The 288,358-nt window shown below is 35.7% G+C and overlaps 17 protein-coding genes and 1 non-coding gene across 29 annotated transcripts in view; 5 read left to right on the top strand and 13 right to left on the bottom strand.

Moving 5' to 3' along the window:
• Positions 1 to 60,984, bottom strand: part of LOC126779081 (aspartate--tRNA ligase, cytoplasmic-like) — a 66,825-nt gene extending 5,841 nt beyond the window's left edge. The window contains exons 1-8 of one of the 4 annotated variants that reach the window (XM_050502908.1): positions 60,870 to 60,984; positions 19,357 to 19,478; positions 18,500 to 18,659; positions 17,677 to 17,812; positions 12,691 to 12,865; positions 12,405 to 12,549; positions 3,021 to 3,172; positions 1,938 to 2,104 (exon numbers count right to left, since the gene is read on the bottom strand). In XM_050502908.1, the coding sequence (XP_050358865.1) occupies positions 1,938 to 2,104; positions 3,021 to 3,172; positions 12,405 to 12,549; positions 12,691 to 12,865; positions 17,677 to 17,812; positions 18,500 to 18,659; positions 19,357 to 19,473 (1,052 nt within the window). In that variant the 5' untranslated portion in view covers positions 19,474 to 19,478; positions 60,870 to 60,984. Of the gene's footprint in view, positions 1 to 1,937; positions 2,105 to 3,020; positions 3,173 to 12,404; positions 12,550 to 12,690; positions 12,866 to 17,676; positions 17,813 to 18,499; positions 18,660 to 19,356; positions 19,479 to 21,381; positions 21,438 to 21,547; positions 21,716 to 60,869 lie in introns of those variants that run through there. The other 3 variants (XM_050502906.1, XM_050502907.1, XM_050502909.1) reach the window with 3 other exon arrangements.
• LOC126779074 (aspartate--tRNA ligase, cytoplasmic-like) lies at positions 25,198 to 91,485 on the bottom strand. 4 transcript variants are annotated; one of them, XM_050502896.1, is made up of 13 exons: positions 91,465 to 91,485; positions 89,597 to 89,718; positions 88,740 to 88,899; positions 87,917 to 88,052; positions 83,176 to 83,350; positions 82,890 to 83,034; positions 73,507 to 73,658; positions 72,423 to 72,589; positions 68,782 to 68,897; positions 67,429 to 67,583; positions 66,595 to 66,706; positions 65,357 to 65,416; positions 64,759 to 64,915 (listed from the first exon to the last, which is right to left on the bottom strand). In XM_050502896.1, the coding sequence occupies exons 2-13, from the start codon at positions 89,711 to 89,713 to the stop codon at positions 64,812 to 64,814; spliced, it is 1,599 nt and encodes a 532-aa protein (XP_050358853.1). In that variant the 5' UTR covers positions 89,714 to 89,718; positions 91,465 to 91,485; the 3' UTR covers positions 64,759 to 64,811. The 4 variants fall into 4 exon arrangements, with proteins under 4 accessions (XP_050358850.1, XP_050358851.1, XP_050358853.1 ...); XM_050502895.1 differs by lacking the exon at positions 91,465 to 91,485 and adding an exon at positions 90,787 to 90,801; XM_050502893.1 differs by lacking the exons at positions 64,759 to 64,915; positions 91,465 to 91,485 and adding an exon at positions 25,198 to 25,369.
• On the bottom strand, positions 34,681 to 61,178 carry LOC126779082 (aspartate--tRNA ligase, cytoplasmic-like). The gene is made up of 13 exons (XM_050502910.1): positions 61,036 to 61,178; positions 59,710 to 59,831; positions 58,853 to 59,012; positions 58,030 to 58,165; positions 53,037 to 53,211; positions 52,751 to 52,895; positions 43,397 to 43,548; positions 42,313 to 42,479; positions 38,712 to 38,827; positions 37,372 to 37,526; positions 36,536 to 36,647; positions 35,294 to 35,353; positions 34,681 to 34,852 (listed from the first exon to the last, which is right to left on the bottom strand). The coding sequence occupies exons 2-13, from the start codon at positions 59,824 to 59,826 to the stop codon at positions 34,749 to 34,751; spliced, it is 1,599 nt and encodes a 532-aa protein (XP_050358867.1). The 5' UTR covers positions 59,827 to 59,831; positions 61,036 to 61,178; the 3' UTR covers positions 34,681 to 34,748.
• Positions 91,486 to 91,679: 194 nt separating the features above from the next.
• On the top strand, positions 91,680 to 94,752 carry LOC126779117 (uncharacterized). The gene is made up of 5 exons (XM_050502966.1): positions 91,680 to 91,887; positions 92,425 to 92,588; positions 93,407 to 93,582; positions 93,825 to 93,913; positions 94,285 to 94,752. The coding sequence occupies exons 1-5, from the start codon at positions 91,799 to 91,801 to the stop codon at positions 94,697 to 94,699; spliced, it is 933 nt and encodes a 310-aa protein (XP_050358923.1). The 5' UTR covers positions 91,680 to 91,798; the 3' UTR covers positions 94,700 to 94,752.
• A 290-nt stretch (positions 94,753 to 95,042) lies between these two features.
• LOC126779063 (probable basic-leucine zipper transcription factor S) lies at positions 95,043 to 106,242 on the bottom strand. 2 transcript variants are annotated; one of them, XM_050502865.1, is made up of 7 exons: positions 106,147 to 106,242; positions 102,745 to 102,779; positions 100,848 to 100,927; positions 98,954 to 100,638; positions 98,413 to 98,590; positions 97,600 to 97,646; positions 95,043 to 96,945 (listed from the first exon to the last, which is right to left on the bottom strand). In XM_050502865.1, the coding sequence occupies exons 1-7, from the start codon at positions 106,147 to 106,149 to the stop codon at positions 96,772 to 96,774; spliced, it is 2,202 nt and encodes a 733-aa protein (XP_050358822.1). In that variant the 5' UTR covers positions 106,150 to 106,242; the 3' UTR covers positions 95,043 to 96,771. The 2 variants fall into 2 exon arrangements, with proteins under 2 accessions (XP_050358822.1, XP_050358824.1); XM_050502867.1 differs by lacking the exon at positions 100,848 to 100,927 and having other exon boundaries at positions 106,147 to 106,236.
• A 7,551-nt stretch (positions 106,243 to 113,793) lies between these two features.
• Positions 113,794 to 115,297, bottom strand: LOC126779136 (histone H1.1, embryonic-like). Its single transcript, XM_050502993.1, has 2 exons — positions 115,279 to 115,297; positions 113,794 to 114,629 (listed from the first exon to the last, which is right to left on the bottom strand). The coding sequence occupies exon 2, from the start codon at positions 114,614 to 114,616 to the stop codon at positions 113,918 to 113,920; it is 699 nt and encodes a 232-aa protein (XP_050358950.1). The 5' UTR covers positions 114,617 to 114,629; positions 115,279 to 115,297; the 3' UTR covers positions 113,794 to 113,917.
• Positions 115,298 to 120,624: 5,327 nt separating this feature from the next.
• Positions 120,625 to 145,243, bottom strand: LOC126779092 (steroidogenic acute regulatory protein-like). Its single transcript, XM_050502928.1, has 12 exons — positions 145,062 to 145,243; positions 142,590 to 142,673; positions 141,848 to 141,996; positions 140,760 to 140,918; positions 140,266 to 140,319; positions 139,255 to 139,393; positions 138,417 to 138,580; positions 123,483 to 123,638; positions 123,226 to 123,330; positions 122,706 to 122,914; positions 122,428 to 122,537; positions 120,625 to 122,344 (listed from the first exon to the last, which is right to left on the bottom strand). Exons 2-12 carry the CDS (start codon positions 142,663 to 142,665, stop codon positions 122,235 to 122,237), a joined length of 1,431 nt encoding a protein of 476 aa, XP_050358885.1. The 5' UTR covers positions 142,666 to 142,673; positions 145,062 to 145,243; the 3' UTR covers positions 120,625 to 122,234.
• Positions 145,244 to 152,551: 7,308 nt separating this feature from the next.
• On the bottom strand, positions 152,552 to 159,402 carry LOC126779011 (uncharacterized). Its single transcript, XM_050502762.1, has 4 exons — positions 158,336 to 159,402; positions 154,694 to 154,856; positions 153,787 to 153,907; positions 152,552 to 152,775 (listed from the first exon to the last, which is right to left on the bottom strand). Exons 1-4 carry the CDS (start codon positions 159,400 to 159,402, stop codon positions 152,552 to 152,554), a joined length of 1,575 nt encoding a protein of 524 aa, XP_050358719.1.
• Trnam-cau (transfer RNA methionine (anticodon CAU)) lies at positions 155,060 to 155,132 on the bottom strand. Its single transcript has one exon. It is a non-coding gene; the product is annotated as a tRNA-Met (tRNA).
• A 7,346-nt stretch (positions 159,403 to 166,748) lies between the features above and the next one.
• Positions 166,749 to 167,354, top strand: LOC126779151 (histone H2A, sperm-like). The gene has a single exon (XM_050503024.1). It carries the CDS (start codon positions 166,886 to 166,888, stop codon positions 167,243 to 167,245), a length of 360 nt encoding a protein of 119 aa, XP_050358981.1. The 5' UTR covers positions 166,749 to 166,885; the 3' UTR covers positions 167,246 to 167,354.
• Positions 167,355 to 168,847: 1,493 nt separating this feature from the next.
• Positions 168,848 to 169,315, bottom strand: LOC126779150 (histone H3-like). Its single transcript, XM_050503023.1, has one exon. It carries the CDS (start codon positions 169,287 to 169,289, stop codon positions 168,879 to 168,881), a length of 411 nt encoding a protein of 136 aa, XP_050358980.1. The 5' UTR covers positions 169,290 to 169,315; the 3' UTR covers positions 168,848 to 168,878.
• A 1,013-nt stretch (positions 169,316 to 170,328) lies between these two features.
• Positions 170,329 to 170,721, top strand: LOC126779010 (late histone H2B.L4-like). Its single transcript, XM_050502761.1, has one exon. The coding sequence runs from the start codon at positions 170,329 to 170,331 to the stop codon at positions 170,719 to 170,721; it is 393 nt and encodes a 130-aa protein (XP_050358718.1).
• A 2,053-nt stretch (positions 170,722 to 172,774) lies between these two features.
• Positions 172,775 to 173,158, top strand: LOC126779153 (histone H4-like). Its single transcript, XM_050503026.1, has one exon. The coding sequence runs from the start codon at positions 172,797 to 172,799 to the stop codon at positions 173,106 to 173,108; it is 312 nt and encodes a 103-aa protein (XP_050358983.1). The 5' UTR covers positions 172,775 to 172,796; the 3' UTR covers positions 173,109 to 173,158.
• A 1,836-nt stretch (positions 173,159 to 174,994) lies between these two features.
• LOC126779106 (guanine nucleotide-binding protein G(f) subunit alpha) lies at positions 174,995 to 185,727 on the bottom strand. The gene is made up of 9 exons (XM_050502948.1): positions 185,629 to 185,727; positions 183,704 to 183,798; positions 183,182 to 183,350; positions 179,830 to 179,927; positions 179,459 to 179,573; positions 177,206 to 177,292; positions 176,669 to 176,799; positions 175,615 to 175,783; positions 174,995 to 175,192 (listed from the first exon to the last, which is right to left on the bottom strand). The coding sequence occupies exons 1-9, from the start codon at positions 185,725 to 185,727 to the stop codon at positions 174,995 to 174,997; spliced, it is 1,161 nt and encodes a 386-aa protein (XP_050358905.1).
• Positions 185,728 to 190,108: 4,381 nt separating this feature from the next.
• LOC126779009 (zinc finger protein 91-like) lies at positions 190,109 to 222,871 on the bottom strand. Its single transcript, XM_050502760.1, has 29 exons — positions 222,763 to 222,871; positions 221,234 to 221,358; positions 219,209 to 220,504; positions 218,266 to 218,375; positions 216,979 to 217,068; positions 215,984 to 216,067; positions 215,030 to 215,076; positions 214,157 to 214,279; positions 213,995 to 214,053; positions 213,002 to 213,116; positions 212,343 to 212,402; positions 211,685 to 211,788; positions 210,133 to 210,309; positions 209,464 to 209,584; positions 204,602 to 204,757; positions 204,399 to 204,522; positions 202,763 to 202,907; positions 201,753 to 201,860; positions 200,644 to 200,782; positions 199,545 to 199,660; positions 198,394 to 198,486; positions 198,054 to 198,157; positions 196,946 to 197,021; positions 196,090 to 196,221; positions 195,255 to 195,399; positions 194,095 to 194,199; positions 193,343 to 193,442; positions 192,055 to 192,170; positions 190,109 to 190,213 (listed from the first exon to the last, which is right to left on the bottom strand). The coding sequence occupies exons 2-29, from the start codon at positions 221,341 to 221,343 to the stop codon at positions 190,109 to 190,111; spliced, it is 4,260 nt and encodes a 1,419-aa protein (XP_050358717.1). The 5' UTR covers positions 221,344 to 221,358; positions 222,763 to 222,871.
• Positions 222,872 to 223,449: 578 nt separating this feature from the next.
• LOC126779094 (mothers against decapentaplegic homolog 3) lies at positions 223,450 to 238,028 on the top strand. Of its 2 annotated transcripts, none has more exons than XM_050502929.1 (12): positions 223,450 to 223,786; positions 226,230 to 226,323; positions 227,821 to 227,926; positions 228,001 to 228,091; positions 229,364 to 229,468; positions 229,856 to 229,935; positions 231,110 to 231,296; positions 231,901 to 231,998; positions 233,593 to 233,700; positions 234,145 to 234,289; positions 235,212 to 235,371; positions 235,844 to 238,028. In XM_050502929.1, exons 1-11 carry the CDS (start codon positions 223,584 to 223,586, stop codon positions 235,333 to 235,335), a joined length of 1,341 nt encoding a protein of 446 aa, XP_050358886.1. In that variant the 5' UTR covers positions 223,450 to 223,583; the 3' UTR covers positions 235,336 to 235,371; positions 235,844 to 238,028. The 2 variants fall into 2 exon arrangements, with proteins under 2 accessions (XP_050358886.1, XP_050358887.1); XM_050502930.1 differs by having other exon boundaries at positions 235,212 to 235,383; positions 235,852 to 238,028.
• Positions 238,029 to 238,549: 521 nt separating this feature from the next.
• LOC126779077 (uncharacterized) lies at positions 238,550 to 243,142 on the bottom strand. Its single transcript, XM_050502901.1, has 4 exons — positions 242,290 to 243,142; positions 240,941 to 241,115; positions 240,066 to 240,359; positions 238,550 to 238,892 (listed from the first exon to the last, which is right to left on the bottom strand). The coding sequence occupies exons 1-4, from the start codon at positions 243,140 to 243,142 to the stop codon at positions 238,565 to 238,567; spliced, it is 1,650 nt and encodes a 549-aa protein (XP_050358858.1). The 3' UTR covers positions 238,550 to 238,564.
• Positions 243,143 to 244,332: 1,190 nt separating this feature from the next.
• LOC126779073 (solute carrier family 28 member 3-like) lies at positions 244,333 to 278,097 on the bottom strand. 4 transcript variants are annotated; one of them, XM_050502889.1, is made up of 16 exons: positions 277,951 to 278,097; positions 263,856 to 264,002; positions 254,676 to 254,732; positions 254,021 to 254,207; positions 253,071 to 253,242; positions 252,190 to 252,314; positions 251,966 to 252,102; positions 250,292 to 250,381; positions 249,441 to 249,602; positions 249,051 to 249,144; positions 248,457 to 248,616; positions 247,396 to 247,607; positions 246,828 to 246,943; positions 245,820 to 245,939; positions 245,625 to 245,685; positions 244,333 to 245,112 (listed from the first exon to the last, which is right to left on the bottom strand). In XM_050502889.1, exons 2-16 carry the CDS (start codon positions 263,886 to 263,888, stop codon positions 245,081 to 245,083), a joined length of 1,758 nt encoding a protein of 585 aa, XP_050358846.1. In that variant the 5' UTR covers positions 263,889 to 264,002; positions 277,951 to 278,097; the 3' UTR covers positions 244,333 to 245,080. The 4 variants fall into 4 exon arrangements, with proteins under 4 accessions (XP_050358846.1, XP_050358847.1, XP_050358849.1 ...); XM_050502890.1 differs by lacking the exon at positions 263,856 to 264,002 and having other exon boundaries at positions 277,951 to 278,087; XM_050502892.1 differs by lacking the exons at positions 263,856 to 264,002; positions 277,951 to 278,097 and adding an exon at positions 265,944 to 265,979.
• Between the last annotated feature and the right edge of the window lie 10,261 nt (positions 278,098 to 288,358).

Below are 288,358 nucleotides of genomic sequence, written 5' to 3'. Positions count from 1 at the left end.
GTGACACAGGACTTTAGCGAACAGTTTGTAGACCTGAGAGAGAAGGCTTATTGGACGGTAGTTTGTCAGTTTTGTTTTGTCGCCTTTCTAATAAAGTATCGTGACAATCGCATTCTTCCATTAACCGGATGTAGAACCCTGTAGGAGAATTTCGTTAAAAAGTTTTACAAGGACTTCAAGTATAGGTTTTCCACCTGCCTGCAACATTTCGACATGCGCCCCGTCCTCACCAGAGTTCTGGTGTTATAATTTCTTAAGTCATTACGGATTGCCTGCTTTATAGCCTTATTAATCTCTCTCTGATCTGATGTTATACCAGTCTTCATTTCCCTTCTTTGGGATAGGAGAGAGAGTGTATGAGATGTTAATTTCGCCTCTTTATGTGGCTTCTTTCGCCCTATGTGTCTCTTCGTGGTCTCCGTCATTACTGAGCACAGCAAGTCGTTCAATGAGTCGACATTCCGGTTCTCTTCTATAAGCCCTTCGAAAGAGTTTTTGAGTTCCAGTTGAAACTCATTTTGTAAGAGTTTGTAACTATCCCTACCATATTTTGAGTTAGATGTTTTAAGCAGTTTGGCTCTTTCTTTGGGAAGGTTATACCTGAACGTGGCTCTCTCTAGACGATGGTCGCTATTAGTTTTAAAGCGACTTAAACGGATACGTCTGTTGTATTTGACTTATGCGAGCTAATTATGTAGTCGATCTCATTTCTCGTCCGGCCCGCCGGGCTAGCCCAAGTCCCTTTCCTTGAATGACGCTTTTTAAAAAAGGTATTCATTGCGTATAGATGATGTTGCTCAAGGAAATTTACCAAGGTTTGCCCCCGCGGATTACGACTACCTAGCCCAAACTGTCCTACCGACGTTTCGTTTTTTACTTGAGGTCCTACTTTTGCGTTAAAGTCACCCATTAGTATGGTATAACAGCAGGCATTTTTCTGACGCGCTCTCCTTATGTCCTCGTAGAAGGCCTCTACTTCTTCATCGATGTGGTCGCAAGTAGGAGCGTATGCTTGTATGATCTTGATGGCATACCTTTTATTTAGTCTCAGACTAAGATAACAAACTCGTGTTGATACACTTGTTACCTTCTGAACATCTGAGTAAAGCCTTCTATGTATTAAGAATCCTACACCACCATAAGAAGTGCCTTCGTGGCCTCTGTGGTAAAGCAGATGACCACAAAATAAGCGTATAAGATCCTCTCCTTGTCTTCTTACCTCAGATAAACCGATCACATCCCATTTTATACATTGAACTGCCTCTAGGAGTTCATAAAGCCTTTCGTCAGCATTCAAAGTCCGAGTATTGTAAGTAGCCAGGGTCATTGTATGGCAGCCGGGTCTCTTCCGGAGATTCTTTGCACCCTCCACCCCGCCGGAACCGTAGCCGCTGCCGTAACTAAGAATAGCGGGGCTGCCGGGGACTGAGGGCCGTGGTACTGGTGCGCTATTCATTTTGAGGGGTTTTTAGCCTTAAAACGCCACGCTGGCCAGGCGGCTTGGCGAGTCTTCCTGTCACGTTGGCCTGTTCCTCACCAGCTCCTTCCACCAAGAGAGAAGCTGGTGAGCAGCAGTTACCGGGAGGGACCACTGGAAGTTGTGACTCGGAATTGAGCTTCTAACGGCAAACAGGCGTTGGAAGCTCACCATTTCCCCCCCAATTTACACAAAACATTAATACAGAAAAACCTTCATCATAAATCATTTTTCTTATTATATTGATAGGACTGGCGAATGGGTTACAAGGTATGCGGTCACCTCCACCAAAAGACACCACCCATAGACTACATAGCCAATGCGCCACCAATATTAGATAAATGTTATGTACATATTGTTCTAAAAGGACACATAAAATCCTATAGGAAAAACACCAGTTATAGGTGTTGAGCTGGTCATCATCAAGCTAACATGAACAAATAGGGTGTTATTGACTCACTGTTTCTGTAGCCCCCGGAACATGTCCGTGAAGGTCTGTCCGATTGTGTCCAAGACTTCATGGTAGTGCTGCTTGAAGGACATCTCCAAGTCCAGACCCACGAACTCGGTGAGGTGACGGTGTGTGTTCGAGTCCTCCGCTCTGAATACAGCTCCCACCGTGAACACCTGGAAGTTAATACTCATCAGATATTCTACTGTAAAACAGCAGTACTTGGTATTGTTGTGTTCCAGTTTGAAGGGTGAGTGAGCCAGTGTAATTGCAGGCACAAGGGACATAAAATCTTAGTTCCCAAGGTTGGTGGCGCATTGGCTATAAGCGATGATTGACATTTCTTAGAATGCCAATGTCTAAGGGCATTTGGTGACCACTTACCATCAGGTGGCCCATATGCTCGTCCACCTTCCTATTCTATATAAAAAAAAAAAAAAACATAACATCTTAGGTCGGTGGCGCAATGGTGATGTAAGCGATGGTTAACATTTCTTACAATGCCAATGTCTATGGGCGTTGGTGACCACTTACCATCAGGTGGCCCATACGCTCGTCCGCCTTCCTGTTCTATAAAAAAAAGGTTAACCCTTCTATAGCCCATTGCAGAAGTAAAAACGAATAGACAAGTTTGACCTTGAATTGACATGACATAATTGGTGGGGATGTATATGACTGCCTCGTTGTTCTAGTGGCTAGATATAAGACCGTATATCCTTAGGTCTTGGGTTCAAACCTTAACTCGGTTCGATAAGAATTTATTGAGTTTTTCTGCCATAGAATCTCAGCCCGGAGTCTGGAAGTTTAAAGTGTGCACTTCTGTGTCTCGATGAGTTGGACCTTCGCCTGAACTCTATCAGATCGTGTTAGATTGCCGTCCCATCGGATTATGAGTGAGGGAATAGAGAGTGCACCTGTGTTTGTGCACACGCTTGTGCACTATAATATCTCCTGCGCAGTTGGCTAATCTCCATTGATATTGGCCGCCTTGGCCGAAATCAGTGAGTAGGACACCATTATCAATTTGTGGTACTCACTCCTAATATCAGTATCGTGGGTACTCCTCTTAACATTTGTGATGTCTGCACTAACCTTGTCAAAGTCAGCGGCGATCGCCATCTGCTTGTAAAGCTGCGGGCTCTGCGCGAGGTAGGCGGACGACTTGAAGTACGAGACCGTGAACACGTTGGCGCCGCCCTCGGACGCCGCCGAGATTATCTTCGGAGTGTGGATCTCGACAAAACCTACGGTAACATATTTTAGATAAAAAACCAGTAAGGATATTCTGGAAGAACAAACTCGAAACTCACCGCAGAAAACGGTCGTGAAATATCAGTAAGCGATATGCGAACTTGAACATTATAATTATAACATAACACGAATACACGTATCAAAATCTTATATCGCAATTTCACGGGTGTGTAATGAAGCGAGTTCTTACAGAATAGCGCTGCTTTTTAGAACACGTGAACATTAGCCGATGATTGTTGGCTCTCAAGTCCAGGGACTAAGTTTTCTATTATTAATAATGTTTTTAGGGAAACAAACATTGTTTAATTTTTTTATCCCTTAATTTTTAAGTCAATCTTCATTTAGTTTTATGTTATTATATACTATATCATGCCATATCATCCGCTACAACAAACGGATTGTTTACGAGCCATCCACCAGCACTTCCGAAGGGAGAACGAATAAAAGAAATATATTTTTATATCGCCGGGAGGGCAAATGACTCTACTCCACCTGATGGTAAGTGGTAGTCCAAACGCGACGACGGCCAGTACAGACGGGAAAAACGTTCTGCACTAGCCGCCTTCGCCTTGCCGGCCCGCAAGATGCCTCTTCACGCCTCGTTTGAAGGAACCCGGGTTGTAAGAGGAGGGGAATACGTGAGCTGGTAAGGAATTCCATTTTTTGGAAGTGCGACAAAGAAAGGAGTTGCCAAATTTCTTTGTTCGCGATGGAATTGATGTCACAGTTAGGCGGTGACATCGAGAACCAGCTCGCGTGGACTTAAGAAGGAAGGGGGAAGCAGGAATTAGAGAGAATAATTCCTCAGAGCACTCGCCGTGATACAGTCGATAGAAAGCGCTCAGTGCTGCTATCTCACGACGCAATTGTAAAGGTTCAAGGGTGTTTGTGACCTTTACGTCGCCAATAATGCGTACGGCACGTCGCTGCAACCGGTCCAAGGCCTCAAGTAGGTACTTAGCGGAGCCATCCCAAAGGTGCGAGCAATATTCCACGCAAGACCGTACCTGTGTTTTGTACAGCAGGCACAGTTGTTGTGGCGTGAAAAAGCGCCGCACCTTGTTCAGAACTCCGAGTTTCCGTGAAGCTGTTTTTATAACAGCCTCGATGTAATCCCTTGGACTAAGGTCGCAGCGAACGTCAATCCCCAGCATGGCGATTTTGCTTTGCATCACCAGCGGAGTACCACAGAGGGAGGGAAGAGCGGAAAATGTTGACTTTTTCGCCGTGAGAGCGCATACCTGTGTTTTCTTGGCATTAAACTCAACAAGATTATCAGAGCCCCATTTGGCGATGAGATCTAACGTCCTATCGAGTTCAATGACAAGATTCTCCCGCCTCTCCTCAGTTTCCGCCCGCCCAGCCACTGCGCGTCCGTGGTATCCACCATGCACTGTACTATCATCTGCATAGCAATGTATGTTCCCAAGGGAGAGCATATCATTGATAAGCAAAAGAAAGAGTGTGGGAGATAGCACAGATCCCTGGGGGACCCCAGCATTCACTACATAGAATTGTGAAGCGCAACCATCTACTAAAACACGAAGGCTACGCTTGTGTAGCAAGCTGGCAATCCAGGTGCATAGCTGAGCAGGCAGACCATATGCCGGTAGCTTGGAGAGAAGACTTCTGTGCCAGACCCTGTCGAAAGCCTTGGAGATATCGAGGCTGACAGCCAACGATTCTCCATGCTTGTCGATAGCTTCACCCCAGAGGTGTGTTACGTACGCTAGAAGATCACCTGTGGACCGTTTTGGTCGAAACCCGTACTGACGATCATTAATTAGACAGTGATCTTCTAGGTAATGGATCAGTTGGTTGTTTAAAATCCGTTCCATCACTTTACAAAGTACTGAGGTGATAGCTATTGGCCGATAATTTGCCGGGTCAGACCGATCCCCTTTTTTGGGAACCGCTTGCACATTAGCTCTTCTCCAAGCCTCCGGCACACTTCCCGAAGAGAGAGAAAGTTGGAACAGGCGCCTTAACACAGGAGACAGCTCCGCTGCGCACTTCTTCAGCACTATGGCTGGTATTCCATCGGGACCGCTAGCTTTCCGTACATCAAGTGATTGCAGCTCCGCACGCACATCACGTTGCCTGATTTTAATGTCAGGCATCGTATGGCCACATGCAGGTATTGTAGGTGGCAGTGCACTACAATCATCCATGACGGAATTGTCGGCAAAGAGTTTAGCCAGGAGATCAGCTTGCTCTTGCGGACTGTGAGCTAGCTATATTCAACGCAACCAGAAAAAACGAGGTCTTGAAATTACTCCTCCTAATCAGATCGCGAGCCATTTTATACCTGGAAGCCAGTTGAATGACTACAAAATACCAAATACTAAAGAAAACTAAAGTAAAAAAATCATCCCTAAAAAAGAACATCACTCGATGAAAAGCGTCCCTTCAGCACAAGCCGACACACTAAACTATGCCACAGCTCTATTTTCGGAAGACTGTGTGTTGCTACTTCTGTTAACTGTTATTAGGTTTGCATAATTCGAGGGAAACGAGTAATTGGCTCTATTGTCTGTACATTGTATTTTTAATGTGAACATATTTTGTATCATGCTGTTGTTTTCCTTAAATAAATAAATAAACATCGCCCCTGCAACGCTCTGGAACTATCGCAAAAATCTCGAAACATTACCATTACCATAGAACTGAAAATTTTAATATAACTCCCCCAGAACGACCAGTCACCGCGGGGGCAGTAGACTACCACCCTCCAAATCATATGAAATATTCCATAGCCACATTTAATGTTCGTTCGCTAGCGAGTCACATACGAATGATTAAAATGGAACATGATATCTCCTTTATAAACTGAGACATTATTGGTATCTCAGAAGTAAGAAGATTAGGATACCAATATTACTATGGGGAAACAATAACTATGGGGTTCCTTGTCAAAAAGCGTCCAACAATAACAGTAAACGATTTTATAGCTATATCTGAAACGGTTGCCCTATTACACATAAAAATAGAAGATATAAATTATTCACTATTACAAGCTTACGCGCCTACTGAAATTGCCAACGAATCCGAATTATTATCATTTTACAAAGAAATAAACAGAGTGAAGCTCTGTTTATTTCTTAGCAAATGCAATATTTATGGGTAATATGAATGCCAAAATTGGATTACCGAAGCCAGGTGAACAGCTTGTCATGGGAAGCTATGGTTATGGTAAAGGGAATAAAAGAGGACAACTTTTTATAGATTTCCACATACCTTAAAGATATCCAATACGCTTTTTAAAAAACCGGACAAACTAAAATAAACATGGTTATCGCCAAATGGAAAAATTAAAAACGAAATAGACTTAATAGCAACTAATTTAACTAAGAATATAGAAAATGTACCGTTCTTTTTAGACTATTACACCCCAGTGATCATAGAATGGTGAGAATCACTCTATCCACAAGAAGTAAAAAACAATCCAGAGTAAAATATAGACATAGCCTTACACATACAACTGTGGACTTCGAAATATTTGGAAATCCTATCTCTAAGTACGTACCACCTGTAGAAGACACTTTAAAAATTTACTATGATTATATAGATTACAACTTAATTAAATGTTCCGACAAGTCGAAAAATAGGAAATGTAGTAAGCAGCCAATTATCACACATGATATCATAGAACTTAAACAACATAAATACGAATTAAGATCTAAAAGGAACAAATTGAAACAAGAAAAAATAAAACTTAGTAAATTAAATAGCGAAATTTATAAAAAAATTTTTGTATTATAGGTTGCCGGACGAGCATATGGGCCACCTGATGGTAAGTGGTCACCAACGCCCATAGACATTGGCATTGTAAGAAATGTTAACCATCGCTTATATCGCCAATGCGCCACCAACCTTGGGAACTAAGATTTTATGTCCCTTGTGCCTGTAATTACACTGGCCCACTCAACCTTCAAACCGGAACACAACAATAACAAGTACTGCTGTTTTGCGGTAGAATATCTAATGGTACCCACCCAGACGGGCTTGCACAAAGTCCTACCACCAGTTGAAATTAAAGATAACTTGAAGAACTACAGACTTAAAACTATATACCAATACCTGGAAAAAAAGGAGTAAAAAAACTTTCAAAAAACTCCACAATAGTAAGCAGCTCATGACACAGTTATATGCAACCGGATCTTTGATACCTAATAGAAATGATCTAATGAACACAGCTAAACAATTTTTCAAAGATCTCTACGCTAAACAACAACCTCACAATGACACGATCTCAGGTCACACGACAGGCAATGAGGACCCAGTATTGCCTTTTTTGGAATGCGAGATAGAGCTATCTATTAAGAGATTAAAAACCGATAAAAGCCCAGATCCAGATGGCATGACAAATGACTCGATTATTGCTGATAAAGACCACTTACTACGCTATTCAATCTTATATTAGAAAAGAAAAATATTCCGGAGCAGTGGTCGTGTCTGGTGGCTCAGAAATAGTACTTATATACAAAAAAGGAGATCCTAAATTAATTACGAATTATAGACCCATAAGTTTAATGCCCCGTCTCTATAAATTATTTAGTTCGACATTGCCCCGGAGAATCTCAGCGTTAATCGATGAGAACCAACCAGTACAATAGGCGGGATTCAGGAAAAACTATTCTACCATCGACCATATACACATGCTGAAACAAATCATTGAAAAATCTACTGAATATGATAAACTTTTATACAGGGTTACAGGGTAATATGTCACGATCCTTTTAAAGGGTTATAGTTCAGGACAATAGCTATCAAATGACCCCCAAAATGCTTATGCAAAAGTGTATCATTTTCGAGTTATTAATTTTTTAATATTTTTTTTATTTAAAGGATGTTTAAGATTCTAAAATTCAATAAAAAAAAATCAACGTATTTTCCCTATTTTTTTGTATTTCTTGCTAGGGTACATCCTAGTTAATAATAACCAGTTATAAAACAAAAACAATCTTCAAGCATTTTTAAATTACAGATCCAAAACTGTACAACTTTTCGATTTTTAATTTTGATTCTTTAAGTTACTCGCAATTTTTTTGTAAAAATCACTATGGCTCTTATCGTGCGGATCATTTTAAAAACATCTGCGTTTCCTTAGCTATCCATCGGTACATGAAAAGTACAGTAACAATCATAAACTCAGGAGAAAATTAGATAACAAAGAGACCAGGTAGGAAATTCTAAGAAATGCTATTGTTAAGAAATTAAATCTGGATCAAAGACAAAAGGACCTCAATGCAAAGTAGTTAAAGATTATTTTTAATAGGGGTAATAGGTAAAAAAGGAGAGATAAACCAGAGCTGTTTGTGGAATACTATTATCAATTCCTTTGAATTTACCGTCATTTTTTCTAATTTCCTTTTATCTCATTTCTTTTAGGAATAAGAGTAATAAAACCTTGTCGGGGTACATAATACTCACTGTACTTGCACTGCTCGTATAGTGTGGACGCGCTTTAGTGAATATTGATCTCTTAAATTTTTGAAAAAAACCGCTTCGTTTACTGGACTCTGTTTCTTACAACTTCGTGACTCGGCTAGCTAAAAGGAATTTGTGATTTGTGTTTATGATAACTTGGCGCGTAAAAAGGACTATTATGGCTGCAGAACAAAATTCTTCTCGTCGTCCGTACTCTAATGAGGAATACGCTGACATCTTATTTTGCTATGGATATTGTAACGGTGACGCCGCAGCTGCTCGTCGTGAGTATAATCGTCGATTTCCGGATCGCCGGACACCTGACAATAGTGTCTTTATTGGTGTGTATCGTCGAATTAGAGAAACTGGTCGCGTGCAAAGGAGACAATCTGATTCCGGACGCCCTTGTGTCCGTTCTCCAGATGAAGAGGATGTAATTATTCGTCATTTTCGAGAGGACCCTACAGTTTCCACCAATATTGTGGCAAACCGACTGGGCGTATCTCAATGGAGAGTCTGGTTTACTGTCCACGCGGCTGGATTGTATCCCTATCATTACACACCCGTACACGTGATTGAAGAAGGAGATCCTGCAAGACGTTTAGATTTTTGCCGATTTATGCTACACTGTGATGCAGAAAATCCCAATTTTTTGAGAAAAATTTTATGGACAGACGAGTCAAAGTTTGACAAAGATGGTATTACTAACTACCACAATATTCGATATTGGTCTCAAAAAGAACAGGGAAACCCTCACAAAAAGCGATTAAGCGGTTCCCAAAGACGTTTCTCGGTAAACGTCTGGATGGGGATTATCAATGATAATCTTATTGGGCCACATTTCCTACCTGATAACTTAAATGGTGAAAGTTATGAAAGCTTGCTTAGAGAAATCCTGCATGAGTTACTCGAAAATGTTTCGCTGAAACTTAGGCAGAGAATGATATTCCAGCATGATGGTTGCCCCGCACACTTTCGAATGTCCGTAAGACAGTGGCTAGACAGCAATTATCGTAACAGATGGATTGGCAGAGGAAGACCAATCCCATGGCCAGCGAGAAGTCCAGATTTGACTCCGATGGACTATTATGTCTGGGGGCATATGAAAAGCCTGGTTTATGATGTTTCACCAGTACAAACAATTGAAGAACTCAAAACAAGAATAATGAATGCTGCAAATTCTATTCGACATAGCTTGAGTAGTGTTGTAGTAAAAAGTGAATTAAGAAAAAGAATGCGTATTTGTATACGAAATAGGGGATCTCATTTTGAACACGAATTATGAATAATAAACAGTGTAATTTCGAAAGTATGGAGTAACTAAAAAGATTAAGTATTTTGTTTTTGATTTAAATTCAAAATTGCAATGACAGCTCTGGTTTATCTCTCCTTTTTTACCTATTACCCCTATTAAAAATAATCTTTAACTACTTTGCATTGAGGTCCTTTTGTCTTTGATCCAGATTTAATTTCTTAACAATAGCATTTCTTAGAATTTCCTACCTGGTCTCTTTGTTATCTAATTTTCTCCTGAGTTTATGATTGTTACTGTACTTTTTATGTACCGATGGATAGCTAAGGAAACGCAGATGTTTTTAAAATAATCCGCACGATAAGAGCCATAGTGATTTTTACAAAAAAATTGCGAGTAACTTAAAGAATCAAAATTAAAAATCGAAAAGTTGTACAGTTTTGGATCTGTAATTTAAAAATGCTTGAAGATTGTTTTTGTTTTATAACTGGTTATTATTAACTAGGATGTACCCTAGCAAGAAATACAAAAAAAAATAGGGAAAATACGTTGATTTTTTTTTATTGAATTTTAGAATCTCAAACATCCTTTAAATAAAAAAAATATTAAAAAATTAATAACTCGAAAACGATACACTTTTGCATAAGCATTTTGGGGGTCCTTTGATAGCTATTGTCCTGAACTATAACCCTTTAAAAGGATCGTGACATATTACCCTGTAACCCTGTATATTGCTTTCATTGACTATTCCAAAGCATTCGACACTATCTATCACAACTCTATATGGCAATGTTTGAACGAACAAGGAATAAATAAGGAATACATAGATCTCATTAAGGTAAAATAATAATAATTTTCTCCAGAACGATTTCGGCCACGGCGGCCAATCTCAAGAGAGATTAGCCAACTACGCAGGAGATATTATAGTGCACAAGTGTGTGCGCAAACACAGGTGCACTCTCTATTCCCTAACTCTCATAATCCGATGAGATGGCAATCCGGCACGACCGAAAAGAGTTCAGGCGCAGGACCAACGGCTTTACGTGCTTTCCGAGACAAGGGAGTGTACACACTTCCAACTTCCAGAGTCCGGGCTACTACTGAGAATTTTCTGACAGAAAAGCTTAATAACTTTTTATTGGCCCAACCTGGGAATTGAACCCAGGACCCCCGGCTCTGCGGCCTTACATCAAGCCAGTAGACCAATGAGGCAGTCAAAGGTAATATACAACAACAGTAGAGCACGAGTAAAGCTAGACACAGTGGGCGCATACTTTCGAATAGAGCGGGGTATAAACAAGGGGACCCGCTCTCGCTCAAACTGTTCATGGGAGTACTCGAAAGTATATGCCGAAAAACCGAGTGGGAGCAAATGGGAATCAAGATTGATGGTAAATATCTAACTTATCTTAGATTTGCAGACGATATATTTGTGTTATCAGAAGATCCTATGCAATTATAATAGATGCTACAATCACTCAGATATCGCAGCTTTACGGTCTGTCTCGAGATAAACCAAGAAAAGACAAAGCTTATGACCAACAGAAACAAGATCTTAATTTCGTTTGAATCAGTTACTATAGAATACGTGGAGGACTACTTCCACCTTGGCCACTTGATATCATTCAAAGAGTGCACCAGTAAAGAGATACACAGAAGAATACAAAGCACATGGAATAAATACTGGGCTATGAAGGAGATACCAACGAGATTAGAAACCAAAGCAATGAACATATGCTTAATGCATTGTCTCAAATACGCCTGTCAGACAATGAAAAAAATTTGGATCTGCCAGCGCGCCATAGAACGAAACTTTATGAACATAAAATTAAGACATAGAGTAGAGAATAAGAAAATAAGGAAAATTATCAAAGCAAGAGATGTCATAACACAAATATATATAGAACTCAAATGGAAATGGGCATTTACAAAGAATGGACTCTAACAGATGGACTCAAGTGATGACCAACTGGACACCCAGAGATAAAAAACGAAGGCCCCTGAAAAGATGGAATGATGACATCATCAAAGTAGGGGGGAATCATTGGCCCAGGATAACAAAGCAGAGAGAGATGGAAGGAGTTGGAGGAGGCGTTTATTGCAAGTGGCGGTCCTTACACCGACTAAGAGCGAATAACATTACTAATATAGGATATAAGTACAGTAATAGTAACCAACTAAGAAAATTTCAATTATTGTTATTTAAATAGTCATTTGTTCCAAAACAAATAAAATTATTTTTATTTCATTTATTTATTTATATGTATACTATGTACATAAAGTTAAGTAACCTTTAAATATCCAATCGCTGGGCTAAGTATTTTTTAAAGAGAAGGATTGGAGCGTACTCTACCACGTTGTTCCATGGGATAAACTTGGCAGATGGACACACGCCACGTGCAGGTTACTCACGATGTTTCCCTTCACCGAGCACGAGATGAATTATAAACACAAATTAATCATGAAAATTCCGTGGTGATTCTCCCGGATTTGATCCCTGTGGAATTTCCTATATAATAATATTAAATTGTTTAAACACACACCTCTATTAGTCAAATGGTGCCGGAACAATTTGCAAACACCAGCTTCGATGCGGAATATCGCCTGGTTGGCCGGAGTCCTCAGGTCCAACACTCGGTTGTCCAGCCTCGTGTCCTGGTTGACTCTGATCTTGAGACCTTCGGGATCCTGGGTAGGAAGATTTGCGTCCTCATTAATATTATAAAAGCGACGGTGAGTTAGTTTGTTTTTTACTCTTTTACATCTTATGTCCTCAACCGGTCATCATGAAATTGTACACCCACGCACACGTGCTAGTTCCACACTCACGTCGGTCTCGCGTCGCGCCGCGTCCTCCACGAGCAGCGGCAGCTGCGCGCGCGCCGCCGACACGAGCCACACTTCGCGCGCCGACAGCTCCACCGCGCTCACGGAGCACGCCGCCACCGGGCTCAGCGTCGCCACCACCACCGCGAGCACGTCCACGATGGACTCCTTCGGGATGCTGCAACAATCATTCTCGTCTAGATCAATTAGGAAGATTTTTTTTTTTGTACTAAAATACTCTTTAAATGATTATAGTAAAATGCGTGAAATAATTATGATTATATCATGTAAACTTTTTTTTATAAGCAAGTCAATTTGGGCGCTCTCGTATAATAGGCATGATGACAGTATTAAAGAATTAAAAAGTAAATGATTTTAGAGAAGAAACTATTTTAAAAGGATTCTAAAAAATGATTCCATTTTAATATACACATTGAGATTAATAAGATTTTTAATAAAATAAAAGTATAAAATTCTGCAATCGGCCATTTTATTTGAAACACCAATCAGAGCGAATGACGTCACGCCTCTGTATCTAAAACCGTTTCTCTTGAGCAGTTGTTTTGTTTACGCGTTTCAAAATCATTTTGCATCATTTAATTAGTTGAGTCGTTGATTATTCGCGTTTTTATGAAAAAAATTAAATATCAAGACCAATGATGGAACAAGGCTTTGTTAAGGCAAATTCCTCTAATTTGCCCAGGATTTGTTGATGTTAGGAGAGTTTCTTTCATCAAATAAAGACTTTTGCTCATCTGAATTTCGAAATGTGAAATGTTCCTTGTAAGTACATTTTTATTTATCTTTAGTGTTATCATAGGTTTTTTTCTGTTAGCTATATAGTATTACTCGCATATGAAGAGCCCTAATATTTTTACTAGTAAGAACTTTTAAGACAATATTTTATTTAGCTCCACTAGTACTGAATTTTTGAATTGACATATTTACGAATACTTCTATAAATCTAAATTCATAAATATATAAATTTCATAAATATATAATAAATCTTTATGAATCTCTGCCTCAATTTGCAATTTCTTCAAAATGTCCTGTAACCATACTTTCTTTTAATTGCTTTTCACATTCTTCAAGAACTATCATCTTTCGTTGCTTACTTATATATGGTCGTTCTGCTTCTGTAGATTGTTCTTCGATCTGGTTGGCATTCGAATGTATTTTTTTTTTTTTTATAGAATAGGAAGGCGGACGAGCATATGGGCCACCTGATGGTAAGTGGTCACCAACGCTCTTAGACATTGGCATTGTAAGAAATGTCAACCATCGCTTACATATCCAATGCGCCACCAACCTTGGGAACTAAGATTTTATGTCCCTTGTGCCTGTAATTACACTGGCTCACTCACCCTTCAAACCGGAACACAACAATATCAAGTATTGCTGTTTTGCGGTAGAATATCTGATGAGTGGGTGGTACCTACCCAGACGAGCTTGCACAAAGCCCTACCACCAGTGAAATTTTTACACAGAGGGACCGCACACCACTTGTAAACTTTGGAATTCATTTTTAACCTTAGGAAAAACGCAATATTTTCTGACTTACTTCGTTGAGTATAGACATAATACAACATTTACTGTCGTTTATTGAGGCGTGACGTCACGTGCAGGCGTGGTACACCTGCGGGTGTTTTCGAGCGAAATTCAAAATAGGTAAATGAAAATATAATTATTTGCGTAAACAGTTAATTTATTACTGAAATAAAATTATTTTCAGTAATAGTAGACGTGCACCTACATTATAGAAGGTTATTTCAAAATCAGTCATCATGCCTATTCTTGTTCCGTCCGAGTTTTGACTGTGACGTCACTTCGCCCAATCGTTATTGCGGGCGACTCTTTTGCGATACGCGCGTTGATAATTTCGTATTTATTTTATCCCTCTTTTTAATTAGACGCCCCAAATACGTTCTTTCACTTATAATAATATTAGAACGATTATAAATATATTATTTTATGCTAAAATAAGAGCAGTATTTTCACGTAGACTAACAAGCAATCTACCGAAAGTCGATCTTATGATTGCGGATTATGATTCTTTCGCAAATCACGCGGAATATATTAGTGAGCTTATTATTATTGTTTATTTTAATATTTTGTTAATGCAGATTGATCATAACTGTGATCGACAATAAGTCCGTACGTACTCTTCTCGTAGAGATACTAGTGCTTTCCGTTTTCGATAGAAGATAATATTGATATAGAATATGATATACATTTCCTATATTTTAATTTTACGTACACAATTCGGGTCGCGATAGTTACGATACAGAGCCACGGCATATTATTGTAAATTTGCTTGTGATGAAAGTACAAATGAAATTAACAATCTCGAATGTGAAGGATGCAAACATATTATGGCATTAGTCACATAGCGATGTGAGGAGCCTACTTGTAATGAAATAAACCTTTTTTATGTAAAAGGGGGGCAAACAAGCAGGAGGCTCAACTGATGGAAAGTGACTACGTCTGTCGATTATGATGACTACCAAAGGACACCTGCAACACCGAAGTACTTGCAGGTGCGTTGCCAGCCTTTAAGGAATGAGTAGGCTCTTTTCTCAAAGGTTTCTATGTCATAATGGTTCGAAAAAGTCGCCGGGTAATATGGTGCCGCAGAGTGTCTGTGCGAGGCAGGAAATGCTTTAAAAATAGCGTTGTAGTAGTGGATTATATATGCAATAGAATATGCAAAGTGCCATCTCTTCCGACCAGAGATGAGAGCACTCCATGTGGGGCCGAATTTTCGCCTTGTAGAATTTTAGGCGAGAAGCTGACGTGAAGTACTGTCTTACCTTGTTGAGCAAACAAAGCTTCTAGAGGCTAATTTGGCTTCACCTTCCAATAGACCGCGGACCCTAACATCCCGATACTGGATTTAGCAGCGAGGTGGTATTCTCAAAATGAAGGGGATATGAAAAAAGGTGACATTTTAGAAGTCATAGCGCAAACTTGTATCGTATTGGGGTTGAGTTGTACCAAATTTGGTTGGCCCCAATCTCAGACTTTGGTTAATAAGCACTTGTGATTTCAGACACAAGTTTATACTCGTGTATGTAAGTTTATACTCATGGCCGATGTACAAGGCGTCTACAGTGCTGTCATCTGCCAACATTGAATATTGCTAATTTGCACATGTCATTAATATGCAGAAGAAGCAGAGTAGGTGATAACACAAAGCCTTGTGGAACACCAGAATTGACGAATTTTAAGTAAGAACATGCACCGTCGACAATGACCTTGATGGTCCGATCTGGCAAAATTGGTGATCCAGTTGCATTATTTCCTGGGAAGCCCAATCAAAGGCTTTTTCCACGTACAGACTAACTGCTAATTTTGTTGTAGTTGAGTCCAAGAGGTGGTTTAGACTCAACTGAATCAGCCCATCGCTCAAGTAAACCATGAGATTACCGGTAGTAACTTTACATTTAATTTAATACCCAAATATTCAAAAGTGCCCTTATAAGCCTATTTGAATAAAGAATTATCTGATTTCATTTGTATCATACGTACTATATTAGACTAAATATTTGACTTTCAAAGGAACCTAATATGGTAAAAATCAATTTCAATGGGTCACAGTCATTAGGGATTTTTTCAACGCATACCATCAACGATACGGCGTTGTTCACAAGTTATCTTCAAGATTAACAATAAACTTAAGATAAACGTTGAAATGCATTTTTCATCGATACAAACTCTTATGACAACAGTATCGGTATTCAACGTATCAAGCCCGTATTACGAACATTCCGAATTATGTTTATATTAAACGAATACATATAACTAGCCTGTAAAAAATAATTGATTGATTCCTCAAACTAAAAACTTGTAAATACGACAAATTTTACTTCTAAGGTTACATTTGACGAGCCGGTTGGCGTGGTTGGTAGACACTTGCCTTTCACGCCGAAGGTTGTGGGTTCGATTCCCACCCAGGACAGATATTTGTGTGCATGAACATGTCTGTTTGTCCCGAGTCTGGGTGTAATTATCTATATAAGTATGTATTTACAAAAGAAAAGTAGTATATGTAGTATATCAGTTGCTTGGTTTCCATAGCACAAGCTTTGTACAAGCTTAATTTGGGATCAGATGGCCGTGTGTGAAAAATGTCCCAGGATATTATTATTATATTATTATTATTATTAAAATGCTCATCACGAAAATATCTACTTGTTTTTTTTGATAATATATATGGAAAAAGTATTTTTCCCGAGTTCTATTTGTTGAATTAGTGTGCTATGGTACTGTATAATAAATGTATGAAAGTTTTTTTTTATACTAACCGAATCAAGAATAACGCGAAAATACAGGCGAAATCGTATGGGCGAGCGAGCGACGTTGGGCGATATGACGTCACGCGTCGATCGGTCGCTCAAAAAAAATCATTTTTGCAGATATCGTAAAAATTCATTAGCCAGTATTTTTTTTTTTATTTTAAATATAATTTTTTGAGAACATAAAAAAAATAAACTCATCTTCCTAATTTCTAAGAGAAAATTTTATAAATAAATAAGTTTCGTTTTAAAATAAATCCTAATTATTCGATATTTTAAATAAACTATCATTTTTAATTGGAACAGTTTTAGATGTACATCGTTATAATTGTAATCTGTATTACATTTCGTTATCGCATCTCTCTTAGAAGTTCAAACTAATCTCAGGAAATACCAAAAGGATTGTCATTCTTAAGGATTTTACCCCCATTCTATTCCTATGTCAAATTAATGTCACGTACGATCAAAATATTACTATTATTCCAGTTAAGTATATTAGTTTTCATACTATACACATATAATTTCTATTATATTTTTATCAATTAAAATATTTCTGATAAAGAACAGTCAAGATAAGCCAATGTTTCTTTTTTTATATTATGACTATAAAATCAATGTTGCCAACTCATTTATCCTGTACCAGACGTTATATGGTGATATAAGACTAGATTACTTGAATGAAATATTAACTCACTTGCCAGTAAATTTCACCATCTGCTTACTGATAGAGAGTTTTTCGTTCACATTGATTAACACTTGAACGGTACTTGAATTCTGTCGAAGAACAGCAAAGCATTGCATTCCTTTAGCTCTGGATGTTTGTAAGCGCGCTGAAAATTAAAACATTAAATCATTAATATTTCCATATAATGAAAATAATTCAGTCGGGAAGTTTAAATTGGGAATTGAAAATAATATTTGGATTTTTGTAGTATAAAGTTATTTAAATAAAAATTCATGCTGAATTAGACTTTAAATGGGTAACAATATGTTGTTAATCTTTTTTTTTTATATATGGCTTGTTATTAAAATAAAATTCTTAAAATTATATAATTTAATAAAAAAAATCACCAAATAAATGTTGCTTCTAGAATTAAAGTCCCATTAAATAAAATAGTAAATGTCCCACTATTGGGCTAATGGTTTAGAACCCTATTCCATTGCATTGCTCTAGCATAGTGGCTACACATGACAGACCTGGCACAAGTTTCCTTACAATGTTGTCAGTCCCCAAATGTATCTACTAAAGTCAGTGTTGCCTGTCTAAGTATTACCGACAATTTCAGTTAAGATTAACAAATTTTAATTTACTATATTACCTCATTCCAATTTCAAAACCTTTATCAAAACTGCCAGTTACAAATAATCTAATATATTAAGAAACGTCTATCTTCAAACTTCAGAGAGGCAAAGTTAAAATATTTGTAACTATAATTTCGTTTTTCTTACATGTGTTCTTTATAATTATGTAATTAAATATAATAATTAAGAATTTTTATAAAACATAATGTTCGTACCTCTAATCCACACATATTTTCCTTTCAAATGCACTCCAAGACTTTTGACATCGAAATATGCACGGTCTCTATGCTCACCGGTTGATTGTATCATTTTTAGAATACCATATTTTCCTTCAGATATATCTAATTCAGTTGTATCGGTTTCAGGGGCAGAGGCCTAAAAAAAAATTTAATGAGTATAAAATTAATATAATTTACAATATTATAAGCTGTACACATATTTTTTTTCTACTTTTACATTATTTTTCATTAATAATAATAATATCCTGAGTCATTATTCACACACGGCCATCTGATCCCACACTAAGCAGAGCTCTTACTATGGAAACCAGACAACTGGTATACTATATATTTAATACTTTTCTTTTGTAAGTACATACTTATATAGATAATTACAGACTCAGGACAAACAGACATGTTTATATACACAAATGTCTAACCTGAGTGGGAGTCGAACCCACGGCCTGCGGCGCGAAAGGCAAGTATCTACCAAACACGCTAAACGACTCGCCATTTATTACTAGCAGTTGAACACATGGTTTTTACCAGCCCATCCAAATATAGCACGGGTTAAAAATTCTAAAAAGTTTCGATGAAATAAGGGCTAAATTATATCTTGGAGTAATCCAATAATAATAATAATCATCAAATGCGCCAATGCGCCAACAAACTGGGGAACTAAGATTTTATTTGCTTGGTGCCTGAAGTTACACTGGGTCACCAACTCTTCAAACCGTAACACAACAATAAGTATTGCTGTTTGGCAATAGAATATATGATGAGTGGGTGGTATGCAGTGGCCTTGCACAAAGCTGCCACCAGGTGTAGTGTAATTGTTAAGGTCATATAAGCACCTTATGTTCTGCCTTTTTCTGTTGTTTTTCAGCAGCTTTGGCTGCTTTCTTTGCTGCTTTCTTACTGGGTGCTGCATCTCCCTCTGCAGTTGGTTGAGTTACTTCCGACAAAACCATTCTATCTTAGAAAATAAAAAACATTTTTATTATTATATTATTAATGAATATATTTCTTCTTGATTTAGGTGACTTTACTTAAAAGAGAGATCAAAAAACGATTGTCAACTTTGTAAGATAAGTTCAATGTTTGTTTTAAACAAATTGATTATATATACAGGGTTACAGGGTAATATGTCACGATCCTTTTAAAGGGTTATAGTTCAGGACAATAGCTATCAAATGACCCCCAAAATGCTTATGCAAAAGTGTATCGTTTTCGAGTTATTAATTTTTTAATATTTTTTTTATTTAAAGGATGTTTAAGATTCTAAAATTCAATAAAAAAAAAATTAACGTATTTTCCCTATTTTTTTTTGTATTTCTTGCTAGGGTACATCCTAGTTAATAATAACCAGTTATAAAACAAAAACAATCTTCAAGCATTTTTAAATTACAGATCCAAAACTGTACAACTTTTCGATTTTTAATTTTGATTCTTTAAGTTACTCGCAATTTTTTTGTAAAAATCACTATGGCTCTTATCGTGCGGATCATTTTAAAAACATCTGCGTTTCCTTAGCTATCCATCGGTACATAAAAAATACAGTAACAATCATAAACTCAGGAGAAAATTAGATAACAAAGAGACCAGGTAGGAAATTCTAAGAAATGCTATTGTTAAGAAATTAAATCTGGATCAAAGACAAAAGGACCTCAATGCAAAGTAGTTAAAGATTATTTTTAATAGGGGTAATAGGTAAAAAAGGAGAGATAAACCAGAGCTGTTTGTGGAATACTATTATCAATTCCTTTGAATTTACCGTCATTTTTTCTAATTTCCTTTTATCTCATTTCTTTTAGGAATAAGAGTAATAAAACCTTGTCGGGGTACATAATACTCACTGTACTTGCACTGCTCGTATAGTGTGGACGCGCTTTAGTGAATATTGATCTCTTAAATTTTTGAAAAAAACCGCTTTGTTTACTGGACTCTGTTTCTTACAACTTCGTGACTATTACCCTGTAACCCTGTATATTCATTTTATTTGTTAACATACCACCCATAAAAGATTACTTCTAAATAAATTTTATTTCATGCTCTCATCAAACACAGGAATTTATTATTTTAAAACAATGGTTTAAAAATTAAATCAGTTGAGATTTTATTTTATAGCAATAATAGACCACTTTTATGCCGTGTCATGCATAAAATATGCAATATAATACAATTACATATATCTATTTTATATATATATATAAGTATGTTTCATAAAAAACCGGCTGAGTCCTAGTGGAATTTAAATATATTAAAAGATTTTTCAAGTAATTTATTTCAATTTCAATTATTTTTCTATATATCACTTAATTAAAAATGGCCTGTAGACTGGCTGTATAATGTAAGTACTAACTTATACACTATTTAAAAATATATTTAAAACAATAATTATTTGTTTCGACCAGTTTCATAACAAGGAAAATCTTATGATTTGCACTAAGCTGTTTTACTTTTTAAGCTGAATAGGTTGGTGGAAAGGCCACATAATCGTAAATGGTCAGCACCACCCACAGACATTGGCATTTAAGAAATAACATTAACTAGTGCTTGCACTTAGTTACTGCACCATTCATCTTGGGAAATGAATCACCATGTCACTTGTACCTCTAGTTTCACTGGCACACACTTAAAATTGGAACAAACAATACTGTATATTGCTGTTTGGTACTAGAATATATTGAGTGGGTACCTACCTAGACAGGCTTGCACTAATACACCAAGTATTAGACCAAAGGTGTATATATACTTTTTGATTAAGTTAAAATAATGAATTGAGTACATTCAAATTACAAAGAAAAATAAACAAATATTTAAACTTAAGTTTATGAAATTATAAAGTTTATAAGAAATTTAATTTAAACAGTACTTACAATTTTTTTATCTTTTAATATAATGCACTGATTACTCACAATCAAATGACCTATAACATATAGTATATTTATAGTAATTTAACTTTCCAACAAAGTCAAAATGATACAATTAAATGAACTTCACAACATTTCATCATACTTTCAACAGGTACTTAGCAGTTCTTACCTTATTTGTTTTTTTTTTTAATTTGCACTATTTATTTGATAAGGCAAAAGATAAAACTTAAGTGTTGAACAAACTTCGGTTTATGTTATTAATAGGTGAGGTTATGTTCTACTTTCCGGTGAAATTGGCATTTCAGTTCCACTCATAGATAGCTCACAACCCACAATGTATTTTTGGCAGGCAAATTTGATTTGTCTGATTTGACAACTGTAAATGTCAATTTTGACAGTTTGTTATGATATGAATTCGAAGTTTTTGCAATTTTGGTCCAAAATAAGCAGAAATCAAATGAGTAAAGATGGTTCAGTATATTGAATTATGAAAATATTTTATATCTCTTTTTGTTGTATTGTGTTCGGTCTTGGTTGGGTAAACATAATATATTTATGCTCGTATATTATGTTCATGGGGCTGAGGTACTGGGTCACAGTAATAGAAGGTTTAACATTTGAGATTTTTTTGAGTTATTTTGGTGTATGATAGATTTGGATGTAGAATTATATTAAGACTTACCATAGAAAAGCTAGTACTGGTCTAATGTATATACGTTATAACGTGCTAGCCAAGTGGCTTTATATTTTAAATGGACATAACTTTGCTAGAACAAATATATGCAGAATTATATATCAGAATAAATCCTTTTTTTCTTTTTGCCAAAAAAATATGAGTTTTATTTTTTGACATTTGTCAATTTACTTAACAGAAAAGTAAATTAATAACAAACATCAAATAAATCGGTGTTATGTATAAATTTTTTGTTCAAAATGACCAAGAATATAACCGGCCCTGACTTGAAGAGAACTGGGGCGTATTATAACATAAACTCGATATATTCAAAATCAAAATGCCCGTATTCACTGCAAATATTCCAGGAGCGCTTAATATTGGGGACTATCAGAAATAACTTAACAAATAGAAACAGCCCCAAGAAAGAAAATTAATACAAAATATTCAGTGAAGAAACAAAATCATTAATAAAAAACGAAGTGAATTAGCAATACAAAAGAATAAGGATAGAAATACAAAGAAAGAACTATGCAGACTATACAAGGAAACCAGTAGAGCGATCAGAAGAGATTATAATGAGCATAGACGACGAATAATAACAAAAAAACTAAAACAATTTCAGAAGTAGAAAAAGGGCGTTTAAAGAAGTTAACTTACGTAAAATATGGATACAAAAATTAGGAGGTAAATATAAAGAAGCAAATACGAGACAAGATATTATACATCAAGCAACTACTTTTTACCAAGAACTATACAAAAGCAAAGAAAACAACAGCAACAAAGCCAAGGAATCAGACCAGCATAAAAACACACAAACACTAACACCTTCAGATGAAGACGAGGTATATTTACAGTTAAAACAACTAAAATCAGATAAAAGCCCAGGTATTGTCGGAATAACAAATGAAGCCTTAAAAATAGGCGCACCAATTTTACTAGGCCCTCTTACAAAATTATTCTACCGTACACTAGAAACTGAAACAGTGCCAATTCAATGGTGCACGTTGGAGATTATATTGTTACATAAAAAGGGCAATCTACTGGAATTGAATAATTATAGACCAATCAGCAAACCTATATAAAATATTTTCATCAACACTTCTAAAACGCATTACACAAGATATTGATAATGCACAGCCTATAGAACAAGCCGGTTTCCGTTCCGGATTTAGCATACTAGACCATATACAGTTAATATAACAGGTTATTGAAAAGTATAGTGAATTTAAGAAGTCTCTATAACTAGCTTTTATATACTACAACCAAGCGTATGACAGCATCAGCCACAGTTCTATATGGGAAGCATTGAATACTCTAAATATTAATTCAAAGTATAGAAACATTAAAATATATATATAATAACAGTACAATCAATGTCAAATTAGACTCAAGAGTTGAGGATATAAAAATAGAAAGAGGAGTCAGGCAAGGGGACCCCTTGTCACCTAAGCTATTTATCGCTGTTTTAGAAAACATATTCCAAAAACTAGACTGGAAAACAAAATGTATAAACAATTGCTATCTAAACTATCTCAGATTCGCTGATGATATAGTCATACTATCAGAGACACCAAATTAACTACAAGCAATGCTATGCTCACTAGACCAGGAAAGCTCGCAAGTAGGCCTAGAAATGAACGCTACTAAAACCAAAATTATGACAAACAGCAATAAAACCCCTATTAACGTAAACTCAAACACAATAAGAATATGTCAACAGCTACATCTACTTAGGCAAACAAGTTTCTCATTTAACAAAACCAACAACGAAGACGAAGTCACAAGAAGATCAAATATAACGTGGAAGAAATTCTGGTCACTTAAAGAAATATTAAAAGGAGACTACACGATAAACATAAAGAAAACTGTAATAGATGCTTGCTTACTGCCCTGCCTTCTGGACGGTTGCCAAACTTGGGAATATACGACAAGAGCGAAATAAAAAATCGAAACAACACAACAAGCCATGGAGAGAAGTATACTGAATATAAGAAAAATACACAAAATTAGAAGTGAAGTCTAATGACTTCACTTTTGTCTAATGACAAAAAACCAAAATAACCCTTACGCAAGTTCTAAAATTAAAATGGCAATGGGCTGGCCACGTATAACGATATAAAGACGGTAGGTGGACAGTTAAAACTACAGATTGGAAAGGCCCACAAGGGAAAAGAAACACTTCTTTTCTACGGCAAACCGAGGAGAAGATGGGCTGATGACCTCACGAAAATAGCAGGGAGCGACTGGCGGAAGGTAGCAGTTCACAGGGAAAGTTGGAAGAAGCTGGAGGAGGCCTTCATCAGCGGAGGGGCCCATACTGCAATATTTTTTTCTCTCTTATGAGAGAAAAAAATATTGCAGTAGTATCTCTCATATATATATATATGAGAGATACTACTGCAATATTTTACTATATATATAAATATTTTATTATATATATAAATATACGTTTTATTGTCCCATAACAGTACATAATATATATTTATATATATATAAAGCCTTTATTATTATTATTATTATGACGGCACGCTTATTTATCGTCTTATAAAGTAATTTTTAAACAACCATAATAAATGTATAAATACATTCATTTTAAATCAGTTTTGTAAAATTATTTTTTGACAAACCGCAGATAGAGAAGAACGTATAATATTGACTAGTCCACACTTCTACCCTGACCGGTCAGAAAAATCTACCATTTCATAATGTAGACAAAAAAGCACATAAAAGATCAAGCTTTTTTTAAATCTGTAAACCAGGTTGTATTTTCAAAAGCACCAAGTAAATTTCCGCTCAATTTATTGTGTACACACACATTAAAAATAAAACCTTTCCTGAATCAGATCGCTTTATTATGAATATTAGAAAAAATATGATAGTCTATTATTTTCATGTATATATTTATATTATAGCACGAAAATCTATTTGCAACAATTTAACAATGATTAGAGGAAAAATTATATGATATAAACTGAACCATTGCATAAAAGTACTAGCTGACAGGATACAGATCGACTAATAAGAAAGAGGAAAAAACATAAAATCATATTTTTTTTAGTAGAAATTAAACTTTATCGTAATAAATATTATTCTGTACTGTTGGTACATAAAAATGGAATCGATCAAATAAATAAAAATCGGAATAATTTATGCATACAATTTTATTTATAAACAATATTTTTCTTCAATATATAGGTTGTATAAAAACATTTTAAGGAGTGACTCGTTTAGGGTCGCGCGGGAACATCGACGTCTTCCGGATATTGTCCAGACCCAGGAACAGCATCACCACACGCTCCAGACCAATACCGCCTCCTACAAAAAGATTAATTATTATATTATAGAAAAATAATGTTCTCTTGACCGAAGCACAAGTCTTGCACAAGTCTGCGCAAATATGAATGCACTCTATTTCCTGACTCTCACTATCGGAAAGTCTAAAGCTTTCTCTAACTCTAGCCTGTTTATTACAAAAAAATTATCGACGGTAAAAACCACAGCTAAACTGCCGAAAATTATAAATGCTGGGTGACGACTTTATACCCAAATTACGAGACGTAACAATTGTTGGTGGTGTTGTGTTGTTGTATTTAAGCGTACAACAACAACAGCCCGTGAAGATCCCATAGCTGGGCATAGATATCCTGTTAATAATCACGATACTTGGTCCCGCTGTTAATATTTCATAGTGTCAATGTAGATGATGACTGAGCCTATATACCTAAGCGTAACGTAGCCCAATCTAATATCTAGAAAAAGATAAATATATTACCGGCATGAGGAGGACAGCCCAGCCTGAACGACTCTATATACGCCGCGATTTTGCTGATATCTGAGAAAAAAAAAACAAGTTATGTAAACATAGATAGCCAGGAACAATAATATTGCATAATCCTTATCCCACTAATGGGCAGTGACTTCCTGTATATTAAGAAAAACATTGTAGATTATTTCTACCACGCTAAACTACTGTATATTAGTTTACAAGTGGAAGAATTAAAAAAAACCCTTAATACAATAGATTTAAAGAAATTCATCAGAAACATGTTGGTTTCCACACGAGACCTTCAAAGATGTCGAGATTAAATGGAAAGGCAAGTAAAACCAGAGGTAACAAGGTCAGCGTCTTGGTCTCTTCACAATCTTTTGGATGGACATGTATTTTTCTTAATTTGTATTTTGTGTCTATTTATTTTCATTATATATTTAATTTAATATATACATATACATATATATATATATATATATATATTATAATTGTATATTGATCTTTGTTTAAGTATTTTTAAGTCATAATAAAAACAGTAAAAACTAAGCGTTTCTTAATAAATTTTAATAATAATAATGTCCTCCAGACCGATTACGGCCACGGCGGTCATTCTCAAGAGAGATTAGCCAACTACGCAGGAGATATTATAGTGCACAAGAGTGTGCGCAAACACAGGTGCACTCTCTATTCCCTAACTCTCTATTCCCTAACAATCCGATGGGACGGCAATCCGACACGACTGGAAAGAGTTCAGGCGCAGGACCAACGGCTTTACGTACTTTCCGAGGCACAGGAGTGAACATATCCAACTTTCAGACTCCGGGCTGCTACTGAGAATTTTCTGGCAGAAAAACCCAATAAATTTTTATTGACCCGACCTGACATCCCTACCCTCCGCGACCATCTGCGTGAGGGTGAAGAGGATGTGATGCTGGCCCTGTACGCGGACGACAGCGCATTCTTTTCGTCGTCCTACCACCAGATCGTCGCAATAAACAAGATGCAACGAGTGTTGGATCTGATACCGGATTGGCTAGACAAGTGGAGGATGGCTGTCAACGTCGATAAGACGGCCGCTCTGCTTGTCGGTGCTGACAAGCCGATGCGTCGGCTCACCTTTCGAGGCCAGGACGTGGGATGGCAGACCTCAGTCTGCTACCTGGGGTGTCACTTGGACCGCAGGCTGCGCATGATACCCACCGTTAACAAGGTGGTGAGTCATGCCGCGGCTGCCCGGTCTAAGCTGCACACCCTCTTCACGTCGCGGCTTCCATTAAAGACCAGACTGAGGGTCTACGGTGCCTACGTCCGCTCGCGCCTGACGTATGCGGCCCCCGCCTGGTACGCACTCTGCTCAGCGTACCAGAAGCGGAGGATTCAGATCCAACAGAACCGACGCCTACGCTTGATTGTAGGAGCTCCGAGGTACGTCAGAAATGATGTCATCCATCGAGACACCAGGACGCCCACCGTGGAGGAGTTCGTCCGCAAGCTCGCTCGCTCGCTATTTGCTAAGGCAGATAGCAGTGCGAGCGTACACCTCCACGGTATAGCACCGCTTCATGCCAGACCACCTGAGGGGCGTCCGTTACCTCGTGAGCTCCTATTGTCGCCGACCACCAGCGCCGATGCGGGCATCGGTGAAGAGGACGACGACGATCTGGAGACACGGTAGGACGACATTACTAGTGAACAAGATTACCGATGAAGAAAGATAGCCACTGGGTCACAACGACCCTGGCCCTATGGGCCTAAATGAATCGACACGACGGATGAACCGTCGGGGAGGACCATCCCGGGTAGGGGGGGCAACCCCGAGGCCCGTACCCAGACTGGCCTAGGCCAGCCAGGAGGACCATTGATGAAAGCTCTTCTAGTTTATCCGAAAGCGCTGTAAAACCGGGAATATTAAATTTCCTAAAAAGGAAAAACAAAACAAACATACAAGACAACATAAAAACCCATAGCAACAAACACCCCAGCTACTTCCAAAAATTCACAAAAGCACGAAAGACGAACCAACTAAAACACACGAAACACATCTTCCTAGCCGGCTGGTCACCGTGGAAGAATACGACCACAACTCTTTAGCAAAACCACAAAACCATGTAACCAATCGAAACAAAGAATATAAGATCTTTTAAAAATCGGAACCTATAATATCAAATCCCTAGCAACAACAGAACGATACTTAGAACTCACAAATCCACTAGAAAATAGAAGTTGTGATATATTAGGCCTTTCTGAAGTTAGGAGAATGGGATGCCATATAGAAGAATATTCAAGCTACATTTTTTGCTACATAGTAGAGACAAAAGGCCTATATGGGGTCGGGTTTCTTATAAAAAAGGCATGGAGTATTTCCATGCCTTTTTACAAATAATAATATTACAAATTTTACTGGGATTTCTGAGAGAGTAGCATTACTACAAATGAACTTTGGAAAATCAAACATTTCTATAATCCAGGCTTATGCACCAACAGTAGGATCTAGTGAGGTTGATATCCAAAAATTCTATTACGACCTAGTAAGTGCTCATGCGACAGCAAATGAAAAGGTCGTCGTATTAGGAGACTTCAATGCGAATATAGGACAACCCAGAGAAAATGAAAAACTTATCACGGGAAATTATGGCTTGGGCCAAAGAAATAAAAGAGGTGAACGGTTGTTAAATTATGCATTGGAATATAAATTGGCTATAATCAACACTTACTTTAAAATAAGACCCAGTAGAAGATGGACTTGGAAATCTCTAGACGAAACAGTCATGAACGAAATCGACTACATCACGACAAATGTCCCAAAAAAAGTCCAGAAGTATGAAGTTCTCAACAATGTTAAATTCCGTACTGATCATAGACTAATAAGAATAACTTTCACCCTAAACCAACCGAAAATAAGCAGGAAAAACTTCAAAGCACTACCAAAAATTCTCAAGACCGACGACGAGATAAAACATTAAAAGGCTTACAAACATACAATCTTATTACGATGAATTAGAAAAAGCTATCAGAAATAACTTAACAAATAGAAAAAGCCCCAAGAAAGAAAAATAATACAAAATATTCAGTGAAGAAACAAAATCATTAATAAAAAACGAAGTGAATTAGCAATACAAAAGAATAAGGATAGAAATACAAAGAAAGAACTAAGCAGACTATACAAGGAAACCAGTAGAGCGATCAGAAGAGATTATAATGAGCATAGACGACGAATAATAACAAAAAAACTAAAACAATTTCAGAAGTAGAAAAAGGGCGTTTAAAGAAGTTAACTTACGTAAAATATGGATACAAAAATTAGGAGGTAAATATAAAGAAGCAAATACGAGACAAGATATTATACATCAAGCAACTACTTTTTACCAAGAACTATACAAAAGCAAAGAAAACAACAGCAACAAAGCCAAGGAATCAGACCAGCATAAAAACACACAAACACTAACACCTTCAGATGAAGACGAGGTATATTTACAGTTAAAACAACTAAAATCAGATAAAAGCCCAGGTATTGTCGGAATAACAAATGAAGCCTTAAAAATAGGCGCACCAATTTTACTAGGCCCTCTTACAAAATTATTCTACCGTACACTAGAAACTGAAACAGTGCCAATTCAATGGTGCACGTTGGAGATTATATTGTTACATAAAAAGGGCAATCTACTGGAATTGAATAATTATAGACCAATCAGCAAACCTATATAAAGTATTTTCATCAACACTTCTAAAACGCATTACACAAGATATTGATAATGCTCAGCCTATAGAACAAGGTTTCCGTTCCGGATTTAGCATACTATACCATATAAAGTTAATATAACAGGTTATTGAAAAGTATAGTGAATTTAAGAAGTCTCTATAACTAGCTTTTATATACTACAACCAAGCGTATGACAGCATCAGCCACAGTTCTATATGGGAAGCATTGAATACTCTAAATATCAATTCAAAGTATATAAACATTATAATATATATATAATAACAGTACAATCAATGTCAAATTAGATTCAAGAGTTGAGGATATAAAAATAGAAAGAGGAGGCAGGCAAGGGGACCCCTTGTCACCTAAGCTATTTATCGCTGTTTTAGAAAACATATTCCAAAAACTAGACTGGAAAACAAAATGTATAAACAATTGCTATCTAAACTATCTCAGATTCGCTGATGATATAGTCATACTATCAGAGACACCAAATTAACTACAAGCAATGCTATGCTCACTAGACCAGGAAAGCTCGCAAGTAGGCCTAGAAATGAACGCTACTAAAACCAAAATGATGACAAACAGCAATAAAACCCCTATTAACGTAAACTCAAACACAATAGAATATGTCGACAGCTACATCTACTTAGGCAAACAAGTTTCTCATTTAACAAAACCAACAACGAAGACGAAGTCACAAGAAGATCAAATATAACGTGGAAGAAATTCTGGTCACTTAAAGAAATATTAAAAGGAGACTACACGATAAACATAAAGAAAACTGTAATAGATGCTTGCTTACTGCCCTGCCTTCTGGACGGTTGCCAAACTTGGGAATATACGACAAGAGCGAAATAAAAAATCGAAACAACACAACAAGCCATGGAGAGAAGTATACTGAATATAAGAAAAATACACAAAATTAGAAGTAAAGTCATTAGACAAAAAACCAAAATAACCGATGCCCTTACGCAAGCTCTAAAATTAAAATGGCAATGGGCTGGCCACGTATAACGATATAAAGACGGTAGGTGGACAGCTAAAACTACAGATTGGAAAGGCCCACAAGGGAAAAGAAGTGTAGGCAAACCGAGGAGAAGATGGGCTGATAACCTCACGAAAATAGCAGGGAGCGACTGGCGGAAGGTAGCAGTTCACAGGGAAAGTTGGAAGAAGCTGGAGGAGGCCTTCATCAGCAGAGGGGCCCATACTGCAAAGAATATAATAAAATATATATATATATATATAATAAAGGCTTTATATATATATAAATATATATTATGTACTGTTATGGGACAATAAAACGTATATATATATATATATTGCCGTGTGGTGACGGCGACGAATATCACCACCCCATCTCATCCCGTGTGGGGCGTAGAAGTCGACCCGAGGGAGTATACACCAGAGAACGGGCAGCAGCGTCTCTCTGAGTACTATGACTAACTTACTGCGATCGCCAACCCGTCTGCCAAGCGTGGCGATTATGGCATATCCCCTCATGATTCGCGCAACTAAACCACGGCCCCTAGTCCCCGGCAGCCCTGCTATTCCTAGCCTTGGTAACAGCTGTGGTAACGGCGGGGCAGGGGGTGCTAAGAATCCCCGGCAGATTTCGTGTTACCAACACCGACGACCTCTGGCCCTGGCAACATATAACACGCGTACACTGCGGACCGACGAGAAGATCATCGAACTGGAGGAAGAATTGAGCAGGTTACACTGGGATATCGTCGGATTATCCGAAGTCCGAAGACAGGGGGAGGATACGATGATCCTGAAATCCGGTAACCTTCTCTATTTCCGAGAGGGCGATCAACTGTCTCAAGGTGGTGTCGGGTTCATAGTCCACAAGTACCTCGTTAACAACGTTGTGAAAATCGAGAGTGTGTCGGCTAGGGTGGCGTACCTTATACTCAGAATCACCAAGCGGTATTCTTTGAAGGTCATACAGGTATACGCGCCGACTTCGACACACTCCGACGATGAGGTTGAGGTCATGTATGAGGATTTATCTAAAGCCATACATACCAACAAGACTCATTTCACTGTTGTAATGGGGGACTTCAACGCGAAGCTGGGCAAACGATTCGGTGATGAGTTAAAGGTGGGACCTCATGGAATTGGAGACCGCAACACTCGGGGCCAGATGTTGGCCGACTTTATGGAGAAGGAGGGACTCTTTATGATGAACTCCTTTTTCAAGAAGCCAGGTCAGCGTAAATGGACCTGGGTGAGCCCTGATGGGAAAACCAAGAATGAGATAGACTTCATCTTGTCGACGAGAAGACAAATATTTAATGACGTCTCCGTGATCAATGCAGTCAAAACTGGGAGCGATCAGACTCGTAAGAGGCTCGTTAAATATCAATGTTAAACTCCAGAGGTCCCGACTGATGAAGTCTACGCTCCGACCATCACCTCTTCAAATCCGAAATCCCGAAGCCTTTCAGCTCGAACTCCAAAACCGATTCGATTGCCTAGCAGACTGCGAGGAAGTGGACACATACAACGACAGGCTTGTGGAAACTGTCCGTACGGCTGGGTCTAAGACCTTCAAGACCAGCCGTACAAAAGGAACCAAAAAGATCTCTGCCTCTACCCTACGGCTTATGGAGGAAAGACGGAAAATGATTCTGACGTCCCCAGCTGATGCTGCCGGCTATCGGCTGATCAACAGACGGATTTCAAAGTCTCTAACTCGCGACACTCGCCAATTTAATACAATGCGCATTAAAGAGGCCATCGAGCGGAACAAAGGCTCTAAAGTGTTCGCCAGAGATCTGTCTGTTGGTCAGAGTCAACTGACAAGGCTGAAAACTGAGGATGGCAGAATAGTCACGTCAAGATCTGAGCTGTTGGAAGAGGTTGAGAAGTTCTACGGTCAGCTGTACACGACAGCTCAATCACCTGTCAGTAGTCATGCTGCAGATCCCAGAGCAAGACTAACCCGACACTACACTGAAGATTTTCAGGACGTCAGTCTTTTCGAGATTAGAATGGCTCTCGGACAACTCAAAAACAACAAGGCACCTGGTGATGATGGTATTACAGCCGAGCTTCTGAAGGCGGGTGGTACACCGATCCTCAGGGCTCTTCAGAGGCTTTTTAACTCCGTCATTGCCAAAGGTCAAACGCCAAAAGCATGGCACAGAGGTGTGGTGGTACTTTTCTTTAAGAAGGGTGATAAAACCCTTCTGAAGAATTACAGGCCCATCTCACTGCTGAGTCATGTTTACAAGTTGTTTTCGAGAGTCATTACGAATCGTCTCGAGCAAAGACTTGACGACTTCCAGCCACCCGAACAAGCCGGATTCCGGAAAGGCTTTAGCACCATAGACCACATACATACGCTGCGGCAAGTTATACAGAAGACTGAGGAGTATAACCAGCCACTTTGCTTAGCGTTTGTGGACTATGAGAAAGCCTTTGATTCGATCGAAACCTGGGCCGTGCTGAATTCTCTTCAAAGGTGCCAAATTGATTATCGGTATATCAGGGTGTTAAAGTGCTTGTACGAGAACGCCACCATGTCGATCCGACTCCAGGATCAGAACTCAAAACCTATCCAACTGCAGAGAGGTGTAAGACAGGGAGACGTGATATCTCCGAAACTGTTTACCGCTGCATTGGAAGATGTTTTCAAGCTTCTGGACTGGAACGGACTTGGCATCAATATTAACGGCGAGTACATCACTCATCTTCGATTTGCCGATGACATTGTAATTATGGCTGAGACCTTGGAAGACCTCGGCACTATGCTCGATGACCTCAGCAGGGTTTCCCAACAAGTGGGTCTAAAAATGAACATGGACAAGACGAAAATCATGTCGAACATCCATGTTGCACCCACTCAAGTCAAGGTTGGAAATTCTGCACTCGAAGTTGTAGACAACTATGTCTACCTAGGTCAGACCATCCAACTAGGTAGGTCCAACTTCGAGAAAGAGGTCAATCGTCGAATTCAACTCGGCTGGGCAGCGTTCGGGAAGCTACACGATATCTTCTCATCCCAAATACCGCAGTGTCTCAAGTCGAAAGTCTTCGACCAGTGTGTGTTGCCAGTGATGACTTATGGATCAGAGACGTGGTCGCTCACAATGGGCCTCATAAGAAGGCTCAAGGTCACTCAAAGGGCAATGGAGAGGGCTATGCTCGGAGTTTCTCTGCGAGATCGAATCAGAAATGATGAAATCCGCAGGCGAACCAAAGTAACCGACATAGCCCGAAGAATTGCTAAATTGAAGTGGCAGTGGGCGGGGCACATTGCTCGCAGAACCGACGGCCGCTGGGGCAGAAAGGTTCTCGAGTGGCGACCACGAACCGGAAGACGCAGCGTGGGCAGGCCCCCTACAAGGTGGACCGACGACTTAGAACGAGTCGCGGGAAGCCGTTGGATGCGGGCAGCGCAAGATCGGCCAACGTGGAAATCCTTGGGGGAGGCCTTTGTCCAGCAGTGGACGTCTTTCGGCTGGTGATGATGATGATGATGATGATATATATATAAAGCCTTTATTATTATTATTATTATGACGGCACGCTTATTTATCGTCTTATAAAGTAATTTTTAAACAACCATAATAAATGTATAAATACATTCATTTTAAATCAGTTTTGTAAAATTATTTTTTGACAAACCGCAGATAGAGAAGAACGTATAATATTGACTAGTCCACACTTCTACCCTGACCGGTCAGAAAAATCTACCATTTCATAATGTAGACAAAAAAGCACATAAAAGATCAAGCTTTTTTTAAATCTGTAAACCAGGTTGTATTTTCAAAAGCACCAAGTAAATTTCCGCTCAATTTATTGTGTACACACACATTAAAAATAAAACCTTTCCTGAATCAGATCGCTTTATTATGAATATTAGAAAAAATATGATAGTCTATTATTTTCATGTATATATTTATATTATAGCACGAAAATCTATTTGCAACAATTTAACAATGATTAGAGGAAAAATTATATGATATAAACTGAACCATTGCATAAAAGTACTAGCTGACAGGATACAGATCGACTAATAAGAAAGAGGAAAAAACATAAAATCATATTTTTTTTAGTAGAATTTAAACTTTATCGTAATAAATATTATTCTGTACTGTTGGTACATAAAAATGGAATCGATCAAATAAATAAAAATCGGAATAATTTATGCATACAATTTTATTTATAAACAATATTTTTCTTCAATATATAGGTTGTATAAAAACATTTTAAGGAGTGACTCGTTTAGGGTCGCGCGGGAACATCGACGTCTTCCGGATATTGTCCAGACCCAGGAACAGCATCACCACACGCTCCAGACCAATACCGCCTCCTACAAAAAGATTAATTATTATATTATAGAAAAATAATGTTCTCTTGACCGAAGCACAAGTCTTGCACAAGTCTGCGCAAATATGAAAGCACTCTATTTCCTGACTCTCACTATCGGAAAGTCTAAGGCTTTCTCTAACTCTAGCCTGTTTATTACAAAAAATTTATCGACGGTAAAAACCACAGCTAAACTGCCGAAAATTATAAATGCTGGGTGACGACTTTATACCCAAATTACGAGACGTAACAATTGTTGGCGGTGTTGTGTTGTTGTATTTAAGCGTACAACAACAACAGCCCGTGAAGATCCCATAGCTGGGCATAGATGTCCTGTTAATAATCACGGTACTTGGCCCCGCTGTTAATATAGATGGTGACTGAGCCTATATACCTAAGCGTAACGTAGCCCAATCTAATATCTAGAAAAAGATATATATATTACCGGCATGAGGAGGACAGCCCAGCCTGAACGACTCTATATACGCCGCGATTTTGCTGATATCTGAGAAAAAAAAAACAAGTTATGTAAACATAGATAGCCAGGAACAATAATATTGCATAATCCTTATCCCACTAGTGGACAGTGACTTCCTGTATATTAAGAAAAACATTGTAGATTATTTCTACCACGCTAAACTACTGTATATTAGTTTACAAGTGGAAGAATTAAAAAAAAACCCTTAATACAATAGATTTAAAGAAATTCATCAGAAACATGCTGGTTTCCACACGAGACCTTCAAAGATGTCGAGATTAAATGGAAAGGCAAGTAAAACCAGAGGTAACAAGGTCAGCGTCTTGGTCTCTTCACAATCTTTTGGATGGACATGTATTTTTCTTAATTTGTATTTTGTGTCTATTTATTTTCATTATATATTTAATTTAATATATATATATATACATATACATATACATATATATATATATATATATATATATATATATATATATATATATATTATAATTGTATATTGATCTTTGTTTAAGTATTTTTAAGTCATAATAAAAACAGTAAAAACTAAGCGTTTCTTAATAAATTTTAATAATAATAATGTCCTCCAGACCGATTACGGCCACGGCGGTCATTCTCAAGAGAGATTAGCCAACTACGCAGGAGATATTATAGTGCACAAGAGTGTGCGCAAACACAGGTGCACTCTCTATTCCCTAACAATCCGATGGGACGGCAATCCGACACGACTGGAAAGAGTTCAGGCGCAGGACCAACGGCTTTACGTACTTTCCGAGGCACAGGAGTGAACATATCCAACTTTCAGACTCCGGGCTGCTACTGAGAATTTTCTGGCAGAAAAACCCAATAACTTTTTATTGACCCGACCTGGGAATTGAACCCAGGACTTCCGGGTCTGCGGTCTTACATCAAGCCACTAGACCAAGGAGGCAATCAAATTATTATTATTTAATTTTATTATGCATTCCAAACAGTTGATTAATATATCTTTTTTTTATAATACAACACTATTACACTCACCTTCATACGTTCACTAATTTTACTCCTAAAGTTCCGGAAACCACTTCGCCGACATTCAAAACGAATTATTTATATTGACCAATGATATCGCGTCAATTCAAGGCCAAAGTTGTTTATTTGTCTTTACCCCTCGAACGGTTGGAATAGACTATTTAAGCCGACACACTTTTCTCGTATAATATAGATATTTACCAATCCCGTGGTGCTTCGCCCTCTCGGTGAGGAACTCCGGGTCGTGTATCCGCTGCGCTCCGCTGAGGATCTCCTCCCCGCGCATAAACATGTCGTACGAATTCGATGCTTTCTGTAATACATCATATTCATCATAATTTAATTTCTTACGCATTGGATTACGTAGGTTAGTGTCCTTTTCTGTACCCCTGACAATGTGTGTACTAAATTTCAAAATCGGTTGAGTATTTAAGATGTAACAAACAAACTCAATTTTTTTTTATCAAGGTTTTAATGCCTGAAGTCATTCTCTACCAATCAATCTTTAAGCTAAACAGGACGAAGGAAGACGAAAGGATTATAGATTAAAGGATGTTAGAAATATATTTTATCCTTAATAATATTATAAATGCAAGAGTGAGTTTGTTAGTTTGCATGTGACATCTGCAAGAAGATGAAATCGTTCCATTAGCTGTTTTTTTTTTGTTAAATTACTAATTTATTAATCAGCACTAGACTTGGTATTTGGGTATACCAGACGAGCCTACCACCGTTTTATAAAAATAGGTTGACAAATGGTCCACCTGATGATAAGCGATCACCACAGTCCATAAACACTGGCGCTGTAAGAAATAATATCCATTCCTTACAACCTTCGAAACCTAGATATTATGTCTCTTGCGCCTGTAGTTACACTGGCTCACTCGCCCTTCAAATAACGGAACACAACAATACTAAGAATTGCTGTCGAGCAATAGTATATCTGATGAGTGGGTGGTACCTACCCAGACGGACTTGCCTTGCCAAGTTAATCAAAACATTTGGCTTTAAATAAAGAATCTGAACAGAAAGCTTACAGGGTTGTTCGGATCAGGCATTGTGTAAAACGGTCGAACGGCCAGCGGGTACTTGTCCAAAATGAAGAAGTCTGTCTCGTATTTAGCTTTGACGAGACGGCCGAGCAGTTTCTCATCCGGAGTGGACAGGTCATCCTCTTCCCCCACCGTTACACCTGGAACAGATAATCACATATAATAATAAATATTTTTTTTTATTATAATTGGGAAACATAAAGTACACCACACCATTACATTATACAACAATTAACTCGTTCACACACCAATCAAGTTTCCACTTAAAACTAAAATAAGCAATTTTGTAAATTATATGAAGATTCAAACAGTTAACAAACAGCAAAACAATAATATATATATAATAAATATTATATATTTTTTATTTGTTATTATATATATATATATAAATACATTGACTAAGTTGACAAATGCACACAAATTCTTTTTTAAATGTATTGAGCGTACAAGAAAACATGTCCAAGTCATTAAACTTCCTATTGTATCTTACAAGAGCGATATATAAATTCGATAATAATAATATCCTGGGACATTTTTCACACACGGCCATCTGATCCCAAATTAAGCTTGTACAGAGCTCGTGCTATGGAAACCAGACAACTGATATACTACATATACTACTTTTCTTTAATAAATACATACTTATATAGTTAATTACATCCAGACTCAGGACAAACAGACATGTTCATGCACAAAAATGTCTGTCCTGGGTGGGAATCGAACCCACAACCCTCGGCGTGAAAGGTTCTACCAACCACGCCAACCAGTACCTCATCGTCGTCAAATTACTATGACTACGGAAACGTTGAATCTTTTTTTATTATTTCCTAGTCAATTAATTTAAATGGATGAATTATTATAATTCAATATATGAATTACTTTAATTTAGTAATTTATTGAATTGAAGTAACTATTATATAAACAAATGTCTGTATTCATATTATTTGTATGAGCGTATACACATTTTTTGGAGTGTAACAATAATAGCCTGTGAATGTCCCACTGCTGGGCTAAGGCCCCTTCTCTAATTTAAGGAGAAGGTTTGAAGCTTATTCCACCACGCTTTCCAATGCGGGTTGGGTTGGAGTGTAAACTTGCTTAAAATATAATTTTTTTAATTTTAATGTATTGTTTTGTTTACCTAAATAAACAAATAAAACGACGGACATTCTAGAAGGATATTCTGGATTGATAATATTCCTTACACAGCCCATGTATATGGACGGTGGTGACCACTTGCCATCAATGGGTCATTTGCAATGTCTACTATTATATAAACAAATGTCTGTCTTATTATAAGTATAGATTAAAAAAAAAGCTCTCACCGGCCTCCTTTAGCATCTGTATGGCCTGAGGGAACTCGAGCCTCAGCGGTGGATCCAGGAACTTGAACGGTGACACCGGGTACTGCTGACCAACCGTTGCTATGTCATCTGCAAATCTGTTAGAATATTTTATTTTAATTATAATATATGTATATAACAACATTAAGGAAATGGTTGTACAGTTATTACTTTTACTAAAGTACATAGGATTGCAACTTTATAATAAGAAAAATGAAAAACGAATTAAAGGTAGGCATAATATAAGTATATGTACAATAAAAAAATTACTTAATATTAATGCGAGAAAATAATATGGTTTTTTGTGTTTGTGTGTGTGTATTTGCGTGTGTATCATGATTATTATCTAAATCTCCTAAACTATAAAGTCTACAATTTTAAAATATTCAAAAAGATATTCTTAATAGATAGTGTAATCTTCTATGTAAGCTATAAGCTACCCGCCCCGGCTTTCCACGAGCAGAATAAATAAATAAAACATTTAAATCGTAATCCCTATAACTCTATTGGTTTACGGAACGCGCGCCAGTAAAGCTCAGTCGTCATGATTTTTTCCGACATCTTTTCAAAAATAATCATCATATTTCAGACAATTTACATCATCATAATCATATTCTGCCCACATTAATCCACTGCTGGACATAGGCCTCCTCACAGGCGCGCCAGTTCTCCTGTGCTAGTCGCATCCATTGAGCACCCGCCATCTTCCTAAAATCGTCTGACCATCGGGCGGGTGGTCTGCCCATTGGCCTTTTTGCTTCTCTAGGCCACCACTCCGTGACGATTTTAGTCCAACTTCCGTCTTCTCGTCTGGCCAAGTGTCCAGCCGCTCTCCACTTTAACCTCGTGATACGCTTCCCAATATCTTCGACTTTCGTCTTTCGTCGGATTTCTGCGTTTGGTACACGATCAACGAGGGAGATGCCTAGCATAGCACGCTCCGTCGCCTTTTTTGCCACTTTTATTTTGTGCTTGCTATGCTTAGTGAGCGTCCATGTTTCGGCACCGTAGGTGAGTATAGGCAAGACACGTTGGTTAAACACCTTGGTCTTGAGGCATTGTGGGAGTTTGGATGTCAACGTATCTTCGAGCTTTCCAAAAGCAGCCCACCCTAATCCAATGCGTCGTTCGATCTCCTGTATTTGAGATTTCCGATCCTCAGTGAAATTTCTTGCAGATCTGCTAGCATAATTTGAAGTTCTTTGGTGCTCTCGGCGACAAGAATCAAGTCGTCCGCGAACCTAAGGTGCGTCATGCGTGTTCCGTTTATATTGATACCTCTCTCCCTCCAATCCAGCGTCTTCAACAGATCTTCTAAGACGGTGTTGAAGAGTTTCGGCGAGAGACACGAAGTTGGTGTTTTTGTGCATGCGCACCTGCAGAGTCGCGAATTTGTACAGCTCTCGGAGGATATCTACATATCGCTTGTCAATACCGCAGCGATGGAGAGATTGAAACGCGGCCCAATGTTCGACACTGTCGAAAGCCTTCTCGTAATCAACGAAGGCAAAGCACAGGGGTCGGTTATACTCATTGCACTTCTCCATTAGCTGCTTGACAGTATGGATATGGTCCATAGTTGAGTATCCACTCCGGAAGCCAGCTTGCTCGATAGGTTAGTATTCGTCGAGGGTGTTAGCGAGTCGGTGGCACAGGACTTTAGCGAACAGTTTGTAGACCTGAGAGAGAAGGCTTATTGGACGGTAGTTTGTCAGTTTTGTTTTGTCGCCTTTCTAATAAAGTATCGTGACAATCGCATTCTTCCATTAACCGGATGTAGAACCCTGTAGGAGAATTTCGTTAAAAAGTTTTACAAGGACTTCAAGTATAGGTTTTCCACCTGCCTGCAACATTTCGACATGCACCCCGTCCTCACCAGAGTTCTGGTGTTATAATTTCTTAAGTCATTACGGATTGCCTGCTTTATAGCCTTATTAATCTCTCTCTGATCTGATGTTATACCAGTCTTCATTTCCCTTCTTTGAGATAGGAGAGAGAGTGTATGAGATGTTAATTTCGCCTCTTTATGTGGCTTCTTTCGCCCTATGTGTCTCTTCGTGGTCTCCGTCATTACTGTGCACAGCAAGTCGTTCAATGAGTCGACATTCCGGTTCTCTTCTAGAAGCCCTTCGAAAGAGTTTTTGAGTTGCAGTTGAAACTCATTTTGTAAGAGTTTGTAACTATCCCTACCATATTTAGAGCTAGATGTTTTAAGCAGTTTGGCTCTTTCGTTGGGAAGGTTATACCTGAACGTGGCTCTCTCTAGACGATGGTCGCTATTAGTTTTAAAGCGACTTAAACGGATACGTCTGTTGTATTTGACTTATGCGAGCTAATTATGTAGTCGATCTCATTTCTCGTCCGGCCCGCCGGGCTAGCCCAAGTCCCTTTCCTTGAATGACGCTTTTTAAAAAAGGTATTCATTGCGTATAGATGATGTTGCTCAAGGAAATTTACCAAGGTTTGCCCCCGCGGATTACGACTACCTAGCCCAAACTGTCCTACCGACGTTTCGTTTTTTACTTGAGGTCCTACTTTTGCGTTAAAGTCACCCATTAGTATGGTATAACAGCAGGCATTTTTCTGACGCGCTCTCCTTATGTCCTCGTAGAAGGCCTCTACTTCTTCATCGATGTGGTCGCAAGTAGGAGCGTATGCTTGTATGATCTTGATGGCATACCTTTTATTTAGTCTCAGACTAAGATAACAAACTCGTGTTGATACACTTGTTACCTTCTGAACATCTGAGTAAAGCCTTCTATGTATTAAGAATCCTACACCACCATAAGAAGTGCCTTCGTGGCCTCTGTGGTAAAGCAGATGACCACAAAATAAGCGTATAAGATCCTCTCCTTGTCTTCTTACCTCAGATAAACCGATCACATCCCATTTTATACATTGAACTGCCTCTAGGAGTTCATAAAGCCTTTCGTCAGCATTCAAAGTCCGAGTATTGTAAGTAGCCAGGGTCATTGTATGGCAGCCGGGTCTCTTCCGGAGATTCTTTGCACCCTCCACCCCGCCGGAACCGTAGCCGCTGCCGTAACTAAGAATAGCGGGGCTGCCGGGGACTGAGGGCCGTGGTACTGGTGCGCTATTCATTTTGAGGGGTTTTTAGCCTTAAAACGCCACGCTGGCCAGGCGGCTTGGCGAGTCTTCCTGTCACGTTGGCCTGTTCCTCACCAGCTCCTTCCACCAAGAGAGAAGCTGGTGAGCAGCAGTTACCGGGAGGGACCACTGGAAGTTGTGACTCGGAATTGAGCTTCTAACGGCAAACCGGCGTTGGAAGCTCACCATTTCCCCCCCAATTTACACAAAACATTAATACAGAAAAACCTTCATCATAAATCATTTTTCTTATTATATTGATAGGACTGGCGAATGGGTTACAAGGTATGCGGTCACCTCCACCAAAAGACACCACCCATAGACTACATAGCCAATGCGCCACCAATATTAGATAAATGTTATGTACATATTGTTCTAAAAGGACACATAAAATCCTATAGGAAAAACACCAGTTATAGGTGTTGAGCTGGTCATCATCAAGCTAACATGAACAAATAGGGTGTTATTGACTCACTGTTTCTGTAGCCCCCGGAACATGTCCGTGAAGGTCTGTCCGATTGTGTCCAAGACTTCATGGTAGTGCTGCTTGAAGGACATCTCCAAGTCCAGACCCACGAACTCGGTGAGGTGACGGTGTGTGTTCGAGTCCTCCGCTCTGAATACAGCTCCCACCGTGAACACCTGGAAGTTAATACTCATCAGATATTCTACTGTAAAACAGCAGTACTTGGTATTGTTGTGTTCCAGTTTGAAGGGTGAGTGAGCCAGTGTAATTGCAGGCACAAGGGACATAAAATCTTACTTTCCAAGGTTGGTGGCGCATTGGCTATAAGCGATGATTGACATTTCTTAGAATGCCAATGTCTAAGGGCATTTGGTGACCACTTACCATCAGGTGGCCCATATGCTCGTCCACCTTCCTATTCTATATAAAAAAAAAAAAAAAACATAACATCTTAGGTCGGTGGCGCAATGGTGATGTAAACGATGGCTAACATTTCTTACAATGCCAATGTCTATGGGCGTTGGTGACCACTTACCATCAGGTGGCCCATACGCTCGTCCGCCTTCCTGTTCTATAAAAAAAAGGTTAACCCTTCTATAGCCCATTGCAGAAGTAAAAACGAATAGACAAGTTTGACCTTGAATTGACATGACATAATTGGTGGGGATGTATATGACTGCCTCGTTGTTCTAGTGGCTAGATATAAGACCGTATATCCTTAGGTCTTGGGTTCAAACCTTAACTCGGTTCGATAAGAATTTATTGAGTTTTTCTGCCATAGAATCTCAGCCCGGAGTCTGGAAGTTTAAAGTGTGCACTTCTGTGTCTCGATGAGTTGGACCTTCGCCTGAACTCTATCAGATCGTGTTAGATTGCCGTCCCATCGGATTATGAGTGAGGGAATAGAGAGTGCACCTGTGTTTGTGCACACGCTTGTGCACTATAATATCTCCTGCGCAGTTGGCTAATCTCCATTGATATTGGCCGCCTTGGCCGAAATCAGTGAGTAAGACACCATTATCAATTTGTGGTACTCACTCCTAATATCAGTATCGTGGGTACTCCTCTTAACATTTGTGATGTCTGCACTAACCTTGTCAAAGTCAGCGGCGATCGCCATCTGCTTGTAAAGCTGCGGGCTCTGCGCGAGGTAGGCGGACGACTTGAAGTACGAGACCGTGAACACGTTGGCGCCGCCCTCGGACGCCGCCGAGATTATCTTCGGAGTGTGGATCTCGACAAAACCTACGGTAACATATTTTAGATAAAAAACCAGTAAGGATATTCTGGAAGAACAAACTCGAAACTCACCGCAGAAAACGGTCGTGAAATATCAGTAAGCGATATGCGAACTTGAACATTATAATTATAACATAACACGAATACACGTATCAAAATCTTATATCGCAATTTCACGGGTGTGTAATGAAGCGAGTTCTTACAGAATAGCGCTGCTTTTTAGAACACGTGAACATTAGCCGATGATTGTTGGCTCTCAAGTCCAGGGACTAAGTTTTCTATTATTAATAATGTTTTTAGGGAAACAAACATTGTTTAATTTTTTTATCCCTTAATTTTTAAGTCAATCTTCATTTAGTTTTATGTTATTATATACTATATCATGCCATATCATCCGCTACAACAAACGGATTGTTTACGAGCCATCCACCAGCACTTCCGAAGGGAGAACGAATAAAAGAAATATATTTTTATATCGCCGGGAGGGCAAATGACTCTACTCCACCTGATGGTAAGTGGTAGTCCAAACGCGACGACGGCCAGTACAGACGGGAAAAACGTTCTGCACTAGCCGCCTTCGCCTTGCCGGCCCGCAAGATGCCTCTTCACGCCTCGTTTGAAGGAACCCGGGTTGTAAGAGGAGGGGAATACGTGAGCTGGTAAGGAATTCCATTTTTTGGAAGTGCGACAAAGAAAGGAGTTGCCAAATTTCTTTGTTCGCGATGGAATTGATGTCACAGTTAGGCGGTGACATCGAGAACCAGCTCGCGTGGACTTAAGAAGGAAGGGGGAAGCAGGAATTAGAGAGAATAATTCCTCAGAGCACTCGCCGTGATACAGTCGATAGAAAGCGCTCAGTGCTGCTATCTCACGACGCAATTGTAAAGGTTCAAGGGTGTTTGTGACCTTTACGTCGCCAATAATGCGTACGGCACGTCGCTGCAACCGGTCCAAGGCCTCAAGTAGGTACTTAGCGGAGCCATCCCAAAGGTGCGAGCAATATTCCACGCAAGACCGTACCTGTGTTTTGTACAGCAGGCACAGTTGTTGTGGCGTGAAAAAGCGCCGCACCTTGTTCAGAACTCCGAGTTTCCGTGAAGCTGTTTTTATAACAGCCTCGATGTAATCCCTTGGACTAAGGTCGCAGCGAACGTCAATCCCCAGCATGGCGATTTTGCTTTGCATCACCAGCGGAGTACCACAGAGGGAGGGAAGAGCGGAAAATGTTGACTTTTTCGCCGTGAGAGCGCATACCTGTGTTTTCTTGGCATTAAACTCAACAAGATTATCAGAGCCCCATTTGGCGATGAGATCTAACGTCCTATCGAGTTCAATGACAAGATTCTCCCGCCTCTCCTCAGTTTCCGCCCGCCCAGCCACTGCGCGTCCGTGGTATCCACCATGCACTGTACTATCATCTGCATAGCAATGTATGTTCCCAAGGGAGAGCATATCATTGATAAGCAAAAGAAAGAGTGTGGGAGATAGCACAGATCCCTGGGGGACCCCAGCATTCACTACATAGAATTGTGAAGCGCAACCATCTACTAAAACACGAAGGCTACGCTTGTGTAGCAAGCTGGCAATCCAGGTGCATAGCTGAGCAGGCAGACCATATGCCGGTAGCTTGGAGAGAAGACTTCTGTGCCAGACCCTGTCGAAAGCCTTGGAGATATCGAGGCTGACAGCCAACGATTCTCCATGCTTGTCGATAGCTTCACCCCAGAGGTGTGTTACGTACGCTAGAAGATCACCTGTGGACCGTTTTGGTCGAAACCCGTACTGACGATCATTAATTAGACAGTGATCTTCTAGGTAATGGATCAGTTGGTTGTTGAAAATCTGTTCCATCACCTTACAAAGTACTGAGGTGATAGCTATTGGCCGATAATTTGCCGGGTCAGACCGATCCCCTTTTTTGGGAACCGCTTGCACATTAGCTCTTCTCCAAGCCTCCGGCACACTTCCCGAAGAGAGAGAAAGTTGGAACAGGCGCGTTAACACAGGAGACAGCTCCGCTGCGCACTTCTTCAGCACTATGGCTGGTATTCCATCGGGACCGCTAGCACATCACGTTGACTGATTTTAATGTCAGGCATCGTATGGCCACATGCAGGTATTGTAGGTGGCAGTGCACTACAATCATCCATGACGGAATTGTCGGCAAAGAGTTTAGCCAGGAGATCAGCTTGCTCTTGCGGACTGTGAGCTAGCTATATTCAACGCAACCAGAAAAAACGAGGTCTTGAAATTACTCCTCCTAATCAGATCGCGAGCCATTTTATACCTGGAAGCCAGTTGAATGACTACAAAATACCAAATACTAAAGAAAACTAAAGTAAAAAAATCATCCCTAAAAAAGAACATCACTCGATGAAAAGCGTCCCTTCAGCACAAGCCGACACACCAAACTATGCCACAGCTCTATTTTCGGAAGACTGTGTGTTGCTACTTCTGTTAACTGTTATTAGGTTTGCATAATTCGAGGGAAACGAGTAATTGGCTCTATTGTCTGTACATTGTATTTTTAATGTGAACATATTTTGTATCATGCTGTTGTTTTCCTTAAATAAATAAATAAACATCGCCCCTGCAACGCTCTGGAACTATCGCAAAAATCTCGAAACATTACCATTACCATAGAACTGAAAATTTTAATATAACTCCCCCAGAACGACCAGTCACCGCGGGGGCAGTAGACTACCACCCTCCAAATCATATGAAATATTCCATAGCCACATTTAATGTTCGTTCGCTAGCGAGTCACATACGAATGATTAAAATGGAACATGATATCTCCTTTATAAACTGAGACATTATTGGTATCTCAGAAGTAAGAAGATTAGGATACCAATATTACTATGGGGAAACAATAACTATGGGGTTCCTTGTCAAAAAGCGTCCAACAATAACAGTAAACGATTTTATAGCTATATCTGAAACGGTTGCTCTATTACTACACATAAAAATAGAAGATATAAATTATTCACTATTACAAGCTTACGCGCCTACTGAAATTGCCAACGAATCCGAATTATTATCATTTTACAAAGAAATAAACAGAGTGAAGCTCTGTTTATTTCTTAGCAAATGCAATATTTATGGGTAATATGAATGCCAAAATTGGATTACCGAAGCCAGGTGAACAGCTTGTCATGGGAAGCTATGGTTATGGTAAAGGGAATAAAAGAGGACAACTTTTTATAGATTTCCACATACCTTAAAGATATCCAATACGCTTTTTAAAAAACCGGACAAACTAAAATAAACATGGTTATCGCCAAATGGAAAAATTAAAAACGAAATAGACTTAATAGCAACTAATTTAACTAAGAATATAGAAAATGTACCGTTCTTTTTAGACTATTACACCCCAGTGATCATAGAATGGTGAGAATCACTCTATCCACAAGAAGTAAAAAACAATCCAGAGTAAAATATAGACATAGCCTTACACATACAACTGTGGACTTCGAAATATTTGGAAATCCTATCTCTAAGTACGTACCACCTGTAGAAGACACTTTAAAAATTTACTATGATTATATAGATTACAACTTAATTAAATGTTCCGACAAGTCGAAAAATAGGAAATGTAGTAAGCAGCCAATTATCACACATGATATCATAGAACTTAAACAACATAAATACGAATTAAGATCTAAAAGGAACAAATTGAAACAAGAAAAAATAAAACTTAGTAAATTAAATAGCGAAATTTATAAAAAAATTTTTGTATTATAGGTTGCCGGACGAGCATATGGGCCACCTGATGGTAAGTGGTCACCAACGCCCATAGACATTGGCATTGTAAGAAATGTTAACCATCGCTTATATCGCCAATGCGCCACCAACCTTGGGAACTAAGATTTTATGTCCCTTGTGCCTGTAATTACACTGGCCCACTCAACCTTCAAACCGGAACACAACAATAACAAGTACTGCTGTTTTGCGGTAGAATATCTAATGGTACCCACCCAGACGGGCTTGCACAAAGTCCTACCACCAGTTGAAATTAAAGATAACTTGAAGAACTACAGACTTAAAACTATATACCAATACCTGGAAAAAAAGGAGTAAAAAAACTTTCAAAAAACTCCACAATAGTAAGCAGCTCATGACACAGTTATATGCAGCCGGATCTTTGATACCTAATAGAAATGATCTAATGAACACAGCTAAACAATTTTTCAAAGATCTCTACGCTAAACAACAACCTCACAATGACACGATCTCAGGTCACACGACAGGCAATGAGGACCCAGTATTGCCTTTTTTGGAATGCGAGATAGAGCTATCTATTAAGAGATTAAAAACCGATAAAAGCCCAGATCCAGATGGCATGACAAATGACTCGATTATTGCTGATAAAGACCACTTACTACGCTATTCAATCTTATATTAGAAAAGAAAAATATTCCGGAGCAGTGGTCGTGTCTGGTGGCTCAGAAATAGTACTTATATACAAAAAAGGAGATCCTAAATTAATTACGAATTATAGACCCATAAGTTTAATGCCCCGTCTCTATAAATTATTTAGTTCGACATTGCCCCGGAGAATCTCAGCGTTAATCGATGAGAACCAACCAGTACAATAGGCGGGATTCAGGAAAAACTATTCTACCATCGACCATATACACATGCTGAAACAAATCATTGAAAAATCTACTGAATATGATAAACTTTTATACAGGGTTACAGGGTAATATGTCACGATCCTTTTAAAGGGTTATAGTTCAGGACAATAGCTATCAAATGACCCCCAAAATGCTTATGCAAAAGTGTATCGTTTTCGAGTTATTAATTTTTTAATATTTTTTTTATTTAAAGGATGTTTAAGATTCTAAAATTCAATAAAAAAAAATCAACGTATTTTCCCTATTTTTTTGTATTTATTGCTAGGGTACATCCTAGTTAATAATAACCAGTTATAAAACAAAAACAATCTTCAAGCATTTTTAAATTACAGATCCAAAACTGTACAACTTTTCGATTTTTAATTTTGATTCTTTAAGTTACTCGCAATTTTTTTGTAAAAATCACTATGGCTCTTATCGTGCGGATCATTTTAAAAACATCTGCGTTTCCTTAGCTATCCATCGGTACATGAAAAGTACAGTAACAATCATAAACTCAGGAGAAAATTAGATAACAAAGAGACCAGGTAGGAAATTCTAAGAAATGCTATTGTTAAGAAATTAAATCTGGATCAAAGACAAAAGGACCTCAATGCAAAGTAGTTAAAGATTATTTTTAATAGGGGTAATAGGTAAAAAAGGAGAGATAAACCAGAGCTGTTTGTGGAATACTATTATCAATTCCTTTGAATTTACCGTCATTTTTTCTAATTTCCTTTTATCTCATTTCTTTTAGGAATAAGAGTAATAAAACCTTGTCGGGGTACATAATACTCACTGTACTTGCACTGCTCGTATAGTGTGGACGCGCTTTAGTGAATATTGATCTCTTAAATTTTTGAAAAAAACCGCTTCGTTTACTGGACTCTGTTTCTTACAACTTCGTGACTCGGCTAGCTAAAAGGAATTTGTGATTTGTGTTTATGATAACTTGGCGCGTAAAAAGGACTATTATGGCTGCAGAACAAAATTCTTCTCGTCGTCCGTACTCTAATGAGGAATACGCTGACATCTTATTTTGCTATGGATATTGTAACGGTGACGCCGCAGCTGCTCGTCGTGAGTATAATCGTCGATTTCCGGATCGCCGGACACCTGACAATAGTGTCTTTATTGGTGTGTATCGTCGAATTAGAGAAACTGGTCGCGTGCAAAGGAGACAATCTGATTCCGGACGCCCTTGTGTCCGTTCTCCAGATGAAGAGGATGTAATTATTCGTCATTTTCGAGAGGACCCTACAGTTTCCACCAATATTGTGGCAAACCGACTGGGCGTATCTCAATGGAGAGTCTGGTTTACTGTCCACGCGGCTGGATTGTATCCCTATCATTACACACCCGTACACGTGATTGAAGAAGGAGATCCTGCAAGACGTTTAGATTTTTGCCGATTTATGCTACACTGTGATGCAGAAAATCCCAATTTTTTGAGAAAAATTTTATGGACAGACGAGTCAAAGTTTGACAAAGATGGTATTACTAACTACCACAATATTCGATATTGGTCTCAAAAAGAACAGGGAAACCCTCACAAAAAGCGATTAAGCGGTTCCCAAAGACGTTTCTCGGTAAACGTCTGGATGGGGATTATCAATGATAATCTTATTGGGCCACATTTCCTACCTGATAACTTAAATGGTGAAAGTTATGAAAGCTTGCTTAGAGAAATCCTGCATGAGTTACTCGAAAATGTTTCGCTGAAACTTAGGCAGAGAATGATATTCCAGCATGATGGTTGCCCCGCACACTTTCGAATGTCCGTAAAACAGTGGCTAGACAGCAATTATCGTAACAGATGGATTGGCAGAGGAAGACCAATCCCATGGCCAGCGAGAAGTCCAGATTTGACTCCGATGGACTATTATGTCTGGGGGCATATGAAAAGCCTGGTTTATGATGTTTCACCAGTACAAACAATTGAAGAACTCAAAACAAGAATAATGAATGCTGCAAATTCTATTCGACATAGCTTGAGTAGTGTTGTAGTAAAAAGTGAATTAAGAAAAAGAATGCGTATTTGTATACGAAATAGGGGATCTCATTTTGAACACGAATTATGAATAATAAACAGTGTAATTTCGAAAGTATGGAGTAACTAAAAAGATTAAGTATTTTGTTTTTGATTTAAATTCAAAATTGCAATGACAGCTCTGGTTTATCTCTCCTTTTTTACCTATTACCCCTATTAAAAATAATCTTTAACTACTTTGCATTGAGGTCCTTTTGTCTTTGATCCAGATTTAATTTCTTAACAATAGCATTTCTTAGAATTTCCTACCTGGTCTCTTTGTTATCTAATTTTCTCCTGAGTTTATGATTGTTACTGTACTTTTTATGTACCGATGGATAGCTAAGGAAACGCAGATGTTTTTAAAATGATCCGCACGATAAGAGCCATAGTGATTTTTACAAAAAAATTGCGAGTAACTTAAAGAATCAAAATTAAAAATCGAAAAGTTGTACAGTTTTGGATCTGTAATTTAAAAATGCTTGAAGATTGTTTTTGTTTTATAACTGGTTATTATTAACTAGGATGTACCCTAGCAAGAAATACAAAAAAAAAATAGGGAAAATACGTTGATTTTTTTTTATTGAATTTTAGAATCTCAAACATCCTTTAAATAAAAAAAATATTAAAAAATTAATAACTCGAAAACGATACACTTTTGCATAAGCATTTTGGGGGTCCTTTGATAGCTATTGTCCTGAACTATAACCCTTTAAAAGGATCGTGACATATTACCCTGTAACCCTGTATATTGCTTTCATTGACTATTCCAAAGCATTCGACACTATCTATCACAACTCTATATGGCAATGTTTGAACGAACAAGGAATAAATAAGGAATACATAGATCTCATTAAGGTAAAATAATAATAATTTTCTCCAGAACGATTTCGGCCACGGCGGCCAATCTCAAGAGAGATTAGCCAACTACGCAGGAGATATTATAGTGCACAAGTGTGTGCGCAAACACAGGTGCACTCTCTATTCCCTAACTGTCATAATCCGATGGGATGGCAATCCGGCACGACCGAAAAGAGTTCAGGCGCAGGACCAACGGCTTTACGTGCTTTCCGAGACAAGGGAGTGTACACACTTCCAACTTCCAGAGTCCGGGCTACTACTGAGAATTTTCTGACAGAAAAGCTTAATAACTTTTTATTGGCCCAACCTGGGAATTGAACCCAGGACCCCCGGCTCTGCGGCCTTACATCAAGCCAGTAGACCAATGAGGCAGTCAAAGGTAATATACAACAACAGTAGAGCACGAGTAAAGCTAGACACAGTGGGCGCATACTTTCGAATAGAGCGGGGTATAAACAAGGGGACCCGCTCTCGCTCAAACTGTTCATGGGAGTACTCGAAAGTATATGCCGAAAAACCGAGTGGGAGCAAATGGGAATCAAGATTGATGGTAAATATCTAACTTATCTTAGATTTGCAGACGATATAGTTGTGTTATCAGAAGATCCTATGCAATTATAATAGATGCTACAATCACTCAGATATCGCAGCTTTACGGTCTGTCTCGAGATAAACCAAGAAAAGACAAAGCTTATGACCAACAGAAACAAGATCTTAATTTCGTTTGAATCAGTTACTATAGAATACGTGGAGGACTACTTCCACCTTGGCCACTTGATATCATTCAAAGAGTGCACCAGTAAAGAGATACACAGAAGAATACAAAGCACATGGAATAAATACTGGGCTATGAAGGAGATACCAACGAGATTAGAGACCAAAGCAATGAACATATGCTTAATGCATTGTCTCAAATACGCCTGTCAGACAATGAAAAAAATTAGGATCTGCCAGCGCGCCATAGAACGAAACTTTATGAACATAAAATTAAGACATAGAGTAGAGAATAAGAAAATAAGGAAAATTATCAAAGCAAGAGATGTCATAACACAAATATATATAGAACTCAAATGGAAATGGGCATTTACAAAGAATGGACTCTAACAGATGGACTCAAGTGATGACCAACTGGACACCCAGAGATAAAAAACGAAGGCCCCTGAAAAGATGGAATGATGACATCATCAAAGTAGGGGGGAATCATTGGCCCAGGATAACAAAGCAGAGAGAGATGGAAGGAGTTGGAGGAGGCGTTTATTGCAAGTGGCGGTCCTTACACCGACTAAGAGCGAATAACATTACTAATATAGGATATAAGTACAGTAATAGTAACCAACTAAGAAAATTTCAATTATTGTTATTTAAATAGTCATTTGTTCCAAAACAAATAAAATTATTTTTATTTCATTTATTTATTTATATGTATACTATGTACATAAAGTTAAGTAACCTTTAAATATCCAATCGCTGGGCTAAGTATTTTTTAAAGAGAAGGATTGGAGCGTACTCTACCACGTTGTTCCATGGGATAAACTTGGCAGATGGACACACGCCACGTGCAGGTTACTCACGATGTTTCCCTTCACCGAGCACGAGATGAATTATAAACACAAATTAATCATGAAAATTCCGTGGTGATTCTCCCGGATTTGATCCCTGTGGAATTTCCTATATAATAATATTAAATTGTTTAAACACACACCTCTATTAGTCAAATAGTGCCGGAACAATTTGCAAACACCAGCTTCGATGCGGAATATCGCCTGATTGGCCGGAGTCCTCAGGTCCAACACTCGGTTGTCCAGCCTCGTGTCCTGGTTGACTCTGATCTTGAGACCTTCGGGATCCTGGGTAGGAAGATTTGCGTCCTCATTAATATTATAAATGCGACGGTGAGTTAGTTTGTTTTTTACTCTTTTACATCTTATGACCTCAACCGGTCATCATGAAATTGTACACCCACGCACACGTGCTAGTTCCACACTCACGTCGGTCTCGCGTCGCGCCGCGTCCTCCACGAGCAGCGGCAGCTGCGCGCGCGCCGCCGACACGAGCCACACTTCGCGCGCCGACAGCTCCACCGCGCTCACGGAGCACGCCGCCACCGGGCTCTGCGTCGCCACCACCACCGCGAGCACGTCCACGATGGACTCCTTCGGGATGCTGCAACAATCATTCTCGTCTAGATCAATTAGGAAGATGTAAATTAAAAAAAAAATTTTTTTTGTACTAAAATACTCTTTAAATGATTATAGTAAAATGCGTGAAATAATTATGATTATATCATGTAAACTTTTTTTTATAAGCAAATCAATTTGGGCGCTCTCGTATAATAGGCATGATGACAGTATTAAAGAATTAAAAAATAAATGATTTTAGAGAAGAAACTATTTTAAAAGGATTCTAAAAAATGATCCCATTTTAATATACACATTGAGATTAATAAGATTTTTAATAAAATAAAAGTATAAAATTCTGCAATCGGCCATTTTATTTGAAACACCAATCAGAGCGAATGACGTCACGCCTCTGTATCTAAAACCGTTTCTCTTGAGCAGTTGTTTTGTTTACGCGTTTCAAAATCATTTTGCATCATTTAATTAGTTGAGTCGTTGATTATTCGCGTTTTTATGAAAAAAATTAAATATCAAGACCAATGATGGAACAAGGCTTTGTTAAGGCAAATTCCTCTAATTTGCCCAGGATTTGTTGATGTTAGGAGAGTTTCTTTTATCAAATAAAGACTTTTGCTCATCTGAATTTCGAAATGTGAAATGTTCCTTGTAAGTACATTTTTATTTATCTTTAGTATTAGCATAGGTTTTTTTCTGTTAGCTATATAGTATTACTCGCATATGAAGAGCCCTAATATTTTTACTAGTAAGAACTTTTAAGACAATATTTTATTTAACTCCACTAGTACTGAATTTGTGAATTGACATATTTACGAATACTTCTATAAATATAAATATATCAAAAATATATAATAATTTTTTATGAATCTCTGCCTCAATTTGCAATTTCTTCAAAATGTCCTGTAACCATACTTTCTTTTAATTGCTTTTCACTTTGTTCAAGAACCATCATCTTTCGTTGCTTACTTATATATGGTCGTTCTGCTTCTGTAGATTGTTCTTCGATCTGGTTGGCATTCGAATGTATTTTTTTTTTTTTTTTTTATAGAATAGGAAGGCGGACGAGCATATGGGCCACCTGATGGTAAGTGGTCACCAACGCTCTTAGACATTGGCATTGTAAGAAATGTCAACCATCGCTTACATATCCAATGCGCCACCAACCTTGGGAACTAAGATTTTATGTCCCTTGTGCCTGTAATTACACTGGCTCACTCACCCTTCAAACCGGAACACAACAATATCAAGTATTGCTGTTTTGCGGTAGAATATCTGATGAGTGGGTGGTACCTACCCAGACGAGCTTGCACAAAGCCCTACCACCAGTGAAATTTTTACACAGAGGGACCGCACACCACTTGTAAACTTTGGAATTCATTTTTAACCTTAGGAAAAACGCAATATTTTCTGACTTACTTCGTTGAGTATAGACATAATATAACATTTACTGTCGTTTATTGAGGCGTGACGTCACGTGCAGGCGTGGTACACCTGCGGGTGTTTTCGAGCGAAATTCAAAATAGGTAAATGAAAATATAATTATTTGCGTAAACAGTTAATTTATTACTGAAATAAAATTATTTTCAGTAATAGTAGACGTGCACCTACATTATAGAAGGTTATTTCAAAATCAGTCATCATGCCTATTCTTGTTCCGTCCGAGTTTTGACTGTGACGTCACTTCGCCCAATCGTTATTGCGGGCGACTCTTTTGCGATACGCGCGTTGATAATTTCGTATTTATTTTATCCCTCTTTTTAATTAGACGCCCCAAATACGTTCTTTCACTTATAATAATATTAGAACGATTATAAATATATTATTTTATGCTAAAATAAGAGCAGTATTTTCACGTAGACTAACAAGCAATCTACCGAAAGTCGATCTTATGATTGCGGATTATGATTCTTTCGCAAATCACGCGGAATATATTAGTGAGCTTATTATTATTGTTTATTTTAATATTTTGTTAATGCAGATTGATCATAACTGTGATCGGCAATAAGTCCGTACGTACTCTTCTCGTAGAGATACTAGTGCTTTCCGTTTTCGATAGAAGATAATATTGATATAGAATATGATGTACATTTCCTATATTTTAATTTTACGTACACAATTCGGGTCGCGATAGTTACGATACAGAGCCACGGCATATTATTGTAAATTTGCTTGTGATGAAAGTACAAATAAAATTAACAATCTCGAATGTGAAGGATGCAAACATATTATGGCATTAGTCACATAGCGATGTGAGGAGCCTACTTGTAATGAAATAAACCTTTTTTATGTAAAAGGGGGGCAAACAAGCAGGAGGCTCAACTGATGGAAAGTGACTACGTCTGTCGATTATGATGACTACCAAAGGACACCTGCAACACCGAAGTACTTGCAGGTGCGTTGCCAGCCTTTAAGGAATGAGTAGGCTCTTTTCTCAAAGGTTTCTATGTCATAATGGTTCGAAAAAGTCGCCGGGTAATATGGTGCCGCAGAGTGTCTGTGCGAGGCAGGAAATGCTTTAAAAATAGCGTTGTAGTAGTGGATTATATATGCAATAGAATATGCAAAGTGCCATCTCTTCCGACCAGAGATGAGAGCACTCCATGTGGGGCCGAATTTTCGCCTTGTAGAATTTTAGGCGAGAAGCTGACGTGAAGTACTGTCTTACCTTGTTGAGCAAACAAAGCTTCTAGAGGCTAATTTGGCTTCACCTTCCAATAGACCGCGGACCCTAACATCCCGATACTGGATTTAGCAGCGAGGTGGTATTCTCAAAATGAAGGGGATATGACAAAAGGTGACATTTTAGAAGTCATAGCGCAAACTTGTATCGTATTGGGGTTGAGTTGTACCAAATTTTGTTGGCCCCAATCACAGACTTTGGTTAATAAGCACTTGTGATTTCAGACACAAGTTTATATTCATGTATGTAAGTTTATACTCATGGCCGATGTATAAGGCGTCTACAGTGCTGTCATCTGCCAACATTGAATATTGATATTTTGTACATGTCATTAATATGCAGAAGAAGCAGAGTAGGTGATAACACAAAAGCCTTGTGGAACACCAGAATTGACGAATTTTAAGTAAGAACATGCACCGTCGACAATGACCTTGATGGTCCGATCTGGCAAAATTGGTGATCCAGTTGCATTATTTCCTGGGAAGCCCAATCAAAGGCTTTTTCCACGTACAGACTAACTGCTAATTTTGTTGTAGTTGAGTCCAAGAGGTGGTTTAGACTCAACTGATTCAGCCCATCGCTCAAGTAAACCATGAGATTACCGGTAGTAACTTTACATTTAATTTAATACCCAAATATTCAAAAGTGCCCTTATAAGCCTATTTGAATAAAGAATTATCTGATTTCATTTGTATCATACGTACTATATTAGACTAAATATTTGACTTTCAAAGGAACCTAATATGGTAAAAATCAATTTCAATGGGTCACAGTCATTAGGGATTTTTTCAACGCATACCATCAACGATACGGCGTTGTTCACAAGTTATCTTCAAGATTAACAATAAACTTAAGATAAACGTTGAAATGCATTTTTCATCGATACAAACTCTTATGACAACAGTATCGGTATTCAACGTATCAAGCCCGTATTACGAACATTCCGAATTATGTTTATATTAAACGAATACATATAACTAGCCTGTAAAAAATAATTGATTGATTCCTCAAACTAAAAACTTGTAAATACGACAAATTTTACTTCTAAGGTTACATTTGACGAGCCGGTTGGCGTGGTTGGTAGACACTTGCCTTTCACGCCGAAGGTTGTGGGTTCGATTCCCACCCAGGACAGATATTTGTGTGCATGAACATGTCTGTTTGTCCCGAGTCTGGGTGTAATTATCTATATAAGTATGTATTTACAAAAGAAAAGTAGTATATGTAGTATATCAGTTGTCTGGTTTCCATAGCACAAGCTTTGTACAAGCTTAATTTGGGATCAGATGGCCGTGTGTGAAAAATGTCCCAGGATATTATTATTATATTATTATTATTATTAAAAAGCTCATCACGAAAATATCTACTTGTTTTTTTTTAATAATATATATGGAAAAAGTATTTTTCCCGAGTTCTATTTGTTGAATTAGTGTGCTATGGTACTGTATAATAAATGTATGAAAGTTTTTTTTTATACTAACCGAATCAAGAATAACGCGAAAATACAGGCGAAATCGTATGGGCGAGCGAGCGACGTTGGGCGATATGACGTCACGCGTCGATCGGTCGCTCAAAAAAAATCATTTTTGCAGATATCGTAAAAATTCATTAGCCAGTATTTTTTTTTTTATTTTAAATATAATTTTTTGAGAACATAAAAAAAATAAACTCATCTTCCTAATTTCTAAGAGAAAATTTTATAAATAAATAAGTTTCGTTTTAAAATAAATCCTAATTATTCGATATTTTAAATAAATTATCATTTTTAATTGGAACAGTTTTATATGTACATCGTTATAATTGTAATCTGTATTACATTTCGTTATCGCATCTCTCTTAGAAGTTCAAACTAATCTCAGGAAATACCAAAAGGATTGTCATTCTTAAGGATTTTACCCCCATTCTATTCCTATGTCAAATTAATGTCACGTACGATCAAAATATTACTATTATTCCAGTTAAGTATATTAGTTTTCATACTATACACATATAATTTCTATTATATTTTTATCAATTAAAATATTTCTGATAAAGAACAGTCAAGATAAGCCAATGTTTCTTTTTTTATATTATGACTATAAAATCAATGTTGCCAACTCATTTATCCTGTACCAGACGTTATATGGTGATATAAGACTAGATTACTTGAATGAAATATTAACTCACTTGCCAGTAAATTTCACCATCTGCTTACTGATAGAGAGTTTTTCGTTCACATTGATTAACACTTGAACGGTACTTGAATTCTGTCGAAGAACAGCAAAGCATTGCATTCCTTTAGCTCTGGATGTTTGTAAGCGCGCTGAAAATTAAAACATTAAATCATTAATATTTCCATATAATGAAAATAATTCAGTCGGGAAGTTTAAATTGGGAATTGAAAATAATATTTGGATTTTTGTAGTATAAAGTTATTTAAATAAAAATTCATGCTGAATTAGACTTTAAATGGGTAACAATATGTTGTTAATCTTTTTTTTTTATATATGGCTTGTTATTAAAATAAAATTCTTAAAATTATATAATTTAATAAAAAAAATCACCAAATAAATGTTGCTTCTAGAATTAAAGTCCCATTAAATAAAATAGTAAATGTCCCACTATTGGGCTAATGGTTTAGAACCCTATTCCATTGCATTGCTCTAGCATAGTGGCTACACATGACAGACCTGGCACAAGTTTCCTTACAATGTTGTCAGTCCCCAAATGTATCTACTAAAGTCAGTGTTGCCTGTCTAAGTATTACCGACAATTTCAGTTAAGATTAACAAATTTTAATTTACTATATTACCTCATTCCAATTTCAAAACCTTTATCAAAACTGCCAGTTACAAATAATCTAATATATTAAGAAACGTCTATCTTCAAACTTCAGAGAGGCAAAGTTAAAATATTTGTAACTATAATTTCGTTTTTCTTACATGTGTTCTTTATAATTATGTAATTAAATATAATAATTAAGAATTTTTATAAAACATAATGTTCGTACCTCTAATCCACACATATTTTCCTTTCAAATGCACTCCAAGACTTTTGACATCGAAATATGCACGGTCTCTATGCTCACCGGTTGATTGTATCATTTTTAGAATACCATATTTTCCTTCAGATATATCTAATTCAGTTGTATCGGTTTCAGGGGCAGAGGCCTAAAAAAAAATTTAATGAGTATAAAATTAATATAATTTACAATATTATAAGCTGTACACATATTTTTTTTCTACTTTTACATTATTTTTCATTAATAATAATAATATCCTGAGTCATTATTCACACACGGCCATCTGATCCCACACTAAGCAGAGCTCTTACTATGGAAACCAGACAACTGGTATACTATATATTTAATACTTTTCTTTTGTAAGTACATACTTATATAGATAATTACAGACTCAGGACAAACAGACATGTTTATATACACAAATGTCTAACCTGAGTGGGAGTCGAACCCACGGCCTGCGGCGCGAAAGGCAAGTATCTACCAAACACGCTAAACGACTCGCCATTTATTACTAGCAGTTGAACACATGGTTTTTACCAGCCCATCCAAATATAGCACGGGTTAAAAATTCTAAAAAGTTTCGATGAAATAAGGGCTAAATTATATCTTGGAGTAATCCAATAATAATAATAATCATCAAATGCGCCAATGCGCCAACAAACTGGGGAACTAAGATTTTATTTGCTTGGTGCCTGAAGTTACACTGGGTCACCAACTCTTCAAACCGTAACACAACAATAAGTATTGCTGTTTGGCAATAGAATATATGATGAGTGGGTGGTATGCAGTGGCCTTGCACAAAGCTGCCACCAGGTGTAGTGTAATTGTTAAGGTCATATAAGCACCTTATGTTCTGCCTTTTTCTGTTGTTTTTCAGCAGCTTTGGCTGCTTTCTTTGCTGCTTTCTTACTGGGTGCTGCATCTCCCTCTGCAGTTGGTTGAGTTACTTCCGACAAAACCATTCTATCTTAGAAAATAAAAAACATTTTTATTATTATATTATTAATGAATATATTTCTTCTTGATTTAGGTGACTTTACTTAAAAGAGAGATCAAAAAACGATTGTCAACTTTGTAAGATAAGTTCAATGTTTGTTTTAAACAAATTGATTATATATATATATTCATTTTATTTGTTAACATACCACCCATAAAAGATTACTTCTAAATAAATTTTATTTCATGCTCTCATCAAACACAGGAATTTATTATTTTAAAACAATGGTTACAAAATTAACTCAGTTGAGATTTTATTTTATAGCAATAATAGACCACTTTTATGCCGTGTCATGCATAAAATATGCAATATAATACAATTACATACATCTATCTTGTATATATATAAGTATGTTTCATAAAAAACCGGCTGAGTCCTAGTGGAATTTAAATATATTAAAAGATTTTTCAAGTAATTTATTTCAATTTCAATTATTTTTCTATATATCACTTAATTAAAAATGGCCTGTAGACTGGCTGTATAATGTAAGTACTAACTTATACACTATTTAAAAATATATTTAAAACAATAATTATTTGTTTTGATCAGTTTCATAACAAGGAAAATCTTATGATTTGCACTAAGCTGTTTTACTTTTTAAGCTGAATAGGTTGGTGGAAAGGCCACATAATCGTAAATGGTCAGCACCACCCACAGACATTTAAGAAATAACATTAACTAGTGCTTGCACTTAGTTACTGCACCATTCATCTTGGGAAATGAATCACCGTGTCACTTGTACGTCTAGTTTCACTGGCACACACTTAAAATTGGAACAAACAATACTGTATATTGCTGTTTGGTACTAGAATATATTGAGTGGGTACCTACCGAGACAGGCTTGCACTAATACACCAAGTATTAGACCAAAGGTGTATATATACTTTTTGATTAAGTTAAAATAATGAATTGAGTACATTCAAATTACAAAGTAAAATAAACAAATATTTAAACTTAAGTTTATGAAATTATAAAGTTTATAAGAAATTTAATTTAAATAGTACTTACAATTTTTTTATCTTTTAATATAATGCACTGATTACTCACAATCAAATGACCTATAACATATAGTATATTTATAGTAATTTAACTTTCCAACAAAGTCAAAATGATACAATTAAATGAACTTCACAACATTTCATCATACTTTCAACAGGTACTTAGCAGTTCTTACCTTATTTGTTTTTTTTTTTTAATTTGCACTATTTATTTGATAAGGCAAAAGATAAAACTTAAGTGTTGAACAAACTTCGGTTTATGTTATTAATAGGTGAGGTTATGTTCTACTTTCCGGTGAAATTGGCATTTCAGTTCCACTCATAGATAGCTCACAACCCACAATGTATTTTTGGCAGGCAGATTTTGATTTGTCTGATTTGACAACTGTAAATGTCAATTTTGACAGTTTGTTATGATATGAATTCGAAGTTTTTGCAATTTTGGTCCAAAATAAGCAGAAATCAAATGAGTAAAGATGGTTCAGTATATTGAATTATGAAAATATTTTATATCTCTTTTTGTTGTATTGTGTTCGGTCTTGAATGGGTAAACATAATATATTTATGCTCGTATATTATGTTCATGGGGCTGAGGTACTGGGTCACAATAATAGGAGGTTTAACATTTGAGATTTTTTTGAGTTATTTTGGTGTATGATAGATTTGGATGTAGAATTATATTAAGACTTACCGTAGAAAAGCTAGTATACTGGTCTAATGTATATACGTTATAACGTGCTAGCCAAGTGGCTTTATATTTTAAATGGACATAACTTTGCTAGAACAAATATATGCAGAATCATATATCAGAATAAATCCTTTTTTTTCTTTTTGCCAAAAAAATATGAGTTTTATTTTTTGACATTTGTCAATTTACTTAACAGAAAAGTAAATTAATAACAAACATCAAATAAATCGGTGTTATGTATAAATTTTTTGTTCAAAATGACCAAGAATATAACCGGCCCTGACTTGAAGAGAACTGGGGCGTATTATAACATAAACTCGATATATTCAAAATCAAAATGCCCGTATTCACTGCAAATATTCCAGGAGCGCTTAATATTGGGGACTATCAGAAATAACTTAACAAATAGAAACAGCCCCAAGAAAGAAAATTAATACAAAATATTCAGTGAAGAAACAAAATCATTAATAAAAAACGAAGTGAATTAGCAATACAAAAGAATAAGGATAGAAATACAAAGAAAGAACTAAGCAGACTATACAAGGAAACCAGTAGAGCGATCAGAAGAGATTATAATGAGCATAGACGACGAATAATAACAAAAAAACTAAAACAATTTCAGAAGTAGAAAAAGGGCGTTTAAAGAAGTTAACTTACGTAAAATATGGATACAAAAATTAGGAGGTAAATATAAAGAAGCAAATACGAGACAAGATATTATACATCAAGCAACTACTTTTTACCAAGAACTATACAAAAGCAAAGAAAACAACAGCAACAAAGCCAAGGAATCAGACCAGCATAAAAACACACAAACACTAACACCTTCAGATGAAGACGAGGTATATTTACAGTTAAAACAACTAAAATCAGATAAAAGCCCAGGTATTGTCGGAATAACAAATGAAGCCTTAAAAATAGGCGCACCAATTTTACTAGGCCCTCTTACAAAATTATTCTACCGTACACTAGAAACTGAAACAGTGCCAATTCAATGGTGCACGTTGGAGATTATATTGTTACATAAAAAGGGCAATCTACTGGAATTGAATAATTATAGACCAATCAGCAAACCTATATAAAATATTTTCATCAACACTTCTAAAACGCATTACACAAGATATTGATAATGCACAGCCTATAGAACAAGCCGGTTTCCGTTCCGGATTTAGCATACTAGACCATATACAGTTAATATAACAGGTTATTGAAAAGTATAGTGAATTTAAGAAGTCTCTATAACTAGCATTTATATACTACAACCAAGCGTTTGACAGCATCAGCCACAGTTCTATATGGGAAGCATTGAATACTCTAAATATTAATTCAAAGTATATAAACATTATAATTTATATATAATAACAGTACAATCAATGTCAAATTAGATTCAAGAGTTGAGGATATAAAAATAGAAAGAGGAGTCAGGCAAGGGGACCCCTTGTCACCTAAGCTATTTATCGCTGTTTTAGAAAACATTCCAAAAACTAGACTGGGAAACAAAATGTATAAACAATTGCTATCTAAACTATCTCAGATTCGCTGATGATATAGTCATACTATCAGAGACACCAAATTAACTACAAGCAATGCTATGCTCACTAGACCAGGAAAGCTCGCAAGTAGGCCTAGAAATGAACGCTACTAAAACCAAAATGATGACAAACAGCAATAAAACCCCTATTAACGTAAACTCAAACACAATAGAATATGTCGACAGCTACATCTACTTAGGCAAACAAGTTTCTCATTTAACAAAACCAACAACGAAGACGAAGTCACAAGAAGATCAAATATAACGTGGAAGAAATTCTGGTCACTTAAAGAAATATTAAAAGGAGACTACACGATAAACATAAAGAAAACTGTAATAGATGCTTGCTTACTGCCCTGCCTTCTGGACGGTTGCCAAACTTGGGAATATACGACAAGAGCGAAATAAAAAATCGAAACAACACAACAAGCCATGGAGAGAAGTATACTGAATATAAGAAAAATACACAAAATTAGAAGTGAAGTCTAATGACTTCACTTTTGTCTAATGACAAAAAACCAAAATAACCCTTACGCAAGTTCTAAAATTAAAATGGCAATGGGCTGGCCACGTATAACGATATAAAGACGGTAGGTGGACAGTTAAAATTACAGATTGGAAAGGCCCACAAGGGAAAAGAAACACTTCTTTTCTACGGCAAACCGAGGAGAAGATGGGCTGATGACCTCACGAAAATAGCAGGGAGCGACTGGCGGAAGGTAGCAGTTCACAGGGAAAGTTGGAAGAAGCTGGAGGAGGCCTTCATCAGCGGAGGGGCCCATACTGCAATATTTTTTTCTCTCTTATGAGAGAAAAAAATATTGCAGTAGTATCTCTCATATATATATATATATATATATGTATATATATATATATATATATATATATATATATATATATATATATATGAGAGATACTACTGCAATATTTTACTATATATATAAATATTTTATTATATATATAAATATACGTTTTATTGTCCCATAACAGTACATAATATATATTTATATATATATAAAGCCTTTATTATTATTATTATTATGACGGCACGCTTATTTATCGTCTTATAAAGTAATTTTTAAACAACCATAATAAATGTATAAATACATTCATTTTAAATCAGTTTTGTGAAATTATTTTTTGACAAACCGCAGATAGAGAAGAACGTATAATATTGACTAGTCCACACTTCTACCCTGACCGGTCAGAAAAATCTACCATTTCATAATGTAGACAAAAAAGCACATAAAAGATCAAGCTTTTTTTAAATCTGTAAACCAGGTTGTATTTTCAAAAGCACCAAGTAAATTTCCGCTCAATTTATTGTGTACACACACATTAAAAATAAAACCTTTCCTGAATCAGATCGCTTTATTATGAATATTAGAAAAAATATGATAGTCTATTATTTTCATGTATATATTTATATTATAGCACGAAAATCTATTTGCAACAATTTAACAATGATTAGAGGAAAAATTATATGATATAAACTGAACCATTGCATAGAAGTACTAGCTGACAGGATACAGATCGACTAATAAGAAAGAGGAAAAAACATAAAATCATATTTTTTTTAGTAGAATTTAAACTTTATCGTAATAAATATTATTCTGTACTGTTGGTACATAAAAATGGAATCGATCAAATAAATAAAAATCGGAATAATTTATGCATACAATTTTATTTATAAACAATATTTTTCTTCAATATATCGGTTGTATAAAAACATTTTAAGGGGTGACTCGTTTAGGGTCGCGCGGGAACATCGACGTCTTCCGGATATTGTCCAGACCCAGGAACAGCATCACCACACGCTCCAGACCAATACCGCCTCCTACAAAAAGATTAATTATTATATTATAGAAAAATAATGTTCTCTTGACCGAAGCACAAGTCTTGCACAAGTCTGCGCAAATATGAAAGCACTCTATTTCCTGACTCTCACTATCGGAAAGTCTAAGGCTTTCTCTAACTCTAGCCTGTTTATTACAAAAAATTTATCGACGGTAAAAACCACAGCCAAACTGCCGAAAATTATAAATGCTGGGTGACGACTTTATACCCAAATTACGAGACGTGACAATTGTTGGCGGTGTTGTGTTGTTGTATTTAAGCGTACAACAACAACAGCCCGTGAAGATCCCATAGCTGGGCATAGATGTCCTGTTAATAATCACGGTACTTGGCCCCGCTGTTAATATAGATGGTGACTGAGCCTATATACCTAAGCGTAACGTAGCCCAATCTAATATCTAGAAAAAGATATATATATTACCGGCATGAGGAGGACAGCCCAGCCTGAACGACTCTATATACGCCGCGATTTTGCTGATATCTGAGAAAAAAAAAACAAGTTATGTAAACATAGATAGCCAGGAACAATAATATTGCATAATCCTTATCCCACTAGTGGACAGTGACTTCCTGTATATTAAGAAAAACATTGTAGATTATTTCTACCACGCTAAACTACTGTATATTAGTTTACAAGTGGAAGAATTAAAAAAAAACCCTTAATACAATAGATTTAAAGAAATTCATCAGAAACATGCTGGTTTCCACACGAGACCTTCAAAGATGTCGAGATTAAATGGAAAGGCAAGTAAAACCAGAGGTAACAAGGTCAGCGTCTTGGTCTCTTCACAATCTTTTGGATGGACATGTATTTTTCTTAATTTGTATTTTGTGTCTATTTATTTTCATTATATATTTAATTTAATATATACATATACATATATATATATATATATATATATATATATATATATATATATATATATATATATATTATAATTGTATATTGATCTTTGTTTAAGTATTTTTAAGTCATAATAAAAACAGTAAAAACTAAGCGTTTCTTAATAAATTTTAATAATAATAATGTCCTCCAGACCGATTACGGCCACGGCGGTCATTCTCAAGAGAGATTAGCCAACTACGCAGGAGATATTATAGTGCACAAGAGTGTGCGCAAACACAGGTGCACTCTCTATTCCCTAACAATCCGATGGGACGGCAATCCGACACGACTGGAAAGAGTTCAGGCGCAGGACCAACGGCTTTACGTACTTTCCGAGGCACAGGAGTGAACATATCCAACTTTCAGACTCCGGGCTGCTACTGAGAATTTTCTGGCAGAAAAACCCAATAAATTTTTATTGACCCGACCTGGGAATTGAACCCAGGACCTCCAGATCTGCGGTCTTACATCAATCCACTAGACCAACGAGGCAATCAAATTATTATTATTTAATTTTATTATGCATTCCAAGCAGTTGATTAATATATCTTTTTTTTATAATACAACACTATTACACTCACCTTCATACATTCACTAATTTTACTCCTAAAGTTCCGGAAACCACTTCGCCGACATTCAAAACGAATTATTTATATTGACCAATGATATCGCGTCAATTCAAGGCCAAAGTTGTTTATTTGTCTTTACGCCTCGAACGGTTGGAATAGACTATTTAAGCCGACACACTTTTCTCGTATAATATAGATATTTACCAATCCCGTGGTGCTTCGCCCTCTCGGTGAGGAACTCCGGGTCGTGTATCCGCTGCGCTCCGCTGAGGATCTCCTCCCCGCGCATAAACATGTCGTACGAATTCGATGCTTTCTGTAATACATCATATTCATCATAATTTAATTTCTTACGCATTGGATTACGTAGGTTAGTGTCCTTTTCTGTACCCCTGACAATGTGTGTACTATATTTCAAAATCGGTTGAGTATTTAAGATGTAACAAACAAACTCAATTTTTTTTTATCAAGGTTTTAATGCCTGAAGTCATTCTCTACCAATCAATCTTTAAGCTAAACAGGACGAAGGAAGACGAAGGGATTATAGATTAAAGGATGTTAGAAATATTTAATCCTTAATAATATTATAAATGCAAGAGTGAGTTTGTTAGTTTGCATGTGACATCTGCAAGAAGATGAAATCGTTCCATTAGCTGTTTTTTTTTTTTGTTAAATTACTAATTTATTAATCAGCACTAGACTTGGTATTTGGGTATACCAGACGAGCCTACCACCGTTTTATAAAAATAGGTTGACAAATGGTCCACCTGATGATAAGCGATCACCACAGTCCATAAACACTGGCGCTGTAAGAAATAATATCCATTCCTTACAACCTTCGAAACCTAGATATTATGTCTCTTGCGCCTGTAGTTACACTGGCTCACTCGCCCTTCAAATCGGAACACAACAATACTAAGAATTGCTGTCGAGCAATAGTATATCTAATGAGTGGGTGGTACCTACCCAGACGGACTTGCCTTGCCAAGTTAATCAAAACATTTGGCTTTAAATAAAGAATCTGAACAGAAAGCTTACAGGGTTGTTCGGATCAGGCATTGTGTAAAACGGTCGAACGGCCAGCGGGTACTTGTCCAAAATGAAGAAGTCTGTCTCGTATTTAGCTTTGACGAGACGGCCGAGCAGTTTCTCATCCGGAGTGGACAGGTCATCCTCTTCCCCCACCGTTACACCTGGAACAGATAATCACATATAATAATAAATATTTTTTTTTATTATAATTGGGAAACATAAAGTACACCACACCATTACATTATACAACAATTAACTCGTTCACACACCAATCAAGTTTCCACTTAAAACTAAAATAAGCAATTTTGTAAATTATATGAAGATTCAAACAGTTAACAAACAGCAAAACAATAATATATATATAATAAATATTATATATTTTTTATTTGTTATTATATATATATATATAAATACATTGACTAAGTTGACAAATGCACACAAATTCTTTTTTAAATGTATTGAGCGTACAAGAAAACATGTCCAAGTCATTAAACTTCCTATTGTATCTTACAAGAGCGATATATAAATTCGATAATAATAATATCCTGGGACATTTTTCACACACGGCCATCTGATCCCAAATTAAGCTTGTACAGAGCTCGTGCTATGGAAACCAGACAACTGATATACTACATATACTACTTTTCTTTAATAAATACATACTTATATAGTTAATTACATCCAGACTCAGGACAAACAGACATGTTCATGCACAAAAATGTCTGTCCTGGGTGGGAATCGAACCCACAACCCTCGGCGTGAAAGGTTCTACCAACCACGCCAACCAGTACCTCATCGTCGTCAAATTACTATGACTACGGAAACGTTGAATCTTTTTTTATTATTTCCTAGTCAATTAATTTAAATGGATGAATTATTATAATTCAATATATGAATTACTTTAATTTAGTAATTTATTGAATTGAAGTAACTATTATATAAACAAATGTCTGTATTCATATTATTTGTATGAGCGTATACACATTTTTTGGAGTGTAACAATAATAGCCTGTGAATGTCCCACTGCTGGGCTAAGGCCCCTTCTCTAATTTAAGGAGAAGGTTTGAAGCTTATTCCACCACGCTTTCCAATGCGGGTTGGGTTGGAGTGTAAACTTGCTTAAAATATAAATTTTTTAATTTTAATGTATTGTTTTGTTTACCTAAATAAACAAATAAAACGACGGACATTCTAGAAGGATATTCTGGATTGATAATATTCCTTACACAGCCCATGTATATGAACGGTGGTGACCACTTGCACCTTGTAGACATTGCAATGGGTCATTTGCAATGTCTACTATTACATAAACATATGTCTGTCTTATTATAAGTATAGATTAAAAAAAAAAGCTCTCACCGGCCTCCTTCAGCATCTGTATGGCCTGAGGGAACTCGAGCCTCAGCGGTGGATCCAGGAACTTGAACGGTGACACCGGGTACTGCTGACCAACCGTTGCTATGTCATCTGCAAATCTGTTAGAATATTTTATTTTAATTATAATATATATAACAGCATTAAGGAAATGGTTGTACAGTTATTACTTTTACTAAAGTACATAGGATTGCAACTTTATAATAAGAAAAATGAAAAAAATATGTACAATAAAAAAATTACTTAATATTAATGCGAGAAAATAATATGCTTGTTTGTGTATTTGCGTGTGTATCATGATTATTATCTAAATCTCCTAAACTATAAAGTTTACAATTTTAAAATATTCAAAAAGATATTCTTAAGAGATAGTGTAATCTTTTATGTAAACTATAAGCTACCCGCCCCGGCTTTCCACGAGCAGAATAAATAAATAAAACATTTAAATCGTAATCCCTATAACTCTATTGGTTTACGGAACGCGCGCCAGTAAAGCTCAGTCGTCATGATTTTTTCCGACATCTTTTCAAAAATAATCATCATATTTCAGACAATTTACATCATCATAATCATATTCAGCCCACATTAATCCACTGCTAGACAGAGGTCTCCTCACAGGCGCGCCAGTTCTCCTGTGCTAGTCGCATCCATTGAGCACCCGCCATCTTCCTAAAATCGTCTGACCATCGGGCGGGTGGTCTGCCCATTGGCCTTTTTGCTTCTCTAGGCCACCACTCCGTGACGACTTTAGTTCACCTTCCGTCTTCTCGTCTGGCCAAGTGTCCAGCCGCTCTCCACTTTAACCTCGTGATACGCTTCCCAATATCTTCGACTTTCGTCTTTCGTCGGATTTCTGCGTTTGGTACACGATCAACGAGGGAGATGCCTAGCATAGCACGCTCCATCGCCCTTTGTGCCACTTTTATTTTGTGCTTGCTATGCTTAGTGAGCGTCCATGTTTCGGCACCGTAGGTGAGTATAGGCAAGACACATTGGTTAAACAACTTGGTCTTGAGGCATTGTGGGAGTTTGGATGTCAACGTATCTTCGAGCTTTCCAAAAGCAGCCCACCCTAATCCAATGCGTCGTTTGATCTCCTGTATTTGAGATTTCCGATCAAATGATAAACGATGTCCAAGATAGATATAATCGCTGACCAGTACGGTGTCCTTACCTACGATTATGTTAGGTGCACGTATGTGGCGATTAGTCATGATTTTGGTCTTGGACATGTTCATCCTCAGACCGATCCTTAGTGAAACTTTTTGTAGATCTGCTAGCATAAATTGAAGTTCTTTGGTGCTCTCGGCGACAAGAATCAAGTCGTCCGCGAACCTAAGGTGCGTCATGCGTGTTCCGTTTATATTGATACCTCTCTCCCTCCAATCCAGCGTCTTCAACAGATCTTCTAAGACGGTGTTGAAGAGTTTCGGCGAGAGACACGAAGTTGGTGTTTTTGTGCATGCGCACCTGCAGAGTCGCGAATTTGTACAGCTCTCGGAGGATATCTACATATCGCTTGTCAATACCGCAGCGATGGAGAGATTGAAACGCGGCCCAATGTTCGACACTGTCGAAAGCCTTCTCGTAATCAACGAAGGCAAAGCACAGGGGTCGGTTATACTCATTGCACTTCTCCATTAGCTGCTTGACAGTATGGATATGGTCCATAGTTGAGTATCCACTCCGGAAGCCAGCTTGCTCGATGGGTTAGTATTCGTCGAAGGTGTTAGCGAGTCGGTGACACAGGACTTTAGCGAACAGTTTGTAGACCTGAGAGAGAAGGCTTATTGGACGGTAGTTTGTCAGTTTTGTTTTGTCGCCTTTCTAATAAAGTATCGTGACAATCGCATTCTTCCATTAACCGGATGTAGAACCCTGTAGGAGAATTTCGTTAAAAAGTTTTACAAGGACTTCAAGTATAGGTTTTCCACCTGCCTGCAACATTTCGACATGCGCCCCGTCCTCACCAGAGTTCTGGTGTTATAATTTCTTAAGTCATTACGGATTGCCTGCTTTATAGCCTTATTAATCTCTCTCTGATCTGATGTTATACCAGTCTTCATTTCCCTTCTTTGGGATAGGAGAGAGAATGTATGAGATGTTAATTTCGCCTCTTTATGTGGCTTCTTTCGCCCTATGTGTCTCTTCGTGGTCTCCGTCATTACTGAGCACAGCAAGTCGTTCAATGAGTCGACATTCCGGTTCTCTTCTATAAGCCCTTCGAAAGAGTTTTTGAGTTCCAGTTGAAACTCATTTTGTAAGAGTTTGTAACTATCCCTACCATATTTTGAGTTAGATGTTTTAAGCAGTTTGGCTCTTTCTTTGGGAAGGTTATACCTGAACGTGGCTCTCTCTAGACGATGGTCGCTATTAGTTTTAAAGCGACTTAAACGGATACGTCTGTTGTATTTGACTTATGCGAGCTAATTATGTAGTCGATCTCATTTCTCGTCCGGCCCGCCGGGCTAGCCCAAGTCCCTTTCCTTGAATGACGCTTTTTAAAAAAGGTATTCATTGCGTATAGATGATGTTGCTCAAGGAAATTTACCAAGGTTTGCCCCCGCGGATTACGACTACCTAGCCCAAACTGTCCTACCGACGTTTCGTTTTTTACTTGAGGTCCTACTTTTGCGTTAAAGTCACCCATTAGTATGGTATAACAGCAGGCATTTTTCTGACGCGCTCTCCTTATGTCCTCGTAGAAGGCCTCTACTTCTTCATCGATGTGGTCGCAAGTAGGAGCGTATGCTTGTATGATCTTGATGGCATACCTTTTATTTAGTCTCAGACTAAGATAACAAACTCGTGTTGATACACTTGTTACCTTCTGAACATCTGAGTAAAGCCTTCTATGTATTAAGAATCCTACACCACCATAAGAAGTGCCTTCGTGGCCTCTGTGGTAAAGCAGATGACCACAAAATAAGCGTATAAGATCCTCTCCTTGTCTTCTTACCTCAGATAAACCGATCACATCCCATTTTATACATTGAACTGCCTCTAGGAGTTCATAAAGCCTTTCGTCAGCATTCAAAGTCCGAGTATTGTAAGTAGCCAGGGTCATTGTATGGCAGCCGGGTCTCTTCCGGAGATTCTTTGCACCCTCCACCCCGCCGGAACCGTAGCCGCTGCCGTAACTAAGAATAGCGGGGCTGCCGGGGACTGAGGGCCGTGGTACTGGTGCGCTATTCATTTTGAGGGGTTTTTAGCCTTAAAACGCCACGCTGGCCAGGCGGCTTGGCGAGTCTTCCTGTCACGTTGGCCTGTTCCTCACCAGCTCCTTCCACCAAGAGAGAAGCTGGTGAGCAGCAGTTACCGGGAGGGACCACTGGAAGTTGTGACTCGGAATTGAGCTTCTAACGGCAAACCGGCGTTGGAAGCTCACCATTTCCCCCCCAATTTACACAAAACATTAATACAGAAAAACCTTCATCATAAATCATTTTTCTTATTATATTGATACTACTACTACTACATAGCCAATGCGCCACCAATATTAGATAAATGTTATGTACATATTGTTCTAAAAGGACACATAAAATCCTATAGGAAAAACACCAGTTATAGGTGTTGAGCTGGTCATCATCAAGCTAACATGAACAAATAGGGTGTTATTGACTCACTGTTTCTGTAGCCCCCGGAACATGTCCGTGAAGGTCTGTCCGATTGTGTCCAAGACTTCATGGTAGTGCTGCTTGAAGGACATCTCCAAGTCCAGACCCACGAACTCGGTGAGGTGACGGTGTGTGTTCGAGTCCTCCGCTCTGAATACAGCTCCCACCGTGAACACCTGGAAGTTAATACTCATCAGATATTCTACTGTAAAACAGCAGTACTTGGTATTGTTGTGTTCCAGTTTGAAGGGTGAGTGAGCCAGTGTAATTGCAGGCACAAGGGACATAAAATCTTACTTTCCAAGGTTGGTGGCGCATTGGCTATAAGCGATGATTGACATTTCTTAGAATGCCAATGTCTAAGGGCATTTGGTGACCACTTACCATCAGGTGGCCCATATGCTCGTCCACCTTCCTATTCTATATATAAAAAAAAAAAAAACATAACATCTTAGGTCGGTGGCGCAATGGTGATGTAAACGATGGTTAACATTTCTTACAATGCCAATGTCTATGGGCGTTGGTGACCACTTACCATCAGGTGGCCCATACGCTCGTCCGCCTTCCTGTTCTATAAAAAAAAGGTTAACCCTTCTATAGCCCATTGCAGAAGTAAAAACGAATAGACAAGTTTGACCTTGAATTGACATGACATAATTGGTGGGGATGTATATGACTGCCTCGTTGTTCTAGTGGCTAGATATAAGACCGTATATCCTTAGGTCTTGGGTTCAAACCTTAACTCGGTTCGATAAGAATTTATTGAGTTTTTCTGCCATAGAATCTCAGCCCGGAGTCTGGAAGTTTAAAGTGTGCACTTCTGTGTCTCGATGAGTTGGACCTTCGCCTGAACTCTATCAGATCGTGTTAGATTGCCGTCCCATCGGATTATGAGTGAGGGAATAGAGAGTGCACCTGTGTTTGTGCACACGCTTGTGCACTATAATATCTCCTGCGCAGTTGGCTAATCTCCATTGATATTGGCCGCCTTGGCCGAAATCAGTGAGTAGGACACCATTATCAATTTGTGGTACTCACTCCTAATATCAGTATCGTGGGTACTCCTCTTAACATTTGTGATGTCTGCACTAACCTTGTCAAAGTCAGCGGCGATCGCCATCTGCTTGTAAAGCTGCGGGCTCTGCGCGAGGTAGGCGGACGACTTGAAGTACGAGACCGTGAACACGTTGGCGCCGCCCTCGGACGCCGCCGAGATTATCTTCGGAGTGTGGATCTCGACAAAACCTACGGTAACATATTTTAGATAAAAAACCAGTAAGGATATTCTGGAAGAACAAACTCGAAACTCACCGCAGAAAACGGTCGTGAAATATCAGTAAGCGATATGCGAACTTGAACATTATAATTATAACATAACACGAATACACGTATCAAAATCTTATATCGCAATTTCACGGGTGTGTAATGAAGCGAGTTCTTACAGAATAGCGCTGCTTTTTAGAACACGTGAACATTAGCCGATGATTGTTGGCTCTCAAGTCCAGGGACTAAGTTTTCTATTATTAATAATGTTTTTAGGGAAACAAACATTGTTTAATTTTTTTATCCCTTAATTTTTAAGTCAATCTTCATTTAGTTTTATGTTATTATATACTATATCATGCCATATCATCCGCTACAACAAACGGATTGTTTACGAGCCATCCACCAGCACTTCCGAAGGGAGAACGAATAAAAGAAATATATTTTTATATCGCCGGGAGGGCAAATGACTCTACTCCACCTGATGGTAAGTGGTAGTCCAAACGCGACGACGGCCAGTACAGACGGGAAAAACGTTCTGCACTAGCCGCCTTCGCCTTGCCGGCCCGCAAGATGCCTCTTCACGCCTCGTTTGAAGGAACCCGGGTTGTAAGAGGAGGGGAATACGTGAGCTGGTAAGGAATTCCATTTTTTGGAAGTGCGACAAAGAAAGGAGTTGCCAAATTTCTTTGTTCGCGATGGAATTGATGTCACAGTTAGGCGGTGACATCGAGAACCAGCTCGCGTGGACTTAAGAAGGAAGGGGGAAGCAGGAATTAGAGAGAATAATTCCTCAGAGCACTCGCCGTGATACAGTCGATAGAAAGCGCTCAGTGCTGCTATCTCACGACGCAATTGTAAAGGTTCAAGGGTGTTTGTGACCTTTACGTCGCCAATAATGCGTACGGCACGTCGCTGCAACCGGTCCAAGGCCTCAAGTAGGTACTTAGCGGAGCCATCCCAAAGGTGCGAGCAATATTCCACGCAAGACCGTACCTGTGTTTTGTACAGCAGGCACAGTTGTTGTGGCGTGAAAAAGCGCCGCACCTTGTTCAGAACTCCGAGTTTCCGTGAAGCTGTTTTTATAACAGCCTCGATGTAATCCCTTGGACTAAGGTCGCAGCGAACGTCAATCCCCAGCATGGCGATTTTGCTTTGCATCACCAGCGGAGTACCACAGAGGGAGGGAAGAGCGGAAAATGTTGACTTTTTCGCCGTGAGAGCGCATACCTGTGTTTTCTTGGCATTAAACTCAACAAGATTATCAGAGCCCCATTTGGCGATGAGATCTAACGTCCTATCGAGTTCAATGACAAGATTCTCCCGCCTCTCCTCAGTTTCCGCCCGCCCAGCCACTGCGCGTCCGTGGTATCCACCATGCACTGTACTATCATCTGCATAGCAATGTATGTTCCCAAGGGAGAGCATATCATTGATAAGCAAAAGAAAGAGTGTGGGAGATAGCACAGATCCCTGGGGGACCCCAGCATTCACTACATAGAATTGTGAAGCGCAACCATCTACTAAAACACGAAGGCTACGCTTGTGTAGCAAGCTGGCAATCCAGGTGCATAGCTGAGCAGGCAGACCATATGCCGGTAGCTTGGAGAGAAGACTTCTGTGCCAGACCCTGTCGAAAGCCTTGGAGATATCGAGGCTGACAGCCAACGATTCTCCATGCTTGTCGATAGCTTCACCCCAGAGGTGTGTTACGTACGCTAGAAGATCACCTGTGGACCGTTTTGGTCGAAACCCGTACTGACGATCATTAATTAGACAGTGATCTTCTAGGTAATGGATCAGTTGGTTGTTTAAAATCCGTTCCATCACCTTACAAAGTACTGAGGTGATAGCTATTGGCCGATAATTTGCCGGGTCAGACCGATCCCCTTTTTTGGGAACCGCTTGCACATTAGCTCTTCTCCAAGCCTCCGGCACACTTCCCGAAGAGAGAGAAAGTTGGAACAGGCGCGTTAACACAGGAGACAGCTCCGCTGCGCACTTCTTCAGCACTATGGCTGGTATTCCATCGGGACCGCTAGCTTTCCGTACATCAAGTGATTGCAGCTCCGCACGCACATCACGTTGCCTGATTTTAATGTCAGGCATCGTATGGCCACATGCAGGTATTGTAGGTGGCAGTGCACTACAATCATCCATGACGGAATTGTCGGCAAAGAGTTTAGCCAGGAGATCAGCTTGCTCTTGCGGACTGTGAGCTAGCTATATTCAACGCAACCAGAAAAAACGAGGTCTTGAAATTACTCCTCCTAATCAGATCGCGAGCCATTTTATACCTGGAAGCCAGTTGAATGACTACAAAATACCAAATACTAAAGAAAACTAAAGTAAAAAAATCATCCCTAAAAAAGAACATCACTCGATGAAAAGCGTCCCTTCAGCACAAGCCGACACACCAAACTATGCCACAGCTCTATTTTCGGAAGACTGTGTGTTGCTACTTCTGTTAACTGTTATTAGGTTTGCATAATTCGAGGAAAACGAGTAATTGGCTCTATTGTCTTTACATTGTATTTTTAATGTGAACATATTTTGTATCATGCTGTTGTTTTCCTTAAATAAATAAATAAACATCGCCCCTGCAACGCTCTGGAACTATCGCAAAAATCTCGAAACATTACCATTACCATAGAACTGAAAATTTTAATATAACTCCCCCAGAACGACCAGTCACCGCGGGGGCAGTAGACTACCACCCTCCAAATCATATGAAATATTCCATAGCCACATTTAATGTTCGTTCGCTAGCGAGTCACATACGAATGATTAAAATGGAACATGATATCTCCTTTATAAACTGAGACATTATTGGTATCTCAGAAGTAAGAAGATTAGGATACCAATATTACTATGGGGAAACAATAACTATGGGGTTCCTTGTCAAAAAGCGTCCAACAATAACAGTAAACGATTTTATAGCTATATCTGAAACGGTTGCTCTATTACACATAAAAATAGAAGATATAAATTATTCACTATTACAAGCTTACGCGCCTACTGAAATTGCCAACGAATCCGAATTATTATCATTTTACAAAGAAATAAACAGAGTGAAGCTCTGTTTATTTCTTAGCAAATGCAATATTTATGGGTAATATGAATGCCAAAATTGGATTACCGAAGCCAGGTGAACAGCTTGTCATGGGAAGCTATGGTTATGGTAAAGGGAATAAAAGAGGACAACTTTTTATAGATTTCCACATACCTTAAAGATATCCAATACGCTTTTTAAAAAACCGGACAAACTAAAATAAACATGGTTATCGCCAAATGGAAAAATTAAAAACGAAATAGACTTAATAGCAACTAATTTAACTAAGAATATAGAAAATGTACCGTTCTTTTTAGACTATTACACCCCAGTGATCATAGAATGGTGAGAATCACTCTATCCACAAGAAGTAAAAAACAATCCAGAGTAAAATATAGACATAGCCTTACACATACAACTGTGGACTTCGAAATATTTGGAAATCCTATCTCTAAGTACGTACCACCTGTAGAAGACACTTTAAAAATTTACTATGATTATATAGATTACAACTTAATTAAATGTTCCGACAAGTCGAAAAATAGGAAATGTAGTAAGCAGCCAATTATCACACATGATATCATAGAACTTAAACAACATAAATACGAATTAAGATCTAAAAGGAACAAATTGAAACAAGAAAAAATAAAACTTAGTAAATTAAATAGCGAAATTTATAAAAAAATTTTTGTATTATAGGTTGCCGGACGAGCATATGGGCCACCTGATGGTAAGTGGTCACCAACGCCCATAGACATTGGCATTGTAAGAAATGTTAACCATCGCTTATATCGCCAATGCGCCACCAACCTTGGGAACTAAGATTTTATGTCCCTTGTGCCTGTAATTACACTGGCCCACTCAACCTTCAAACCGGAACACAACAATAACAAGTACTGCTGTTTTGCGGTAGAATATCTAATGGTACCCACCCAGACGGGCTTGCACAAAGTCCTACCACCAGTTGAAATTAAAGATAACTTGAAGAACTACAGACTTAAAACTATATACCAATACCTGGAAAAAAAGGAGTAAAAAAACTTTCAAAAAACTCCACAATAGTAAGCAGCTCATGACACAGTTATATGCAGCCGGATCTTTGATACCTAATAGAAATGATCTAATGAACACAGCTAAACAATTTTTCAAAGATCTCTACGCTAAACAACAACCTCACAATGACACGATCTCAGGTCACACGACAGGCAATGAGGACCCAGTATTGCCTTTTTTGGAATGCGAGATAGAGCTATCTATTAAGAGATTAAAAACCGATAAAAGCCCAGATCCAGATGGCATGACAAATGACTCGATTATTGCTGATAAAGACCACTTACTACGCTATTCAATCTTATATTAGAAAAGAAAAATATTCCGGAGCAGTGGTCGTGTCTGGTGGCTCAGAAATAGTACTTATATACAAAAAAGGAGATCCTAAATTAATTACGAATTATAGACCCATAAGTTTAATGCCCCGTCTCTATAAATTATTTAGTTCGACATTGCCCCGGAGAATCTCAGCGTTAATCGATGAGAACCAACCAGTACAATAGGCGGGATTCAGGAAAAACTATTCTACCATCGACCATATACACATGCTGAAACAAATCATTGAAAAATCTACTGAATATGATACACTTTTATACAGGGTTACAGGGTAATATGTCACGATCCTTTTAAAGGGTTATAGTTCAGGACAATAGCTATCAAATGACCCCCAAAATGCTTATGCAAAAGTGTATCGTTTTCGAGTTATTAATTTTTTAATATTTTTTTTATTTAAAGGATGTTTAAGATTCTAAAATTCAGTAAAAAAAAATCAACGTATTTTCCCTATTTTTTTGTATTTCTTGCTTGGGTACATCCTAGTTAATAATAACCAGTTATAAAACAAAAACAATCTTCAAGCATTTTTAAATTACAGATCCAAAACTGTACAACTTTTCGATTTTTAATTTTGATTCTTTAAGTTACTCGCAATTTTTTTGTAAAAATCACTATGGCTCTTATCGTGCGGATCATTTTAAAAACATCTGCGTTTCCTTAGCTATCCATCGGTACATGAAAAGTACAGTAACAATCATAAACTCAGGAGAAAATTAGATAACAAAGAGACCAGGTAGGAAATTCTAAGAAATGCTATTGTTAAGAAATTAAATCTGGATCAAAGACAAAAGGACCTCAATGCAAAGTAGTTAAAGATTATTTTTAATAGGGGTAATAGGTAAAAAAGGAGAGATAAACCAGAGCTGTTTGTGGAATACTATTATCAATTCCTTTGAATTTACCGTCATTTTTTCTAATTTCCTTTTATCTCATTTCTTTTAGGAATAAGAGTAATAAAACCTTGTCGGGGTACATAATACTCACTGTACTTGCACTGCTCGTATAGTGTGGACGCGCTTTAGTGAATATTGATCTCTTAAATTTTTGAAAAAAACCGCTTCGTTTACTGGACTCTGTTTCTTACAACTTCGTGACTCGGCTAGCTAAAAGGAATTTGTGATTTGTGTTTATGATAACTTGGCGCGTAAAAAGGACTATTATGGCTGCAGAACAAAATTCTTCTCGTCGTCCGTACTCTAATGAGGAATACGCTGACATCTTATTTTGCTATGGATATTGTAACGGTGACGCCGCAGCTGCTCGTCGTGAGTATAATCGTCGATTTCCGGATCGCCGGACACCTGACAATAGTGTCTTTATTGGTGTGTATCGTCGAATTAGAGAAACTGGTCGCGTGCAAAGGAGACAATCTGATTCCGGACGCCCTTGTGTCCGTTCTCCAGATGAAGAGGATGTAATTATTCGTCATTTTCGAGAGGACCCTACAGTTTCCACCAATATTGTGGCAAACCGACTGGGCGTATCTCAATGGAGAGTCTGGTTTACTGTCCACGCGGCTGGATTGTATCCCTATCATTACACACCCGTACACGTGATTGAAGAAGGAGATCCTGCAAGACGTTTAGATTTTTGCCGATTTATGCTACACTGTGATGCAGAAAATCCCAATTTTTTGAGAAAAATTTTATGGACAGACGAGTCAAAGTTTGACAAAGATGGTATTACTAACTACCACAATATTCGATATTGGTCTCAAAAAGAACAGGGAAACCCTCACAAAAAGCGATTAAGCGGTTCCCAAAGACGTTTCTCGGTAAACGTCTGGATGGGGATTATCAATGATAATCTTATTGGGCCACATTTCCTACCTGATAACTTAAATGGTGAAAGTTATGAAAGCTTGCTTAGAGAAATCCTGCATGAGTTACTCGAAAATGTTTCGCTGAAACTTAGGCAGAGAATGATATTCCAGCATGATGGTTGCCCCGCACACTTTCGAATGTCCGTAAAACAGTGGCTAGACAGCAATTATCGTAACAGATGGATTGGCAGAGGAAGACCAATCCCATGGCCAGCGAGAAGTCCAGATTTGACTCCGATGGACTATTATGTCTGGGGGCATATGAAAAGCCTGGTTTATGATGTTTCACCAGTACAAACAATTGAAGAACTCAAAACAAGAATAATGAATGCTGCAAATTCTATTCGACATAGCTTGAGTAGTGTTGTAGTAAAAAGTGAATTAAGAAAAAGAATGCGTATTTGTATACGAAATAGGGGATCTCATTTTGAACACGAATTATGAATAATAAACAGTGTAATTTCGAAAGTATGGAGTAACTAAAAAGATTAAGTATTTTGTTTTTGATTTAAATTCAAAATTGCAATGACAGCTCTGGTTTATCTCTCCTTTTTTACCTATTACCCCTATTAAAAATAATCTTTAACTACTTTGCATTGAGGTCGTTTTGTCTTTGATCCAGATTTAATTTCTTAACAATAGCATTTCTTAGAATTTCCTACCTGGTCTCTTTGTTATCTAATTTTCTCCTGAGTTTATGATTGTTACTGTACTTTTTATGTACCGATGGATAGCTAAGGAAACGCAGATGTTTTTAAAATGATCCGCACGATAAGAGCCATAGTGATTTTTACAAAAAAATTGCGAGTAACTTAAAGAATCAAAATTAAAAATCGAAAAGTTGTACAGTTTTAGATCTGTAATTTAAAAATGCTTGAAGATTGTTTTTGTTTTATAACTGGTTATTATTAACTAGGATGTACCCTAGCAAGAAATACAAAAAAAATAGGGAAAATACGTTGATTTTTTTTTATTGAATTTTAGAATCTCAAACATCCTTTAAATAAAAAAAATATTAAAAAATTAATAACTCGAAAACGATACACTTTTGCATAAGCATTTTGGGGGTCCTTTGATAGCTATTGTCCTGAACTATAACCCTTTAAAAGGATCGTGACATATTACCCTGTAACCCTGTATATTGCTTTCATTGACTATTCCAAAGCATTCGACACTATCTATCACAACTCTATATGGCAATGTTTGAACGAACAAGGAATAAATAAGGAATACATAGATCTCATTAAGGTAAAATAATAATAATTTTCTCCAGAACGATTTCGGCCACGGCGGTTAATCTCAAGAGAGATTAGCCAACTACGCAGGAGATATTATAGTGCACAAGTGTGTGCGCAAACACAGGTGCACTCTCTATTCCCTAACTCTCATAATCCGATGGGATGGCAATCCGGCACGACCGAAAAGAGTTCAGGCGCAGGACCAACGGCTTTACGTGCTTTCCGAGACAAGGGAGTGTACACACTTCCAACTTCCAGAGTCCGGGCTACTACTGAGAATTTTCTGACAGAAAAGCTTAATAACTTTTTATTGGCCCAACCTGGGAATTGAACCCAGGACCCCCGGCTCTGCGGCCTTACATCAAGCCAGTAGACCAATGAGGCAGTCAAAGGTAATATACAACAACAGTAGAGCACGAGTAAAGCTAGACACAGTGGGCGCATACTTTCGAATAGAGCGGGGTATAAACAAGGGGACCCGCTCTCGCTCAAACTGTTCATGGGAGTACTCGAAAGTATATGCCGAAAAACCGAGTGGGAGCAAATGGGAATCAAGATTGATGGTAAATATCTAACTTATCTTAGATTTGCAGACGATATAGTTGTGTTATCAGAAGATCCTATGCAATTATAATAGATGCTACAATCACTCAGATATCGCAGCTTTACGGTCTGTCTCGAGATAAACCAAGAAAAGACAAAGCTTATGACCAACAGAAACAAGATCTTAATTTCGTTTGAATCAGTTACTATAGAATACGTGGAGGACTACTTCCACCTTGGCCACTTGATATCATTCAAAGAGTGCACCAGTAAAGAGATACACAGAAGAATACAAAGCACATGGAATAAATACTGGGCTATGAAGGAGATACCAACGAGATTAGAGACCAAAGCAATGAACATATGCTTAATGCATTGTCTCAAATACGCCTGTCAGACAATGAAAAAAATTAGGATCTGCCAGCGCGCCATAGAACGAAACTTTATGAACATAAAATTAAGACATAGAGTAGAGAATAAGAAAATAAGGAAAATTATCAAAGCAAGAGATGTCATAACACAAATATATATAAAACTCAAATGGAAATGGGCATTTACAAAGAATGGACTCTAACAGATGGACTCAAGTGATGACCAACTGGACACCCAGAGATAAAAAACGAAGGCCCCTGAAAAGATGGAATGATGACATCATCAAAGTAGGGGGGAATCATTGGCCCAGGATAACAAAGCAGAGAGAGATGGAAGGAGTTGGAGGAGGCGTTTATTGCAAGTGGCGGTCCTTACACCGACTAAGAGCGAATAACATTACTAATATAGGATATAAGTACAGTAATAGTAACCAACTAAGAAAATTTCAATTATTGTTATTTAAATAGTCATTTGTTCCAAAACAAATAAAATTATTTTTATTTCATTTATTTATTTATATGTATACTATGTACATAAAGTTAAGTAACCTTTAAATATCCAATCGCTGGGCTAAGTATTTTTTAAAGAGAAGGATTGGAGCGTACTCTACCACGTTGTTCCATGGGATAAACTTGGCAGATGGACACACGCCACGTGCAGGTTACTCACGATGTTTCCCTTCACCGAGCACGAGATGAATTATAAACACAAATTAATCATGAAAATTCCGTGGTGATTCTCCCGGATTTGATCCCTGTGGAATTTCCTATATAATAATATTAAATTGTTTAAACACACACCTCTATTAGTCAAATAGTGCCGGAACAATTTGCAAACACCAGCTTCGATGCGGAATATCGCCTGATTGGCCGGAGTCCTCAGGTCCAACACTCGGTTGTCCAGCCTCGTGTCCTGGTTGACTCTGATCTTGAGACCTTCGGGATCCTGGGTAGGAAGATTTGCGTCCTCATTAATATTATAAATGCGACGGTGAGTTAGTTTGTTTTTTACTCTTTTACATCTTATGACCTCAACCGGTCATCATGAAATTGTACACCCACGCACACGTGCTAGTTCCACACTCACGTCGGTCTCGCGTCGCGCCGCGTCCTCCACGAGCAGCGGCAGCTGCGCGCGCGCCGCCGACACGAGCCACACTTCGCGCGCCGACAGCTCCACCGCGCTCACGGAGCACGCCGCCACCGGGCTCTGCGTCGCCACCACCACCGCGAGCACGTCCACGATGGACTCCTTCGGGATGCTGCAACAATCATTCTCGTCTAGATCAATTAGGAAGATGTAAATTAAAAAAAAAATTTTTTTTGTACTAAAATACTCTTTAAATGATTATAGTAAAATGCGTGAAATAATTATGATTATATCATGTAAACTTTTTTTTATAAGCAAATCAATTTGGGCGCTCTCGTATAATAGGCATGATGACAGTATTAAAGAATTAAAAAATAAATGATTTTAGAGAAGAAACTATTTTAAAAGGATTCTAAAAAATGATCCCATTTTAATATACACATTGAGATTAATAAGATTTTTAATAAAATAAAAGTATAAAATTCTGCAATCGGCCATTTTATTTGAAACACCAATCAGAGCGAATGACGTCACGCCTCTGTATCTAAAACCGTTTCTCTTGAGCAGTTGTTTTGTTTACGCGTTTCAAAATCATTTTGCATCATTTAATTAGTTGAGTCGTTGATTATTCGCGTTTTTGTGAAGAAAAAACATCCAAGATCTATCATTGATGGAACAAGGCTTTGTTAAGGCAAATTCCTCTAATTTGCCCAGGATTTGTTGATGTTAGGAGAGTTTCTTTCATCAAATAAAGACTTTTGCTCATCTGAATTTCGAAATGTGAAATGTTCCTTGTAAGTACATTTTTATTTATCTTTAGTGTTATCATAGGTTTTTTTCTGTTAGCTATATAGTATTACTCGCATATGAAGAGCCCTAATATTTTTACTAGTAAGAACTTTTAAGACAATATTTTATTTAGCTCCACTAGTACTGAATTTTTGAATTGACATATTTACGAATACTTCTATAAATCTAAATTCATAAATATATAAATTTCATAAATATATAATAAATCTTTATGAATCTCTGCCTCAATTTGCAATTTCTTCAAAATGTCCTGTAACCATACTTTCTTTTAATTGCTTTTCACATTCTTCAAGAACTATCATCTTTCGTTGCTTACTTATATATGGTCGTTCTGCTTCTGTAGATTGTTCTTCGATCTGGTTGGCATTCGAATGTATTTTTACACAGAGGGACCGCACACCACTTGTAAACTTTGGAATTCATTTTTAACCTTAGGAAAAACGCAATACTTTCTGACTTACTTCGTTGAGTATAGACATAATACAACATTTACTGTCGTTTATTGAGGCGTGACGTCACGTGCAGGCGTGGTACACCTGCGGGTGTTTTCGAGCGAAATTCAAAATAGGTAAATGAAAATATAATTATTTGCGTAAACAGTTAATTTATTACTGAAATAATTAGAAAATTATTTTCACTAATAGTAGTAATGTACCTACATTATAGAAGGTTATTTCAAAATCAGTCATCATGCCTATTCTTGCTCCGTCCGAGTTTTGACTGTGACGTCACTTCGCCCAATCGTTATTGCGGGCGACTCTTTTGCGATACGCGCGTTGATAATTTCGTATTTATTTTATCCCTCTTTTTAATTAGACGCCCCAAATACGTTCTTTCACTTATAATAATATTAGAACGATTATAAATATATTATTTTATGCTAAAATAAGAGCAGTATTTTCACGTAGACTAACAAGCAATCTACCGAAAGTCGATCTTATGATTGCGGATTATGATTCTTTCGCAAATCACGCGGAATATATTAGTGAGCTTATTATTATTGTTTATTTTAATATTTTGTTAATGCAGATTGATCATAACTGTGATCGGCAATAAGTCCGTACGTACTCTTCTCGTAGAGATACTAGTGCTTTCCGTTTTCGATAGAAGATAATATTGATATAGAATATGATGTACATTTCCTATATTTTAATTTTACGTACACAATTCGGGTCGCGATAGTTACGATACAGAGCCACGGCATATTATTGTAAATTTGCTTGTGATGAAAGTACAAATGAAATTAACAATCTCGAATGTGAAGGATGCAAACATATTATGGCATTAGTCACATAGCGATGTGAGGAGCCTACTTGTAATGAAATAAACCTTTTTTATGTAAAAGGGGGGCAAACAAGCAGGAGGCTCAACTGATGGAAAGTGACTACGTCTGTCGATTATGATGACTACCAAAGGACACCTGCAACACCGAAGTACTTGCAGGTGCGTTGCCAGCCTTTAAGGAATGAGTAGGCTCTTTTCTCAAAGGTTTCTATGTCATAATGGTTCGAAAAAGTCGCCGGGTAATATGGTGCCGCAGAGTGTCTGTGCGAGGCAGGAAATGCTTTAAAAATAGCGTTGTAGTAGTGGATTATATATGCAATAGAATATGCAAAGTGCCATCTCTTCCGACCAGAGATGAGAGCACTCCATGTGGGGCCGAATTTTCGCCTTGTAGAATTTTAGGCGAGAAGCTGACGTGAAGTACTGTCTTACCTTGTTGAGCAAACAAAGCTTCTAGAGGCTAATTTGGCTTCACCTTCCAATAGACCGCGGACCCTAACATCCCGATACTGGATTTAGCAGCGAGGTGGTATTCTCAAAATGAAGGGGATATGACAAAAGGTGACATTTTAGAAGTCATAGCGCAAACTTGTATCGTATTGGGGTTGAGTTGTACCAAATTTGGTTGGCCCCAATCTCAGACTTTGGTTAATAAGCACTTGTGATTTCAGACACAAGTTTATACTCGTGTATGTAAGTTTATACTCATGGCCGATGTACAAGGCGTCTACAGTGCTGTCATCTGCCAACATTGAATATTGCTAATTTGCACATGTCATTAATATGCAGAAGAAGCAGAGTAGGTGATAACACAAAGCCTTGTGGAACACCAGAATTGACGAATTTTAAGTAAGAACATGCACCGTCGACAATGACCTTGATGGTCCGATCTGGCAAAATTGGTGATCCAGTTGCATTATTTCCTGGGAAGCCCAATCAAAGGCTTTTTCCACGTACAGACTAACTGCTAATTTTGTTGTAGTTGAGTCCAAGAGGTGGTTTAGACTCAACTGATTCAGCCCATCGCTCAAGTAAACCATGAGATTACCGGTAGTAACTTTACATTTAATTTAATACCCAAATATTCAAAAGTGCCCTTATAAGCCTATTTGAATAAAGAATTATCTGATTTCATTTGTATCATACGTACTATATTAGACTAAATATTTGACTTTCAAAGGAACCTAATATGGTAAAAATCAATTTCAATGGGTCACAGTCATTAGGGATTTTTTCAACGCATACCATCAACGATACGGCGTTGTTCACAAGTTATCTTCAAGATTAACAATAAACTTAAGATAAACGTTGAAATGCATTTTTCATCGATACAAACTCTTATGACAACAGTATCGGTATTCAACGTATCAAGCCCGTATTACGAACATTCCGAATTATGTTTATATTAAACGAATACATATAACTAGCCTGTAAAAAATAATTGATTGATTCCTCAAACTAAAAACTTGTAAATACGACAAATTTTACTTCTAAGGTTACATTTGACGAGCCGGTTGGCGTGGTTGGTAGACACTTGCCTTTCACGCCGAAGGTTGTGGGTTCGATTCCCACCCAGGACAGATATTTGTGTGCATGAACATGTCTGTTTGTCCCGAGTCTGGGTGTAATTATCTATATAAGTATGTATTTACAAAAGAAAAGTAGTATATGTAGTATATCAGTTGCTTGGTTTCCATAGCACAAGCTTTGTACAAGCTTAATTTGGGATCAGATGGCCGTGTGTGAAAAATGTCCCAGGATATTATTATTATATTATTATTATTATTAAAATGCTCATCACGAAAATATCTACTTGTTTTTTTTGATAATATATATGGAAAAAGTATTTTTCCCGAGTTCTATGTTGAATTAGTGTGCTATGGTACTGTATAATAAATGTATGAAAGTTTTTTTTATACTAACCGAATCAAGAATAACGCGAAAATACAGGCGAAATCGTATGGGCGAGCGAGCGACGTTGGGCGATATGACGTCACGCGTCTATAGGTCGCTCCAGAAAGGAATTTAAGAACTCGTAACTTTAAAAAATTGTAAAAAAAATCATTTTTGCAGATATCGTAAAAATTCATTAGCCAGTATTTTTTTTATTTTAAATATATTTTTTTGAGAACATAAAAAAAATAAACTCATCTTCCTAATTTCTAAGAGAACATTTTATAAATAAATAAGTTTCGTTTTAAAATAAATCCTAATTATTCGATATTTTAAATAAACTATCATTTTTAATTGGAACAGTTTTAGATGTACATCGTTATAATTGTAATCTGTATTACATTTCGTTATCGCATCTCTCTTAGAAGTTCAAACTAATCTCAGGAAATACCAAAAGGATTGTCATTCTTAAGGATTTTACCCCCATTCTATTCCTATGTCAAATTAATGTCACGTACGATCAAAATATTACTATTATTCCAGTTAAGTATATTAGTTTTCATACTATACACATATAATTTCTATTATATTTTTATCAATTAAAATATTTCTGATAAAGAACAGTCAAGATAAGCCAATGTTTCTTTTTTTATATTATGACTATAAAATCAATGTTGCCAACTCATTTATCCTGTACCAGACGTTATATGGTGATATAAGACTAGATTACTTGAATGAAATATTAACTCACTTGCCAGTAAATTTCACCATCTGCTTACTGATAGAGAGTTTTTCGTTCACATTGATTAACACTTGAACGGTACTTGAATTCTGTCGAAGAACAGCAAAGCATTGCATTCCTTTAGCTCTGGATGTTTGTAAGCGCGCTGAAAATTAAAACATTAAATCATTAATATTTCCATATAATGAAAATAATTCAGTCGGGAAGTTTAAATTGGGAATTGAAAATAATATTTGGATTTTTGTAGTATAAAGTTATTTAAATAAAAATTCATGCTGAATTAGACTTTAAATGGGTAACAATATGTTGTTAATCTTTTTTTTTTATATATGGCTTGTTATTAAAATAAAATTCTTAAAATTATATAATTTAATAAAAAAAATCACCAAATAAATGTTGCTTCTAGAATTAAAGTCCCATTAAATAAAATAGTAAATGTCCCACTATTGGGCTAATGGTTTAGAACCCTATTCCATTGCATTGCTCTAGCATAGTGGCTACACATGACAGACCTGGCACAAGTTTCCTTACAATGTTGTCAGTCCCCAAATGTATCTACTAAAGTCAGTGTTGCCTGTCTAAGTATTACCGACAATTTCAGTTAAGATTAACAAATTTTAATTTACTATATTACCTCATTCCAATTTCAAAACATTTATCAAAACTGCCAGTTACAAATAATCTAATATATTAAGAAACGTCTATCTTCAAACTTCAGAGAGGCAAAGTTAAAATATTTGTAACTATAATTTCGTTTTTCTTACATGTGTTCTTTATAATTATGTAATTAAATATAATAATTAAGAATTTTTATAAAACATAATGTTCGTACCTCTAATCCACACATATTTTCCTTTCAAATGCACTCCAAGACTTTTGACATCGAAATATGCACGGTCTCTATGCTCACCGGTTGATTGTATCATTTTTAGAATACCATATTTTCCTTCAGATATATCTAATTCAGTTGTATCGGTTTCAGGGGCAGAGGCCTAAAAAAAAATTTAATGAGTATAAAATTAATATAATTTACAATATTATAAGCTGTACACATATTTTTTTTCTACTTTTACATTATTTTTCATTAATAATAATAATATCCTGAGTCATTATTCACACACGGCCATCTGATCCCACACTAAGCAGAGCTCTTACTATGGAAACCAGACAACTGGTATACTATATATTTAATACTTTTCTTTTGTAAGTACATACTTATATAGATAATTACAGACTCAGGACAAACAGACATGTTTATATACACAAATGTCTAACCTGAGTGGGAGTCGAACCCACGGCCTGCGGCGCGAAAGGCAAGTATCTACCAAACACGCTAAACGACTCGCCATTTATTACTAGCAGTTGAACACATGGTTTTTACCAGCCCATCCAAATATAGCACGGGTTAAAAATTCTAAAAAGTTTCGATGAAATAAGGGCTAAATTATATCTTGGAGTAATCCAATAATAATAATAATCATCAAATGCGCCAATGCGCCAACAAACTGGGGAACTAAGATTTTATTTGCTTGGTGCCTGAAGTTACACTGGGTCACCAACTCTTCAAACCGTAACACAACAATAAGTATTGCTGTTTGGCAATAGAATATATGATGAGTGGGTGGTATGCAGTGGCCTTGCACAAAGCTGCCACCAGGTGTAGTGTAATTGTTAAGGTCATATAAGCACCTTATGTTCTGCCTTTTTCTGTTGTTTTTCAGCAGCTTTGGCTGCTTTCTTTGCTGCTTTCTTACTGGGTGCTGCATCTCCCTCTGCAGTTGGTTGAGTTACTTCCGACAAAACCATTCTATCTTAGAAAATAAAAAACATTTTTATTATTATATTATTAATGAATATATTTCTTCTTGATTTAGGTGACTTTACTTAAAAGAGAGATCAAAAAACGATTGTCAACTTTGTAAGATAAGTTCAATGTTTGTTTTAAACAAATTGATTATATATATATTCATTTTATTTGTTAACATACCACCCATAAAAGATTACTTCTAAATAAATTTTATTTCATGCTCTCATCAAACACAGGAATTTATTATTTTAAAACAATGGTTACAAAATTAACTCAGTTGAGATTTTATTTTATAGCAATAATAGACCACTTTTATGCCGTGTCATGCATAAAATATGCAATATAATACAATTACGTACATCTATCTTATATATATATATACATACATATATATACATATATATATATATAAGTATGTTTCATAAAAAACCGGCTGAGTCCTAGTGGAATTTAAATATATTAAAAGATTTTTCAAGTAATTTATTTCAATTTCAATTATTTTTCTATATATCACTTAATTAAAAATGGCCTGTAGACTGGCTGTATAATGTAAGTACTAACTTATACACTATTTAAAAATATATTTAAAACAATAATTATTTGTTTTGATCAGTTTCATAACAAGGAAAATCTTATGATTTGCACTAAGCTGTTTTACTTTTTAAGCTGAATAGGTTGGTGGAAAGGCCACATAATCGTAAATGGTCAGCACCACCCACAGACATTTAAGAAATAACATTAACTAGTGCTTGCACTTAGTTACTGCACCATTCATCTTGGGAAATGAATCACCGTGTCACTTGTACGTCTAGTTTCACTGGCACACACTTAAAATTGGAACAAACAATACTGTATATTGCTGTTTGGTACTAGAATATATTGAGTGGGTACCTACCGAGACAGGCTTGCACTAATACACCAAGTATTAGACCAAAGGTGTATATATACTTTTTGATTAAGTTAAAATAATGAATTGAGTACATTCAAATTACAAAGTAAAATAAACAAATATTTAAACTTAAGTTTATGAAATTATAAAGTTTATAAGAAATTTAATTTAAATAGTACTTACAATTTTTTTATCTTTTAATATAATTCACTGATTACTCACAATCAAATGACCTATAACATATAGTATATTTATAGTAATTTAACTTTCCAACAAAGTCAAAATGATACAATTAAATGAACTTCACAACATTTCATCATACTTTCAACAGGTACTTAGCAGTTCTTACCTTATTTGTTTTTTTTTTAATTTGCACTATTTATTTGATAAGGCAAAAGATAAAACTTAAGTGTTGAACAAACTTCGGTTTATGTTATTAATAGGTGAGGTTATGTTCTACTTTCCGGTGAAATTGGCATTTCAGTTCCACTCATAGATAGCTCACAACCCACAATGTATTTTTGGCAGGCAAATTTGATTTGTCTGATTTGACAACTGTAAATGTCAATTTTGACAGTTTGTTATGATATGAATTCGAAGTTTTTGCAATTTTGGTCCAAAATAAGCAGAAATCAAATGAGTAAAGATGGTTCAGTATATTGAATTATGAAAATATTTTATATCTCTTTTTGTTGTATTGTGTTCGGTCTTGAATGGGTAAACATAATATATTTATGCTCGTACGTTATGTTCATGGGGCTGAGGTACTGGGTCACAATAATAGGAGGTTTAACATTTGAGATTTTTTTGAGTTATTTTGGTGTATGATAGATTTGGATGTAGAATTATATTAAGACTTACCGTAGAAAAGCTAGTATACTGGTCTAATGTATATACGTTATAACGTGCTAGCCAAGTGGCTTTATATTTTAAATGGACATAACTTTGCTAGAACAAATATATGCAGAATCATATATCAGAATAAATCCTTTTTTTTCTTTTTGCCAAAAAAATATGAGTTTTATTTTTTGACATTTGTCAATTTACTTAACAGAAAAGTAAATTAATAACAAACATCAAATAAATCGGTGTTATGTATAAATTTTTTGTTCAAAATGACCAAGAATATAACCGGCCCTGACTTGAAGAGAACTGGGGCGTATTATAACATAAACTCGATATATTCAAAATCAAAATGCCCGTATTCACTGCAAATATTCCAGGAGCGCTTAATATTGGGGACAGAATAGAAATAGGCGGTAAAATCAAGGAGAATGCCAGAAAGTAAGATATTACTTACTTCAATATAGATTACTTCAATACATACCACATGTAGTTAAAAAAATGTTAAAATACAGAAACCTAAGCAAAATAAAAACTTGAGGTACTATTTTATAAACATAGAAAAATAGATTTAACTTAATAAAAATACGCAATTAGAGATTGTTGGAGAATTACGTTTCATAAAATGGTATGGTAATGGCACAAGGTAATATAAACCAAGCTCAATCCTACCAAAAATAAATATATATACTTAATCTTAACGTTGAAGGAACTAACTCATTACTACTACATTTTCAGCTAATCGGTACAATATGTTATATGTCATGTCTTAGTTATTTTTGGTGTAAATATTATATAAAATTTCGCTAAAAAAGAATAACATTATGGTATGGCAACTTTGCACAGTTATAAGTACGATATGTGGTATGGACTTATGGGAAGTGTGCACCATATTTACTGTTATTAGTTTTGGAGGGAGACACTGTACATAAGTTGAATATACATTTATGATATTGCATCCTAAATCAATTTATCTAGAATGTCGGTAAATCTTTGCGCCCAAGAAGGTGAAGAACCAAGAGACGTGGTGCTTCATTTCGACGTACGGTTCCATCGGGACAACATAATTTCCCTCTCAAGGAGAAATGGCGTCTGGATTGGTAGCGGCAATTTGGATACTAATTATAATATGTTTGTCCCCGGTTAGTACTAATAATAATAATAATATCCTGGGACATTATTCACAAAAGGCCTGATCTGATCCCAAACTGAGCAGAGCTTGTACAATGGAAACCAGACAACTGATATAATACATATACTACTTTTCTTTTGTAAATACATACTTATATAGATAATTACACCCAGACTCAGGACAAACATGTTCATGCACACAAATGTCCTTGGTGGGAATCGAACAACCTTCGGCGTGAAAGGCAAGTATCTACCAACCACGCCAACGGCCCGTCATTCAAAAATTTTTTCTTAAATATAATTAATCTTCATGATATGCTCTAATTAGATATTTTGTTGTGTTTTATTGTAAACAGTGGATTTATTGGAGTGGATTTATTAGTTGAGTTGGAATCTATAGACTTATTATTATGAATCTTATTCATTCTATGTTATTTTACTGGTGGTAGGGCTTTGTGCAAGCTCGTCTGGGTAAATACCACCCACTCATTAAATATTCTACCGCAAAACAGCAGTACTTCGTATTGTTATGTTCCGGTTTGAAGAGTGAGTGAGCTAATGTAACAGGCACAAGAGACATAACATCTTAGTTCCCAAGTTTGGTGACGCATTGGCGATGTAAGCGATGGTTGAAATTTCTTACAATGCCAATATCTATGGGCGTTGGTGACCACTTACCATCAGGTGGCTCATATGCTCGTCTGCCTATACTATAAAAAAAACCTGGGTCAGTAAAATTTCTTGGGTTTTCTGTTGAGAATTGTCTATCGCGATTGAATTGCGGCCAGGTGGACATTTCTATTGTATTACATAATTATTTTGCTCTTAGGAACTATATTTCGTATCGTCTTCGAAGTGAAAGATACTGACGTGATCACGATATACTGCCAAGGGAAGTTTCACTCGAATTTTTTACCAAAAATCCCTCTGACCATGGCGCGTTTTCTCGTCGCTTGGGCAGATGTGGAGAGGGTTACTCATTGTTATTTCCACATGGCTGCGAAAGTAAGTGTTTTGGGTTATTCTCTTCTTTATTTTTTTAAAAATATTACCGAATGCTTCTATCTGATCATTCATTAAGGAATTATGGTTTTTGAAATTGGAATTTAATGGCGTTTTAAGCAATGGAGTATAGGGGGAAATATGTTACAGTCTCTTGGTTTACTACTGTTTTCACCCTTAGTCATTTATTCTAAAATATATATGTCTCGATCGATAAATAAATCTATTTTATTTATTAATAATAGGGTGTAGGAGATGAGGCGACAGGTGGCGTGATACCACCACGTTCACCACGGACTGGGGTCACGGCGGTAGTTGGAGATTCTAAGAGGAGGTAAGAATATTATTTAAATACAATTATATTCGTAGAGCTTTTTCGCTAAGTTAAGAGCAGGGCAGCAGACATTTGAGGCCCTTCCATTCTGGAGTGGTTACAGTAAATGTACCAAATTGTAAAAATGTAATATGTAATTTAATACCAACAATCAACATATCATAGTGACGTCATTTCTATTCTATTTATATTTTAGCTCATATTAAAACAGATTCCAGTATACCACAATGCCAAAAGAAAGTCTTTTGTATGAAGTTTCAAAGTTGGTACGTCTGAATTATATTATCAGTCTTAGTATGTCTATGAAATAAATGCAACATTGATTAGGTACGCATTTTATAAAATTTTAAAAAATGCAATTTTATTTCCAGGCAAAGAATTAAGAAACAATACTGCCAAGGGTCACCTCACTCTTCGAATGAAAGTTCTGACGACGATCAAAAATCTCCGGCGAAAGACGGCCGCGCCGATAAATACTTTTACGATACTTTGATGTGTCAACCACCAGAACAAAAATATGGTTTACCGGAATCTTTAAAATATCGTCGTGAATTAAATCAAGTAAAATGTAAAATGGATAACAGAAAATACAGAGAATTAACGGATACAGATAAAAATGACACAGATATCTCTGAGGAAGCCATGTCTAAAAACATGGATTCGTCTTTGGCAGAATCGGATGATATCTTGCCCGAAATGGCCATGAAAAAAAGAATGAGGCGCGGGAAATTCGCGCCGTTCGCTCAAGTCGTTAATTTTATGGGAAAAAATGGGAAACGAAATTAGTGTTTATTTTTTTTTGTAAAATATACTCTTAATGATATTTTTTCGTCTTGTATGGTCAGTGATTTTAAAAGAGATAAAAATAAATGGTTTCGTTTAAAAATATAAAAATAATAAAACAAAAGATATAACGGCAGTTTTGAAATGTTCTCTTATTTTTAAATTTGGAATAAATTTAACCTTTATAACAAGAACATGATATCTTATAATGTCTTATCATGTCTTTATAAGTAAGATGTCACGTATTTAAAAATATAGATTTTGTTATGATTTAGAAATGAAAAATTTTGTTTATGCATTAATTTTATTTCAATTTATATTACAATTTTTAAACAATGTACAAAATTCAACTATAACGCTTATTGGAAGACTAATATTACTCCCCTTACCATATTTACATAACTTATAACTATATTTAAATGCTAATAAACGTATTTCTATGAAACTCAAGTGCACGGCAGTGAGTAGGCCAAGATCGAAAAACAATTGCCAACTTAGATATAATTAATAATTAAAAAAAAATAACAATGTTGTCTATTCCTTAAGTCTTATTTTAGAGATCGAGTGCCCATTTTTTTTTTTAAAGACTTTTAGTCATATTTATTATTCAAGGGCTATTACGGTAAGACCTTTTGAAACTGCGTTTAACTGCTTAGTTTAGTTTTTTTTAAAAACATTATATACGAAATGTACCTTTAATATAAACAATTTGCTTACGACGAATATTATATACATATATATAGCTGTAGGTAGGTAGGTAGGTTTATAGAGTAGGAACGCGGACGAGCATATGGGCCACCTGATGGTAAGTGGTCACCAACGCCAATAGATATTGTAAGAAATGTTAACCATCGCTTACATCACCAATGCGCCACCAACCTTGGGAACTAAGATGTTATGTCCCTGTTCTGCGGTAGAATATCTGATGAGTGCGTGGTACCTACCCAGACGAGCTCGCACAAAGCTATACCACCAGTAAAAATTATTAGGTACCACCGTAGATACGGCGCTCTATTCCAAAAGGTCCAATGAATGCAGCATTTTTAACAGACAATATTATACATTAATGTCCGGTTACTGTATTCAAGGAACTATATATTTTGGTTAGGAATGCCAGAATTGCGTACTAGGCGTAATTCAAAAGCGTTCCTATAATAACGGTTGGTAACTTTCGAAGTGAATGGTAACAGTTTGTTACTCGTAACTCAAAAATTATCTGATGTACAAAAACGACTCGTTAAATAGCATTATTGAAAAGCATTATTGAAAAGGTTCAGTAACATAATATAAATAAAATACTATAATTGTCAGCTATACCAAGTAATACTTAAATTATTTTACTAAGCGTGCCTTTTATCAATCATGACACGATTTTTTGAGTCAACCCAAATAGCACGCCTTTACACTTATTTAATATATAACCTTCTTTGTTAAGGCCTGTATTTGAACACATATATATATATATTATATATTACAATGGCAGGAGTAAATATAAACGTAATTTAAATTTACATATTTTTATATAAGCGCTTTTCTAAAAAAATAATAATATTATGCACTAAAAACCGTTCTTGATTAATATCTCTATTTATATACAAAAGTATTCCACTTAGTTTCTTATATACCCTTTAATTTTACTTCCAAAGTTCAACCTTCACCGATTCAAAAAGTCACTTCACGAAACTATAATGAATACCACAGATTACGTAAGTAACAGCCTGTAAATGTCCCACTGCTGGGCTAAGGCCTCCTCTCCCTTTTTGATGAGAAGGTTTTGGAGCTTATTCCACCACGCTGCTTTAACGCGGGTTGGTTGAATACACATGTGGCAGAATTTCGATGAAATCAGACACATGCAGGTTTCCTCACGATGTTTTCCTTCACCGAAAAGCACGAGATGAATTATAAACAGAAATTAAGCACATGAAAAATCAGAGGTGCTTGCCCTTGCCCTTGCCCAAGATTCACGCGTTCTTACCACTGGGCCATCTCGACTTACCACAGATTATACTACATATTTATGATGTCATTTCAATTTATCTTTACCACTGTCATTGGAATGGGCTGTAGATAAATTAACTCTTAACGAAATGACTTATAATTTCAGCGTGTTCGTCTTTGACGCCTATAGTCAGTAGTTGCCCTTTCGACACTAGTAGTAAAGACTCCCCATCGATTTCGTGTTCTTGCAACACTGATACTGTTTCGTTCCATCCAAATTTTCTCAAATGAGTTTCTAGTTGTTCAGCCTGTGAATTAAAAATGAAGTTGCAGTTAGTTTCATTCACGAAGACGCATCCTACTATATATCTTATGTTCACATTTGCACTGTAGCAACTGTCGTATTGTATTTGTTAGGATTGTATCAAATCTTTGAAAAGCAATAAATTGTCTATGGTTTCATCTCCAAAACAGGCGCAAAACTTCTCCTCAAAAGATAACGAGGACCCAAATTAACTATTCGAAATTTTCATTTGACCAATATTAGTTGCTTAACACATACCGCAAAACAGCAGTACTTGTTATTGTTGTGTTCCGGTTTGAAGGGTGAGTGAGCCAGTGTAATTACAAGCACAAGGGACATAAAATCTTAGTTCCCAAGGTTGGTGGCGCATTGGCTATGTAAGCGATGGTTGACATTTCTTACAATGCTAATGTCTAAGGGCGTTTGGTGACCACTTACCATCAGGTGGCCCATATGCTCGTCCGCCTTCCTATTCTATATAAAAAAAAAAAAACAAAATTGTAAGCAAATCAAAATTGAACGAAAATTAAAATTATAAATTATTTTTAAATATCTGGTCAGACCATTTCGTTAGCAATTGACGTACTAATATTGGCATTCCACAGTATATTTATATTATGAATTTAAAGAGAAATGTAGATAATAATTAAGATCTTACCGTCCATGATTTAACGACGCTCGGTTTTAGTGTATGAAATGGATTTTCTGAAATTAGGAAAAAAAAAAGATTAGTAACAACAGCAACAGCATTTTTGTGGGCAGACTGGCAAATGGGTCCTGATGGTAAGTGGTCACCAGAGCCCATATTGACACTGTAAGAAATACTCACCACCTTTACATTGCCAATGCGCCACAAACTACGATCTAAGATGTTATTTCCCATGGGTCTGTTGTTACATTGGCTCACTAAACCTCAAACCGTAACAGCCTGTGTCCCACAGTTGGGCTAAAGACCTCTTCTCCCTTTTTGAGGAGAAGGTTTGGAGCTTATTCTACAACGCTGCTTCAATGCGGGTCGGTGGAATACACATGTGGCAGAATTTTATTGAAATTAGACACATGCAGGTTTCCTCACGATGTTTTCCTTCACAGTAAAGCACGAGATGAATTATAAGCACACATTAAGCGAATGAAAATTCAGTGGTGCTTGCCCGGGTTTGAACCCACGGTCATCGGTTAAGATTCACGCGTTCTTACCACTAGGCACTCGGCTTATAACCTCCAACCGGAACACAATAATAGGAATAGTAAGAATCTGTGATGAGTGGACGTAGTAACCTACCCAGACAAGCTTGCACAAAGCTCTAAACCGAAACAGCCTGTGAATGTCCCACTGCTGGGCTAAAGGCCTCCTCTCCTCATTTTGAGGAGAAGGTTTGGAGCTTATTCCACCACGCTGCTCCAATGCGGGTTGGTGGAATGCACAAAGCTCTAACACCAAGTAATAAAGCTTAAGGTAAACAAGTAATACCTTTGTCATCCCCATTATCCTTCTGAAACGGCTCTATATCTTTTATTTGTAAGTGCGATATGTTTAAAATTTTGCTATTATTCTTAACTCCACCATCTGCTTTCGCTTCCTTCAAGTCTTTCGATTCAGTCTCATCTGAATTGTTTGGTAAGGGCTTTTCTTTTAAAGGTTTTCTTATCTGAAATACGGGTTATAAAATTATAGGAATATCATGGAATTGGAATTTTATAATTAGTCGAGTAGTTAAGATGTGAAAGCGTAACAATCAAACTCCACAAACAAATTCACATTTATAATATTACTATCCCACTGCTAAGCAAAGGCCTTCTCTTGAGACGAAGGTTTGGAGAGCTTATACCATTAATTATGATACTCAAATGCAGGTGGACACATATGTCACAGATTTTCAAAAGACACATGGATTCCCTCACGATACTCGAGATGAGTTATAAACACAAATCCAGCACATGAACAGGCAATCACGTGTTCGCCACGGTCATCGTTATTTTAAAAAAATAATAAAAATCAAATATATACTTACAGGAAACGCTATATTTGATTCTTGAATCACATAACCATCTAAAACGTGTGTCAGTACGAAATCTCTATCTTCCTTTAACTTAATATTGTCAGCCACTTTTTCATTAGAACTCAAGGTTTTATTGTCTTCTGTATTTTCTGACTTCTTTTCAGCTACAATTGGAGTGACGGTGGCGTTATTTGTTTTATCAGGTTCTTCGTGTTTAATTTTTTCTTTACTATTATCGTTTGAGTCTGTTGGTTGTTTTTGACTTACTTCAGTGCGAATCGTTGCAACGGGACTGTTTGAAATTATGGTGGTAGTTGGTATTTCCGGTTTACTACTTTCGACGACTGTTTGTTTGTCGTTCAGTACTCTCCCCCGGGCTTGAGTGTAAACAGTGTTACGTATCAATTTATCCTTTTCAGTTGGTACACTACCAGGAACTGAACTTGGGATAATATTATTTCTTATGACATTCTGTGGTTCTTTTGGATAACTTATAGGTTTTTTAGCTAGTTCCTCTTTGATTTTTGCGTTTTGAGTATTTATAGGATTTAATGGTGTGATTTGTAAGTTGTTTATATTTATTCTACCATCTGTTTTGTGTACTGGACTCGTATTCACACCAATATCTGAACATATTACGGGATTTGTAACGTTTTCAATCTTTTTAATGATTATAGGATTCTCGGTATTATTACTAATCGATATTTTCTTATGTAGTTCATCAGGAGATTCGCTTTTTCGTTTTCTATTAAATACTAAACTGTTACCTTCAATTTTTCCGTTGTTTGATATAGCTATAGTATTTGTCATTTGATTTGTGCTATTGGACGTTATTTTACGAGGAACATTTTTATTTAGCATATTTGGCATGGCCGATTGAATTAAGCCAGTAGTGGGTTGTGCTGTGAGGAATTGTGGTCCGTTATTTCTTATTTGGTTGGTCCTTGGTTGTATTGGTCTAAATGATTGCGGTCCTTTAACAGATATATTAGGATGGACGACATTATAATTAATATTTTTATTAATTGGAGCTTGTTTCCTTGCTTCTTGTACGTGCATTATCGAATTTTGGTAATTTTGAATGTTTGCTACGTTTTGTTGCGGTATTTGTTGCATTTGGCTAATGTTTTGCTCGTACGTATTCGTCGGTCTTTGAATATTATTCGGGACTATAGTAACAGTTTGTTGCATCTGATTCCTTGGATCCTGTGGCAATGTTTGTGACACTTGTCTGTACATATTTTGTCCTAAATTTTCTTGCTTAACGTTATTAACAATTTCATTTATATTTGTCATTTGATTATTAACAAATTGTCTATTTATAACATTATTTTGATTCTGTGCTGTATTTACTAAGTTGAGAGAATTGGAAATTGCCGAAATATTTGATACCAATCTTTGAGTTTGTACATTTTGACCAATACCAGGCTGTTGTCCTTGGCCGTGGTGTGGTGGTGTCATTTGCATTGGCCGAATTTGTTCCTGGGGATTTTGAACCAACATTTGTGGCATGTTTTGGTAGCTATAGTTTTGTATATATAGTTGATTTGGGTCAATGTGTTGTTGTGTCGGTAATACATAATTCGTCGGCATATGTTGGACGTATATTACTTGATTTTGTACTGCTCTGTTCTGTATCCATGGTGGTGGATTTTGAGGATTTATGAATATAGTTTGATTTGACTGCATTTGATCGCCTGAAAATATAAAATTTAATCGATTAAATTCACTTATTTGTTTATGTACTTAATTAATATTATTAAATAAATACATTGATGGTATAATTATTTCAAATAGTTTTAGATTACTTTATCATCCACTTGTTTGATTTAAATATTTCTTATCAAACGATATTAGATAAAGAAGCTATTATAAGATATTTTATAAACCTAGCTAGTTGTCTCACCTTGTTGAACTAACATCGGAGTCTCATAAACCACCCGCACAGGACATAGTACCATCTGATGTCCTGCTGTATCTTGTGTTCTGACAGAATATAAAAAAGGTCACCGTTACGGACAATTACGTAGTTTTTAAAGAAAAAAATATAAATAGTCAACGTTACAATGTCGTTATCATCATTCGTATTGAGAATATAAGATTTATTCTTATCCTGTTTATTTTTGCTCTATGCAGAAAAATGCTTGAAATTTTACCTTTTTTAATAATTTGATAAATATAAGTTGATAGGGCGCTTACGTGTTCTTAACACAAATTTCTTGGGACATTACAACACCCAAGTCATTCATTACCAAACTCTGTGATCAGTTTATGTACTCGACAAGAATGAGGATAGAAGTCACAGCGCGGAAATCTTAACTGCTTTAAAAATGAACATGAAAAGTATTCCAAATTCAAAAAAAGCAAAAATTCAAATATATTCATAAAAATTTGAAAAACTATAGCCCAAATTGTCCCAATAAGTCATAATTTAAAGACTAATTTAATTGTTTCATTATTGCAATAAAAGTGGATATATGCATAGGTCGGTAGTTATTCTGGGATATGAATCCGTACAAAGCGATAAGGCGTTGAATTAGCCATTGTCCAGGGATTTACGAGCCATCTATGCCATTACTTAAGCCATAATTAACTGCTTATTGACATTGGTTATTGCGATTCAAGAATATTAAGTTTTTATAATATAGTTTATTCACTTCCTATGCTCAATATTATCGCGTATTTAATCAAGTTACTTGTAAAGTTACTGGTTTGCTCGAAATTAAGATATAGAATAAATATGTTTAGCTTTCACTGTTATATAAATAAAATTGTATATTAATTAGTTATTAATGCAATAAGTATTCCTATGTATTTATACATATCCCCTACATGCGCATACGCATGCAAATGCAAAAATAACTACGCATAGCGTTGTTATATTACAGTACAAATGATATGGCTGACGTTTTTTACACCAAAGCCTCACGCATGCAACATGCATTTAATATTTAATGCATACGAAATGCATTAAATATTAAATGCATGTTGCAATATGTCTACATATCCGCTAAAATGCACAATGAAATATTAGAGCGTTAATATTTTATGAAAACCCAGAGAATATTCAATACAAACATCTAAATTATTTATTACATAAAAATTATCTTTCTTAGTTATTGTCAAATATTTTCCATTCGGTAGTAACACAATTTCAATCCTGGGAAAAACCAAGAATCATTACTTGGCGTTTTTGGCAAAATGCCAAAGCCTGTTTCGCAGCTACGCGACAAATAATTTTATTATATATTTTTTCTATGAATGAGACTTTAATAACCGAGTTTTATTGGAAAAAACGACATATTTTTTATCGAATTCGGTATAAATAACAATTTTGAAGAGAAATACTACGAGGAAATAAAGAATGTTTTTTTTTAATTTCGATTATAAATATTAAACTTGGCCAATTGCCCTATTGAGCGCTCGAGTATTTAAAAACTATCGGCTATATCCTTATTGAAACTCTTAATAAATAAGAGTTTATATATTATTTCCACCAACCCACATTGGAGCAGCGTGGTGGAATAAGCTCCAAACCTTCTCCTCAATAAAGGAGAGGAGGCCTTAGCCCAGCAGTGGGACATTCACAGGCTGTTACTGTTACTGTTATAAATTATATTTGACGAATCTACCGTAATATAATATTCATTACTCTCCATCATAACGAGATGTTATGGAGGAAAACATGGTGAGGTAACCTGCACACACTTATCCGCAGTAGAGTAGCGTAATGAAATAAGCTTCAAAGTTTTCTTTAAGAGCAAAAGATACCATTAATTTTTATTATTTTAATTAATTCTTACCCGGGCTGTTCTTGTTGATACAATTGTTGTTGCATCTGTAACAAATAAAAAAAATATGACTTATATAAATTAAAAAAAAAAAACTATTCCATAACGAAAGGTATTGTGTTTTGTAAAAACAAACTCGGAACTCGACGATAACCGATCGTTTAACAAAAGCGAAACGACATCACATAATTATATTCTTTATAATATTAAAACACGTTTTTGACGGAATACGTATCTATGGGCTGAAATCACAGTATCCAAAGCCGTTAACAAAAAAAAAAAAAACTATATAGGACGCTTATTAACTTATCGCCATAAAGTCTTCTAAACTTACGGTCGATTGAATATCGAATGACTTTTATTTCTACAGTTATCGAAATATAATAAAAAAGTGAATCGTATATAACTGTTTCGTATAAAATGAACTTGATATTTTTATTTTATTCTCTGTGCCGATCACCGAAAACCGCGCATTTATGACTTGTGACATCTATAAATTGCTTATCGCTATATTCTACAATTAAAATTATAAATTTCTCGTTTTTTTTTAATTTCTATTAGAAAGACCGACGAAGAAATGAGCCTAGTCATGTTATGACACGCATTGTCTCATAGACATTTGCACTGCAAGAATTATAACTTTATTTGCAAAAATTATAATTTCAACATGTCGACCATGTAATTTAAGATATTATGACCCATGTGTGCAATTATACTGGCTCACTACTCACATTAGAACAAAGTAAAGCAAAGAAAATTTTGACGATAGCCGATGCGTTAAGGCGGTAATACCAACGTTGTATTCATATTGTACTTTTAAGTCTAATCGAATATATTTATCTTCATCTGGTATTAAGTGTGCTTCAGATATAGCTAATAAATGTTTAAACCAAACCCACGCTCGTTTTTTTTTTCGCGCACTTATGATGCTTGTCAGTCGTGAAGATACAATCTTAATGATTAAATTGGCGGCAATTCAAAATGGCTGCCGAAGCAAAACTTGTTTTTTTAAAAGGTTTTCTTAAATTCAATTTTGACTTCGGAATCTCGTGGTTTAATCTTCTGATTATCATTGCAGTTACATAATATATTTTTTATATTTTGACTTTTATATTGCACGTATAAAATTGAAAAAAAAAGTGCGTGGTCTCTATGTCCTGGCAAATTATCATCATACTGGGTTTCATTAAAAAGTCATTATCATTTCATCGCTTTTCTTCAGATTAAAAAAAAAGACGAAATAATTATTTGTTTTGACCGAAACACTTAAGAAAAACAGACTTATTGGCATTAAAAAATTAAATTAAACATTTCATGTTATAGTTAAAATAGAAATACGATCTTGTTTAATTTTTTTTTTTAATTTAAGTCTCAGCTATGTTTTATATTTTCGCGCGTAAAAGTAAAACGTCACAATCATACGGTGAGGAAGGTAAAATTTTAACATGGCAACATAATGTAAGGTAATGATTCCATGTAAACGTAATATTGTAAGCTATTGTTGACATTAAATGTAATTTTGTTTTCGTTTTAAAAAAGAAAATTTTAACAATGATGTTCGACGTAATAATTGGGGCAACAAAATTTTGACACGTCGTGTCAGCTGACATAATGTCACTTTGGAATGATGTTGCCTTTAAAAAAAACTAATATTTCGCAATATGACGATTTATTCTGTAGATAAGGAAAGATGTAATTAAGATCACCTTAATTCCACAGTTTGGTTTTCATATAATTACTGTTTTTTATTAAATAAATATAAAGTACAATGTCTAAAATAGTCTGCCTTTTTAAATTATTTATTTGGACAATGCTTAGTGTCGAACAGCCGACGAAAAAAACTATCACTTACAATTTGTAATTTTAAATTCCTTAAATCATCTTTAACAATAAATTAAAAAAAAACGTTTTTTTTTAAGATTGTAAAAACAAAAATAACACATTTGTATGTATTGATAATATCAAATAGAAACGGTAGCCATTTTATTATCAACTATTAGGTAATTACTTACAATACAGAAACAAAAAAACATCTAGAAAAAAGCGATTACGTCATAAACTTTTTACCTGTCTAATAATAATCGTCCATCTTTCTCTAACAAAAATGTCCTTTTCCCCCGCCCTATTTTAAGTATCCATCGTAATATTATTCGATAACATATTTATTTACAATTTCAATACAAATACTATATCCCTTAGTGCTAAAGCATAAGGTTCAAAATAGCTTAATTTGTAAGCGAGTTAATAGAGATTTGTCAGATATTGAAAAATAAACTTTATTTCATAGACGATAGTGTTCATATTGACATTAGATAGTTTTTAATAATGGATGGAGCGATTCCCCTTCGGTAGACGGCGGACATTTTATTTTTTGTTAGTGACGTCCTACTTTTAGGTAGGAATTATATCGATGCTTTTATTATTATTATTATTTATCTTTTCATATTAATCAAAGTTATTGTATGTGTATCATTATGTAAAATAATTTGTAATAGCAAACATGAATTATTTAAAGATTGTAAATAATTGTATATATATACACTAAGCATTCTACATAATCTCAATATTAAAATTAGGAAACTTAATATATTTTTAATAATCTGCCTCGATTTATTTTTTCGTATTATATCATTTCGTACTAATCATCACATTTATATACTTTAAAATTTTAATATAAATTCGTTTAATCATAATATTTTTTACAAAGATATTTTTATTAAATAATATTATTTACACGCATTAATATTTGAAATAAGAAAATATTAATGTAGTATAAGTACGTGGTATTGTATTGAAATTAATAAAGTACCTAATTACAAGAAAGTAAATAAAAAATATCGATAAAATATTCAAAAGTGGCCCAACACTAATACCAATACAGAGCGCCCCGGGGGCGCAACAAATCCCAAGCCCAACTTTATAAATAAGCTACATGAGTGACAGAAACAGACATAATGCATTTACATAATGTTAGAAAGAGACAGGTAACAGGTCCAATTATCATGATATGCATAAAATAGCGATTTAAATGTTATAGCTTTATTACCAATCCAGCACAGCTTCGTAATTATAGTATTTATAAATCACCAATATCTATAAATGTTATTTTTATAGTTAAGATGAAATATTAAAAAAAAAAAAAGTAAACAAAAACAGTAAACATGATAAGTATAATCCGTGTCAGATATAATAAAGTACGCACAGAAACACAAAACATACAAAAATACTCATTAAAAAAAATATATCGATAAAAAACCGCCAAACGCAGTCCCGTGACGTCACTATCCGAAGTCAAAACTAAATTTAGTGCGGCGACACAAGTCGATAGAGGATAAAACGCTACATTCATCAAAAAACGAGTTATAAGTTATAAAGTAACGTATAAAAATACATAAAATGATATAAAAGTCTTACCATTTTTGATTTCCGGCTCAGAACTTGTCGTAAGACCGAAAAAACAATCTAAATCGAATCAAAACGCCCTAAATACGCTCACTTCGGATATCTTTCCCGACGAAATGGCTGCTTCTGTAACACAAAACACCCATTCCACAATCGACCGCCCCCTTACCATGAAACCGCTTGCGATACCAAAATAACGACAGTATCGCTCCGCTCCGAACAAAACTACAGGCGAGAGTATCGATTTTACAAAAACCGAGCAACGTGGTACCGTTTTCGCCTAACCAATGATAGTGTTGTGAATAGAGACGCATCGCATTGGACGGGACGTGTTTCGAAATTCAAACACGTGCCATGACCCCGTTTCACTCCAACCAACTGAAAAGTACGCGACAACATTATACCCATCTCTGTCTCGCATATAAACAATTTATATATAGAAAAACGAGAGACGTGATTAGTTTTTACCGCTTTAAATGGTATGGTTGAGTAATAAACTGGCTTTGTCGTTTTTAATTTACGAATAATGTATTTTATTGAATGCTCATAAGGCTTGTATTAGATTGGACTGTATTGTCCTCAACGTTGACGTCACCCGTGCAGAATGGCTGATGTTTATTTATAAAAATAATTCATCGAATTTCTTATCTGTAACGAGTTGGATGTTGGATTTTATGTCGTCGTTATAAAATATAACGGCTCTGTAACCTGTTAATTGTTTTATCCCTGAACGAGGTAGTAAAATGGATAATTATTTAGTAAATAAATACAATAAATAAAGGCTAAGAATCACAATCGCTTCGGTATAACAGGAGCAGTGTCATATTTCAAAGTCTATAGGTATTTTATTGACACATCATAAATTAGGTTCTTTATAATGTGTGGCTTAAATTTTGCATTAAGAAACTGAAACGGGTTTTTATATTTAATGTTGGTAATATTTTATTTTTCTTTTGAATAATGTATCAAATACCTGATTTAAATAGCGAATATTGTGTACGCCTTTGTCATACTTTTGAATGTTCGTTTAAAAACTATATTGTATTACTTGATGTCAAGTTAATGATAAAAATATTTTCAAACCCAAAAATTACATAAGATATATAATCTTAGATAATTCAGTATATGAAATCAATTGTTATATATTTTAATGCATCTTTATTATATTTTTTTTTTATTGATTAGGAAGGTGGACGAGCATATGGGCCACCTGATGGTAAATGATCACCAATCGCCCTTAGACATTAGCATTGTAAGAAATGTCAACCATCGCTTACATATCCCATGCGCCACCAACCTTGGGAACTAAGATTTTATGTCCCTTGTGCCTGTAATTACACTGGCTCACTCACCCTTCAAACCGGAACACAACAATACCAAGTACTGCTGTTTTGCGGTAGAATATCTAATGAGTGGGTGGTACCTACCTACCCAGACGAGCTTGCACAAAGCCCTACCACCAGTATATATATACATATTCTCGTTCGGTAGCAGATTTACAATCAATTTAATTCTGTAATAACGATTCAGTACGGTTTGTAAGCGTTAAGATTTTTATTAAAATTGTAGTGTAGTAACCTTATTTTTATTATTTTATAATGATTGTTATGAGTAACTTAAAATATTAGTATGTACTTTCGAGGATTCGAGATAATATTAGGTCCTTACAAATGAAATTGGCGTTTTGTACGGGAGGAATATAAAGTCATTTTTTGTAAAATATATTCAATTAACCAAAGTATGCACCGTTGTTATCTATGCACTTTTGCCATCTCATAGGTAGTTCATTGATCCCTTTACTAAAAAAAACCATGGGGGCGAGAATCAATAAACTCTTTGAAGGCGGTTTGGACTGCCGCATCGGAGTTGAATTTCTTTCCATGTAAGAAGTTGTCCAAATTCCGGAAAAAATGGTAATCTGTTGGAGAAAGGGCCGGGTTGTACGGTGGAATTCACAGACATTCAAATTGTAGCTAATCTAACTTAGTGGTTGTTTGTTGTGCAGTGTGTGGTCTTGCGTTGTCGTGAAGGAAGCAGCAGTGGCCTAGAGCGATTGACCAATCTCGGTTGTTTAGCAGCTATTTCTTCCTTCATGGTTTGCAGTTGCTGACAATTGATATCTGCCGTAATCGTTTGGCCAGATTTTAGAAAGCTGTAGTGAACCCCGGCGCTAGTCCACCAAACACTCACAAGTGTCGGTTGAGCAAAGTAACACAGCTGTCGACGCGTGTTTGCAAGTTCGATTAACTCAATTCATGAGGTACCCATCGTTCAAGTTTTTTTACTTTCCCGATTTGCTTCAAGTGGATTTATACAGTTTTATCACTTACCCCGAAGCCTGCAGCTATCTCTGAAATGCTTTGTGATGGATCCGCTTTCACAATAACCTTTAATTCTTCATTTTAAACTTTAGTCTCCGGCCGTCCACGGGGTTGGTTCTGAAGGTCGAAATTTCCAGAACGAAAACGTTGAAACCAAAAACGTACCGTGCTTTCTTTTGCGACACCAGCGCCGTAAACATCATTAATCCTTCGAGCTGTTTCTGCAGCACTGGTGCCACGGTAGAACACGTACTCGTAAATATACCGATATTTCATGTTTTCCATTGTGCGGTAATAAGCGACGCCAAAGAAAAAATATAATGATAAAAAAACAAATGAATGACTGTTTTCAAGACTCAAATGTATCAGCTAAATGAATTTATAAATTTGTATTTGGAATTCTTAACCAAAGAGGAGATATGTCAGATCAAAGTGGTCAGTACGATAAAACGCTAATTTCATATATAAGGACCTAATATAATAGGTTTTGTCGTATTACGAGAATCGTAATAATTTATATTTTGATTTCGATTACCTAGGTTTTTTTTTGTGTGGCAAGAACAAGAATGAATAATGTTATTTTACTTATGCAATATTACTAAGTCATAGGTTTAAGTAAAAACGAAGAAAAATAAGTTTATTTATTTATGTTATTCATAATTTTATTAATTATTAATATAATATATAATTTATATATAATAAATATTTATTAATCTCAAAAGAGATTAGACAACTGCGCAGGACATATTATAGTGGACAAGTGTGTGCGGTAAACAGGTGCACTCTCTATTCCTTAACTCTCATAATCCGATGGAACGGCAATCCGACACGACCGGAAAGAGTTCAGGCGTAGGACCAACGGTTTTACGTGCTTTCCGAGGCACGGGGAGTGTACACAGTACCAACTTCCAGACTCTGGGTTGCTATTGAGAATTTTCGACAGAAAAATCCAACAAAAAAAAACTGGGATTTGAACCCAGGACCTCCGGCTCTACATCCAGCGACTAGACTAACGAGGCAGTAATCATAACGTAATGTGTGACGAATGCGTGTTATCTACCCAGGGTTGCACTCGCGTCGTTGCCTATTTGAGTTTCCTTTTTATACACACACATGTTACGTATTGGTCTCTCAAATCTCTCCTAGATACATACTCTTAACTACATTGTTAATTAAATAAACTGTACCTATATAATACATTCAGATAAATTCAAATAATAGCACGGCTGCATCCTGCAATACTATTTCATAACATTCAGACCATAATCCACGATTGTGTCTTATTATTGTCGTCTTGTACAGTAACAGCCTGTTAATGTCCCACTGCTTGGCTAAGGCCTCCTCTCCCTTTTGAGGAGAAGGTTTGGAGCTTATTCCACAACGCTGCTCCAATGCGGGTTGGTAGAATACACATGTGGCAGAATTTCAATGAAATTAGACACATGCAGGTTTCCTCACGATGTTTTCCTTCACCGTTAAGCACGAGATGAATTAAAAAACACAAATTAAGCACATGAAAATTCAGTGGTGCTTGCCCGGGTTTGAACCCACGATCATCGGTTAAGATTCACGCGTTCTTACCACTAGGCCATCTCGGCTTGTACACCGCTAACTATTCTTGCGCCAAAAATTATAATAAGTACATAGGTAAATAATTATTGATATTAAAAACTACACTAAAAACTAAACAACACTAAAAATATCACAAGTTAACAATACATCTATGATTACGATACTAATCATAAGAAACAAACATTAGAATATTTACATTCCGTAACAGTAAATAAAGAAAATATTTATCGTTACTTATGTACTTGAAATAGCTTTTAGTATATAGCATAGCTATAGCATAATTTAATTATATACATATATTATACAATTGTCTTCAATTTAAATATTTTTAAGTATAATAATACTTAAAATGCCCAATTTCCGATATATTTAATTAATAATGTTTCTCATTATTATATGATCTTGGTAAAATTTATTTTCTTTACAGATGCTAAATAACAAGATATGTATATGGAATTCATTAAAAAAATACTTCTTCCATAACTGGCCTATTTATCATATTATGTCTTATTCCTAATTCATTCTTACTTTAAAAATTCTTGCATTTATATATTCCAGTTTGGTAGGGACGTGGAACCAATAAGAAGCACATGGAATATTATATCTTAGACCCCATGGGTGGTGGCGACCTTATTTATGACTGTTATTGTTGTTATATTATATAAGTAAGTGATATTCTGGATGATGATGAGTTTAGGTGTATGATTAACGGATTTGCTGATTATCCGAGGTTAGGATAATGCCCACTTTCAGGCTCCTCAAACTGCTACTGATGATTTTTCGGCAGAATACTCCATGAGATCCATCTTTACGTGGCATGACGTTACGGCTTTTCTGAGATCGCACTTCTGACACACACAGAAGTTCTTACACCTGACCCACTCCCAACAAAGATTATTTCATTTTTGTTCTCTATTCGCGGCATTTTGACGGTACGGACATTCTCAATTATTAATTCGAAATCACAGGAAGAGGGAAACAGAGCCAGTATGTATTTAATATACCTAAAGTAAATTATTATATAATAATTTAAATTATGTATTAGACAAAGAATATGTACTTTACCTAATGATTGGCAAATATTTTTACAAGATGCAAAGAGTGCAAGAAAATATAGTTTTCATATTTTTTATCATTAATATAAATAGCTTATTAACATGTTTTTAAATACGCTTGTATTTAAGTTCGGATTGTAACGCATTTGATTAGGAACAATAATGGTGTACACTACCATATTGTAAATCGGTTTTATTTAAAAAAAAACAACTACGAGTTTCCTCTAACTCGTTTGCTTTCAGAAACGGTGCTAGAGTTGAAATATAAACGATTCAACGCTTTCTTGTAACAATTACAAAACATGGATACAGCCTAAATAAAATTAGCATACAATTTTGGCGACCTTATCGCTACATAGCGATCTCTTCCAGACAACCAAGGGTGTAAGTAATAACTCATGGAATATAAATAACATTAATCTATAATTAAAACAAACTAATAAATAAATGTAAATATAAAATACACATATACATATATATATGAGACATAACATGACAATGGTGATGTAAGGCATAGATGATATATCTGGCTGTTTGTCTATTGGCGGTGAACGCTTACCATTTTGTTTCGTTTAAAAATATAAGTTTTGTTTTATTTAATAATATATATTTTTGCATTGTTAGATATACTTTTTATATAACTATATATGCATATATATGTTAACAGTTGATTTTTAAAGACCAATATGAATTTTTCATCATATTTTCATATTTTCTAGTTTCAAATTTATCGACTTGAATAGTTACTATTACAGGACGTAAGCCAAATGTCAGAAATTAATAATTTTAGTTAATTTGATAAGGGCATCAATGCTGGTGGGGTCCGTGCCCACCCGCGCCTCTACCCGGCTAGGTCATAGACAAAATGAATTTCGTTTGCAGCCATGATGTCGGAACACGGCTCTCCTCCCCATCGTGTATAGTCGTAACTATACTACAGCCGCTAAGAAGCTCAATCCACTAACAAATTGTCACTTTATCGCAATTGAATCAAAACGTAATCGTTGCCCTTTTAACCGTTTTCCTATTCAACTAACAATGATCTAGTTATGGTATCTTGAATAGAATGTTGGAACGGAATGGAATCGAGAACGTATCGTACTCGTTATAAATTAATAGAATTGTTTCACAGATCGTAATATGTTATTAAGAATAATATTATATGAATCGACGACGGGCCGGTTGGCGTGGTTGGTAGATACTTGCATTTCACGCCGAAGGTTGTGGTTTCGATTCCCACCCAGGACAGATATTTGTGTGCATGAACATGTCTGTTTGTCCTGAGTCTGGGTGTAATTATCTATATAAGTATGTATTTACAAAAGAAAAAGTATATGTAGTATATCAGCTGTCTGGTTTCCATAGTACAAGCTCTGCTTATTTTGGAATTAGATGGCCGTGTGTGAATAATGTCCCAGTATATTATTATATATGTCTAAAATGCATATAGGTACATTGATTAATTGCTGGATCGACTAGGAATTAACTGTTTTCTTTCAATCACAAACTGGTTTGTTATTTAAGCTGGTTTTTTTTTAAATTAACGTCTCACAGTTCTCTAGATAATTGAGTGACGGTATCAATATTATTAATCTCGAAGCTGTAATTGGTTGCTAGTTTTGCTGTAGTTATCGTCTAATGATTGAAAAGTCGATGATTGGCTAGAACAGATATGTACACAACTTATGTGTTATTTATTTAATATTTATAATTGAATAAGGATCTTTAATGCTAAGAATTTTTTAAAACATTCACAAAAACGGTTCATGGATATATATATATATATATATATATATGTTTTTTTATAGTATAGGAAGGCGGACGAGCATATGGCCCACCTGATGGTAAGTGATCACCAACGCCCATAGACATTGATATTGTAAGAAATGATAACCGTCGCTTACATCTTACAAAACCAATTAAATACCAACCACCAACCTTGGTAACTCATATGTTATGTTCCTTGTGCCCGTAATTACATTGGTACACTCACCCTTCAACTGTCACCGGAACAACAATACCAAGTACTGCTGTTTTGCGGTAGAATATTTGAGTAGGTGGTACCTACTCACACGAGCTCGCACAAAGCCCTACCACCAGGAAATATATATTTAAGATTAAAAAAATGGCGTAAATTGTGCTCGAGACTCAAAGGTATTTTTTTAAACATTTTGAACAAGTGATAACTAGTCGTAGAATATAAAAAATATTGATGGTAGCTACTACTCAACAACTTGTGGGCTTAAATCGGTTTATTGTTTCGTGTTTTCTTTTATTTTTTGCCATATCATACCTATTGCACAATGTGGGAACGTTCATATTTGTACAAAACATTGACCCCGCAATGAAATAGTTATTCCTTAATAATCTTAATAATCTCGCACTGATCTAGAGGAATTCCTATATGAATTAGAAGTTTTGTAATTCACTAATAGATGGCGTTAGGTGCTCTTAAACAATAATTAACGGTTCATTTAAATTACTTACTGAACATAAAATCATTATCAGAGATCGTTAACTATACTTTAAGCTTATTGTTTTGATTACACAGTTAACCATAATATGGTTCATGGTTATTATGTCCACTGTTCATGGGCCGAACCTCTTAAAATATATCAAAATCGGTTTCGTACTATCAAACGTATAATTTTATTCGTGAAAATGAATGTAGATAAAAAATTATATATTAAATACTTACATACAATAAAAAATAAAAGACAATTAAACACTTAAAATAATATCCTTTTGAATATGTGATTAGTCACAATATAATATTTTGAAACATTAAAACAAAAATAATTATTTCACAATAGGCAATAAACACGCTGCGGTATGTTAGGCTGCGGCCTTCGGCTTCATTTTCGGCGGTTTTATAATCGAACCGATGCTTTTTCTCTTCATCATGGCAGCCCGTTTTTTGGCGGGTGTTTGCATACCTTTCGCCATTTTGTTTGCTTTCAACTTGACAACTTTCTCTTTTTTAATTTTAGATTTCTTCGTAACATCTTTTTCTTTTTTATCCGTTTTGTTGTTCTTTTTATTAATCTCAACCTTTTTAGGCATTTTCTTTGCTATTTTTTTATCTTTCGATTCGACTTTTTTTGTATTTTTAGATTTTTCTGGTGTTGATTTTTTTGATTTTTCTTTTTTTTCAGATTTTTTCTCTTTCTTTTTCTTTGTTTTCTCTAATTTATCTTTACCCGCTGCTAGTTTGAACGATCCAGTGGCACCTACCCCTTTAGTTTGAACTATAGTTCCGATTTCGACGCTCGTTTTCAAATATTTCTTGATTAAATAATTATTTTTCTCCACATCAAAATTATATTTCTCTTCGAGATATTTCTTAATGGCGTACAAAGATGTTCCTTTGCGGCTCTTCAGATCGACCAAGGCTTGATTAATCATTTCTTTCGTACTTATCTTTTTTATTTCTTGTTTCTTTAAAAGATCTGCTGTTGGACTTTTCGGCGCTTTTTTAAATGTTTTTTTCGATAACGCCGATTGCATTTCGATGTCCGATCCATCTGAAGACATCTTTATTGATGTACTGAAGGAGACGAAACCGTTTTCTTATTATATCATCGATTAAGAAGGAACGAGCAATACTTTATAGAGATCTCCTTACTAACAATTTTGTTTTATGCAAATTTGAAGGTAGTTGTATAAATTTGTTAATGTCTCTGTCACACGCTAATACTTGTTAGGAATTAAAGTGAGTGGCTAGATAATAGATTGTTAATAAGCCGCAACTTAATTCTTAAAAGTTTATTCATGGCTTGCCTAGAATATAGGTACATAAGCAATGTGCAAATTATTCAATAAGTTTTTTTTAATACTATTTTATGCTAGTTTTTTATTTCACATCGTGTGTGAAATTGTGATATGGTTCATAAAATTCATATTGAAATAAATTTAGTAAGACATAATATTTTCATTCTATAAAATATTTATGAACAGATAAAGTATCAATGGTTAGTGGTTAATACACACACAAAGCACATAGGTACATATATTCTTATGATATATAATAATGGAATGATACTATTATATACATATGTAGGTATATCGCGACTGATATCTGGTAGCCTCAACGTGAACATGAATGAACAACAATAAAAGTCCGAACGCCACAAGGCTACGTATAAGTAGGACTATGCCGGATAATTGATAGATTGTAGATTAGACTCAAGACTTACTTGACAATACTACATTAACTTTTTCGTGGTGTTATACCAACTTAGTAGAATTTAATTTAAAAAACGATTCATACTGTCCTTAATTTGCCTTTATTTAAATATTACAAAATGTCGTATTTGTCATTTTGTAATTTTGTTCACTAATATACATAGGGCGAGTAAAAAATATTAACACGGTCATGCACACATCGAACCGGACCACAGACAAATTATTGCTGTTTAGCGATGGATTAATTATTGGTAGGCATCAATTAACCCGAACGTGTAGGATTAAACAAAGCCTTAACCAAGTATCTAATGCATAAATAAACAATTGTCTAAACATACTCAATATAAATAAATAAAAATGAAGTGTCTGTCTGTGAATTTACAATTTTTTTTTTAAAGTTAATATGGCTATTTACGAATTACCAAAATAAAAAAAAATCTTTTTAATTTCAGAATACCATTGCTAGCACATAATTATTTAAATATTTTTTAATGTGTAATTCAAATATGCATTACGTACGTTAAAATGGTAGACTTTGAAGGATTTTCGTCACAAACTGTGTTGCACGCTGGCGAAGCCTCGGGTTTTGCTGGTTTGTTATGTATCAAATACCTATAGATATAATATATATTTTTAATTTAAGTAATAAGGAATCTGAGGAATTATTCTCGCTAATTCCTGCTTCCCCCTTCCCTCATAAGTCTACGCGTGCTGGCTCTCGACGTCACCGCCTAGCTGTGACATCAATTCCATTACGCACGAAGAAATTTGGCAACTCCTTTCTTTGTCGCACTTCCAAAAAATGGAATTCCTTACAAGCTCACGTGTTCCCCTCCTCTTACAACCCGAGTTCTTCCAAACGAGGCGTGAAGAAGCATCTTACGGGCCGGCAAGGCGAGGGGGCGGCTAGTGTAGAACATTCTTCCCAATTGTACTGGCCGTCGTCGCGTTTGGACTCTACTTCCACTTACCATCAGGTGGAGTGGAGTCATTTTCCCTCACGGAAATATATAAAAAAAAAACCACTATAGGCGCGGTCCTCCGACTGTTTCAAGTCAATTGAATATTCCCTTCATTAAATTAGATATATTTTTTAAAACATAGCTTAATTTTTATTTCGAGTACGCAGTGAAACAAAAATTAATTCGAATGCGGTTGCCGGATAGACCTCGCCTCCGCCAGTTTTATTTAAAAAAAAGAATTGTATTAATCTAATATTATTATTAAACTGTTGTTAGATTTTATGTGTTTATAGTTTCATTCGTGTATTTTTTTTAATACTGTAATGGTAACGAAAAATATAAATATTATAAACCTCACAAAGCGGCTGTTTAGTTTTAATTTGATTTTCCCTGTTTTCTGCGCCTGACATCTTTCCGGTCGTGTCGAATTGCTTTATCATCGGATTATGAGTGAGTGAATAAAAATATGATGTCAATTAAGAGATAAATATGTGGTATTTCTAAGTTTAAGCAAAGTTAATCTTCTGTAATAAAATAATTGTAAATAAAGCAAAAGTAAAAAAAAAGTTTTATTGTATAAAAATTTAAAAACTCCCTTTTTATAAAGGTATAATCGAATCCACGAAGTTTAGTGCTTAGCGTCGAAAAATTAAAGTTAGTGTTCTAGGGTTAAATTGCATTATTATACATATAATAAGAAGATTTCTTTGTCACAACAGCGTTATAAAAAAAACGCGCGCTAATTTCAAACCGCCATTTTGTTGATTTACAGAAAGGTAATATCATTAATTAATTATTGTCGCGTCTTGTGATTTTTTAAATATGTTAAATTGTGGTATTAGGATTTTTAAGTGTAAGTAATATTGAGTGAGTAATTTAGATCAATTTATGTGATTTGGTGTTATATTTTTATTAAGACGAATTTGAGGTTATTATTAATATCAGTCACTTTAGAGTTTGTATGGCTTAATACGAAAATATTAATTTATGAATCCGATTGTAATGTTTATTGCGGCGTGGTTGCACTTACTCAACATCAGTCACTCGTTTATTGGTGGCGAGGTGACGTCGGTTACACTCGGGTTACGTCATGACGTCGGTCACACTCGAGTAGCGCAGAACACGCTCGGCTGACGTCAGCGACACTCGTCAACTGCATTTGGAGTTGGTTGTTTTATACATCATCGACCCGTCTTAAAAATCTCTGCACTTCCCCCTTGGCTGGAGCACTGGAAGCTTATACGTATCGGGCGGGCCCAAACCCTACCGCCGCCGGTATCGCTTCTAGGGGAATCCGTCGACTGGTCCCAGACTGTCAAGTACCTGGGCGTGACTGTCGACAGAAAGATTTCAATGCGACACCATGTGAAGAACGTGGTAGCGCAGGCGCGCGCCGTAAGAACCCTCCTATTTCCTCTACTGGCGTAACACCTGCCGCTCCGTGTGAAACTGTGCGTTTACAAAGCGTACGTCCGCACGCGACTCACCTACGCAGCCCCAGCGTGGTTCGCGCTGGCTAGCGAAACAAGCCGCAAGTTACTACAGGCGCAGCAGTCGCTAGCGTTACGCATTATTACCGGAGCCCCTCGCTACGTGAGAAACGTAGTGATAGCCAGAGATCTGCGTATGGAGAGCCTCGACGACCACGTTCGCCGCCTGAGCTCTACTATGTTTGGCCGCGCTGACGGAGCACGATCCCAGCACCTGTGTGGTATCGCGCTATACCATCGGTGACCACCGGACCCAAGAGGACTACCACGTGACCTCACTCAACACTGACCACTTATTCCTCGCTGGCTGATGGGCGCTCGCCGGCAACCAACGGGCTCAACCTCGCTGAGCGACAGGAAAAGACAATCCGGACCCACCACTCCGCCACAGACCGCTGATCGCCGAGGCTTGATCGCTCTACGGCGTGAACCCCCGAATTAAACACCATGGATATGATCCTACCCAGTGACCCGTCTGTAGTTGCAGACGGCGTTGCCACCACTGCAGGGGGCCATCGCCCCGAACAAGTACCCCAAGACCCACACGGGCCTGAGTGGACATTTTTATTTTTTTATTTATTTATTTCAAAGGAAATCTCTCTTTTTCTTTTTTCCTTGGGTCCTCCACATACTACCGCCTTTTCTTATTATTACGACAAAAAATAAACGGGGTGACATGAAGAAAATATAGGTTACTGATTTTGTCATTGTTATTCTGTATACTTTTCCTGCTCACTCGATTTGAATGCGTAAGAAATGCTTTATTTCAGCATAACAGTGATGGTCTAGTGGCTAGATATAAGGCCGCAGACCCGGAGGTCTTTTGTTCAATTCTCAGGTCGGGCCAATAAAAAGTTATTGGGTTTTTCTGACAGAAAATTCTCAGTAGCAGCCCGGGGTCTGGAAGTTGGAATTGTGCACTCTCGTGCCTCGGAAAGCACGTAAAGCCGTTGGTCCTGCGCCTGAATTCTTTCCGGTCGTGTCGGATTGCCGTCCCATCGGATTATGAGAGTTAGGGATTAGAGAGTGCACCTGTGTTTGCGCACAAACTTATGCACTATAATATGTCCTGCGCAGTTGGCTCTCTCTCTTGAGATTGGCCGCCGTGGACGAAATCGGTTTGAAGGGCCTTATGATATGGTATACCAAATTACTTCGTTTATATCCGTAGTTCTTGAACACTTCTCCGTAACATATCAGGTACGCTAATAATTAGAATGTCGGGGATTTATATATTATATACCTACTACTAACCTGGTAGTTGGTGGCTTTACGTAAGCCCCTCTGGGTAGGTACCACCTACTCATCAAATATTCTACCGCATACTAAGTATTGAAGTGTTCCGGTTTGAAGAGTGAGTGAGCCAGTGTAACAGGCACAAGAGAGATAACATCTTAGTTCCCAAGGTTGGTGGCGCGATGGCGATTTAATGGTGAATATTTCTTACAGCGGCAATGTCCATGGGCGATCCATTTGTCCGACCATCTCCTTATTTTATATGTATTTAAAAAAAAACTATTCTGCGAATTATGACCTTGAGAAGTTGACACCCATGACCTTGGGGCATTTCAACTATGCAAAAGTGTGTGAAATGTGCAAAATATATGTTAAAACTAGTAATAATAATATCCTGGGACATTTTTCACACACGGCCATCTGATCCCAAATTAAGCTTGTACAGAGCTTGTACTATAGAAACCAGACAACTGATATACTACATATACTGCTTTTCTTTTGTAAATACATACTTATATAGATAATTACACCCAGACTCAGGACAAACAGACATGTTCATGCACACAAATGTCTGTCCTGGGTGGGAATCGAACCCACAATCTTCGGCGTGAAAGGCAAGTATCTACCAACCACGCCAACCGGCTCGTCAAAGTATTACTATATGAAAAAAAAAGATTCATTAATTTTGTAATTGTTTATTTAATTTCGTATAAAATGTTGTCTATATACATAGCTTTTTACATAATTTCTTATTGTCTATTCTATTGCATTTTGATATAATAACTAAATTATCTAAAATGCATGCATAATGAAAATAATATATAATCTTAATTCAATATTGAGAACAAATATAGTGAGTTTATTGATATATTACATTTCTTTTGTGGTAAAATATATAAAAGTACACTTTGATTTTCAGAAATTTTAAGTGTAAAAAATTAATTAAAAAAAGAGAAATAATTACTTAAAAGTTTTTTTTTATTATGGGATTGTATCTATATAATTTCTCGATACATTATATATAATTAATTATGATTACATAAATTAATCCGACAGGACCAATTTCCAATATTTTATGGCGCCATTTTTTTAAACTAATAAAGGACTTTTATAACTATATACAGTTTTAAACACATTTTTTTTATATACACGTCATACTGTCTCTATGTATCATACATAACACTAATAAATTATTTATTTTCTGATTCAAAATAAAGTATTCTTTGATTTACAAAAAAAAAAAAAAATTGTATGCAATTAAAGTGCAAGCTTGCTTTTTAGAAGAGGCTCAAAGTGGCCCCAATAGGGCCCCAAGGGGGCTCAAGCGTATGAATACATGTCGATCTAAAACTAAGGTAAAGTTTTAAAGTAATGGTGTTGGTTACATCACAGTGAGTAATTTTTTTTAAATTTAATGTGGCATCAAGGCTTTTGAGTATTTGGAAAGAATTTTCGGTAAGGAAATTTATCAAATTATTTAATTTTTTGTTTAAATTCGAATCATTGATATATAATTAATATAAAAAAATCTATCACATTTCTCTAGTTATTCTTTTGAAGTCACACTACAGGACAAATAATATATATATATTTTAATTAACAGTCTTAAGTAAATAGACACATTATTTCTCTTACAAGTACATTATTTTTCGATTTTTTTATATACTACTATCTTACAAATATTATAAATGTGGGTTTGTATGTTTATTGATCAACCACGCTTAAATAGTTTAACAAATTTTGATGAAAATTGAATTGAAAATATATGAACCTTAACACATAGGCTATTTAACACTTGCCTCCCCATGGGTGGAAGCTATTTATATAGAATTACCTTTTCCTTGTTTTTTCCAAATGTGTGAAGACCAAGAGCTCCCATTAAGAAAAACATGTTCATGACTAAAAGCCCAGATTGTGAAGAAGCATCCCCTCTTTTTATATATCTAAGCATTGCCCGACGAGTTTACTTATATTATTGTTTATTTTGTATGTAAGGGTAAGAAGGTCCTGTCAAATAACTTTTGACCACAGATTAGACATAATACCTATATATAAAAAAAAAACTATACTTCGTAACTACACGTTTAATATATGTATATAAACTTATAAACATTTTTTTTTATATATAAAAATACTTGTTATATAAAAAGCATTTTAGCTTTACAATTCAATTCATATTTGTTTTATTAACAATATTTAACCCTCCAACTGTTTTTTTTAAATAATATACTATTCATATTTTAATAATCCTTTTATTACTATAAATAACGAATAAAAAAATATCCCACAATTATAAAAAAGAAAAAGCTTATGGGATATTTTTTTGTTATTAAAAATAATAAATAGTTATTAAAAATTGATTTTATTTAGAATATACGTACGTTTGTTATCGAATAATTATATACATGTAAATAAGTAATGTACTAACACAGTACCCAATGTAATTTCAGAACAAATAAGACGCCATTAAAACACAGCTGGGGGGTTAAATTAATAAATTACAATGAGCAATGACCTTAGAACAGAGAGTGAATTGGAAATAGCATTCATTCTATTAATTATCTTTATTTTACTTAATGTAATCTAAATAAAACAAAAATACAATAAGAAAAAATAAAACTTAAAATTAAAAACCCGTAAACATCCCACGGCTGGGCAGACTCTAAAGAACATTTATTTATATATTTAATTTCGGTTTAAAGATGTAATATGGCAACATTTGATCTAAATGCAGGTCGATATTCTCAGGTCACTTCACACGAGAAAATTTGGATAGTGTTGTGATGAGATTAAAAACCCGTAAACATCCCACGGCTGGGCAGACTCTAAAGAACATTTATTTATATATTTAACTTCGGTTTAAAGATTTAATATGGCAACATTTGATCTAAATGCAGGTCGATATTTTCAGGTCACTTCACACGAGAAAATTTGGATAGTGTTGTGATGAGCTCTAAAAAATAAAATAATTGCGAATGCTAATTCCATATAAATCTCTTATCTAAGATATTTTTAATAGAGAGACAATTAATAGTAATGCCAATGAGTTATTGATGGTGATGCAATTACTCTAACAGGCCTACCACTTGATGGTAGTTTAGGTAAACAGACTGGCATTTCATGGCATTCATACACTGGCAAAATTCCGCCAATACACAATGAGAACTGTTCTTATAACTATAATTCATCTGTTTTCGTATTATTATCTTTCGTGCTAGTAAAATGCTATTCAAGAATAAAGTTGTTACGTCTCTTGTATCTGTGCTGGCTTTTCACTTATTAAAACAGACCCTTAGCTTTGCTATCGGCCGCGAACTTCCTGACATGGACAATGTAGTCCAACATTACTGTTGCGAACGCAGCGTCCAGGACGAATTGGGGTATTTTACCTGGAGAAGGTCATAAATTATTAGTGGAATTGTTCACTCAAATTCTGGGAATATTTAAATGTTTATAGTCTCATTAATCTTACCTTTAAGGTCACAACACATGAGCCACTGGAACACGGTGCGTTGCACAATCTTTCCCCCCTCTTCTACGGCCTTGGGGGTGAGACACCAACAGCCCACTTTGTTGTGTCCTCTGCGGATTATTTGAAAATAGAACATCGTTAAGTTGAAATAATCAAGAATGCTGTATTGGGTACCATCGGATTATATTCAATTCAAAGCAATTATAGTTTTCATTGGAACGGACGGAACGGAAATGTGTGCGCAGCTATTTTGTAAATTAACACACACACTAACTCACCTGACCATGTCCCGGACGGGCGGATACCCGGGCACCGCCACGCTGACCCCGCTGGTGATATAGCAGGTTGCCGCACTCCCCTCCACTACCTTCCCATCGGCACTCAGCGGCGCCAGGCGGCGCAGGATGACGAAGTCCCGCGGGGCGATGATCCCACGCCCACCACCCGCCGTCACCTGGTACGACAGGTCTATGCCGGGGCCTATCTCCTGGAAATCAGATCGAAGAGATTGTAACCACTTATATATATGTATTCCATGCGATTGATATATAGACTACAAACAGTTCTTGTATAATATATCTTTATTTATAACACAACACAATTCTGAACTCTTGCTGGTCGTGATGGATTGCCATCCCATCGGATTAGAGAGTGAGGAAATGTAATGAGCCTGTATTTGTCACACGCACTTGAGCACCATAATTATAACCTTCCCGGTTAGTTGGCTAGTCTCTTTGAGTACATGGCCAAAGTTGGTCAGGAGAACATCATCATTATCATTAAAAACAAAAGTATTACCTTAATCAATTCACTCTTTAATATGGTGGGGTTCCATTCTGGTAACTTAGTGATGTTATTCTTGAACTCCTCAAAGAGGAACTTGGCTGGACAGTCCACTATACCCTGGAATAGTAGAAGACAAATATTAAATTATATTGTGCAGGAACGGCAAAACGCGCGTCTGCGTGTGGATGGAATGTATTAATATTTAGTATCTCACAATCACGACACCTGGACCAGCTCTAAGATTAACCACTTCTATCATAAACACTCACCGTAAATCTGTAGACTTTGCCGAACTGTTCGCACTGTTTGGACTCGACTATGTCGCCCTTCTGTGAGCCTCGCTTCTCCAGCTTCCAATCCGGAAGGTTAATCGTCTTCCAAGCGTTCTGCATACCCTCCTCTGCCATTTGCTTGTATTCATCTATCTGGAAATTATTATTTTGTAATAAAATAAAAATTATACAAGTTATTGAATATTATTTGTATAAATATGTAATACTTGAAGGTAGAATTTTGTGTATGCCCATGTGATAAGTGGGTGGTAGCTCCCCACTAGTTACCACCCACCCATCAGGTATTCTACCGCTAAACAGCAATACTTAGTATTGTAGGCACCAAGAAGACCTTTTAGTTCCCAAGGTTGATAGCGCATTGGCGATATAAGGAATAGTTAACATTTTTTATTGCGCCAATATCGATCGTCGGTGGTGACCATTTACCATCAGCTCGCCTATTTACCTTTTCGCATAACTATTTAATTGATTAGTTTAGTGACTATCTTTTCAGGCTGCAGTTTTCGAGACCCTAGTCAGTCGAATTGTCGTCCCATCCGATTATGTGGGTGAGGGAATAGAGAGTACACCTCACTGTCCCCTTCACCGCTGAGCGCGAGATGAAGTATAAAAACGAATAAAGCACATGAAAATTCAGTGATGAATGGGCTCAGTTGAACGAAGATTCACGGGTTCTTACTACTGGGCTATATCCTCTCCAGTTTTATACATGATATTAAGAACAAAACAACAACTGCAACAAACAGTTTCTGATTATTCCACGATATATCAAGTTATATTACCAATTGTACCAATTGATGAGTCAGCCATTCAGTGGTATTTCGCTTATATAGATATATAATTAAACAAAATACCATATAAAACTGAATTTCATGGTTTTAAAAAAATAACATTAATATCGGATAATATTAAATAAAAACTATGAAACTATGTTTATTTATTTATGTGTGTTTATTTATATATGTACATATATTAGTTGAAAACATAGTGACGGTGACTAATATTACTTATAACGCAGCTGTAAATGATAAGATCATTCATTTTGTCGTTTGACATAACCTCTATTTATCTAAACGTGATAGCTTTTTGTTTTAAATTATTCACAATATTATTATTTTATGTATTTTCCTTGTTAGTTTGAAGGGTTGTAAGTCAATCTGGGTGACGAGGATACCCTGCTGACCCTTATGGCGGCCATTCGCAAGGAATAGCTGGACTATGCAGGAGTGTGATTTCGGAAATATAATGGGATGGATATCCGACACGATCTGAAAGAATACCCACGCAGATCAACGTTTTACGTGCTTTCCGAAGCTTGGGAGTGTACATACTTCCTTCCAGCTTCTGTCAGATTACTTAATAACCACGCCAACGACGGTGGTGATCACTTACCATCGGGTGGCCCATTTGCCCGTCCACCTACAGATACATAAATAAATATAGACGTTAGCGAGTGGAGGAGACAACTTACTGTCAACCATTCCGCTTTAAACGGCTCATTATTTTCTCGATTGAAGAGCAATTTCATCCAGCTGGCAACGGAGAAACCGAATCTACTCATATTGTCCAACTTCTTCTGTAACTCCTCTTCAGTGCCAACATTATCCAGTTCGCCGATATGTTTCTCCATTTCGTGTTCCGTTAGTGCGGGAGTTTCGGATTTGGACGCCATTTTTGTTTTGGTAGCACTGGTTTTATTTTACTTTTTTTTTTTGTTTTTGGTCTAGTGTTTTATATAACCTGTGACGTTTATATAAATTGTTTAATTTTAATTAAAAAAGTGAATTGTTTGTGGTTTATTTATTATTTTAAAATTAAGTCCGGTTAGTTTATTGTAAAAACCAATTCGTTTACAGATAGAAGCATTTACATTTTTGATGTGTAAACATCTTAGTGCGCGGTACACAGTAACTAAGTGAGACTTCGTGCGTTAGACGTGAAGCGTAAGATTTCAAGCGTCAGATGACGTCAGCGTAAGATTTGGATTTGATTTTTTTTTAGTGAATTACTATATCTGACATCTTAACATGGTTACTCTATCAGTTATTCGTAGCTATCATATATAGCCATTAGTAACACAGCGATACAGACTTTTTTTTTTTTAATTTTTCCCTCATGTTTTGCAAAAGTAGTAATTATTACCATCAATCAAATTAAATCTACTAAGCCGGTAGTGGTTATCGGACATAGATTGTGTAATAAAAAATCAGATTTAGATAATATATATACCTACAATACATAATTGATTATTATTAGAGTCAAATGAAGTTTTGAACTTTGCTTTATGCTTCTGTTAATTTTGTGGATTATTAGGTTTCGCCCGAGTGTTTACGATATCTACTAAAAGTAGCCAAAGTAGTGTAGCCATTGGGATTCAAGCTTGCTTCATACGAAATTTCATCAAACAGCACTGAACAGATTTTGATGAAATACTCAATCTGTTTAGTGCTGTTTAAAATGAAAATCAACAGACAGAATATCCGCATTACATAATATAAATAAGTAGCAAAATTCCAACTGTCCGACGATATTACTCGTTAATTAACATTAAACATGTCATATAAAGACGTCCATACTCGACGAGTTATCGCGACAAACTGGGACAACGACACTGATATCTGATGATCTTTGCCAATACTGATAATGCAATTATAAGACTTTCGTCGATACATTAAATACAATCTATGTTTAATAACGTTTTGCGTATTATTTTCCTTTCCAATGACGTGTTTTTTTTAACCATCCCTTCGATGATGAAAAAGGTTTGTTATAATGTGTTCGATTTTTGAAATATATTCGAAAGATTTCGTAGTTTACAGAGTTCGATTGTTTTAGAACGATATGTCTGTGTGTGTTACCAACGAAATTTATTAAGGTATTGTAATAACTTTGAATTGGATAGTAACTTTTTTTTTAATGTCCGTAGGTGAAAGGCACTTGCCTTAAACCAGTTAAAAAAAATGTCAATGTCAAAGTGTCTCGGGGCCTTGGGTCTCTTTATATGGTAATTATCTGCGAATTTCATTCGAAATTAATTCGAGCAAAATATATGTATGTAACCTTTAAACATAACTATATTTAGAATAAATAATTCAAATTAATTTAATTTATATGATAATTCGTTTATCCGACGTGGGAAACTGATACAGACGAAATCCTAATCATAATCGTAATCCGATATCATGTGGTTGCTTAAGATTTATTTTATACTAGCAAAACACGCGGCTTTACCGGCGTCGAATTCGGTTTCTGAAAATCCTTCGAAATCTGCCATTACGCAAAATATTTATTATAAAAATAACTGGCGTCAAATAACCATATTAATTTAAATGAACGCAGTTATTTTGAAATCATAGACAGAAATTTCAATTTTATTGGACAACTTACTTACCTGAACTTTAAGTTAGTATAACTGTTGATCGACTTAACCGATTTCGATGAAATAAAGACTAAACGGTACCTTGAACACTTCTTATAATAATATTTTATTTGCATTTGTAATTTATCAGCCATCTTGAAGATCATCCCGGACATACAGACGAAAATAACGAAATGATTATTGTGGTTTCTGTGACTCGCAAACAACCGTATTAACTTAAAAAGATGAAGTTATTTTGAAAACACAGACAGATATTACAATTTCATTTATATGTATAGATTGATATTGATATTTAATGAGCCGGTTGGCGTGGTTGGTAGGTACTTATCTTTCGAGCCGCGTATTACGTAAGTATTTACAAAAGAAAAGTAGTATATGTAGTATTTATTTATTTATTTCATGCCCTTCACTCAAAGGTTGTCTGGAAGAGATCGCTCTTTTAGCGATAAGACCGCCTTTTGTACAAAATAATTTTCGTTTTTTTTTTGTGTTTGTGTTTAAAATGGTTCTGTAACTCTTTTGGTGTATAAAGCATATTCTATTCTATTCTACCAGTTGTCTGGTTTCCATCGTACGAGCTCTGCTTAGTTTGGGATCAGATGGCCGTGTGTGAATAATGTCCCAGGATGTTATTATTATTTATAATCTAGAGGTTTCATTTGATTATATATATTAGCTACCGCCTATAAAATTTCCAAATTCCTTTCTTCTTAAAACGGCATAGAGCTTATTCTCGTATACATCTACATTAATATTTTAAATGTGATAATACGCTGTTGCGCTTTCACTGCTAAGACACTAAGCTGAATTTGATGGATGTCCTTCACATAGGCTACTCTCCCACCCTCCCACACGTGAGCGAAGAGTACCATCATATCATCATGATGCAGGTGTCTGATGTTTTCTTTTACCGCCGAGCACGAGATGAGTTATAATAATAAATACGATTTGAAAATTCGCGGCTGTATGGATGAATGATGATTTATTTTGCGCCCCTTACTAACGATTCTACGTTTTTTTTTTATTAATTATTTTTAGTGTAGCTACCGACCCGCATTAGAGCAGCGTTGTGGAATGATCTCCAAAACGTTCTCCTTAGCCTTGTATTCACAGACTTACGATAAGGAAATCAGTAAAGATTAGATTTGATATATGAAAGTGCCCGCATTAATTCGAATTTTACCATAGAAACGAATCCTCACCTGAGGAAGAGAATTCATTCACATTTTTAATTTTTTTAAACCATATGCTAATATAGATCATTTCCTTGCCGGGAGACAAGGAAATGACTCCATTGAGCGCCTTGTTATTCAAGGCAAGGTGGATGGCATCAGACCACGTGGAAGGACGCCCATGCGATGGACCGACCAAATAAAAACAACTGTTGGCGGTCCTTTGCATGAATGCACGTGGCTTACCACTGATAGGGACATATGGCGCAGGCTCGTGAGGCGAATAACATCTGCGCCGAATAATTTATAATACTTCATGGCGACCACGACCGCTCTGACAAGAGTGTCACGACGAAGAAGAAGAAGAAGATTATAGATTATAAAATCGGCACGATTGCAATATCTATCGCGCATCTTCGACCTCGATTGGATTACGGATATGTCCGAAAAAAAATATAAGAAACACATCTGCCTGCGCCGCCGCCGTCTAGTAGTGTAAGCGATTAATTTTCCACTAACCCCGTTAGCACTCCCGTTACTAGGCAATGTTCCCTTCCTGAGATAAAGCAGGAAACACATATATTTATACTAACCTCAATATTGTCCTTACTACATATAAATGAGATAGAATAAATGATAAATTAATATATAAATAATAAAATAACTTTTATTATTCACGAACTACCCTTCCCGGCTTTGCACAAGGGTATACGAACGTATGTATTGAAGGACATACATACAGGTTTTTTTGTCAATGATAAAGTTTCACCAAAATCGGATAAATTGCTTAGCAATGCATAGAGGACTAACATACATTTTTATTTATCACGATTAATCTAAACAAATAAATGAAATTGTCTATGATTTCAAAATAACTGCCTCTTTTTAAGATAAATTTTATCAAAACATAAACGACATTTTTTTCATTTTAGGTAACCCTATCTAATAATTTAAATATTAACAATTTAAAAAAGGAATAAGCTCTAAACCTCCTCAAAAAGAGAGAGGAGGCCTTAGCCCAGCAGTGTGTCATTAACAGGCTTTTACTGTAATTTAAAAAGGCATTTTGTACGTTAAAACGTCAGATTTTAAAGGATTTTCGTGACGAACTGAATTCTACGCTTTGCTAGTACAGAAATATAAACTTATATGGATCACGTGAACAATTTGAATTGTATTTTTTGTATAGCTGTCATTGTTTCATTATTTAGGTTAATTTCATTACGAATATAAATAAAACAAATTTTGACGTCGCGTTTACATAATAAAGTTTCATGTAAGCGAAATAATTCGTTAGTTTGTAAATTAAATATAAATTTTTTATTAGCACTATAAATACGACACGCTTGCTTTATTTTATTATTTTTTATAAAAAACACAGCGTTTAACAAAACAGATAAACTAAATTTAAAAATCGAATATAGGTTATTATAAGTTGTTTTTCATTTAAAATTGTGACAATTCATATTTAAATTTCGAATAATTTGCAACGTATATTATTTATTACATATTTTTTTCGGTTGGAACGTATTCCATTTTTAAATTTGTATTATTGATAGTGAAAGCACTCGGGCACGTGTTTGAAATGCACTAACAAATCAACTCACACGACGCGCGGGCAGCGACTAGCGAGCGACTGACGGACTGCCGCCAGAGTCAGAAACCAAAGACAAATTAATTATTATTTATCTACGCGCTGAATTTACACTTCGTGACAATTTAATGATAAAACTATTATATTATGTATCGTAATATAAAATAAACGACTTTTCGTTTAAATTCAAGTTATCTTTTAAAAATTTTTTTCTATAGAATAGGAAGGCGGACGAGCATATGGGCCACCTGATGGTAAGTGGTCACCAACACTCATAGATATTGGCATTGTAAAAAATGTTAACTATCGCTTACATCACCAATGCGCCACCAACCTTGGGAACTAAGGTGTTATGTCCCTTGTGCCTGTAATTACACTGGCTTACTCACCCTTCAAACCGGAACACAGCAATATCGAGTACTGCTGTTTTGCGGTAGAGTATCTGATGAGTGGGTGATACCTACCCAGACGAGCTTGCACAAAGCTCTACCACCAGTAAGCAGATTACATATGTTATAATTTAATTTTGTAATTGATACCACTTCTTTTTCTATCCACTGTCGCGTTAGTATGGCGGTTAGTTCAAAGCAGAATTATAAGATACTGGGTTCAAGTCACGGATTGGGCTACTGAAAAATCATTTGATTTGTCTGTTTATAGTAGCAGCTCGGAGTCCTAAGTGTCCATTTTTTACAGCCCCATGTCTATATATCCCATGGAAAACACATAAAGACGTTGGAACTCTTCGGCTGTATAAGATTTACCATCACATCGGACTTAAGCAAGATTCAGAAAAAAGGACGAGTGAATAAAGAGTACACTTGTGCTTGTACAGACATATAATTAAATTAAAATTAGTTTGGCAATCATACAAGTAATTAAACTCATTATCGCGGTACTCGTACATTTGGTAATTAGAATAATATTATCACAATCTTCATAGTAATTATATGATGAGTGTCTAAAATTTATCTTTGTTTTTCTATCTATCGATTGTAATTAAAATGTGATTATTGCGTATGTTTGCTTTAAATTAAATGTAATCTTGTAAACGGGTCGAAAGTTTCTCATTTATAAAAACGTAGGCATAACGTATTATGAATTTTTTTTTTATGGTATAGGTAGGCGGACGAGAGTATATTTATATTTTTCTTAACTTATGGATGTAATAATGTAACAGTAACCGTACCGTAACAGCCTGTGAATGTCCCACTGCTGGGCTAAGGCCTCCTCTCCCTTTTGAGGAGAAGGTTTGGAGCTTATTCCACCACGCTGCTCCAATGCGGGTTGGTAGATGTGGCAGGATTTCAATGCAGGTTTCCTCACGATGTTTTCCTTCACCGTCAAGCACGAGATGAATTATAAATACAAATTAAGCACATGAAAATTCAGTGGTGCTTGCCCGGGTTTGAACCCACGATCATCGGTTAAGATTCACGCGTTCGAACCACTGGGCCATCTCGGCTAATAATGTCTTTGCTGTTATTACTGGTTTTATGTCTTTATACATATTTAAAATTAAGATTTCTAATATAAAATACAATTAAACTTGAGCTATATAATTTATTTAATACATGGTGTACAAGATTCACCATAGTTGACCTTTGCTTGTTTAAAGTCTAGATTGATTTAAAAAATAAAATTATAATAAAACTCCTTAAATACAAATAGTGTTGTATCTATACAGAGAAATAAAATCGATGTCTCTTTGTGATTTCAAAATAATTGCCCCTAACTTAATATAAATATTTGCGAGATGCCAAAATCAAATTATATTTTTTTTATTTTAAATAACCGCTGCTACCAAATAATTCAATTATTGTACATATATAATACAAATAGGCATTATGTAAGTTAAAATGGAAGATTTTGAAGAATTTGCTAGTTATAAATAAATATAATAAAAATTAAGAGCCGAGATGGCCTAGTGGCAAGAACGCGTGAATCTTAACCGATGATCGCGAGTTCAAACCGGACAAGCTCCACTGAATTTTCATGTGCTTAATTTGTGATTATAATTCATCTCGTGCTTGACGGTGAAGGAAAACATCGTGAGGAAACCTGAATGTGTCTAATTTCACTGAAATTCTGCCACATGTGTATTAAACCAACCCGCATTGAAGCAGCGAAGTGGAATAACCTCCAAGCCTTCTCCTTAAAAGAAAAAGAGAGAGGAGGCCTTAGCCCAGCAGTGGGACATTCACAGGCTGTTACTGTTTATATTAATCGCGAACTGTAGTACGTTACATAGCAGAAAATTGGCAAACCGTTTGGAATATGTAAATATAAGGTGTGGGTATCCATGGTTCTGCCAGTGGTATAAAGTATAATCGACTGATAAATATAAAAAATTTAATATAAAAAACACACACACACATATTATGTGTGTGTGTGTTTTTTATTATTAAATTTCTTAAATTTCGATCACTAAGAGCATAACTACCGACTTTGATAAATCAAAGACAACTTTGTCAATAATCCGATAACAATACTAATCTTCATTATCTATGAATATACGTTATCACTACATATATAATAAAGTCCTCCCGGTGCGTCTGTTTGTCTGAACGCGATAAACTCAAAAACTACTGGGTCCTCATAGGGTTATCGCCAAGTGTATAATTAATTAAAGTTTTGCGTAAATTGGCTGATGTATTACGATTGTTGAAGATGGCGGAAAAAATCATGCCGACTTAAAACTGTACTGGGATGCGCCGCGGAAACCATTACAGTTATGTAATGTACGGGTAGCTTATCGAATTGAAATATCTTGATAAAATTTATGAAGATTTTGATTTTTTTTTTAAATAATTTTAGGAAGAATGTGTGATTATCTTTTCCCATAGACGAAAGCACTGTGTAGTTAACCATACTCCAATAATAATTTATTTTATTTATTGGAAAAGACTCATTTACCGTACAAATATTAAACACTTGTAAATTTAAAATAATTAAGTAACATATATCTGATTATGTACCAATTATAGATATGCACGATAATTATAAATGTTTTCGACTGCCTCGTTGGTCCAATTGCTAGATATGGCCGCTGACCCGGAGGTCATGGGTTCAATTCCCAGGTCAGGCCAATAAAAAGTTATTGGGTTTTTCTGTCAGCCCGGAGTCAGGAAAGTGTTTACACTTCCGTGCCTCGGAAAGCACGTAAAGCCAATGGTCCTGCGCCTGAACTCTTTCCGGTTGTGTCGGATTGTGAGAGTGAGGGAAGAGAGAGTACACCTGTGTTTGCGCACACACTTGTGCACTATAGTATCTCTTGCGTAGTTGGCTAATCTATTGAGATTGGCCGATTGGCGAAATCGGACTGGAGGACCTTATAAATGTTTATAAAAAATATGTTTAATTTTTTTATTGCGTGAATTTTGTAAAGATAAATATAGATAAATAAAAAAAAATCCAAATATATACAAAAATAAATATCCTTACAAAAATAAATAATGCATATTTAATATTACAAGTTATATTATATTTATAATTACCATTAATTTGATTTACCATTTAGGGCCAGAATTTTCGTTTTCTAATAGTTGCGTTAAACAATGTATGACCTTTAACCCAAAACAATATGATACAAAAGTCCCTGATAACCCTGACTCATAGAAGAAATTGAATCACATGGAGTGTGAAATTTAATACAAACATTTTTGTTTTGTTTTTAATTGAATTTAATTGGACTGGCAAGTGGGTCATCTGAGTGTAAGTGGTCACCAACGCCCATAGACATTGGCATTGTAAGAAATGTTAACCATCGCTTACATCGCCAATGCGCCACCAAGCTTGGGAACTATGTCCCTTGTGCCTGTTATTACACTGGCTCACTCACCCTTCAAACCGGAACACAACAATACCAAGTACTGCCGTTTTGCGGTAGAATATCTGAGGAGTGGGTGGTACCTACCCAGACGAGCTTGCACAGATCCCTACCACCAGTAAACCGTCCTTTTAATAGCCAATGCGCCATTGGCTTTGAGAACTGAAATGTATTGGATTTACTCGTTTGAGAAACGTTTAGTATGGCCGAAATCTGTCAGTGGAACGACACATACATATATATGTAGCAGAATCAAAGCGGTCTCAAAAAATCTATAAGCGGTTCTCGGAAACGTCAAGTAGTACGCTTGAGTGAGGTCGATACAGGAATTCAGAGTGCCCTGACAATTAATGAATAATGACCTGTTAATAACGGTTTGACGTCGGTCACATGAGGTTTGCTGAACGTTCTCGTGCAGGGGACTTGGGAAAGGGACTCCGGAGCGAACGGTCGTCTTCTTGTATCGAACTTGCTGCGTTTCCAACCACTTTAATCGGCGTGGTTAATTGTTATTTTGTGATTATTGATTGTAGGCGAACATATAAACAACAGTTGTATAAGACTTAATAGGCCGCGTTTGACCGTTGACTTGCCTGATGTTAAGCATCGACACGATCTATGATGTAGCACGCTTGCCTATAAGAAACCTGTTTACTCTGGATTTGAAGACAACAACATTGTACCTATCAGGCAAAGCATTCCATAGTTTCGCAGTGCGAATGATGAATGTAGACTCAAAGCGCTTCGTACGTAGGCGAGGAACTTCCACTGTGTACCTATGGCTCTTTGGTCGCGTTTGCCTGGCCGTTCGATAGTAAACTTTGCGCCTACAACATGTCTGATAACGTCTGACATCGAACTGCCCCCCCGTGATCGACACCACGCCGTCATATAAATACAAGTTGTCGACCGCGCTTAGCGGTTTGTTGTGGGTGGGGTACATAAAATTAGTCCTATGTCCTTTGGAGTTGAAGTTTGCATACCAAACGTCATCGAATTCGGTTCAGTGGTTTAGCCGCGTAACAGATTTACTTATTTTATAATATTAGGGTAAATCGTTTCATCGGTATACATATATTCAATTTCGTTGTTTCATTCTAGCGTAGTGGAATATACTCCGAACAAACAAAGGGATATTCTTAAATTAATTAAATAACTTTACCAGGTGGTAGGGCTTTGTGGTGGGTGGTTCCACTGATCAGATATTCTACCGCTTAACAGCAATACATAGTATTGTTGCGTTCCGGTTTGAAGAGTGAGCCAGTGTAACTCCAGGCACAGGGTCATAACATCTTTGTTTCTAAGGTGCGCATTGGCGGTGTAAGTGGTTAATATTTCTTACATCGCCAATGTGTATGGGCGGTACCATTTAACATCGGCGCATTTGCCTGTAACCACCAAAAATCTAATACCATAAAGAAAAATTAAAATAATAATATTTTACTGATTTTACGCGTGAATCTTAACCGATGATCGTGGGTTCAAACCCGGGCAAGCACCACTGAATTTTCATGTGCTTAATTTGTGTTTATAATTCATCTCGTGCTTAACGGTGAAGGAAAACATCGTGAAGAAACCTGCATGTGTCTAATTTCATTGAAATTCTACCACATGTGTATTCTACCAACCCGCATTGGAGCAGCGTGGTGGAATAAGCTCCAAACCTTCTCCTCAAAAGGGAGAGGAGGCCTTAGCCCAGCAGTACTGTAACTGATTTTACATATTATAAATTAGATTAAATTAATTCGAATTAAATTATAATACCGAATTAAAATAAAAATATAATTAAATCTAAATAAAATTTGAATTGAATCAAATCAATTCAAATTCACACTAATCAAAAGAAATCAATCAAATTAAATTATATTAAATTAAATCAAAACAAACGTTTTGGAAATACGGATCCTAAATCGTCATATCGTATAGTCTTGTTACAAGTCCGTCTAATTATTACCGATTACGAATTAAGCTCAACCGACAATAGATTAACATTAATTAAGGTCGATTGCACGTTACATTACGTTACCTATTAATGGCGATTCGAGGGCATTAGATGTACATTGGTACATCTAATGCCCTCGAATTTGTGTGCACAAAATAGTAATTAATAATAATAATATCCTAAACTAAGCAGAGCTCGCACTGTGGAAACCAGACAACTGATATACTACATATACTACCTTTCTTTTGTAAATACTTATATAGATAATTACACCCAGACTCAGGACAAACAGACATGTTCATGTACACAAATATCTGTCCTGGGTGGAAATCTAACCCACAACCACGCCAACCGGCACGTCAAGTCAAATTCAGGTTTTTATTACGTTATGAGATGTAAATGGGCGTTCGATTGTAAGTGGTCACCACGGCCCTTGGATATTGGAGTTGGAGTTTGAAATATTGAGCTTTCCTTGCATTGCCAATGCGTCACCGACCTTGGAAACTAAGATATTATAACCATTGCGCCTGAAGGAAGACATGACGTGGTTTATATATATATATATATCTTATGAATATGGAACTAATTACGATAAATCTGTGTTACAGAATCAAAATATTTTTATCTTATCTTTACGAAAAGATTAAATTAATCCTTATATTAAAACCTATTTTTTTTATATAACGAAATATTCTCATGAATAACTCTGTCCGTTGGTGAATGCCGTTGCGTAGTTTTTGACTTCATCGCGTACATACAGACGGACGCGGATGGACTTTGTTTTATAATATGTAGCGTTGTTCACAAATCACAAATTCAGTGGTGCTTGCCCGGGTTTGAACCCACGATCATCGGTTAAGATTCACGCGTTCTTACCACTGGGCCATCTCGGCTCAACTGGGCCATCTCGGCTCAAAAAAGAGGAGAGGAGGCCTTTAGCCCAGCAGTGGGACATTCACAGGCTGTTACGGTACGGTTAGCGTTGTTCACTGATAGTTCATTTTAAATATTGGTTTAAATAGCTTTGAACATTTAATTTACAAATTAATTTACTTTTGATAAAATTAATAAACGATCATAAGTTCACTCAACTTTCTCATAAGTATAGTACAGTAACAGCCTGTGAATGTCCCACAGCTGGGCTAAGGCCTCCTCTCCTTTTTGAGGAGAAGGTTTGAAGCTTATTCCACCATGCTGCTGCGGGTTAGTGAAATACACATGTGGCAGAATTTCAGTGACATTAGAAACACGCTGGTTTCCTCTTTTTTGTATAGTATATGTAGGCGGATGAACATATGGACCTGATGGTAAGAGGTCACCAACGCTCATAGACAATGGCATTGTAAGAAATGTTAACCATTGCTTACATCGCTAATACGCCATCAACCTTGCGAACTAAAATGTTATGTACCATATGTCTGTAATTACACTGGCTCACTCAACCTTCAAACAAGAACACAACAATTTGGTATTGTACTGCTGTTTTGGGGTAGAATGTTTGATGAGTGGCTGGTACCTACCCAGACGAGCTTTTCCTTTACCGTCGACCACGAGATGAATTATAAACACAAAATCTGGGACATTTTTCACACACGGCCATCTGATCCCAAATTAAGCTTGTACAGAGCTTGTGCTATGGAAACCAGACAACTGATATACTACATATATATACTTTTCTTTTGTAAATACATACTTATATAGATAATTACACCCAGACTCAGGACAAACAGACATGTTCATGCACACAAATGTCTGTCCTGGGTGGGAATCGAACCCACAACCTTCGGCGTGAAAGGCAAGTATCTACCAACTACGCCAACCAGCTCGTCAAAATTAATTACATGAAAATTCAGTGATGCGTGTCCGTGGTTTGATCCCACGATCATCGGTTAAGATTCACGGGTTTTAACCACTAGGCCATCATAGGAACCCATTGTCCTTTTTGTTCGTGAAAGCGTAACAAACACTCACATTTAAATTTATAATATAATATACAGTCCAATCAGATTGAAGACATTTTTGCGTGTGTAGTGGTGAACGGTCAGCAGATAAATCCTTTTTTTATATAAGTAGGTATTGAATACAAAATATTTAACGTAATTTTTAATCATGAATTTCTTCACCTCCAGACATTTTATAGTCAAAAAAAGTTAGTGAAAAAAAAATATAGTGATTTTTTTATTATAAATAAAGCAATTTTTTCACGAATCTTCAATTAATACAATAGATTGATTTAAATGTTCCGTTCAAAATCACAGGAAATTACATCGAATGTTATTTTAATTTTTCTTTTTGATACTAGATGGCACTAGTTGTCTTTAAAATCAGCTATCTATATTAATATAATAAATACGAAAGTATTGTCTGTTATGCTTCCACTAATAAATCACTGAACCGATTTTTTTTTTAATGTAAAGGCTAGCGCTTGACTGACATCACACCTGATGGAAAGTGAGATGCAGTCTAAGATGGAGCGCGCTTGCCTAGAAGATGCCTATTCACTCTAGACTTGAAGGTACCCACATTCTAGGTGGCGGGGAAAACGGAGGTCGGGAGAGTATTCCGATTTTAATCTAATTTGGTATGAAGCAAGCATGAACTTTTTTTTTATATAGAATAGGAAGGCGGACGAGTATATGGGCCACCTGATGGTAAGTGGTCACCAACGCCCATAGACATTGGCATGTAAGAAATGTTAACCATCGCTTACATCACCAATGCGCCACCAACCTTGGGAACTAAGATGTTATGTCCCTTGTGCCTGTAACTACATGGCTCACTTACTCTTCAAACCAGAACACAACAATACCAAGTACTGCTGTTTTGCTGGTAGAATATCTGATGATGAGGACTTGGGGAAAGACAGGCCTTGCCTTTTTAAACTAATACTCACTAGGAGGTCTATATAGGTGTATATTCCGTAGTCTCATGACCTTGAGAATATTCTACAAGGATCTCTAGAAAGTTCTAGATATAAAATCGAATTACTCTTACCTGATCTTGCGTGAGTATGACGTCACCGGGTCGTTTCGGCCGAGGACTCGACTCCGGCGTCTCGACGGGCGAGAACCAGTTGACCGTCGACTCGCCGTGCGTCGACTGGACGCGGTGCGGCCTGTGGGGCCCCAACAGGGGGGTCCGCTCTGTGCTCTGGCTAACTGTGAACAAAAGTAGGTTAGTAAGTTGAAAGGAAATGAGATTTATTTAATAATTCGGTAAGCTGCACTGGACCGTGATGGAAGCTTCATTGGGAGCGTGGCTGCTCCTGTAAGCCGGCTAGTCGGAGGTCAAGGCTGGAGAATGATTCGAAGTTGGGAGCCTTGGCGTTGTGAGACTCATGTTGACTTCCCGGAGTAATCTGGAGGGTGTAGGTTCACTAAGGCGAACCGAGGGAATACCCAGCAGCCAAAAGTCCCCGTATTTTAAACCGTAAAGCTAGGAGCGCATCAACAACACCGCGGCGATTTTCAAACGTGATAAAGGAAATTGAAGTGTCAACACAATAAAAATGCATAATTGGATATAGAAACACAGTCGTATACCGCTTGCAAGCGTTCCTTGGTTGCTTCGTTCCATACAAATATGGACTTTAAGTATGGTGTAGACAGTTCAAATTCCTTTACCACTCGTGAAATACGAGGGGACGCTTTGATGCGGCGCCTTTGATGTGAGCCGGACGGAGTGACCTTGAATAAAGAGTAATTTGTTTTTTATTCTTAAACCTCACACCCGAGTACGAACGTAGTAAAAGGATATGGGCGATAGCGGGGTGCTGGTGTTCGGGGAAGGGGACAACATAATGGTACACTTATAATATAGTAACTAAGCTCACCCATTGTCTCCAAGATCTGCTTGGCCTGCAGCTCTTGCGGGAGAACCCTGAAGTCCAGGAACCAGGCCTCACCCCACGCGATCGTGAAGGAGGTCAGTATTAGGAAGACTTGGTACACTGGCTGTGATGCGTTCGGCCACTTTTGACAATACATATTACGTTACCATATAATATATAAAGAAACTATTTTATTCTCCCACACGATTGATTACAGAATTTAACAAATAATGACAATTTTAATTACATGTATAATGTATGTATATATATATATATTTATAACTAAATTTTAGTCATTTAACATAAGAAGTTCTGTTTTTTGTTTTAGTTCTTTAAGTCATATCACTTCAAATTTGTTAAGTTCTTAATTTTAATTTTACTATTTACTTAGTTGTATGTGATGGATGCTGTGGTTTCCTGTAATTGAAGGAGCACATAGATTTATAACTCGCATAATGTATTAAAGCTTGTCATATGTTTTCCTTGTTGGAGATCCTATTAAAATAAAATACTCTATCACTGGTGGTAGAGCTTTGTGCAAGCTCGTCTGGGTAGGTACCACCCGCTCATCAGATATTCTACCGCAAAACAGCAGTACTTGGTATTTTTGTGTTCCGGTTTGAAGGGTGAGTGAGCCGGTGTAACTACAGGCACAAGGGACATAACATCTTAGTTCCCAAGGTTGGTGGCGTATTGGTGATATAAGCGATGGTTAACATTTCTTACAATGCCAATGTCTATGGGCGTTGGTGACTTACCATTAGGTGGCCCATATGCTCGTCCGCCTTCTTATTCTATATAAAAAAAAATAACCAACTCAGTATCGCCGATACAAAACACAGCACTGGTCATCAGCTAATTTTTTTTACGACACAGATAAAAGGGCAGACAAATGCACCGGCTGGTAAGTTTTCAAACAGACAGACCAACTATGTCATATAAAGTGATTATATGATATATATCATATATATATGATTATATGTCATATAGTTTTTGATATAAACTAATACTCACATCATATACAAAGACTTTTCCTATTAAGAAGGCACAAGTTCCACTTGTTGAAAGCTGAAATAGAAAATAGGGATAAATACAAGGTCTTGTAAAATAATAATTCATAGGATACTCCATTTTAAATTCTTAATTTTAATTATTGCTTTGAAAAAAGCTATATTATTATTATTATTTTTGTTAATACTAATACTTTTATAAAAAAAATTAATCGAAGAAAATTCGAATAAAGCCTTTTTTGTAATACTTACTTTTTAATTTATTTAATTGTATTTATATGAAAGAAACTAACTTCAGGCAAATGGTTATTACTAGCTCAGCCAACAGGACTGTATTATTAAAATATAAATCTTATGTAATACAATCTTATGTAATAAATAAGACATAACGGCCATACTTATAAACATTGTTTATAACGTTGTATCCAGTTGTCCAACAGCCCTCTTATTTTTAAATTTAAAAAAAAAAATGTATTATATATCCATTTCAACACTTACCGCAATAACACTCCAATTATTAATATATACTATGGCGTAAAATACTATTAACAATAGAAATCTCAGTACAGCGACAATAACTATGTCGAATAGTGATATTTTAATATCGTAATGTATGATTTCTCTGTTGAATATCTGTATCAACGATTCGCCTTTCATCTGAAAAGAAAAAAAAAACAACATTTTAATACTATGAGCATATTTTTTTCTATATTAACTGTCTAAAGTCTACCGATATTCAGACAGGAATAATCAAATTTGAGAAAAAAAAAAATTGTATTTTTTTTTTCAATAAATATAATGGATTGTATGTGAGGAGCGGGGGGAGGTGTTAGATATCATATGTCTTGATTACTGAGTTTCTTGCCGGTTATTCTATGCAGAATCTATATTCCGAATCGGTGGTTGTTTTACATTTAATTCAATACTGTAACATGTCGATTCGAAAGTGCTCTTATGAACCTTTTTGAATAAAGAATTATTTGATTTGAATAAAGAACTTATTCTTTGTATGTACGGTTATGGGCGTGTCGGATCGGAGGGGGGGGGGGGGCGTAATAGATAAGGGCTACCGTGGTTCAACGGTATCTTTAAAAACGCACATTCCGTAATATTTTTTAATTTTTTGTGGGCCAGTTTGGAGATAGTTTGTATAAGGTAAAAAAATAATGTGAAGTGCGAGGCGGCGCGTTTGATGTGAATCGTGCTTTATATATCAGTTTAAAGAAAGAATTAACTGGTGGTAGGGCTTTGTGCAAGCTCGTCTGGGTAGGTACCACCCACTCATCAGATATCCTACCGCAAAACAGCAGTACTTGGTATTGTTGTGTTCCGGTTTGAAGGGTGAGTGAGCCAGTGTAATTACAAGCACAACGGACATAAAATCTTAGTTCCCAAGGTTGGTGGCGCATTGGCTATGTAAGCGATGGTTGAAATTTCTTAGAATGTCAATGTCTAAGGGCGTTGGTGATCACTTACCATCAGGTGGCCCAAATGCTCGTCCGACTTCCTATTCTATAAAAAAAAAACGTTTACTTAATTCGTTTACAACTTGTATAAAGTACATTTTAGTTACAGTTAAAGCTCACCATAACGCATATCAGCCACATCAGGCTTGTGAACAGTATGTCGAAGGTCACGAACAAACAAAAGAACCTCCGAACGGTCGACATCTTCCCCATCGGCCGGTAGCCCGCCACCAGGTCTTCGGACATCAGGTTCACTGATTGAGAATGAGCTGAAATACATACAAGACAAATAAAATTAATATTATTCTTACACATTATATATATATATATATATATATATATATATATAAATATGTATATATATATAAATATGTATATATACATTTAACTAAGATAAAACCATTGGTGGTGTAAGAAACAGTAAATATTTCTTACATCGCCAATGATTATAAGCAATGGTGACCATTTACTATCAATTGAATATTGTTGCCTGTAAGATAAGAAAACTTTACTCTACTGGTGGTAGGGCTTTGTGCGAGCTCGTCTGGGTAGGTACCACCCACTCATCAGATATCCTACCGCAAAACATCAGTACTTGATATTTTTGTGTTCCGGTTTGAAGGGTGAGCGAGCCAGTGTAATTACAGGCACAAGGGACATAACATCTTAGTTCCCAAGGTTGGTGGCGCATTGGCTATAAGCGATGGTTGACATTTCTTAGAATGCCAATGTCTAAGGGCGTTTGGTGACCACTTACCATCAGGTGGCCCATATGCTCGTCCACCTTCCTATTCTATAAAAAAAAAAAAAAAAAACATAGCACATTAAATAGGTATATTAATACATATATATAAATACTTACTTGTATTTATATATGGTGGGCTTGATACACTACATAAAAGTGATTCTGCCGCCTCCCTGATGTGATAATCAGCCATATTTGTATCTGAAAACATTATTTAATTATTTGATAAATATAAAGTAAAGTAAAAGTAACAGCCTGTAAATGTCCCACTGCTGGGCTAAGGCCTCCTCTCCCTATTTGAGGAGAAGGTTTGGAGCTTATTCCACCACGCCGCTCCAATGCGGTTTGGTAGAATACACATGTGGCAGAATTTCGATGAAATTAGACACATGCAGGTTTCCTCACGATGTTTTCCTTCACCGAAAAGCACGAGATGAATTATAAACAGAAATTAAGCACATGAAAATTCAGAGGTGCTTGCCCGGGTTCGAACCCACGTTCATCGGTTAAAATTCACGCGTTCGTACCACTGGGCCATCTCGACTTGATAAATATATTATGTTATTAAAGTAACTAAGTTTTAACTACTCGACCGATTATCATGATGCCTACATATTGTCAGGGATACTGAAAAAGACATGGGGTATCCAATACCCTATATCATAATATCCCATGGGGTACCCCCAACCCCGAAAGATGAACGAAGCGGGTGAGTAACTAAGTGGTTAATATATGTTACTTGAATAAATAAATAGTATGCATTCATGCTAGTATACATTATGGACTAAGCCATGTACAATTTGACTGTAGTATTGTATAATAGTGGGTGGTACCAAGTCAGAAAAACCAAAAATTTTTATTTTTTCGCTCGACACATAATTTGAACTCAGGACCTAGTATTTACAGCCTTATAAATTATACCACAGAGCAGAACATACTAATAATAGTGTATTTAAAATCTCAGTATGCATACTAAGTGTGTATTACATATATTCATAAAACATTAACTTATTTATAAAGTAGACGCTACAAAAACATGCTTTATCTACACTAACATTATCAAGGCCAGTAAAATTGAGGAACTATAGAACAATTTAGCACAGATATGTTGCATTTCAATAATATACATACATCTGTGTTTTTTTTTTTTCTTTGGCCTTAATAACATGATCCTTTGCTTTATTTACATGATATAAAAAAATTTGCAACACCATAGATGTGACAAAAATAAAACCTGTTTCAGTTAAACATTTTACACTCAAATATTACAAAAGAAATGTTACAATCAATTTTGACTTTTATAGTCTAATAGCTGACCCGTGCCCACTTCTTTGGGCGGTAAATATTTTTACTTGTGATCGATTGGCCGAACATTAGTAAAATTGTCTCGCATATTTTATATTTTAAATTATCTCCTAAGCTATGCAACAAAAAAAAACAGAGTGTAAAAAATGAAATTATCTAAATAAAATTTCCTTGATAATAAAGCAATTTATTTTTAAATAGATTGACATGTTGTAAATGAAAAAAAACCGTCTAATAGAAATATCACTCAATCATTGCAAATCCCACTACTACGAAAAAGTCTTTTCATTTGTCGGGTTAATATATAGCCTATGACACTCACAAATGATGTGGTTTTCTATTGGTAAAAGAATTTTCAAAATCGGTTCAATAGTTCTAGAGATTACCCCCTACAACCTCGCACACTTTACCTCTTTATAATATTAGTATAATGGTAAGTAAATTTTAATTTTAAAAACTTCTGTAAATATTCTGATCAACAGACAATTTTGCTTAGCCCAGCCAATCCTAATTGTGATTTACCTCATTGGTTATTTCTTTTGTAATATATACTTTTATTTCTTTTAACTTAAATTTTTAATGTGAGAAAATTTTCAGAAAAGAGAAATGTTATTACAGGCACAAGGGACATAACATTAGTTTTCAAAGTTGGTAATACATTAATGATGTAAGAGAAGGTTAATATTTGTTACATTTCAATGCCAATGGGTGGCAGTATCATCAATACATTTGGAGTCCACAAACCTATATAAAATTAAAAAAAACTTTTTCTTGATTGTATTTGTGAAAGATAATTTTACAGAAAACCCACATGAGTATTTGTATAATAATACACTTTACCATAAATGATACTTAATGAGTAGTTTCATGATTACATACAATGTAAAATTAACAATAGAATTGTCATAAAATGAAATCAAGTTATTTGTAAATCCTGTTTAATAAGCAATACTATTATAATGTTATCCTTTGGTACTACTTTCAAATTATTTATTTATTAAAAATAAAATTATTTAGAGCAGAAAAATCAAAGCTACAATTTCATCGTAAATTAAAGAAAGACTATTATTCAATTATATATTAATATTTGTTCAAATAACTAGTGATAAACCCATAATCAAACAAAATAAATAATGATATAATTTAATTTCTAAGACATAATTATTATAAATGAAGTTATATCAAAAAGTTTGTATATGTTTATATATATTTTTAAAAGCCTAGTTTAGAGGCCACATTCAAATTAATTTATAGCATTTGAATTAGGAACAAAGGCTCACTTACTTGTTGTCGTCTATCTAATATTCAAATATTGTAGAAATGCATGTTTATCTAAATAAAATGCGTCTCGGTGGGTTGAGTTGTTTTTAATAATATCTGTTTACACTTTTCGTGTTACTGAGAAATGTTATGAAATGATTTACTTCCCGATTGTTATTAAATAATCTAAAAACAATGATTATAGTTGAAATACTTATAGCTAAATGACTTTGACATATTGACAGATTGGTCATAGCATTAGTGTTGCCAGTTAGAGGTAATTCCCGATTTATAGACATGAGAATATTTTGGTTCCTGCTATTAACGTAAACATTATTTGGCATGTGACGATGCATAGAAACCGTGAGAGAGTGCGCTGTATACTTCCCTTTCCTGTTTCTTGTATTTAGTGTGGGGATGTGACGTCACGTCCGCCCCCCACCATTTGATTGGTCCCAGGGTGGCAGCTAACCGTTTTGCTTTTATAGCGTCATTTCTTCTCTTAGTGTAAACATCTATTTTGTTTAGTGTTTTGAGGTTCTTTTAGTGATTATTTCAATTTAAAAAAAAGTACTGTATAATTATGAGTAGTGAAAGTGAAGTGAAAAATGTGCACTTGGACCATAGTGGGTTTGAGCAAGGCGCACGTTGTAGTTACATCGCCACGTTTGGAGTCTACTACCATTTACCATCAGGTGGAGTAGAGTCATTTGCCCTCACGGCAAATATAAAAAAAATACATTCGCCTTTCTTAAACTCGGCGTCTAAGAAAAGAATACAACGAACCGATTCAAATTCTTCTGATAGCGAGTCAAAGGGTAGACAAAGAAAACGGATGAAGTCTTCAAATTAACTCGAGGTCTTGACAAACAGGATCGGTGAGTTAACCAATATTTTATTGCAAAATATTTATCAACCCTCATCTTACACGCAAATGACTTCGAATAATTTATTACGTTCGCTTCCTCCGGATAACAACCAAGCATCTCAACTAACTGCTCTAGAATCCGCAGCAGGTCTAGATTCTTCAATGACATATTTTTGTTTGAAACGGCTTCTGTCACAACTGGCACAAATGGCACGAACAATACTCTTTTGATTTCAGAATTAATTAATACATTAGTTAAAGAGCCGAAGGTGCCTCGGGCCAATTCTCCAAAATTTACAGATTCGGAGATCTTTCATGGAAAGGTGTATGCTCCCCGAGATTTATAATACATATATACCTGTAAGTAAATGATGAACTCAGGCAATTTTTTAACGACAAAGATTATTTAGCCTCTTCAGAGAAAGCTCTGGCGGCCATGTGTAATGCGTTAATTACATAGCGCGAGCTGCTTAACCAAACATTCGACACGGTACTGTCTGCAAATAATGTTTTTGACAAAATAAATGAGCCAGCTATATTTCAACCAGCTTCCAAATTTCACAAAACTAGTGAAGATATTATGCAAATGGTGTGTTACCACAAACGGGCCGAATATATTGAAAATCCTCGGGAGCGTATCCTGAACGAGTGGCCAAACAAGAACCTTCGCGAGGGTTTGCCTAAAATACCTCCAAGTTCTAAATATATCTTTGATGAAGATCGATTTCAGATTTACATTCAGAATATAGGTGGTAATGCAACCATAGTTTTATTCAGGAAGAAATAGTAGTTTTTATAACAAGTCTCTTATTAAATCTTCTAAAAGGATTAATAGTTCAGATATTACCATGTAATCAGCCCTTTCGAACAAGAGTTTATAACCAGAATACAAAAAAGACTAGAACCAACACGGGTTCGACAAGGCAAGAATATAACTCCAAAAATAAAATACGATAAATGACTATCGGCCACACCACAACTAATTTTATGGGGGCTGTCTTCGAGCGTATCAAAGGTAGTCGCAGATGCTTGGAGCTCCGAAGGCCCTTCTCGATATGATTACGGGAATGAGTCTGCCATTTACCTCCAAACCATTGTTGACAAATCTTACAACAAAGGTTCTCGATCTTTTCCAAACTCCACAGTCATCGGAAATGACCGACCAAATAAAGATGTTATTGGAGCAAAGAGTTCTGGAAGTGGCCAGTCATCGTCATCCAGGGCCCAGCTTTTTGTCAAAAATATTTCTCTTCAAAAAGAACGACGGCTCCAATTTTCAATCTGAAGCGGTTAAATCAGTATATTAACATAAACCATTCAGACTAATATCGTTTTTCCAAATACCTCGATTTCTACAGAGGAGCAATTGGATGGTGAAAATCGACCTCTCGTCAGCCTACTTCCATGTCAGGATAAAAGAGTATCATCGACGGTTCTTGCGACTAGTCTACAAACGAAAAGTTCTGCAAATGACTTGTCTCCCATTCGAACTGAACTAAAGAACTTCGCTGTATTGACCAACAGGGTAGCACAGCATCTGCGCAATCAAGATTTGAAGGTGATCGTTTATTTGGACTATTTCCTTATCGTAAATCAATCGGAAGTATGCCTTCAATCCCAAGTAGACTTTGCAAAAAAAAAAATCGAGACACTGGGATGGACGATAAGCTACGAGAAATCTGTAATCAGACCAACGCAGGAAGTCGAATTCCTAATAATTTTTTGGAACACCAAGTAAAATTTCAAATGCCTTCCCGGAAAAAAGATGGAGAAGATATTGTATTTTGTAAATCGCCTGGTCCAGAAACGAACAATTTCATTGAGGGAAACGCTATTTCGGGCTCCCTAAATAATATAATAATAATAATAATATTCTGGGACATTTTCACACAGGGTTCTGATCCCAAATTAAGCTTGTACAAAGTTTGTGCTATGGAAACCAGACAACTGATATATTACATATACTACTTTTCTTTTGTAAATACATACTAATAGATAATTACACCCAGACTCAGGACAAACAGACATGTTCATGCACACAAATGTCTGTCCTGGTTGGGAATCGAACCCAAAACCTTCGGCGTGAAAGGCAAGTATTTACCAACCACGCCAACCGGCTTAATTTTGGCAACCTTGTAGTTCCTCGAGGGAGATTACACTGCCAACAACTGCAGCTACAGTTCCGGAAACTCGCGAGACGAAAATCCATGAAAGAAATAAACTTGAATGCAATAGCAATGAAGGATTTAGTATTTAGAAGGATCGAAACCCTGAAGAAATCTCGGACACAAACAACTTTGCATTCGGATTCGATTCATCATTTTTTAGCAACAGATGCTGCAAATTTCTGATGGGGAGCTCAAATGGACGATCAGACAGTGACTGGCAAGTGGAGACCAGATCAGACGCAATGGCATTGCAACCGCAAGGTTTGCTATAATAGCAGCCATAAGGCATTTCAAATTAAAACTACAAGGCCGTCACCTGATTTTACAGTCAGGCAATCAAATAGTCGTCTCATATGTTCAAAAAGAAGGCGGAACACGATAGATAGCTCTTCTCAACCAAACTTACCAACTTCTAAATTGCCTAGACCAGTGGGATATCACGATGGCAACCGAATACATTTCTGGGAAATTCAACGACATCGCCCATCGTTTATCGAGGGGAAAACGAACGTCCGAACGGCACCTATTGAAACCTGCCCTCGATGTTATATTCCAAAGGCTTGGAGTTCCACAAATATGGGGGGCGGACCTGACGTCACATCTTCATACTAAATACAAGAAACAGGAAAGGGAAGCATACAACTCACTCTCTCACGGATGCTGTGCATCGTCTCTGCTCAATAATACAAGTTTTATTGTTATGTAAAATTTGTACTATTATACAAATTATTAATTTATCTTATATCAATTTTTTGCTTGAAATTGTGATATGAAAATTATTTATAAGATTTTAAATCACATAAGACTGGTTTGTGTTTTTATTGAAAAGTATTTAAAAAAAATCTAATTGGAATCTCATAGGATTTTTTTTATTAAAAATCATTAAAGTATTAAAAAAACTCCTTAAATATAAATATATATAAGGGATATAAAATTATATGAAATTAAATAAAACAATATAGTATTATTATGAGATAGAATTTATTAGTTCAACAACAAGTCCACTATACATATAAAAATAATGACTAAAGTTTTCATTATTATTATTAAACAATTAATTATTTTGTACCACAAAAAAAGAACAAACTTATCTCTTACTTCATGAAATATACCATTATACCGTAGATCGTAGAAGTAATATTTGCTTATAAAAAGTGTCCCTCAAAATATATGAAATGTAGATGGCACTGTTGGAGCTAGATGGTAAAATTATAATAATAATATTCTGGTACATTTTTCACACATGGCCATCTGAACCCAAATTAAGCTTGTTGTTGATATACTACATATTCAATTTTTTTTTTAAATACGTACTTATATAGATAACTACACCCAGACTTAGGACAAATAGACATGTTCATGCACACAAATATCTGTCCAGGGAATCGAACCCACAACCATCGGCGAGCAAGCATCCACCTACCACGCCAACCGGCTCGTCAAATTAAAATTAAATAATTCGAAGGACGCCCTAATACTCTTTAATAAAAATACTTTTTTTAAATTAGTCTTAAAATAATAATAGGTTCGTAGATTTGTATGACAATTCATGAAATTTAAATTGCAGTGCTGGCGTTAAAAGGTGAAATTTGCAAACGCGTTAATACTCGGTACGTTAAGAGTAAAAGAGACAGAAAGCTAGACAATTTGCCTTCAAAAAGCACTATTTTCAAATTATTCTTTTACTAAAATTAAAAATAGTGTAAGTTTAAAGGTACTCATAAGAATTGCTGTGTAAACATGTGAGCTCATGTACCGATCTCACGATTAACGCACTTACATCTCACGCTGACGTCACCCAACACTCGGAGTCTCAGTTACAGAGTACCGAGCGCTTAGGTGTTTACACATCAATAAATATCATTTAAGTAACACATAAATTGTAATTTCGGGTAATACCCTATAGCTACAGCAGAGCCATTCTGGCAATTTTTGGAACTCATATTTCATACATTTCAGTGGACACTTCTAAGACGGCCGCTCTGCTTGTCGGTGCTGATAAGCCGATGCGTCGGCTCACCTTCCGAGGCCAGGACGTGGGATGGCAGACCTCAGTCTGCTACTTGGGGTGTCACTTGGACCGCAGGCTGCGCATGATACCCACCGTTAACAAGGTGGTGAGTCATGCCGCGGCTGCCCGGTCTAAGCTGCACACCCTCTTCACGTCGCGGCTTCCGTTGAAGACCAGACTGAGGGTCTACGGTGCCTACGTCCACTCGCGCCTGACGTATGCGGCCCCCGCCTGGTACGCACTCTGCTCAGCGTACCAGAAGCGCAGGATTCAGATCCAACAGAACCGATACCTACGCTTGATTGTAGGAGCTCCGAGGTACGTCAGAAATGATGTCATCCATCGAGACACCAGGACGCCCACCGTGGAGGAGTTCGTCCGCAAGCTCGCTCGCTCGCTATTTGCTAAGGCAGATAGCAGTGCGAGCGTACACCTCCACGGTATAGCACCGCTTCATGCCAGACCACCTGAGGGGCGTCCGTTACCTCGTGAGCTCCTACTGTCGCCGACCATCAGCGCCGATGCGGGCATCGGTGAGGAGGACGACGACGATCTGGAGACACGGTAGGACGACATCACCCTCAAAAAAGGAAAATCTTAAGGACTTATAGCCACCGGGTCATAATGACCCTGGCCCTCTGGGCCAATATAAACTGACACGACGGTTGGACCGTCGGGGAGGACCAGCCCGGGTAGGGGGGGCAACCCCGAGGCCCGTACCCAGCCAGGAGGACCATTGATTGAGTGGACACTTTTTCGGGTAAAGCCCCGTAAGTAATACATCGTGTTACCTCTGCACTGTATGTCATTATAATTTATTTTAGACATTAAACAAAAATTATTCTTTATACTCAATTCATGTTACAAAAATAATTTATATTTTAAATAAAGTAATTACTTTAAAACTTTTTGGTCTCACGTCACAATTTTTAATAATAAATACAGATACATATAAATATGATTATTTACATGGTTTAAAAATATCCTAAATTATACAGTAAGACTTACAAAAAAGAAATAAACCAAAACCATTAATTTCAGCTGTTTTTTTTTCTAGTTAATTAAATAGTTACTTATATTTTAAATTAATTAAATTAAAATTATGCCTATACAAAATACTTAAAAAAACATATTTAGAAAAATTGATTTTGACGATACATCCTTAAATTAAATATTCGCTATTAATATTACATTTTATATTATATAATATGCATTTTAATTAGTAAACAATCTTATATAATGAATTAATTTTAAATTTACTTAAATACGCGAGTAATACCTATATTACAAGAATACTCACAGGATACTTTTAAAAAGAACACACATTCATATTTCTTATTACTAACCAAGTTTATTTTTAAATATACAATAAATTATTTTAAATATATATTTAATTATCATTTTAAAAATATCACAATCGACAACCTAACTCAACAACTCGACTGTCAACGCCATCTGTTTTCGAGAACTTAAACAAATACTTTACAAACGGATTCTTGAACAGACACTTTCCTAGTGACTATTTGCGGAACGAACGTGACATAAACACTGCCTTCACGATTTTGTTATAATCTTAAATTATAATTAATAAAATAAATTTCACACACATGCAACGATGTGATAAATTCTATAAGTAGACTTGGGTAAGTCTGGATAAAACGGAATGACAACATTTCCGTCAACTTAATTTTAAATTCAATTAGCAGAGTCTTGTTCTACCCGTCCCGGTTCCGCACGAGTAGAATAAAACTCTGCACAAAATGTTTATATCGTAAGACATATCTCTATTAATTTACCTGGCATGCCTGTAAAGAACCTAGTAGACATGATTGATTTCGACATCTTCAACAATCATCGTCATATTTCAGCTAATTCACCTACAAACTTAGTAAATTACACACCTAAACCTTCCTTATGAATCACTCCGTTCATTGGTCAAAATCGTATGACAATCCGTTCGGTAGTTTTTGAGTTTAGCATGGTCAAACAGACGGACACACCGGAGGGCACGTGTTCTTTGTTTTTTAATATGCAATGATAATTTACCATTTCTACCTAAAAATCATTCGATATATAGTGAAATCACATAGAACAATAAAACAAAACATGTTTTAAAAGTTTACTACTATCGGTGACAAGAGACGCTGGTCAGTAATAGAAGATAAAAAAAAAACAAATTCTACAACTGACGCCATCTATTATCAGCAATCATAATCGTTCATTGGCGTCATTTAACGCGCTCTAGGACAATACTCAATGACAAGTGGGCGACTTTGTTTAGTAAACTATTAAGTACTCTGAGAATGTCAAATAACAATATAATGTTGCTATTAATATTAATAATTAATTTTATTAATAAATAATCACAATACTATTGTTGATATTTTATAATATATATGTTTTATATTTATTATCTGTTTTGTGTAAGTGGCATCACCGTTGTTATTGGGTGTAAATTAAAAAAAAACTAATACCATCTAGCTGTTCCAACCCTGTTATCTGGTGGGTCTCTCGCGCAGCAGTATGACACCAAAATACCAACTGTAGCCAGGCATAAGGACAGTACACTGACGCTGCAAACTGCTCCCGATGTTATATCATTAAGCGCTGTCCCTGGCTTCGGTTGAATCGAGAGCAAGATGAGGAGTCCGAATGCGCTCAGCAGGGAGAATGACGAGAGAACTATGTAACCTATCAAAGAAATGTATTAGATTATATATATTCTAAAAACAATATTTCTATAATACTTAAAAAATACATCAGGTCTCATATAGGCTTTAAAGACTCAAAGCCCCTAGGTAATTTGACATTTGAGGGCTATTCTAAGCCTCTTATACACAAATATACTTCTGATGACATTAATTTGCCGTCATTTAAATATGGTGCTATCTCCCACTACAGGATGAGTATAAAATAGTTTTATCACTTACGCCTCACTGCGCACTAACCGGTCACGGCTAAGCTTTTGAGACATTTAGTGATTTAGGAATAATATGTACATGTATTTAAATTTTTTGATACTTATTAATAAATAAATTAAATGAGGTTTTATTGTCGTTATATTTATAACTTGGAATAATATTCCAGAACACTGTCTTGAAAATATAAAAAAAGTTGCGAACGAGTTTATCGATTTTATTAAAAATAGTTAAATAAATTATTGCTAATTGAATTGAATATACTTATTAATAGTAAAAATAATCTACTGCATCTTACAATTCTGAATCATTAATTTTATTAGCTTTTTTAGTCTCAGTTTGCGCGCGTTGTTTTTTATAGTACAATTTATTTTTAATTGCAACGATGGGCACTTATTATGCCGGAAAATTTCAATAATCAGTAAAATATTATTTTTAAATTAGTACAAATAACAATTTCAAAGTTATTTAAACGCCCGCATAACTACACTTTAAAGATGATAATAATGATATCTTAAGATGTAATTTCATATTTTATAGATGCGGGTAACTTCAATTGACCGCAAACGTAATTATTAAAAAAAAAAAAAACAGTTTTTTACGTTACACTAGTAAATTATTGCATACGTCATTTTCCATCCGTCAATTGTTGATGTTTAACCGTATTCAGCTATATCGTTTTATGAATGATTTGGGCACATTGAGATTAAAATTTCAATTTCGTATTGCGTTTGGTGCAACATACGATAAGTTTTTCTAACGTAAAATAAGAATGACGTCATACCTGATATGTAGTTTCTATTCGGCAATAAATGGTGTCGCCTAGACCTCAGACCTAGGAGCCCTAGCAGGAAGCATGTGAACCCGGACAGCACGCAAAAATCTAAGTAGTAACGACGACCCATCTGAAAGGAAAAAAGCTTAATATTACAAAATACGACTGACTCGAATGAATGAATGAATGAATGATGTAAGGATTCTAACGGTATACATTTAAATATGCCCTGTAATTTAAAAGTTATGGTAAAATAAAGAAACTCACACACATACAGACATACATGAACTTTGAAAACAATACACTTCTTATTTGGACTTTCGTGGAAAACTAAGTTAAATATAGTTGACTTTAGACACAAGATGGCGCTGTTTTCATACAGCGCCAAAAAATCGCATTGGTCACTGTTAAAGAATATAACGTTAAAACTGTTGACAATATATTAATGTGATATATATTTTCAATATTATCCTTAACAAAGCGGTTGTATATCTTCCTCCTTTTAATTACTCTTTTTGGCGCGAAATTTGCTACAGTATCGCTATCTATATTTAACTTCATATGAATTTTTATCCAAATATAAAAAGATAATTATAATTACTTAGCCTGTATTTTTAGATAAATCGTATTGATATTACCAAATTATTGTTGAATATGATGCTTATATATAATATATACGTTTTGTGGTTAAAATACTACAAATATGTTTATGTAATCTATTGTATAGTTCTAGCCATGCTTATCATATTAAAATGATGAGGATACTAATTAATATTGATGATTTTTTATAATCATAAATAATATAGTAAGCAAATCAACCCAATTGTTAACATTTATTAGAAAAATAAATTGCTTTTATTTAATTAGGTAATATTGAAGCTGTAAAACTTTGCTTTTCGAGCTATGCAATACTTACACTATACATCATATAGAAACTCAGCCCAGATGTTAGACCGCCGCATAATGTTAATATTAAAGCGGCAATGGTCAGCGAAGTAGTCGGTCCTGTCGCGCTTTTGACACTTGAAAACGATTTATACGTATCTTCCGAATAAACTGACGGCGATTGTGGCGCCACCCTGTAATGAATTGTTGAAATTATTGTAAAACAAACGCTATAATACAAATTAGCTTAATAGATAAAATGTAAACCACAAACAAATTATATAATATTTTGTTTCGTTGTTTACGATTAATGATGGTGTGTTTTTTATAACTTGAAAACTGTTATTTATTATATGATAACTAAACATCTTAAAGAAAAAACAAAATCAAAAAGATATGCCCCGGGTGAGGATCGAACTCACGACCTTAAGATTATGAGACTTACGCGCTGCCTACTGCGCTACCGAGGCTGATGACGAAATTGGTAAATTTATCTAATATATACAACGCTTACGATTTTACTTTTATCTATATACAAATAATAATACATAACTATTACTCAGCCCGCGGCATCGCATTTTAACGTACATTATGCCTATTTGAAATATATGTGTAAAATATTTTGATTATTAGGCAGCAGCACTGGCTTAGAATTAAATATTGTTTTGGTTCTCGCAAATAGTCATATTAACATAAAACGAGGCCGTTATTTTGAAATCATACATAAACACTTCAATTAATCGACGAGCTGGTTGGTGTGGTTGGTAGATACTTGCCTTTCACGCAGAAGGTTGTGGGTTCGATTCCCACCCAGGACAGACATTTGCGTGCATGAACATGTCTGTTTGTCCTGAGTCTGGGTGTAATTATCTATATAAGTATGTATTTACAAAAGAAAAGTAGTATATGTAGTATATCAGTTGTCTGGTTTCCATAGCACAAGCTCTGTACAATCTTAATTTAGGATCAGATGGCCGTGTGTGAAAAAAGTCCCAGGATATTATTATTATTATTAATTATATATTTGTATAGACATATGGATAGTCGTATCACTTTATGATATTTAACGATAATGACCGGTGTATTTTGAGTTTTTTCGTATATAACTGGTACTGACATCTATATATATATATAATATATTTTATATATACATATATATATATATATATATATATATATATATATATATATATATATATATATATATATATATATATATATATTTATATATAAATATAAATATATATGCCGAGCCGAGATGGCCTAGTGGTAAGAACGCGTGAATCCTAACCGACGATCGTGGGTTCGAACCCGGGCAAGCACCACTGAATTTTCATGTGCTTAATTTGCGATTATAATTCATCTCGTGCTTTACGGTGAAGGAAAACATCGTGAGGAAACCTGCATGTGTCTAATTTCACTGAAATTCTGTCACATGTGTATTCCACCAACCCGCATTGGAGCAGCGTGGTGGAATAAGCTCCAAACTTTCTCCTCAAAAAGAGGAGAGGAGGCCTTTAGCCCAGCAGTGGGACATTCACAGGCTGTTACTTTTATATATTTATATATATATTTTTTAGAATAGGAAGGTGGACGAGCATATGGGCCACCTGATGGTAAGTGGTCACCAAACGCCCATAGACATTGGCATTGTAAGAAATGTCAACCATCGCTTATAGCCAATGCGCCACCAACCTTGGGAACTAAGATTTTATGTCCCTTGTGCCTGTAATTACACTGGCTCACTCACCCTTCAAACCGGAACACAACAATATCAAGTACTGCTGTTATTATTTATTATTATATATTTTTATTATATATATATATATAAGCGAAATATCACTCATCACGATATCTGCTAAAATATCTGTACGACTGACTTGAAATTTATCACAGAGATAGGTTACTTGTTTATATTTACATACATATGTATATATTGTTGTATACGTTTATGTACTGAAGTTATTATTTATTAATTATTATGTATGTAATTTTATTAGACAATGTTTGTCGAGGTCACTCTGTTAGAGATAAGATCCGAGGTATATTTTTATTCCATAAATTTAGGGTATGATGTGACCTTGTATACAAAATACATAAGGTATAATTACGTAAAGCCTACAAGGACATGAAATCATCATTTTGTAATTATTTTTAATGGTGATTTATATAGATAAATATTATTAAAGTGTCCGTCTGTTTCTTTTAGGTCAATATGGCTTTTTGTGTTCTCATAGCTGTTTGTTCGTGGTATTTTTAAAAATATTAATAACTTATTTATTATAAGGAGTAGTACGCTAAGGTACCGTTTATTCTTTATTTCATCAAAATCGCCTGAGTCTATCATAAGTTATAATCACGTAAAGTTCACGTACGTACGTATTTTTGCTTTCGACTATTTTAGGATTATTTATACAAATAAATAAAATTTAAGTGTCTGTCTGTGATTATATATTTTATATCTAGTATTCAAATAAGCATTATTTAAAATTAATTTGCTGATTTTCTTAAGATTATTGTGTAACCGTTTTTTACCGAAAAAAAATTGAAAATATTGAATTAAAGAATAATCAAATTGATTAAACAACAGTTATACTCAGACAAAAATAACAATATATAAACAATATACAGACGAATTATTGTGAACCTTAGATTTAGAAGTTGGTTTAAAAATAAGCAATTTTTGAGTATAATTATAAGCAAAAATTGATCTTTACTCCTTTATCTTAACGACCTTATAAACACAGATTTATCTCTTTCGGTCATTATTGATTTAACATTCGCAAGAATGAGACGTAGCATTGTTTAACTACTCAACTACTAAACAACGTTTTTAAATAAATCCGTAATCTTATATACTTATATACTTTACTGGTGGTAGGGCTTCGTGCAAGCTCGTCTGGGTAGGTACCACCCACTCATCAGATATTCTACCGCAAAACAGCAATACTTGATATTGTTGTGTTCCGGTTTGAAGGGTGAGTGAGCCAGTGTAATTACAGGCACAAGGGACATAAAATCTTAGTTCCCAAGGTTGGTGGCGCATTGGATATGTAAGCGATGGTTGACATTTCTTACAATGCTAATGTCTAAGAGCGTTGGTGACCACTTACCATCAGGTGGCCCATATGCTCGTCCGCCTTCCTATTCTATAAAAAAAAAAAAAAAAAAAAAAAAAAAAAAAAAAAAAAAAAAAAAAAAAAAAAAAAAAAAAAAAAAAAAAAAAAGAAACTTGTACTGGTGGTAGAGCTTTGTGCAAGCTCGTCTGGGTAGGTACCACCCACTCATCAGATATTCTACCACAAAACAGCAGTACTTGTTATTGTTGTTTTCCGGTTTGAAGGGTGGGTGAGCCAGTGTAATTACAGGCACAAGGGATATATCTTAGTTCCCAAGGTTGGTGGCGCGTTGGTGATGTAAGCGATGGTTAACATTTCTTGCCAATGTCTATGGGCATCGGTGACCACATAACATCAGGTGGCCAATGCTCGTCCGCCTTCCTATTCTAATAAAAAAAAAAACAAATTACGCGAACTGGCCCGTCATTTGATTAGTAAATAGCAAGATAAGGTACATAACCCAATTCTACTATAGACACTACACCTTCGTATATTAGACACAAGACCGACTGTAGACTATGAAATGAGGAGTAAAAAAAATAAATATAACATACCTCGGTATAATGACAGCTGTGTTTTTATCCCTTTTCTGTGTCTCGATTCGTCTGTCACTCTTATTCCTCACATCTCGTCTGTCAAGGTCAAAGCTACGTTCCCTTTTGAAACTGGTAACGAAGACGTCTCTGTCCGGTAAGCCTTCCCTTTCAGGTAACCCGTAGTTCAGCTTCTGCAACGCTTTCGGTGAAATCGGTGATGTTGCAGATCGTGTCAATGTCAAATTCGCACAGGATTTCGATGGAGTAACCTGCGTTGGTGTGCTGGATATCATCTTCATTGGAGTCCCCGGGTATCTGGATATTTCTGATTTATTCGGCGTTATCCTAACAGATGGCTGACTGGCGTAGCTCTTCAGTTTTCTTGGCGTTGACAGCAGCTCGTGTAACTTCTGAGTAGCGATGAGACTGCTTTTGGACATGATCGGAGATGTTGCTGAGAATGTCACGTTCTTCCTTTCTTCATCATCGGATGGAACGATGGCATATCTTAGCGTTTTACCGTTGACAGTCTTCACGATTTCCGTTGGTATCTCCTTCATTTCGTTCTCATCTGGACCGTCAACGTTATACTCCTCAACGTCACATTCATCTGCTTCCACGATTCTCTTCTTCGTTGGAGAATAGTCAATGGTATCATCCATATCAATCACTTCATACCTGTGTTTCATTCTTTCTTCTATATTGTCACTCCTATCATGTCTACTCTGTCTAAATTGCGCCATTTCTAAGTCTTCACTCCTTGTCCTGCATCGTACGATGGAGCGTGACGGCTTGACGATAAGGGACGTTTGCCTCTGGAATTGTCTCTGGTATTTCGGCGGTTTTGGCGGCAATTCCGGTGGCTCGTCTCGTCTACTTGGGATTCTTAGTGGGTTATCGGATATATCCGTCCGCATTATCCTATTGCATTCCATTTTCCTTGGCGAATTCGCGCCAAGTGGAGGCATCCTTCGATCCGGCGACACGACTTTCGTTAAACATGATTTTTTCGCGAAAATCACTTCACTTTGTGAGCAGAAAGCGGGATTAGAATAATATTTGTACACAATCTTTGGTGAATCCATGGTTAAGCGTAATAATTCCCCGGAGCTCAAGTTCTGTCAGACCATAGTTCCTACTGTGGGGTGACTTTTGAGCGTAACCGTTAGGGTCGACTGGTTTTCTTGAACCCGTTTGGTGTTAAACCAACGAACTATAACGTGAAATATTTATGGCACTATTTACACTAATAAATATCACTATATCACTATCGTATATGAATTTGCAACAAAACACTAATTACCGATTATTTTTATATTTAAACTATTTCTATCAATAATTGTAATGTGTTATCATTTCAACGTTCAACGGTTAACTGAATGAGGTGTTCCTTTTTTGAAAAATAGTTGGGGTCGGAAACGGCGCGCGCGCACCCCTGCGTAGCACGCGCTATTCGAAATTAAAATCAACGAGTAATTTTATACTCTACACACCAACTGATAATATTCAAATTCGCTTGAACTAAAATCACTTGAAAGATATCTGAATTCGATAACGTCGTATGTCCATTTCGGTTGATTTGATATTTTAAATCTTATATATATGAAGTTAAGATTTAGAAGCTTTTTTTTAAAATGTTGTGCAATTATTGAATGGGCTTTGAGCGGATGAAGAGTTTTTGTAGGGTGACAATTTAGGGATCCGTTGTTGTACATATATTGTATTACTTTTTATTATGATTCCGATAAAATTTACTAGAACGTTTCACAACAGACAATAAAACAAAGTGACTCAGCCGAGTCTGTCTGTATGTCAGTCTGAACGCGATAAGCTCGAAAACTACTGAACGTTTTTTTTTTAGTTATTGTAATAATAATAATATCCTGGGACATTATTCACACACGGCCATGATCCTAAATTAAGCAAAGCTTGTACTATTGCAACCAGACAACTGATATACTACATATACTACTTTTCTTTTGTAAATACATACTTATATAGATAAACGGCCTGTCAAGTCATTTTCATAGAGCTTTCATTAATAGACGGGAGTAATTCATAAGGAAGGTTTTGATGTGTAATTCATTAATGTTTTGTGTAAATTGGGTGAAATATGACGATTGTTTAAGATTTCTAGGACTGGAAGCTTAACTGACGTGCGGTTTGAGTTTTATTACGATATATAAACTTTTTATCCTTATTCAATCCGTGCGTAGCTGGTTAGCTAGTATAATGTAAAGCTGCCCCGCGCAATTCGCCCGCATTAAACGTTACTGCTCCGCCCCCGTGGGTCGCAGTGTGGTTTTATTTGGTCTATACCTTTCTCAATAAACGTACAGAGTATTTGGTTCAGTTTAGAAAAAATCTTATATTGTAAAGGATTATATAAATGATAGAACAGCTTGGATCGCTGCTGCTGGAATTAATGATTCCTATGCAGGTTCAGACTTCTAAATCCGAATATTTTCGCGTTATTATATCTCCTGTAGTACTTATTTCATCTGAATCAGAAATCCGAGAATAACCTTCATTACTCTTAAATTCATGCTAAATAAAACCGTTTAGAGATAAACATATTATGATCAATTTTTTTTCAAGAAATTTAATATGTACATAATTTTTTTTAATTACATTTAACAATCAAAGGTATAATAACATACAGCCAAATAATAAATTATTTCTCTAAACTAGTAAAAAAATAAGTGCTTCAACACAAATTGTTTTTTTTTTTTAATAATTCACGTAAGTACTAACATACACGTAATTTTTTTTATTATAGCATTAGATACGAAGTTCACTTCAACCGGTGTCACGTGCCGGCGACCGTTACAAACATCTGCCTGCCAGCTGTGAGCTGGGAATACCAACCTTTTGGAATTTATATTTTATTGTTTTCTTATACTATAGTTTCCGCACGCGGCGAAAGCGCGAGCGAGAAGGATATATACGTAATCTATATTCTTTTCTGAAACCTTGTATGCAAAATTTCATGACAACCAGTTGAGTAGTTCAACCTGAATGTGTAACAAACAAACAAACTCACTTTCGAATTTATTTTTTATATTTTTTCTTTATAATTAAGAATATAAGTAAGTACTTATTAATGAATAATAATAATAATTATGAGTTCTGGGTGACTATTTTCTTTCCTATAATATTTAATCTATATTTTATTTAAAAAAAAAACTTCAATTTTTTTACCGCGTAAAAACATTTGTCAACCAACCAGTCATGTAATTTTTTTTTTAATCTTAAATAAGGCAGATCCTTATAGATTAGTACTGCTCTTAAATAAATGAATTTCGATTTCGATTTTGAGTAATTGAGAGAAATGTTGTCAACATCTGTACTTGAATGTATTGCAAGAGAAACCGCATTTTTACATTAAACTAGTTTATTACGGGCAGTTTTGACGGTGTACAAGCTATAATGTGGTATGTGGTAGGACTTTATGCAAGCTCTTCTGGGTTGGTGCCACCTACTCATCAGATATTTTATCCGTAACAGTCTGTGAATGTCCCACTGCTTAGCTAAGGCCACCTCTCCCTTTTTTTGAGGAGAAGGTTTAGAGCTTATTCCACCACGCTGCACCAATGCGGGTGAAACACACATGTGGCAGAATTTCAGTGAAATTAGACACATGCAGGTTTCCTCACGGTGTTTTCCTTTACCGTAAAGCACGAGATGAATATTAATCACAAATTAAGTACATGAAAATTCAGTGGTGCTTTGTCCGATTTGAACCGACGATAATCGGTTAAGATTCACGCGTTCTTATCACTGGGCCATCTCGGCTTATATACTTAGAATTGTTGTGTTCCGGTTTGTGTAACTACAGGCACAAAGGGCATAACATCTTAGTTCTCAAGATTGGTGGCGCGTTGCCGATGTAAGGAATGGTAAATATTTCTATGGGCGTCGGTGACCACTTACCATCAGGTGGCCCACATATCTGTCAGCCTACCTGTGTAAAAAAATACATACATTTAAACAGAATTATCAGCATTAATGCCTTAAATATATATATAAAATAAACAATGTACAAATCGTGACCACGTGGAATGGTGGCAAGAATGCTAGCAGCGTTTCCCCTTTGAATCGCAATTCCGATCCACTGGACTTGATGAACCAACCATCCTGTCACCCCTAGAGAAGCAATAAGGGTTGCAATATTTTTAATGACATTTTTCGCAGTATTACTTCAAGGTCCAAGGGTTTATATTATATTTGTATTAAGTGCTGTCCGTGTCCGAGGGGAGGAATTTGAGCAGGTGCTAGCTGCATCTTGATCGGTTGAGTAACAAATAAAAGCGTAACAGACAAATAAACTCACGTTCTCATTTATAATATCAGTTAGTAGTACAGAGTCACTGTAGTACAGAGACTTATAATATTAATTACATACATGTAAGGAAAGTAATTATGTATTATACTGTAAAGAAGAGCAGATGTGGTTTAGTGTATTTGGAACACCTGAACTGAACTGATGATTGTGGGTTCAAACCCTAACAAGCTTTGTTAAGAATGTTAGTCTTTTTTTCCCCTTTTCTGGCCTGTATCTACGCTATTTGATGACATATATGATATGAGATTCTTTGGTTTCAAATTTTGAATCGTTTAATGATGATGAGTGAAAACTATGTTATTCTACAGTAGATATCTAGAAAAAAATTATAATTAAATAAATAAATATATATAGCCGTGGAGTACCGGCTTAGAATAGTACTCCCCCAAGGGAGTAGGCAGGCTACTGTATAAAATGACTGCACATGGCAACGTACAATGGACGCTCGATGAGGCTGGACCATCACCTCGCCGAATTAGAAGTAGAGTTAAGTCATATAAACTGGCATATACTGGGGTTATCTGAAGTCCGAAGACAGGGGGAAGACACGATAACTCTAGAGTCCGGTAACTTACTCTACTTCCGCGAAGGTGATAACCTCTCCCAGGGTGGTGTCGGTTTTCTAGTCAAAAAGGATCTCATTAGCAGCATTGTGGAAATCAGTAGTGTGTCGAACCGGGTAGCGTACCTTGTCCTAAAACTTTCCGACAGGTACTTCCTGAAGGTCGTACAGGTATATGCGCCAACTTCGACATACTATGATGATGTGGTCGAAGCGATGTACGAGGACATCGCAAAGGCCCTCAACGACACCTCGAAGGCCCACTACAATGTTGTTATGGGAGACTTTAATGCTAAAGTGGGAGTACAAGATAGCGGTGAATCGAAAGTCGGACCTTACGGCTTGGGCTGCAGAAATCACAGGGGGCAAATGCTGGTAAACTTTCTCGAAGCGCAGGGGCTCTTTTTGATGAATTCTTTCTTTCAAAAGAAGCCTCAGAGGAGGTGGACCGGGCGAAGCCCCTATAACGTGACAAGGAACGAGATAGACTTTATCATTTCGAATAAAAGGCACATATTTAGAGATGTTTCAGTGATCAACAGGTTTAATACCGGAAGTGATCACCGCTTGGTTCGAGGCACTCTAAATATCGACTTAAAAGCCGAAAGATCGAGAATGATGAGGTCTACTCTCTGACCTACCATGCTCCAAGCTGCTTAAGGCTCCGAAAAGTTCCAAATGGTACTTCAAAATCAATTCACCGCGTTGGAAACCGTAAGCAGCATTGATGAGAAAACCGACACGCTGGTCAAAATACTGCAAAACACATCCCACAAGTGTTTTCCGCCACAGAGAAGAGACAACGCACCAAAACTCTCTGCTGAGACACTCGAGCTCATGAGAAAACGACGAGAACTACCATCGTTTTTGTCAGATAAGGCCTTAAACCGAACAATAAAAACGCTGACGCGACGCGATCTCCGACGCTCCAATACCCGTGCCATCAAGGCTGCGATTGAGCAAAATCGGGGAACGAAAGTGTTCGCTCGCAAGTTTGGGAGGCCACGTCTGACAAAACTTAAAACTGAAAATGGTGGGGTCGTTACCTCTAGGCCTGAGATTGTCGGAGAAGTAGAGAGGTTTTATGGGCAGATGTTCTCTTCAAGATCGGATAAACCCGTGGGAATCAGTATTGATGACCAGCGCGCCCCTCTTATGCGCCATTACTCCGAGGAGCTCCCGGTCGTTGACCAAGGCGAGATTATGGCGGCTCCAGAACAGCTTAAAAACAACAAAGCTCCGGGAGATGACGGAATCACAACAGAGTTGCTTAAGGCAGGCGGGACTCCGGTCCTGAAAGAGCTAGCAAGCCTCTTTAATTCCGTCATCCAACATGGCAAGACCCCGGAAACGTGGAGCGGGAGTGAGGTGGTACTGTTTTTCAAGAAAGGTGATAAAACCCTCTTGAAAAACTACAGACCAATCTCCCTCCTGAGTCACGTGTATAAGCTGTTCTCAAGAGTCGTCACGAACCGTCTCGCCAGACGACTTGACGAGTTCCAGCCCCCAGAGCAAGCCGGCTTTCGATCAGGCTACAGCACCGTGGACCACATCCTTACTGTTCGGCAGATTGTGCAGAAGACCGAAGAGTACAATCAGCCGCTGTGTATAGCATTTGTGGACTACGAGAAAGCCTTCGACTCCATCGAAACCTGGGCAGTGCTAGACTCATTGCAGAGATGTCATATCGATTGGAGATATATCGAGGTACTGAGATGTCTGTACAACGCCGCTACAATGACTGTCCACATCCAGGACTGTAAGACGAAGGCGATCCAACTGCGCAGAGGGGTGAGACAGGGGGATGTAATATCCCCGAAACTGTTCACCAACGCGTTGGAAGACGTTTTCAAGACGCTGGATTGGACTAGGTATGGAGTCAATGTAAACGGCGAGTACATCTCACACCTTCGATTAGCCGACGATATCGTCATCATAGCAGAGTCGCTGGAACAACTCACCGAAATGCTGCGTAGCCTAGGCGAGTCTTCCCGGTGTGTCGGTCTCGGTATAAACTTGGACAAGACCAAGGTCATGTTCAATAGGCATGTCGTGCCGGGATCGATATACGTCAAGGGGAAACCTCTCGAAGTTGTTAGTGAATATACCTACCTAGGACAGATAATACAAGTCGGTAGGAACAACTTCGAGAAGGAAGCCGATCGAAGAATTCGCTTGGGATGGGCAGCATTTGGCAACCTTCGTCAAGTCCTCAAGTCGTCTATACCGCAATGTTTGAAGACGAAAGTCTGCAACCAATGCGTCTTACCTGCCATGACATACGGTGCCGAAACGTGGACACTAACTGCGGGATTAGTCCACAAATTCAAAGTCGCTCAGCGTGCTATGGAGCGAGCTATGCTCGGAGTATCTTTAAAGGATAAGATCAGAAATGAGATTTTCCGGAAAAGAACCGGAGTCACCGACATAGCTTGCAAAATTAGCAGGCTGAAGTGGCAGTAGGCTGGTCACGTATGTCGTAGGACCAATGGCCGTTGGAGCAGACGAGTCCTAGAGTGGAGACCGCGAATCGGCAAGCGCAGCATAGGGCGCCCTCCAGCCAGGTGGACCGACGACCTTAAGAAGGTGGCGGGCACCAACTGGATGCAGAAGGCGGAGGACAGGGAGCTTTGGCGCACCTTGGGAGAGGCCTATGTTCAGCAGTGGACAACGATTGGCTGTTGATTGATTGATTGAAATAAATATATTTGAACACAACATTTAAATAATATGAAAATATAATTATTATTATAATTTTAATTTATTTCTTACAATGAATGTTAGTCTATTAACGAGTTACGAGAATGACAGCTACAAAGGAGTATGTAATGTCACGGAGCTCACGACATTAAGATTAAAAAAAAAAACTTAAATTGACACTTCTCAATCGCTGTTCGCAGTCAATGCATACAATTTTTCACAATTTTTATTACTCCATATTTATTTTCTATATTGTTCGCTATTCACGATTCAAATGTAATATTATTTAAATACAAATAAGTTTGTTACGTCAAAAGAGTTTTACTTTTACGAACAAATTCACGCAATCATCATCAAGATACATCAAGCTACATCCATACATTGCGCCATAGTCAAATACATCAAGCTACATCCATACATTGCGCCATAGTCAAATACATCAAGCTACATCCATACATTGCGCCATAGTCATATACATCAAGCTACATTTATCATGTGATACATCGATGTGATCACTCGCTATTAGCTAGACCATTTGCCAGTGTAACTAAAAGACGTAACATATAAAATAATACTTTGTTATTATTGTTCCATTTTTGATTAATATTCAATTTTTTTTTAACTTGCGACCCCGATAATTTATAGACGAAATATATCAGCACAAGTTTCCGAAAATAATAAAATACACATATACACAACAAAATTCATAAGTAACTTAATAATTTGCAACTCGTTCAACATCCACGCAGTTGTCAACCCACCGAAGTCTATATAAGACGCGCGTAAGCTGCCGACAACTCATTCATTGCAAAGTCACGTTTAAAACCACTTGATTTAATTTATTTGTGTCTCGTATCGTATCATTCAGTTGCCACACACCAAAACCTATATAAGACGCGTAAAAGTCGTTTCACCTCAGTCATTGTCGAATCACGCTAATAAAAACTCGAAGCGATTTACAATGTCATCTAAAAAGAAAAGCAAATCCAGATCATCAAGGGCTGGTCTCCATTTTCCAGTCGGAAGGATTCACAAGATTTTGAAGAAAGGGAATTACGCGCCGAGGATTGGTGGAGGAGCTCCAGTTTATTTGGCAGCCGCTCTGGAATATCTTTCAGCGGAAATACTGGAATTAGCGGCGGAAGTAGCTAAAGAGAACAACAAATCACGTGTCATACCGCGCCATATTCTTTTCGCGATTAAAAACGATGAGGAGTTGAACAGAATGCTGGCCGGTGTTACCATATCGCAGGGCGGTGTGGTGCCAGCTATCCACTCTCAGTTACTTCCAAAGAAGACTGTAAAAAGTTCTCAGGCCTAATAAATTATATGATATATTTATTTATGTATTTAATATGATGTAGGTCGAACAAATGATCCGAACGACAAAGTCCTTTTAAGGGCTGCAATTCTATGTTTCAAACACGGACTTTAAACTGTTATAAAACTCATATGTTATTTACTTTACTTCACTTTACTTTATATATTATATTTATTTTATAAAATTAAATAAATCTTATCAAAATCAAATAATTTAGCTATGTGTGAATTAAATAAATTAATCTGTATTTCGAATATCAGTCTATCCGATGGGATTGAACATTTAAAGTTTATAAGTATTTTGGACGGGCAAATGGGCCACCTGATGGTAGATCAGAGAATATAATTAAAGATATACATAATTGTATACAAATATAATGTATAATGCGTTTGAATACGAATTCAACCGAGAAAACCCTTTTTTTAATTAATATATATAATTATTGTAATTTTAAATATATCTTATATAAAAATAAATGTAGGTAGGTATTTGAAAATAAATATCAGCATAGTTGATTTACTCGTGGTTTTTAGCTTATACCGTACTTTTAAAATATCCTATTTAATTTGTTATTGTTAGAACTATTAACAATAATAACCGCAGATCATAAAAGTATTTATTTAACGATTCCATCTGTGGGAGAATAACAGGCTGTTTAATTGGGTTCTCACTGAATGCTAATAATGAATAATAATAATAATATCCTGGGACATTTTTCACACACGGCCATCTGATCCCAAATTAAGCTTGTACAGAGCTCGTGCTATGGAAACCAGACAACTGATATACTACATATACTACTTTTCTTTTGTAAATACATACTTATATAGATAATTACACCCAAACTCAGGACAAACAGACATGTTCATGCACACAAATGTCTGTCCTGGGTGGGAATCGAAACCACAACCTTCGGCGTGAAAGGCAAGTATCTACCAACCACGCCAACCGGCTCGTCAAATAACTGTAGGACTCAGATTATGAAATAGTTTGATCAGAGCCACATTTTGTTTTATTGCTAATATCCCGGGGGGAGGGGGTAAAAATAATTTAATATGTTTCTCATAATAATAACTAAAAGTAATAGCACATTGGCTTGAATATCTCAATCACATATTGCAACAAACCCGAGCAAGCCCAATTACTTTTCTTGGTAGGCCGTCCGTCCGCCTGTTGTAAAATATTACCAAATTATTTATTTCTTGTCAAAACTTAGTGTTATTTAATAATATATATGTATATATCAACTAATTTTAGAAAATTTATTAGTATAAAATTTTACTTATAAAGTAATTCTAGTAATAAAATGAATGAATGAACGAATAATGTGTCAATTGATAGTTATTTCACAAAGCCACACTATCAAAAAAATGGATAGTAATTTGTTAATTTATTGCTGTAATCGACATATATATGTTTAGTAATTAACACAAAATATTGACTTAAATAGAAAGACTAAGACTAAGTATTTAAAAAGAGATTATGTAATTTTTATGTGTCTTGTCTTGAAACAAACATATGCAGTCCCGAAAAGGACTTTGTCATGTTACTCTGCGTCAAATCTTCAGTAAGTCTTTATTAACATATTATAATGAATAAACATATTTAATTAAATATTTCTGTAATATAGTTACTACGCTCTCTCACCGCGAATTCTTCTCGCCAATTGAATATCTTTAGGCATTATCGTAACTCTCTTAGCGTGAATTGCGCACAAACTCGTATCTTCGAACAACCCAACTAAATACGCTTCACTCGCTTCTTGAAGCGCCATTACAGCTGAACTCTGAAATCTCAAATCCTCTTTGAAATCCTGAGCAATTTCTCTGACTAATCGTTGGAACGGCAGCTTTCTTATAAGAAGCTCTGTACTTTTCTGATATCTTCTTATTTCTCTTAAAGCGACGGTCCCTGGACGATATCTGTGAGGTTTTTTGACGCCTCCAGTCGCTGGAGCGCTTTTTCTAGCGGCTTTTGTCGCTAGTTGTTTTCTGGGGGCTTTACCGCCTGTCGATTTTCTCGCGGTTTGCTTCGTGCGCGCCATTTTGGTGGTTATCCTTAGTCCTTGTACTTGTCTTCGTAGTAATGAACTATGAACGTATCGATGCCTTATTTATAGTTTTTTTCTCATCCCCACCACATTAATACTGTTTTTTTTAAATGAATACCCTCCTTTTTATTCGAACTTTTTAATGTCACTGCTTCTGCTTTTGTTTTAATACAATTAAAATATAATAAAAAAAAACGATGTCGCAGTATTAGATAATTTTTTAGAATACATACAATATTTATCATATTCTTTTCTATTATAGGTGTTGCTACTTTCTAAAAATGAGTAATTCTTGTTAATATAAGATATATATAAACGGCTACAACTATTTGGCTAAAATTTTGTATTTAAATAAGGTCTTGATAGTCTAGTTTATCTGTGTCTTACGAAAAAAAAAACGCAAATTATGCAAAAATTTACAACTAATACATTTGGTAATTTCTAGTAGGCAATTTAATCATATATTTTTTTTAATTACGAGAACAAACCTAGATATGTTTAAAAATGTTTTTGATTCGTCAAATTGTACTAATATCATTTGTTAGATTTCTTTTAAATAACATCGTAAGTATTATAGCCTAAGCCTAAATTAAATTATTATAACAAGGTATAAAATTATTACAATGAATATTTATATTATGAATAACTTTTATAAGTTCAAAAAAACATATACATTTTATCGATAGATTTGATTTAATAAATTCCGGGCATATAACTTATACCTAGATGTTAAATTGGAATAAAAAAAACCATACATTAACCATTACATTTACTACCGTTGTGCCTGTTGGATTGAAGAGTGAGACAGTAATTACACTGTCTCTCTCACTCTTCAACCCAAGACTCCAACAGATGTTTGCTGTTCGGCGGTAGAATAATGCTAAAGAATATTTTATCTGTATTCTGATTGGTCGATTATTTTAACTAATCACACACTATATAAGTTGTTATGGTCACAGAATGCATAAAAGATTCATACCGTACGAAATATTTTAGTGTCAAACGAAATACCGAACGAACGTGATTCATAAAAATGGTACCGAAAGCATCATTACACGGGAAGAAGAAGAAGGACCTAATAGAAAAACCAATAGCAAAAACAAAGAAGAACAAAAAAAAGAATTATCAAAGCTTCTCTATCTATCTATTTAAATTATTACGAAGCGTTACAAAAGAGAACTTCGGTATTTCGCGACACTCGATGTTGATTATGAACAATTTCGTCAACGATATGCTGGAAAAGATAGCCTCGGAAGCTGGTAGGTTAGCGAACCACAGCAAGAAGACGACATTGAGCAGTCGGGAGATACAATCGGCGATCAAATTATTAATACCCGGCGAACTAGCGAAACACGCTGATATAGAAGCGATGAAAGCAATAACATTGTACCACAGAAGTCAGGAAATAGACTCGAAATTGCACTGACGAAGATTATTACAGGTTAACATTAAAATATTATTAAATTAATTGTTTTGTTTGATTATTTAATTTATGATTTAACAAGGTCCTTTTAAGGGCCGAACACTTATCGTGTTTACAACGAGTTGACGTCACAGCGTTTAAAGATTGTCACTGGTATTTGATATTGAGTCTGATATATCCAGTTAGTATGCGTGATAATGTCCTCCAGACCGATTTCGGCCACGGCGGCTAATCTAAAGAGAGATTAGCTAACTGCGCAGGAGATATTATAGTGCACAAGTGTGTGCGCAAACACAGGTACACTCTCTATGCCCTAACTCTCATAATCCGATGAGACGGCAATCTGACACGACCGGAAAGAGTTCAGGCGCAGGACCAACGGCTTTACGTGCTTTCCGGGGCACTGAAGTGTACACACTTCCAACTTCCAGACTCTTCTTCTTATTGACCCTACCTGGGAATTGAACCCAGGACCTCCTTACATCTAGCCACTAAACCAACGAGGCAGAGGCAGAGTATGCGTGATATACATTGTGCAGTAGACATAAAGCGAGTTACAATTACATTTATATATATTTATATTATATATATTTTAACTACACACAACACATTATACACCATACGAAATTTTATATCTATTTCTGTAAGCTATGCTTTAATATTATATACTTTATATATATATATATATCTATATGTATATATATATATATATATAGATAAATTTATAATATAACTATTGTATATTACTTATTGTAAAGGATGAGATATTAAAAAAAAACCGCTGAGTTTCTTTCGTTGGTTCTTCTCAGGTCTGAGGTGTTTATTTCCGAACCGGTGGTAGATTTATGACAATCAATGAGTAAGTGTAACGCTTCTATATTGAATAAAGATTTATGACTTTGACTTTGAAATTGTATTTTTGTATATGAAATTAATAGCTCACTTTTTATCGGCAAATAAATATAATCTACATTATACCAGTTTCTATTTTAATTTCATTGGTCAAGGTATAGTAATCCTGTAAACCCACAGCTTAGCAAATGCTTTCAATATTCCCCAACACGCTACTGCGATGCGAGTTGGTGCCGAGCACGAATTAAGCACATGAATGTTCTGATCTTTGTTTGTTTGAACTCGAAATCATCGGTTAACATTCACGTTTTCTAATCAGTGGACCATCACAGCTCAAGAAGTCATTAACTTCTAAATTATTAACAGTTTTAAACAAATATATTTCATCACTTAATATTATCAACATTATATTCCTTATAAACATTATTTAGCGAGTGATTGCTGTCTCCTTCTTTTGAATGTAAAATCAATAATGATAGAAAGAGCAAAATGAGTGTTTAACAAAACAGTCGTGAAGCAAGGCCTATTATATTTTGTCATATGAACTTTAATTTTGACTGACTAAGAAATTATGCTGACGTTGATTATAAAAATGTCAGAAATTAAGTAAAATGTATTCGTTTTGACTTGACTCTTAACTGTTAACGTTTGAATATAATATAATTTTTGTTATGTTTATTTTTATTATAGAACATGTTTTTTCTAATTTTGATAATTAAGTCTATTACAAATTACTTGAATAAAAAATTGTTTTAACTTTGTAAGCGTTTAATATAGCGGTTTTCCTGTGCGATATTAAATTATTTATTTTCTTGCTAAATCCATTACAAAAACTAAATATATACCCATTTAAAATTCTTAAAACTATATTAAAAACTGCAATATAAAACATCATTAAATAGGTTAGGAATTTTAAGCAAATATGTAATGGGATTTTAAACATATTACGTCATTTTAGATAGAATAGCATATCAGAAATATTTACTTCTTAGACTATTATAATTACCAATCGATATTTGATATCCTTTAAATTGATTAAATATAAAAATCAAAAATAAATAGTTAAATAACTATCTTAAGTATATATCAACATATAAAAACACGTCGGTAAATGAATATAATATTATTAACAATAAATTCAAAGTACCGTCAGAATAAAAACTTTCGACGTTTATAAATAGCGACGCGTAAACGGACACGGCGACATTTCAAAATTGTCGATCAAAATGTCAGGTCGCGGTAAAGGCGGAAAAGGACTAGGAAAGGGAGGCGCGAAGCGTCACCGTAAAGTGCTCAGGGATAACATTCAGGGCATAACAAAGCCTGCGATACGAAGACTGGCCAGACGAGGCGGAGTTAAGAGAATATCCGGGCTCATTTACGAAGAGACTCGTGGAGTTTTGAAGATCTTTCTAGGAAACGTAATACGCGATGCGGTTACATACACAGAACACGCAAAGAGAAAGACCGTGACAGCGATGGACATCGTGTACGCTCTGAAGCGTCAAGGGAGAACTCTGTACGGTTTTGGCGGTTGAATTAAAAAAATATATATACAAAGATTATAAATATTAATAAAGTAATGTTATTTGGTTGTTTTATTTATTGATTACAAACAAGGCCCTTTTAAGGGCCGCAATATATTGTTTCAATTTGAGACGTCAATGTTTTTTTTTTCATGACAGTACTAAAGTAGGCAAACGTTGCGTATTATTCGTATTTACGGAACATTAAGGTCCGATCGAGACGGCCTCGGTCATTTGTCCAGTATTATTAATCAAAATAGCCCTATCTCGGAATTGGAGATAGATGGAATGGTATTTTTTTAGTAAAAACATTAATTAAGAATTTAATTCACTGTGGATATTTATCTGTAAATAAACATTTATTATTATTATTCTTTTTTATTTAGGATGTAATAAGTATAAATTAGAATAGAATAATTAAAGTATTTCCCTTCATAAATTTTTACACGAGATAAGTTATTAAATGAATAGATATACAATTAATGTTTTTTTTTATTAAATATAATAAAAATAATTGAAAATTATATATTTATCAATAATTTATAGACTATATACGGCGTGTTTCAATCGGGACTACCGGTTGAATTTGTATGATACTCTGCCCTCTATCTCGAAAATGGTTCAAAATATTTAAAAAAAATTCAAACAAAAGTTATAGAGAATTAAAACCTCTATAATGTTTAAAATGAATACAAATGACATAAAACCCATAAGAAACGAGATATTTGCAAAAAATGTGCAAAAAAAACGTTTTTTTTTTTAATCTTTGGCCTTAGATATCGGTAGTCGCGGCCACCTTACGATAATTCGGTTACAAAACAAGTTTTAGGGTGTCAAAGGTTTATACAAGGTAATAGCTGACTTTATCCAATTCCGAGGTGAAAGCCCTAATAGGACTGAACTACATAGCTGAGACGGCGCGGCAAATTAGTTATGTTTTATTTAGATACAGAGCTTATCACTCCATCTATCGGCGCATGCGCGAATTAAATGCACATTACTACTAACTAAAGTCACTGGGTCAGTTTGTCCCTGGCCCTTCGTGCCAAAATTATACGGCACGGCAAGATGACTTGCCGGTGAGGAGTATGCCCGATGCCCGTACCCAGACTGGCTTTAGGGCCAGCCAGGAGGAACCCTCACTCTCAAATCGGCTCCTTAAATGAGAGCCCTCGAGAAAAATGTGATAAGTCTTCTAGCTGTCCACCCTTATCAAATTTTATCTTTTAATTTTCTAGGAACCACTCTTAGTGTATTATGTTTTAATTAAAAAATGGATAACTACATTCATTTTCCCGTACATACCGTATTGTTATGTACGTACATCGTCCGTCAAATCTCGAGGTCCTGGATTCAAATCCGGGATGGTTCAATTAGTGTCTACACCTACGATTTGCATTATGACTGCGCGTGCGCAAAATTGCAGTTTAAAGTAATTTAAGTGCCTTTGACAAAACTGCACAGGAAACCCACAATAGCTTTTAACAGGACAATGAGGTCTGCTGACTTAGGGGCAAACCGCTACATACACCAATCTGACACTTATATTTGATAAATAAACAGGAGTAAATAAAACACAGCCGAGGTGGCCTAATGGTTAGAACGCGTGAATCTTAACCGATGATCGTTGGTTCAAACCCGGGCAAGCACCACTGAATTTTCATGTGCTTAATTTGTGATTATAATTCATCTCGTGCTTTACGGTGAAGGAAAACATCGTGAACTGCATGTGTCTAATTTCACTGAAATCTACCATGTGTATTTCACCAACCCACATTGGAGCAGCGTGGTGGAATAAGCTCCATACCTTCTCCTCAAAAAGGGAGAGGCGGGCTATCCCAGCAGTGGGACATTCACAGGCTGTTACTATAAATAAAACACATAGTGACATAAATGTTTTAATATATTCCAATATTATTAAGTATATGCGTTAATATCATCTGGTGCACATCTCTGAAGACCGTGCGTACGTTGTCCGTGTCGGTGGCTGTCGTGAAGTGGAAGTAGCACTCGCGGGGCCGGCTCGCTTCGAGGATCACGAAGCGCTCCGCTGAGGACGTGAAGTTGCGGCGTTCTCGCTTCTTCGTTGTCAGCTCCTGGTTTGATTTATATAGAAAATTATTTATTTATAAAAAAAAACAGATATATTCTAAACAACAACAATAACAGCCTGTTAATGTCACTGCTGGGGGGCCTCCTCTCCCTTTTGAGGAGATGGCTTGGAGCTTATTCCACGCTGCTCCAATGCGGGTTGGTAGTATATACATGTGGCAGAATTTCAATGAAATTGGACACATGCAGGTTTCGTCACGATGTTTTCCTATTATAATCACAAATTAAGCACATGAAAATTCAGTGGTGCTTTGTCCAATTTGTAATTTGAACCGACGATCATCGGTTAAGATTCACGCGTTCTAACCACTAGGCCATCTGGGCTTTTTTAAAATATTCTATATGTACCCTAAATTTTAAATCACCATCTCTAGGAGACAGAAAGTTCCATTAACAAAATACTTACAGCGAACATACTCCGTATGAACTGTTTCGTCCGAGTGTACTCATCGCCCTGGGAATCGAACTCGGTATACTTGGGGAAGTAGGGGGCGATGCTGCGACCTTGGGATATCTTACTTTGTAGTAGATCTTGCTTATTCAGAAAAACGATTAAACCCGCTTCTATTAGGAATCTGTGATCAAAAATTGTTTCAACTCAATTATTCAAATACGATAAAGAACGTAATGGGTAATTGCCCCCAACAATGGGGGGCCTAGACAAATGCGTTCACCAATATTGATCACGTGATAAATAAAATACAATGAAATTTCTTTTGACATTAGTTTACTCACCATTTATCAAATATCTAATTAAATTTATTGTAAGAAATAAATTAAAATTATAATTATTATTATATTTTCATTTTATTTATATGTTGTGTTCAAATATATTTTTTTATTTAATTATAATTTTTTTCTAGATATCTACTGTAGAATAACATAGTTTTCACTAATCATCATTAAACGATTCAAAATTTAAAAATAATCTCATATCATGTGTCATATATTTTATACGTGACATTGGCAGAATATTTTGTGCTCAAATAGCGTAGATACACGCCAGAAAAAAAGAAAAAAAATAAAAAAAATATACTATTGTTTTCTGATATTACACGATCATGTTCAGTTTCGACTTTTTTTGTTAGATAATAGTTGAACAGGTGACAAATTTGTATTTTTTCTTGTTAAATGACTTTGTTTATATTTTTATACATGTCTTATGTCACTACCTTCATTGTTTAGTTTTAAGATTAACTATTCCTGTTTCGAGCTTTTTTATTCTTTTTTTTTAATTTAAAAATCGAATTGTGATTTACAAGAATAAGAATTAAAAAATTATTTATTCAGCACAAACAAAAATTGCAGACATATAAATAACATAATTGGAAAGTTCTATATAAAAAATATTAACGTTAAATTTTTATAATAAAAAAGAGTGTATATATGATATAATAAATTACTAAAAAAAAAACAAAAATACATATATTTACATAGATCCCCTCTAAACATGTCATCACCTGCTTTGCCAGACATCTTCGAAGAGCACCAGTGATTCTTGGAGTCTGTTCTGTGTGTTGTCTTCGCGTAGCGTCTGGTCGAAGTCGCTGCAGGCCACCACGAACCAGATCGCGTGGATACCTTCGAAGACCTAGAATATAATATCATTAAAAAGTTATTAATTTGTGTGAATATAAATGAGTCGGCCTTACACTGCTAAAGAAAGGCTCTTTAAGGAGTTTTTTTTTGAGTTTTGGAGCATATTTCGCTGATTCAGAGCGGGTTGGTAATACACATATGTGGAAGAATTATATTCACATCATGGTTTCTTCACGATGTCTTCTTTCTGCTACCATGATGACTTCTTCTGTCTTTCAAACATCAACTCCAAAGACTAGTCCTTCAACTTTTGATCACGTATCAAATACATATGTAATTCCAATACATGTTGTGTTTTCTACAAACAATTTTGTTAATTGACGTCACTGGTCTGGGCTGGTAGCCAATTTTATTAGAAGCAATAAGTTATGTGTTCAAGAATTAAGAAAAAAACATACTTGTATCCATTTCTTCCTTTCCCCCCTCTGCCCCCCGACGTCGAACATCCAGAAATCTTGAACACCACCGTGCATTGACTTTGGAACCTTAAAGAATTATCAATTTAAAAAAAAAAAATTTTTAATCTGTGCAGAAAATATATAAAATTCAGAATTGAATTGTTGTTCTCTTGACCGAGTTCCGCAACGACGACCCTGACAATGGTCAGTGTTCTTTATAAAAATTGTATTTTTGTATTGTAAGCTCGCGTTGTTAATAAAACATTATTTAGATAGCAACGCGAGCAGATTAACTATTTTGAAATACACTGGCCTCCAAAAAAATCGACCCACCTACATTTTTTGTAAAAAAGCTATCGTATGGTTTTAAACTACCACATATTTATATTTTTAAGATTGATAATGAAAAAATGCAATTGTAGGATTGTACAAAAACAGAAATAGTGCGCAAAAAATAGGTTTTTAGGTAAATATGTGACAAAACACGAAAACACAAAATTTTACGCAATTTTATTTTTTTGTGTACAAAACGATTATGCCGTTTGTTTTTAAATTTGGGTGCCTAAATCTTACTTTAATAGGGAGTGTTTCCTCCTCTTGACCTAATCACTGCCTGCATACGCCTATTAAGTGACCTGATTAGCTTTTTAATGTCTTCCTGTGGGGTCCGTTGCCATTCTTCAGTTAGGGCAGCTTCCAGTTGATTCAGGGTTTCTGGAATTGGATTTCGTGCTCGAACCGTACGTTTTAGCTGGTCCCAGAGGTGCTCTATCGGGTTTAAGTCCGGACTATTGGCTGGCCACTGCATAACTGGAATTTCGACTTCCCTGAGATAGTCTTTAACAATTCTAGCGACGTGAGGTCGTGCGTTGTCGTGCATAAGTTGGAAATTATCCCCAATATATCCAGCGTAAGGCATCACATGAGGCTCCAGAATGTCCGTTCTGTAAGTTTCAGCATTAACAGCACGATTACGGAAAAAAACCAGCTCTGTGCGTCCCGTCAAAGAAATACCTCCCCAAAACATTGTAGAGCCTCCACCAAATCGGACTGTTTCTCGAATGCAACACTGAGAGTAGCGTTCTCCTGGCCTTCGCGTGACGTTACTTCGTCCATCAGAGCCTACTAGAGACATTCGGCTTTCATCACTGAACAATACTGTCTCCCATTGGTCCAGTGTCCAATCGACGTGCTGCCTAGCAAATTGTAGTCTTGCTTGTCGATGGGATGCTGTGAGTTTTGGTCCTGTTGCTGGCTTGTGAGGGGTTAAGTTTTGATCTCGAAGTCTTCTTCTTACAGTATTTTCACTCACAGACACTCCACGACTTTCTCGGAGTCTACCTTGAACGTCAACAGCCGAAAGGTGTCGATTTCTTAAAGACGTCAAACCAATAAAACGGTCATCGGTCGGGTTCGTGACACGCCCCCTGCCAGATCCTGGTCTCCGGCGATACTCCCCAGTCTCCAAGTAGCGTTTGTACACTCTTCGCACCGCTGAACGACTTAATTTTAGTGTTCTAGCCACATTTCGCTGACTTAACCCCTCATGAATAAGAGCTACGACTTGAGCAGCTTCTGCTTCAGTAGTATCCATTTTTTATGTTTAAACTTATTAAAACAAAGTTTCAACAAAGTTTCATACACTTAATCAATAATAAACATCGAACCGAGATGACTCCGCGTTAAGAACTGGAAATAAACTAACCATGCACTTTGTGCACAAAGTAACGTTTTCTTATCAATACTTTAAAAATATTCCAAATATCCTCAATAACACTTACAACTCCTCCAAATCAATATCAAGTGGGTAATAAAATGTTAAATGTATATCCCATAAGTAAAACAATCCACCTAGGTCGTCGCATAGTTAAGATAACAACTTTGTAAGTAAAAAAATACGGGTGGGTCGATTTTTTTGGCGGCCAGTGTATATATTTAAAAACGATGTTGTTTTATTGATGCAAGGGCTTTATGCTAACCCGTCTTGGTACCACCCTTCACCAATATCCTAACGCCAAACAACAGTAGGTACGTAGTATTGCTGTTCCGTTTTGAGTGAGCCAGTGTAACCACAGGCATCAATGGATATAACCTCTGAGTACCCAAGGTTTATAGAGCATTTAGGATGGTTAATATTAATTACAATGCCAATATGTATGGGCGGTCGTGACAACAAATCTACCACTACTTCTATGCTAGTTTGTCTAAAAAACATTTATTTAATCCTAAGGATAAAAAATAAGTCCTTATTACCTTCACTTTGAATTCAATTTTCTGTATTCCAGTAGTTTTCTGGCGACAGCGTAGTATATCCGAGTCGGATGGCAAGTAATCGGCTTTCGCTATGAGATCTATTCGATTTAAGAAGCTAAAAACATATTAAAATTATTAAAGCGCCATCTATTATTATGTGCTATTAATCTTCGAATTAGTAACTTCAGTTAGATAATAGATGGCGCTAGTTGGCAATTTGTAGTTAATTGTGACGGCTAAAGTTTTTTATTAATTGCCAGGTTCGCTTGTTATTAAACTTTCTTGAGCTGTGTGTTGACATGAAAATTTTAATTATAAGCAATATCGTATAAACCCATAAAACAATTCCATCACGTTGTAGGTAAACTTACTATTCTGCGCTGTCTAAGAGTTGGTATTCGTTGGATCTTTTGAAGCATTCCCTCACTCCAGCGTCCCTCCACAATGCCCGTACGTGATCAAAATACTCCTATAAAATAAAAAAAAGTTTAGTAACATAAATATTAAGGCAATGTTAATAAAACTTAAATTTCAATCCATATATAACCTATAATTTAAATAGATTCATAATAACTTAACACACTATTAGAATAAACATTATTTTTAAATTATTTCATTAAGGAAATTTTTTATCCAATGAGATACAATTCATTCTGACATATTTATATGTTGCAATAAAATGTCACTATGTTTGTTTACGTACTAGGCTCCGCCCAATGTTAGCTTAGTGTGAGTTGATGATTCCCTGATAGCGTGTATGCAAAATTTCATGAAGATCGTTTGACCAACAAATAAAAACGTGGAAATGTAACAAATAAACTCATGCATATTATGCATTATAATATAAGTTAGGATTTATCGTTAAGCATTTTAAACGAATATAATTTGAAATTACAAATCTATTACGTTATGTGATATACGTTTGCAAATATTGGCTTATTTTAATTAAAAAAAAACTATATATAAGTTCAGTTTAAGTGTTACGTAACGACTTTGTTTCTCTTACATTCTTTAAGAACTTAACTGAGACTGTTTAACATTTTATTCTTAAATCTTATCTCATTATGCTAAATGTCATTTTAATTTATCGCCAATAGATGGCCGATGAGCCGAGATGGCCCAGTGGTAAGAACGCGTGAATCTTAACCGATGATCGTGGGTTCAAACCCGGGCAAGCACCACTGAATTTTCATGTGCTTAATTTGTGATTATAATTCATCTCGTGCTTGACGGTGAAGGAAAACATCGTGAGGAAACCTGCATGTGTCTAATTTCACTGAAATTCTACCACATGTGTATTTCACCAACTCGCATTGGAGCAGCATGGTGGAATAAGCTCCAAACCTTCTCCTCAAAAAGAGGAGAGGAGGCCTTTAACCCAGCAGTGGGACATTCACAGGCTGTTACGGCATTAGATGTATTTTACTTCGCGCTATAACAATGTTTTTTGAAAGTACTAAATAAATTTTTGTAAATATATAATAAGACCACCGTCTGCTCTTCGATTGTTCGGAGAAGAAATCCGATGGTCTGACAGGACCTCGGAGTCACCTTAGACCGAGGACTGAAAATGACCCACTACGTCAAGAATGTGATCAACATGACGAGGGCAACACGCGCCCTCATGAACCCAGTGCTAAGATCACGCATCCCTCTACGCACTAAACTCGGAATCTACAAACAATATTTGAGATCTCGCCTCACATATGTCGCACCGGCATGGTACCACCTCACAAGTCCCAGATTGCGGGCAAGGCTGCAATCGCAGCAATCACTCGCAATGCGGACCTTAGTGAACGCACCGCGTTACGTGAGAAACAACACCGTCTCCAGAGACCTCCAAAGTCGAATCTGTCGAGGACTTTGTTTGATTGATTTGACTTTGTGCCTCGAAGTTGTTCGCGCGTGCCGAGCTATCGGACCACACTCATATCCGAGATTTGGCCTCTCAGCACGCACGACCACCCGAAGGCTGGGCATACCCTCGAGAGCTCGTCGATCACGACGCCCTCAACGAGAAACGACCAACACGACGTCTTCCGCCAACCCCTCGACAAGATGTCGACCCAGCTGACCCACCGACGCTCCAGCCCGGAAAAAAAGACGTCCACCAACGGTACACCGGTCCAGAGGCAGCCCCTACGGGGGCTTCCCCAGACGGATCAAACTGCACCTAGGACGAATACCTACAGGAAAGCTAATAATCGCTGGTCGCTCGCTGGACCTCCCCAAACGGGGTCTCATCTGGTGCGCTCGATCAGATCGTGGGCAATTCTGTAGACCCGGGCAAAAGCTATCCAGCTGGACGCAGACGACGCCGAATCCACCAGGACTCCGAGACACCAATACACCACGAACCACAACAGGTCGCCTAAAGGAAAATCACTGGCGCTAAACCAACGCCAACAACACCAGAACTCCCGGCTCCCTCAAATGAGCCGCACCCGACGAACCCGTCTGTCAAAACAGTGTCTTACCGCGGCCGACCGAAAGGAGATCCCACACGGGACACCTCTCAACGACCCAGCCACGCGCAAGGCTGTTAGACTGCGTCCACTACCCACGACCGCTGGTTGCTCGCTGGACCTCACCGAACGGGGTTTCATACGGCGCTCGATCGGAACGCCGAACTTCGCCACCACCATCAAACACACAATCAACGCCAAACATCTCTCGAACACCACCATATCCCTCGAACACCATCTTAGTATCTTCATCAACTTCTTCTTCCCATCCTCGCCGCCTTGTCGGACACAACAGAAAGTATACACGCTCGCCAACGCTGATGTTTCATCAGCAACAGATGCCCCGAAGCTACTCCTTCTGTACCCACACATCCATCGGATACAGACATTCGCAGAGCAGGTCGTTCGCTGGACCTCCCCGAATGGGGTCTCATCCTGTGCGCTTGATCGCCCAGTGAATGAACGGAGAAGCATTAGAGACATCTGTTACACACACCCAGGGATCTTCCCACCCCTACGACCCGTCCGTCGCAACGGACGGCTAAACAAGATATCGCAGTCATAGGGGCACAGCCCTTAGAACTGTCATCACCAGACCTCATCAATAGAACGGGGCTGAGTGAAGCACCGTACAGAATATATTTGTGGTTTTATTTTAAAGTCTTACAATACCAATACCACCGGGTAACCCCATACAAAGACACTTTATTTAATCCGTTTCTATATACTATCAGTCGTATGGTAACTGGTAAGTGGTGCCTTTGTGTAGGCTCATATAACTGGGTACCCACACTTTAATTAATGCAATTACAAATATCAATATTTTGTATTACTATATCCGTTAATGAAGCTCAATGTAACAAACATAAGTCACATAACACCTTGGATGCAATGGTTGTGGCGGCGCATTAACGTCGTAATATATGGTTTATATCAGTACAGTACAGTAACACCCTGTTAATGTCCCACAGCTGGGCTAAGGCCTCCTCTCCATTTTGAGGAGAAGGTTTGGAGCTTATTCCACCACGCTGCTCTAATACGGGTTGGTAGAATACACATGTGGCAGAATTTCAATGAAATCAGACACATGCAGGTTTCCTCACGATGTTTTCCTTCACCGTCGAGCACGACATGAATTATAATGACATGAATTCAGTGGTGCTTGCCCAGGTTTGAACCCACGATCATCGGTTATATAACAACCTATTAATATAGTCAGCTAACCATGTCCTTCAATACATTAACAGTAAAAAAATACCTCAGTATAGTCAGGGGGCCCGTCGGGACCAATCTTCAGTATATACTGCTGAGAACGTACATTCTTGTTATTCTGCAACGCGATGCTCAACATAGGCATATTATGTACAATGTCGTATATAGACTCGTGTGCGTTGTGCCTTATGTATTTGATCTTTTCTGCTCTTTCACTAGGAAAGTACAAAATTTCTGTTAAACTTGAAATCTATATATTATATATTAGTCGTATTTAGTTGCACATAACGACGAACATTCATTTAGATAAGTAAAATGTAATTTTTGTTTTTCTTTTTTTTCCGGCTTTTCAAATATAATTTATTCAATGTAATAAATTATTACAAATTCTTAACATTAAAACCTTAAATAAATACAAATAAAAATTAAAAATAGTTAATGTACTATTAAATTCAACCAAAAGAGTACATAAAAAAAAACGTATTCATAGTTTCGCCAGAACATAACAAACATAAAGAAGTGTAATGGATTTCAGAAACCCTTTTAAAATATGACCAAATTAATTTACCTGGCAGTAAATCCCTGTATATGAAGAATTTTCATTTGTTTTATTATTGTTGTCTTGCCACTCTCGCCGGTACCCAATAGTAACAGCTTAATAGCCTGTAATAAGACAAACATCTCTAATGGTGTGATAATAGAAAAAAAAAAACATTTCCTGAAATCAGTAATTATTAAGTAAGGAATTATTTGTAAAAAGCAAACAAAACGGTCATTGAATGTTCCACTGCTTGGCGAAACGATTACAATTTTCTCTTTTTGACTTGGAGCTTGTTCCACCACGATTCTCCAGTGAATTTTATACAACAAATGCAGAGGCCCAGTTCTACTAATTTATAACGATAGCGATACGTTCCCGATTCAATTGCAGTTCAACTTTGACTATTCTACATATATTCGGATCTGAAGCAAATCTTTTTTTTTTTTTGAATAGGAAGGTGGACGAGCATATGGGCCACCTGATGGTAAGTGGTCACCAAACGCCCTTAGACATTGGCATTGTAAGAAATGTCAACCATCGCTTATACAATGCGCCACCAACCTTGGGAACTAAGATTTTATGTCCCTTGTGCCTGTAATTACACTGGCTCACTCACCCTTCAAACCGGAACACAACAATATCAAGTATTGCTGTTTTGCGGTAGAATATCTGATGAGTGGGTGGTACCTACCCGGACGAGCTTGCACAAAGCCCTACCACCAGTTGATGACCACCTATATGACGTCACCATATACAAAAACCGAATGTAAGTGTAAGCTTTTATATCAATGGTATTTAAGGTTCACCAGACCAATTTCGGCCACGGCGGCCATTCTCAAGAGTGATTAGCCAACGCACGCAGGAGATATTATAGTGCACAAGTGTGTGCGCAAATACAGGTGCACTCTCTATTCCCTAACTCTCATAATCCGATGGGACGGCAATCCGATACGACCGGAAAGAGTTCAGGCGCAGGACCAATGGCTTTACGTACTTTCCGAGGCAGGGGAGTGTACACACTACCAAAATCCAGACTCCTAGCTGCTATTGACAATTTTCGACAGAAAATCTCAATAACTTTTTTTATTGGCCCGCCCTGGGATTTGAACCCAGGACCTCCAGGTCTGCGGCCATACATCTAGACCAACGAGGCAGTCAATGGTATATAATTAAATTAAGAAACAGGAAAATGGATAAACGTCAAAAATAACGCTCGGATTCGATTGCGATAAAGTGATAATTTGTTAGCAAAATTGGCGCCCAGGTTTAGTTACAATGTTTTGAATAAGTTAATAGTTAAATACGGTAACTGATTAATTACATAAAAGTAGTTGCTCACCCCTATATTATTATTTAGGGACACCACTTTTTTTTTGTTTTTTTTTTTATTTTTATATGCCCCGGGATGGCAAATGACTCTACCCCACCTGATGGTAAGTGGTAGTAGAGTCCAAACGCGACGACGGCCAGTACAGTCGGGAAGAATGTTCTGTACTAGCCGTCCCCGCCTTGCCGGCCCGCAAGATGTCTCTTCACGCCTCGTTTGAAGGAACCCGGGTTGTAAGAGGAGGGGAACACGTGAGCTGGTAAGGAATTCCATTTTTTGGTAGTGCGACAAAGAAAGGAGTTCCCAAATTTCTTTGTGCGCGATGGAATTGATGTCACAGTTAGGCGGTGACATCGAGAACCAGCTCGCGTGGAAATTTTCACCTTAAATACTAATGTGATATATATACGTATATATAAAGGTAAGTATGGTAAGGTATTAAAAAACATTTCGAGGAAACGAGGTACGTAAGTAGAACTGTACTACTTCAATTAATTATACTAATATAGGCACTAATAAATGAGGAATAAGCTCCAAGCCTTCTCCTCAAAAGGGAGAGGAGGCCTTAGCCAGCAGTGAGAGAAAACAGACTGTTACTGTTTCTACTATATAAATGATTCAGTACTTCATTATACGATTTGATCCAATGCTTTATTTCTCTGTCGATCTGTTTGGAGTTATATTCGTCTTCATTGTACGACTTCACACAAGGTAGTATCCTCATTTTTCCTGAAATAACCATTAACATATATATAAATAAAATCTAAACGAAAATAATTACAATTATGCTATCTTTTATCGAACGTTATTTATTTATTTTTAAAGCATTAATGATTTAGATTTTGATTAATTATAATATTAGTGAATACTTAGTAATTCTGTCAGTAAACAAATTAAGTAAATTAAGTTATACCATCTTTATAATGTCATACGTCATCATTCGATAGTTGTGATTCCATTCATTCATCATAGAAATGTAATTAGTAAAGTAAATTTTTCCGTTTCACTGATTTAATCTTTACTATATTCCTAATTACTCTCTGCTATTTATCAACAAACACACAAACAGCTTAATCTTTTAAATCTTTCTCTTAAGCCATACAACAATCCTTATCTTTATGACTTCTAAAAATATAACTTTAATATTAAATGTTAAATTACGGCGATACATAATAGTGGTCAGTATGATTAAAATATCAAAAATGCATTTATCTATTCCTAGTATATATAAGCGGTATTTATACATTTCGATCATCATCATAATTTTTTATATCTTTTATCTTTGAAATCAATGATAAACGAATTTCCTCTGATTAAATATATTTAATAAACTATTATTTGATAAAACAATAAGAATCAAATGCGACAACTCAAAAAAAAAAAAAACAATAAATTTATACACAAAATGAAATCGTTAAAGGAACGTAAGGGAAATAAAAATAACCTAAAAATTATTAATTAAATCATAAAAATAATAGAAGCTAAAAGTTTCGCTATTATCTATGTATCTAAAGGTTTTAGCACAGATGATATCAAGATCTTATTTACGAAAATAAGCAAGTAAATAATTAAATAAACAATTTCGCAAACATGCGACCATTCAATTATTTCGAACATATCAGATTATAGCTGTCATAATTAGAAAATATTTTTCAATGAAACTTTTTGGTTGATTAAAAGTATTGAATTAATTACAATGGAAAAGCGATACATGGATGGTTCTAAAGAACAATATGACTAAAAAAAAATTGGCAATACCATGCTTTGCATGAAGTTACACAATACAATGACAAGCTTTTAAAAATGAAATAACCGATCTAAATTATGTTACATCTACATATTGATAACAATTTCTTATTTTTAATGAACTATGACAACTTTCTTGAGATTAAAAATAACATTTTGTAATAATTGTTTTTTACAGAATATTTTTATTTTATTTCATTTTTAATTTGGATTTCTAAATATTGTAATTGCTTATAGAAAGTAAGCTGTATTTTATTTTTAAATATACAAAACATACGTTGTCACAGACACAATAAATTGACTAAAATCGTTATTGCGAATTTACTTTATATATTGTCTGTGAACATTTGTCTATAATATTTAATAGTCAAGGCACAGAACACTTACTCCTAGGTCAAGGCCCAAACTCATTAGGATAATTTACATAAACTCACTGTGTTTTCTATAATTATTCAAAACAACTAATAACTTAATGGTATACGAAAAAAAGTACCAACAAAGGTTTTTTTTTCCATAAACAATATAAGCACGATTATTTTTTGTATCGTAAATTAAAATAAGTAATTATATTGTTATTTTTACCTTGTATGCAGTCGCCAAAATGTTACAACACAATCAAATCTCAGCCCAAACTTAATGGCAGCAAGATATTTTTTATCTGTGATAGCGTTATCGACGATAATAATGATAATTGTAACGATTACAAATCTATATTTTTTTTATTTTCAAACAATAATTGAGAATGCCAAGAATGCGTTTGGATAAGTTTAATTTTTTTTTTCAGATTATTTAGTTCCAAGATGCAGTGTCATAGAGCCCAGATAGCCTTGAACATGTCAATCTTAACTAAAGTTTTGAATTCAAATTCGGGCAAATGCTAAATTTGATCAAGATTACATATAAGATTTATTTATGTTTTTAATTTATCTTGTGCTCGGCATTACGAACATCGTGAGGATACATGCAAGTCTGAAGAAATAATGTCACATATGTATTTACTCACCGCATGGAGCTGTAGTGCAATAAGTTCCAATCAAAGCAGAGTGACGCTTAGCCCAGCAGTAGGACACTTACGGGCAATTAATGTTCTAATTCGATATATAGCCGAGATGGCCTAGTGATTAGAACGTGTGAATCTTAACCGATGATCGTGGGTTCAAACCCGGGCAAGCACCACTGAATTTTCATGTGCTTAATTTGTGATTATAATTCATCTCGTGCTTGACGGTGAAGGAAAACATCCTGAGGAAATTTGCATGTGTCTAATTTCATTGAAATTATGTCACATGTGTATTCTGCCAACCCGCATTGGAGCAGCGTGGTGGAGTAAGCTCCAAAGCATCTCCTCAAAAGGAGGCCGAACAGTGGGACATTAACAGGCTGTTAGTATAATGTTTGATAGTTCTTCCAAATTAACAATATTATTTTGTACAATTTTTGAAGGTTATGTTTCAGGATCCTTGCAGTGAGATATTATATGCATCGTATATGATTATGTAGGTACGTCATCGTAGTATAAGTCTATACTTAGATGCCTCTTTGGTCTAGTGGCGTGATGTAAGGCCGCAGACCCGGAGGTACTGGGTTCAATTCCCAGGTCAGGCCAATAAAAAGTTATTGGGTTTTTCTGTCAGAAAATTCGCAGTAGCAGCCCGGAGTCTGGAACTGTGTGTGTACTCCCGTGCCTCTGAAAGCACATAAAGCTGTTGGTTCTGCGCCTGAACTCTTTTCGGTCGTGTCGGTTTGCCGTCGCATCGGATTATGAGAGTTAGGGAATAGAGAGTGCATCTGTGTTTGCGCACAAACTTATGCACTATAATATCTCTTGCGTAGTTGGCTAATCTCTCTTGAGATTGGCCGCCGTGGCCAAAATCGGTCTGGAGGACATTATTATTATTATACTTAGATATACTACGTGGTAAGGATTTGTCAAAAAACAGATTTTGTGTTTGTGTTGTTGGTTTTATGTGTTTGAGCCAGTATATCTACAGGCACTAGCATCATAGTTGCCGACGTTGGCGTATTGGCTACAAAACAAGCTTTGGTTCAATTTTTTTTACTGCGCCAATGTCTATGGACGGTATTGACCACTTACCATCAGATGGCTCATTTGCCAGTCCGTATTATAACACGTGCGAAGTGAAGTAGTGTGTCGTGATTTAGTTGGATAGGCGGCACTTATTTATGTATCTCATTACTTAACGTATGTTAGGAATATGTCAAAACTATAAAAAGTTCTAAAAATTGTCTATGATTTTATAAGGTCTATGTCAGTTAACTCAGTAACAGGTAATATGTTTATAGTATAATATAGTTGAATAAACAAAGACTAAAAACCTAGAGAGTAGTAGAGGAACATATGAAAACAATTTGCTCATATCATCGCTGATAAAATCGCTATTTATTACCGAAACACTAATTTGCTGGCTGTTAGAATGCACATCAATGGCGATTGTATTATTATTATGGGTAATATAATATAATGGCGATTGTATTATAATTATAAAAAATAAAACGAATTCAAATAAATTCATATTCTATTTTAAACTTAAAATCTATTTAACAATGTAATCGAGACACTTTTTATTGAACTAAAAGTATTTATAATAAAAAATTCTCAGTAACTTGCGGTAACAAAAAAAAATCATACTCTTTAAATCTCTTAATTGATAACATAGCGCTTATATGTGCAAGCTTTTGCACGGTTAAACGCATGAGATTAAAACGGTTTGCTCTAATAAAAGCAAGTGTATTGTTTTATTTGCACAGTTTTATCAAAAAAAACGGAGATATGCCTGCTTATTGTAACATATTATTATTGTTTAATAGAAAATAAACGGAAATTTTTCTGTTCACAAGCACTTAACTGAGCAAACGTGAAAACATTTAATTCCAAAGAAAAGTTTCTTTTAATTATGCACGTTTGTGTATATAAGCCAAGTTCAGTACAACCAAAAGGGAAACACAAGTGTCACCAGTGGTCATGCTTTCAGACAATTGCTCAGAAAACGTTAGGCATACTATCTGCCTAGGAACTGCTCAGCGAAGACAATATCTGAACAATGATTGTCACGATGATCCTACTAATATTATAGACGCGAAGGTTCATGACGATAGATGAATCTTTGTTACTCTTTCACGGAAAAACTACTGAATGGTTTTAATGAAATTAGGAATTAAGTTAGAGAGAGATAGCTATATATCCCCATTTGCACTTTATTGTGCGGCAACAAATATCGGTTTCATTTTAAGATGAAACCTTCAAAGATTAAAACGAAAGGAAAATATCTATTAAATCCAATAAAGTTTCGTAAAACATTCTTTTAAACATAAATGTAATTAAAAGTTTTCAAATATATTTATCCTAAAAACGATCTATCATCCAGCTGCAGTTGCACCATTTCATTTCCGTTGACAGGAGCGCTATCTTGTAACAAGAGCTGAACGTTCAAATTCGATAAATTCTGTTTGGAAAACAAATTATCTTTAGCAGCATACATATAACAAAATACATTAGTAGGGTTATGTCACCATTCACCAGTTAAGAATGGTGAGTGAGCCAGTGGCATAAGCAAGTAATACGTTGATTTTTTTATATATAGAATAGGACGAGCATATGGGCCATCTGATGGTAAGTGGTCATCAATGCCCACAGACATTGGCATTGTAAGAAATGTTAACCATCGCTTACATCACCAATTCGCCACCAACCGTGGGAACTAAGATGTTATATCCCTGTAGATGTATGTAGATGTTATGTACCTGTAATTACACCGATTTGAAGGGTGCTCACTCAGAGCACCCTTCAAATCGGAACACAACAATACCAAGTACTGCTGTTTTGCGGTAGAATATCCGATGAGTGGGTGGTACCTACGCAGACGAGCTTGCACAAAGCTCTACTAAAAGTAGAAATAGATTTCATGGTTTGCGGCACGTTAGTGGTGTTAGGATTAATTTATTTTTGAAGTGCTCTTGGGAGAAGGTCAGGACCAGTCATCACTTACCACCTAGTAAATTATTTGCTTATTCACCATCTTAAAGTCTTACTATAAATCAAGTCACAATGTTTATACAAGTAGGCTCTTAGGAGCATTTATGATTTTTCAATTTAACGTTATCAGCGTTTCGAACTTGTAATTACACTTGCTCACCTCAACCGGATCACAACGATAATAAGTACTGCTGTTTTGCGGTAGAATACCTAATGAGTGCGTGGTACATACCCAAAGCATTGCACAAAGCCAGTACCACCAGTTAAGAAGTTATTGATGACATTATGATAAAAATTACATGATTATGATAAGAATTAACAGCCTCAGTAATTCATCACTCATTTCTTTGTAATATAAGCAGACGAACAATTAGGCCACTTGATTGTGAATGTCTGTACAACGCCGCTACAATGACTGTCCACATCCAGGACTGTAAGACGAAGGCGATCCAACTGCGCAGGGGGGTGAGACAGGGGGATGTAATATCCCCGAAACTGTTCACCAACGCATTGGAAGACCTTTCAAGACGCTGGATTGGACTGGTTAGGGAGTCAATGTAAACGGCGAGTACATCTCACACCTTCGATTTGCCGATGATATCGTCATCATAGCAGAGTCGCTGGAACAACTTACCGAAATGTTGCGTAGCCTAAGCGAGTCTTTCCGACGTGTCGGTCTCGGTATGAACTTGGACAAGACCAAAGGTCATGTTCAATAGGCAAGTCGTGCCAGGACCAATATACGTCGAAGGGAAACCTCTCGAGGTTGTTAGGGAATGTACCTACCTAGGACAGGTTATACAAGTCAGCATTTGGCAATCTTCGTCAAGTCCTCACGTCGTCTATATCGCAATGTTTGAAGACGAAAGTCTTCAACCAATGCGTCTTACCTGCTATGACCGATGGCCGTTGGAGCAGACGAGTCTTAGAGTGGAGACCGCGGATTGGCAAACGCAGCGTAGGGCGCCCTCCAGCCAGGTGGACCGATGACCTTAAGAAGGTGGCGGGGACCGACTGGATGCGGAAGGCGGAGTATCGGGAGCTTTGGCGCACCTTGGGAGAGGCCTATGTCCAGCAGTGGATTACGAAAGGCTGTTGATTAATCGATTGATTGTGAGTGGTCACCACCGCTCATAGATTGTACGCTATAAGAAGTAACAACCGTTTCTTTTATCACCAATATGCCACCAACCTTGGGAACTAAGTGTCCTTTGCGCTTTACTAGCTTCCAATTCCAGAATTCTCTCCTTTCGAGGAGACGGTGTGGAGCTATTACAGAAATCAAAATAAAGGGAAATACTATTTACTAACGTCATTATCAACGTTCATGTTCAGGGAATATTCTCGACTCTGATGCTGTTGGATTGGTTTTTGGGTTTTAGCGATACCACGGCCGCGTCTGGACTGTAGGAACGAATGTACCATATCTGGAAACGATGAAGACCTAAATTATATCAGATCTAAGTCGAGTCATATTTTCATTAATGTTTTTAAGCTAGCCGATATGGCCCAATGGTAAGAACGAGTGATTCTTAATCGATGATCGTGAGTTCAAACCGGGCAAGCACCACTGAATTTTCATGTGCTTAATTTGTGATTATAATTCAATCTCGTGCTATACGGTGAACGCAAACATCGTGAGGAAACCTGCATGTGTCTAATTTCACCGAAATTCTGCTACATGTGTATTCCACTAACCCGCATTGGAGCAGCGTGGTGAAATAAGCTCCAAACCTTCACCTCAAAAAGGAGAGGAGGCCTTAGCCCAGCAGTGGGACATTCACAGGCTGTTATTGTACTGTACTGTTTTTAAACTGTTGCCATAAACATAAGGTTTCAACATAACATAGTAAAAGAATATAAAATATCTATGTACACTTATTTCTATATGATGATGTAATTATAGTATATATACATATATATAAATAGTAGCATACATAAATTAATGAAATATTTGATCCAAAACATGTAATTATATGTACGTTTCATATGAGTATATTAGATATGTAATTAGACACATAAATATATTCAATAAAAGGGCATAGTTTATGTAACAAGACACTGATAGATTCTATTTTTAAAATATTATATAACATCTTAAAACAACTATATATTGGCAAATAATAATCTCTTCTTCTTCTTCTTCTTCTGTCTAGCGTTTTTCAGGCCTAGGGTCCGCTTAAGTCCGAATAATAATCTATTATTATTATTTGAAACTTAAGAGCGTTTCATTATTCCCTTTCATTCCAACATTTTCCTGTCGTTTTCCTATCAAGACATTATCAGAATAATCAGCTAGGAAGTTGTATATGATTCCGTGCCTCGGTAACATGCAAAGCCGCTGGTTCGCGTTTAGACTCTTTTTTGGAGAGTCTAGCTCTTTCTATATATTCGTTGCAGAATTGTTAGTGTCTGCGCGCACTTGTGCAGCAGAACATCAACACAAACAAATCAAATATTCACAATGAAGTAAATCAAAAATCATTACATAGCATTGTTAATACGTCAACCCCAAGAGACCAAAATAACTTTGAAAAAAAAAAACAAAAAAAAAAAAACAATTATATAATATATAAGCAGTAAAATAAGTTATAATCACCAGTGGGTTCTGGTAGTTTCTCCCCTATTATTTGGGTTCTCGGAACGTCATTCAGTAGCGAAAGAGCGCGCGATGAATTTGGTACAATATTTCTCGAGTCCTGTTTATATATTAATAAATTAAGGATACAATTAATACATGCCATTTACAACAATGAGATAGTTTTTTTTTATATAGAATAGGATGGCGGACGAGTATATGGGCCACCTGATGCTAAGTGGTCACCAACGCCCGTAGACATTGACATTGTAAGAAGTGTTAACCATCGCTTACATAGCCAATGCACAACCAACCTTGGGACCTAAGATTTTATGTCCCTTGTGCCTGTAATTACACTAGCTCACCCATCTTTCGGGCCGGAACACAACAATACCAAGTAACGCTGTTTTGCGGTAGAATATTTGATTAGTGGGAGACGAGCTTGAACAAAGCCCTACCACCAGTAGATTATGAGATGAGCGTTTTTTAAACGTTTTATGTACTGTTTATCGAGTAATGATATTCAACGCTATTTATAACGGAATTCAATAGGAGTTTCACAATTCGTTGGTACACACATACATAAAATATAAATACGTTGAATTAAGTATAGCTTCAGAGTGATCTAAGATCAGCTTCATTGGTATTAGTGGACTTTAAATTTTAATTAAATTAAAACACTGAATTAATACAAATGTAAGAATAAACGGCATAGCCCCCCCCCATCCTAATGACTAGATTAGTGAGATATTTATAGGCAGATATTTACAAACCTTCGCGAAGGTGATCATCGTTATCTCGATGACCTTTTCTTCAGCTATGTCGTTGAGGGCTAGGTGTTGCGTTATATCTTCAGGATTGCAATTCGTTCCTTCCAACTGAACCAAACAAACATAATTTGTTGACAACTTACAAGAATAGACGGCATTTTCGGATAAGACGTACGGAGAATTGGCAATTTTCGTTATGTGACGTCAACATCATCACAACGTCGTTAGTGAAACATGAATTATTGGCAGAGTTGTCAACAAATATTTAGACATTGTTGAGTACTTGATATGGTGATATTGTTTAGAATTTCTAATGTTCATAATAATCAAAGTAAAAATATCTTTTTTTTCCCTCAATAATAATGTATAAAAATAATGTATACATTTTTGTTTTTAACATCTTTTTCTTTACGTATACATGTACCTCTTACTTTTGTTTGCTTTTAATCAAATAATTAATATTCAAAAAATTTAAATGTTCTCAAATATTTATATTTTATTCATTTTATACCAATCAAGTGATAATTTTATAATAATTTAATTGTTAATGTCTTTTCTGTTTGCTCTAAATATTTTGATTTTTAAAATTATTACTTTTTTGTTAACTCGAAATGTTGATATATTTTGCAACACCTATAATTTAGGAGACACTTGATTTGTATAACTTCATGTTTAAAGATTCAATTGTATTTATTAGTGTACTTCTTGTTGGTGTTGACATTATAATAAATAAATAAATAAAGCGTTTTACATACCAATAAAACGCTTATAAGATTTTCCTACTGGACTCAGTTTTCCTCGCCTCATCCAATTATATCACGACGCCACTATATTGCTGTCAAGTGGATACACATACAGAATTTCATCCGACAGGCTGACCCAATCGTCACAGAACCAACCAAGCACATTCATATTATGTACTTAATGAAAATTCTATCTAATATAATAAATCTAACCACCAAACAATACTGGAGAAGTTTTGTACAACAATCTCCACGCCTCCTTTATTAATTTATTTGGTAACCCATCAGTTAACATACATACCTTATTATATTAAACATATAATTAAAATCAAAATATCACACAATTGTATTATTTATATAAGGCCAGGTGGCTTTTGTCCAGCAGTGGGCCGTTTACGCTTTACATCAGGTATCACTCACCTCAATAACAACTAAATGCGAAGGATGCTTCAGTCTTAGATGCGTTCTCAAATCGGACTTAATCCTGAAACGCTTAGGGCATCTCGTACACGCCCACACGCGGACCCCTGTGTGGATCAATCTGTGGTTGCGCATGGCTGTCAACCTGTACATTGAGCAGGTAAATCTCAGCCAATGCATTATCGTGTGCTCAATTAAAAGCTTAAATAGTGCAAAATTCATTTTATAAGGCGAATGAAAATACTAGGTGATAGGGCTTTATGTAAGCCCGTCTGGTTACCACCCACGCATCAGATGTTCTACCACCAAACAGCAATACAAAGTGTGGTTGTGCTCTGGTGGGAAGGGTGAGTGATTCAGTGTAATTACAGGCCCAAGGAGCATAACATCTTCTTTCCCAAGGTCGGTGGCGCATTGGTGAGTAATGTCTACGAGCGGTTGTGACCACTTAATAATTGCCCGTCCACCTAACTATAACATTAAAAAAACAATTGCTTAATTGCAGGAGTTAATAGGAATAATTAGTAAGTCCTTAAAAAAACGGTTATTTCTATTAATTTGTGTTTACAATTCATTTGCTAGGTAAAGGAAAACATCGCGAGAAAACTTACATGTGTCGCACACACACTGGTTTACTCCACCTCAGATGATGTGATTATAATACCAGTACCTACATTATGCCCGTTTTACATTATTCCAGTCCAGCGATCTAGTCCAGTACTGGATTGCTTACTGGAAAAATGTAAAGCGACACTGGAATGAACTGAATCCAATCTAGTTTTACAGTGGCTAAGTCAGTCTACACGACACTAGGCACTAGCGTCCGGCTGCGTACCTGCGGAAGGCGACGCCGCACACGTCGCAGGGGTAGGGCCGCTCGCCCGTGTGCACGCGCACGTGCTCGTCGCGCACGGACGACGAGCGGAACGCGCGCGCGCACACGGGGCACGCCCAGCCGTGCACCTCCCTGGGGGGGGGGGATTCGTCAATGAGCTCACACTATTACTTAATCATAATCCTTTATTTGAAATGTAGTTTTATAGTGGCCCGCCCAGCCGTGCGCCTCCCTGGGGGGGAGGGCAGACCTTGAGCTCACACTCTATTACTAACTACGTGTTATAATCATTTATTTGAAATGTAGCTTTACGGATGTTGCGATTTCTTAACAGGTATCTAGTACACTTCGCCCACGATAGGCAAGCAAATATATTTGTACACGAGTAATTAATATTGAATACAGATCACACTAACAGTACATTAAAATAGTTCTATATATAAATATATATTAAAATCATATATTGTAAGGTGACAACTTTAATTTGTGTCTTAGATATTAACTTGATTGTTTGCTTCGTTGGTTTACACTGGCGTATTGGTTATATCTCATGGTTCTAGATTCAATCCCAGAGTCGGGCCATCAAAAAATTATTAGGTATTTTGTCGAGGATTTATCAGCAACAATCCGGAGCTTGGAAGTTGGTTTTATTTAAGCTCTTCAATACAGGTGTCCTGCGACCAAACTCTCTCTGGTCGTATCGACCTTCCCATCAAATTGTGCCAGCACAACGTGTTTGGACATATTAATATGACTTGCGCAGACTAATCTCGGCCGCGACCAAAATCGGTCAGGAGGTCACAATCGTCGCTATCACGTGCAAATTTTGACAAAAATATAACGATGTAGGACATACTTGATATGTTTCTGCAAAGCGGTAACGTTGTGCAAATTGTGACCGCACTGGCCGCAAATCGTTGTCTGAATGTTATCTGTGTAAAGTGATAAAAAAATAACATAATCTTTACTAATAAATGGAAACTGTAACTGAAAAAAAAAACTAATGATTTACATAAAACTTATATTTTTTTTTTTTTTTTTATAGAATAGGAAGGCGGACGAGCATATGGGCCACCTGATGGTAAGTGGTCACCAACGCTCTTAGACATTAGCATTGTAAGAAATGTCAACCATCGCTTACATATCCAATGCGCCACCAACCTTGGGAACTAAGATTTTATGTCCCTTGTGCCTGTAATTACACTGGCTCACTCACCCTTCAAACCGGAACACAACAATATCAAGTATTGCTGTTTTGCGGTAGAATATCTGATGAGTGGGTGGTACCTACCCAGACGAGCTTGCACAAAGCGCTACCACCAGTAAATATATATATAAATAAATATAAAATAAATATAAATATATATATAAATATAAAAAGATGGAATGCGTTTCGAGAACATTTTAGTATATGATAATATTATATAACACAGATGAGTTTAGTAGTTTCATTCGCTTTAAATTAAGATTATTGGCATTACATAAATATATTATTTTTTTTGTATATAATTCATTTTGCTGAAACTAAAGTCAGACTGAGAGAACGTGCCAAGTGAAATTCTACCATCCATCAATTCCCATTGGAGTAAGTCAGTGGAATAAGGTCTCTCCTCAAGAGATATATCAGATGGGTATCGGAATTGAGGTGTTAGTTTGTCATTGAATATCTATAATATTATGGCGATTATACAAGTTTATGGGATGCAGTGCCATCTAGCAGCGAGTTACAACAGTCAGACAGAGATTTCTTCTTGAGAACTTTCTTCTCCAAGAAATATACCAGCCATTTTTATACATTACAAGTTCCTGCCCGCGTCTTCATCCGTAAGTCTCGGTTTAGGAGTAATAGGTACCCTATGTTCTTTTCATTAACTCTTACGAGTACAAAAAATTTCATCATGATTAGTTGAGTAGTTGAAGCGAACATATAAACTCATCTTCCCATTTATAATAAGGATACATACCTTCATTGTCAATAAGCTGTGAATCGTCACAATGCTCCTTCTTCCTATGCTTATAAAGGTCAGTTTTGTTTGGCAATACTGCGTCACAATCGCGACACGGAATCCTTCACCAAATGAAAAAAAATACTTTAATATGAATTAATTCCGCCATATATTTACGAAGAAGTCATAAAGAGGAATCACAAGGCACCGGTCTAGGGGCCCATCACCCAGCCAAAAATAATATAACTATTTTTTCCCCTTTTCTGTAATATAACTTAAATGTCAACGTGCCTACGGACTTTGGATCTCTAAAAACAGCCATATTAATTTTAAATACTTCTAATTTCTAATACAGTACCTGTAATTTTCTCTTATTATTTTCGTGAATCCTCCGTTGTCATCTTGTCCGGTTTTCCCGTGAATTTTCTTTCTATGGTACGTCATACTCCAACTTGAATAAGAACACAACACATGTAGTTGATGACGTCCACATCACAAAAGGTCACGGCTACCACTCACTAATGAGACTAATAAGGTAGGCGGATTGGCAATTGAGCCACAATGGTAAGTTACCTCCACTTAAAGACTTTGGCACTTTGAGGACTACTTACCACGCACGAATGCGCCACCAACCTTGGTAACTAAACGGTTAAGGGTATTACGATTGAAATTTACACTGACTCAATTATCACACAAAAATACTAACTAGTAGGGATTTTTTTTTATAGAATAGGAAGGCGGACGAGCATATGGGCCACCTGATGGTAAGTGGTCACCAACGCTCTTAGACATCGGCATTGTAAGAAATGTCAACCATCGCTTACATATCCAATGCGCCACCCACCTTGGGAACTAAGATTTTATGTCCCTTGTGCCTGTAATTACACTGGCTCACTCACCCTTCAAACCGGAACACAACAATAACAAGTACTGCTGTTTTGCGGTAGAATATCTGATGAGTGGGTGGTACCTACCCAGACGAGCTTGCACAAAGCCCTACCACCAGATAGCTGCCTTCGAGGATTATAAGAGTATGAGAACAGAGAGTGCCCTTATATTCGAGCACACATTTGTAAGCTATATGTCCTTCGCAGTTGGCAAGTCTACATTGGGAATGACTATCTTCGCTGACATAAGTAAGGACATCAACACATAGTAAGTTAAGAGTTATAATCTCTTTCAGAATCAGCCCCTCCCCTCCCCCATATGCTTAGAAAGGAAAGTATGCAAAAAAAAATCCAGCAGGTAACAATCATCATTAAATTGCAATGGTATGTGACACCAATTATTAAAAAACCTATTTGTACATTTGCCAAAAAAAAAAACATTTAACGTTAAAAGTTATCAAAATCAAAATACTTTATTCAACATTGAAGCATTACACTTAATACACTTATGGATAGTCAAACAAGAAACTACAACCGGTTCGGAAAAGAAACACACAGCCCTGGGGAGAACCGACGAAAGAAATTAAGCGGGTAAATAAAGCGGGTAGTTTGACAATGGTACCTGTTAGGAAACGTCATTTCACACTGATTACATTTGAAAATATAATTTTCGTTCGCATGTTTCATACGACGATGCACTTGGAGGTACGTCCAGTGAAGGTACGAGCGACCGCAGTCCTTGAATATGGAATAATTCGTGTAATTGGTGTTGGTTAACAATAATAAAAACAATTAAATATATAATATATTATGCCAAGATAGCCTAGTGGTTAGAACGCGTGAATCTTAACCGATGATCGTGGGTGCAAACCCGGACAAGCACCGCTGAATTTTTATGTGTTTAATTTGTGTTTATAATCTCGTGCTCGACGGTTAGGGAAATCATCGTGAGGAAACCTGTATGTGTCTAATTTCACTGAAATTCTGCCACGTGTATTTAACCCGCATTGGAGCAGCGTGGTGGAATAAGCACCAAACCTTCTCTAAAAAGGAGAGGAGGCCTTAGCCCAGCAATGAGACATTCATAGGCTGTTACTTTATATAATATATAATCATATATATAATCACTAGTTTCCCGATGTCCTTTTTTGTACCCCTGAAAATGTGTTTGCGAAAACTTATAACGTATTTAAAGGATTAGAGGCTCTGGGACAAAAAAGAAGTAGAACACTGAATATTATTTGAATATGACGACAAATCATATAATAGGTAGGCGGAAGAGAAAACGGGCCACCTGATGGTAAGTGGTCACCACCGCTAATAGACATTGGCATTGAAAGAAATGTCAACCATCGCTTATGTAGTATATTATAATTAATAAATATCACAAAGTAACTACAATACAGCATATATCGCCAATGCGCCACCAACCTTTAACTAAGATGTTATGTCCCTTGTGTCTGTAATTACACTGGCTCGCTCACCCTTTAAACCGGAACACAAACCTACCAAATACTGCTGTTTAGCAGTAGAATATCTGATGAGTGGGTTATACCTACCCAGACGAGCTTGAAGCCCTACCACCAGTAGTGGGTGGTATATCACTTAACTTATATGAAACGTTACAATAGCAAATAGCAACATAGAAAAGGATAAATAAAAATAATCTGTTCCGAGCCAAGTGTTCTACCCATTTGGCTAAATCGGTTATTATAGCTCACCTCACATAAAAAGTGTTTCACAACGGGAAAACCACCGTAGCCGAGAATCCCAGCGGTGGCAGGTCCAGCGGTACCTTCATTACGACCTTCAGCTGTGCTGCGCTTGTAAAAACCGTGGGTCGTTTTGTGTGTCGTACACCTATTTATAATACGTACGTTAATAACGAATTTCTTCGACGAAATCAGCTGTTTTGTCTTATAGATAGTATTAAAGCTCCAGCTGCTGTCATGGATTGAAAAGCCAGTTCGAAGCCGTAGTTCGATCGGAATAGAATCGAAAAGGTATCGTAACCGTTCTAAAGTACATTGTTAATATATGTTTTTGTTTATTCAATTATTTATATATATGTCACTGAATTAACTGACATAGGCCTTACTCACATTTAGCCTTGTAGCGGATTGACAATACTATTCTCAAGAATAGTCTGATAAAAGACCATTTATTTCATTTTAAAGATTTTACATATTACTATAAATACAATCTTATAGGACAAATTTATAACTAAAGCATAATAACTACCAAAACATTACACAGAAAAAAAAATATTTTTGTTTATTTAATTTCCATAAGTTTGATTGTTATTTTCGTTATTTATTTCTTTCCTTTATTAATTTGAGTGTAATTATCTAATTGATTTTATAAATGTAATGTTTATTCAATTATATTGTTAAAAATGCCTGTAATGTTACACTGTACAAGCCTTCTATTATCGTTTTTTTGTTGTAAAAAAGCCGAGATGGCCCAGTGGTTCGAACGCGTGAATCTTAACCGATGATCGTGGGTTCAAACCCGGGCAAGCACCACTGAATTTTCATGAGCTTAATTTGAGTTTATAATTCATCTCGTGCTTGACGGTGAAGGAAAGCATCGTGAGGAAACCTGCATGTGTCTAATTTCATTGAAATACTGCCACATGTGTATTCTACCAACCCGCATTGGAGCAGCGTGGTGGAATAAGCTCCAAACCTTCTCCTCAAAAGGGAGAGGAGGCCTTAGCCCAGCAGTGGGACATTAACAGGCTGTTACTGTACTATACTACTGTATACTGTTGCTAATTTTATGAATATGGCGATAGTTTTTCTAATGTCAATAAATAAAACATTCTTACCTAGAATATGTAGCGAAAGATACTTTACAGATGTGACACGTAAAGGGATTTTTAATTCCTTTATGTATTATTCTATGGCTGTTAAGAGCATTCTCCATGTAGAATACGCTGAAAATAACAAATCATTACGATATATACATAAATATATCCATATATATAAAGAAAAATATTCTCAGAGAGATTACAATACACAAGAATAACTTAATTCTCTCTTTTTTTAGAGTATAGGTAGGCGGACGAGCATATAGGCCACCTGATGGTATGTGGTCACCAACGCCCATAACATTGGCATTGTAAGAAATGTTTACGCTTTGGGAACTAAGATGTTGTTGTTATAACACTGGCTCACTCACCCTTCAAACCGGAACATAACAATACTAAATATTTCTGTTTGGTAGATCACCTAATGAGTGGGTGGTACCTACCCTTCCACCAAGTAAATCCATCCGGGATTTGCCATCCATTAGATTATGACAGGTAATTTGTGGAATTGTCATTTTAGCTGTCATATAATATACTCGTATTCGCTCATACCAAATCACAAGCTTGATTCATACCTTTTTTTATCAAAATCGGTTAAGCGGTTTAGCCGTGAAAGCGCAACAGACATAGACATTCGCATTTATAATATTAGTATATATATCAGTATCAGTAACAGCATTTGTATGTCCCACTGCTGGGCTAAGACCTCCTCTCCCTTTTTGAGAAGAAGGTTGTGGAGCTTTTTCCAGCACGCTGCTCCAATGCGGGTTGGCTGAATACACATGTGGCAGAATTTCAGTGAAATTAGATACATGCAGGTTTCCTGACGATGTTTTCCTTCACCGTAAAGCACGAGATGAATTATAATTACAAATTAAGCACATGAAAATTCAGTGGTGCTTGCCCGGGTTTGAACCCACGATCATCGGTTAAAATTCACGCGCTCTTATCATTGGGCCGTCTCGGCTTCTATAGTTTTAGTATATATATATATATATATATATATAATGTATAATATATTTACTAACTCTTCACAATATTCGCATCTAAACGCCTTTTCAATATTGACAACGCGTATAATATTTCTCGCTGCGTCGTCTAAGCCTGCCAATAGAGCTTCGCTTTGTTCATTTTTCACTTCACGCTCGATTCCTTTCGTGAGACGCGGATATTCTACAGCACCGTTTTATTTCGTCAATTCAATTATCAATAAATAATTAATTACATTATTCAAGTAACGATTCGTTTGGTACCATTGACTATAATAATATCCTGGGACATTATTCACACACGGCCGTCTGATCCCAAGCTAAGCAGAGCTTGCACTACGGAAAACAAGCAACTGATATACTACATATACTACTTTTCTTTTGTAAATATATACTTATATAGATAATTACACCCAGACTCAGGACAAACAGACATGTTCATGCACACAAATATCTGTCCTGGGTGAACCGAACCCACAACATCCGGGGTGAAAGGCAAGTATCTACCAATCACGCCAACCGGCTCAATTAATTTGTTTATTCTTTTGACTCTATCATTTGGTGGTTAACTTTAGTTGAAACTGTTGTGCGATTTTGTAAGAACACTTCATTTTTTTCTTCATTTCTTAGAACAATTCATTTTCGTCTGGGTGTAATTATCTATATAAGTATGTATTTACAAAAAGAAAAATAGTATATGTAGTATATCAGTTGTCTGGTTTCCATAACACAAGCTCTGTACAAGCTTAATTTGGGATCAGATGGCCGTGTGTGAAAAATGTCCCAGGATATTATTATTATTATTATAATTAATTCATCAAAATCAGTCCAGCCGCTTAGAATAAGAATTACGAACATACGCACACCGGAATTTGATATATAGATAGATTTTTTTTTTTTAAATCATTTAGAAGATTCTTCAATCCGTAAGCAAAACGAATCGTTTCTTGAATATAATATCCACCTAATATTATATATATCCACCTATTATATATATATTTAATTTGTACATAAATTTGATAATTATTTTATTTAAAGAAATTTATAAACGTCCCTATATATTTAAAAAATACTTTTTAAGTAAATGTAAAACATGCGTTCCATGTATTACTGTTGGAGATACAAATAAATAACTGAAGACACACACGCTAAAACTTGCTTTTGAATTTGATTCTTTATTATTTATACGTTTATTTTTACTTGTAATCAACAGCGTTTCAGCTGGTTGTTCAGTTATTACTCATTACTAAAGTAAGGCCACATAGCCATATTATCTTTCCCATAAAGATGAGATGAAAATGTGCTGATTTATCTACTAAATAATATTATCTGTTTCGCTAAAAGTTAAACAATATTAACGAAACATCCCGTAATAGTAAAGTAACATCCCGTTAGCGTCCCATTCCTGGGCAATGTCATCATATTTTCGAAATTATTGGAACTAATTCCATCACGCTGCTCCACTGCGGTTAGATAGATACTCATGTGGCATAATTTTACCTGACATATGCCTGTATCCTCAAAAATATACTGATGATATGGTGATAGTAGTGGTGGTGGTAGTGGTAGATGTATATTGGTGGTAGTAGTATATCGTAGTGATGATAATAATCATGGTGATCAATGCCTTGGCAGTTCATATAGGTAGTACATAAGTACCTTTATATTTACATACCATTAACTCGGACGGCGTGTCTGACGATGCCACTCGTTGGTGACAGCTGTTCCGTGGCTTCCGTTTCCTCTTTCAGTTCCTTAGTAAACTCGTCTATACACTCCGTTGCCTTATTTGCATGCTCCTTAAAATTCCATTGTGTATTATCGAGTCGATATTTAAGAATACATATTTTTAAAAGCGAACAGTTTTAAACAGCACACCTGTGCGTCGTTTTCGTCCCTGAACGCTCTGCAGCACATCGCGCAGGTCAACACAAGCGCTGGAGACAGTTCCTCCTCGTGAGCCCGTAAGTGCATCCGGAGACGAGACCGCCGGGTCAGTTGTTTGAAGCATATGTGACATTGGAACGGTTTTATCTGTGAACGAGTTCAAATATGATCAGCGCAAATTTTACCAGGTGGTAGGGCTTTGTGCAAGTCCGCCTGGGTAGGTACCAAGCACTAGTCAGATATTCTACCGCTTAACAGCAGTACATAGTATTGTTGCGTTCCGGTTTGAAGAGTGAGCCAGTGTAACTCCAGGCACAGGGACATAACATCTTCGTTCTCAAGGTTGGTGGCGCATTGGCGATGTAAGTGTTGTAAATTAAAACACCACCTCTTCGACAACTAACTTCATTTCTTTAACACCAGCCAGGTACAGACTCAACTACAACATCTTCCCTTTTTTTCAAGTAAATTAAAATGATTGTTAAATAAAACAAAAACTTAAGTACTAAAATAATAAATATAACTAATTTTATTATTATTATTTTTTTATTAAGTACTACATCAGCAGTTACCACACTTTTACATGCAATAATAAAACAAACACATTCAACTTAAATAAAATGTGCGACTTTTAAAGACGGCCACAACATGCATATTAAGGTACAGTATAAACAGATTATAACATAAGCTATATTTTTTATAATACTAAATTACTAAAAATTATTACCACATTTCTATAGAAAAATAAATAATAAAATAATTTAAATAAAAAACAATAAATAGTAATTAATTAAAAATTTCAAAATTTAAGTTGAATAATAAAAATAACTTTGAATACATTTTTTCATTAATTTCTTAAACTAACATGCTTGCAACATATGTTTTTTATGTAATTAGAATTCTAATAATAACTCCAGAATTATTTTTTTGTATTTATTAATGGAGTCCTCAAATATGTCAAGTGACATTGAATATTAATTATTATACGTTTTACTTAATCTTAGAAGAGTTGCATTTTGTCCTAGTTTAGTTTTAGATGGTCTAATGTAAAATACACTTATTGGATAACGTGGACATACTTTCCTAGGCACATTCAACTTTACTCCCCTGAGAATTTGAGGGCTTTCAATTTTATATCTGACTATTTATACACGAACAAAAGATCCAAGAGAATTCTACGATTTGAAAGGCTGTACATATTATAAAATATTTACCTTATTATTATTTAAATGTTGTGACCTATATACGATACTTTACCACAATATTCTAGAATGCTTCAAACGTATACATTGTATCACATTTTTTTTGTTGATGCGTGTTTAAATATTTTGGCATTTCTTATTAAGAAACCCAAATTTCATGAAACTTTTGCAGTGATGCTATCTAAATGCGGCAAAAAAGTTAGCTTTGAATCTAAAATGATGCCCAGATCCCGAATTTGTGTAACTTCTTAAAATGCATCCCTGAGTGCAATAATCTGATGGGATGTTTTTTATATTGCGGGTGAACTTTATATGAAAACATTTTTCGGGATTCATTATCATTTTGTTCATTTCACACCACTTATGTAAAGCGTTTAAATCTTCTTGAAGTTTTACATAGTCTAAATTACTTTTAATTGGTTTAATAAGTTTCAAATCATCTGCAAAAAGGAAAACTTCACTATGCTTGATTGTATTGGTTACATCCCTTATGAAAACATTGAAAAGCCATGGACCCAGATGTGACCCTTGTGGAACCCCAGAACTGACTTGGTAAGAGACAGATCGAAAACCACTTACAACAACGTATTGTGTACTATCGTTTAAATACAATTTAAGCCAATCGAGTAAAGATCCAACTATTCCATAACTGGATAGTTTTTTTAATAGTGTATCATGACTTACTCTATCGAAGGCTTTCGAGAAGTCTGTGTAGATAGCATCGACTTGTATTTGATCGTAAATTAACATAATAATACGGTCTAAATGTGCCACCAGATTAGTGTTTGTCGATCTGCCTTTTACAAAACCGTGTTGATTATTGTTTTGGTGTTGCTTAAAATAAAAAGTAAGGTGCGGAAGAACCGAAGCTTCGAAAGTTTTGGCAATAACTGGTAAAATAGATATTGGCCTATAGTTTTTAATTTTATCTATATCACCGGATTAGTGGATTGGGACAACCTTTGCAACTTTCCATTGGAAATGTTCCTGTTTGCAGACTCTTGTTAAATATCAACCATAACGGAGGGCTTAATTGATTAGCACATCTCTTCAGGAATATAGGTGGGATGTCATCTGAGCCTGTGCTTTTGTTTACTTTAAGACTATTTAAATGATGTTTTATTAAATTTTTTGTAATATGCAAATGATTCAGAAGAGATGTGCCCATCAAGTCATTCTCTCGCTCTTCTATGGTGGTTTGTGAAAGTGGGTTGTATACTGCTGAAAAATGCGACACAAACACGTTACAAATTTTGATTTCACCCTCTACATTTTTACCCTGCATGTACATATTATTAGGATGACTATTATGTTTTTTATTTTTTAAGAAAATCCAAAAGTATTTCGGATTCCTGCCTATACAATCTTCAATATTTTTAATGTAATTATTGTAGCATTCCTTTGATTGCACCCTACAACGTTAACTTAATATTTGCAACGATATTTCATCTAACGGATTGCCATATAATTTGAATTTTTTTAGTAGCTTGTTTTTCTTTTAAAATCTTGATAAGGCATCTTGTAAATCACGGTGGGTGCTTGTTTCCCTTGGATTTACATTTAGGTATATATTTATCTATTATTTCATATAGTCTCCGGTAAAAGATATCGACCATTACGTTAACTGTACTGCAATTTTTGAATTCAGGTAGCCAGTTAATTTCACCCAGTGCACTGTTTATCTTATCATAATCTGCCTTGAAAAAATTCATTCTTATTTGTCCTGTGTTATTATAAATTCCTTTGGATGACGTGTTATAATGAATAAATATCTCTAGCGGTGGATGAAATTGATCGGCTGGTACTCAAAACTAAATCTAGTATACTATGATAGTATGCAGTTGCTAACGTTGTTGTGTCGAGTGAAATTGTTTAGATATACATAATTTACAAATTCCTTCGCTACATTAACGTTATTTTTATTAATGTAGGTGACATCCGTTTCGTTTGGAGACCATTTAATGCAGCTTAGATTAAAATCACCGACGACAGCAATATTTTTAATGATTTCGGAGATCTTGTTGTAGTTTTCTATGTAATGAGTAAGAAAGTCAATTTTTACAGGAGGAGGAAGGTAAATCGCACATAAATTAATTCCATAGCATCTACTATTCGCTGGTTGAACTCTTACCCATAATTCCTCACATTTACTATTATTATTATTTACAAAAACATATGAAATGTTTTTAGTCTGTACGAGTTAAATTTTTTCAACACTGCCACTAATATATCACCTCCTTTTTATTTTTATGAAAGGTTGAATTTTCTCTATCTTTTCCGTAGACAATACACCGGTTATCAAACAGTTCAGATTCGTTAATTTGGTTATTTAGCCAAGTTTCTGTGAGTATTATAACATCATGGTTACAGCTCAGAAGGTTACATAGAAACTCGTGTGTTTTAGTACGAAGCCCTCGCACGGTTTGGTAATATATAGATAACGGAAAGAATATTTTTTTTTTTATAGAATAGTACTTACTAATATACTTCCTATTCTATAAAAAAAAAGCACACAAACACACATTTATTAACTTTTGTATTTTATACTGTGAGAATATTACGGAGCTTTTTATTCTGTGTCGCACCGTACCGACGTTGTCGACAAACCTTTTATCACAAAATGCAGGTACGACGTGTCAAGCAAAAACAAACTATTTTTTTTTTTGTTTCCCATTATATGCGAATCTTCTTCAAGTGCTTTGTCATAACAGGGCATCGATCGAAAATAAACAAAATAATCGCAACACGACTAAATAATAACATTTTATATGTATCATTATAATTTGCATTACAGTACTTCAGCCACGACGTATTTTATATAAGTATAACCAAAAAGACTCAACTACAATATGATACTATATGGGGGGTAATTAGCGTAATTATACTTTATTGTATTAATTATGAGTATCATACAACTTTGGCGACCTTATCGCTACATCCAACCAGCCTCCAGATCTCTTCCAGCCAACCAACGGCGTGAGGAACTACTCATAGAATATGAGGTAGTGTTTTTTTTTACAATTTATAGGCAAGCGTTTGACCTTCTCCTCAAAAAGGGAGAGGAGGCCTTAGCGCAGCTTGGGACATTCACAGGCTGTTACGGGGTTTGATCGTCGATTTGCGTGATCTTAAGCATCGACACGGTCTAGGATGTAGCCTGCCCAGAAGGAACCAGTTTACTCTGGATTTGAAGACACCAATGTCGTACCTATCAGGAAATACGGAGTTGTTTCATGTAATAATAATAAATAATATAACATAAATCTACAATAAAAACAAACTAATAAATATTTCAATATAAACATATAATATAAGTACAATATATATGATAGTAAATAGGCTAACTATAATATTATAAACGCGACAGTTAGTTTGTTCATTTATTTGTTAAGCTTAAATACTGAACTGATCACCATAAATTGTACACGTTATCAGGATACAGAATCCGGACAAAGAATAAATCAAACCTCAAAATCCCTCTCCCATCACACTAAGTAAAGAGGGGCTTATATGAGATGCTTACCTTTAATTTCAGAGATGACCATCTCGATGGATTGGGGGACTACGGGATCGTTTCCAGGGCCATCCCCGTCTCTCTCTATCACCGCTGATGTGATAAGGACCTAGCTACTACTAACCGATTATATCTACCTGTAAATGCGTGACGCCGTGTTCGTCTAACGTCTGTTTGTCGAGAAATCTTTTGCCGCAAGTCACACAGACGTAACGCCTGGTGTCAGTGTGTGTTCGACTGTGTTTCGTCAGAGTTGCCCTGTGGAAAAAAACAGCCATTCAACTTCTTTGATATGAATATTAAATTGTCGTGACCATGATCACTCTAACCCCCTCCCCCGAACCCATCACTGTCACCATCGCCCATAGACATTAGCGCTGTAACAAACATTACCGATTTATTACATCGCCAGTGTGCGTTATGTCTCTTGTACCTTTAGTTACATTGGCTCACTCACCATTCAAATCAGAAGTTAGGGGTTCCTACCAAATGCTACATAATTTAAACGCACAACTTATTTGAGAACGTTCATAGTTATTATTAAAAAAATCCGTTCAGCTGTTTGAAGATCATCAACTCATTTCTAATTGTGTATGGCATGGGAGCAACATTTACTGATTTAAAATTTAGTATCCTATAATCCAATAGCAACCCTGACCTGATGATGGAGCAACGCCTGGAATCAGCATATCCAACTTACTGCAGAGCTATCGTGTTTGGAATGATCTTAATGAATAGGTTATATATATATTTTTAAGTTTTTTTTTCTGGCTCTTTTAAATTTATTAGATACGAAGTTATCTTGCCTTAAAAAGAAAGTCTTTCCACAGCCCTTGACCGGGCACTGCCAACGTTTCTGCTTGTCGTGTTGGAAATGCACGTGGTCGAACAATTCGGTCTCCGTTTCAAACTTGGCGTTCTCGCACTCCGTGCATGCGTACTGACCGTCCGACGTTATTAGATTCGGTGTTTCGTGGAATTGCCTATTCAATATGTATTTATTGAAAATATTAAATTAAGATAATGTATTAACAGAAGAATTTTAATGGATCTTGGTGATAATACGTGAATTTTAACCGAAGACTGCGGGTTCTATATTTTCGTGCTCGGCGGTGAAGAAAAACACCGTAAGATAACTGTCAGGAATATGTCAAAACCATAAAAGTACTAAAAATTGTCATGTCTCATCTTGATATCTTTCATTACATAGTTTTGACAGTTCGCTTCAAGGCTGTATGAACAAGGTCTATGTCATTTCACTCAGTGACAGTTAATACTTTAATGGTGTATGAAAAAAGAATACAGACTAATAAAAAAAAAATACAGAAACCGCCATGTGTCGTATAAAAACCGTTAACAGGCAGTAACTTTAATTTTGTTAATTATTAAATTAATTATAATTTCATGTTTATTTTTATGAAATATGTGGCCCATTAATCTGACCCATTTGTCAGTTCATCTACGGAGTTACAAATGGGCCACCACAGCACAGGCATAGCGATCTACGAAATATATATCATTCTATATATCACCAATGCGCCATCAAGGGAACCAAGATGTTATGGCGCTTTGTGTCTGTAGTTAAGCTGACTCCTTTACCGTTCGAACCGGCAGACAACAGTACTAAATATTCCTATTTTTATATAGTATAGGTAGGCGGAGGAGCATATGGGACACCTGATGGTAAATTCACCAACACCCATAGACGTTTGAAGAAATGTTAACCATCGCTTACACCGCCAATTGATTACAATTGACTGCCTCGTTGGTCTAGTGGCTTGATGTAGGGCCGCAGACCCGGAGGTCCTGGGTTCAATTCCCAGGTCGGGCCAATAAAAAGTTATTGGTTTCTGTCAAAAAATTCTCAGTAGCAGCCCGGAGTATGGAAGTTGGAAGTGTATACACTACCATGCCTCTGAAAGCACGAAAAGCCGTTGGTCCTGCGCCTGAACTCTTTTCGGTCGTGTCGGATTACTGTCCCATCGGATTATGAGAGTTAGGGAATAGAGAGTGCACCTGTGTTTGCGCACACACTTGTGCACTATAATATCTCCTGCGTAGTTGGCTAATCTCTCTTGAGATCGGCCGCTGTGGCCGAAATCGGTCTGGAGGACATTATTATTACATCGCCAATGCGCCAATAATCTTGGGAACAAAGTAGTTATGTCCCATGTGCCTGTAAATACACTCACCCTTCAAACTGGAACACAACAATACCGAGTACTGCTGTCTTGCGGTAGAATATTACGGTTTGAAAGTAGAATATCTGCATTACTTTAAGACCTAATTAAACATGTCAAAAACGAATTAATGCATTATATTATTTACTTATATTAAAAATATCAACAGAATACTTACATGTGAAATTTAAGTCTCACTTTGGATGTAAACGATTCGTTGCAATTGTGACAAGTCATGATCTGCGAGTCCGTTTTTTCGGGACTCTTTTTCTTACGGCCTCGCTGTTATAAATAATATAATAATTTTATTTATTCATAGACATACGATACGTCATTTGACAGTAGCAATGGTCTTGTGGGTAACTTTTAAGGCCGCAGAACCCAAGATTCAAATGTTTTTATCAGCCCGGAGTCTCGAAGTTGGAAGTGTTAACACTCCTGCCTAGAGGCAGGTAAAGTTTTCTTCCGCCTAAGTTATTTCCGATCCTGTTGGATCTCCCATCCCATCGGATTATGCTGTGATCCTTTCGAGATCTGAGAGACCGCTATGGCTGACAACGGGAAGTACATCACTGCCTCGTACACCCTTCTGACAGGTAAATATAACTGTTAAATGGATGGTACCCTACCCACCAATTGTGTAAATACTGTACAAATTAACTAAGGACTATTACCAAAAACTCGAGCCTGATAATGCCTTACTGATAGATTTCGGTCAAGTTGACCGTTAAGGAAGCGATTTTTAAGGTACACTACCCATCTCGTCTACTAATACCGTAGTACTAAAATACACTAAAGACTATTTTGAGTTACTTAAGATTTTTTTTTAATTTTACCACAGTTAAAAGATCGTTGTCACCAGATTCTTCAAGTGAACGAGGTTTTCCTTGAGCTCTCTATATAAAAGATACAAGCATTATATGTACAAGAATTGGTGAAAAATTACCAATATTGCCATTAACCACTTAGCCGCGAAACAGCAATAAAAATTGTATATGTATTTATCGTATATGTAATAGTATATATAAAAAACGAAGTATATAAAAACATTGCCGTGTTTCGTTTCAGTGGTTGCGTGTCACCAATATTTTTTTTTATTTCTTACAACCATCACTACAGGACAATTTCTCATTCTAATGCGATCGATCAGACTATACTACACATAATAAAATGAGATATACAATGTTGTTATTCTAAATTCTTTCATAAAACAATTATCATGAGCATTAGTAAGCTAACGAGCAAATTAGTTTTATTCGGTATTAACCGGTTCTAGTATGTATCACCGTCTCCAACGATAAATGTTTAAGTCGGGCACACGGGCTCAAGAGATTTAACATCTTAGTTCCCTCCATTTAGTGGCGCATTTGGAAATTGTTTATTTCCTACTTAATGTATTTGAGTGAGGGAAAAGTGCATCTGTGTTTGCGCACACGCTTGAGGATCTAACACGTGACCATTAACACAAAAAAAAAAATCTTATTTATTTACTTACCTTTAAAAAATCCTCCTCGGACGGCACGTAGACAACAGAATCATTTAAGATCGACTTCTGCTTCCTTTTTCTACATTTATGAGTTGTTAGTGAGTCGGCCGATGGAAATATTTGACTAAAATGTTTTAGAAAGGAACAAGTTATGTTATTTTGGATACACTATACAGCACGCATGCTATGTATGTATACCAATTGCCATGGTTTAACTGCATAGAAGTTGATATGCTGTACTGAAATCTAGTAACGAGTTACATATGTAGTTAGGTATAAAAATATTCTCCATGAAAAAAAAAATTGGGCAACATTTATGATTGGTCCATTGGCTTAGCCAGTTAAAGCAAAACAGTTACCTTCGCATTTATCTCATAATATGAGTATATATTAATGTTTGGAGCTAGAATAACTAAACAAAACTATTCTTAATTAAGTATGCTCACACTCTCTTTAATATGATATGGGTTTCCTGATCTGACGATTCTCTTGAAAATCTCATACTGATGACATAAGCGTATCAGTATAACATAAACTTTGTGTCATATTGTTTTAATTGAAATTGTGTTAATATTTTTTTATGATAACCCGTTTCGATGATGATGTCCTCCAGGCGGAATTCACACAATATATGTACACAAGTATGTGTGATTGCACACATTTGCATTGCATCATCCATTAACTTCACCCACACTATCATAATCCGGACAGAAATATGACCGGAGAAAGTTCAGTTGCACAAATCGCTTTGAAAATATTAATTGCTAACATCGAAACCTCATGCTGTGTCTGAGAATTGGCAGACAAACCAAATAATCTGACTGATCTGACCAGGGGTTTGAATTCAGGACCTCGAGATCTGAAGCCTTATAAGATAGTCGCGACCAAATGATGTTGTCAAATGACATCAGTGTGACACTTTCAAGAGAATAGCGCCTATACTGCATACATCCTATACTAGTGTACCAATTAATATATTAGATTAATTAATAAAAAACTGACCTGCAATTAAAACACTTATGTTTCTTCAACTCATCATAATTCCGACCATCTTCATTGACCTTGAAAACAATAAAAACTTGGTAAATTTCCACCAACCAAAGTCATTACGTCAACAGCTTTTACTCATATATTTAAAGCTTACGTAAATTACCCCAAACTTACCTTTAGCAATTTCTCTAGCTGTTCGGTGACGTCATCGTCGCCGGTTTGCACGATCCATATCGAATCGTCGCTGCTGTCTATACACTCTTGTTTAACTTCCGTTGTGAACGTTCGATCTTCTATCTGTTTAAAAACTATATCTTACGAACGAAAATGTACGACTTTTTTATGTATTTTATAGCCATTTCCAAACGCAAGAGGAAAACGACAAATATCTCTCGCGATATCTCTGGTCGAGATCCTGAATAATCTATGATATTCACTATGGATTAGTGAAAAAATCCATAGTGAATATCATAGATTATTCAGGACGAACGTTCTACTTGAAACATTTATATCGTACATATAACTCTGATTTACGCGGCACACACAAGTTTTCTGATTGAAGATGAAATTTTTTCCATCTTCAATAATCGTCATATTTAAACCGAACTAGGTAAAACCTTAAAAAGTTATACACCTAAACCTTCATCATGAAACCCTTCATCCATTGGTGAACCCCGCATGAAAATACGTTCGGTAGTTTTTGAGTTTATCGTGTTTACACAGACAGACAGACAGACGCGGCGGGGATTTATGGTTTATAATATGTTATATTTGTGAACAAAAATCAGCATGTACTACGTATTAGCACATACCTACAAACAAACACACGCACATTAATAAACACATATTCACACACAGGAAACATTATCATCTTGTACTGAAACACACACCAACAAAAACTCAATTTTGTATGTTTATAATTTCTTAAATTGTTTTATCCTAATATAATGTCCCCCGTCCCCCCTCACATGCAGGCAAAGCCAAAGGAAGTAAATATATATATATATGTTTTTACCATAAACTGTAACACTTAAAATGTAAACTAACCGATTCATTTCCATTATTATTTTCAGAATTCTGATTTTCTTCTTTACCTTTAAAATACAATCATAATTATAACATATAAAAGTATAAATAATTAATTAATTGGTTCAATATATCACCGTTGACTGCCTCATTGGTCTAATGGTTCAAAAATCACTTTAAAATTTGCACATCGGCCAAATAAGTTTATGAAGATTCGAGAAATTCCTGTGAGTAGTTCCTTACGGCGATGGTTGCCTGGAAAATCGCTATGTAGCGATAAGGTCGACAAAATTGTATGCTACTTATATTTAAGCTGTATCCATTTTTTGCATGTTTTTTAATCTTTGTGGTGTACAATAAAGTAAGAAAATTCCGAGTAGATGATTCAGTCCCGGATTTATGCCTAAATATCCCCCGCCAGCCTCTTGGTTTTGGAGCTTATTCGACTGTGCTGCTCTGATGTCTTTTGATAGACATCTGACAGAATTTCTTCCAGTAAACTTTCTTCACGATATTTTCTCTGACCATTTGACTTTAAATCCTACTAATATTATAAACATGAACATTTGTTTGGATGTACACGCAAATAGCAGCTGTAACAGATTTAGATGAAATTTGGAACAGAGATAGTTTATATAATACATACATAGGTTATCTGCCTCCAGCCTTCACACGCAGACCGAGCTGCGAGCAGAAGCTGGTTATAATATATGTATCTATTTTCTTGGTGTTAGGGCTTTGTGCAAGCCAGTCTGGGCTAAACAGTGTATTGTGTTTCGATTTGAAGTGTGAGTGAGCTAGTGAATAGGCGCAAGAGGCATAGCATCATAGTCCCCAAGGTTGGTGGCGCATTGGCGATGTAAGGGATGGTTAATATTTCTTACAAAACCATGGGTGGTGGTGACCACTTACCATCTGGTGACCAATTAGATAAAAAAGGAAGGATAGGACATAAAAGAGGATTTAAATAATAACCAGAGTCATTTTCAACGTCATTGCGTTTAATAGCGCTGCGAGTTCGTTTCGCGACCGGCGAGCTGTTTGCACCATTTTTTTCATCTATAAAAAAATTAAAAAACTTAACAAGTAATATATCAATAACGCGACCATAATAATAGGGACTGCCTCGTTGGTCTAGTGGCTTGATAAAGGCCGTAGGAGGTCCTGGGTTCGATTTCCAGATCCGGCCAATAAAAAGTTATTGGTTTTTTCTGTTGAAAATTCACAGTAGCAGCCCGGAGTCTGGAAGTCGGAAGTGTGTACATTCCCGTGCCTCGGAAAGCACGTAAAGCCGTTGGTCCTGCGCCTGAACTCTTTCCGGTCGTGTCGGATAGCTGTCCCATCCGATTATGAGAGTGAGGGAAGAGAGAGTGCACCTGTGTTTGCGCACACACTTGTGCACTATAATATGTCTGCGTAGTTGGCTAATCTCTCTTGAGATTGGCCGCCGTGGCCGAAATCGGTCTGGAGGACATTATTATTATTTATATCAATCATAAACCAATCATAACTCAATAACCCGAAAGTAAACATTTAGTAGTTAAATTTAATTATTTTGTATCGTTCTATTATTAGTTTATACTGTGATCAAACAATTGGTCATTAGTTATAATAAAAAAATTTAATGTAATTTATTTAGAAAAAAATGTCTCGTCAAGGACAAGATGAATTATAAACACAAATTAAACACATAGAAATTCAGTGATGCTTGCCCGGGCTAGAACCCACGATCATCGGTTACGATTCACACGGTCTAACTACTGGGCCATCTCGATTTTTTAAATAAAAGATAATAAAGAAATTTATTCTACAATAAAGAAATTCAATGATCAAATATCCCTTATAAAGGTAAGTTTTAAGGTAAGATCAAAATGTAAAGTTAAGTTCACAATACGAGTTGCAAGTGAAATGTTATACATAAATTAAAAAGATACCGTTTTATAAAAATATATAATGATAAGTTATATTACCATTATTTACTTCTGCATCATCATTTCCTTTATTCTGTTTTCCATGAGCAGCTTTTATGTGACCTTTTAGCCATTTCAGATTGGCATATCCTGCAACAAAACATTTGTACATATTTTAAACATCTCATCTTATCTATATAATGGTGGATGCTTGCCTTTCACGCCGAAGGTTGTGGGTTCGATTCCCACCCAGGACAGATATTTATGTGCATGAACATGTATGTTTGTCCCGAGTCTGGGTGTAATTATCTATATAAGTATGTATTTACAAAAGAAAAGTAGTATATGTAGTATATCAGTTGTCTGGTTTTCATAGTACAAGCTCTGCTTAGTTTGGGATGACCGTGTGTGAATAATGTCCCAGGATATAAGCGATTTCCCACTCACACTAGGATATCACGAGATCACGTCTTAACTACTTAGCCAATCGGTACCTAACACCCCCTCCCTTCACACAGCGAGCGAAGTTTCGAGCAGATAATATTATTATTAATCATTAAGGGTGTACTTCTTTCGTTGTGGCGATACGTGCTATCTGAAGCACCTAAATGTATATATAGCTTTAACCTTTAATTGGCGTTATATCCTTGGTCGATGATGATGATGAGCGAAAATAATCTATCGTTTTCAATATATATACGTTAAGAAACCGTTTCAAAAAATCCTTTGAAAAATTAAAGTATATATATATATATATACTACTTATATATATATATATATATATATAAGTAGTTAAGTGCAATAGTGTTGTAATATAAATAAAGATGTATTAATCGAGAACTGTTTGTAGTGCATAATACAGCAGAGATATTGGCAAAACGCATGTAATTCTAAAGTTTTTTTTATCTTTACTCTACATGCCATTGGAATAAATTATATTTTAATGGTGATTTGACGAGCTGGTTGGCGTGGTTGGTAGATACTTGCCTTTCACGCCGAAGGTTGTGGGTTCGATTTCCACCCAGGACAGACATTTGTGTGCATGTCTGTTTGTCCTGAGTCCGAGTGTAATTATCTATATAAGTATGTATTTACAAAAGAAAAGTAGTATATGTAGTATATCAGTTGTCTGGTTTTCATAGCACGAGCTCTGTACAAGCTTAATTTGGGATCAGATGGCCGTGTGCGAAAAATGTTCCAGGATATTATTATTATTAAAGGTAACCCTAGTTTCTGAAACGCTGATTGGTCGCCTATTGCGTCATCAGTAGCCATTGACCAATGATCATTCAGATTACTTTTAATCAGCGTTTCCTTCAATATAATTAATTAAAATAATATACATACCATAATCACATAGCAGACATGGATAAACGGTACCATCGTCGAGATCGTGTTTATGATCTTCACAGTGTTCCAATATTTCTGATAACTCCTTGAATTCTCGATTACAAAATCTGAGAACGTACATAATATACAGTAACAGCATGTTAATGTCCCACTGCTGGGCTAAGGCCTCTTCTCCATTTTGAGGAGAAGGTTTGGAGCTTATTCCACCACGCTGCTCCAATGCGGGTTTGTGGAATACACATGTGGCAGAATTTCAATGAAATTAGAAACATGCAGGTTTTCTTATGATGTTTTCCTTCACCGTCAAGCACGAGATGAATTGTAAACACAAATTAAGCACATGAATATTCAGTGGTGCTTGCCCGGGTTTGGACTCACGATCATCGGTTAAGATTCACGCGTTCTATCCACTAGGACATCTTGGCTTAATCTCGTTCATAATATATTGAGTATTAATTATATAATAAAAAATAAGTATAAATACTTAAATGTGCGAAAATTTGAGTAACCAATCCGAAATTTATCATTAATATTTACATTTTAATTAAATACATAGACATATTGTTCCGAACATTGCATGTGTCGTTTCCGAAAGTGCCGAAGAAGACGACAGCAATTGCAAGCTGCAATTTATGTAGAGCTCCGAAAAGCCACGAGCTAAGCACAGCACGAGAGACCGGGTATGCGTTATAACGAGATGACCCCGCAGCCTCTCCAATCCATGCCGAAGGAGGTGCCAAGGACCCGGCTACCTCCCTCAGTTTTCATTGCTTGAAAAAAATCGGATTGCTACTTCTGTGATAATATATTGTAATATTATAAAATGATTATATAAATAAGTATATATAAACAAAATATATAAATATCAACAAATAAGCCAATTTTAGGATATTATTGGTAACCAATTAAATGGGAACATTTTAACTGGAATTAATTTTACCTGCATTTTAATTCCTCTGCATCAACACTACCATCACGTTGGTACTTCCCCAAGAATTCCTTAACGTCTTCATCTTCAATGTTCTCTATATCGATTTCCGTTTCCGGCTCTATTATTTCGATATCACTCGAGCTGCCTTTCTTCTCGTCTTTCACCATCGTCATATCGTCCACTCTTACGTTATCAACTAGCTTCGTTATAATTTCTCCATCTGGACCGATCTCTACTTTAACGAACTCTTCTTTATTTCTAGAACCTTCTACTTTTCCTGTATTGTAAATGTTATTATTGAAATTTATTGATGACGTTTTTTGGAAAATATATTGCTGATTGTTTTTTATGACCAAGTATTCGTCGTTGTTCAAAGATTGACTCGGACTTTTCATTCGGCTCGGTTTAAAGTTTTCCCCTAAGCACTTCTCGCAAATAATTTTAAGCTGTGTCATATATTTCCTTTGTTCGCAACGATGCAACATCTGATCTTCTTTGTCAAATAAATATAACTTTTCACTGCTTTCGATGTTTTTACAGCATATGAAACAATCATGTTTGTTGATAGCTGAATCTAGATCTATAACTGGTTTGGCATTCCAACCCTTATACACAAGTCTCGAAGGATCAGTTTTCCGCACGTGTCTACGCGTTTCATAGCTTTGATTGTCTTCACACGGTAGAGGGGTCACGGGTGAATCTTTAAACATGTTAAGTATTTCTTCACGTGTGTAAAAGCTGTTATTATCTTTTAATGTTTTATCGTTATTTTTAAAATCATCTACATTTCTAGGCGATTTGTTTTTAATAGCAGAGTTTGCCGCAAACACTTTCGCACTGGACTCGAGATATTTAGCGAACTGCGCTTCGAAATTTGAAATGTTGTTACAGACGAGTTTAAAAGGGAGGCTATTCGCAAAATTACCTTTCGGGCTAAAGTTTTTATTAGCTATGGGACTTTCGACTATATTGATGTCTTTTATAGTACGAATCTCTATATCGTTTATTTCATTTTCGTCTGGACAATCTGTATATTTAACAAATGGTATGTTCTCAGCTGTTAGATCTGTGAGGGGATCTTCATTATCGAATTGTATTTGAGAGGCACGTATTTGTGTTCCATCGTCTAAGACGTAGACTAGGTCGTCAGAATCTTTAGTATCATGTTCGTAATTTGTTGGATTGAAATTTGTATCTGGAAGATTTTGTTCTGCATTCAAAAGGAAAGTGTAAGCACTTTCTTCAAGATTGACCGGTTGGTTGCCTGTTATAGCGTTTAAATCGACGTCATAGCCTAGAAGAGATCTGAAAGGTAACGATAGGTAAATTTTTTATTTTATAGGTAGGCGGGCAAATGGGCCACCAGATGGAAAGTAGCCACTAATGCGCCTAGACATTAGCTATGTAAGAAATATTAACCATTTCTTACATCAATGCGCCACCAACCTTGGGAACTAAGATGTTATATTCCTTGCACCAGTAGTTATACGGTTTCATTTATTTTGGTATATATCAAATTATTGGTTGAAGTTGAGCAGAACACATATATATTATATGATTCAAATTGCATCTCCATAATTGGGTCAGGATAGTGGAATGAGCTCTCTTTTTATATTATCTTTCATAACTATTATACCATTATCATCCTATTATTGCATGCTCTTTAAAGTTTTGGAAATTATCAATTATTTTTTTTACAGTTGCCGCACTTTGGTTGAACAGACTCATTGATTTAAATTGTCTGAACCCTGACTAATAGTATTAACATAATCTTGTTTATCTATATAATCTAGTATTTTATTTATAAGTGCCGAGAATAAAAATAATTTTAATATTTTCTTGTTATATATAAATGAAAAATATATATAAAGGAATATGAGTTTCTTTGGTTTTTTTACTTTAATGAGTTTAAAGTATCAACACAACATACGGTTTATTAGATAGATAAAGTTTGAGGCACAAATATTAAAGACACTGCAAGCTAAAGCTATTTTAAAATAAATAGAATAAAGTAAATAGACATGTAGTATATACTTGGCTTTATCCAGAAATATTTTAAAAGTATCATGTGGTTCAATCTTTAATGCAACTTCTTCGCCATTTGTATTTTCCAGACAAAGGATTAATGGTGGCGAGTCTTCCATTGTATATTTTAGGCTCTGTAAAAAAATATAAATGTCAAATGAAAAAATATCATTTTTTTTTATTTGTAATAGGAAGGCAGATGATTGCGATGCCTAATGGTATTAAAGTGGTCTATTGTAATGAAAATGAAATATAAACCTTAACTTTACATCCTCTATACACCACCAACCACAGTTTCTATAATGTTATGTCCATATTATTCTTACAAAATGGCTATTCTACCACGAAGCCGGAATATTTTATTATTACCATTATTGAAATAACTACCATATTATATTTTCAATATAATTTAATATGATGCAGTGCCTAGTTTTGGCAATACTAGAATAACAAACTACAAAAAAAATAGAAGGGATTTCAAATGGTTGTAATTAAATTTAAGTGGTCTCTCTAAAGAACTTTTAAATCCTAATTCTACAATATAAAGCATATGAGGAGTATTGATTATATAATGCAATATACATTTATATGTATTTAAATATGAAATCAAATCAACAAGTTAATAAGTAACCTGATATACTGAAGTAAAATATTTTTATACTATAATATTTTAATTGGCAGGTGTTGATGTGGAATAAGCTCCAAACCTTCTCCTCAAAAGGGAGAGGAGGCCTTAGCCCAGCAGTGGGACATTAACAGGCTGTTACTGTAGGTGTTGATGATGAAACTTATCTAAATAATCCATTTTTGTTTATCTGTATATTAACAAACTGTGCTTAGTATTTTGTAAATAATATTATTACAGTAACAGTAACAGCCTGTTAATGTCCCACTGCTGGGCTGAGGCCTCCTCTCCCTTTTGAGGAGAAGGTTTTGAGCTTATTCCATTAATAATATTATTATGACGACAAATTGTAAGCCTTTGATTAAATGTTGTTTTCTTATCTTAGAAAAAGACACTGGGCAGAGAGGCATAATTTTAAAATACTATGTGGATTCTGAAGTTCAATTTAAAATATCTTTTTAAACTGTAATCAGAATCCAATTAATTTACAATTCAAATAACATGATTACTTGAACAAAATAAAAACTATATAAAATTGTTTTTAATAAAATATATAATTATCTAATAATTTCTTAAAACATTTTACTAATACGAAGCTTTGAATTATAAGACTATATTTTGGGTAATCAAATTTTAAAAATACTAAAAAAATTTAATTTTATCGGAATTCTTTATAACGAATAGTGACTGCTCGTCATTTAAATTAATCTGTTACAAATACGTCTCAAACATATAATCAATTTAAAAAGAAACATGACGATTTCCAGCCAAGTTATGACTTCGTGAAAATATATAAATTGTCACTGGCCAGTTTAATACACAACAAGTGGCCAGTGTCTTTTCGATAAAAGTAACACATGTTATATAGACGTAATTAATGAATCTTAGTTAATAAAAAGCCTTAATCACTAACCAGATAGCAAGTTTGTTCACAAGATCATGAATATTTATAGCGACTGGCATAGCATTATAAAATAACAAATGAATGAAAATAAATAAAATTATTTGTCAAAATTTCAAAACAAAAACATTCCTTTTCCTTGGAAATTGAAATGACGAATAGCAATTCACCACAGATAAAGTAACAAATAGCAATAGAAACCCGCTTGATATTATTGATAATCTTTAATTTTAAATTAACTTATATAAAATAAATAATTGTGTATAAAAACATTAAATGTGTCTATGAAATATATATTTAAATAGTTTACAATAAAATAAAACAGCACCAGTGCCTAAAATATTATAAAACCATTATTCCATTGAAAAATATTTACATTTTTATCAAAAGTGATTAAAGCGGTTAAGCATATAAAATTAAAAAAGGTTGGCTAAAACCTTCTCCTCAAAAGGGAGAGGAGGCCTTAGCCCAGCAGTGGGACATTAACAAGCTGTTACTGTACTGTACTGATTAAAGCGCTTTTGTCAAAGAATACAAATTTCACTACGCTTTAAAATAATTAAAATAATTTAAGATAATAAAAAGGCATGAAAAGTTAAATAAATTATTGAAACAAAATGAACGTGTAATGTATTGAGCAAATGTGCGAAAGAGATAACGATATTAATCTGTTGATTGACATAACATGTGAACTGTCATTCATTATTCCCAATAATGGCCGATAGTTTATCTAAATACGGAACATAAAGGTGTAGCATTCATATATACATGTAATTTACCATTTAAATGTTTTATTGTTTGTGTAAATGTGTTAAAGGCTGAGGTTTCGCGGAATGTTTCCGCTTACTCCGCCTGTAGTGAAGCGTTTGTTAGGGTGGAAAAAAGGCCCCGAAGGATCATCCGCGGCCGAGGACAAATGGTCTGAGAAGGCAGTGAAAAGTTTAGTGAAAAAATTGAAAAGGAGCGGTGCCATTGAAGAATTAGAGAAGGCTTTGTCCAACCAAAACAGTCACACCAAGTGTGTTACGATACCTAGGTGTGTATTTATCTTTATGAAGGACGTTTTTTTTATACATTCAATGTTCAATGATATGCTTTTTTTATTTTCTCTTTTATAAACAAAGGTATTTGCGGTAGTAAAAATTCACTATATTTAAAAAATACAAAATATTGTAATTGTAACTATATAATTTGTATTGTTTTTAAAAATAGCATAAAAATAAGTTTTGTAATGATTAAAAAATATAAAAAGTCAGAGAGATTGGCTTTAGTTGAATTTTTTGATATGCAAGAATAAATAATACAATTCATTTAGTGTGTATTATACTGAAGTAGATGTTTATTTAATTTATTAAGTAATTGAAACAATTAAAACTTTTTTACAATACCCACAAACTATTTTTAATACAAATATACTTATATAAGTAATATTAGATATATTTTTTGTATGGAAATAAAAGATCTATTTGGTCAATGTGAACATATATATAAATTAACATATAAATTAGGATTTATTATTTGATTTATAATTTGATATTTGATTGAATTTGATAGGTACATAAAATAAAAAAAAACTTGTGGGATTGGACTAGTTAGTGTCATGGTCTTAACATTGTATGTTGTATTAAAAAAGTTAAGCAATGCAATTATTCTTTGTCAGGCTTTACCAAATTTTGTTTTGAGTAATTGATATAATTCTATTACTTTCACAATACATACAATTTACAATATCTTGTTGATAAAATGATAACGTGATTAATTTTTTTAAAGCCATTCTAATAAATAATAACTAATTTCTTTCAAAAATAATATAAAGTACCGATCAAATTTATAAAGTCAATATATGAACGTTGAGCGAAAAAAATACGACAATAATAATAAAAATTTATTACACAATATGAAACCTTGTGCGACGTAAAATTGTCATTCTTAAATCGTAATAATTTCATTCATTTCGTTCGTCATAAAAAACTCGATAATTATATACCTATAAAATATGCGCTAAAAGTAATTCAATAGCGTTGAGGAAAACCCCGCAGCCATGAACCGAACATGCTATAATCCGACCGAATGCTAGAGTACGGCGGGCGCATTGACCTCGCGATATTTAAAGACCATCGTACTTTGGTGACATAATCGCAGACAGGACGCAAAATCCAAAAGGAAGGTCAAACTCCCGTCAAAACAATTGAAGCTTTTTGTTAATATGGCCGACAAATTTTGGCCCACGATTTTTTGATTACTACGTTGTCTAAATTAATAAATAGGCCGTGGTTGAGTTTTATCGATTGCATAAATTGTTATCCGTCGAGTACCTGTGATAAATGTGTGGTGTGCGCTAGTTATATTGTATAAAAAAATATTTATGCTTTAATTTATAAGTGATTAATACGCGTATTAATAATATTTTCTTCTTAGATTCCTGTTAGATATTTTCTTTGTCTTACTGGTAGCGCGTTGTGTTAAGTGATGTGATGATCAAAAATTTTGTTACGAAAAATCGTAAGTAAATCGTTATTCATATTCAAATATACAAAGGACAATAAAGTCGTTTTTTACACGTTTTTGTTTGTTTTGTAAATATTTTATTGATAATAAAAATATTAAGAATTTTAATGAGTTGGTTATAAATAAATAAACTTCGTTTATTATGAAAATTAGTTTTGTTTATATTTATTAATCTAAATTAGGCATTGTATTAGTTTATATAAAGACATTTTTTTTTTATTTAAATAATTAAAAGTGAAAGGATATTTAACAAAATATATATGTATGTTGAATAAATGAATTATTAAAATTGAATAATAGTAGACATTTGTTCTTCTATTGTAATTTGTGTTTACAATGCAGAAGTATTTGTGCAAATTAATACAGGTATGCTCTCTATTGTAATCTTATAGTTGGATGGTTCAATAATCTTACTCATACATGAATAAAACTGGTATAGAAGTAATCCCTTTACATCATTGTTACATCTAAGCTTCATTGTGAATATTAGTTATGTAAAAGTTATTCAAGATTTTTATAATATGAAAAAAAAAACCTTTTTTTACAATTGTCTTGAGGATTTCATGTTTTGATATAATCATTAATAAGCACTCTCGTACACATCGCTTTTAAAAGACGAGTTGAGTTAGACATCCCAGTAATTTACTTGGTGGTAGGGCTTTGCAGGCACAAGGGACATGATGTCTTAGTTCCCGTGGTTGGTGGTGCAAGGTGATGAAAGTGCTGGTTAATATTTCTTACAGCACAGTCTATGGGCGGTTATCACCACTTGTCATCATGTGGTGCCTTTTGCTAGCCTGCTTACCTATTATAAATTTTAAATAAGGTAACAGCCTTAATATGTCTCCCTAATGAGATAAATTGCTAAAATTTACTTTTATTGTATGTAAGTTGGATAGGTTTAACTGGAGTGAACTATGATAAGAGTGCTCGAATTTGATTTATAAAATTTTTAAATAACTTATTTTCAGAGTGAAACCAAATGACAATGTCATCAATGGGCAATACAGAAAGGGCTTGCCGCATGTTGTCTACTGCAGGCTGTGGCGCTGGCCGCAGCTTCAAGTAAGGAATTATATCTTACTATCTAAACCCAACAACCTCGTTTTGGGTTTTGTATATATACCAAGTATTATAGTGATCGGCGAGTTATGACAAATGGAATTCGGTATAAACCTTTTTTTTATAGATAGGCGGATGGAATTATTGCTCACCTATAAGACATTATTATATTATAATCATAATTGAATATTAATTAAAATTGCAATTAAATATTTAACAAAATATCGATAATATTAACATTAAAAATAATAAGTTCCTATGATAAATCAATACCTTCGATTATTATTCAATAGAATTATTTATCCAATAGAAAAACAATGTGATATACAAAAAAAATCATAAAATTACATAACAAACCCTATGTAATTGATTGTTTACAATTGCGTACCATCGCATACAGGGTAACTCAGAATGTGTAACGTTATGTTTAAATCTTACATTAAACAATAAATATATATTTATAGAAACAACAGTTATATATAGGGAACATAATTATATTAATCCTATGATAAAGTAGCGTTTACCATTGAACAGTGTGAATGCAATACAATATACTATTTTCTAGTGGTAGGAATAGAGATAAGCAAGCCTTAACAGTAACAGTAAAGCAGTAACAGCCTGTGAATGTCACACTGCTGGGCTAAGGCCTCCTCTCCCCTTTGAGGAGAAGGTTTGGAGCTTATTCCACAACGCTGCTCCAATGCGGGTTTACGGAATACACAAGTGGCAATTTCAGTGAAATTAGACACATGCAGGTTTCCTCACGATGTTTTCCTTAACCGTCGAACACGAGATGAATTATAATCACAAATTAAGCACATGAAAATTCAGTGGTGCTCGCCCAGGTTTCGAACTACGATCATCGGTTAAGATTCACGCGTTCTTACCACTTTGCCGTCTCGGCTTTTTTTAAGCAATTCTTAGATTTACATAATGTATGCGATTTGCTAACAGCCCTGCTGCTGTATTATGCACTACAAACAGTTCTTGATTAATATACCTTTATTTTTTTTTATAGAATACGTAGGCGGACAAGCATATTGGTCAACTGATGGTAAATGGTCACCAACGTCACCAACCACTCATTAAATATTCCACCGCAAAACAGCAGTACTTTATATAACTATGTATTGTTGTGTTTCGGTTTTAAGGGTGAGTGGAGCCAGTGCAATTACAGGAACAAGGGACATAACATCTTAGTTCCCAATGTTGGTGGCGCATTGGCGATGTAAGATATTTCTTACAATGCCAATGTCTTTAGGCGTTGGTGACCCATTTGCTCGTCCGCCTAAGTATAATATAAAGAAAAAAAACGAATCCACAATGAATACCATAGATTATTCAAGATTCTACTATTGGTATGGTGTCGATTCAAGTGAACCACTGAAAAAAAAGTGACCACTGAAAACATAGTAGTTTGAAAACTAAAAATATCTGATTTCATATTCAACTTTAGATGCCGTCGATTATTGTCAAATGCCTGACCATCTCCCGTTACAGAGTCAGCATGAACTAAAGCCCGTCGACCATTGCGAGTACGCTTACCAGCTGAAGAAGGACGAAGTGTGCGTGAACCCTTATCATTATAATAAAATCGATTCTCCCGGTGAGTTATTATTGCCTGGTATTTTTAAGACACGTCTTGCACAATTCTATCGTTTTTGTCGTTTTCATGGGCAGCTCTCCCACCAATTCTCGTGCCGAGGTGCAACGAGGGCGAAGTCCGAGCGCCTCCGCCCTACGACTACCAGCAACACCACGATCACGATAGGTAAATATATATACCTAATGTATATAAACATTGTGTTATGTTTATTAAATATTTAGTATCTCCTTTTTATATGTAAATGCACTTACCTGTTCTCTTAGAAAAATTCTTTCACCAAAGTTTGTCTGTAAGAGATCGCTTTTCTTTGATTGTTTCCTACTTCTCTCATCTTATTTATATGTTGTGCAAGAAGTGTTAAATAAATAAAAATAAATAAATAAACTAAATGTCGCTTTGTTTGGCAAGAGCATCCTCTTAACGTTTGGAGTTTATTCCACCGCGCTGTTCCATTCCGGAACGTTGGATAATACGTGTAGTAAAATTTCTTCCAACAAATTTAGGCTTCCTTATGACTCATAACGGCAGAGTAAGAGAGGAATTTTAAATAAATTTATGCTCGTTACAGACTTTGAAATTCCCTATGCATGTAATGGAATGTATCTTGTTACGTCTACGCGGTTTTTTCCATATTCGGAGATGGTTTAGCGTGTAGGCTATCTTGAGATACTGATGCGTATATTATTCTTTTATTTTTTACATAGAATAGGAAGGCGGACGAGCATATAGGCCACCTGAAGTGGTCACTAACGCCCATAGACATTGGCATTGTAAGAAATATTAACCATCGCCTACATCACCAATGCGCCACCAACCTTGGGAACTAAGATGTTATGTCCCTTGTGCCTGTAATTACACTGGCTCACTCACCCTTTAAACCGGAACATAACAATACCAAGTACTGCTGTTTTGCAGTAGAATATCTGATGAGTGGGTGGTACCTACCCAGACGAGCTTGCACAAAGCTCTACCACCAGTTATTATTATTCAGAGACGAATCAAAGATCGAAGAAATAATATACTTTTATTTAAGACACGTAACAATCATTTGAGTACCCTGTACTGACTGATCAATAAATTATAATAATCTAAAAAGAAATTGTTATGATTTCGTCATCATGCCAAACATGGAGTACAACTAAAAAGGCGATGTGCTGAGGACACAATGGACACGATTGTTTATTTTTAATTGATACTCATACTTGGAAAATTGTAAATATAACGGTAAAAGACCGCAGCGGGCACAGTTAGACCCTCCCCTTTTTTGTCGCTGGAAATACGCATATACGCATATAGTGGACCCACTGCGGGAATACTCACTAATAAACCAACGGTACCCTCTCCGTCTGTTCGGGGGCGTCACGGGATCGCCTGCGCAAGCAGCCAATCTCCCCATGGGATGGAAGGTAGCGACCCCCTTGTGCGCGCGTGTTGCAGCGTGATGCAGAGCGGCGCGGTGGGCGTGTCGGCGGGCGGCCACAGCGCGCTGTACCTCGAGGCCACGCTGGCGCAGCAGGTGCCCGGCAACACCACCGTGCAGCTGTGAGTATGCGTACGTAGGCTGGCGGGCGGCGGCCGGACCCCCGGACCTCGTCGCGATGGCTTCCTCGCTACCGATATATAGCGTGAAATACGGACACCGAAGGACCCGGACAGAATATTGAAACAAAATATAAAAACACCTCCGGCTTCCCCCCGTGTGAACGGGGCTAATCGCTGTTCCAAAATTCATCCAAATCCGTCCAGCCGTTTTTACGTTATTGGGTAACGAACATACAAATATATAATAGGGCGGTCGCTGTTTATATCTCGAGACAGTCCTGTGTCAGGTCGAAGTTAAGTTATTGAGTTTTTTCCATCAGGACTATTATTGTTTTTTTTTGTTTTATATTATAATGACGGAGAAAATTTTCTATCATGATGTTCCAGAAGTTCCTCGTCCGTGGAGACCCCGCCGCCTGGCTACATGAGCGAGGACGGCGATCCGATGGACCACAACGACAACATGAGTGAGTTTGTTGACAATTTGGTTGGTTTTTTTTCTTCTATCTATATTGTATTTATATTAAGTTAACGATTACACACACAATCACATACACACACACACACACACACACACACACGTACGCACGCACATATATAATACAGCAAGTACCATTCATTTCTAATGTGCCATTAGCACAACTTACCTGAAGCAAACAAGTGGGTAGGTTGCAATGCTCAGTATTGTTGAGTTTGAAGGGTGGGTGAGCCAGTGTAACTACAGCCACAATGGACATAACATCCTAGTTCTCGAGGTTCGTTGTACATTATCGATGGAGGGAATTAGGTTAATATTTGATAAATTACTATTGGGTGGTGGTAACCACTTAACATCAGATGACCCACATGCCATACAGCCTACGTAATACAATACTAAAAAATGATAGCTACTCTATAGCAAAGGTTTTCTCTGTTTTGACTACTCTACATAGGAAAGACATATTTGGGATATAAATTTTAATTCCCATTTGACGTATATACGTAAAGGTACACTATGAAGGCTAGACTATAGGATAGGATTGGCTCCGTCGAGCCACGAGTGCAGTGCGAATCGGGATCTTGCGCAATTGCATAAAACGCGCGTGGAATCCCTTCGCGTTGTACAGTTAGCAACATCACTATGTTTGGAGTGTGCTCGAAACGAAGCTGATAGAATATTTTTTTACGTTTAATTAATTATTGCGGAGAGGTGGGGGCATGTAACAGTGTCCTCGCTGACCCTACATCAGAACCAGCGAAAGTTTTGTACAAGCTAGTGAATGATCTTATTAAGAATAGATGTAATTAAGCAATGTGTAAAGTTTAATGTTCTGTAAGCACTATGAGGGTGGCATTTTCTTAAAGAAAAAACCCTCTTTAAAATAAATGAAAAAAAAAACGTCACAATGTTTTCCATTTTTAAACTCTCACTAAACTACGTCACTGCTATACTGACAAGATTTAATACATACTTAGATATATTATTTTACATTATATTTATCTCCATAACTACACTAAAGCATTATTAAAAGAAAATACACCACCTGGCATATTTCTTTTCGCACCGTACCCAGATGTGACGTCACTAATCCCAGGACGCAGCTCATCGCCCACTTTTAGTACAATAATAATATGTCATGACTAATGGAGCACCGCCCCCAGACCTGACGCGCCTGACGCCGTCCCCCGGCGCGCTGGCCAGCGAGGCGGCGCCCGTGCTGTACCACGAGCCCGCCTTCTGGTGCAGCATCAGCTACTACGAGCTGAACACGCGCGTGGGGGAGACCTTCCACGCCTCGCAGCCCTCCATCACCGTCGACGGGTTCACGGACCCGAGCAACAGCGAGAGGTGACTAACCAATCTATACTCAAATAGAAATTAATAAAATATATAAATATAAATATATAATATATTATTGTCAGAAATTTCAACAAAGGGATAATCTATGTTTTTGTTTGGATTCTCCCCCGAGTATGGGCTTACATATTGTATAAAAAATATGTATTATGTATTTAAATATTTAAGTATATTGTTTATGTATAAAAGTAACAGCCTGTAAATGTCCCACTGCTGAGCTAAGGCCTCCTCTCCCTATTTGAGGAGAAGGTTTTTTGGAGCTTATTCCACCACGCTGCTCCAATGCGGGTTGGTGGAATACACATGTAACAGAATTTCGATGAAATTAGACACATGCAGGTTTCCTCACGATGTTTTCCTTCACCGAAAAGCACGAGATGAATTATAAACAGAAATTAAGCACATGAAAATTCAGAGGTGCTTGCCCGGATTTGAACCCACGTTCATCGGTTAAGATTCACGCGTTCTTACCACTGGGCCATCTCGTATCATGTTTATGTATATATGTTATTAATTATTAATAATGTTTATTTTTTATTAAGTCTGGAAGTGTTCATTAAGTTTTTTATAATTTTATTTTTTTGTTTATTTTCAGATTTTGTCTCGGCCTTCTGTCCAACGTGAACCGTAACGAGGTCGTCGAACAGACACGCAGACACATCGGGAAGGGTGTGCGGTTGTATTACATTGGAGGTTAATAATTAATATTATTAAAAACAATAGGTAACTTGATAGGGCTCTGTGCAATACCACCCATTACCACTCGTCATAAATTCAACCAAGCAGCAAAAGCTTAGTACTGTCGTGTTCTTGTTTGGATTAGTGACCCTATATAAGTACAGGCACAAGAGATATAATCTTAAAGTATGTACTCGATAGTGCACGGGTTCAGTGGCATAAAGCGACCGTGTTACGCGATCATTTAAAGCACCATAGGTACACAGTGGAAATTCCCCGCCTACGTACGAAGACCTTTGAATCTACATTCATCATTCGCACTGCGAAACTATGGAATGCTTTGCCTGAGTCCGTATTTCCTGATAGGTACAATGTTGGTGTCTTCAAATCCAGAGTAAACAGGTTTCTTATAGGCAAACGTGATACATCCTAGACCGTGTCGATGCTTAACATCAGGCAAGTCAATGGTCAAACACTGGCCTATCTATTGTAAAAAAAAAACATCGCGTTTTTAGACTCAAAAATGTATACTTGTCAATTATATATATATTGCGGCATATAGCTTAGTTGTAGCGAATGACGAGCTTGGCGTGGTTGGTAGATACTCCTTACGGCCTATACGGCCTTTCACGCCGAAGGTTGTTGGTTCGATTCCCACCCAGGATAGACATTTGTGTGCATGAACATGTCTGTTTGCTCTGAGTCTGAATATAATTAAACTATATAAGTATGTATTTACAAAAGAAAAGTAGTATATGTTGTATATCAGTTGTTGCTGGTTTCCATAGTTGACAAAGAGAAGTTTGGTATTCATTATTTTTTATTTTATTTTATTTATTAGGCTTACAATCATTTACACTAATACATTTAAAGATACAATTAAAACAAACTTATTACCTAAGTGTAGAGATTAATTAATTAAAAGTAAACACAACATGAGAATCAAAAACCAGTTCTTAAATACAAAAAACGAAGAAACCTTAAAAAAAAAAAACAATTTTATAAATATATCCAATAAGTGATACTCATAACTATTTATCACTCAAATACCGTCTACATATTTCCTAAAGTTTCGAATTGGATCCGCGTGAATGTCGACAAAAGAACACGCCTGGTTTAGGAGTTTACACAGCCTTGGAATTGGTGAAGTTGCAAGAACAGTTCTAATGGATTAGTAAACTATTTTGTATGTACTCATATACACACATTTGTGTTTATAATTAATGCGCTTGGCGTTGGAGGAAAACATTGTGAGGTTTTCACCTGCATATGTGTATTTCACTGAAATTCTGCCACATGTGTATTCCACCAACCCGCATTGGAGCAGCGTGCTGAAATAAGGTCGAAACCTTCTCCTCAAAAAGGAGAGGCGGTCTTAGCCCAGCTGTGGGACATTCATATACTGTTTACTGGTATAAATAGTTAAGTGAAATAGTGTTTGATTATAAATATAAATATATAATTTTGATTTATTAATTAAGAACTGTTTCTCGTGCATAATATTAGCAAATCTCATGTATTATATAAGATTATTTTTAATCTTTGCTCCTGCCATTTCAGTATATGTAACATTACTATATACAAGTGCTTAATAAATATATGTCAATAGGGGAAGTGTTCGCGGAGTGTCTGAGCGACTCGTCGATATTCGTGCAAAGTCCGAACTGCAACCAGAGATACGGTTGGCATCCCGCCACTGTCTGCAAAATACCTCCAGGTGAGTGATATGTCTTGTAGTGTATTATTATAGACTAGTTACCGACTGCATCTACACCCTCGTGTGACGTGTGTAATACGGATCCTATGTCTGTTTCTGTAACCTTACAAGTAAAATTACATACAATTACAAGCGTACATACCCACATTCGCATTTTTATATTAGTTAACTAAGTTAAATATTTTTAATATTAGATAAAATCTTTATTTTCACTACAAGAAAAAGAAAAAATGGTTTTTTAGAAAAAGAATACACAAAAATGTTGGCTTATCAAATGTGAATTTTGAAAGAAAATTTTAATAGAAAGTCATATTAACAATTTTATTTCAAGCTTAGCAATAATTATTTAATAAAAATCGGTAATGGAATTTACATTTCGAAACGATTGTAGTTTTAGAACACGATTTTATTTGGTGCTTTTTTTAATTTGATACCGTCGAAAAGGTTGCAACCTGAAAATCTTCAACAATCAAGAGTTCGCGGCCCTCCTCTCTCAGTCCGTGTCGCAGGGCTTCGAAGCGGTGTTCCAGCTGACCCGCATGTGCACCATACGGATGAGCTTCGTCAAGGGATGGGGGGCGGAGTACAGGTATGAAATGCTGGAATAAAACAATCCACCGTGATGCAACACTTAGTTGTTGGTACATACATGGTGGAGCTTTGGTCTTCCTATAAATAAATTCTTGGGAATCACATAAGTGATTTCTTACTTTCCTTTATCATATATCTTATTATTTAACAAAAATTTCAGTATTAATTTCCTTAGAATATTATAAAATCTGATGTGATAAATTTTATTTTATTTATTTTATTTTAATATGATCTCCAAAATGGATACACATGACAAGTTTTAATACATTATGCGAGTCATAAATCTATGTGCTACCTCCCATCCCTCACTTACAGGAAACCACAGCATTCATCAGATACAACTACGTAACAGCTGATATAAATAGTTAAATTAAAATTGAGAACTTTACAAATTTAAAATGATACCACCTAAAGAACTAAAACAAAAAACAGAACTTCTTATGTTAAATGGATAATTAAATAAAATTAATTAAATAATTATTTAATTTAGGAATAAAATTTGAAAAGCTAAAAATAAAAGTAATACAAAAAAAACTAAAAATACAAATAGAATGAATGAATGAATGAACTTATGAACTTTATTTTATATGTACTTAGATTAATGGCAATATCCAAGTTATTGCTTTTTGCGAGTTCATTGTATTGTCTACATATTCGAGATATACCAGAATTGTGTCCGAGGTTGGTTTTAAATGTGGGTATTTGAAAGAATTTGTAGGCACTAAGTTGGGGCAAACGAGACGGAGTATGAACAGTTAAAGATGAAATTAATTCGTTGCAGTCAATGCTACCATTAAATAGCTGATGGAATAAAACAAGATCGTGTATCTTTCTACGAATAGAATTAAGTGGAAAGGAACAGATGATTGATTTATAATGAAATTAACTAATGAAGTATTTAATATTATTATAACTTCCAGGCGGCAAACAGTGACGTCAACCCCATGCTGGATTGAGCTGCATCTCAACGGGCCACTGCAGTGGCTAGACCGCGTCCTAACGCAGATGGGCTCTCCGCCGCTGCCCTGCTCCTCCATGTCCTGAGCGCTCGCACCACCGCACCACCACCACCGCCGCCGGGTGAGCGACCCTGTAGATCTCGGTGCTCATGCTGATGGACTCCCCGCCGCTCCCCTGCACCTACATGCCCTGAGCGCTCGCACCACCACACCACCACCGCCGCCGCCGGGTGAGCGACCCTATAGCTCTCAGTGCTCATGCTGACGGGTCCCGCCGCTGCTCTGCTCCTTCAAGTCCCAAACGCTCTTACCAACGCACTGCCACCACAACTGCTGGGTGAGCGACACTGTAGCTCTTGGTGTTCATACGGATGGCCTGCTGCCGCTCGCACCAACTTACCAATGGTTCCAACATAGAATCTCATCATCTGCAGCCGTACCAGCAATTTTTTTTTTCTTTATCACGCGAAGGATCTTCTAAAGATAAAAAAGTTATGTTCAATCACAGCTATCAGCAAGACCCAATAAAAAAGTATTACTACTATTATAATACACTTATCACATTTCTAAATTGAATATAATCTCTTTTCCAGGTCTGCAGTCAGTCAAAATAATCAAATAAGCACACAAAACTGTAAGAAAAAAAAAGTAGATTTCGTAAGCGTAGCTCAACAAATTAAATACCTCGAGTCTTAGACCTTTTGATAAAAAATTGTATAACTTGATTTTTCACTCGACGACCTTATTTGTATAGCGCTAAAGCGTATTTTTCATTGACTAATTTTTTAAAGCTTTGCAATAATATGTTACGCAATAGTTGTTTCGAATTGCATGTTATACATAAGTTTCTATGTACAGACGCTCACAGATAAAACAATTGATCATATTATATTTGTATGTTTCTATACATCTTTCGTCAATATGAAAAGACCCGTTTGGGATTTATTTTTGACTACGGAACTCTAAAATATGTTGAATAATATAATATGATAATGGGTACTTGAAAAGTGCGATAAGAATTTATAAAAAAAGAAAAAAAAAACATCTACAAGATGTTTAAAAATGGCGAAAGATGACAAAGACACTACATATATAAAATAAGCTAGTCACGTCATTATATTTTTAAACGAGTTATACTTTAAAAGTATCGTGCGCATAAATATAAATATATTTTGGATATACATAATATAAAAAAATTATATATATACTGTTTCAATGATAACATGTAAACAAATCAACAAAACATAATTACCTTTATTATATATACTGACGGTAGAGCTTTGTGCAAGCTCGTCTGAGCAGGTACCACCCACTCATCAGATATTCTACCGCAAAACAGCAGTACTTGGTATTGTTGTGTTCCGGTTTGAAGGATGAGTGAGCCAGTGTAATTACAGGCACAAGGGACATAACATCTTAGTTCCCAAGGCCGCCACCAGCCGCCCATTGGTGATGTAAGCGATGGTTAACATTTATTTATATATATATATATATTTTAATTTTGCAATTCTTGTTAGTCATAATACATGATATTGTTGATGACGTCATATACTCCTCTAATTTGTTTATCAAAATCGTCGTTAAAATTTTCAATAGTGTCGTAAATTAAATAAAATATTTTTATTTAACTGGTAGCCATCTTGTTTTGTCTTTACATGAATATATATTATCACATCAAGGCTACTCAGCTTTTGAATGAAATGTGTATTAAACCCAGCTGTGCGATGTTTTCAAGTGGTTACTTGTACTTATATTTGATGATATTTATTTATATGGTATTTATGGTTTTAGTTGCAAGCACAAGGGAGATTATATCTCGGATCCCGTGTTTGCCAGCGCACTGACAATGGCAGTAATGGTTAATTGCAATGCCAATGCCTAAGGACGGTGGTGACCACTTACCGTGCATATTTGTTAGTCTCATAAATTTGATATCTTGTTATTTATAAATAATGTCCTAGATTTTTTCTAATTTTTCAAAAGTTATTGAGGCAGAAAGCAATTCTGTTAAGTCAGTATTGAGTTGCAGGCGCTTTAATTATTTTTATAAAATAGCTTTAAAATTTTTGATTGTTTTTTTTTGTTTACATGCAACGTTAATGTAACGTTTCTGACTAAACTTCTAACGTTTCTGTGATGTCAAAAATCAGTCTCGTTGGTCTAGTGGCTACATGTAAGGCGGAAGACACGGAGCCCTGGGTAGGCCAATAAAAACTTAATGAGATTTTCAGTCGAAAATTCTCAGTAGCAGCCCGGAGTCTGGGAGATGGTAGTGTGTACACTTCCGTGCCTCGGAAAGCAGGTAAAGCCGTTGGTCCTGCGCCTGAACTCTTTCCGGTCGTGTCGGATTGCCGTCCCATCGGATTATGAGAGTTAGGGAATAGAGTGCACCTGTGTTTGCGCACACACTAGTGCACTATAATATGTGCTGCCCAGTTGGTTAATCTGTATTGAGATTGGTCTGGAGGACAATATTTATTATTGTACAGGATTATTTATATTTTGTTCGATTTGTTTACATTTCGGATACATGAATTTGAAACGAGATTTTTGTGAACGCCTGTACATTTCATATAATCTATTTTTCAGAAAAGAAATTTATCAATGTTTTTTCTTTTATTATATTTGATTCAATAATTTGTTGTTAGTAAAATGTTTGAATAATTTTGCCATTCAGATGCATTTAATGTTAATGAAATTATAATCATTTTAAACTTAGTGTTTTTATGCCCTTTATATGTACAGTTAATTTTTTTAGAAGTATAATTTTAAGCAATTTATATTGTGTTTCATTTGTGCAATCCTAATAATACATAATAAATACACCTTTAATGGTATGTGATAAATAATTTAATTTTGAAGACACAAATGTAATCTACAAATCCAAGGACATGATTAACAATTACGATTACAATGTGAAATTACATGATTACAGATTTACTTTGATTTTGAAGATGGGATGCGCAGTTGAGTTTTTTGATCACTTTCGTTATACCGTAATCGTGATTAATGATTACATATTGTAATCGTTATCGTTAATCTGATTACATTTTTCCCAATTCTAATGTAGCTTTGTTATTAGGTTTTTTTTCTTTTTTATTGTTAAAAACTCGAATCTATAGATTTATTTTATTAACTTCAGTACGGCGGTATTAGGTTGCGCGCATTTTAACTGAAAATATCATACGATTTGATACTGATACTAAGAATTTTTAGAAATATCCTAAAATAACAAATTAAAACAATATAATGGAATTTTATTTTTATTAATTTAAAACATCACAAGTGTACTAATACAAAAACAAAACGAAACATTAGATTCTTACAACGCTCGCAGTACACGGCTCCCATTTATAGCAAAAATCGTTTTGAATATCCTGAACGATATTTCTCTTATCAGTGTTCTTATTAACAGATTCCGTAGATGTATAATAAACAATATTCGTTGATGGGTCATAGCTTAAATTGTCAGTTGATTTACGAGAACTTTCTACAGTATCTGTGGACCTCTCCATGCTTTGGACATTGCGTAATATATTACCTGTATTTCGAGTTTGATTAACAATACCAGCACAGCTGTGGAATTTGGAGAATTTGTCGTTTATTCTATGTTCAAAGTCCACGTGGAGATTAAGTTGACGTCTGAAAATTATACAAAATTAATCAAGATAATTTTTTATTTATATCGAAGTACCTGATGATAATTGCCCACCACTGTCTATATGTACATTCGCACTGTGAAAAATACCGTACCGTAACCGTAACAGCCTGTGAATGTCCCACTGCTGGGCTAAAGGCCTCTCCTCTTTTTGAGGAAAAGGTTTGGAGCTTATTCCACCACGCTGCTCCAATGCGGGTTGGTGGTATACACATGTGGCAGAATTTCAATGAAATTAGACACATGCAGGTTTTCTCACGATGTTTTCCTTCACCGTATAGCACGAGATGAACTATAATCACAAATTAAGCACATGAAAATTTAGTGGTGCCTGCCCGGGCTTGAACCCAAGATCATCGGTTAAGATTCACGCGTTCTTACCACTGGTACATCTCGGCTCAAATCTCGGTGAAAAATACAAGAACATTATTTTCACGCATGTCACGTCAAGATACGTATATAATATTTTTAAGTAATTAATCCTTTTCCGAAACGCGCTGCATCTTCTTGTATAAGTTCTATGTATAATTAGTAGATTTTTTCAGTAGGTATTACAAAAAAAAAACGTCTTGTCGTCTATTAAATTTCTTATAACATTTGTGCATCCGTTAGTCGTTAGTCGGGATTTCCCCTAAGTAATGATATCCCTCACAAATGTAATATGTAAATTGTGCTGTGCAGTAAATCAGCCGCGCCGAGCTTTTACAAATCCGTTCTTCCAATAAATTTACTTCGAAGACGTAATTAAATAACGGATATGTTTGTTACGAATTTTTGTAGTATTGGGTACATATGTATCTAGCAAGTATAAAACCTTTTAAGAGAGACCGCTGCTTATAAAATAGACGAAAACATCGTGAGAAAACCTGCATGAGCTGAAAGCCATATGTCTACTAACAGCAGCGGAGTTCCGTTGTAGATATTTAAACCTTTAACAAACGGAAAGCTTTTTATATAATAAATAAAAAGGAAGAATGATTTTTCGGTAATTGTGGTTTCTAGATTTAAGGATCCACTCCACTCCACTATATATAGCCCTTCGCCCTTTGTCCCAACAATGGGACATGTAAGGGCTGTTACTTTTAATTTCCATTAAACGATACAGCAAATATTTTGTAAAATATGATAACAATGATTGTTTAATATATAATTAATACCTATGCTCAAATATTTCTCCACACAGCTGACATCTCACTGGAAGGTATTTTGTCGACTTTTGACTTGAGCTCAAGTCAGATTTCGTTGTCTCCGATTCATTGTCAGTCTTAGGATAGTGGTGGTAGGTTTGGAAATTTTGTCCCGTTGAACGATTCTTTATCTCCGCTAGCACTTGTTCGGGATCACTTATTTTGTCAAAGAATGAAACGATTTTTTTTAGTTTCTCTTCGGGTACGTCGCTTTTAGTTAATTCCGGTTCAGTTTGGGTGTTGCTAGCAATTTTTGTCGTATGTCTGTGGAAATATTTAACGTTATATAGCGTTAAGTAAGCTGATTGTCTTGTTGGTCTAGTGGCTGGGATATGAGACTGGAGATTCTGAGGTCCTGGGATCAAATTTCGGGATGAGCTATTACAAAGTTACAAAGTTGGCAGCGTTAGTCGTTCCCGTCCCTCGGAGAGCACGATAAGTGGTAAGTCCTGCGACTAAACTGCCGTCTCAGTGGATTATGAGTGTGAGGGAATAGAGAGTCAACATATGTTCGCGCACAAACTTAAATAGCATTGTATCTCTTGCGCAAATGATAGTGACCACCGTCAGCTAAATCGGTATCGAATTATTATTTAATTATAAAAAAATATTTTAACAATTGTTATAAATATTTGCTCTAAAAAATAATACGATGTTATAACAACGATATTATATACTTTTCTGTGTATTGTAACAATCATGATCATTATTCAAAATTAACGAGTTTTCAAGTTTCATAATTCAAATTTAACAGATAGTCTGCTGAATAGTGACAGGAATCTTTAAATATTTACTTAATCTAATTATTTCTACATTCAGCTACTTAAACATTGTTAATTTTCTACCTTGTTGTGGAAGGTGCAGAAGTGACTTGCGCGTTAATTTTCGTTATACCAATGTGCTCATTTTCATGCATAATCTTATCATACTCTTTGGTGAAACCTTCATGACAATAATGACAGATGTACTTTCGGTCCGGAAAGTGACAAAGGTTTAAGTGGTCATTATAATTAATTATACCTGAAAATAATAATATCCTGAGTTATTATTCACACACGGCCATCAGATCCCAAACTAAGCAGAGCTTGTACTATGGAAACCAGACCACTGATATACTACATGTAAAACTTTTCTTTTTTAAATACATACTAATATAAGTTATATAACAACGACAAGTTCATGCACGCAAATGCTAGTCCTGGGTGGGAATCGAACCCACAACCTTCGGCGTGAATGGTAAGTATCTACCAACCACGCGAACCGGCCCGTCATTTGATTAGTATATAGCAAGATAAGATACATAACCCAACTCGACTACAATACTACACACACACACCTTCTTATATTAGACACTAGACCAACTGTAGACTATGAAATGAGGAGTCACGGTAAATGAAATGAACTTAGGGCCTTAGAGCTTAATGGTGGAGATCTAAAATAATCTGTGGTATACATTCAATTAGGAACGGAGTTGTTATGGGAACTTTAAAAATAAAAGTAAAAGTGGCTAGTGGTTAAATGTGTATTATAATTAAAGTTTTGTATTATAAATAAAGATATTTGAATCAAGAACTATGTAGTGTGAATTAGCAGGGATATTAGCAAATCGCATGGAATATGTAAATTTAAGATTCAGTTTATACTCCTGACATAAGAATGGGTGCCTCGTTGGTCTAGTGGCTTGATGTAAGGCCACAGACCCGGAGGTCCTGGGTTCAATTCCCAGGTCGGGCCAATAAAAAGTTATTGAGTTTTCCTGTCAGAAAATTCTCAGTAGCAGCCCGGAGTCTGGAAGTTGGAAGTGTGTACACTCCCGTGCCTCGGAAAGCACGTAAAGCTGTTGGTCCTGCGCCTGAACTTCTTCCGGTCGTGTCGGATTGCCGTCCCATCGGATTATGAGAGTCCTTACTCTAGAGGAATAGAGATTGCACCTGTGTTTGCGCACACACTTGTGCACTATATCCTTCGCAGTTGGCTAATCTCTCTTGAGATTGGCCGCCGTGGCCGAAATCGGTCTGGAGGACATTATTATTATTTAAGAATAGGTGATATAAGGTTAACTGGACATACAATACAAACATACCATAAGCTATCATCTTACATCCAACCATTGGACAATGCCGTGGTGTTGTGTCCGTCAAGTAATTTAAGAATAGGTGATATAAGGTTAACTGGACATACAATACAAACATACCATAAGCTATCATCTTACATCCAACCATTGGACAATGCCGTGGTGTTGTGTCCGTCAAGTAATTTCTTTGAATGGATTGCACGTACGATAAAATTATCGGACCTTTCGAATCCCTTAATACGATATCCGAATTAGTTTTCCTCGGATGTCGAAATCTTCTGAATTGCAATCTATTGCGTCTTCGTCTCTCGAAACAATTTATATTATTGTCACTGCCTCCGTATGGATGGTAATTTTTCGCTCGTATACCCAAAATCCTTTGCAGGAAAATTTGGAAACGGGTTGGTTTCTTACGATTAACCAAGTTTTGGGCGTAAGGGCAGTCACTGACATCGCCGAGTGAGTCATCGTTGGAATCTTGCGTGCTTTTGTTACCTCTTGCATTAGATACCGTCGTATTCGATTTAATTATTTGTGATGAGGAATTACAATCCAATTTTAATTCATTTATAACGGTCACTGCTTCATTTTCTGATATATCCCCACTAGAAATTTCTGTAGTTCCAGCACATGCATCAGTTTTAGTTCTATGCGATCTTTTTCTTCTATGCGGTCTCTCATCATCAGGTTGTTGAACTGTACAGTTCTGGGGTAATATACCGATTACACTGGCATCGTATATCTGGAAGAGTTTTTTAAGACATTTGTACTTAGCTTTTAAAATTTCGTGTTTCTTTTTCGGCACCCATTTCATTATTTCCTCATCTTTTTCAATTTGTTCCGGTATGCTTGTGAGTGTCGGCTGCTTGTTAAACATTGATACGCGACGTTTTTCCACAAATATACATATAATTTTAACGATCAAAAATATACACACACTGATAGTAACTTCGTAATTTTGATAAAGTATCATAACTTACGTTTCGAATAATAGTTTTGATTGATTTAATAAATATATACTTTTAATTAGTAATGGCATGGTACAGTGACATTTTTGATTATAATTACAGAAAAAAAATATATTTTTTTAATTTAATTTTAATAATCAAAGAGGATGTATATCTATAGTACACAGATAAAAAATAAAAAATACATTCAAGTGGGCCATTCGAAAGAAAATAAAGCATATAATGTGGTCCCATACCAGAGGTGTTAAGTTCTTAACATTTTGAGAATATGGCAAAATCATTATTATAGATTATATTAATATTTTCGATAGCTTGATGCGATCACCTAGTAGTGAAATAATGAAAATGCGCTTGAGGCGTCTTGCAATAATCGCCCGTCGAAGCTGCGGGTGACCGCGGCAAGCATGATTCTACTAGTTGCCCGCCGGTGCAGCGGGACACGCAAACAATCGTCCACTTTGCGTGCGTAAAACGCTTTTAAAATATATTCATTTTTTTACATATATTACGCTTTGTGATTTCTTCGCTTTAACCGAACAGAACTCCAGTCTCGTGTGTTTAGAAATAAAACAGCTGTTCCTCCACCGCGGCGGGCGCGAGTGAAAATTGCTCCGTGAGCTCTAGCTTTATTGTTTTGTTGACACCTCCACGAAGATAGCAAATCTTTAATTTCGTCGTATATGTCTTCCGAGCGCTTACGATTGTTATGAGTGTTTATAAAACATTTACTGGTAGTAGGGCTTTGTGCTCGTCTGGGTACTTCCAACCCACTTATCAGTAATCTACCGAAAAACAGCAGTACTTGGTATTGTTGTGTTCCGGTTTGAAGGGTGAGTGAGCCAATGTAATTACAGGCACAAGGTACATAACATCTTAGTTCCCAAGATTGGTGGCGCATTGGCTATATAAGCGATGTCTAAATATTTTTTGTAAAAAAATACTCTGCACCTTAAAGTGGTTCGGAGGAAAGTGATCTATCATCTATATTTATGTATATATAAACATTTTATTTAAATACATAAACATTACATAGGTAAAAGATAAATATATTAGTTTTCATCTTAAACTATATTTTGAAACGAAAAACAAAATTTATTTTATATACATTTATTTCAACAACTTATAAAATATATTTTCATTATTTACAATAAATATTCTTATAACAAATAACTTCTATATACAATACGCTAAATACATAGATTTCATTATATAATAACCTACTATTTAAGTTATTTTTAGTTTTGTCATAAAACGCTTTAGAATATTTGTACATGTTTGAACATTTGGACCATTTCACGAATGAGATACGAAGGAAATTTTTACAAGGGAATAATCTTTGAACTGCCTTTGGTGTTACGCCATTTCGATTTAGATGCGTGCATCCTTTAAGTGTTATAATTTTTATAATTATGTACATGTATTTTATAATTGATAAGCTATGCATATGATCTGATGAGCATATGATCTTATAATTAATAAGCTTTATATAAATATGAATAACAATTTGATATAAATATATATATTTCATATATAGTTTTGTTTATTCATACTTCGCCCAGAGGATCGGAATTGCGATTCAAAAGTGAAAGGCTGCTAACATTCTTGCCGCCATTCCACGCAGTCATGATCTGTACAGTAACTATTTTTAATTTTTATTTCTATATATTTAAGGCTTTAATGTATTAATAAATATTTAATTAAATAAAAAATAAATGTTGTAAATTTATTTATTCTTATTTATTTAAATATGTGATTATAAATTATTGTTAAATAAATAAACTTGTTAATTATAATAAAAAATGATATCGATATGATTTAGGTTATCACAATATATCATTATATCTTAAATTTACACAATACTTATTACAAACTTATAAGTGTTCAAAGTTAGTTCAGATTACGAAAACGTTTCTTGATAAATAGTTTTTTCTATTCACAGCTGATTATCCGAAAGAGCCAACTGGCATCAGGATTCCTGGAATAAATAAAAAAATATAAGCGACTATTTCAATAGAACGTAGGCTTAAACAAAATGCTCGCTTTATATCTAAAATATTTGCGTAAGCGAGTCCGTTTAAAACTTCATGTCAACAGATGGCGTTAGTAGTATTTTAAATCGCGCTATAATTAGTTTTTTTTTGTAATATGTTAACCGCAATGATTTGTAATTTATTAGCGCTCACGGTCATAGTATTCAACTCCATCGCTTACTAACAAGGTTCACTCGACTGCAAACTAAATTTATTTGACTAATTTTATTTTATTAAAATTATTATGGTTTGGTCACCACAAATTGTTGGTCATTCGGTCACGTCCGATCACGATACCATCGGAATAAGAGAAACGAGAGTGCACTTGTGCTTGCACACTCGATAATATGGCCTTATTTGGGCCTCATTTGGCTATACAATACAATACAATTCACTTCTATAAGGGAGACTCGACTTTATAACAAGTTGTTATAGATCAATTAAATGCATAGGTTACCTGCTATACATGCCGTCATGAAGCAAATACCGCATCCAGCGAAAAACGCTCGCACCGCCATCTTTAAAAAAAAAACAACTATAGATCAAACATGCTGCGTTTATGTTACAATTCACAAACATTGAGAAATGTTTGCGAAAATAAAAATCTGGTGGTATTCAATCAGGTACCTGCTACTGGTACCGTTATACTTACGCTAGACAAGGTCTCCGTCTGGTTGGGGGCCATAGCAGATATCGCTCCAATCAGAATACCCGCTGAGGAGGGATTGGTGAAACCGCAGAGGGCGTAAGTAGCGATCAACTCAGCGCGAGGCTAAAATAAAACTATTAATACAAGTAACTACTATATCTCATTCTAGTCTATGAATGGCCCACTGCTGGGCTAAGGCATTCTCTCCTTTTTTGAGGAGAATCTTTGGAGCTTATTCCTCCACGCTGCTCCAGTGCGGGTTGGTGCGGAAACTAGACACATGCAGGTTTCCTTACGATGTTTTTCTTCACCGTTAAGCACGAGACGACTTATAAACACAAATTAAGCACACAAAAATTCAGTGGTGCTTACCCGAATTTGAACCCACGATCATCGGTTAAGATTCACGCGTTCTCGACTCACTCTAACAATAAACAATATTTTTAATATAATTTATATGTTTGTGACTCTTTATTTTTTTTTTATATAGAATAGGAAGGTGGACGAGCATATGGACCACCTGATGGTAAGTGGTCACCAAACGCCCTTAGACATTGGCATTGTAAGAAATGTCAACCATCGCTTATAGCCAATGCGCCACCAACCTTGGGAACTAAGATTTTATGTCCCTTGTGCCTGTAATTACACTGGCTCACTCACCCTTCAAACCGTAACACAACAATATCAAGTATTGCTGTTTTGAGGTAGAATATCTGATGTGTGGGTGGTACCTACCCAGACGAGCTTGCAAAAAGCCCTACCACCAGTATATTGACGCTTCAAAGTAGGTTCCTATATATATTAGGTTTGTATATTTTCTTTACATAAATTATGCAAAAAAGCAAAGTCATGCCAAAAAACATTCATTTATGTATACAAATAATATATGGTGAGCATCATTTTCCGACTTCAAAGACTGAACTGATTATGTGTGTGTGTGTGTGTGTGTTGAGCTGATTATACATAAACATAACCTTTCTTTTGCGTAGAATATACGTTGGATATACGTACAGATAATAATCCAGCTTCTTTCATTTCCCCCATCCTCTGGTACGCCACGAATTCGTTCACAACCGTTTTCAAGCCGATCAAAGAGCCAACTAGCTCGCATTCTTCCCAGGGCACTCCTAAAAAATGATTAGGCTGTAATAACCACTTTTGTAAAGTAATTAACACAGTTATGTTAATCAGCTAAATTTCTGAGCAAAAAGTCTTGAGTCTTGACCATGAGATGGTTGGCGGCGCATTGACAATTAAGGGGATATCAAAAACGAATTAATAAAATAATTGTTTCAAAAAGTAAAACTAAATTTCAACAATCGTTTCAGTAAAACTGGGTTGAAGCTGAAATTATGTCTATAAAGGAGGTCACAACGTCACTTCCGGTGGCATATTCCATGCCTGAAAGTCCAGCAACACACCTGCAAACCCTCGGGTGTTGCTGGTGTGCGTGAGTGGTGGTAGTCACTTTCCATCAGGTGAGCTTGCTGCTCGTTTTCCCCCTCTAACATAAATGAAAAATAGCTAGCCTGCCTTCTTGCCATTAATAATAAAAGCTAATTATATCCAAATATCTCACCCATCATCCAGGACAACGGTATGAATATCTTTCCGAATATCCACTCCAGGTTAATATCGGGGTTGCCGAGCAGCCCGCCGCAGTACCCGAGCACGCCGTTGACGAAGGCGATGAAGGACACGAAGGCGACGAGGTTGGCGACGATGTTCAGCACGAGCGCCGTGCCCGCCGCCGCGCCGCGCGTCGCCGCCGACAGCGCCGACTTGTCTTTTCTTTAAATATATTTCATTATTTTCTAAAATCTAATTATTTTCGACGTAGAATAGGACCACTTAATCTAATCTAGTAATTATCTAGCTTGAAACTGACTATCTTTAGTAAGAACCTTCATATTATATCATATAACTGAGAAGAAGCTGAAAATAAATACTATAAATCGTCTCGAAAATCTCTCATATTTCAGGTATGCCTGATGATCTCCTTCTATTACTTTGGAACAATACGTAATAGAACTCGGACTTTGGATAAACATCTTCAAACTATAATTAGCCCGTCATACGACGAAATTCGTTTACTGCAGCAAAAACAGTGACGACGAACGGGTAAACTGGTGAATGCTGGTAACTGGTGGTAACAAAGGAGTTTCTGGACTGTAACCCATAGAATGGCGATCCATAATAGAGACTTCATCAAGGACAGGCCAGCGGAACCTTCAGACTGGCCTAGGAGTCCAGAATCCAAATAAGATCAAAAAAATAAAAATTGGCAATGCAAATTTATTTATAGTTATGCTGCCTGGAAATGAAAATATACAGGCACACAAAATACGAAAAGTATACCATGATGGTACAAAAAAGACACGAACAACACGTCTCCACAGACGTGCTGTCCGTTGACTAAAAGACAACATTAAAAAAAACGAAAATTATTGAGTTCAGAATTAGGTTGTCACATAATCAACTGATTGCTCAGTTTAACAAGAAGTAACGCTACTAAGATCTAATCATTTCCCACATCAACAACAGTTGCGAAGCAGTGGGACATTAACGCGAAGTTACAACTACGTACGGGACGCTTTCTGCCAGAACTTCGGTCAGGAAGCCTCCCCGCAGGTCACCTACATCTCAATGGGTTGTATATTCTCCACGGTGGTGAGCGAGCGCTTTGTCTCAGGGAGAAGCAGCTTCGCGAAGCAGATTGCAGCGGGAGCTGACATGACGCTGGCGGTGACGAGGTGCGCGGGCTCCGCTCCGAAACCGATGTACGCGGCCAGTATCGTGCCTAAGAACACAAACATCGCGTTACACAAATTTATATTGAATAGACGGATAAATTAAATGGATAAACTAAATACCATATTTTTATATCATAGAACGGGATAATGGGCCACCTGATGGTAAATGGTGACCACCGCTCATAAACATTGACGTCATTAGAAATTTTAACCATTCCTAACATTGCCAATGCGCCACTAAGGGAACTAAGATTCTATGTCTATTGTGTCTATAGTTACATCAGCTCTTCCCGACTTCCCATCATAAGTATCAGCAACTAACATAATAAGTATTGCTCTTTGGTAGTAGAATATGTGATGAGTGGGTGGTACTTACCCAAAAGTACGTGCACAAAGTCCTACCACCAAGTAAAATACCATTAATTTCAAATTTCAAGGAATGTCAAGAAAATCGAAATTAAGAGGTCACTATCTTACTTACCAGAAACAGTTGCAAAACCAGAGGACATTACAACATGGAGCTCGGATGCTGTCAGAATTGGTAGATAAGGCTTTATCAGAAGAATCGATTCCGTCTGAAAAGTAAATTTCTAGAAATCAAGATCTGTATATGAAACAAGTTATTACTTCTCAAAAGCCGTTGCGGTAATGAATAGCAGTGTCAAGTGCGGGGATTGTCAAGATTTCACAAAGTGATTGTCATATATACGAGGCTGCAGGAGCGTGCTTCCTATGCTTGGTTCCACTAGTGGCTTGACGAAACTTTTCTCGGGGGGCGAAGGTAATCCCCCCCTACAACCAATTTCCAAGACGATATGTCTTATATTGAATTTCCTATTTTTCTGTGTTTGTTGTTAAAAAATAAACGAACCATTCCAAGAAATACATTGCCGACGGCAATAACGCTCTCGCAGACGGTGGTAGCGGTAGCTACTTGCAGAAGCCGTCCAAGCTTGAGGCAGAACCACTGCAATGCTCCCCAAAAGAACAACACTTCAACCAACATGCTGAAGAAGAAAATTACTGGTAGAGTCTGAAAAAGATAATCTCATGACAGGAGTGGCAAAAACAACGAATTATCATTTAAACAATACCGTAACATCAAACGCTTATATTAGTGCTGCTTCACAATACCGTAACAACAAACGCTTATATTAGTGTTGCTTATATTAGTCCACTATCGATAGACAATCGATTGTTTATCGATAGTTAAAGTGCAACCATTGTAGCGATATTATCGTTTTAAAAGATTATAATGTAACGCATGAGTTTACGCCGAACTAGTATCCTAAGTAACCTTCCAGGTTAAGCGGTAAATGAAACTAAGGAAGAGCTTTCCATTGTTCACACTATAATTTATTTTGTCTGATCATTTTAACTTTTTTTTTCGGACTGTGTATTGCTGTTGGCCCTAGTGGGCCTCTACAGCGTCACCGGGTGGGATGGGCGAGTTAAAATCAGCCGGATATTGGGAGCCACAAGAGGGGCTCAAGAGAAAAAGGACATACAGCATGAATACAATGAAATTATTATATATCCTGCATGAAAATCAAAGATTGCTAACTTCAGAATATCTATTAGTATTTTATCAAGTAAAACGTCTTATTTATCTTTTTTTATTTGAGTATATAATTTATTAATAGACAAAGGTAATAATATGAAGATCTTTATAAAAACTAAAAAAATGTTAGTAGGATAGATATTATTTATTATCAGACTTACACTAAATGCAAACACTTGTTCTTTTCTAACGAGTAAATCGCCAAACACGAAACCAGCACCTTCCACACCATACGAGAGAAATGTTGCCACCTAAAAATAAACAAAACACAGTATTTAATTATTAGGAATATGTCAAATCATTAAAAATATTAAATTGTCTATGGTGTCATCTTAATGTCTTTGATTATTGTTGACAGAACGACACAAGGCTACGTGTGAGTCGACTCTATAGCGGATAACTGTATCACAATAAATACGAACATAAATAAATAAATAATACATTAATATTTAGGCAAAAGTATAGCATGTAATAAATTTGAAATCGCCTATCGATTAAAAGTATGCTTCAAATGTGTACATGATGAATTTCTGAGTTGCACTTTAATTTTAAAGCAACTTTATTTATATATACGCTGCAGTATATAGACACTGCAGTGTCTACATAAGGACTTTTAGGAATATTCGCAAACAATAAATGTATATAAGAACGGTTAGGGGTATGCCCAATTAATGAATACACACACAATACGTATTAATTATCTTTCAATATGTTTTTTTTAATTGTATTGTTTTTAATGAAATCTATAATTTATTTACATAAATGCCTACTTTACAAATCAAGACCGTGTGTAATGGTGACAAGAATGCAGTATTTTCCCGTTGAATCGCAATTCCGTTCATCTAGGCAAAAATTCACTAGCTATAATTATCTTAAAAAGCCGAGATGGCCCAGTGGTAAGAACGCGTGAATCTTAACCGATGATCGTGGATTCAAACTTGGACAAGGACCACTGAATTTTCATGTGCTTAATTTGAGATTATAATTCATTGCTTGACGGCGAAGGAAAACATCGTGAGGAAATCTGCATGTGTCTAATTTCAATGAAATTCTGCCATATTTGTATTCCACCAACCCGCACTGGAGCAGCGTGATGGAATAAGCTCCAAACTTTCTCCTCAAAAATGGAGAGGAGGCCTTCAGCCCAGCAGTGAATGTTCACAGGCTGTTAAGGATAATTATCTTAGTACCTATATATCATAAAATATACCAGAGGACCGTATGTGTCTCTCACTCAAAACACTTCTACGCTGAATGTCCTTATAATATTGAATACGCTTAGCGAGATTTTACTGGTGGTAGGGGTTTGTCCCAAGGTTGGTGGCGCATTAGCGATGTAAGCGATGGTTAACATTTCTTACAATGCCAATGTCTATGGGCGTTGGTGACCACTTACCATCAGGTGGCCCGTATGCTCGTCTGCCTAACTATATAATAAAAAAAGAGAATTAAAACAAAATCGAGACTAGTCTTCGCGTGATAATAAAAAAGCATCCGGTTGTCGGATTAAAAAAAAAATGAAAATATATGAGATAGATATTGGTACAATTTTGAAAACAGTTGATTTATGTGTTTTTGGGCACAAGACGTAAGTGCTAAGGTTACCCTAATATTTTTACATAACGAATAAATTTTTCGGTCAGCGGTGCTATTCTGTAAGAACTCACTTCATTACTCGCCCGTGGAATATTGACGATTGACTTATAGTGATATACTATTTTGATGCGTGTATTCTTGAAATGTTATAACTATTATGGTCAGTGTCCGAGCATTTCAATACAGAATAGCAATATCGTTTCGAACAATATAGCAAATAGGTCATATATATCTCTTACCTTATTTGAGAAGCACTGCAAGGCATACCGTCCCGTGTTCCATCTGATGAAGATCACACCGAACAGGAACTGTATCAGTAGTCCTATACTAACACTGCGCCAGTTTATTCGACCGGGATGCTTTGAGAATACGAACCCTATAAAAAAACCATGACTCTCAATGATTGAATGATGACAGGAGATTCAATAGAAAATGTCAATCTGTATGATTCAAACTAACTTACCCATGATTAGTAAAAGACATAATCCAATTAACGAAATCAGTCTCTCAGGCGCGTCTTTGGTATCCCAGTACAAAAAGAATGCTATAGCAGCCAAGATCGCTATGCAGAAGACCCATCGGAATATTCTAAAATATATAATATAAAATTACAAAACAGAGACCCCCGCCGTGTCTGTCTGTACGCGATATATATTCAAAAACTATATATATACTCAAAAACTACCAAACGGTTTCTAATTCGGTTTTCACCAATGGGTGGAGCGATGCAATGGGAAGGTTTAAGTGTACAATTCATTATACACATATACAGGTTTTATATAAATCAGCTGAAATATGACGCGGACCTTTTTGCCGCGTAATTCAATAGACTTCTATGAATCCGTTCGAAGCCGGAACGGATATCTAGTTAAATATAAGAACAACTTTGGAAGCTTTACATTTAATAATATCCTGGAACATTATTCACACATGATATCTGATCCCAAACTAAGCAGAGCTCGTACTATGGAAACCAGACAACTTATATACAACATATACTAGTTTTCTTTTGTAAATACATACTTATATAGACAATTACACCCAGACTCAAGACAAACGGCCATGTTTATACACACAATTGACAGTCCTGCGTGGGAGTATCTACCAACCACGCCAACTGGTTCGTTTTAGCTTTACATTTAATTCAATACTGTAACATGACGATTTAAAAGTACCCTTATAAGCCTGCTTGAATAAAGTAAAATTGGTTTTGTAAGAGATATTAACCATCCCTTACATCGCCAATACGCCATCGACACATGGGCTCACCCACAACACAATAGTACTAAATATTGCTGACAGAACAATACTGAAGATGTGATAGCACAGTATAAAAATACTTACATAATTTTCCATAGATGTGATGAAATTCTGTCCACTTTCGTCCATACTGTCCTTTCAAACCACTGCCCGAAGAACTTCTTCACCACCAAGAAGTATATGATGAAGAAATAGATTATACTCAAAAAGGCAATGAGACTTCCAAAACCGTAGCAAAGCTCAAGTGGATCAGCACCTATAAAATAAATTCATTTATATTACCAATAATATTTGGTTGAATAAATTAAGACCAGGGCTTCTTGTTATGTAGATATGTAAAAATTAAAAATGGCGCGTAAAATGATGTTTAACATGATATGTAACTTTTATTCATAGAAACGATATTTTTTATAAGCATGAGCATAAATATATAAAGCCAAACCCAATGGCAGGAAAAGTACCTAAAGGTAAATAAACTTCGATCTTAAATTATCTATGATTATCATGGATTCGATTCAACATAAAATAAAATTAAGGTATAAATAGTTAAATGCAATAGTGTTACCATCGTAAATAAATATATATTAATCAAGAACAGTTTGTAGTGCATAATATAACAGAGATATAAGCAAATATGATAATAAGGTTTCTTTATCTCGCTATTTGAATAAAGTGTAAAGTACATATTTTTTTTTTATAGAATAGGAAGGTGGACGAGCATATGGGCCACCTGATGGTAAGTGGTCACCAAACGCTCTTAGACATTGGCATTGTAAGAAATGTCAACCATCGCTTATAGCCAATGCGCCACCAACCTTGGGAACTAAGATGTTATGCCCCTTGTGCCTGTAATTACACTGGCTCACTCACCCTTCAAACCGGAACACAACAATATCAAGTATTGCTGTTTTGCGGAAATAATAAATATAATAATAATAAACATAACAATAGTTACGTTATAAACAGAAGGAGTTTATTGCGGATATTTTTTTTAACTCAGTAACGAAAGTTGATTTCCAAAAGCGTGCACTTACTATAATTCATCCAATAATACATGCAGGCGAAAAAGAATCCTATTACAAGACCGTTTAATATGAAAATCGCGATCGTCTTCATAGCTGCACTGTTCTTCTTGACAAAACCGTCTAATGAATTGCTTGTCTTTGATAGTGTCACCTCGAACCAACCATTGGGCTCGTAGTCTAATATCTCATGTGTGATCTGTAATTAAAGTGTTTTTTAAACAGTGCCATGAACTGGTTATTTTACGAGTTAGGGTTTGGACTTGGAGAATATATCTGAGTAACTTTCAGTCACTCTATAATTATCATACCTAATTTATCAGCTATGTCGTCATCAATAGTATATCAGGTTTGAAGTTTGGAGGGGAGTTACCGAGTGTGACAAAAGAAAGAAAAATAACCATTTCTTGCATCAACCATGAGTCACCAATTTTGGAAACTAGGATATAGTGTCCCTGTAGTTACACTAGCTTACTCACGCTTCCAACCGGAACACAAAAATACTAAGTATTGCTGTTTGGCGGTAGAAAATGTGATAATATGGTGGTACTTACCCAGACTGGCTTGCAAAAAGCCTAAATAAAAAGAGTATTTGTTCGCTTTACTCTACTCTAGCGCCGGCATTAGTTATGCAGATATATATATATATATATAAATGTATACTTACGTCTCCAACGCCATTTTCTTTTTTCTCGGTAACCCCCATTTCTATACCGTTAGGAACCTGAAACAATAAATTGATATGTAATATAAATACTCTTTATTGTACACCAATAAACATAGATATTAAAAAACATACAAAGAAAGATGTACAAGAGGCGGCCTTATCGGTAAGACCTATTTCTTCCAGGCAGCTGGCTGTATTTATTTTATTTATTTATTTATTTTTTATTTATTTATTTTAAGGACCACTAGTAGCTACTACATGTTTTAATGACAAATGTAAAACAATTTAGTGAAAATAGCTAACATGTGAAGCTTTTTAAAGTAGCCACAACAATTACAATATTTGTTTTAAAAATACATTAACACATAATTATAGCAACATGAGTAGAAAGATTAAAAAAAAAAAAAAAAGTCCAAATTGGTACAAATTAAAGATCATAAAAAAATAAACATGCACTTAATAAAATTAAAATTAATAACACAAATAGTTTGAAATTGATATAGGTACAAATTAAAATTAAATAATTCATTAAATTCATGCAAAGTTTACGTTACAAAAAAATTACTAAAAATATACTAATTAATACAAAATAAAATAAAATTAAGATAACATTATTTATTATTTATTTATTTATTTATTATTTATTTGCATCTCTCAACAATTCTAGCGCCCGTTTACGATAAATCATGGCAGAGTCATTAAAAATATCTAGATCTTGACAAAAACCATTGTACAACCGTGATGATCTAGGCATTGGTGCATTACATCCTAATTTCGTTTTTGATATTCTGACATCAAAAGTGCCCAGAAAACTACGAACATTGCGCCTTGGAATACGATAGTATATCTTTTCAAGTAAGTAAGTACAGTCGATCTCGTTACGAATTATCTTAAATAGGAAAGAGAGATCTAATAATTGTCTGCGTACAGAGAGACTATCCATATTAAAGTCTTTCAAGAGATTGCTGTAATTTTTATTAGATTTATTGTATGAGGTTTTTTTGTTTCTGGATAGATGATATACAAATCGCTTCTGTATTCTCTCTATACGCAGACGATGTACATTGTAACAAGGATTCCACACAACACTACCGTACTTCAGTACACTACGCACGTAAGCGTTATAGATTATTTTTTTCGTGTTATTCGTGAAGAGTTTACCATTTCTAATTAAAAATCCTAACGTTTTGGAACTTTTCGTAATTATTTTATTGAAGTGCGGGACAAAAGTAAGCTTGTCATCAAAAATGACACCCAAATCACTTATTTCAAAAACTTCCTCCAACTTGATGTTATCAATGCTATATATTGTTTTGATTATATTGAGCTTTCGCGTAAATTTTATATGCTTGCATTTATTGACGTTTAATTCCATTTTATTATTTTTACACCAATTATATATAGCATTAATATCCACCTGTAAGAGCTCTGAGTCAGCTAAGTTGTTTATTACTTTTGTTAATTTTAAATCGTCCGCTAATAAAAATACTCTACTATAATGTACCGTATCGCAAATATCATTAATGAAGATATTAAAGAGCCAAGGTCCTAAGTGTGACCCTTGAGGAACCCCGGAGCAGGCTTTATATAGACTCGAGCTAAAACCTTTTAAGACAACAAATTGTTGTCTATTGTATAAATATGATTTGAACCACTCAAGCATATTACCATTGAATCCGTACTTGCTTAGTTTTAGGAGTAAAATATCGTGCGAAACTTTGTCGAAAGCCTTGGTTAAATCGGTATAAATTGCGTCAACTTGCTTGTGGTTATCAATAGCTGGCACAATGAATTCACTGTACGAAACAAGATTTGATGTTGTAGATCGACCCTTTATAAAGCCATGCTGGTTATTATTATTCATTTGCTTTACATGACATTCTAGATATGGGTAAACTATTGCTTCAAATACTTTGGCAAAAGTGGAAAGTATGGAAATCGGTCTATAATTCTCAATGCACTCACTACCCTTGGACTTATATACTGGTACGATCCTAGCTATTTTCCACTTATCGGGAAAAACACCTGAGCGAAGTGATTCGTTGTATAATAAATATAAAGGGAAACTTAGTACCCATGCACATTTAGAAATAAATATAGGAGGGATATTATCATAACCTGTCCCTTTAGTTGTATCAAGTCTTTTTAAGTATTGATAAATCTGTCTTCGCGATATTACAAAATTAGTGAACGCTCCAAAGTCATGTTTACATTGATTACTATAAGATGGTAATGTATATGAACTTTGAGATTGTGTGTAAACAGAAGCAAAATACAAGGCAAATTCGTTACAAATTTCTGATCCCGATTTCATTACTTTTTGTTTGTAAGTCATTATGCCTGGGAGTGCGGTACTATTATCTTGTTTGCCCTTAAGGTATGACCAAAAATATTTAGGATTTCTACTAATATTTTCTTCAATAATCTTAATGTAATTATTGTAGCAAATTTTCGATAAATCTGCACAACGTTTGCTCAAAAGACGTAATGAAATTTCATCAAGTGGGTTTTTATATATTTTGTATTTATTTAAAAAAACTTGTTTCTCTTTATATAAATTTATCATTTCCTTAGTGAACCATGGAGGATATTGTTTACCTTTTTGTTTCTTTTTTGGTACATATTTTTCGATCAATTTGTTCAAAATTTTATAAAATTTATCGATCATTAGGTTTATTGACTTACAATTACAAAATTCGCTTAACCAATTGATATTATTTAATTCTGAAATTATACTTACGTAGTCAGCTTTAAAATAGTTCTTCTTATCACCAATAACATTACTTTTTAAAGAAGTTCTTGATGAATAAGAAACTAATATATCTAAGGGAGGATGGTGGTGATCTGGAGGCACTATTGGCAAAATAGACTTACTAATTTTTATGTTATTATGATTACTGAATATTAAGTCTAATATTTTATTATTGTTATTACTAATGTTATTATGTTGAACTAAATTATTGAGAGATGCAAAATCAACTAGCAAATTTCCTAAGGAACTATTAGAAATAACATTATCATCAGTAGCGAACCAATTGATATTACTTAAATTAAAATCACCCACGAGCATAACATTTTGTCTATTCTCTGCAATTCTACTATTAAAATTATTGATAAAATTAGATAGCATATTACGGCTGACGGGAGGAGGCAAATAAACTGCACATAATGCAATTGAGTTACACTCATCGTGACAATTTTCTCGTTCAATATTTATCCAAAGATCTTCACACTGGCTTTCACAAAAACTGAGTCGCATTGATTTCAGTTTATTTGAGACCGCCACTAAAACTCCACCACCATCTTTTTTACAATGTAAAAGTAAACTATCACGATCTCTTCTGTATACTGTATAACGGTTGTCGAATACTTCATGGTTCTCTATTTTATTATTAAGCCACGTTTCTGTTAATATAATAACATCATAATTTGTACACGATAAATTGCAGATGAAGTCATGAGTTTTAGTACGGAGACCTCGGACGTTCTGGTAGTATATATTAAGACCGTTGAATTTTATAACATGAAACACTAAAATGATCTATGAGTTTAGAGAGCAAAGCAATTTACTGGATATTATTCAAAACAGTATGATTTTTTACATAAATACATTCTGAATGTTCTGTCTTTCTCATAAATACCTTGCCCTGTCTAACCCACACAAATCTGTATTTTTTTTCTTTAGATTTTATTCGAGCTGCTGCATGTAAAGACTTAATAGCCGGTGACAAGTGTTCCATAACATATATTGGCTGCTTATCTGCTGCAATACCTATGTGACTTGTGTTAAGTTTATCGTCAGGATGCGATTTATTGTAATTGATGACACATGCTAGCATCGTGTCTCTCATTCGTGGTGTGGATAGCTTTACAATCACAGATCTGGGTCTTTTGTCGCTGTTGTTCAATTTTGCAACTCTAGTACAGTGATGTATATCAGACTCCTTTAGATCACATGATATTGCTTTACTCAGTTGCATTACTGCACTAATTAAATTTTCATTTTTATGCTCAGGAATCATTTGTATTTCAATGTTATTTGATCGATTATACTGCTCCATAGTATGTATTCGTTGTTGCAAATCAGATGTTACATTTTTTAGTGCATTTTTCTCTCTTTCCATTTCCGCAATTTTATCGTCGTAACTTGCAATTATTTTTTTAGTAGATTCGTATTCTTCGCTCAAAAAAGTCATCGAGTTTTCAATAGTAGATATTTGCTCTTTTATAGGTTTAAGATTTTCTTGAATCATTTTGTTTAACATGTTAGTGATATCATCCAATAGTAAATTTTTAAAGGCCTGAAACTCATTACGAATGATTTGTTCAACGTCTTGTTTAGTAAGTTGTTCTGATGCAGGCGACCACTTTTCAGACTGTTTGCTTTTTTGCCGATTTGTCACATTGTAAGATTCTGGAGAAGTATTATTTCTTATTGTTATTATTTTTTTCTGTGGAATCATTCTTACTTAGTAACGACTATAACAGCAACTTCTTAACAGAAAAATAAATAAATTGAAATAGGTCACCAACAACTTGGGTTTGAACCCGTATCGCTCGTGCGTGGAAGTATGGTTCACACCGTTGGGCCAACGATATGGTTATCGTTCAAGTAAAAATTGCAGTAGATATTTGCTCTTTTATAGGTTTAAGATTTTCTTGAATCATTTTGTTTAACATGTTAGTGATATCATCCAATAGTAAATTTTTAAAGGCCTGAAACTCATTACGAATGATTTGTTCAACGTCTTGTTTAGTAAGTTGTTCTGATGCAGGCGACCACTTTTCAGACTGTTTGCTTTTTTGCCGATTTGTCACATTGTAAGATTCTGGAGAAGTATTATTTCTTATTGTTATTATTTTTTTCTGTGGAATCATTCTTACTTAGTAACGACTATAACAGCAACTTCTTAACAGAAAAATAAATAAATTGAAATAGGTCACCAACAACTTGGGTTTGAACCCGTATCGCTCGTGCGTGGAAGTATGGTTCACACCGTTGGGCCAACGATATGGTTATCGTTCAAGTAAAAATTGCGAACTGTATGTACAATATTATAATCTGCGCCTGGAGATTTTATTAAACACCCGCTACAAAAAAAGTTATTCTCTTTGTATCTACTCACTTCACTGTATATTTTTTAAAGTATTTCTTTGTTTTAAAATAAATTACTAGAACTTTAGGTGTTTCTTAAAATCGTTTTATAAAGCATTTATTTTTATTAATACACTACTTTCTTAACTTATTTTGCTCGTAAAATAAGTCACTGCCCTCAGTAAAAGTACCTATATTATATAATTATCGTTTCACCCTTTTGCGTATTAAACTTATTCAAACAATAATGTTTTTATATAGATCACACACTGTCTTTGTTATTTACACATATCTACGTTTTATGATTTCAAAACACAGTCCTTATATTTTTAAAACAATTTTTTTTTACGGAGCTATATAGTTCCGTGCGCTTACGTCGATGAAGGACGTCGTCTTACGTCGTCTTAGGACAATATAATTTTAAGCCAAAGATTGCGGATACAAAACGCAAGTTCCACTGATTTTAGTGGTGAAGGAAAACGTCGTAGGGAAATCTGTATGAGTCGGATGAAATTCTACCAAAATCCATATTGTATTAGAGCAGCGTGGTTGAGTAACCTGCAATCTTCTTTTTAAAGAGAAAGGAGCTCTTTGTCATTGTAATGAAAATACAAGTAATTTATTTCATATTATAATCAACGTCAATCTGATCAAGGCGTTTTTATTTGCTTAAAACAAATCGCAAGCAATCGAGCGTTAAATTAACAAAACGAAATACTTCAATTAAATAAAATCGTAATTTGTTTTGTATGCCATTAAACTATAGATAAGTATATTCTAGAACTCCAAGTCAAACTATATTAATATATTTTTTTTATTATTGTGTCCAGCATGGCTATTCTGTAAGAGCAAGCTTACCGCAGAAAATACAATAACTTTTTTATTAGCCCGACCTGGGTTTCGAACTCGATACTAGTAGTTAATTCCTACATGACATCCAGAATTAGATACAGAGTAATAACTTATAACAAACACTATTTTAATAACTCATTGCATCCTCAGCAGCAGTTCTAATATAGACTGCCTAATTTTACCTCATAACTCGTCCTAAAATCGAATTAATAAATATTAAGAAGGTGGACGTTGTAGCAGTAAAATAAAACTTCTTATTGTAGAACAGTAGAAACGGTGGAACATCCTGGAATGAAGACGTGTTTCAAGAAGTCAGCAAGTTGAGTTGTTTTCGTTGAAGAAATGAAACCAATTGAAGCGAAGATAATTATATGAAGATAATAAATATAAAAACAGCTCTTTTAAGAGCTTGACATTACGTCATACTACGTCATTGCAAGCTTCTTCTTATTTCAAATAAACAGTTCTTTTCAGAGCTATTCGTTGTTTCAAACGAGGACGTCATATAATGCGGCATGCGTGGCGTGTGTATTCTTGTCGCTATGCGTTCTGCTACAAGTATATAAAGACGAAAGCTTGGGTGTGTTGATTATCACGTTCCCGATAATAGAAAGTTTTTCTCAAAATAACATAAGTATATTAGTACTTACGAATACATCACGTTAAAAAAAATCTTCATAATCATAATTATGTAGGAACTAAAACAGCAGATTATTCCGTAACAGCTCACTTCGTATACACTCGTAAAATGTTGAAAACCGATACGCTGTTACGCTATTTTGATACGTGTGTACTTTAAATGTAATAATTGTAATGGTCAAAGTCGCATTTCACTTTTTGACATTTCACGACCTTTTTCTGCGGTCAATTTCGAGTTTGTTCGTAAAGAGTGGTTCTATTGAACTATTAATAGAAATTCATAAATAAAATAAAGTCACTATCACACGAACAAAATCAATATTATAATAGTAATGCGATCAAAGTACTGTTAAGTGTTTACAAAAACATAATTCAAAACAATAACTTGTTTTTAAATAAACATCAAACATTTTCAAACAATAAATCAATTGAATTCAACGATAAACTTTATTGCTTTTTATATAAAATAATTGTTTTACAGTCAAATGTTGTTTGTGATTACTATTTACTGTTTTTATTTACATTGAGCCGAGATAGCACAGTGGTAAGAACGCGTGAATTTTAACCGATGATCGTGGGTTCGAACCCGGGCCAGCACCACTGAATTTTACGATAGATTACGGATTTACATTGATGACGTAAATAAGTGTGTACTTACAAATCAAAATGATAAATAATGATGATGACGTCCTCCTGACCGATTTCAATTTGATTAATTATCAAGACAGACTAGCCAACTGCCCAGGACAAATTATAGTGCACAAGTGAGTGCGCAAACACAGGTGCACTCTCTATTCATTCTCATAATACAATAGGATGGCAGTTCCGGTGCAGGCGTAACGCCTTTACGAACTTTCCGAAACAAAGGATATTCTATTTTCAAGCAGCTTCTTAACAGATCCGTATAACTTTCATTGACCCGAGTATTGACAAGACTTTCAAAATATGCAGCCTCGTTACTAACCACTGAACATCGAGACATGAAGGTTTTCAAACAAAGTAGCTATGTATAAATTCTTATGTAGATAAACAATAAATGCCTGCCGTATCTATCTCTGTTGTTTGCTTAATATTTTCCGAACGTGATTTAAATAATATAATATATAACTGACTCTGTCATGCTGTTGTTACAATATTTATCTATATTTATTGATACAATATACTTAACCCAAATCACACAAGTACTCTAAAATTTATTATTAGTTTCCTACTTATTTTATACATATACTTATATTAAAATTAATTAAAAAAATAATAGGTCTTCTTCCTACTTAATCTACACAAATTCTAAGTTGAATATGAATTATTGCAATTAAAGGATTCTTATAAGATATATATTCGGAGGCGGTTGGCGTGTTTGGTAGATACTTGCCTTTCACGCCGAAGGTTGTGGTTTCGATTCCCACCCAGGACAGACATTTGTGTGCACGAACGTCTATTTGTCCTGAGTCCGGGTGTGTTATATCTGTATATAAGTATGTATTTACAAAAGAAATGTAGTATATCAGTTGTCTGGTTGCCATAGTACGAGCTCTGCTTAGTTTGGGATTAGACGGCCGTTTGTGAATAATGTCCCAGGATTTATTATTATTATATTTAAGTTTTCACAATGAGACTTGAACTAAATACTTTATTTTATTGACTGGTGCTCCTTATAATTCCCCCTACTATGGTAATGTACCGACATTAACATTATATATCGATGGCGTGACTTGATCATGATGTCCTCGTGACCGATTTGGGAACGGCAGCCATTTCAACGCGGCCTAGCCGGCGCAGGAGATTTTACTGTGCATATTTGCGCAAACACAGCAACACTATTTTGTCTTTGTTAGAAATGTGCCAAACTATAAAAAGTACTAAAAATTGTCTATGATCTCATCTCGATATCTTTCATCAGACAGTCCGCCTCATGTTCGCGTGTGAACGAGGTCTTTGTCAGATAGCCCGGTGACAATTTATATGTCAATAGTATATCGGTGTATTAGCAAAGAATGAGGTTCTGAACCGATTGGACACGAACGGAAAGAGACAGCACACGATTTAACAACGTTTTTTCTGAGATAGCGTAACCAAAACAAATAATTTACCGAACTCCGATAATTTCTTAACACAAAATTCAGCATGTTTCGAAATATGAATATTTATAATGTTGAAATTAACGAAAAGCATGTATGTAAATGTCGTAAAATGTCTGTAAATGTCGCAGGGCAGGTTGGAATACACATCCAAACATGGTTTCCATAGTTCCAACATTAATTAAGCAAATACAAAAATGGTGTGACTGCCAAGGACGAGAACTTATGTGTAAACATGTGAGCTTATGTACTACTCACTCATCAGATATTCTACCACCAAACAGCAATACAATATGTAATTGTTGTGTTTCAGTTTAAGCGTCAGTGAGCCAGTAATTGCAGGCACAAGGGACATAACATCTTAGTTCTTGAGGTTGGTGGCGCATTGACAATGTAAGGAATGGTTCATATTTCTTATAGCGCCAATGTCTATGGACGGTGATTACCACTTATCATCAGGTGGCCCGTATGCGTGTCCGCCTATTTCATAAAAATAAAAAAACTCTCAACACTTACCGAACTACGTTTCCGCACATCTTCAGACGCCATGTTGAATTGTTTGTGATTTAATATTTTAATTTCTTAATTAATTATCTTTAAACGTTTTTTGCTAACCGTTAACTAGTTAATTCTATCCGATCCGTTGTCATTTTTTAATGTTATCTGTAAAAGAAAGAAATATAAAACATAGATAATATAAAGAATAGAAAAATATTTAAAAATAGAATATTGTTTATTCATTGTCATTTTCTTTAAAAGAAAAGGACTGAATAATTCATGGTAATAGTGAAAATAATGTCATCCAGACCGATTTCGGCCACGGCGGCCAATCTCCAGACAAAAAACACAATAACTTTTTATTGGCCCGATCTGGGAATTGAACCCAGGACCTCCGCGTCTGCGGCCTTATATTAAGCTACTAGACCAACGAGGCGGTCTAAATAGTGAAAATATCTGTAGTATAATAAAAAAAGTATTTTACTGTTCAGGATACATTAATTTTCGTCGATAAATTATATGAATTATCATTAAATGGGTGCAAGTATTTATATTATTTATATTATTATTTATATTTATATATATATTATTTATATTTATTTAGACGAGCCGGTTGGCGTGGTTGGTAGATACTTGCCTTTTCACGCCGAAGGTTGTGGATTCGATTCCCACCCAGGACAGACATTTGTGTGCATAAACATGTCTGTTCGCCTGAGTCTGGGTGTAATTTTCTATATAATTATGTATTTACAAAAGAAATATAAATATACAAAAGAAGTATATGTAGTATATCAGTGGTCTGGTTCCCATAGCACAAGCTTTGTACAAGCTTAATTTGGGATCAGATGGCCGTGTGTGAAAAATGTCCTTGGATATTAGGATATTATTATTTAAGTGGAATAGTTATAGATAAATAAAGTTATATTAATTAAACTGTTTGTGGCGCATGTTACATCTCTATTGTCAATTTAATTTTCGACCATTAATAATTAAGTGTAATGCGTCTACTATCTAATAAACCATTATTATTATTATTAAACAACTTTATTGCACACTCACAAGGAAAAAAGAAAAGACAAACACAAGTAAAGAAAAAAGAAAAAGAAAAACAAAAGTTCAAGAGAAGCCATGCTCTATAAATAAAATTGTGGACCTCAACATGATGCGTGCAAGGGCTTATCACTCAAGTAGTGATCTCTTCCAGACTACCCTGCGTTAAGATGCTTGCAGGACCTAACGGGCGAGTGCATTGTACATACATATATATAAATGTAAACAATACATACACAAAAATACATATATACATTTATAAACCATACAACATATATGAATACAAATCAACCATTTTAGCAAATATATATATATATTTATATATAATGAAAGAATGCCTGCTGACTGACATGTTAACACACAGCCCAAACTACGGGCACCATAGAAATATGTGTTCCTTTAACACAGTATGTCAGAACTAAAGGTTTAAAAAAAAACTTTATGTGATAAAAGGGGTCGAAAGCTTGTATGAAAATTGTTATTTAGCAATTCTGTATTATCACGTGAGCGTAGCCGAGGTTAAAGCCTTGGTATATATGTAGAATAATATTTAATTGTTATTTAGCAGTCCTGTATTATATATAGCGTAGCCGTGGTTAAAGACTTTATATATATATGTAGAATAAAAGATATATTTTTTCTAATATTTCATTGCGATTAGTTCAATGGTTTAGTATTTATGAGATAACAAGCGAACAGAATTACTTTCGCATTTATAGTATTAGTTTAATGGCAAAAAATGCAATCAAGTTAATCTTACTTAATTTAAAAACATATGCTTCAAATATTAATAATGATTGGCAAACATTATTGTTACTTTATACTTTACTAGCTAATGAAGGGTTTAGGCGTGAAAGCGTAACAAATAAACAAACTCACTGTCTCATTTATAAAGTTATAGTTAAGATACCTATGTTCATATTGTATTGATTATAAAAAAGCTAAGCTGTCATTTCAATATTTAAAAAAATAAATAAAAAAAACAATGAACAAATTTTATACACGAAAGTCACCCACTCCTTAATCTATATTTAATTAAAATTAATGATTTACGACCTTTGCGAATGAACTTTGCTTAGCGAGAGATGAATTACAGAATGCCGCGTCTTATTCTCTCGAATGTCAAATCAATAATGACAGAAAGAGAGAAATCAGTGTTTAACAAAAAAGGAACATGTATAAAAATGTCGTTAAAATACTTCGTTGTACTTTAATTGAAATATCAATAACATAGATTGTATTTGAATACAAAATATGCAAGTACGTTATGTTTCAAATCAATGTGAAGTTTAGGTATATTAATAATAATATCCTGACACATTATTCACACACGGTCATCTGATCCCAAATTAAGCAGAGCTCGTACTGTGGAAACCAGACAACTGATATACTACATATACTACTTTTCTTTTGTAAATACATACTTATATAGATAATTACACCCAGACTCTGGACAAACAGACATGTTCATGCACACAAATGTCTGTCCTGAGTGGGAATCGAACCCAAAATCTTCGGTGTGAAAGGCAAGTATCTACCAACCATGCCAAGCGGCTCGTCACTCGTCGTCACGAGTTTCATTGACATGAAAGGTATTGAAGCTGACCCTCGTTCTTAATTGTTTATTCTTACGTGACATCGACTTGCTAAAAATTTGACCGTGTCATTGATCTATTGGCTACGGTTTTTCTGTAAAAATTGTTCAATGGCTATTCGAGTCTGGATTTTGCTTTTAATCTCGGAAAGCCTTTGGTCCTGAGTTGGTCATTTCCTATAAAGAATGCTCTATAAAGAATGCTCATATGTAATGCGCAATCGGCTCACTTGTATCTCTTGAAATTACCATCGTCATCAATCATTTGAAATAACTTACTGGTTACAGGTGGTAGGGCTTTGTGCAAGCTCGTCTGGGTAGTTCCCACCGACTCATAAAATATTTTACCGCAAACCAGCAGTACTTGGTATTGGCATTGGCGATGAAAGCGATGGTTAACATTTCTTAAAATGTCATTGCCTATGGCTTTGGTGACCACTTACCATCAGATGGCAATAAATAATCCAGGATGTCATGACTGCATTTTCTTATTTCGATGACAATTTACAATCGTGTCCAAAACAAAACACGTCTATCAGGCAATATAAATATAATAATGATTAAATCATTTGAAAGATAATGAATTATCTAAGACTAAATTCCTAATAATAATACTCGGTGATAAGTGCAAGCCTATGTGGATAGGCACCACCCACTCATCAGATATTCTACCTATGCTAAACAGCAACTTGTATTGCTGTGTTCCAGTTTGAAGACTGAGTGGGCTTGTTACTACAGGCACAAGAGACATAACACCTTAGTTCCCATAATTATAATTCACCTTATGCTCGGTGATGGAAAACGTCGAGGATATCTTCATGTACTTGATAAGAATTCTGCCACAATTTTTTTCTCGTTGATGGTAATTGGTCACCAACGCCCATAGACATTGGCGTTGTTAGAAATGTTAACCATCGCTTACATCGCCAATGCGCCACCAACCTTGGGAATTAACATGTTATGTCCCTTGTGCCTGTAATTACACTGGCTCACTCACCCTTCAAACCGGAACACAACAATACCAAGTACCGCTGTTTTGCGGTAGAATATCTGATGAGTGGGTGGTACTTACCCAGACGAGCTTGCACAAAGCCCGACTACCAGAAACATATCCACCAACACAAACGTAACCCACATTGATATGAGCTCTATAACTTCTCCTCAAAAACACAGGATGCCTTACCGCATGTTGTTTCATTGTTGCCATTATTGCAACATTTTTTAGTGTTTCTATAAACAAATAAATAAATAAAATTGAGCAAATTTATTACTAATAAATAATTTTATCGATATTCCAAAATCCATTATTATTATTATACACAATTATCACAATCATAATAAACTATATAAAAATTTTTGCATATTAATTTCGTCAGCGCGATTATAAATGTTATCATAATTTACTAATTATTACTATTGTAGATTGGGAACGAATATAATATTAAGCCGTTGATAAGCCGTTTCATTTGATAATGTGTTTCATCCGCGTTGCAAAAGCACGTGGCTTTATCGTAATCTTTATTTAGGAATTATTTCTTGTAACTACGTATGTTTATGAGTATCAGATACGACTGATTAAATGGTAAAATTTTTAAGACATTAAATGAACATGCGAAGTTTGATAGAATTGATGAGCGATGGGAATAAAAATTACTCGAATCTCTGTTCTGGAAGTGATTGAAAGATCATTCGGAGTAGAGAAGTTAGACCAGACTAGGACGACTGATGAGGTGGCGAGACAGCTGGAAACAACTGGATACAGAGGTTAGGGTGCAGTTGTATTTAAGCACTATTGAATTTTCATTAGTTTTGTATGTCACGTACTCGACGGTGAAGGACATACGGAAAAATTGCATGTTTTTCAACTATTTCGGCCACGGCGACCAATCTCAAGAGAGATTAGCCAACAGCGCATTACATGTTTTAGTTGTGCACTGTGTGTGCAAACAGAGGTGCACTCTCTATTCCCTCATTCATGGTATATAATTTGGCAACCCAACACGACCGGAAACAATTCAGTAGCAGGACGGCATTACGTGCACACCGAGGCACGGAAGTGAACACATTAACATTTTCCAGTCTCCGTGCTAATAGTGATAATAAACCCTTATTTCGCCTTGGTGGAAGGGTTTTGTGCAAGCCCATCTGGGTAGACCACCCACTAATCTCATGTTCTATCGCCAAAGTAGTATTGTTATGTTCTAGATGGAACGTTGAGTGATCCAGTCTAACTGCAGGCACAAGTTAAAAAACATTTTAGTACCCAAGATTGGTAGCGTGCCAATGTAAAGGATGGTTAATATTTCTTAAAATGCAAATATCTATGTGTGGTAGTAACCAATCACCATCAGGTGATCCACTTATAAGCCTCGATTTAAAAAAAGGCGTGAAAGTGTAGCAAACAAATAAACTTTCACAATTATAATTATAATTACGATATTGTTTTAAGACGAACATATTTTTTTTATCTCGTAAATTCAAACACCGAAACACACTGCTCGTTCAAGGTCCTCAGAATGCAGTCACGAGTCAACTACGGAGAATTTAACCTTAAAATACAAATGTATCAAGAACGAAATAAATAGTTATCTATTAAAGTCTATGCGCACTATGATATTTTGACTTTCTATAGTATTCTGTTAGATCGGACTGAAAACTCAATGCAGAACACACAATAATGTCTATTATAATATACCAGCATATAAATTAAATTTAGTTAATAATAATATCCTGGGACATTCAAACACGGCCATCCGATCCTAAACTAAGCAGAGCTTGTACTATGGAAACTAGACAACTGATATACTACATATACTACTTTTCTTTTGTAAATACACACTTATATGGATAATTACATCCAGACTCAGACAAACAGACATGTTCATGCACACAAATGTCTGTCTTGGGTGGGAATCGAACCCACAACCTTCGGCGTGAAAGGCCAACCACGCCAACCGGCCCGTAATTACATTAGTTGTACTTAATCTGGTATAATAATGGTGGTCTATTAAAAATATTAAACACAAAACACAGTTACCACTTAACAAAAAAATATTGCGTCATACTTTTTTATAAATTATAACAAAATGAATTAAATATGGGAAAATAAAATAACATAAATGATTTTTTTTATAGAATAGGAAGGCGGACGAGCATATGGGCCACCTGATGGTAAGTGGTCACCAACGCCCTTAGACATTGGCATTGTAAGAAATATTAACTATACATATACATATCTAAGTTAATATCTAAGTTAATATATACATATCTAAGTTAATATTTTATATATATATAAAATATTAACTTAGATCACCAATACGCCACCAACCTTGGGAACTAAGATGTTATGTCCCTTGTGCCTGTAATTACACTGGCTCACTCACCCATTCAAACCGGAACACAACAATACCAAGTACTGCTGTTTTGCAGTAGAATATCTGATGAGTGGGTGGTACCTACCCAGATGAGCTTGCACAAAGCTCTACCACCAGTAAATGTATTACTATTAATATGAAATATTTATCAATCTTCTTAATCATTATTTGCAGGTAGTTTAGATAGATTAGTTATATACACATACAATAAGTCAATGACACGGTAATATTATATATACAGTGTTGTGACTCGGCCTGTCCTTTAAATAAGTACCTACAACAGTCAACAACAGCTGTCAACAGTATTTTAATTTAGTCTTCCTACTTGAGTTTCTTTCTAGTTTTGCGATTATAAATATTATAATTTTTGTTCAAAAAAAAAATTGATTCGTGTGAATGAAATAGTAATGTAATAGAATTTAATAGTAAATTTAACAAAAAATACAAAATTACAATTGGAATATTAATTTAAATTCAAATTAATGTCGCACGCTTGCAGCTTATAAAATCTTCACAAAGTTCGGTCGTCATTGCGGCGCAATCGCCGCTGTAGTGTACCGAGTGTGTACCGAACTTAGGTACGTAGGTTTGACTCGCGTTTCGACCATTTGTATGAAGATAGAGCACTGTATATATATAATAATATGTCCTCCAGACCGATTTCGGCCACGGCCGCTAATCTCATGAGACATTAGCCAACTACGCAGGAGATATTATAGTGCATAAGTGTGTGCGCAAACATAGGTGCACTCTCTATTCCCTGACTCTCATAATCCGATGTGATGGCAATCTGATACGACCGAAAAGAGTTCAGGCATAGGACCAACGGCTTTACGTGTGCCTAATTTGTGATTATAATACATCTCATGCTTGACGGTGAAGGAAAACATCGTGAGGGAATTTGCATGTGTATAACAAATCACTGAAATTCTGCCACATGTCTGCTCACAACCCGCATTGAAGCAGCGAGATAGCAGCACTGAGCGCTTTCTATCGACTGTTTCACGGCGAGTGCTCTGAGGAATTATTTTCTCTAATTTCTGCTTCCCCCTTCCTTCTTAAGTCCACGCGAACTGGTTCTCGATGTCACCGCCTAACTGTGACATCAATTCCATCGCGCACAAAGAAATTTGGCAACTCCTTTCTTTGTCACACTCCCAAAAAATGGAATTCCTTACCAGCTCACGTGTTCCCCTCCTCTTACAACCCGGGTTCCTTCAAACGAGGCGTGAAGAGGCATCTTGCGGGCCGGCAAGGCGGGACGGCTAGTAAAGAACATTCTTCCCGACTGTACTGGCCGTCGTCGCGTTTGGACTATACTACAACTTACCATCAGGTGGAGTAGTCATTTGCCATCCCGGCGCATATAAAAAAAAAAAAAGCGTGATGGCATAAGCTCCAAACGTTCTCCTCCAAAAAGGAGAGGTGGCCTTCGCCCAGCAGTGGGATATTCACAGGCTGTTACTTTACTATATATTACGTCTCGATCGCTTAAATGTAATACACGCGCGTTATTAACGAGTGAAAGCATTACGCCTTATATTGTGAATCATTATCTGTATTGTGTATTCAGCCTGTGCTTGTTTTATATAACATAACAATATATTCTCTTTACATAACAATATACTTTGTGCGTTTGTGTGAGTTCGGCAGAACTAGCGATGTTTTTTTTATAGAATAAGAAGGCGGAAGAGCATATGGGCCACCTGATGGTAAGTGGTCACCAACGCCCATAGACGTTGGCATAGTAAGAAATGTTAACCATCGCTTACATCACCACTGCGCCACCAACCTTGGGAACTAAGATGTTATGTTCCTTGTACCTGTAATTACACTGGCTCACTCACCCTTCAAACCGGAACACAACAATACCATGTACTGCTGTTTTGCGGTAGAATATCTGATGAGTGGGTGGTACCTACCCAGACGAGCGTACACAAAGCTCTACCACCAGTAAATCTATTTTTATATTTGTTATATATGTATTAACGGGGAAGCATTTTATCAGTTAACATGTTTCATCAGTTAACGTGTTTATTGTTTAAAAACACGTGCTTAAAGACATTTTATTCTAATCATGTTGAAAATGATAGAAATGTCTTTTTCATATAGTTAATATTGTCCGAAGTCGTCACTAGAGGGTTATGAGGTCACTGACCTCGAAGTCTTAGGAGTCTAAGAAGCCAAAATATAATGGACTTTGCTGTTAAGTAATTGGCAGTGGCGCGTTAGCAGTGTTTACGATCTCGTGCCTCGGAAAACACGTTCCGTTTTTCATCCAATCGTATTATGATCGGACTTCTGCACTAGTAGCGTCAGATAGCAGGTCATAGTTATTACCTGAAATAATTTTTTGGTAAGGTCTATTTTAGTGGTATTTTTCAGTGGTTGTCAATTCCGGTGGTTAGCGTCATGCTGGTGGTGGCTAAGGACGCCCATCGAGAGGCGCAGTAAACTACGGTGCAACACAATAGACTCTATTACTTTATTTAAATAAATATTATTTAAAGAAATTAATCATATAATAATGCCTCCAACAATATGGATATACCACAGAATGTGGATCTCCCCTTGGGATTTCCCCATAACCAGTCATAAATATTTAATGGAATTTTGAACTTTATTTCGTTAACAATAAGGCTTCAAACTAAATAAATAAGTATCGTGTCTAAAACAAAACTATTATATACTACGCCTCCAGATTGCGTATGGGCGATATAAGTTTTTAATTTGGTTATATAGAGTTTGATCGCATTGCTACCAATCTAACCCATCCATCCACTTGAACGTATAAACAAAATCAGTTGAGCAGTAATATTTATATAAAAGAACGGGTAAATAGGCCGTTTTCAATATTTTTCCTCAATACGTCAAGGCTACACGTTATCATTGTTATCTTATAAGAACAGTATCAATAATGATCTAAAGCTACTTACAAGAATTTTCAATATACCTGTTCTTGTAAATTGTTAACATCTGATAACGAACGCTCATTGGTCAATGGAAGCCGATGACGTAATAAATGACCAATGAGCGTTCAGATTGAAATGGAATTGTTTAAATTTAACGTTGACGTTTCAGAAAAAGAAGACAATTTGTTCAAGTATTTTGTATTCTCATTGCAGTCATCCGCCGCTCAGTTTTTCCTAACAAAAAAAATCTCAAAGCTTATAAATGTCCCATTGCTGGGCTAAGACTAATTTTTGAGGAGAAGATAAGGAGCTTACTCCGCCATTCTACTCCATTACACACGTGGAAGATTGTTATCTGATGTGGGGGAGCCAATTCTACTAATCTATACCGATTACGTTAAGTTCCCGATTCAATTCCAAATCAACTTTGACTATTCTATATTTATTCGGATCGGAACCGAACCGATATGAACTTATACCGTTATGTTAACACCAAACTTAATTGTTAACTATTATGACAATAGTAGACAATTAAATACGCTTACGGCGTTATAAAAATACAATTATTTAATCTGCGATCTGTCAGTAAGGCAAGGCTAAGTTTCTTGTCGATTCTTTTGTACATTATTAAATATTTATTAACTACTAGTGTTTCAAACGCGTGTTAGGGGGAAGGAAGGAGGGGGCTGGTGTATGTCCTTCCCCGGGGCTCAAACTTGCTTCATACCGAATTTCATCAAAATCGGTTCAGCGGCTTAGCGGGAAAGCATAACACTCATACAGAGTTGCTTTCACATTTGTAATATTATTATTGATTAAAACAATACTCCTTGGGAATGAAACTATCGTCTTCTGACTATTTCTTTATTATTATATAAAATGAAAAAAAGTACAAAACAAAAATATCTCTTTATATGTTTCGAAACGGTAGTTTTTGCTTACACTGTTAAATAAGGTAATGTAACATTGAATAGAGGAATGAAAATAATTGTAATTTGTATTTAAATTATTTTCAAGTAAATCTGAAATAAAAAAATATTATTATGATACATAAATATAACTGACGTCCGCGGATAATATATACGATATTAAACACATAGTTACACACACATAAGCATAAATATGTACAAACTTACATCCTATTTACACAAATACATATTTGTAATGGCCAAAGGTTACACCCCAATCGGGAGAAAGGGGTTGCTGATGGCCGTGAGTCAGTGCCAGAATGTCTGTCTGTGTGTCTTAGCTTAAGAAACTGAATAACCTAGTCGATATAACGGCACCGATTTCTTCATTTTAATTGCGAGTGAAATGTCACCGAACTCCAGGCAACTCGGATGGTGGGGGAAGCTGTGGATCAAAGCATCTACAGATATAACGATGGGGCTAGTAGCAGTGGACACCTCATATTGAAACCTCATAACCTAGATCGAGATATTTTTCATGTCACGTGGTTCTCATCAGACGTTTTACAACTTACAACGTCTTTGTGCAAGCCCGTCTATGTATACAATACATATACAAATATGTGTATATGTAATACAAAAATTTATAATAGGTCACATTTATAACATTACAGTGGACAGAATGAAATGTGAAGGAAGTAAAATATATAAACAATCGTGTTATTCACCAACACCCTTGTCCAGTCTATCACCATTATGATACTGTACATGTTATGATAGAACTGGACTTCGTCGCAGTAACCGTTGTGTGCTTATAGCAGAAAATCCTTCATCCAGGAACCTTACTTCACTTCAGAGCAAGCTCTGGTTAAAGGGTTTTAGCTTGATTAAGAGGAGAAGGTTTGGAGTTTATTCCACCACGCTACTCCAATGCGGATCGGTAGAATACACATGTGGCAGAATTCCAGTGAAATCAGACACATGCAGGTTTCCTCACGATGTTTTCCTTCAACGTAAAGCACAAGATGAATTATAGACACGAAAATTCAGTGGTGCTTGCCCGGGTTTGACCCACTGGGCCATCTCGGCTGGTTTTTTTTAATAGGCTAGGCCATTTAAAGATTATTCCAATCATTGGATAAGTTAAAACAAATAAACAACTTTGAATTTTCGGTTTGATTATTGGTTGAGATTTTGAATAATCTATGTTATAATGGATTCGTGAAAAAATGGCGTTTTAAATGTCAGCGAAGATTTTATTGGAGCTCTGAAAATAGAGTTATGCTATAAATAACGATATATTAATCGACAACTGTTTTTAGTGCACAAAATGTTGTAAGCTATATCTATGTTAATTAAATATTCAAACAAAATGCTTGGGATATTAGAAAAAAAATTAGCGTTATTTCTGATACGCACCACTAAGGTCTGGAATACCCCCCGACCTCCGTTTTTCCCACCACCTACAATATGGGTACCTTCAAGTCAAGAGTGAATAGGCATATTCTAGGCAAGCGCGCTCCACCTTAGACTGTATCATCACTTTCCATCATGTGTGATAACAGTCAAATGCTAGCTTATATATTTAAAAAAAAAGTACACTTGTACGAGTGTTCAGTTTCCATTCCTGGAGTGTTTATTGTATAGTATATAATAATATAAGCGATGTATCCAAATTGAATATAATTGAACGATTTATTCATTTTATAGTAAAACAAGCTAACCGCCCCGGATTCGCACGGGTAGATAAGAATAAAAAAATATTACGGGTAGTATTCGCGTAAAATCCGTTCTTAGTTCTTGAGCGTCTACAATGAGGAAGGAGTAACCCAAGTTAATCGGGTGGACAGTTCAGATCTCGTGATGAGTGGTATTTCGCTTATATATCATATATATATGTCCGGGGTTGATGTGAAGACTCGTTATGCGATTGTTCGGCCATGGTGAAGATATTTGACAACTCCTTTCTTTGTCGCACTTCCAAAAAATGGAATTCCTTACCAGCTCACGTGTTCCTCTCCTCTTACAACCCGGGTTCCTTCAAACGAGGACTGAAGAGGCATCTTGCGGGCCAGCAAGGCGAAGGCGGCTAGTGCAGAACATTCTTCCCGACTGTACTGGCCGTCGTCGCGTTTGGACTATACTACCACTTACCAGTAGTAATTTGCCCTCTCGGCAAATATATAAAAAAAAACCAACACTCTTGGCACTTGATATAATGGTCCGTTTAATCGACAACTTACACAGATCGCAAATTAACTTTACAGAATTAATTGGACCGGAAACGCGGTGAGTTCGATGCCACGTAGCATTCTACACGATCGCTCCTTCTGCCTTTTCCTTTTCTATCTTGACCCCCGTTGATCCTCCAGTTCGAATTCTCCAACCATCTTTTTTTCTGTTTTTAACTGTTAGTCCAACTCTCCAAAAACACAATGGCAACAACCCCACCCAAGCAGCTATGAACTGCTTGACGTTTCCGATAGATATCGTCATAGTACTGACGCTGCGACATATAGATTTCAGGAGCAGTCTTCGCTTTGTGAAGTTCTTTCTTTACAAATAAGAAATTCACTAAAATAATGTCACAGCATTTCTCTGATTCTTCATACATGACATCTTTCAATGATTTGCACGCATTGAATCTCTTACTCTTACTTTATTATGGGTAACCCATTCGCCGATTTTGGTGAAACTCAATATGGAAATAGCTTGAATTCTGGATATGGACTAACGCAGAGATAAATAGATTGTGTTTTGATTCATAGTAATAGTTTGTTATTAAGATTTAAATATTTATCAAATTCTTTATCATTATAACGCGATAAAAAGATAAGTTTTAACATTTAAAATATAGATAATAAATAAGGTTTATTACTTGATATAGATTATAGACATAGTCTGTGGTTGGACTTTATTTTTTTAATAATCGTGATAAAGCAACGAATTCAGTCTTTAAATTTCTTTTGTCGCAATATTTAAAAGACAATATATACAATTGGTATATATTGTAATTTGGTACTTCTCGGTACATTCTAGATCGGCTTTTTATTTAACTTAACCTAAAAAATAACTTAAAAAAAATTACGTGTTTAAAAATTGCTTAAAACAACTTTGAATTACGACTTATTGATATTTAGAATCGAATAAGGATGAGTTATTATACTTGTAGTGTCTGTGTACGCTAACTGCATTGATTGGCAGACAGGACAAATGATTTTATAAATATAGATAAATCAATTCCTCTCATTACTTACTAGTTATATCTCACTAGGATTTTTTAACTGCGCATTATTATCTTAAGGAAAAAATATAAGGAAATTTTTATGTTAGTTCAATTCAAAAATGTTTACAATAATTTGAATTGAGATTAAAATCAAATTTAAAATCAAATATTTTATTTTATGCCAAATAACGATTACCAATGAATATGTTTATCGTTATGTCTTTCATTATGTTATTTGTCTCCGACTGACTGCCTCGTTATAGACCTATAAGGCCGGAATAGGCCGCAGATCCCGAAGTCCTGGGCTAAAATCCCAATTCGGGCCAATAAAAAGTTACTCAGTTTTTCGAGAATGTTGGAAGTGTCTACACCCCTGTGCCTCGGAAAGCACGCAAAGCCGTTGATCCTTCGTCTTTCCGGTCGTGTCGGATTTCCGTTTCATCGGATTTTGAGAGTTAGGGAATAGAGATTGCACCTGTTTTGCACATAAACTTGTGTATTGTCATACATAACATGTCCTGCGCAGTTGGCTAATCTCTTTTGAGACTTGCCGCCATGACCGAAATCGGTCTGAAGGACATTATCATTGCATGTTATTTACTATTAAATTGTATTGAATATAAAAAAAAATATTTTCTATAAATTAATCGTAAAATTATTAGTAAAAAATACAAATAGTTTACTAGGATAGACTTTTATTTTTCTTATTGGAATTTATTCCAATGAAAGTTAATATATTTCTGTTCTCTTATTAAAGTAAAGATTGTTACATAATTATAATTTAAATATTTATTAATTGGATAAACGAAATTGCTAAGCATTTTAAAAATTTCTATAGAACCTTTTTTAAGCGAATTTAAAATTGGAATGTAAATATGTTTTTCGCGTGTAACTTCTCTGCGAGTTGGATTCCAGCTGCAAGGTGCTCCGATTCAATGTTAATGGACTTTGTTCAGTTTTATTTAAAGCGTAGAGAGTAATTTCTAAAATATTATTATGTTTTTTAAATATAATTATTAAAAACTATTTATTTATTTTAAATACCTTACCTTACTGAGATATATTTTTATACGTTTTTATCTTAGAAGATAAAACATAATCTCTGTAGCCAGTCCTTGAGCGTCATGCACATAACACAATTATTTCGAAAACGACACGAGACTTTGTAACCAAACGTCCGCACGCGGCGATGTTTCACGCAAAACTATTTTTTAATTCAAAAGTCTTTCCCTAGTTTTGCTAGGGTTGCTAAGCATTGGTTTTGAGCGTTTTAAAAAAATAATAACTTAATTGTTATATCTAAATATATGATAATGTTTGACTATATCTTTCCTTTTAAGTATTTAGGAATAAATAAAGCTTTACTTGCGTTTTTCTGAAAAATCACAAAATTAACACTTGAATACTATATTTAATGTGTATTTTTACATTTTAATCTTATTCGTCATTAGATTCAAAATTATGAATTTTATCATTAGACACTGTTAATCGATAACGCGACAAATACATAAGAAAAGCGTTACTATTTAATGATTTTCCTTACAAGTATTTTATGACTGGCCGGTTGGCGTGGTTAGTAGATACTTGCCTTTCACGCCGAAGGTAGATTCGATACCCATCCAGGACAGACATTTGTGTACATGAATATGACAGTTTGTCCTGAGTCTGGGTGTAATTATCTATACAAGTATGTATTTACAAAAAAAAGTAGTATATGTAGTATACCAGTTGTCTGGTTTCCATCGTACAAGCTCGGCCTAGTTTGGGATCAGATGGCCTGTTAATAATGTCCCAGGATATTATTATTATTTAGTAGAACTTATATTATGATCTTAAATAGATGACCCATTTTATAAACATTGTAAAAAACGCTTGTGTGTTAAAGGCGTGCGTTGTTAAAAATTAATGGATGACGGCTCTTTTTGAAATGTAACGTACGCTACCTGATTTTATCACATTGGAAATTCCAAACAATTACATAATTAGATAAAAATAACCTGCAGTTTCTTCACAGGTTGTTGTAACTTCTTCTTCAAAAAGTCGCCCATAGACATTGGCGATGCAATAAATATTAACCATTCTATACAACGCCAATGCGCCACCAACCTTGGGAACAAAGATGTTATGTCCCTTGTGCCTGTAGTTACACTTACTTGCCATTTCAACCGAAATGTAATAATAAGCGGTAGAATATCAGATGAGTGGCTATATACCCAGACGGGCGTGCACAAAGTCCTATCACCTAGAAATTTGACCTTAATTGAATTTATTTTGACTAACAATAATTAAATGTAATGAGTTTGATAGAACACGTAGATTTTAAGCAAATGTTTGTTTCTTTTTTTTCAGCTTTTAGCCGTCCACTGCTGGTCGAAAGCCTCCCTCATAGAACGCCAACCATCCCGATCTTGGGCAGCCCGTATCCATCCCGTACCTGGCACTTTTTTTAAATCGTCGGCTCACCTTGCCACAGGGCGTCCTACAATATGTGTTTTTTTAGTTGATATTAGACTCATATAGGATAAAATGATAGAATAAAATAATTGAAATAAAATATCATTATAATTCGTGCTCACCAATGACGAAAAACATTTTGAAACCTTGTTTCGGTTGAATTTCTACCATATTTGTAGGTATCAAATCACACTTGGACAGCATGGTGAAATTAGTGTTAAAACAATGAATTATTATTGTTACTATTCGTCTTTAGTCTATGGAATCTAATCAAAAATCTAATCACAGATATTGAGATAAGACCATAGACAATGAAGTCATTTTTAAAGATTTGATATATTCCTACCAGGCAATTTGCTTTAATTATTTGCTATAGGAGCTGCAAAATTCAACCACTTCGAAATGAGTTAACAAACAAAAACTAAAACTCGCCATTGTTGGTTCTAAAAACCTTGTAAAGTACGTGCATATGATAACGTGTTAAGACATTTAAATATTATAATGACAACCTCGAATAACGCCATTTTAATATAAAACAACTCGCGGGTAAGAGCGCTACTATTACGACTAATATTATATTTATAATGTCATTGAAATAAGACAATGCGCTTTTTTATATTATTTATTCAGAAACTATTTAAAACAAATATATATTGACCACAGAAAACGGTCGGGAATTGTCAGAAAGCGATATGCGACATCAACCGTAATAATTGTAACATTAGATGAGTACACGCATAAAATAGTTACCATAAGCTGTGAACATTTCACGGGTGAGTAATGAGTTCCTACAGAATAGCACTGCAGCTTTTTTTACTTTACTGGTGGTAGGGCTTTGCGCAAGCTCGTCTGGGTAGGTACCACCCACTCATCAGATATTCTACCGCAAAACAGCAATACTTGATATTGTTGTGTTCCGGTTTGAAGGGTGAGTGAGCCAGTGTAATTACAGGCACAAGGGACATAAAATCTTAGTTCCCAAGGTTGATGGCGCATTGGCTATAAGCAATGGTTGACATTTCTTACAATGCCAATGTCTAAGGGCGTTTGGTGACCACTTACCATCAGGTGGCCTATATGCTCGTCCACCTTCCTATTCTATAAAAAAAAAAATTATTCAATAAAAACTTCGAATCTCAATCGTGAAATGTTGAAAACTCAATCTGTTGCGTTGTTGTTGTTTTATGCGAGTTTAAAAATTACATACTTGTAATATTCAATTTCGGATATCACTTTCTGATATTTGACGATCGTTTTTTTAGGTTGTTCTCACAGAATAGAAATATTGCAGGGCGAGCGACTTTGTAAATTTGCATAGCTTATAAAAATATTTACAAAATTAAAAAGAAAAAACTAAATATTCGCGAATATCCAAGAGCTTATATACAATTATATAATGTTGACTGTATCAACCCTATTTGTCTTTGATCATAAGGATATTTGCATATGTACACAATCAGCAAGGTCGTACTTACATAAGAGATCGTATATCTACTTTCTAATTTATAAGCCTTTAATATTTGCCTTATAGCAAAATTTCTAAAACTATTCTTTTTTAAGACTATATTTTTTATTAGAGTTTATAGGAATTATGTATCAGGCTATAAATAAAAGAAAAAAACGACCACATGACGCAATGCAAATGTGAAACATTAAAAACATTGTGAAACATTAAAATGAACGATTATCAAAAAAAAATATGATTAAAAAAACTTAGTTTCTTCATTAAAATGAGGATATATTACTTATATATTATATAGCAACGAAGTATACGCGCCAGACTGGATGTAAAACGTCATGTTTGACGTTTAACGTCACAGTATGCGGATCTTAACCCCAGCGCGCCAAAAGATCAGTTCAGTTCAGTCTTAGTTTTCACATAAAAATCAACGTGATATCTTTTTAAAGAGATAGTTTTTAAAGAGATATAACACAGACATAAAAAATACTTTTTTATTTTAAATTTTAAACTTATTTATTTATTTATTTACAAAATAGAAGTAAACATTACAGGTTGAACCTAAAGCATTTACTTATTTAATTAATACACTTATTCACTTAATTATTATAGTTTGTATGTATTCCGCTGCCGTTTTACGAAATATATCAGGTGATGAGTTAAACAAGTCGAGGCTTGGATTCCAGGATTTTCTATTGTATAACAACAGATAGTTACTATGTCATAATTATTCACAGAATTTTTATCATACGAGTGCTATCTAAAGAATTGCGATTATTATTTTATACGCTTCGCGTCGACGTGTGCAGCATAAAACTATTTTATTCAATCGCTGAACTGAAACGAATAATATAAGCAATGTGTTTATCTGTACAAATAAATAAAATGTATTTCAGTCTGTGATTTCATCATAGCTGCCTCTTTTTAAGTTATTTCTAGGTATCAAAACCATTAACCATAACCAATATTTTTTATTATTTTTGTCTGTCTGTTTGTTATCTGTGTGTGTATCCGGGATAATTTTCAAAACAGGTAAAAATCACAAATGCAAATACATAAGTAAATTATTATAAGGAGTACTTCAATGTACCCTTTAGTCAATATTTCATCAAAATCGTCTATCAAAAGTTATAACTTTTAGTTCACGTACGTATCTTTGTTGCCCCTTAATAATTTGGCAGACTTGCAATTAGGCCACGTGATGGTACGTGGTCACCACCATCCATAGGTATTGTCACTGTAAAAAATATTAACCATAACCGATGACATGGTCATTAGGCCCACAACCTTGAAAACTAAGATGTTATGTCGTTTTTGCCTGTAGTATCTCACTCACCCTTCAACCCGGACCACACTATTTGGATATGTGATGTTGGTACCCAAACGAGCTTACTCAGAGCCCTACCAAGACAATGACAAGTGGAGGGCTTTGTTTCATAAAACCTTCATATTTTATTTTGTCTCAACAGGAAGTTAGGTTAAAATCTATTACAAACTCCATCTCCACAGATATTGTCCAAAGCGAATAAACAAAACGTGGAATTAAAAAAAAAAAAAACAATTTTGCTAACATCCTTTATTTTTCTGCATATACAACGAAAATTTAATTTCTAATACAGTAAATTACTTTCTATGGAATGTAACGCTCACAGCACACACAAAAATCTGTCGACAATATCAAGGTTTGCGTTTACAGATAAAACATTAACATATTAAATACAACACAAGATAATAACAGATACAAAATCAATTTGAAAAAAATTTCAAAAGTATATTTAATAATTATTTTTTATATTATTTTTAAGCTATTAAAAAAAACTGCGATAAATGCATAAGCAAATGTATAATCTTTGTAAATACATTTAAGGGCTATTTTGACTTAATAGATAAAAGAAATGAAGCTAGAAGAGTTTTGATCAAACGCAAAGTTGCTATTTGGAAAAAAATAACTTTTTATTATATTAGAAAAATTAATATGAACAAATAATTGATAAAAAAAAACAAATGTTACGTAAACTTAAAAAAAAACTTTTACAATCATATTGTCATAATAACGTAAAAAAAATTAAAAGATTGTTATTTCGTCATTCTCAGCCAAATTAATCATAACAGTGAGTGACAAAATACACATTATTATTGTCAAAGAAATAATTTAATTACAAAATTATGCAAAAAAACAGGCAACACTGAAAAAAATATGTTCGAATAACAATTGAAGATATGCCCGTTATTGCTTAATGTTTAACATTAAAAATATTTTAAACAAATAAATATATATATATTTCTTATTGTATCATAACATACCACATTGGCTTTTGTTTTTCCTAAATATTCAACAATTGTTGGCAATTAAATTGCTATTCTACGTTAGTTGAATTATTCAATTCGTTAGCATAGATTATGTAAGTTATTCATATTCATATTTTTATTGTTATTTGTCATACAAAGCGCGGTTAAAAAGTTATGGACCTAACACAATTGCGTGAGTAGCGAGACGAAGTGGTCAGTGTGAAAGGTGCTTTAAGCATTTAAATCTGTTTATATTCGGAAAGTACAGAAACTTCAACGCCTCAACGATATAGGGTCAGCTACAGTTGAGCAAGTTGCATTTTCGACTCTTGAGTTAAGGTCGTATCCTCTTGTAAAGGTAGCATGATCGTACCGCTGGTTTTTTAGTGGGTATTCCGATGTTCGGGGCGCACCACCAGCGAGCCCCACATATCGCTCCACTTTTCCCGTGGGGGAAACGCGTAATGCGTTTTTCCAGCGTTAAAAAAAGGTCGTATCCATGAGGAGGTCATGATAAAGATATCATGAAACATTAACTGGAGGGGCAATTATTATTTATTCCTAAGATTGCTTATACTTTATTATTTAGGTGTTTAAAAAAACGAAAGATCTTAAGCGCCGTTTCAGAAATAACTATTAATTGCAGTTACATAAATCAAATAAAACGTAGGAATACTTATTTATATCTGGCAACCTTAACGACGGAAAATACGTAAAGCTACAGTCACACCAGATTATCACTTCGCTCCGTCTCGCAGATATTTGACAAATGCCGCCATTTTGAAACAGAGACACAAATTATATATGTCAAATGGCGTCAGTGGCATAGTGTCCATATGCCATTTAATACACCCTCTGTCCTCTAACTATTATGTTTAGTTTAATAATAACTTTTTTAAACATAGTTGTGTACAAATATGACGCTATGATATTGATTTAATTTTTAACACAGATTATAACATAATAATTTAGTAGAGTAAATTTTACTAAAATTCAATTAAATAACAATGTAAAATTTTGATGTTATCTACATGAAAATTGAGCACATAATAAAATAATATTCTTTAATATAATCCGTAAATTGTTTAAAGAAATTATATCTTTAACAAGTTTTTAATTTAACTGACAAATTTAGTTATAACCAGTTTGAACTAGAATAAACTACATTGAAAATATTAAGTAGATATAAACATTTTATTACAAGTTAACGCAAATACGGATTGGAAAAACTATAGTTCACATATATTATGCGACCGATTGAATTAAATTTATAATTAATTAAGTACTTAATTTAAGTGAAACAATATATTTAGTAACATAAATATAATTATTCTTATTATGCAAACATAAGTACATTTACATATTTTTAATTTGCCGAAGCACCTATATTGTGGTAACATTTTAATATTATTTCTACATTTTTTAACGCTAGCAACACGTTTATATATGCGGTAACTTAAATTTAATATTATAATGGATATTTATTTAAACTTTTAATAGAGAACCGAACATAAATCGAACATAAATGTTAAGCTTATGATTATTTTTTAATATATTTGAATATATATCCTTTGACAGATGTCAAATAGATTATCTCGATAGCCTGTGTCCTCTTGAATTAAGAAAAAAAAGCACTAAAAATTAATGAATACATTTTGAAATAGCGCTGGAAGATTCTGGAAGGTGTAAAAAGTTATGATAATTGAATTAAACCAAGTTTATGAGTGCCATAAATATTGTCATAAGATGAGTTTTAAGAGAGAATATTTACTAAACACGGTTCTCAATGGGTACCATAAATTTTCGTTTTCGAACCATAGGAGTAATGAAATTAAACCTTTTGAAATTTAATTCACGCTATATCATTGGTTCATCTTGAACAATCCATGGTATTTTTTATGGATTAGCGAAAAAACGTTTTGATGGTCTGCAAAGTTGGAGAACTTTGGAAGGGAATTTAAATTTTATAGATTTGGTAGTTAAGTGTAATAATGTAATAACCCGCTGGGAGACAGGCAGGCAGTAAGACGTCTGGAAAATATTCCAACAATCTACTCCATTTTTTATTTATATGACTCGCGATTTTTCTCGAATTTCTCAATTCAAATATTATTTTCCGAAGTAGTTCAACGATAAATAATTTAGCAACGGAGTTATTGATGAGATCATAATGTATTTGTAAATGTTAATTATAAGTACATAATTATCTGTGTTCAGGAACAATTAATGAGAAAATCCCGTACGATTTCATATCAGCAGTGCTATTCAGTAAGAACTTACTTCATCAATCACCCGTGAAATATTGACAACCGACTTATGGTAATATATATTTGTATGCGTGTATTTCCTTAACAGCCTGTGAATGTCCCACTGCTGGGCTGAAGGCCTCCTCTCCTTTTTTGAGGAGAAGGTGTGGAGCTTATTCCACCACGCTGCTCCAGTGCGGGTTGTTGGAAATGCGTATGTATGCGTGTATGTTATAACTATTAAGGTCTATGTCGCATCACTTTCTGACCATTAACGACCGTTTTGTACGATGTGTTAGTTTGCTCTTATGGAATAGCTTTGCAGACATCACATTTGTTGTAAAGCATAGTTGAAATATATAAAATTTCTCGAAGACCCAGTGATAACGAAATCTTGGCAATATTGAAATTCAGTTACATAAACTCTTAAAAACTTAAATGTCTTTACTTAAATTAAAATAATACTAATAATAAAATAAATAGGAATTAAGTACAATAAAAAAATCATATATTAATGATATGACATTTAACTAATTCGTTGATAACTATGGCATATAAATATCATATATTTATTAAATATTTAATATATCTTTCGCTTGGCATTACAATACAATTGATATAGCAATCGTTTTAAGCGAAGTTAATTGGCAGCATTACATAACAAGTATATAATACATATAGGAAAAATGCAGTATACAGTAACGTTCTACTTAAACGTTACAAAAAGAAACGAAATTCGACCTTAATAATCTTCTGAAGCACCTAAAGACTTGCCCTTCAAAAAACGATACTAGAAATTGAAAGTAAGCCTGTATGTATGAAAGCTAAAAGTTGTTATTAAAATATTATGGCGACTTTTGGTCCAATTGTTCGAAAGTTGTTGAAAGTGGCGTTGCTCCTATTCAACTCTCGCTTGCAATGTATAGAGGTATAGAGTAATAGAGGCTCGCTACCAGAGGAGTATAGACAGAACAGGCGAGTGAGACGTAAATAGATTATGTATGTACACGAGTAATATTTGATTATAAATAATTTTGCTCAATTTGCATATATATGGCAAATAATAGAAATGGCGTTCGTTGTTTTTAGTTAAAAATCAAAAAAATCTAACCTATGTATTTCAAGTAATAAATTGATTTTTTTTTTGTTATAAAATAATTAATTAACAAATATTACACAGACAATAAAAAGCATCGAGTTGTTTATTTGATGATTTTCAGGCATGATATATAGATTTTATTCAATTTAACTATTGTTTGTAACTGGATTGGTGGAAAACTATCGATTTTCTTACCGGTTCCTCACGGTAGAATTTACGCACAGAAACAATGGTAGCTTTACATATAAGCCTGTAAAATAACAATTCGAAAGTTGTTGTTTCCTTCTTTAATTAAGTATATTTTGGTTACTAATAAAATTAAACAATTATTTGCGTTGATCTTTTACATTTTGGGTGTATGATAATCCTCTAAATATTTTGGGCATATACTCAATAACGAGCTTCAATCCATGTGTTGTAAAAAAAATATGAATGAAATGATTAATAAATAGAAATAATATATAAAGTAAATATAAACATAATTGTTAATATTAAGAAAATATAAATGGCATTACTTAATTAAAATACAGGAACTAATAATCGATTTAAATCAGATTAGATAAACAATACTTCATATCACAATACAGTTCATAAATAATGTAAAAAAACTGCGTTTAAGTATATTGTTTTTTTTTTAATAAAATTTGCAAAGAGCCAGGTTTTTTTCTTATAAGAGAACTAATGTGTTGCCATTGCAGTTATAAGATGTTATTGAAAATTTGCTAATAAAAGAAATTGTCAAAGTTTGTAGCAAAATTTAATTAAATGTTTTCATGTTATTTAAAAATAGATCACTTCGGCCACATAATGAGAGATCAGAAATATGAATGAATGCAACTCATAATACAAGTATGTGGGCTGGAAAAGTCATGTTATCATGTTTAAAAAATCTACTCCAATGTTTTGGCAAGAGTACCCGTCCCCTATTCAGGAGTCGGTATCAGAAATTCTAGAAGCCTTATCGCCAAACTGCCAAAGAAGATGTCTCTTTAAGAATGTTATGTAATTGGTATATAAAATTTAACAATAAATTTATTAAATAAACCTACATCGGAAAATAGAAAGACTGATACTAAAAATGTTACAAGTATAATAATAACAATATCCTGGGACATTATTCACACACGGTCATCTGATTCCAAACTAAGCAGAGCTTGTACTATGGAAACCAGACAACTGATATACTACATATACTACTTTTCTTTTGTAAATACATACTTAAATAGATAATTAAACCCAGACTCAGGACAAATAGACATGTTCATGCACAAAAATGTCTGTCTTGGGTGGGAAACGAACCCACAACCTTCGGCGTGAAAGGCAAGCATTCACCAACGACGCCAACCGGCCCGTTTACAATTAATAATCAACACCTAAATGTGGAAAGCATTGAAATGATCTTTTGAATAAATTTATAAAATATTAAAGTTTATGTTTTAAAATATTTTATAACTGCAGTGTGGCAACACAACAAGACAATACAAGCTCATTGATCAAGGTCTATGCTTGGGTTAAATATTCGTTCCTTTATATTATATTTAACCTTCGTATGAGAATATTGAATAGTGTTCATCTTTCTACATTTCGTTTAATATTTTCATCGCGTTTAAGTTACGAATTCCACCAATTTGAGGTGTTTTTTAATCTATTTACACTATTAATATATTTCAACACTGTATTGGTGCATAATTCGCGCCTTATTTACGACAACTTGCGCCATCTCGTGACATCACATCCGAGTTATCAAAAACGACCAGGCCTTTGAAAGAAGCTAGTAATAATTTATTTATTTCGAGCTCGACACTGAAGAGGTGTTACCCATTTTATTCTATGTCAAGTATTTGCTATATGTATAGACTATTTATATGTATTATTATAAAGATATATATTCATTATTCCGAATACATAAG

The sequence above is a fragment of the Nymphalis io genome, chromosome 28, assembly GCF_905147045.1.
Source record: "Nymphalis io chromosome 28, ilAglIoxx1.1, whole genome shotgun sequence".
NCBI lineage: Eukaryota > Metazoa > Arthropoda > Insecta > Lepidoptera > Nymphalidae > Nymphalis > Nymphalis io.
Note: the sequence above shows the minus strand (reverse complement) of the source record. Positions and strands in the feature narration are given on the sequence as shown.

Excerpts from the sequence above, each read along its gene's own strand:
- LOC126779082 (XM_050502910.1), bottom strand. The coding sequence starts at position 59,826 with ATGGTTTTGTCGGAAGTAACTCAACCAACTGCAGAGGGAGATGCAGCA. Across the intron at positions 37,527-38,711 it reads ACAGATGCTAAAGGAGGCCG|GTGTAACGGTGGGGGAAGAG; the intron begins GTGAGAGCTTTT and ends TATCTGTTCCAG. Across the intron at positions 34,853-35,293 it reads GGGCTGTCCTCCTCATGCCG|GAGGCGGTATTGGTCTGGAG; the intron begins GTAATATATATA and ends ATCTTTTTGTAG.
- LOC126779074 (XM_050502896.1), bottom strand. The coding sequence starts at position 89,713 with ATGGTTTTGTCGGAAGTAACTCAACCAACTGCAGAGGGAGATGCAGCA. Across the intron at positions 67,584-68,781 it reads ACAGATGCTGAAGGAGGCCG|GTGTAACGGTGGGGGAAGAG; the intron begins GTGAGAGCTTTT and ends TATCTGTTCCAG. Across the intron at positions 64,916-65,356 it reads GGGCTGTCCTCCTCATGCCG|GAGGCGGTATTGGTCTGGAG; the intron begins GTAATATATATA and ends ATCTTTTTGTAG.
- LOC126779117 (XM_050502966.1), top strand. The coding sequence starts at position 91,799 with ATGCCCGTATTCACTGCAAATATTCCAGGAGCGCTTAATATTGGGGAC. Across the intron at positions 93,583-93,824 it reads ATTTCCACATGGCTGCGAAA|GGTGTAGGAGATGAGGCGAC; the intron begins GTAAGTGTTTTG and ends TATTAATAATAG. Across the intron at positions 93,914-94,284 it reads GTTGGAGATTCTAAGAGGAG|GCAAAGAATTAAGAAACAAT; the intron begins GTAAGAATATTA and ends TTTTATTTCCAG.
- LOC126779063 (XM_050502865.1), bottom strand. Across the intron at positions 98,591-98,953 it reads AATCAAATATAGCGTTTCCT|ATAAGAAAACCTTTAAAAGA; the intron begins GTAAGTATATAT and ends CCCGTATTTCAG. Across the intron at positions 97,647-98,412 it reads GGATAATGGGGATGACAAAG|AAAATCCATTTCATACACTA; the intron begins GTATTACTTGTT and ends TCCTAATTTCAG.
- LOC126779136 (XM_050502993.1), bottom strand. The coding sequence starts at position 114,616 with ATGTCTTCAGATGGATCGGACATCGAAATGCAATCGGCGTTATCGAAA.
- LOC126779092 (XM_050502928.1), bottom strand. The coding sequence starts at position 142,665 with ATGGCTGATTATCACATCAGGGAGGCGGCAGAATCACTTTTATGTAGT. Across the intron at positions 139,394-140,265 it reads GAAAAGTCTTTGTATATGAT|TGGCCGAACGCATCACAGCC; the intron begins GTGAGTATTAGT and ends TATTGTCAAAAG. Across the intron at positions 138,581-139,254 it reads GCAGATCTTGGAGACAATGG|TTAGCCAGAGCACAGAGCGG; the intron begins GTGAGCTTAGTT and ends TTTTGTTCACAG.
- LOC126779011 (XM_050502762.1), bottom strand. The coding sequence starts at position 159,402 with ATGGATTCACCAAAGATTGTGTACAAATATTATTCTAATCCCGCTTTC. Across the intron at positions 153,908-154,693 it reads GTTTCTATATGATGTATAGT|ATGGGTCGTCGTTACTACTT; the intron begins GTAAGTATTGCA and ends TTTTCCTTTCAG. Across the intron at positions 152,776-153,786 it reads GAATAGAAACTACATATCAG|GTTACATAGTTCTCTCGTCA; the intron begins GTATGACGTCAT and ends TTTCTTTGATAG.
- LOC126779151 (XM_050503024.1), top strand. The coding sequence starts at position 166,886 with ATGTCATCTAAAAAGAAAAGCAAATCCAGATCATCAAGGGCTGGTCTC.
- LOC126779150 (XM_050503023.1), bottom strand. The coding sequence starts at position 169,289 with ATGGCGCGCACGAAGCAAACCGCGAGAAAATCGACAGGCGGTAAAGCC.
- LOC126779010 (XM_050502761.1), top strand. The coding sequence starts at position 170,329 with ATGGTACCGAAAGCATCATTACACGGGAAGAAGAAGAAGGACCTAATA.
- LOC126779153 (XM_050503026.1), top strand. The coding sequence starts at position 172,797 with ATGTCAGGTCGCGGTAAAGGCGGAAAAGGACTAGGAAAGGGAGGCGCG.
- LOC126779106 (XM_050502948.1), bottom strand. The coding sequence starts at position 185,727 with ATGAGGATACTACCTTGTGTGAAGTCGTACAATGAAGACGAATATAAC. Across the intron at positions 183,351-183,703 it reads ATACAGGGATTTACTGCCAG|TGAAAGAGCAGAAAAGATCA; the intron begins GTAAATTAATTT and ends GTACTTTCCTAG. Across the intron at positions 179,928-183,181 it reads GGCCCCCTGACTATACTGAG|GAGTATTTTGATCACGTACG; the intron begins GTATTTTTTTAC and ends TTTATTTTATAG.
- LOC126779009 (XM_050502760.1), bottom strand. The coding sequence starts at position 221,343 with ATGGAAGACTCGCCACCATTAATCCTTTGTCTGGAAAATACAAATGGC. Across the intron at positions 213,117-213,994 it reads CATAAGTGTTTTAATTGCAG|TCAAATATTTCCATCGGCCG; the intron begins GTCAGTTTTTTA and ends AAAACATTTTAG. Across the intron at positions 197,022-198,053 it reads ACAGCTTATTGACAATGAAG|ATAACATTCAGACAACGATT; the intron begins GTATGTATCCTT and ends CACTTTACACAG.
- LOC126779094 (XM_050502929.1), top strand. The coding sequence starts at position 223,584 with ATGTTTCCGCTTACTCCGCCTGTAGTGAAGCGTTTGTTAGGGTGGAAA. Across the intron at positions 229,936-231,109 it reads GGACCACAACGACAACATGA|ACCTGACGCGCCTGACGCCG; the intron begins GTGAGTTTGTTG and ends CACCGCCCCCAG. Across the intron at positions 231,297-231,900 it reads GACCCGAGCAACAGCGAGAG|ATTTTGTCTCGGCCTTCTGT; the intron begins GTGACTAACCAA and ends GTTTATTTTCAG.
- LOC126779077 (XM_050502901.1), bottom strand. The coding sequence starts at position 243,142 with ATGATACTTTATCAAAATTACGAAGTTACTATCAGTGTGTGTATATTT. Across the intron at positions 241,116-242,289 it reads ATGTAAGATGATAGCTTATG|GTATAATTAATTATAATGAC; the intron begins GTATGTTTGTAT and ends TATTATTTTCAG. Across the intron at positions 240,360-240,940 it reads TCTGCACCTTCCACAACAAG|ACATACGACAAAAATTGCTA; the intron begins GTAGAAAATTAA and ends ATATTTCCACAG.
- LOC126779073 (XM_050502889.1), bottom strand. The coding sequence starts at position 263,888 with ATGGCGTCTGAAGATGTGCGGAAACGTAGTTCG. Across the intron at positions 254,733-263,855 it reads ATGTGCGGAAACGTAGTTCG|GTTCCTAACGGTATAGAAAT; the intron begins GTAAGTGTTGAG and ends TTATTGTTTCAG. Across the intron at positions 252,315-253,070 it reads TCACATCTATGGAAAATTAT|AATATTCCGATGGGTCTTCT; the intron begins GTAAGTATTTTT and ends TATATATTTTAG.